At 36.7% G+C, this 282973-nt stretch overlaps 29 protein-coding genes and 2 pseudogenes across 34 annotated transcripts; 20 read left to right on the top strand and 11 right to left on the bottom strand.

Annotated features, from left to right (window-relative positions):
* Nucleotides 1-744: 744 nt before the first annotated feature.
* On the bottom strand, nt 745-3030 carry LOC113775355 (RING-H2 finger protein ATL43). Its single transcript, XM_027320195.1, has one exon. The coding sequence runs from the start codon at nt 2481-2483 to the stop codon at nt 1002-1004; it is 1482 nt and encodes a 493-aa protein (XP_027175996.1). The 5' UTR covers nt 2484-3030; the 3' UTR covers nt 745-1001.
* Nucleotides 3031-19223: 16193 nt separating this feature from the next.
* On the top strand, nt 19224-22592 carry LOC113774828 (glutaredoxin-C4). The gene is made up of 4 exons (XM_027319461.1): nt 19224-19567; nt 21172-21245; nt 21996-22094; nt 22192-22592. Exons 1-4 carry the CDS (start codon nt 19365-19367, stop codon nt 22266-22268), a joined length of 453 nt encoding a protein of 150 aa, XP_027175262.1. The 5' UTR covers nt 19224-19364; the 3' UTR covers nt 22269-22592.
* Nucleotides 22593-23265: 673 nt separating this feature from the next.
* On the top strand, nt 23266-27940 carry LOC113775812. Its single transcript, XM_027320831.1, has 4 exons — nt 23266-23550; nt 23995-24231; nt 24956-26203; nt 27314-27940. Exons 1-4 carry the CDS (start codon nt 23294-23296, stop codon nt 27915-27917), a joined length of 2346 nt encoding a protein of 781 aa, XP_027176632.1. The 5' UTR covers nt 23266-23293; the 3' UTR covers nt 27918-27940.
* LOC113775813 lies at nt 27938-28962 on the bottom strand. Its single transcript, XM_027320832.1, has 2 exons — nt 28685-28962; nt 27938-28451 (listed from the first exon to the last, which is right to left on the bottom strand). The coding sequence occupies exons 1-2, from the start codon at nt 28838-28840 to the stop codon at nt 28260-28262; spliced, it is 348 nt and encodes a 115-aa protein (XP_027176633.1). The 5' UTR covers nt 28841-28962; the 3' UTR covers nt 27938-28259.
* Nucleotides 28963-31857: 2895 nt separating this feature from the next.
* Nucleotides 31858-38109, top strand: LOC113773568 (homeobox-leucine zipper protein HAT14-like). The gene is made up of 4 exons (XM_027318204.1): nt 31858-32094; nt 32345-32451; nt 32542-32719; nt 38101-38109. Exons 1-4 carry the CDS (start codon nt 31858-31860, stop codon nt 38107-38109), a joined length of 531 nt encoding a protein of 176 aa, XP_027174005.1.
* A 417-nt stretch (nt 38110-38526) lies between these two features.
* Nucleotides 38527-39566, top strand: LOC113773566 (homeobox-leucine zipper protein HOX11-like). Its single transcript, XM_027318203.1, has 3 exons — nt 38527-38766; nt 39050-39129; nt 39254-39566. The coding sequence occupies exons 1-3, from the start codon at nt 38527-38529 to the stop codon at nt 39564-39566; spliced, it is 633 nt and encodes a 210-aa protein (XP_027174004.1).
* A 5658-nt stretch (nt 39567-45224) lies between these two features.
* LOC113776353 (protein LSD1-like) lies at nt 45225-49485 on the bottom strand. 2 transcript variants are annotated; one of them, XM_027321488.1, is made up of 7 exons: nt 49022-49485; nt 48742-48873; nt 48198-48308; nt 47622-47731; nt 45821-45901; nt 45651-45725; nt 45225-45563 (listed from the first exon to the last, which is right to left on the bottom strand). In XM_027321488.1, exons 2-7 carry the CDS (start codon nt 48866-48868, stop codon nt 45522-45524), a joined length of 546 nt encoding a protein of 181 aa, XP_027177289.1. In that variant the 5' UTR covers nt 48869-48873; nt 49022-49485; the 3' UTR covers nt 45225-45521. The 2 variants fall into 2 exon arrangements, with proteins under 2 accessions (XP_027177289.1, XP_027177290.1); XM_027321489.1 differs by having other exon boundaries at nt 45651-45722; nt 49022-49482.
* Nucleotides 49486-68185: 18700 nt separating this feature from the next.
* On the top strand, nt 68186-68578 carry LOC113776339 (annotated as a pseudogene).
* A 16604-nt stretch (nt 68579-85182) lies between these two features.
* LOC113773565 (F-box protein At5g07610-like) lies at nt 85183-86478 on the top strand. The gene has a single exon (XM_027318202.1). It carries the CDS (start codon nt 85183-85185, stop codon nt 86476-86478), a length of 1296 nt encoding a protein of 431 aa, XP_027174003.1.
* Nucleotides 86479-91409: 4931 nt separating this feature from the next.
* LOC113776171 (protein trichome birefringence-like 5) lies at nt 91410-95450 on the top strand. Of its 2 annotated transcripts, XR_003468982.1 has the most exons (4): nt 91410-92246; nt 92646-92882; nt 94877-94947; nt 95093-95450. XR_003468982.1 is itself a non-coding variant. In XM_027321275.1 (2 exons), exons 1-2 carry the CDS (start codon nt 92023-92025, stop codon nt 92590-92592), a joined length of 282 nt encoding a protein of 93 aa, XP_027177076.1. In that variant the 5' UTR covers nt 91410-92022; the 3' UTR covers nt 92593-92614. The 2 variants fall into 2 exon arrangements, 1 of the variants encoding a protein (XP_027177076.1); XM_027321275.1 differs by lacking the exons at nt 92646-92882; nt 94877-94947; nt 95093-95450 and adding an exon at nt 92535-92614.
* Nucleotides 93457-94075, top strand: LOC113776169 (annotated as a pseudogene).
* A 5024-nt stretch (nt 95451-100474) lies between the features above and the next one.
* LOC113774902 (villin-4-like) lies at nt 100475-113419 on the bottom strand. Of its 2 annotated transcripts, none has more exons than XM_027319554.1 (24): nt 113234-113419; nt 111891-112007; nt 111541-111640; nt 110980-111048; nt 110660-110896; nt 110385-110562; nt 110167-110299; nt 109677-109839; nt 109433-109580; nt 108860-108960; nt 107916-108071; nt 107468-107536; nt 107312-107380; nt 107046-107183; nt 105064-105192; nt 104577-104724; nt 104442-104452; nt 104062-104202; nt 103201-103326; nt 103057-103122; nt 101549-101876; nt 101251-101468; nt 100976-101168; nt 100475-100892 (listed from the first exon to the last, which is right to left on the bottom strand). In XM_027319554.1, exons 2-23 carry the CDS (start codon nt 111944-111946, stop codon nt 101055-101057), a joined length of 2898 nt encoding a protein of 965 aa, XP_027175355.1. In that variant the 5' UTR covers nt 111947-112007; nt 113234-113419; the 3' UTR covers nt 100475-100892; nt 100976-101054. The 2 variants fall into 2 exon arrangements, with proteins under 2 accessions (XP_027175355.1, XP_027175354.1); XM_027319553.1 differs by having other exon boundaries at nt 111891-111985.
* Nucleotides 113420-117693: 4274 nt separating this feature from the next.
* On the top strand, nt 117694-120071 carry LOC113775430 (glucan endo-1,3-beta-glucosidase 5). Its single transcript, XM_027320306.1, has 2 exons — nt 117694-118092; nt 118730-120071. Exons 1-2 carry the CDS (start codon nt 117758-117760, stop codon nt 119868-119870), a joined length of 1476 nt encoding a protein of 491 aa, XP_027176107.1. The 5' UTR covers nt 117694-117757; the 3' UTR covers nt 119871-120071.
* Nucleotides 120072-120990: 919 nt separating this feature from the next.
* Nucleotides 120991-125753, top strand: LOC113773564. The gene is made up of 6 exons (XM_027318201.1): nt 120991-121477; nt 122017-122114; nt 124224-124248; nt 124356-124476; nt 124564-124698; nt 124940-125753. The coding sequence occupies exons 1-6, from the start codon at nt 120991-120993 to the stop codon at nt 125142-125144; spliced, it is 1071 nt and encodes a 356-aa protein (XP_027174002.1). The 3' UTR covers nt 125145-125753.
* Nucleotides 125754-126583: 830 nt separating this feature from the next.
* LOC113775620 (alpha-aminoadipic semialdehyde synthase) lies at nt 126584-139984 on the bottom strand. The gene is made up of 25 exons (XM_027320572.1): nt 139818-139984; nt 139331-139595; nt 139154-139240; nt 138937-139066; nt 138609-138782; nt 138292-138374; nt 137517-137624; nt 136476-136551; nt 135825-135996; nt 135198-135294; nt 134923-135089; nt 134240-134297; nt 132768-132908; nt 131937-132284; nt 131604-131684; nt 131284-131349; nt 130627-130744; nt 130415-130544; nt 129984-130063; nt 129361-129519; nt 128212-128446; nt 127473-127581; nt 127230-127391; nt 127072-127141; nt 126584-126909 (listed from the first exon to the last, which is right to left on the bottom strand). Exons 2-25 carry the CDS (start codon nt 139577-139579, stop codon nt 126857-126859), a joined length of 3153 nt encoding a protein of 1050 aa, XP_027176373.1. The 5' UTR covers nt 139580-139595; nt 139818-139984; the 3' UTR covers nt 126584-126856.
* Nucleotides 139985-149806: 9822 nt separating this feature from the next.
* Nucleotides 149807-153436, top strand: LOC113776420 (pectinesterase/pectinesterase inhibitor PPE8B-like). Its single transcript, XM_027321567.1, has 3 exons — nt 149807-150592; nt 151210-151788; nt 152606-153436. Exons 1-3 carry the CDS (start codon nt 150271-150273, stop codon nt 153301-153303), a joined length of 1599 nt encoding a protein of 532 aa, XP_027177368.1. The 5' UTR covers nt 149807-150270; the 3' UTR covers nt 153304-153436.
* A 1163-nt stretch (nt 153437-154599) lies between these two features.
* Nucleotides 154600-156587, top strand: LOC113773563 (pectinesterase/pectinesterase inhibitor PPE8B-like). The gene is made up of 3 exons (XM_027318200.1): nt 154600-154909; nt 155241-155777; nt 155896-156587. Exons 1-3 carry the CDS (start codon nt 154600-154602, stop codon nt 156585-156587), a joined length of 1539 nt encoding a protein of 512 aa, XP_027174001.1.
* Nucleotides 156588-161515: 4928 nt separating this feature from the next.
* Nucleotides 161516-163659, top strand: LOC113775468 (probable pectinesterase/pectinesterase inhibitor 12). The gene is made up of 2 exons (XM_027320364.1): nt 161516-162516; nt 162760-163659. Exons 1-2 carry the CDS (start codon nt 161568-161570, stop codon nt 163446-163448), a joined length of 1638 nt encoding a protein of 545 aa, XP_027176165.1. The 5' UTR covers nt 161516-161567; the 3' UTR covers nt 163449-163659.
* Nucleotides 163660-167174: 3515 nt separating this feature from the next.
* Nucleotides 167175-169518, top strand: LOC113773562 (pectinesterase-like). Its single transcript, XM_027318199.1, has 3 exons — nt 167175-168100; nt 168257-168417; nt 168821-169518. The coding sequence occupies exons 1-3, from the start codon at nt 167175-167177 to the stop codon at nt 169516-169518; spliced, it is 1785 nt and encodes a 594-aa protein (XP_027174000.1).
* A 7576-nt stretch (nt 169519-177094) lies between these two features.
* On the top strand, nt 177095-180017 carry LOC113772955 (pectinesterase). The gene is made up of 3 exons (XM_027317456.1): nt 177095-177395; nt 177524-178138; nt 179046-180017. The coding sequence occupies exons 1-3, from the start codon at nt 177104-177106 to the stop codon at nt 179744-179746; spliced, it is 1608 nt and encodes a 535-aa protein (XP_027173257.1). The 5' UTR covers nt 177095-177103; the 3' UTR covers nt 179747-180017.
* Nucleotides 180018-183522: 3505 nt separating this feature from the next.
* On the top strand, nt 183523-188500 carry LOC113772954 (pentatricopeptide repeat-containing protein At1g51965, mitochondrial). 2 transcript variants are annotated; one of them, XM_027317455.1, is made up of 3 exons: nt 183523-184440; nt 185074-186422; nt 188027-188500. In XM_027317455.1, the coding sequence occupies exons 1-2, from the start codon at nt 183640-183642 to the stop codon at nt 186277-186279; spliced, it is 2007 nt and encodes a 668-aa protein (XP_027173256.1). In that variant the 5' UTR covers nt 183523-183639; the 3' UTR covers nt 186280-186422; nt 188027-188500. The 2 variants fall into 2 exon arrangements, with proteins under 2 accessions (XP_027173256.1, XP_027173255.1); XM_027317454.1 differs by having other exon boundaries at nt 188019-188500.
* Nucleotides 188501-189331: 831 nt separating this feature from the next.
* Nucleotides 189332-192594, top strand: LOC113776048 (DNA repair protein RAD51 homolog). Its single transcript, XM_027321117.1, has 9 exons — nt 189332-189454; nt 190354-190498; nt 190647-190757; nt 190827-190918; nt 191131-191225; nt 191321-191434; nt 191698-191827; nt 191959-192080; nt 192157-192594. Exons 1-9 carry the CDS (start codon nt 189362-189364, stop codon nt 192278-192280), a joined length of 1026 nt encoding a protein of 341 aa, XP_027176918.1. The 5' UTR covers nt 189332-189361; the 3' UTR covers nt 192281-192594.
* A 964-nt stretch (nt 192595-193558) lies between these two features.
* LOC113775968 (conserved oligomeric Golgi complex subunit 3) lies at nt 193559-208565 on the top strand. The gene is made up of 25 exons (XM_027321031.1): nt 193559-193860; nt 195008-195091; nt 195197-195304; nt 195916-195960; nt 196041-196115; nt 196270-196365; nt 196815-196892; nt 197938-198023; nt 199057-199123; nt 199264-199326; nt 199416-199517; nt 199653-199757; nt 199872-199964; nt 200533-200621; nt 201467-201686; nt 201789-201875; nt 203357-203473; nt 203556-203588; nt 204124-204210; nt 204289-204351; nt 205303-205419; nt 206483-206575; nt 207200-207325; nt 207666-207766; nt 208088-208565. Exons 1-25 carry the CDS (start codon nt 193753-193755, stop codon nt 208218-208220), a joined length of 2376 nt encoding a protein of 791 aa, XP_027176832.1. The 5' UTR covers nt 193559-193752; the 3' UTR covers nt 208221-208565.
* Nucleotides 208566-209831: 1266 nt separating this feature from the next.
* On the bottom strand, nt 209832-222825 carry LOC113776173 (1-phosphatidylinositol-3-phosphate 5-kinase FAB1B). 2 transcript variants are annotated; one of them, XM_027321279.1, is made up of 13 exons: nt 222585-222825; nt 221325-222031; nt 220104-220853; nt 217413-217566; nt 216945-217289; nt 215247-216089; nt 214829-215160; nt 213996-214119; nt 213750-213908; nt 212769-213303; nt 211762-212699; nt 211089-211355; nt 209832-210440 (listed from the first exon to the last, which is right to left on the bottom strand). In XM_027321279.1, exons 2-13 carry the CDS (start codon nt 221936-221938, stop codon nt 210114-210116), a joined length of 5388 nt encoding a protein of 1795 aa, XP_027177080.1. In that variant the 5' UTR covers nt 221939-222031; nt 222585-222825; the 3' UTR covers nt 209832-210113. The 2 variants fall into 2 exon arrangements, with proteins under 2 accessions (XP_027177080.1, XP_027177078.1); XM_027321277.1 differs by having other exon boundaries at nt 211762-213303.
* Nucleotides 222826-225840: 3015 nt separating this feature from the next.
* Nucleotides 225841-228290, bottom strand: LOC113775194 (probable E3 ubiquitin-protein ligase RNF144A-B). The gene is made up of 2 exons (XM_027319964.1): nt 227189-228290; nt 225841-226055 (listed from the first exon to the last, which is right to left on the bottom strand). The coding sequence occupies exons 1-2, from the start codon at nt 228193-228195 to the stop codon at nt 225980-225982; spliced, it is 1083 nt and encodes a 360-aa protein (XP_027175765.1). The 5' UTR covers nt 228196-228290; the 3' UTR covers nt 225841-225979.
* Nucleotides 228291-229134: 844 nt separating this feature from the next.
* On the bottom strand, nt 229135-233210 carry LOC113775244. Its single transcript, XM_027320034.1, has 5 exons — nt 233063-233210; nt 230945-231801; nt 230462-230662; nt 229842-230037; nt 229135-229620 (listed from the first exon to the last, which is right to left on the bottom strand). The coding sequence occupies exons 2-5, from the start codon at nt 231785-231787 to the stop codon at nt 229436-229438; spliced, it is 1425 nt and encodes a 474-aa protein (XP_027175835.1). The 5' UTR covers nt 231788-231801; nt 233063-233210; the 3' UTR covers nt 229135-229435.
* Nucleotides 233211-234150: 940 nt separating this feature from the next.
* Nucleotides 234151-240073, bottom strand: LOC113776131 (suppressor of mec-8 and unc-52 protein homolog 2). Its single transcript, XM_027321222.1, has 11 exons — nt 239893-240073; nt 239439-239582; nt 239267-239316; nt 238119-238233; nt 237861-237909; nt 237294-237383; nt 237018-237086; nt 236762-236885; nt 235581-235933; nt 234972-235355; nt 234151-234776 (listed from the first exon to the last, which is right to left on the bottom strand). The coding sequence occupies exons 1-11, from the start codon at nt 239937-239939 to the stop codon at nt 234501-234503; spliced, it is 1701 nt and encodes a 566-aa protein (XP_027177023.1). The 5' UTR covers nt 239940-240073; the 3' UTR covers nt 234151-234500.
* Nucleotides 240074-240653: 580 nt separating this feature from the next.
* Nucleotides 240654-242976, top strand: LOC113774890 (GDSL esterase/lipase 5-like). Its single transcript, XM_027319541.1, has 5 exons — nt 240654-241252; nt 241361-241479; nt 241618-241848; nt 241926-242187; nt 242402-242976. Exons 1-5 carry the CDS (start codon nt 240988-240990, stop codon nt 242686-242688), a joined length of 1164 nt encoding a protein of 387 aa, XP_027175342.1. The 5' UTR covers nt 240654-240987; the 3' UTR covers nt 242689-242976.
* A 7502-nt stretch (nt 242977-250478) lies between these two features.
* LOC113772908 (phosphoinositide phosphatase SAC3-like) lies at nt 250479-263523 on the top strand. Its single transcript, XM_027317409.1, has 16 exons — nt 250479-251191; nt 252012-252216; nt 252303-252471; nt 253131-253353; nt 253846-253922; nt 255707-255894; nt 256024-256121; nt 256353-256486; nt 256573-256701; nt 258202-258598; nt 259012-259133; nt 259350-259463; nt 259709-259894; nt 260364-260522; nt 262016-262121; nt 262833-263523. Exons 1-16 carry the CDS (start codon nt 250988-250990, stop codon nt 262950-262952), a joined length of 2631 nt encoding a protein of 876 aa, XP_027173210.1. The 5' UTR covers nt 250479-250987; the 3' UTR covers nt 262953-263523.
* A 1885-nt stretch (nt 263524-265408) lies between these two features.
* Nucleotides 265409-268770, bottom strand: LOC113774712 (eukaryotic translation initiation factor 3 subunit K). The gene is made up of 8 exons (XM_027319314.1): nt 268535-268770; nt 268354-268410; nt 268169-268219; nt 267999-268061; nt 266693-266743; nt 266544-266610; nt 266210-266292; nt 265409-265807 (listed from the first exon to the last, which is right to left on the bottom strand). The coding sequence occupies exons 1-8, from the start codon at nt 268676-268678 to the stop codon at nt 265604-265606; spliced, it is 720 nt and encodes a 239-aa protein (XP_027175115.1). The 5' UTR covers nt 268679-268770; the 3' UTR covers nt 265409-265603.
* A 692-nt stretch (nt 268771-269462) lies between these two features.
* LOC113775164 (kinesin-like protein NACK2) lies at nt 269463-277825 on the bottom strand. Its single transcript, XM_027319923.1, has 14 exons — nt 277648-277825; nt 276952-277200; nt 276771-276860; nt 275932-276032; nt 275672-275785; nt 275467-275548; nt 275196-275263; nt 274511-274570; nt 274302-274426; nt 273880-274078; nt 272302-272439; nt 270936-271913; nt 270115-270419; nt 269463-269991 (listed from the first exon to the last, which is right to left on the bottom strand). Exons 2-14 carry the CDS (start codon nt 277187-277189, stop codon nt 269655-269657), a joined length of 2835 nt encoding a protein of 944 aa, XP_027175724.1. The 5' UTR covers nt 277190-277200; nt 277648-277825; the 3' UTR covers nt 269463-269654.
* Between the last annotated feature and the right edge of the window lie 5148 nt (nt 277826-282973).

Below are 282973 nucleotides of genomic sequence, written 5' to 3'. Positions count from 1 at the left end.
AATTCGAGCAGGTCGAACTACTTGACGAGTCAAGCTCTAGTTTAATATGTGAAACTCGAAAGCTCGTCGAGCTTAATCGAGTTTCTCATATGTATATGTTTTTTTAAATTTTTTTATTTATTAGTATAAAATGTCTATTTTATTCCTTGTTTAAAATTATATAAAATATGAATTTATATTTCTTAAACTCGATTAGGCTCGATAGGCATGAGTTCAAGTTTGAACTCGAGTAATACAAACTCAAATCAAACTCGAACTTGAGTTTAACTTTCAAGAACTCAATGTGCTCGAGTTCAAGTCCAAATTTTTAACTCGAATCGAGTTCGAGTTAAATCGATTCGATTACACCCCTACCACTTGGCCGGATAGATAGTTAATTAAGAATTGAAAATCACACGCATTTCAGAATTGTGAAATTATTGTGCAGTTAATTCGCCTAAAAATATATCCAATTAATAAGAAGTATTATGCCTTGGTTGAATTTGATTAACAGCAATGGTAACGGTGAGACAGATTATGTATTGTAGGTTTTGAACCTTCCATGTACAGTAACAATGATTCCATCTTCAAATTGCCATTGGCCCAGCCTGCATTCCTCCTCCTAGCGAGTAACCCAGTACATAGGTCTCTGGTGATCGGTGAGGCGATTCACCCATACTCCTCGAGTCTTAACAAAATATATACTCTACTCCCTGTGTATGACTGACCAAGGTTTGTTTTTGTCGACTTCGGGCACATCAAATATAGAAGAATATACCCCAAATCTATTGATCTTTTTCCCCCTTCGGTCGTTTAACATGTCAGCCCATTTTGGTAATACATTCCGACATCGAACATTTTTTACAATTTCAGCTACACCACCATTTTCATTTTCCACCCCAAAAAAAACCTATTGCGTGTGTCTAGTGTCCCAAAAGAAAAAAAAACCCCCCAAGAAAGAAAAAGATCAAATACTACATAGGAATTACTATTACTAAGTACTCCCTGACTAATGACTGCAGCTAAACAGCATTAACAGACGATGACGAACTTGTTCTATGTGCAGCTGGCTGATGGTGGTGGTGGTGGTGGTTATGGTGATGTTGCTGATTTTGAGATTGAGAAACCCAAGCCATCCACCTCGATACAGCTCCTGCCTGTCGTTGTTGTCTTTGCAGCCGCTGCTGCTGCTGATGCTGTTGCTCGTCTTCATTACTCCTAAACCTACTCATCCCCGTGATTTCCGACACGCTTCTCGTATTTATTACATTCCTGCCACCACCACGACCACCACTACTACTATTATTACTACTCTTCCCTGCATTAATTTCCCCACAGCCAAAGCTACTACTCGAAAACGACGGCCTCGATCCTCTGGACCCCGAGAATCGACGGCTGTCACCCAAAATCATTTCCGACCGCAGAAACAGCAAATCCGACGGCTGTACGTCGCTCCACCTATGGTTGGGCCCATCTGCTGTTTCTACTTCCGTTCTTCCCCCGGAAATTATGATCCGGTGCTCTAGCCGCCTTTGTTCCGCCCCACTCCCGCTCCCGCTTGTCTTATCCCCCAACAACAGCTCGTCTTTTCTGGGACGGTCAAAGCAACCAACTCCCACCATCTCGCTGTTTCGTTTCTTCCTAGAATTCCAGCTGTCCAGAGACCTTCTCGCCCCAAACGACGTCGCCGCCGCGTCACCACCCCTGGGTGTTTCCGCAATCACTTCCAACGAATTCCCAGCGAAAGAATGTCTCCCGGACACCCGGGAAATGCTGCCTAACTCCGGTGTGGGATGGTTCACTGATGAGGACTTCAACGGCGGGGTATCGTTCTGATACAAGACTCTATTATCTTCCACCAGCAAGATGTCTTCCGGGTCGACCCGATAGCGGCAGAGAGGGCAAGTGGAGTGGGCATCCAGCCAAGTATCCACGCACTCGACGTGAAATGCATGTTTACATTTTGGCAAAAGTCTAAGAACTTCGGTGTGTTCGAATTTGTTCAGGCAAACAGCGCACTCTAGCCCGTCTTTTTGACCCCTTAAGGACGCGAAACGGAAAACAGGGAGCGATTCAATCACGGCCCTGTCTATGCCGGAGTTTTTCCGAGCAGCAATCGCGGGATATCCTATTCTGGAGGTGCTGGATAAGGGGCTGTTATCCCCTCCTCTCCTGCAGTGCTTAGCGTAGAGGAGTAATAGAAATGTTACTGAGAAAACGGTGGTGAGAACTCCTACTATCACTGCTATGCTAGGCCTGAATGGGGATCCCTTTGTTCTGAATGAAAGTTGGGGTGGTGGAGCAAGTGGGGTTGGGGAATTTCCACTACTTTCCCCGTCATCATAGTATGCAGTAGAAGTCATACTAGTGCTTGTTGTTGTTGTAGTGGTATTAGCTAAGGCAATTAGGAAAGAAAAGTTCGACATGAATAGGAGGAGGAGGAACAAGGAAAAAGATGGCCAGAGAGAGGGCAGTAGGCTCAAGAAATTAGTAGATATGCCCATCCCTACCGGCTCCTCCCGTCCCGTGTGCGGGAATGATGATAATGAATCTTTGGAATTGAAGAAGAAATATGAAACTAGTTTTTGGGAGAGATTCGACAAAATGGGGTCATATGGCTAGACTACAAAAGAGACAAGACAAGTGCTCCGGAAGGACATCTTGTTCTCGATCCAGCATAAAATTATGCTTATAGTACAGATATCAATATGCTACTATAACAATAATATACTGCAACAATTGGTAGTTAATTAGGGGTAGCGTGTCTGGTGACAAGAAGATTTGGACATTTTCAGGCAGAGATGAAGGGCCTTTCCCTTTCCTTCTACTTTTGCCTGTTCAACAACAGAAAAAAGAAGCTTCAATTGTGCTCTGTTGTTTTAAGAATCAGAAATTGACGTGCCTTTGCTGGCATGTGGCCGCCGTCTTGACATAGTTCTTCTTAGGTTTTGAATGTCTGTATCTGTAGAGCGGCACATTAGCATTAGCAAACAAGACATGATCAAAGGTGAAAGTGAAGTGAGTGAAGGAAAAAACAAGAAAATTTTTTGGGGAGAGAGTTTGATGTTTTAGCTAGGAGAGTGGATCTGAACCTCAGCCACAGCTACTAGAGCTGAAATCAAATAACCGTGCGTAGCTTTAGTAGACAAATGAATCCTAACATGTGACACATGGCTGGTGAATTTACTGTCCAGCGGTTAGGCCACAAATTGGCCCCTTTGGCTTTCTTATGATAAGGGGGTGTCTGTTTAATATGGCTAGTACAAGTTTTTTGATTATGTGGAATTGCGGATTCTGTCTATTTTGTATTGTCGCAGTAACTTTCATGTGTCCGATTGTGCAGGCAAAAGGACAGTAGGAAACAAGTACGACAAAAAAGAAAGTTGGGCATAAATTCGAGTTCATCTTTCGGTAGCACACGGGATTGTAGCATAAATAAATGCGGAAATGTTACCTCCCCATCTGATCAGAAAAGTGGGGTTCATCTTTTTGTGAAACTCTGACAGTTTAGGGTAATTAGTGTTCAATAATACCACGTGACGACCTGCCATCTCTTCTAACTCTGAAATTGGTTTAAAAAGGCATAATTTCACAAATCTCCCTTGAGGTTTTTGATAATTTCACTCGACTCCCTTCAGGTTTAAAAAATTACACTAACTTCCCTTTGTGTGATAATATGACTATAATGTCCTTCACTTAACAGATAATTCACAATATGATACAAGGGTTAAATAGAACTAGGGCTGTCAACGGTCCGGGTCTAGACCCGGTGTGAGGACCCGTAATTTTCTTAATTTCTAGGTTTTAATTTCTTTTAATTGCATGTTTTTTCCACATTTTCTTTATTTGAAAATTTTAAAAAATAAATTTTATGAGTAAATATAGTTTTAAAATGATTTTTCTAGTATCGGTTAGTTTTTGAGAAATTAAGAGCGTATATCGGACGCGGGCCCTGCTAGTGCGAAAAGTTCGGAAAATTCGGCCAGTTAGGTTAAGTTTTGGATACTGGATTTAATTTACCGAGTGCTAAGAGATAATTAGAAGTTTCTATCTGGATTGGTGTGAGAGGAAACCAAGAGATAGAGATGCATTAATTATAGTGACAAGTGTCACCATATGGTTAGTGGTTACTTTTGACTACTATTCATATTTTTACCATTTTACTAAAAAAACTCAAAAATTGACCAAAATTCACTCCAAATTTGCAAGCTCATAGCCGACCCTCTCCAAGAAAGAAAGAAAGAGAACTCTTCAAGTTTTTGCTTCAATCTTGCTCAAATCTACCAAATCAACCACTTAATCTTGCTTTTGTTCCATAGAAAACCTTAAGTGAGTGATTGTGAGGTGTTTAGTGGAGTTGTTTGGAAGGCTAAGGTGATTAGTTGCTCCCTCTCTTGTGTTACTAAGGTGAGTAGTGAAGGAACCCCTCTCCTCCATCTAATGATGTTTAATTCATGATTTGTGGTAGTTTAAGATGTAATTTTATGGATTATATCTTGATTTTGGTTGAATTGGTGAAGTTTTATAATTATTGGTGATTTTTCTGTTTTCATATGATTATTATTATGGGGTCATGTATGATGATTGGAAATGATATTTAAGAAGCTAGAAGGTGGAAAAAGTGGTTAATTGCAGGAAATTTCTGTTTTGGAAGAAATTTGGAAAGTTAGGGTTTCATGTTCTTACATTCTGCCCGGCACTATACCTCATAGTTAGGGGCCGAATTGGCCTTGGGTTAAAACATGAAAGTTGTAGAGATGCCTACAAAATTTCAGGTCAATCGGAGCAACGTATCTTGAGAAAAGACTGAAATACCCCTACTGCCCTGTTTCTACCCGAATTTGATAATTGCGTCTGTAATTGGTTATTTTGGTTGGGAATACTTCGGAATTGGTTGTTGAGGTCTTCTGATGAATTGTATCCGTATATCTTAGTTTTCAGATGGCTTTGGAATTACTTGATTTGGACTTAGGTAGCCTGACTTATGATGTTTGAACCAGAATGCGGTTTGTGAACCTGTTTTTACGGTTCTGGTGTAGTATATTGAAATTTTGACCTAGTTACGCTCGGAACTGGACAGAGTAGCCTTCTTCAACATTGTAGCCCTATCTCTTAGCTTCGAAACGGTGTATCTTGCACCTCCATCCGATAATCGTAGTGCCAATGGTGCCAAAACCGCAAAATGATGTCAAAAACTATTTTTTTGGGTAAAGCTTAATTCCATTTCCGGATCTTCCTGGTTTACTCTAGTGCTGATACATTCTTATGGAGCCCTATTTTGATAGTATTGGGAATTGGTTTTGACTTGTAATCGAGTCTTATTGTGCTTATTTGAATATTTTAGGGCTTGACTTTCATTTCCGGTCATTTTCCTAGCTAAATTTTGTACTTGAATGACTTTGAGCCTATTGAATGGCTGTTGTGATGAATTTATATTTCGTATGACTTTGGGACTGGCTGAGGAAAATAATGAAGCCATGACGGCTGGAAAAGTAAGCAAATTTAGGGGAAATGCTGTCCAATTTTCTAGGCCGTTTAGTCTCTTTAGGTTTGAGTTGCCTTTTGAAAGTCATATTTTATTCTTTTGTACTAGTACTTACCATGGAAAGGCGTACGACGCGTAGTCGAGCCTCACTTGTGCATTCCGTTTACTCGATTTTGAATGTGAAACCTTCAATTGGTTTACTTTGATTATTTTAGGGTTTCTTGGCGATTAAAGCCAATCTGAAGTGAAAACTTTTGAAGTATCCGTACTTGAACCGGTGAGTGTACCACTCCCCTCACTTGTTGTTTCACTCGATTTCTGTACATGCAATCTGTGATATGAACGACTGAATTATCTATTTATTTTGTTGGAGACGAGGGTGTACTTTGTCACATTCGTTCTCTTGTCTGTTCATATGCCAATTTTTGGTGTGAATCTGAATCTGTTATCTGTATCTGTATCTGCATCTGTATCTGTTCTGACGTCGTTTGGAAGCTCGTATCCAACGACCTTTCTGTGACCTCTGAGCTCAACACCTGTGGCTAGTTACTCGAGTCGGGCCGGCAAGGGCCTGGTCGATTAGATAACGAACCACAGTAGTCTGTTTTGGGATCTTTGGGTATTGAGACCCTTGGTTCCGGTATACTCGAGTATTACCATTTCTGAACTAATTGGAGTTCGGGCCCGGTAGGGGTATGTGAGGTGGAAGGAATCGGAGAAAGTGAAGTCTACGGTATTGGTTACTCCTTTAGCGTTGACGGAGTGTCAACTATTATTTTGATCAAGCTTTGGTGAAGCAAATGGGAATTTGGCTCCTGAGAGCCACCTGTATCCTTTCTATTTGAATCATTGGTTCTAACTACTTTACTTTACATCTGGCATGTGTACCTGATTTGTTAAATGTGAAATGCCATGATTTTACTGCTTTATGTCTGGTACCTCATTGAGCGCAAGCTCACCCCTTTCTGTTACCTTTGTTTTTCCTTACAGGGTTCCATGTTTTGAAACCAAGATTTTTGGAAGAAAAGAGTTGAGCCAGTTGTAGGACTTCTTTTGTTTATGCTCTTCTGTAACTGAAACCCTAATTGTATTTTGTATAGCGTGAATACTCTGGCTTGTATGTTGGTTCATTGGTTCAAGACTCCGATGTAAATCTATGTATAAGTATTTAATTGACGTCCCGTACTTCCGTATAGTTTGGTAAGCTCTGTTTAACCCTGGGTGGTCTCCAATTGTACGTTTTCGTTGAGTTCTCGCGCGTCCTATCTAGGGTTTGAGTGGTTTGACTCCGTAGTTCTGGCGAGAATTGGGTAGGCGGTCCGCTGAACCCTTTGGTTCGCCTTAGGGTGAGGTGGGGCTGTTACACCCGGACCCGGACCGGATCCGTCAAATTTATCCGGGTATGGGTAGGGATTTAATTCCGTTACCCGGATCCGGATCCGTTTTGTCAAACAAAAAAATGTGTCGGATATGGAATATAGTATTCCGACCCGTATTAGACCCGGATCCGGATATAAATGGATTAATAATTTAAAATATATATTTATTAATATAATTTGATTATGATGATGTATTTGAGTAATCAATATAATTGGACCTGGATCCTAATCAATATAATTTGATTAGGGTGATGTATTTGAATAAGGTTAATTTGATTTCTTTTCTTATTTGATTTTTTTTGTATTAGTTAGAAATTAGTTTATAAATATATGTTTTTTTCTCATTTTTGTTAGGAATTATAAATTTTGTTAGTTTTTTTTCGGGTAGACCCGGATCCAGATCCGGGACCCGTCGGATCTGGATCCGGCACATAGAGTAAAAGACCCGTCGGGTAAACGGGTCGGATCCGGATCCGATATAGTGTGCCGGGTCCGGGTCTGAAATAATGAATTTCGGCCCGGACCCGGCCCGTTGACAGGCCTAAATAGAACCAAGAGAAAAAAAAATCCTATTTTTTCTATTCTCCACCAATAGTCATTCCTTCTTTCTTTCTTTCTCTCACTCTTATAAGCAACGATTCTTTCTTCCTTTCTCTTATTGTCCGTTTGCCTTTCTGACAGGAGCCGAACCTGTGCAATAATAAATACCTGCTCAAATAAAATACAAATTCTGTATATAGTGATAAGCAGGGTCGAATCCACAGGGACTGGGGATAATTTAATTTCTTCTCAAGTTCCAGATATGGGGGGGTTTTTGAAAATGAGAGTAACTAAATTACTTGGAATAAATTAAAATAAAAATAAAGTAACTACAACTCAAATAACTAATTATCACAATAACAATAAAAATGGATGAACTCTAGCCAAGAGACAACTTCGGAGATGGTTCACTTAATTCGATCACAGATGCAAGGATTATTCCAGTTACTATCTGATAAATTAGTTATAGTTGTCATACACGCGATAAACAACCAACTCTTCCTCAATTTGTCGATAGCCAAGGTACGACCGTTGACTATTTCTCTAATCAGGAAACAACCCTAGGTACGACCATAGAAGTTCAATTCCCTAATTGCATGAATAATTAGAAGAGCCTAATTCTAACCAATCAACACGCTACGAGGGTCTCTTTAAGTTAGCCTGTCTATCTCCCTGACACAAACCCAATCATGCCAGTTGCCACCAGTTTAGAATAATTAAACAATTACGGATTTAACTATCCTAATTGGCTTCAGCTTATTGAATTAATCTAGAATCCGGGCCCTGGATAATCGAATAATAAAACAACCATATGAACATAAAGCAGAAGATAGACAAATACCAGTGAATAATGGAAATAAATAAAAACTAATTCGATCTCACAAATTTAGTTGAACCAAGTCCTCCGTTGTTCTTGATTAGACAAACTTAGCCACGTCTCATGAGAAAATCTTCAAGTAATTTCATTGAGGTCCAGGCCATCAAAAGAGCCAAGAAAGAAACAAAACTAAACTATGCTAAAAAGCTCAACTAAAACTCTCCCTTCAGCCTTTCTTATATAGCCAAAAGGATACATGACACAAGGCTTTCCTTTATCCCGTGGTCCCCGCACGAATTGAGAGTCCAATTCCAATTTACAAGCCTTGTACGTTTCTTTCTCATTTTAAAGTCCAAAAGGAATGATGACTCCAAATGCTCTTATCCCGTGGTCCCCGCCGAGATTGAGAGTCAAACAAACTCAAAAGAAAAGCCTGCCGAATTACTCCTTGTTTCCTAATGTTCCTAGGACTCCTTGTACCAGCCTTCTCTTCATCAGCTAAAAAGGGAAGCCATTTGTTTGATCTCTTGTGGGACACGTTGAGGGAGCTTCATAGAAGACTCCCACTTGTGAAGTAATTTGCTTCAAAAAGTCCCTGCTTTTTGTAGTTTTCTGCTCCATTCCCTGGAATTAAGTCCAGATACCAAATATGAGTAAATATCAACAATTAACACAATATTTGATACGAACAAAAGGGGAAATTAATAATAAAATTGCAAACAAATAATGCCCTATCAATTCCCCCCACACCTGAATCATGCTTGCCCTCAAGCATGAGAATAGCATTTGAATACCAAAATTTTGACAATGACTATCGCTCCAACTACCGTATTGCCAAGATATCCAGAAAAACTTACATCAAGTATCACAGGTCAGGATCAAAGAAAATTACTCCAGTTAGCTTCCCAACCCCCAACTTCTCCAATTTAAAACAAACTAATCTAAGAAAAAGGAATGGTTGTTCACATTTATCAGCAAATGGTCCAACTATTAACCAAAATCTCGACATTAAGATCACAAACCGGCAAGCTGACTTATTCACACACTAACACAATCTTTATTTCACTTTTTTTCCTTTTTGTTTTTTTTGTTTTTTTATTTTTTTGTTTTTTATTTTTTTGTTTTATTTTATTTATTTATTTTTTTTTTTGTGAATAACAAAAGACTTAATCTATAGCCATTAGAGCCTTTTGACGCGAACTCCAACATTTCACAGATGGAGGAGCCCGGTTACTCAACTCCAATCGCTACGGGACCACGCACTCATAGTAACTACTACCTTTTGACGCGAGAATCGACACTTTAGGTGAAGATCCCCGGTTACTCAATAGTAATCACTAGCGGAGTACAGTCAGCTCTGATTTACAACCATATAGCACAATAACTAAAATAGCACAAAAAATAACAGCAGCCAGCCTCAAATTTCCAAACATGGAGAACTAAAATTAATAAATGGACCAATTCACATGAAAAATGCCAACAATCATTCCCCATGCTTAGAAAAGTTAACCAAAAATAGGAAAAGTTAAGCAATTATTGATATTCACCAAAGAGATACTCCTGAACTCAACCACATCAACTTGATACCTTTTTAATAAAACTTGGCAATAGCATAATTAGAGGCAACAATCCAGCATCAAAACTTGGTAGTCATAAAAGAACTGACCACTAGAAAAAGAAAAGAAAATAAACGAAAAGGGAGATAAATATCAAACTAAAAATAAAGGAACGGCCTTTAGAAACTAAAAACAAAAATACTCGCACCCCAAACTGATCCCCCCACACCTAATTCACACATTGCCCTCAATGTGATAAACTAACAGCAAAAGGAAGGAGAAGGGTAACGGTACTTCCCTGAAATTGTCAAAACAGGAGTGGGTCGGGCGGAGTGCTACCAAATTCTGCACCATGTTATGCAACTTGCATTCGGAGTTGGACCCAGTCGTTAGCCCCTGGGGTAGGAGGAGGCTGCGAGTGTCTAGGTGTTTTAAACCTAGAAGCGGATCTTAGCCTTACCATGATCTCTAGATGTCACTCTAATCACAAGGGACTACAATTGCCAACAGATAATGGAAACAGGAATTTCAAAGTAATAACAATTTTTTTTTTGTTTAAAACCAACCCCATGAACAATAGGCACAATTCAATCACCCACAGGTTATACGAATACCTCAACACTAATAACAAATGCAATCAATGAGCCCCTGTGGTCCAAATGTAGTCAAATTCAGAATCAAGGCAGTCCAATCATGCAACAAGTGCTCCAAATAGCTTAGTAAAGGAAACCAAAATGATAAAATGCTCCTAAACAAGGCAATCAGAGGCAACTAACTTCAATAAGCAAATTAAGCGTAACAGGCACCTCTTAATTTAACCAACAGCCACAGCAAATTACCCACAACTCGACACAAATTATACAATTCAAACACAAATGGACCCAAAACCGTAACAACTGTCTCCAATTGGACAGTTAAATACCCAATTCAACCTGCTAAAATTAGCAATTGATCACAGAAATTGGCAATTCCAGCAACCACCGTTCAGGATTCGAAAAATAATTTAAGCACTAAGGATCAAGAAACTGTAAGTAACAATGCAACCAGTACCACTGGTGTACACACATGGAGGATTTAAATCAAATAGCAGCAACTCAATAAATATCAGAAAAATATCCCCACGTATGGCAGCAATTACCCCCAATTCCGTCCAAAATTTTACCCTAGAAATTGCCCAAAACAACACCTTCTTCTATCCAACCAGAAATCCAAACACAAATTCCAGAAATCTATGTTAATCGGGGAAGAAATTACAATACCTCCACCTGTCAATTTTGACAGGTGGTGATGGCGTGGCTGGACAAGCTGTGCGTGAGAGGCGGGGCTGTTGGCGTGCGTGAGTGGAGCTTCTGTGCGTGGTGGTCAAAGCTGGAGAAGAGCTGTGGCGGGGAGAGGCGCGGCAAGCCTCGGCCGCGAGCTGGCGGTGGACCGTGGGATGAGGCGCGGCTGGAGCTGGTGATGAGCTGGCTGGAGAGGGAGCTGGTGGTACCGTGCGAAGGTGGAGGGCGGAAGGGCTGATGGCAGCGCGCGAGTGGAGGGAGTTGGTGGTGTGCACGGCGCGCGGCTGGTGCTCGCGAGGTGGTGGTGGTCGTGGCCAAGGAGGAACGGCGGCACGCGGTCTGGTCGAGGAAGAGGGTGGCGCGCGGTGGAGTTGGAGATGGCGGTGGGCACGGGCGGCGGACAGAGCAAAACAGAGGAGAAGAAAGAAAGAAAAGAAAAAGAAAGAAGAAGAAAGAAAGAAAGAAGAAGGGGAAAAAAAAAAATAGCTTTTTTTTTTTTTTTTTTTTTTTTGCACATTCAAATTTCAAAATCCGAATTGTGAGAATCAAAACTGAAGGTGTACAACGGAAAATGTTTTTAAAATTTTTTTTTTTTTTTTAGTCAAGGAACCTCTGGCTAAGGCGTGGGCACGCTCAACTGCTATAGAGTCCGCAGATCCTGAACGAGAATTTCTTTCCCTCAGGCGTGACCACCTGGCGTGGGCACGTCTAACTGCTATAGAGTCTGCAGATCCTGAACGAAAATTTCCTCCGTCAGGCGTGACCATCTGGCGTGGGCACGTCTAACTACTATGGAGTTCGCAGAACCTGAGCGAAAATTCCTTTTTCTCAGGCGTGACCACTTGGCGTGGGCACGCCTAACCGCTAATTCCCTGCCACCAAACAACAAATCACTAAATGCAACTAACACTTAACAAAAACTCCAAAAACATAAGAAAACTAAAACAAAGAGCCTTGGGTTGCCTCCCAAGCAGCGCCTTTCTTTAATGTCTTTGGCTAGACATTGCTATGCTTGTTCACGGAGGATAAAATCGTGTAGCTCGTTTCAGTGCTTCATCTTCTATATAATCCTGATAGCCCTCGTAAATGGAGTAATTCTTGACCACCCGAGCTACGGTCTTCCATGGATTAGTAGATGGCGCCAAACAAACAAGTGATGATCTTAAATCTTCACCCACTCCTCCATCACGAGCACTTATTGGTTCGAAATATTTTGCCATCATGACTCTTAACTTATTCCTGGCATGAAATTCAAAATCGTCTGGTATAATAAAATCAATTTCAGTAACAGGAGTTAAAGAATAGCAGTCAGGAAAGTATTGATTAAGGAGTGGAGGAGATGTCACCGCATTTGGAGATTGTTCACTGGATTCATTCACTTGAACCATTTGATGTTGGGGTCTCAATTTTTGCTCTTCAACTTTCTTTTCAACTGCATCTTTAGATTCTTCTTCTTGAGATTCTTGCAGTACCATGTCATTTGTCAGAATAACTGCACTCTCATCTTCCTCATGGTCGATAATAGTCGGTGAGGGCAATTCTTCATAAACTGGAGAAATCAATTTGCTCGTTTTAAATGCCCGTTCACGCCTTGCTTCTTCCATCCCTTTATTCATCCTTTGTGTCTCCTGTTGAAGTTGGTGTACCCCCTGTTGAATTTGATATATGTTAGTAGCTATTAATTCAACCATTTCTTCAAGAGACATACCTGACATGGATGACTGTTCTTGAGACTCATACTGCTGAAAACTCATTGGCTGCTGAAAATTCATTGGCCCTGTTGTATAATCATAACTGGAGTTATCCCACCATCCTTGATCATACCCGTTTGGATTAGAGTTATACCACGTTTGAGACCAGGGTGAAAAATCTCCATAATTATTGAGTGGGACACTCAGATTATCTTGATATTCGAGGCACATACCAGTTGAATGATCCCTGGCATAACAAATTTTACAGGTTGCAGCAGCCATTCGTTTTCTAATAGAGTTTACGGCCTCTGCATGTGCGAACTTAGCAAAAAAACTAGTCTCATCGCTTTCCTCGGAAACAAAATCCATTATATCACCAAAATACGGAGTGTTAGAGGCCATAAACTATATATATAAAAAAAACAAGAGAAAAATAAATAAATAAAAAATAAATAAATAAAAACAAGGTGAACTCAAAAAGAAACAAATTAATCTGACACCAGTCCCCGGCAACGGCGCCAAAAATTGACAGGAGCCGAACCTGTGCAATAATAAATACCTGCTCAAATAAAATACAAATTCTGTATATAGAGATAAGCAGGGTCGAATCCACAGGGACTGGGGATAATTTAATTTCTTCTCAAGTTCCAGATATGGGGGGTTTTTGAAAATGAGAGTAACTAAATTACTTGGAATAAATTAAAATAAAAATAAAGTAACTACAACTCAAATAACTAATTATCACAATAACAATAAAATGGATGAACTCTAGCCAAGAGACAACTTCGGAGATGGTTCACTTAATTCGATCACAGATGCAAGGATTATTCCAGTTACTATCTGATAAATTAGTTATAGTTGTCATACACGCGATAAACAACCAACTCTTCCTCAATTTGTCGATAGCCAAGGTACGACCGTTGACTATTTCTCTAATCAGGAAATAACCCTAGGTACGACCATAGAAGTTCAATTCCCTAATTGCATGAATAATTAGAAGAGCCTAATTCTAACCAATCAACACGCTACGAGGGTCTCTTTAAGTTAGCCTGTCTATCTCCCTGACACAAACCCAATCATGCCAGTTGCCACCAGTTTAGAATAATTAAACAATTACGGATTTAACTATCCTAATTGGCTTCAGGTTATTGAATTAATCTAGAATCCGGGCCCTGGATAATCGAATAATAAAACAACCATATGAACATAAAGCAGAAGATAGACAAATACCAGTGAATAATGGAAATAAATAAAAACTAATTCGATCTCACAAATTTAGTTGAACCAAGTCCTCCGTTGTTCTTGATTAGACAAACTTAGCCACGTCTCATGAGAAAATCTTCAAGTAATTTCATTGAGGTCCAGGCCATCAAAAGAGCCAAGAAAGAAACAAAACTAAACTATGCTAAAAAGCTCAACTAAAACTCTCCCTTCAGCCTTTCTTATATAGCCAAAAGGATACATGACACAAGGCTTTCCTTTATCCCGTGGTCCCCGCACGAATTGAGAGTCCAATTCCAATTTACAAGCCTTGTACGTTTCTTTCTCATTTTAAAGTCCAAAAGGAATGATGACTCCAAATGCTCTTATCCCGTGGTCCCCGCCGAGATTGAGAGTCAAACAAACTCAAAAGAAAAGCCTGCCGAATTACTCCTTGTTTCCTAATGTTCCTAGGACTCCTTGTACCAGCCTTCTCTTCATCAGCTAAAAAGGGAAGCCGTTTGTTTGATCTCTTGTGGGACACGTTGAGGGAGCTTCATAGAAGACTCCCACTTGTGAAGTAATTTGCTTCAAAAAGTCCCTGCTTTTTGTAGTTTTCTGCTCCATTCCCTGGAATTAAGTCCAGATACCAAATATGAGTAAATATCAACAATTAACACAATATTTGATACGAACAAAAGGGGAAATTAATAATAAAATTGCAAACAAATAATGCCCTATCACTTTCCTTTCCTTTTACTTTTTCTCTATATCGACATCTCTGTTTATCTTCATGATGACCTACCATATCATAACTATCTCTGTTTACTTTATAAATATAGCATTATTTTACTTGCAGGAGTAGATTTTATTGTCAACTAAAGAGAAATGAATATGCTTATAGTGATGATAAAGAAATAAATAATGCAATTGATAACTAAGAAGCATGGAAGATGAGGAATTAGTGAAAAAATTGTTGGGTTGATTGTTATCCTGAAAACTTAGAATATTAATAAATGCATTTGATTTTTTAAATTTGATTAATATTGTTGGTTTTGATTTTATTATGGATGGCTTTACTTTGTTTTACAATGTTAATATATATTTCTATGGAGGTCGGAGTATTGTTCTACTGGTGGAGATAGGTTAGATTATTATTTGTTTTGCGACAATGTTAGATATTGAATTGAAGTTTAGAGTGTGAGTTTGGTTGTTGGTTATCAAAGGAGAATTGATTTTTCAAAAACATTTAGACTGGGATGATATTACAAAACAGATGTTGAGATTTTTGGAACTGCTAAAATTCTTAAACCGTTCATACTATTTATTTAGCAGGTTTGTCACATGTTTGAAAATAATTAGATTTGGTATTGGAGTTTGAAATGTTTGCTTGGTAGTGGTGCTGTTGCAAAATTGGAAGAAGGTGTTGAGAAAAATAGTTTTCTTTTGTTTTTTATAGAACAGGGGTAATTTAGGGTGTTTGAGAAAAAATCTAGCTTGATAGGTCATTCTTGTTACCTAAATAGTAAAAGCAAGAGAACTAGGTGTAATTTCTAAAACCTAAGGACAACTCTCTGCAACTATTTGATACTTCAAGGGAGGTTTGTGAAATTATCTCTTATTTTTATCTTTTTTTCTTCTTCTTCTTTTTGGTGATGGAAGATATTAATAACTTTTTAATAGTTGGAGATAACTTCAAAAACCTCTCCCGAGATTTCTGGCTATTTTAGTGGTCTATCTTTAAATTTTAAAAATTACACTAACTTCCCTTTTGATTAATTATCTCGTTACATTTAGCCCCAATTAGCAATTAAAAAGTAATATTAGAATAAAGAAAATAATATGATTCCATTATTATCCCTCATTTACTACATTATTTAGTTAGTTTAATACCAACCCACACATTAAAGAAAAATATTAGAATTTGCTATTTATATATAGGAATCAAATCACTTAAAGCATCAAAAAATAATATATCATTCTATATTTTTCACTTAATGTAATATCCAAATTATTTTTTTATTATATACCCATTGTTAAAAATGATCAAAAACAAATTATTAACAAAAATTTCAGCCAAAACATCACAGAGAATGAACTTTAACTTCATAAATATCATTGACAACATATTAAAATTAGTTGCTAAAATTTTTATGCTATTAAAGTTCGCTCTTTGTAATGATTGGTTACAATCTTTTTTTAATTATTTGTTGTTGATCATGCTGGATAATGGACTTACAATTGAAAAGAGTAATTTGAATTTTACATTAAATGAAATATATATATAATAATATATTGCTATTTTTTGATACTATATGTAATTTGATCCTTGATGATAAATAACATGTTCTAGTATTTTTCTTTTAATGTATTGGTTAGTATCAGACTATTGAAATAATATAGTAGATATGGAGCACTAGTGAAATCATGTTATATTTTATCTTTTAATATCACTTTTTAATTATTGATTGGACCTATATATTACAAAATAATAAATCTCAAGAGAGGTTAGTATAATTTTTAGAACGTAAAGAAAGATTAGTGAAATAGTTGAGACTTGAGATTGCTCATTGCTGGGATTTTTGTTGAAGCTCATTGATGGTCAGACGAAACATGTAACAGTACCAACTCTTTTTTCACAAGGAAGAAGAAAAATAAACGAGTTAACTGAGAGAATGAGAGTGAGAGTTCATCCGAATATATAATTTTTGGAGTTGTAAATATTTTGTTGTGATTTCCTTACTTAGATTAATATATATATATATATTAAGCAAGAACTGTAATTGAGTTTCTTAAAAAGAATTAATCCAACCAATTTGTTGAACATTTATGAAATTGTGTCTGTCCATAGCTTCAAATATCTGTCAACTTCAACGGTAACTTAGTGTGACTCATCTCATCGGACTTTCGGTACGTAAATAGTATTTGGGTGATTGATTAATTAATAATTGACGACAAGGTGGAAGAAATCACTATTTTAGGAACTACAATATGCAGCCGCCCCGCCCCGGGACAATGATTGTGAATTTGTGATTGAGGAATGGCATCCAAAATTAGTCAACAAGGTTCTCAGTTGTCTGTTGATCAAGTTTAGACCTCAAAATTATTGGGCTAAATTATTGGGCTTTTGTTTTTAATGTAAATAGATAGTTTTTTGTGGTTGTTATACCTAAAATATCCAAATTATTGTTGTGAATTTGGAAGTCGATTTGACCGGCCCATCTACCCGCACTTTCCTTGAGACATTTTTGTCAAACACCGATTTGGCCCCCTCAGAGTTGCCGTGCATTTACCAAAAAAAAAATTTAAATACTAAAAGTACTTCTAAAATATTTTGTAATTAATTTTCATAACTTAAGGAACCTAGTATTTGGCAATTTAAAAGTATTTTTGTTAAAGTATTTGCGTCAAAAGTATTTTGTTTTTTTATAAGTTATGGTAACCCCAAATGGGGCTTTAGACAAAATTAACAACTATCAGAGAAGCCTATTTTCTATCCTCAATCTTGTTCCATTGTTAGTCCTCAACCTCAAGGATTATTTTCCACATAATTTTATTTTAATTAATAAAAAAATTAATATTTGATTTTGGCTATCATTTTCCTGTATTCAAGAATTTCCTCAAAACTTTTGAAACTTTCTCTGTAAATCCTGCTGTACTCATTTTTTTTTGCCCCCAAATCAGGCCGTGCTTTAGAGTTTTGACACCCAAGTCATAGCTCACTGTCTAAGCATACTAACATTTACGCCATGCTCAACTAAACTCAAGCTTATATCTAATTCCACCTAATTTGGACTGATCAAGCTTGGATTGTAGGGTTAAACAAATTTCACTTCTCTTTGTATGTTGAGAAATAAGGGAATAGTATGTTGACAGAAAAAAATAAGGGATTAGTAATATAGTATGTTGAGAAATATATGGCTAGCAAATTTCATGTCTTCGTCATTAATTATTTAATTAACTCGTGCTTGGTTAGACTCGCATCAGCAAGTTTATGGAGAATGTTATAATCTTGTAGATAAACCAAATCCTCATCGATGTACTAACTAATTTTGTTTTGTGCACTTGACCCTCGAGTTGGTGGTCTACTCTTCCAGTGCCCCAAAGTGCAGATTTTACTCCCTAAACTTTAGGGCACTTGACCCCAAATTTTGGAGATAATTATACTAGTTTGAATATAAACAAGTAAACTTAAGATCACATTTACTTAAACTTAGCTCACTCAAGCTCAACTTCAAAGCCAAATTGGATCTTTATTTAGTCAAGCTCAGTCAAACTTGTGTGATATAAATTTATATAATTTTAAACAAGAGATATGGTAGTTTTTCACACAAATAAATACAACAAAGTCAAAATACATATGTATTTGAAATTTGATTGAACTCGGTCAAACTCAACCAATTTTCGAGTTTTATATATCCATCTCTAAATCAACTTTGAACTTGTCAAGTTATTCGAATTGTTCGAACTTGATCAACATGAATTTAGAGTTTGAACTCTAATTTTGAGCAAGTAAACTCACAAGTTATTTGCACTCCTATTTAGAAGTCGATTTCACAATGTACCCCCACTTGGATTGATTTCTTAGACATTCTTGTCATGCATAGCGAGACACAACTGGACTAAAGACTCTAACAGTTGTCAGTAACAATTGTCCGAACGGAACTTTTTTATTTTTTAAATATGTAATTCTATGTGAAATACTTGTAAAATTTAATAATGGAGACACAATTATTATATATGAAACCCATATGAATAGTAACAAAACATCATACTCGTATTGTGAAGATCTATAAAAAATTTACATAGAATTACAAAACGTTCAAAAAATGTTACAAAATGTTCAAAAAACGTTCAAAGGATTATTTACCCCATATTTTTATTTTAATTAGTACAAACAATTAATATTTAATTGTAGCTATTATTTTTCTATTTTCCTAATTTAGAGAATTTCCTTAAAAAATTAAACACTTTCCGATAAAATTGTGCTGCACTCATATTTTTTGTTGTTTTAATATAAGGCCATGATTTTGACCACCCCAGTTGAAAGCTCACTAAGCAAGCTAACACTTAGGCCATGCTCAATTCATCTCAAGCTTATGTTAAGTTCTGCCTAATTTCGATTGACCAAGCTTGGATATTAAGATTAATTCGACTCCATAGCTATAATGAGAGGTCTGGCTACGTGACAGATAAATTAAGGAACTAGTGCCTAGTAAAAGATATGACATTAAATATTTCGTAAATACTTCCAATTTTATTAATTGGTAATATGTTTTTTAGTATTTGGTAGTCGAGTTTTTTGTTTATCATTTCAATACCACAGCAGCACAGATCCTCCAAGAATCCTCCCAAGTAGTCTCAGTTGATAAAGAATCCAAGGGCGGCGATTGCATGACCTAGACCCTGAGCCGCCGTATCAAAAATTACAGTAGAAATGGTTAAGGCATCATCTGTTATTCATTTGATCTTCATATCAACTATTTTGACTGCCTTCATTTTTTTAAGCTCATCGGCTTCAACGCCGTATGAATCCGATGACGAAGCTGAACTCGAAGCCGCAGCAGCCGCCGCCACCCAGTTCGTCAAGGAGACCATTGGTTCTCATACCATCGTTATCTTCTCCAAATCTTACTGCCCGTAATTACCCGTCTCCTTCCCTCTTGATTTTTCATTTTTGGTTTACTGAAAACTCTGTATTTAGGCATTTCAGATCAATATATTGCTTAGGCTGAATATGCTTGCTATTCTTTTAGAACTGGAATAGGATCGGAATTGGAAAATGTAACTATTCAATTTAAGTTGCATTTGTACAGAATACCATACCAATCCGATTCCATTTCAGGTACAGAACTAATTACAGCCTTACTGGAATTATAAGTTTGAAAAGCTTCGTGTGTTGAAACTGGCTTTTTGCATCGTATTGGGCAGAAAGGGGTAGTAGCTCTGTGCCTTAGAACTTTATATGATGAAAAAAATTACAAGGAATAAAAAAAAAAGGTACATTACAACTCAACCGCCCAAGATCAGTTGTATAATATACTAGAAACATGTTAGATCCACGCACTATAAGAAAGAGACAGTTTAGACCCTTACTTGTCGGTTAACTCCAGTATATGGGAATTTTAGATACAGAGGAAATCAACTAGCCTATTCTGAGTTTAAGTGTTTATTTCTTTTGCAAATTGAGGTAGATGAAAATGAATGATATGCTATGAAATGGAAGCAAATAACTTCAAGAAATGGGAGAAGCTGGAAAAACGAGGGAAAGAAGAAAGAAAAGTCTTATGTTAGACATTCTATGCTTCTTGAGAACAAATTTAGAGGAAGATTTATTTGGTTGGGCCCTTACTGCTAACATTGGGATGTAACATTGGAAGTTTTTTTTGTGATTGCCACTAGTGATGCTAGCTCTAATTGCTTGTCATCTCTGCTCTGAGTCTTCCGATTGGTGTTATTCATTGCAGATTGGTTGTTTTTAGTACATGTCTCGCTATACTAATTGGACAACTTCGGCCTTGTTGAGCGCCAAAGTTTCAACTACCAACTTAAAATCTTTTAATTTGTTTCATTTAAGCGTTGCGTTCTCAGTTTATGGCACAGACAGCCATGCTATTTGGATCAAGACGTTTTGGAAGCCTCATAAGACAAAAAAGGACGAAAAGAAAATGTCGTCTGTTTGTCTTCCTCTATTGGCCCTGGATGATATTGGCACTGGTTTGAGATTGTTCTGTTGGTATAAACACAAGTATTAGAACCCCTTTCTGAGTGAACTGATGTTAGTGAAGCGTTTATGAAATTGAAACTTTAAGTTTGAGCTTCCAAAAATTGATTCATCAAATGTCATCATGCACTTCTAGAGCTGTTTATTTTAAAGCTAAAAGCACCAAAGTAGAATATCTTAGTTAGATGTGGCTGTTGATGTGATATTTTTGTGATGGTTTTCTTGCGGTAAAGCATACTGATTAACCATGCTAGAAATGAAATGCTGAATTTGTGGACAAGCTTGAAGCTTTCTTAACTCTTTCGGATTGTCCACCTTCTAAAGATACATAGCCAGCTGAGTGGCTATCTGCCATAGGAAAAGGTTTATTATCATGCTTTCTTGTATTTCTGGCTACCATACTGCATTTCTAAAACTGCTATATTACACACACAGCTGTCAGAACACTTGACATGCACATTATACTGTTACATGTTTCTTTTGTTTTTTGTTGTAACTTTGTTAAGCAATTGATTTGCAGATATTGTAGAAGGGCTAAGGCTGTTTTCAAGGAGTTGGAGCAAGTACCATATGTTGTTGAGCTTGATGAGAGAGGTTTGTCAACTTCCCCTTCCTCCCCCCCCCAAAACCACCAGCCCAAACAAACAACACAACCCCAAACACCATTCTTTGCCCCTTTAGTGTCTCTTATTCATCTTGATATCTCCAGCTGCTGATGCTTTTGGAGCCTGCCAAGTGTAAAATTTTTAAAAGCCTCCTCTGGAAACTGACGTGTTCTGGGTTGTATCATGAAAAGGACAACATTTCAAGGCTTTCCTTCAGGCATCGTAAAACCTGGATGCATTAGTTGCCTAGACATTGCTAAATGATGATGCATCAAATCATGCTTTTGAAGGCTGCTAATTTTTTGTTTTCTAATCTGTGTTCCTTTTAATTCTGGCTTGATCAACAAAGGAGATTATGTGGCTTATAAAACTGCAGCTGTTTCAAACTCGGTAGTCAGTTTCTGGTTCAGAGAGTTGGAGAGAGAGATTTGTCTCACTTTCTTCTTTGGGGTTGGAGGTGTAGGAGCTGTTTGAATGGCATCCCCTGTGCTGTTTGATAGAGGCTTTAGAAAACCTATGGTGTTCAAAATATGACCTTGACAAAGAATTACTAGCAACCATTTTTTTCTCCTTTCTTTGAGGATGTCAGAGCAGATTGTCAGCTAAGCAGTTTGGATGACTCAACTATTTCATAATGAAGAGGGATGGGAATTTTCTTTGGGTCGCATTGCTCCCCTTGGTCTATATATGATCATGCCATTACTCTTCACGTTTCTGACTGAGTTTTTCTCTCCTCTAGATGACGGTTGGAAAATTCAGAATGCTGTGAGCAAAATTGTTGGAAGACGCACCGTCCCACAAGTTTTCATTAATGGAAAGCATATTGGAGGTTCTGATGGTAATTAACTACACTGCACATCCAACCGCTTTTATCTAATTCCCATGGTTTTCATGCCAACTTTTATATCCTGAGGATAACACAAACATTCTTCCAGATACCGTCGAAGCATATGAAAGTGGAGAATTGGCTAAACTATTGGGAATTACTACAAGTCAGAGGGACGATCTCTGAGCAAAAGGTTTTGCAGCTTGAATAACTGTTGCGACGAGCAGAAAACTGAATGTGTCTAGATAAGATAAATTCCCTTGCAGACTGGGCAGTTGATAAACAGCAACATTATCTATAGAGGCTGCAGTGTATCCCTGCTTCATGATTGCCTGTCTGTTTCAACCAATACTAGAAAAATAGAAATGCATGAACTTTTTCTTTTGATGATACTGATCATTATATTGGGCAAAATTTCCTTCAAATACACTACTGATGGTTGCTAATTTTGTTACTTCTACTTTCCTCGCACTACCTAGTTCATCAATGACAAAAACATGTTCACTACAAGTGGAAATTCAATTGCGTGAATGACTCAAAAATTTATGCAAGCTTGTAAAATCTGTTCAGATGGGTCCTCCAAATTGGTCCAAAATCTCGATGTGGTCCTTCCAAATGAAAATGCCGATCCTCCAAAGCAGCAAAACATCTTAAATTTGGTTCCTCAAACAAAAAAAGTTGCCTCCAATCAATGTGTCTCTATATGACAATAGTTCTAAATTCATATGATTGTGTGGTGTACCTGTTTGATTTGATGGTGATTCTGTCTCTGTCAAGTTCCCTCAGTTCAATTAGGTCACCTCTTAGAGTAGGCTCCCTTCTATAGGAGTAGGAGTAACCTAGGTTAGATTAGATGAGTTGATACCTGGTACAAAAAAAAACCAAAAAAGTTTCATTTAGCTTGTCCAAAGAAGGACAAAAGTATCAATTGGATCCCTTATAATGAAAAAATTATTAAGCTCCTCGTCTAAGTTGAGAAAATAGGCAATAAATGAAACAGTTTTAAGAAAAAAAGAAATATTACTTGGATCATTTTGTTATTTCATTGGCAAGCCCTTAAAATTAGGGTACCGTGTAGGTAGATGATCTAAGGGCAGAGAGAAGTTGCAAGGTAGCGTTTAACTTGAACAGTTGCAAATTGCAATTCCAGACCTCATTCTTTCCCGTTTGCCCCCCTCCCCATTACAAGAAGAGGCTGTCCAAGACTTGAGATGAAGAAGTCCGAAAGAATGAGTAGAATAAAAACCAGAAAGCGGATCCAACACCAACAATTAGCAATCCGAAACCCCAACTCGGAGACCCTTTTTGCTGTAATCTTGGCAGCCCTTTATTCTTCTTCTGATAACGAGTCCTACTCCTCTCGTAATTTTCACCTCATCAACCATTGTCTAAATCGACTTCATCGCTCTCTTCCCCAATACCTATCTCCCCCAATTCTCTCCTTGCTTCCTATCCTTCTCAACTCCAAGTAACTTGTTTATTTAACTTTTTGCCTTCCCAACTTTCTGCCATATTATGTTGCACATGTTTATCTTTTTCTGTTGTTTTCTGCACATTTGTGTAGCAAGATTCTTTCTTTTTTATGTCCCTTTTTATCTTTGGATTTATTAATACGTTGTAGTGGGTATTTATTGTTCCTCAATTTTTGGGCTGTAGCTTTTGCATATGTAAAGGTTGTGGCTTTTGGACATATTTTCCGGGTTCCCTTCTGTATTTGCTACTGATGGTCCATACTTCATAGTTAGCCATTGAAAGACAGGAAGGAAATAAGGATAGTGACTGGCTTGATTGCTTAAATTTCTTGCTAGAGCATGCTTTTGGATTGTCGTCGCGTTGTATATTGTGCTATAGGAGTTGTATCCTTTTCCTTTTTTTTAAACTAATTTATTTGAGTTTCTGGGGTATGTCTTAGGAGTGATGAAATTGCTTGTAAAAGTGCTGAGCTTGTTGGAGCTGCATCACTCATTTCGATCGAAATGAATGAAATGATTGCTTTAGAAGATGGGATAATAATGGGGTTGATCAATTTGATGCTGGGAAGTTCAAGTAGGGATGTATCCGTTGCTGCCTGTAACGCAACTCTGGATCTTTTGACCACCTCCATTGGAAGACAAAGGCTGCTACATTTCTCAGTCCTTGAGAAGCTTATGTGAGTAATTTTCGAATTTAGAAATGTGGTTTTTCTGTTTAGTTTCTTTATACTGTTTTATAGACTATAATACAAATACCTTTCCACATGAACTGTGTGGCAAATGCTGTATTTATTGCGCGTTTTTTAATGCCTTACTATGATGCGCTTTGACTATTCCCAGTCTATTAGATGGAAAAAAATCTTTGACTGGATATAAAACTTGGAGGATTGTAAGTTTAAGAGAAATGCTGCTAAATAACATGTAAGCTAGCAACTGACAAACATAATCAAGTGATTCTGAGACAAAATAAACGTGAAGCAAGTAAATTGTGTCGAACTATAGATTGCATTTCAAAAGTTGATTTCAGTGCCTGAATTCTGTATGTTAAGAAACAAGTCTGCTTGGAAATCATCAGCTATTGCTTTAACCTATTGTCGCTTTTAATCAAGTTTAACAGTTAAAATTTTGAAGCTTAAGAAAGTTTATCTTGATTAACTTCAGCATCTAATTTCAACTGTGTGACAATTTCTTGGTTATTGGGATACTAGCAAAGGAAGAACCGTCTCAATTTTTTCACTGTCAAAATGTACTTGTTTTCTACTTTAGAATTCTTTGGTGTGTTTTCAAAATTTCATCTTGTTAGATAATTTTGGCCACTTATTTATCTGGATTAACTTAATCCTCCCAAGATTTTCACTAGTCAACTGACAACTTTGCAGTTCTGGACTTAACATCTTGTAGTGTTTGTTTCATTCAGGAATATAAGCCATTTCCTGCTGTTGTTTCTCTCTTTAGTGACCTGAAAGGCAGTGGAAGCTGCCTGCGAATGGTGTTTGAGGATGAAGAATACACTGTGCTGCTATTTCATGCTACTCTTGTGCTCATCAATTCCTGTACAACTAAACAACTGCAGGATATTCCAGGAAACCTTTCTAAAAGTTTCATCAACCACTTGAAAAGATTGTGGGAAGAAGTACATTGTATGATCTTATGTTGTACTTCTTTGAATTACAGTCAGGAAAGACATTTTTGTGTAAGTAATATTGGAACAAATGATCTGGCAGAAAGTATTTTCAGGCTTTCAATAGGTAACAATCAAGTTGAAGAACATTCAAATGTCAAAGAAATTATGAGAAGCATTTTCCCTTTGGGGGAGGTTGATTTTCAACAATTTATATTAGACTACTGGGAGATGTCACCTTTACTGATTAAAGGCTCATTGAAGGATTCCCTCAAGCAAGGCAATATTTTTGGCTGTCTTGTTGAATGTTTTCAATCAAAAGAAATTCCTTCTTTTCTTCTGTCTATGCTGAAGAAGCTGACTTCTTGTCCGCCAATAGAGTCAGATGAACTCAATGTCCATCATTTCTTGGAGGAGGCGAGAGATAATCTTGGTTGTCCAATAATCTACGAACAGGATATTCGTGTTGTAAGAACGCATTACTCAGAGGAGTTGGATTATTCTTTCAGGCAATCGGGCTCTAGCAGATCTGAAGCTCATTTTTTCAATGTCAATGATATGCTAGAATGTGAGGAAGCATATAATAGTGGCTACACAATTGCTCTGCGTGGTATGGAGTTCCGATTTGAAAGTATAGCTGCAATTGCAGATGGCTTAGCAGCGCTCTTTGGCCAACCATCGGCAGGTGTGAATATGTACTTAACACCTCCACACTCGCAAGGATTATCTTGCCATAGTGATGATCATTGTGTTTTTGTGTGCCAACTTGGAGGGGTAAAGGAGTGGAACATTTTTCCCCGATCAAGTTTGCAGTTACCACGCCTGTATCAAAGTAATGGTAATTGGCCTGATTCTGATCCTGAAAATCAAGCAGTAAATGGAAAGCTGCAGTTCCTGCTTAAAGAAGGTGATGTTCTGTATATTCCTAGAGGTTTCCCTCATGAAGCGCGTGCAACCATTGATGAAGATGGGTCAGCTAGATTCTCCTTGCACCTCACTCTGGCTATTGAGGTTGAGCCTCCATTTGCGTAAGTGCTTGCTTGCACTAACTTTTACATTCTTTCAAGAGTCTCAGTGTTGGGAAAATTCCAATCTATCCTCTTACATGTCTACATCCGGCTGAAACTTTATCTTAACAAACTTGCCATATTATGTTTCTTTGCAATAGCCCTAAATAAAATACTACTCAAATTTTGTCATAATTTTCCCAAACGTTTTGCGCATTTTTTATTCCCCCCGGAGGCCGGGGGCTGACCAGATAACTCCATAGTGATCCTGCACAAAAAAAGCTCCATAAGAATCCTTATGTGATAAATATGAAACAATAGTGGTTTTCCCATCTAACGCTTTAAGAAACTCTAAGAATTCAATGTTTATGATGTAAAAAGAGTCTTGAAGGATATCCATTTAAAGCATGCTTTTGGTAGTCAGTAGTTTTAATAGGTCATAAAGGTCGCAAACTTGGGTACGTTCGGTTTTGTTGTTTTGTTGAATATTTTCTCAAATATATGTCTTTTCTTTTGAATTTATTCAATAGGTTATTTTCTACAAAGTCATGAACAAAGAAAGCTAAGTAAATATATTAATCATGGGTCGGAACCCTATTGGAGAATTTATGCCAGGTGTAAACAAAACTGTAATTGATTTAGACCTCTCTATCATTCATTATAAATCGTCTGAAATGATGTTGGACTAATGACAAATACCACATTGGATCAAAATTGACTCTCTTTCTAATTATTGATCCTATTGCACCAATTATTGCTGATGATATTGGAAAAGGACCAATTTTTGGGGAAACTGAAAACATCCAAAAGGTGTATTACCTGTGACTTTGTTTTGGGGTACCCATTTTAAGTTTTGGACAAACGAGTTTTGTTCATTTATCAGAAAAGGAAAAATAATATATGGCATGATACAGCAGAGAATTCTTCATTACGTGCCTCTTTGAAATAGAGATGGACTGGAATCTCAATTTTTTCTTTTACTACCACTTTTATCTTGGAGTCAGATAGAATTATGAGAAAATTTGAAAAGTCAATACAAGTAATTGTGTTGATATCTCAGCTTTTGAAGAGCCAGTTATACTCCTTTGACATCAGTCAATTTCTGACTATGTTAAATCATCTTTATCTCAGATGGGAAGGTTTCGTCCGTGTTGCACTCAATCATTGGTGTGAGAAACAGGGAGGACCTCAGCGACAATTCAGTGATTCGATGTCTTGGAGTCTATATATTACGTCAGTGAACCTGCTGCATGTTGCAATCAAGTTGATAGGTGATAATGACTCAACATTTCGGAAGGCTTGCTTGGTTGGGCAGATTTCTTTGTCAACAGTGACTGAGGGATGGCTCAGTATGAACCAGAGGATGATTTTCAATTATCTGACGAGTAGGATCAATACCGAGTCAAGGTTTTCAGATTTTCTTGAGTTTTTGGAAACAGCTGTTCAGAAACATGAAGATTTTTTCCAGCAACTAAGATGGCTGCAGCATCTTACCATGGAGAGGGACTCATCACATGGATCGTGTATTTCCTCAACTGACACCAGAACTATTTTGCACTTTTGCATGCGGCACAAGGACATTGTAGAAGATGCATTTTTGCTGGTTAAATCCAAGTTCTGTGCTGAAGTTTTATTTGAGGATGTTGAACCAAACTATAAGATGCTGCTTGAGAGATACAAGAGAGCAAGGCAGCAGTATACAAAAGGGATGCTTTCGCTCCATTTGACCAGTTGATAAAACGTGAAACCTAGCTGTGATAAACAATAATATTTTGTAAATTGTGATATTCACCAAAAGAGAGTATACGACTAAATATTAGCAACGGAGACCAGTTATGCAGACTAAGCTCTTGGAGAGTTACTTGTATTACAGTCATCTGCCCCTCATAAAGTAAATACGGGAGTCTCTATTTTGTCTCACTAATTAGGCATGTTTCACTGCTGAAATAGACTAGGCAGTACAGATTAATCAGCTTGGAATATTCGACATCCAATATGGTATGGATCTTATTCCTGCATTGCTATATTCACTCATGTTGCTCACTCACAAGGAGCGTGCATAATCTCTGCTAAATCTCTATGGTTTTGGATGCTTAGGAGTCGGTGTAGGATGTGTAGTCGCCCCGTGATAATCGATATGGTAAGCAATGTCCTCAACGTCCGTGTTGCTTGAGTTTTCTGGTTCCATGGAATATGCCTCGGACTCTTGGTTTGAAGGTTTCGCTCCACGTCCAGCAGCCTGCTCTACGCTACCAACATAGGACGAGCCCTGCAAATTGGACGTCAGGAGATTTTCCTCGAGCTATCACAGAGACTTGCATAATCGTGAAATTAAAAGAAAGGATAATCTTCAATTGAAGCAACGTAAGATGCATACAGCAGGAATTTAGATAAACCTAATGCTAGGATATGTTATATGTTATTTATTCTGGTTCTTCTAAATTTCTTCAAATTTGTTATATTATCAAAGTTAGGAGGACTAATAGTAAGTATACTACTAACCTTGAGATTCTGAATTCCTTGTTGGCTCTTGTATGAGACGCTCCATTTTCTGGAAGAAGAAGAAGAAGAAGAAGAAGAAGGGTTGGCATCCTCGCAAACTGAAGTGATTGCCACTATTAGGAGGTAGAAAAAGATAATGGCCACCAAGTATCTCATGACTAATGCACAAGCAAAAGACTGGAAGAAACTATCTGTTGTCTTTTGGGAGAGCAAAACAGATGAGACTAGCAAATAAATAGAGAAGCTGAGAAAAAGGCTAGGAGGGGAAGGGGTTGGGGGAGAGAATCAATTATTGACTGGGGGCAGAGGAAACATCATGTATAATACGCCCATGCTTGTGGTTCTTTGTGTGTATTTGGACGACATGACAGTAGACCAATCCCGGACAGCTTCATAAATTCTGTGCTTCAGATGCTGCTTACCAAGTCAATCGTTGGGTTGCATGCGCCAAAAAAACGTAACGTGCATGCTTCGGGCCTAAACTCTTCTTATCCACAGAATTCAGACCTTTTGGTCCTAATTCATGTGAACCTGCCAATAAATCAAGCTCTTTTATTTGTTTTCTTGAACAAGAGTAATGTTTTTTCAGCATCTGATTTTAGGCAAACCGAATCTTCTTTGTTTTGTGTGGTTTTTTTTGTGTTATTTTTATACTACCCTCATTTCTTGTAAATATTACTGTACTTCAATATCACTTCACACAAATCTTGAAGAATAACTTCACATCCCTTCGTAGATTATCTGTTTCCATAAAAATGGTGCTGAATTTGCCATCTCCATCATTAAGAACACGTAAAGGGTGGTCATCATATTTACTTAGATAGACAACCATGAGAATAGGCAGAGAAGAACCCCGAAGGATACTGAAGGACAAGCTTTCCACTACATCGCGTAGCTAAAATACAATTTCAAGAAACTTGGAGGCCTTCAAAGTTATCAACTAGAACCAACTCAAGTGAGGTCAATTTTTTCAACCGCAGATTACACTGCTTTCTGGTTTTCGTTTACTCTAATTTGCTACAACAAAAAAAAAAAAAATTGATCAGACAATCTAAAATTCTTTCATCTTTTTTTTTCCCTCTTGCTATTATTAGCTCTCGACTAGTTTCAATCCGTCAGACCAAAAAAGAATTGAAAAGTAAAAACGTAAAACATTTCGATGGGAGTCCTTTTTTCTAGTTTTGGAATCTGTCCTCCATATGTCTTTCTCGTTGTCCTCTGAGAAGGAAACAGTTTCGGCCTTTTGATGAAAACAACCCATCTAAACCTATAAAACTAGTTTTTTTCCCTCTAGGTAATACCAGAAAACTTGGTATTTCAATGACATTACACGTTTCAAGCTTTTTTTTTTAAAAAAATTTTCTTTCTTTTATGGTCTCCTCAGCTAATTAGGTGTCTATGCATCCAACATGATCATCATTTTTTTTTAGTTTTATTGATAGCATTTATTCAGCTTTGTAACTCTTTAAGTAAGAACCAGGACAAATGCACTTTTAATTAGTTCTTAAAGTTTGGGGTAAAATCAAATCGGTTCTCATTGATTCAAGAAAAACAAAAGTAGTCCCAAAAAAAATGTTTAATTTGGACTAAATTAGTCGCTAAAAGTGAATTTTCCATTAGAACACCTGATTAATTTTGGGTAAGATTCGTGTGCAGCACCCAACTAGACATTAAAGCTTAACAAACGAGAAAAGGTCCCGTGTGAATGCCTTCTATTCAGAAAATCGAATCGACATTAAACCAAAACCTTACAAAGTATAAATCTCGAGTCTTTGTGTAAATTTTTGGTGATAATTCAGAAGACAAGCCCAGCATGTTGGTTTGCCTGAAAAATCTAATGGCGTAAATTGACTAATAACTTTGAAGTTTGAACAGTTACGTGCTGAATTAATATATGGTTTCTATTTGATGCTTGAAGATCAATGAAAGCCAAACGACCTTATTAATGAAGCGAGAACAACTTAATATATCTGTAGGATGTTGTTTAAACTGTTCTTTAACTAATTTATAGACTTAAGATGAAATATTTTATTATGTTTAACAAAATAAACGCTGGACTACTAGAGTGTGTTCTCTTTGTTTTAATGCAGTAGTGTGTGTGTGTGTGTCTATTTCTATTCAAGTTGTTTTAAATTACCAACGAGTGAGTTCATTCACGTAAATGATCAGTTGTGTCTTCAATCACATTTGTACCGTCTTTTCTATCAAAAGAATATAGATAACACTTACACTGTCTGCCCTGCTAAGGATCTTTGTGTCAAAACCAGAAAACCTTTTTTTTTATTTTGTTTAACTTTTTGCTTGACTAATGATTACGTCGACCTTGATAGCGTATGCAAAACCCTCATTCGGAAAGAGAAAAAAAAAAAGAATAATTGGAAGATACTCGTTGATTAACCTCATATAAACTATTTATCTTTTTGTATTTTATCAGACAAGCAACAACTAGTCTAACATACTCTTACTTCTATTTCTACTCTAGTCTCCACTGGGAAAAAAGAGACCCAACAGAGTTTAGAGAAACCGATGGAGACTAAACCACCAATAGATCGGATGGGTGCACTATGTACGTATATGGATTTAGAAGAAATCACATACAAATTATTTATCTAATCTTTAAATAGTTTGGACTACAAAAAATATCCAAAACCAATTCTTAAAACCGTGTATTTTTCTTGGGGGTACGCATTAGTCCTGGTAATTCACATTCTCATAGAGAAAATGAATTTCGAAAATTGAAACCTCTCTTCCGTTCAACCTTATCTTTTTTATTTTTTTTTTTAGGCTTATCTTTAGATTTCAACAGTTCGGGGGTTGCCAGCATCCAAACCAAATAATAATGGGGAATTATTTTTCATACATGAAAGTGCCAAATGCCATTGTTTCTTGTCAAAACTGCACTAACAAGTCAAATATATAATAGTAAATATGGCAGGTGGAATTTATTGAATTTCCTTCTGAGGAGATTATTGCATATCATTGCTTTTGTCCTTTTTTCATATTTTAAATCTTTATCATATCTCTATTATTAATTGTATGCAACTTTCATGTGATTACAACCAATAAATATATCAGCCCGGGAAGTTTTTCCACTCGGCCTATATATATCCTCTTCCTGCTGTCAGTATTTTCCATCCCAATTTCCTATATCTCTTTCGCTTTCGAGTGAAACCATGGAAGCTCGTGAAAACTCAAACACTCAGCTTTCTCTAGCGCTTGGTCCCCGTAAGAACACCAAGAGGGGTCCCCGTAAGAACACCAAGAGGGTTCTCTCTTTGGAGCTCTCCCTTGGAGCTCAGCAGGTCCAGGGCCAGGAGAGTAGTGATGAAAATGCCAAAAAGTCAAGGCTCTCTAAAGAGCAAGCTGCTGTCCTTGAGGCTAATTTCAATGACCATCCGAATCCGGATACAGTAATGATTTTTTCATCTTCATTTCTCGATTTTTATATTATTGTATCCACTGGATTGAACTTTGTGTTAGGTAGTTATAGTCATAACGTTAAAATGCTTTTATCTTTATGTCATTCCATCAAAAAATATTTTCTTAGTAGTGGTACGAAATTCGTTAAGCTAAAACAATTTGATTGGATATGGGATCACATCATTAGAAGATGAAAAATGATTTCATATTAATAAATGTTGATGTTTTACATGTTATAAGGACAGGAAACTGATTGAAATTTTGCAGGCTCTAAAGAACGAGCTAGCTGACAGGTTAGGCTTGTTCCCTCGACAAGTTGATATTTGGTTTCAGAATCGCAGGGCTAGGTACGTAATTATTCATAACCTTTTTTTTTTCTTCTGATTGCATTTATGCTCCTACTCGAATCATAACAAAACTCAAATCTTGTGATGAAGGACCAAGTCCAAGAAGAATGTGTCTGAATGTGAAAGGCTGAAACAGGTGTGCAAAAATCTCATTGAGGAAAATCTCAAGCTGAGTGAAGAAATTGAAAAGCAGAAAGCACTGGCAACTGGTGATCAGAAAGGAGCATTTTATGCTTATGGTCTCTCAGGTTATGTGCTCGTGTGCCCGGTATGCCACCAACAATACCTTATCGGGAGTTGTGGTGCAATGTGAAACAGGTCCAGAGGCCTAGAATCAAGCAAGAATACTACTAGTGCTTTAAGAATTTGCGTTTAAATAAAATTATATTAAGCTAGCGCTCCTCCTTATGTATAAGAGAATTGCTAATGTGCAATGGACAATAGAAGAAAAACTGCTTATTTATGTCTCAAGATATGACATATGTTGTCTCATTCATGTCCTATGATTTTAAAGATATCCAGCATAAGACGTATAGCAAATTAGCAATAACCATGATCAATCCCCAACCCGGCTTATCTCTCAGACTTTCAATTTGATCCTTCCGTTCGACTACTAACACCATTTGCCCGTTAATTGCTTCAGCAGCTGTATAATTTTGTTACATTTTTATCCTCCTTATGATCAAGAATTCTTCAAGGCCCAAATTCCAAAATCTAGCTTTATGGAGTTGTAATAACACCGTCTAGCTTTATGGAAACACAAAGCATAAGAACAGAAATGAGAGTATAATCTCAAGGCCAAGATGGATTTTTAATGTTCTGAAAACGAATGTTGATATAATTTTTCAGAAACTGGACTAGTCCTCATATGGTAAAGGAGACAAAAAAATGTGAAATGGAGGACAAGTGACAAACAGGAAGTGGAGAGAGCGATTGGAATTGAGGCTTAAACGTCGTATATTGTCTGTATTTCTTTTTTTTTTAAAAAATCTGTATTTTTACTGTGTTACTTTTTCAACTATTTTGTAGCGTTCATGATTACTATGACTGTTGAAGTTTACGTTTATGAGAATGCATCGTACAAGCTCTTAAAAGATTATCTAATTAAACCCATGAATTTTCGCTTTGACTATGCTTTTCTTTTTCTAGTTTATATTATGATAGCATTCATCAGTAACTTTTTAACAGATTTTCCTACATAAAAGTGATGAAAAATAATAATAAAAGCACTCTCCTGTCCGTGAAATGAACCCTAAAACATTTCCTTCGAACATAATTGCCATTGCCCGCCGGCTTTTACTCTATAACTACTTTGAAGGACACAGGCGTGAAAAGTTTTTCCTATGCTTAATTGTTCAGCAAATTGCCCTCCACGTTCTCTTTCTGGATTACCATGCTTATTCGTAAATGACGCTTGGGTCTATACGTACCATGCATGCACAATTTGTGCCCTACAAACTACGGCCGTGATCATGCACATTTTTTTAGATTAAAATATGCCATATTTAGGAAGAAATTATTTTATATTTATATACAAATGTATATATGCTCACATACCATATAAATAAAAAATAATGCGTGTGGGTGTATACTAATAAAACGGAATTACGAGTAGGAATATTAAAGGATGATGGACCATTGATCAGTCTTTCAAAGTATATATTTTAGGAGCTTTTGGTTTTAGTACTGCATTTTACTCTTTTATTCAAAGAAGTCAAAAATATGATAGAGGAATGAATACGTACGTACACTTTATACTTATCGCGAAAATTAGCACTGGCCATTGATTCTATTATTCACTGAGACTAAATTGTCCAAATTAAGTCTTTGGAAAAAGGCCTTACAATGTGTATCTTTTCCAATATTTATTCCATCAAGGTAATTGCTTTCATCCAATAACTTTAGTTTTCGGCAATTTAAGTTCTAGCAGCCTTTTACATTTCGTAATAATAGCGGTTTATGTTTTTCGATCACAACTAGTTGATATATATGATGACCCTGCAAGAATTTTTTTCTTAAAAGAAATTTTGAGTATCAAGGAACTAAAAGTTGAGTAATGAGATAGATACTCAGAGTACTTAATAATGTGATAAGATGAAGTCGGATGAAATAAGCTACATTGTTCTTTATTCTCCTTGCATTTGAACACTTTTTCATTTTTATTTTAATTTCACAAAACAGTAAGGTTTGCTACACCCTTCTAAGCAAACCCTATAACAAAATAATCCATAACTCTCTCTTTTTTTTTTTTTTTTACCCTCCCTCCTCTTTCCACACCCTTTCTATTCCCAATTATCAGATCCATGATTTGAAACTTAAATTTGATAGTAGAAAAAATTCTAAAAACTCTCTCTCCTAATTACTAGACAATCTCTGTGGTTAAAATAATCAATGGCTCTCATATAGAGTCACATAATATTTTTAGTTTACCGCTGGTCACTGCACCTCACAAAGGCTTTCCAATTTCAATTTAAAAAATAATTAACGCATAAATGCCATTTTTGCTATACATTTTTTTTTTTGGAGTTATGCTAACCCCTTGTGCATCATGGCATCAATATAAATGAAATTGAAAAAGTTAAAAAAAAAAAAAAACCTTTTCCTTGTACTTGTAATTGTCACTCACCAAAGTATAGGCCAATTATTTCGTTTGGCCACAGCCGGCGTGCTATTACTTCTTGTGACTTGGAAGGACGCTCAAGTTGAAAAATTTTTCTAAGCTAATTATTGGCCTTCAAATTGCAATTCTAATGCCACATGCAAAGCCCCACCCTACTGAACCCTCCTTTTATTACACTAGTCTTTCATTTGTCATCCTAAAAACCTTACCCAACCCTCGTTTCTTTTTATTCCTTCTTTGCATTTCCCCATATTTTGTAAACGACAATTTTGTTCTTTAAGAGTTACGAACCATGCATGCATGCATGATTGTGCCCTACAATCTACAGCTAGCATCATTCCTATATAAGCACTGCAGAGGGCAAAAGCTAAAAGAAATTAATAGAGAGGATAATAAAGTTGTACTTCGTTCTATTATATATGTGAAATTAGATTTCGACTGATATTTTTTACGTTATAATTTGGTATGTTATGCTTTATACTTCCAGATTACATTTGCTTTTATCTAATGTCAAAATATCATTTTTATTTAATTGTTTCCCAAAAGACAAGGTGTTGTAAAGTTAGGAAGAGGAAGAAAGACAATAATGATCGAGAACATATCCTCGTTTATGTTACTGAGGAATAGATGCTTAATTCACAGTTAAATTAACAAAATTCATCCCACAATTAAACATCATCTAGCCGTTAATGATTTTCATGGATTAAAAGAAAATGACACAAGCTAGATAAGAAGAGGGCAAATTAAGGCTTCTTTAAACTTGTGTGGTAGCTTCACATTAAAACGAAACACGAGGCAGACTCTCTTTTGTCAATCAATAGTGCGGGATGGCAAGACGTTAACTATAAGGCTTTAGCCAGTTTTATAGCATTGGGCAAAAGATACAACTTGTATGAACGGCCAATTAATTTAGGATACTTAACCGCCAGTGGTAAAGCTAATGAGCTGATTATCAACTTAATTGGTTTGTTAGAAAATATACAATAAACTAGTAATCTAGACACGAACAAATTTTTTCAACTTTAAGAGTATCTTAGTCTTCAGAGCTTTTTGTTGTATGCTTTTCGCTGAAGTGATAATCGATATCAATCTTTCTATCTTGAACCAACTGAACAATGAATCCAAGAAGAAAGGGACTTTTTGGACCACTCATTTGCTAACTTGCTATTCACTTTAGTTTGTTTACCACATTCATATATTTCCTTCGCTAATTGTTATATAGTCGCCAAACACTATTCGTGTTCTTATCACATTATTCTCTCGCAATGGTTATGAAACAATACATAAATATATTTCTCATCCATCTTATATATAGATAAGGCTTGTGTCTAATTTTAGAAAATTCTTGTATTTTAATTGAAAGATTTGATGAAAATTTTTATATTGTGTAGATTATTTGGAAGCATTTAAATTTATAAATCACCAATTAGTTTTTCTTCTTTCTTTTTCTCGTTTAAAATGGCTTGATCACATTATTCTTTCGCAATCCATATCAAAATACATAAGATATTTTTTTCAACCATAAGAGGAATTTGCATACAAAAAGCACTCAATTTCTCGCGTAGGTTTTGTTTCATTACAGAAGATGAAGAAGAAAAAGACTACGCAAAATAGTTTTAAAAAAATCAATTATCTAACACAAATCATTTAAGTAGTTCATAGTTTTAGGGAGCATTGAATTACGTGATAAGGTGGAAAGAATTATAAATAGGAGGTTCTAAATTCAATACGTCTCACTTTAAAATAATAGTTCGTAGGTTTTGGACCACGTAATAATTTTATAACCAATTGGTAGGCAAATATAATAGCTATTGTTTCTAACAAATTATTGCAATCCAACTTTTCATAGCAATATTTGATAATTATACGCTCTCTCAATTCAGCCTTTCCTAGTTAAAATCAAGAACTCATGTGGTGCAGGTGTACGTTTGAAAACGTCTACCTTTCCATGGTTGCTCTCGTCTCATTTCTATTGCCAAATCCTGTGCGCAGAGCTATAGTATAAATGGATTCTTTTCATGGGTGTCAATTTGGCAGCCGTTAATATATCTAAAATTTATATAACTTACTATGAATATATGCATACTAATAATTATTATCCTTCCTTGCATTTATATACTTTCTCTATTTAATCTTATCTACCTTTTCTTATATTTATTTACTTTTCTTAATTAATTTTACATTTATAAAACATGACGTCTAAAATATATCTTAACAAATGACCTATAAGCGCCCGTTAGATAGACCCAATATAAATAAATAATGATTCAACAATTTGTGAGGTTTCCAACATTGATCCAAATTAAACCTTTCCAAATTAAACCGCGCGAATTCCCTTATATGCCCATATTCCAAAATTGCAATTGATTGTTGGCTAAACTTAAACTTAGAAGTTACACCCGTAAAATCAAGAATGCCACACGGGATATTATTATACTTCGAGGCAAGGATACAATATAAGACTCAAAACTCATAACGCGTACAATTACTATCTCATATTATTGCAGTTTTGCTTTGTCACCCTCTTCCATAACTTAATAATAAATGCATTTTTAAATTGTTCAACTTTCACGAACCAATTAATGTATGGCTCCATATAGAACTCCAACAATCTTCATCATTATCGCATCTCAATTTTCTTAGCAACTCATTGAGAAGGGCTTGCAAAACTAAACAATAAGAAGAATGGCAGAACCTCATTCACTAATTGAAATTTGAAAACATGTTATTGGACCAATCCACAAATTGGGCTGCAACAATTTTTAGAACCAACTTATAGGATCATTTTTGCAAAACCATCGTCTAATTTTCCAATAATATTAATTCATGTTTAAATGAAGAAAATTTATTTTAATAATTGTTAGCTCTCTTTAATTAAACATTTTATTTTTTAATACCAATAATCCAGGGGGTTGGTGAATGTTTCATAACCGTCCGGCCATTACAGATCTTGCTTGTTCTCATCTCTATCAGTGAATACCTGTGAAGTTACATGCTGCATTTAATCAGATTATCAATCAACTCTGCAGGATGAGTAGCAGCAAACCAGAATTACTGAGGGAACTTTTGTCCTTCAAACAAATTAATATACACAAAATTAAGGTTCAAATCTTCCATAACATTAAACATACAAGTCAAACATCTAGAATAAGCATGGCTTATAGACTAATTGAGCTTCTATCCAAGGATCCACAAATACTCTAACGCCTGCAATTAATTACTATTTCATATTATTGCAGTTTTGCTTTGTCATCTTTTATAACTTCATAATAAATACATTAGTTATTTGATCCCACTTTCATGTAACAACAAATTACTCCATCACTCCAAAAAAAAAAAAAAATAATTCCTAGCTACAACCTATATATACGTATGTATATATTCCCCCCTTTCCCAACATCATTCTATCATTTCAACTTTTCTCTCCATCTCTCCCTCTCTCTGTATCCTCAATCATGGTGGATGATGACTTTTGCAACACCAAACTTGCCCTCGGAATTGGTACTTCTTCCGGCAATTCACTGCCTAAGCCAGACAAGCGTGCCTTGTCATTGGACCTGTCCTTGGTTGACGAAGGACAATCTAGCAGAAATAGCGAGGACAATGGCGGTGAAAGCAGAAAGAAGTTGAGGCTCTCTAAGGAGCAAACAGCTGTTCTAGAAGATAGTTTCAAAAAGCACACCACTCTCAACACTGTAAGTATTTCTTTCATTTTTTCCCGTCACAGTCTTGACGTGTTAATGAGCGCGCCTTTTCCTTCTGATCTTATTGATACTCTGGACGTGTATATTATCTATGAGCAGCATGTTACTAAATTTCTTGAGGTGAAAAGAATTGCGATTAAATGTAGAGAGAAATATATGATCAGGAGAGACCAGATCACATCATTAGAAGATGTACTTGAATTTATTTCGTTTGGATTTACAAAGTTTTTACTAGTTCTGAGGACAAGAAATATTCGATTAGCACTTGTTGCAGGCTCAGAAAATTGAGCTGGCTGCCAGGTTAGGTTTGAAACCTCGGCAAGTTGAGGTGTGGTTCCAAAACAGGAGGGCCAGGTGATTATTTGATCAACACCTAAATCCGAGTTTTTTTTTTAATTTCTCTCTTCTGGGTTGTTTATTACACTTCGTTTTCAATTTTTATCTGATTGAAAATACAATTCTTGGAATGATCTCGAAGAACAAAACTGAAGCAAACAGAAACTGATTGCGAGCTATGGAAGAACCATTGCGACAATCTGAGAGAGGAAAATGGCAAGTTGAAGAAAGAAATTGACGATTTGAAAGCCTTAAGGGCAGCATTTTATGCACAAATAACAAACTGCGTGGGGATCTCAGTGTGTCCGTCGTGCAAAAAAGTGCAAGGAGTTGCCACTAAGGGGAGTAGCAGTGGCGATGGGAAGCATGAAAGAAATGCAACAGCCGCTGCAGCCTCCGGGGACGTGGTCCAGAGCCCTAAGTACAAGCATAGCGGCTTGAAAATTCGGGGTTAATTATAATCATAGAGAGGTTGAATCTTTGTTATAGAGAGCTAGTGTCTCAAAGTATGGAAGCAATTTCAGTTACAAATTAATAAAGTTGCTAAGCATTGTAGCTTAATTAATTATGAATAAAGTTTGCAATGGCACTTGCAGCCATCAATATTAATGGACACCTGAATTTCACTAAATTCTTGGACTTTATAAACTTTCATATCTATACGAACTGATGGTTTTGATTATGGCAGACACAGCCTAATATAAAGTGTGTGTGTGTGTGTGCGTTTTTTTTTTTTTGTGGGGTGTGTGAGGTGATCGATTCAATTTAATGGCCATCCCGCGTATTCAAACTGATAATTTTAGGTAGGGAAAGACTGAAATATTTGTATTTGCGTCTGAATATATTGATTTGATCATCTAAACTTACCCAAAGATACCTCCCGTAGAAGTAGTCTTTTCATGCAATCGATAAAACCATAGGCCAATGAGTCATACGTACGATACCGAATATAGCAAGTACAAGCAAGATTTGCAATGTAGGGGCTCAAAGAAACCAGTGTAGTTGGAAATTGATTTAATTGAGCTTGTACTCCCTCTAAAATCCTTTCAGGCAAGCTTCACGAGTTGGAGACAACCCAAACGATGAAATATATAAACATTAGCTGATGGGCAAATTAATAAGATATCATGGCATACTAGGTACTCTTATCATAGCACCTTCAATCGTTAAAAAGGTAATTATCATATATGGGATTAATTATCTACCCACTTTAACTTACCTCCTAGTTTTACTTTGATAATTGTGGACATCTTGATCCTCCTAATACTGAGAATTCTAATAGGCCTAAAAGCTAGGAAAGACATATCCTTGGAAAAATTCACAGCACGTGTATAATAGTAGAGAAGACAGCAAAAGTTACTGGTATAGTCTCGATCATCTTAAAATAGAGAGATTGTCTTATATGTTTTTTCTTTGTGCGGTTCAAGTATAAAGATAAACGGTGAGTTCTTGTTATTTTTTACGTAAGCGAGTACAAATTTTTGTCGCTAAAGTGCATGCAATTCAGGATTTTTTCCGTCATACTTCAGAGATTTTTATATCGTCCTTGTGCGCATTTTGGTGGATAAAAATCTAATGCTTGCTGTTATTAGTCATTCCACCAAAAAATGCTTATACGTTTAGGAACAGCATATCATATTTCAGCGTATAGAGCATCCTCTTGTTTTAGATACGTACCTATGCGAAGAAGAGTAAAACTTAATTTCTGACTGATAACGTTTATATCATGATAAACTTCACGCAGCAACTTAAGTAATTTTTAATATGTGTGCGCGCATGTACGTGTGTGTATATATATTAATCTTTTTATTCCTTCTCACATCCTTTTCGTCCTTAACTATCAGTCACACAGGATTCGAACCCTAAATTTTGACGGGAGAAAAGACTATAACATCCCTTCCCTATTCATTAAGTCGACTCTGGTGATTCATTGCATAGAGACAGTACTGTAGATTCGTGCAATTGTTTATTGTATATTAGTCCACGGTTTATGGAAAATATCATAATAGAAAAACTCCTAAAATTAGTTGATGTGATAGAATTTTAAATCTAAATTCATGTTATTTGCCATAATTTAAATTTACTAGGGTAAAGAATATTTTATACACTAACAGTGTATAAAAACGTTATCCTTTTTTATTTCCATTCTCCATTTAACCCTAATAAAATTTATTTCTTGAGGCCACAGACGGCTTGCTTTTAATTCTAGCTTGCTGGATGGACAACGAAGTAAAAGATTTTGTGTAAGCTAATAATTGGCCTGAAAATTGCACTTCCTCGTCGATATGCCAAGCCCCATCCTAATTAAAGGTCCCCTTGATTGAATATTTCTGCTACTCTTTCATTTCCTGATATTTTTGAAAGGACACTTAGGTCTGTTACGTGCCATGCATGCACGATTGTACCCTACAAATCACGGCGTTGATCATGCATAATAATTATGATTGCAGATGCTGCTATTTTTAGTAAGATAAATGCTATATAAATAACTGAAATACTATCCTCCAGGAAAATTATGGAGAGTATAAGTCCAATTTTATAAAGCTTTAAGTTTTACCTTTCACGGTTGAACCACCCATGATTGTTCTCGTTTATTAAAAAACAAATTCCACTAATTGTTGGTCGAGATGCAGGCTGAACCATCCAAAATCCTTGAAAATAGGTCCTTTGCAAGTTTTTAATGGTTGCTCTAAATGACCAATTAATTTTGATAAATTTTGAATCTTTTATTTATTCATTTATTTTTTTGCAAAAAACTATTTCATATGAATCAATTAATTTTGTTTTACAGAATCATGTGAATGATATTAAAACTGATGCAAGAAATTCTCTAGTACGGACTTAAATCGTTAAGGAAGACATAGTTTGTAAAAGTAATACTCCAAGAAAAGTTAAAAAAAAAAAGAAAAAGAAAACACCTAATGTAAAAAATAATGATAAATGGGTTTTTTTTGGCCAAAACAGTCATAACATCTAAATGATAAGAATTAGGACATCAATTTTACCGCATCAAAGAGACCACCATGTTTTTGTTTTTGCTTTAATAACGCTCTCTCTATATCATCTTACTAAACTAAATAAAATAAAAAAGTGTTTGTATGGTAACGTTTTCCGTCTCTCTCAATATAATTCCGCGTTTGTATACTATAATTCCAAACCAATTATTTCGTGTGGCCGAAGTAGGAGTGCTTTTACTTCTTGTCCCATGGAAGATTGAAAGGACACCAGGCTAATAATCTGCCTTAAAATTTCATACAACGATAATTAAGCATTTAAGAGTTGAATTATGCATACATGTTGTGCCCTACAATCTAGGGATACATACAAATTTATGCCAAATGCAAGAGAAAGGGCAAATTCAAGTTGTATATATCGTGGAACATTTTTTTTCAAGTATCTAAGTGCATTATGATTTGTATAGCTTGGCCATATTATGCTTTATAGTAGGCAATATCGAAATTGGCATCGTGGTTAAATTTCATTCTTAAGCACGTGAGGACTCAAAATTCTTTCTGCTCGTTTTATCTTATGATGGAGATCAATAGACTAATCTACTGTATTGATCTTAGATGAAGTTTTTCTTGTGGCCAAAATGCCTATACTGCATATTTGATCCCATTTACTCTAATGTTTTTGTACCATCCATTTATGTAATTTGAAGATCTTGTGTGATTATTTAACAAGTCTGGCTCTCTTCTATGTTTGGGATTGCTTTTTTTAAATTTGCACAATGATTGCTATTTGACTACATACTTGAAAAAGTAGTCAAATGATTGGATGGTCAGACAATATAAAAACGTGAATTTGAAAATGCATCGACAACAATCCTTTAGAAACAGAGAAAAGGGGGTAGATCATTGAACGAATGATCCGATGTTTCCTAAAATCAGAACCTACTAAAGGGTTTTTATTTTATTTTAATTTTTTCTCCTTTCTTTTTCTTTTTTAGAGCTAATCTTTCGCCTCTTGGAAAGGCCACCTATGTAGAGCGAGGCTTTTAAAGTTCCATCGGCCGCTAATTAATTGAGAACGCGTTTCAGTAGTGTTAGATGGACCCAATTAAGCCCACAATCTAACATCAACTAACACCAACTAGCTTTTTAATCATTACCTAATTTCGTAATCAAGAGGGTTAGGTTTGTCTTTAGATTTTCAAACCTTTGCTACAGAGAGGCACTGATCCTAATGCCAAAGACCACTTGCTTGCTTCAGCCGAATCGGGATATAGTTTAGGGCTTTGTTTGAATTGGATTTTATTTCTCCAAATTTATTTGTTTACATCATCATTACAATTTCCAATACACCTTTTTACCTTTCCAATTACCTTTTTATCTCACATACATCACATCATAAAAAGTGTTACAGTAAAAATATCTCTAATAATTCACAATCCAAACAGACCTATAATATTTGTTAAATCATGAAGTGTTGACTTCCTCAACTGACTCGAAGATCAAAATAAATACTTTTATTATTTATAATTGAATTAATCTTTTCTATATTAGCAATTTACATAATACACTGAAAGTTTGAAAATATGCTATGTCATCTTAATTCAAGTTTGAACTCCAAACATGTAGCCATACGTCAAGACATGTTAGTGTACATACAATAAAGTCTTAAATGCTGCTTGAATTTCTCCCTTCGAAGGAGTCTCAACTCGTGGGAAGGAATTTTTATGCTGTGGAACTTTAAGTTCAGCTCACGTAGATGGGGTTTGGCCATTTCCTACCGCAGATCCTATTTGTTGTTAATGTCACGTGGTGTTGCATATGAATATGAAACATGATGGAATACCTTCGCGTGTATACATTTATTAGTATTGTAAGAAAAGATTACGCATTATCAAAAAACAAAAAAACAGATTTGAGATTTATTGACATTTTCAAGAACAAGTTTAAATGCAAAATTCCAAATCCATTGACATCGGTAAGATTTTCATTCCACTTCTCGATATTTTCACGATAAACTTCAAATTCCTTTGCTTGCTTCATGCCAATTGTCCAATGCACCTCATTAGCAAAAGTAAGAAACAATTCTTTTTTTTTTTTTAATCTCCTAACTTTAAATGTAACCCTGGTATTAAATATAGATTTTTTTTAAAAAAAAATATTTGCTCTAAAGACATAGGATAAGCACATTAAAAAGAGAGGGTGGGCTTACTATAAAATTCTAACATTATGACTCACATTTGATTTACATAATACTTTCCAGTTGCCCTCCTGAATTACATATATAATAATAAAGTTTCCCACAGAATGTAGTCCCAAATTCACCATATAAGATAAAACTTTTACGGGCACTTATTACGGGATCTCTATCCTTTTCCTATGCTTCATCTTCAAAGCCCATCGACTGAATTAATTGGCATCCTGGACAACTAACATTAAACGAGGCTAAGTTTCCACGCCTCCAACACCACATCTTATTTGCAACTAGAGAAGCACAATTCGATCAGGTCAGATGATCACAAAATATGGAGACTTAAAAAAGAATTTAATTGAAGGAATTGCGCATAAATTTTAATGTCCCATTCATTTAGAGCACCAAGATTGCCGTGTTTTACACGTACATACCATCGACCAGGACGACTCATAAGAGTTTTAGTATGTCCATCGTTAACCAGTAATACACGCAGGTAATACATTTTGCCTGGTACAGACGGATAAATAGGATTAGAACTCGTGAGAAAGATATGTGAAGATCATATGCTTCCGTCTATTATCAGTTGAACCCTGATTCACCAATACTAACCACTTACACACGTATGTGATACTTGCAAGTTAGATGTATAGCAGTTAGTAGAAGCGTTGTGCTCCAACATTCCCAGCTAAGCAACGTCCCCCAACTTTTCAACAAATTAGTATAATTTCCTTTCAATCGGATCAAAATCTGCAGCATTTTCCAATTCAGGGACACCTCGAGAAACACTTGATTATCTAGGTAGAACTCATGACACACATTTTCCTGGAACATAAGCGCATAGATTCTCCCAAGTTCCCCATCAGTTTTCTCCCCCTCCTGAATGACCATAAATCTGTTTTAACAGACTTCAAAGATCACGAATAACTGTGAAATACTGTAAACAATTGAAAATAAAGGAACTCGCACCATACAAAATTGTATATCAAGTCCCATATTTACCACATATGTATATTCAAGTTGCAAAAAGTCATATCCATAATGTAACCACACCAGGCATCAAAGTAGCAACACTTGGATTGTTTAATGTACATCACGCTCACATAAAAAAATTATAGTCATAGTGTCACAATTATGCCAAGCCAATTGGACCATTTCCTCCACCTATGCACAACTCTATATATACCATTTACTGTAGCTTGAGGAAAATAACTTCCCTTTGCTTAAGCCTTAAGATACCGCGAGGGATGGACCATCACCTTTGTTGGTCATTTTTTTTCAGTGGTGACACCAACAACAACATTGCTTACCTGAGAAATTCATATACAAGTTTAGAAATCTCGATATCCAACAAAAGCAATTAAACATGACAGGCTATTACAGTTTGTTGCACCTACCAGTTTCCCGCTTTTGTCAACAGACATAGGATTTTCAACAACTACAGTTTGACTTTGAGAATGCGCCAATCCCTGCTGAGAAATAACGTATTAGCCAATACACTTACTAAACTACCAACAGTCTCCAAGTTTCTCAGAGAACTCAGCATAGGACACACAAAAAAACTCACAGATGAAGTAGAAGGCATCAATGGTGGTGTTACTGTTCCACTAGGTTGGTGCATTGGAATTGGAACCCTAGTATTACTCATCTACAAGGAGAAAATTCTTATAAGCTCGAACGAAAAACAAAAGAAAGAATGCAGATAACATGTCAGCCATACATACACTGAAGCTGGGGGAAAGAAAGGGCAATTAGAATTTAGTACGTCAACAAAATGTGGCACAATGTACTTTAATGGACTTGATAAATAAAATGTAGTCACAGTCAGACGTGAACCTAGAACCAACCATGCAAACAACTGAGGAGAGAAAAAGGTATGTGTGATAGATGGGAATGTGTGACATGATTACTTTAGAATATCAACCTAGAGGAGGTACAAGAAAGAGTGCAAGGTCATAATTCCGATGCCAAACATATGTACTTAAATTTGCAAATGGTTTTAATAAATAGATTCAAATCTGACCTGAAAGCCTCCAAAAGGAAAAATGAAGAATTCATGCGAGGAACTCGTGAACCCTTTAATTGTTCATTCTGAACTTTCTTTGATTTACTTAAAAGGAGGTACAGGCACTAATAAAAAGCATATAAAATCTTGTCTCACCAAAATTGACATATGTACCCTCACCATTGATCTATAATCACCAAGTCCTACACTTGTGCTCAAGGATCACATTGTTTACATTAAATCACTTAAACCTTGATCTTAATCTCCAATAGAGGTAATCAAGTTTCACAGATTTTTCCTCAAGTTTCTTTAACTAACTCTATTCACAATTACGTTCCTAACATCATCTCAAATCTATAAACCCTGCTTCTCTCTTCTCAATATTGTTGTACCCGAAGAACAGACATAATCGAATTTACCATGCATCGCCATCTTTTGACAAGCTTTCCACTCTTTGGATCACCATAATTCAACGAATAATTTATTCATTTATTGAAGACAACCTAGAATCTTCCAAAAGACCAAGAACAAGCTCACTGAAATAATCCAAGATCAGGTAATACCATTGGTCAGGTAGTTCTAACCATGCAGGCATATATGACCTTTATTGAACTGACGCGCAGAAGTTAGTAAGCACTATAAGAAGTGAGCTAGATGACAAAATTTCACTGTTGAGCCTTAAATGTAGACATATGAGTTCGTTAAATGATTATCCAACAACTCAAAAAATAAAAATAAAAATAAAAATCTTTTCTGATTATTTCGATTTCAATTACATGAATTGTTTTTATCCATTGCAACTAACACATCAACGAATAATTCCAGAATGTACTAAACTGCTGAATTAGCAGTCTCTGTCTGGATTCCAAACCATCTCATTAGAGCTAATTATCTCAAAATCTAATCCTACTTTTCTCTTTTCCCATTTAACCATAAAATGGAATCAATCAAACCATCCTTGTTGCATCTACCCGACCAATATGGCATTCATTTAGCAGTGTTAAAAACCTGCTTTTAAAGCTTAGGAAGCCCCGAAAAGGTTATACAGGACTTCTTTGAACTTACTAAGCATGGGCGAACAATATAATACTACAAGCAAATTACTCTGCCCAACAGGAGCACACAAAATCTAGTCAATGTGTAAACCTTGAAAGGAACAAATGAAAAGTGAGGACAAAAACATGTCGTCTCCAAAACATTCTATAGGAACAACAGAAGATAAAGCCCAAAGACAAGGACTAACTCCCTTAACCACAGGTAACTGAATTCCAAGAACCCTAGCCTTTCTCAAAATCAGCAAATTTGGCATTAAAAAAAAAGAATGACAAATTTAAAAAATAAACAGAGACTCCGGTATACTTACATTCACGTTAGTAATATAGTGGCAAACAGCACATTTAACTGACGGCGCACCATATGGATACATAAGTGTAGTGCGGCAGTTTCCACAGTTGACATGAGCAACATTAGACACTTCATCCATGAAGAAAAACCAAATGAAAACAAAATGTTAGGTCTAGGCATGTAAAATAGGATATAATGGTAACAGAAATATAATGCAATTCAGATCCATGGAAAAACATACTTACAAGCAGCAAAATTGTCTAATCTTAATCAGAATATTTGACAACAGAAAAGTTCCAAAACTTCAACAAAGCTCCAGATAAAGATCATACTAGACATATCTTAAATAAATATTTGTGAACTAGATCCAGACTTTCACATTATTGTTAAATGTCTCCAGTAGTTCTCTGAACAATAAAAATGTTACTTAAGAAAATAGAACCAAGCAGCAAAAAGCATCCACTTTTATAAGTTTCTGAACAATAATAGTCTTTGCAGGCCAATAGAGTCAACAGCTCTGAGTTCTTTTAAATAAACCTTGTTACTCCTGTGTGTTGTTTAAAAATATACAGGTACATGATAAACCATAGTATACCAGGTGCAAGATTCACAGTATGGCAACAGGAGCATCTCACACTCGTGGCACCACGTGTGTACATCAACAATGTACGGCAACCTCCACATATAAGTTGAGCCATATCCATTCCTGCGTGACATATGTGAAAAGATCAATTTTTACACGTCTCGAGACTTCCTTTTCACCTATATGTCCTTTTTCACGAGAACAGTGCAATTGCACTCTCTGAATGTGAGAATATATGCCAATAGCAAGTGATAAACTCCTCTATCAACTATGCAGTTTGAACAAGAAAACTGCATCCTACACTTATAAAGTTCAGTTAACTCATTATTACCAATCATGCCATACCCTAATCTAATTAAACAAAACAAAAAAGGTGGTCTTAGGCTAAATCATAAACCAATAAACCAGTAAAAAAAAAAAAGACGATCTTTCTCTATTGCAAAAACTATGCATATGTAACTTTTGAGGGACAATAAATAAGCAAACTAGAAATATGTAAATATATCTGGAACAAAAAGAACAAAAAACAAGAAGAACTAGGAGAAAGAAAAGGTACCGGGAGGCGGGAGTTGAGGTGGGGGAACGGGAGTCAGGGCATTGCAGAAAGCGCAGCAGACATTGGTGGCACCTCTCGGGTACAGCAACACGCTTCTACACCCACTGCACACTATCTGGCTCTGCATCCCCTCTATTACATTCACAATAACAGTTTCACCGTAAAAATCACAACTTTATCGTCCAATCCAATCCAATAGATAAATAGACAACAGCCCAACGAAACATAATAAATTCCTATTCAATAGAAAAAAGCGAAAGAAGAAAATCAATATACTTACTGGTTAAGCAATTGTTAGCCAACAATTAGATGTGATTAGGTAATTATAGAAGAGGAGAAGAATGAAAATTAGGGCCAAGATTGGGGGAAAAAAAGAATAAATAAATCGGGTATGCCGGTGCGGTGGTTTTTGGGATCGAGATTCGATACAGAAATATGAAACTATAAATAGAAATCAGAAAATGGAAACCTAACGGAGAGATTTTAGAATCGAATCGAGATGTTCAGTGAGGAAGGAAGGCAAGGCCAACTTAGGAAGGTAAGGGGGCAAATTAGCTAAGCTGCTAAAGATAGAGAGAGAAAGAGAGGGACGCGGTGGTAAATGGATGACCGGGTCAATCAAAGTCGTCGGACGGGGAAAGTAATTTCAGATTAATTAGGAGGGAAGGAAGCAGTACGGCGGTTTCTCTCTCGTGGGGAGAGCCCAGCTTACCAGAAATAACGGAATAAAGTCCTTCTCTGGATTACCCCTCTTCCTCTTCTCCTATTTTTTACTTCTCCATTTTTTCGATTTCCACTTTCCATCTTTTGTTGTTTATTATACCTTATGGAATCTTCAATCGTGGCCATATTATGCAACATTTTACATAATTAGAATCAGGATTTTTAGTTCTATTTTCTTGTTCCAGGGTTAACTCTCAAATTAGCACTATAAGATATAAATTGCTCTCAAATTAGTACTATGAGATATAAATTGTTAAGTGACTAAATATGGATGTTGATTTTGTATATAATGACTATCTAACACTAGCATCCTTTGATACATGTCAGATGTGCAAAAGACAAAAAAAAAAAAAAGAGAAGAAGTTCAAATTCAATTAAAACCAATGGCTCTGTTTGGATCTCCTGTTTTTGGAGTGTTTTTCAAAAAGTAGTTTTTCAAATATAATAAAAGTTACAACAAAGTACTCTAAAAGATAATCTAAAAATTAGTTTAACTTTTTTTAAAATTTTACCAAATATCTCAAAATAAAGTTTCAATAAAAAATATTCCAAAATATTTTCTAAAAATATTTTAAAATATACTCTAAAAATTCTGCTACAGCAAAGTTTTCAGAATCGGATCGAACCGGCCATGAGACCGGTCTGATTCTATGCTATAGTTGAAGTTGTCCATGAATCAATCAAGACCGGTCAAAACCGTCCAACCCGGTAAATCGGGTCAAACCGCTAATTTTGGGTTTTTTTGTTTTCCTTCAATTTTTTTTTTTTTTAAGTTTTGCAAAATGTCGCTAGTAAGAACTGAATTCAAAACATTTGCTACACAAGACCAACATAGTAACCATTGTACCATCATATCCACTTAGTCTCTTTTTATACCACATTTATATAAAAATAAATCTCCATCTTTCTTTCCTCTGTTTTTCCTACAAAACCTCATGCTCTCATAACTTTTTCTTTATAATTTTCAACTCTCTCTCTCTCTCCTCTTTTCTTTCGTCATCCTTTTTTAATCAAACATCTTTAGTTTTAATTTATTGATATTTTTCTTCCATCTTTTAATTTTATTTTTGTCTATTAAATTGAATTTTTTTAAAATAATTGTTTTTCTTTAACCATAAAAACTAATTATTAAATGCCACAATCACTCACTTTCATCTCATTTTTTTACTTCTTATCAAGTTTGCATCTCTATTTTCGATTCTCCTGACTTTCTCCAAACTCCGAACTTCAAACTTGATTTGCAGTGATATTCTTCCACTCAAAATCTCTTTCTTCGCTTGGTGTGTCTTACACAACTGGCTACCTTTGGATGTTACTCTAAGGACTAGAGGTGTAGTGCTTGTCTTGATGTCATTGTTGTCATCAGGAGGAGGAATAACTTGATCACTTGTTTCTTCAGGGGCCAGTTGCAGCACGAGTCTGGGAGCATTTTGGGAGACGTTTTGGCATCTTGGATGTGGTGCGCAATTCCCTGTCATCGGTATGGGTGTCATGGTTTAATTCACCCTTTCCAGCCCAGGTAGGGCATATACGCATAGCTGTGCTAGTTTTGATCCTATGGTTCTTATGGAAGTCAAGAAATCAAGCCCGATTTGAGAATGAAGCGTTTGAACCTTAACAGGTAATTGCCGAGATTAATGGATTCTTGGATCAATTAGGGGCTGCTAAGGTTCTCAAAACCTAGCATTTTAGAAGAGATATCGGGGATCCGTGGGCTACTTGGATTGGTCAAAGAGTAAGGCGTGTTGAGTGTGAGGTTGTTTCCTGGCAGAAATCTCCCTCATGTTATTATAAGCTCAAGATGGATGCTAGTGTTCTCTGGGGGCGGGCGTCTAGAGGTGGTCTCCTTCGGGATTCAGATGGGAACCTGATTTTTGTCTTTTATAAGGAATTTGGAGAATCAAATGTATTAATGGCTGAAAGTCTGTCGTTGTTGCATGGACTTTTGTTATGCTTTGAAAGACAGTTCAACACTTATTGGTGGAGGTGGATTCGAAATCCCTTGTTCGCTTGATCCACTTAGGGGTGGTAGGTAAATAGCCGTTCTGCAATATTCTCATGAGAATTAGTGGATTGCTCTCTGACTCCTCCTTGTCATTAGTGCATGTTTATAGGGATACTAATAGTACGACATACAAGCTGGCGGGACTGCGGCTCCTACAAGACACTTTCTTTCCCTCCTTTTAGCATCTTTCTGCAATTGTTAGATCATCTCTACTTCTAAATAGGAGGAGGTCCCCCATGTTCGCCTGTGCATTAGTTTGTAGTTTTGGCATTTGTATTCATTTTTCGTTTATTAAATAAACCCCCACCCCGTGTACAGGGCTTTGTAAAAAAAAAAAAAGAGGATCAACTCATCTACATTCACAAGTTCGTATGTAAAAAAGACACATCTCCGACCATTATTTCATAGTTACATTAGGATTGGAAGGAAAACCAAAGGGGCAAAAATATCCTTCTCAGTATACATTAAGAAATAAATAGCAAATACATAGAGAAATAGGAAAAATGGTAAAAACAAAGCATACCACCAAGCCAATGTATAGAGGAACTATGATCACAACTAGCAAGTAAAGGATCCCTAGAGGGCTATGGGTTCACTGAAACGGGAGAAAATAATGAAAAGATGAAGCCAAGCTGGCAAGGAAGTTATGTAGAGAAGATTTTGAGAGGAAAAAGCTCGAAAAGGGGAAAAATTTGTCCTAAAATTCAGAGCGCATCTCCAATAATTTACATTGCATCGATAGAAATGAACATTGCAAATTGCACCAATCATCATTTTAGAAAAAACCCCCTCTCTTTTTGAGAGCTTCCCTCTCTACGATGAGAGCTTTGCCTCCTCTTCAGTGGGAGTAGAAATACTCTTTAGAACACTTAAACCCAACTCTCATCGGTTCCTCCTCTGTAGCTTTTCAGTAGTTCTTCCAGTTTCAAACAAATCTTCTCTTTCTCCTTTTATTGAAGCTGATCTTTGGAAAAAAAAACAAAAAACAAAAAACAAAACAAAACAAATCTTCTATTTCTGAAAATGTCTTAAACTCTCTGCTTTTAAACTTTTTTAATTTCTTACTTTCTTGGCTCTGGGGTTAGGGGGTATATGCCTGACCCAGCATCTTGATTTTATTTTCCCTGCGCAGGTCGGTAATGTTGCAATTCATCGAGTGAGGTGCCTGGAATACCATTGAATATCACAACAAAATCATGGCGGAAGAACTTGTGGAAGTGTTTGACAGATTTGATTTATCCAACAGAGAAAGCTCAGGAATTATCTTGGACGGGGTCGATGTGCATATAGGTAAGAAAGAATGCAGGAAAAGTCTCTTTGGAAGAATAATGGGGGAAAGGATCACCAACTTCACAGGAGTGAAGAACTTTGTCAATCAAGTGTGGGGTTACCCAAGGAATTTGGTGGCTGTGGAGCTGGGAGCAAATCTGTTTCAGTTTAATTTCTCCGATGTGATGGATATGGAAAAGATACTGAGTGGAAGACCATACACAATTGACAACCAGCTCCTCAACATCAAGCCGTGGGAGGAAGGCATTGATCGCCAGATGGAGGCATTCCAAAAAGCCCACATCTGGGTTCAACTATGGAACCTGCCAATACATTGGATCACAAAGGAGATAGGGGTTAAGATTGGTGGTATATTTGAAGATGTTGAGGATATTATTATCCCAATGGGTGGAAGTAAAGAAGGGAGACATATAAAGCTGAAAGTGGTGATTAATACATCCCTTCCACTGTTGAGAGGAACGGTGGTGAAATTAGGTGGTCAGAGCATCTGGGTAGAGTTCAGGTATGAAAAGTGCCCGGATTTCTGCTATGGATGCGGATTAATTGGGCACAGTGACAAATCTTGCAGGCACAAATCAGGGACAACCAGGGGCAATTCCAAACCTCAATTTGGACCTTGGATGAGAGCTAAAGCCAAGGGAGCATCCCCAAAAAAGAGAACAGAGTATCGGTCTGATACCCCTAGAGATCCAAAAGAATCGATGAATGCGGTTGCACAGAAATTACTGTTCGAAGGAGAATACATAGTTCACCAGTCAAGGGGGCTGGGATCCAGTAGAACTAACATTGACGAACTGAAGATTGTCAGGAAAGAGAGGGAAGATGACACAGTCTTGTCAGGCAAAGAGCGGGCGCAAAAAATCCATGATCAAAATTCAAAATTGGGCGCGGCGGAAAAGAAAGTAAGTGAGCCCACCTCTGAAAACACAACAGAACAAGAAGGCGGCAAGTGGGTTCAAGGGGAAGTCAAAAGTAATTTAAGCCCAGGCCCAATTTGTAGCTTGACTCCAAAATGTCCCCAATATAAGCAGGATTTCAAACAGGGCTTGGAGGATCAGATGGACATTTTAGTTGAAACTAACGAGGAAGGAGGAAATAATACCTCTCTCGGACATTCTCCTGGAGATCATTCAGTTGCAAACCAAGGGGTATGCAGTCTAATACCAGCAGGTAGAGAGATGGGAAATAAAGGTAGGAAGCAATTTAAGGTAGCCAGGAAAGATGGTAAAGGGCTACAAGGTCAGCTGGGTAGGCTCCCACTATCAGATATGGACATGAACATTGAAACTACAACAGTAGCTGGAAAGAGGAGATTACCAGAGGAGGAGGAAGAAGCAAACCATATGCAAATTGATGGGGGCTTAGCTAAAAGAGTTAAATAGAAGCAAGATTGCAAATGGGAACCAAATTCTGAGGTCATGGAGGCAAGCCTTAATTGATCTCCCAAGTCCACATGATAGTTGCGGCGTGGAATTGTCGAGGGGCAGGGAGCTCCTTGACTATTCCCTGTCTTAAGGAGGTAATCCACCTTCACTCCCCTGACATTATTTTTTTATGTGAAACAAAAAATCAAAAAAAGTTTTTGAACGGGTTTAAAAGGAAAATAGGGTATGAGGAAATGGTTTTAGTAGAACCTGTTGGTAAAGCTGGTGGGCTTGCTATTTTTTGAAAAAATACCACTAAGGTTTTGAATGTTTTATTTACCCCTTTTACCATTGAACTTCTGTTGAATGATGACAATGAATCTGGTAACTGGTGGTGCATTTTTGTTTATGCTAGTACTGATGATAAAATTCGGAAAAAGCAATGGGATTGTTTGTGTAGTAGGAACAATATCTGGGGTAAAAACAAAATCTTAATGGGTGATTTTAATGACATAATTTCCAATGATGAAAAATGGGGGGGCAGAACACGACCAAATTGGACTTTCTCTGATTTTAAAGACTTCATTAACAAAAATGAGCTCCTGGATGTTGGTTTTGAGGGCCTCCCATGGACTTGGAGTAACCTTTGGGTGGGGGAGGATGAAATTAAACAGAGATTGGACAGAGTTCTTGCAAGTGTTGACTGGTGTGAGGTATTCAAAGATGCAAGAGTGACCCATATTGAGGTTGAAGCCTCTGATCACAATATCATCCTTTTAGAGACAGAGCCTAGAATTAGGAAGCCAAAAAGAAGATTTCATTTTGATCCCAGATGGCTACAATATAGGGAAGTAGAAGGCCTAATCCAAGAGGCGTGGGGTAAAAATCAAGTGGGGTCCAGAGCTGTGAGAATCAGTAGGAAGATCAAGCAGTGTAGAATGTCTCTCTCGGCTTGGAGCAGAACATTGAAGCTAAACAGTAGGATGGAAATTAAAAGGATCAAAGAAGAAATTCAAGCTGTGAGGACCAGAAATGGTGGTGATAATAAAGAAACCATAAGGAGGCTTAGGAAACAACTCTCTGTTGCCTATAAGCAAGAGGAACTCTATTGGAACCAGAGGGCAATAATCAAATGGCTTCAAAATGAGGACAAGAACACAGCTTATTTTCATGCTGTGGTGAAGGGCAGAAGGAAAAGGAACAAAATTTCCAGACTGGAGAAGGAGCAGAGAGGATGGTGTGCAACTGAGGAGGACATTGGGGAGGAAATTGCTCATTTTTACAGCCAGCTGTTCACATCCTCGAAGCCATCAGAATTTGTTGAGATATTAAATGGTATTCCTAAGACTATCACGGAGCAGATGAACCTGCAACTTACCAGACCTGTCACTGAGAAGGAAATCAGGATTGCTGTGTTTTCCATGCACCCCAACAAATCACCTGACCCAGACGGTATGTCCCCTGTTTTCTTTCAAAGATTTTGGGATATTATCAAAGTAGATGTAGTGGATGCTATTCGAAGCTTTTTTCACACTGGTTTCCTTCCGAAAGCCATCAATGAGACCTTGGTCACCCTTATTCCTAAAATAGACAACCCCCTCAACTTGGTTCACTTTAGGCCTATTAGTCTATTGACAGGTGCCGAACCTGTGCAATAATAATAATAATAACCTAACTATCACTAAAAGCAGTCAATAATTAATCCCAAGTACTGGAGCAGGGACTCTAGATGTGCAATGGGTTACTTGATTCACCCTGTTCCCGAAGAGTTTGTTTAATCCGATATACCAAAATTAATTAGTTGACAAAAATTACTGAATAGTAGACAGTGGCAAATAGGGTCGTCTCCTCAGAGACTGGAGATATTTGTCTCTTTTAAATTTCAATTGGTAAGAGGGGGGTTTCACCGATATGCAACTAAAAATAATTAAACAATCCAACTAAAAATAAATAATTAACTAACACAAATATAGCAGGAATTAAATCAAGAATAAATAAATTCTAGCCAATGATACAACTACTCAGACACAGTCCATTTATCCGATCATTGATGCAAGAAAGGTTCACTTAATTTATTAATAGACTAGTTATAGTCGCCGACGAATTCTAACGACCAATTTTTCCTTAATTTATTGATAACCAAGATACGACCATTGATTACCTCTAACCAGAAAATACTTCTAGGTACGACCGTAGGAATTAATTTTTCAATTGCATTAATCACTAGAAAAATCTAACCCTAATCAATAACACGCTACGAGAGTTATTTAAATTAGATTGCACGTTCCCGTAATGTGTAAACACACCAGTTGCCACTAATATTAATCAATCAAACAATTACGAATTTAGTTGACTAAATTGGCACGAGATTAATAAATCACATTGAACATCGGGCCCTTGACATTCAAATAATAAAATAATCTCATGAAAATTCAAGCAGATAAGGTGCAAATATTAATAAATAGAGGAATGCGTGAAAACTAATTAGATCTCACAAATTTTCGGGACTGTGCCGTCGAGTTGACCTTTGACTAGATGGGAGGCTTAGTCGCGCCACATAATTAAATCACCACACGAATTAATAAATTGCAAAGGCATTGCGTTTCTTACTAGAAAGCAGAGAATAAAAGATGTTTTCCCCGTTGGAGAATATTGTCGAACACCTGGCGTGTGTCAGAGGCCAGTCAAAAGAAAGAAAACTAGAACTAAACTAAAAAGCTAAAACTAAAGCCGTTCTTTTCTTCTGTACGTTGTCCCCTTTTAAAGAACCAAAAGAAAGATGACTAAAAGCTATCTAGGTGGTCCCCACACATGTGGACAAAGGCTCCAAATTGCTTCTTGTTCCAAGTCTCTCTACGTTACTTTCTTTGGAGAGCCCAATTGACCAAATGCCTTTCACTAACTTGTGGTCCGTATGATGAGAACATGAAGATTTGGATTCCCTTCAAATTCAAGAAAATTCAATTGATGGTTGATGGTACAATCGAGTTCAAGAATCATTGAAGATTTGTTATGCTTATTTCTTGTTATTTATTTAAGTAAGTTTCCAGCAATACTTGTTAGTTAGTCTTGAGTTATTAAGGGAAATAAAGACTAAGGTCATGTTGACCATAGTTAAGCCAATTGAGTCAGTTAGTTTCCTATTCTAATTGAATTAGAGTTTTAGAAAAGTAGTTAATTACTTTCAAATTTATTTAGGAAGTTGTGTCAAGTCAAATAAGGAACCTTGTATTGTTTCCAATTTAGATTAAGGTTTTGAGTCTTGTAAGGCTATAAATAGCCAACTTTATTTAACTATTGAGGGAGATGATATTGAAGATGAATTAATAAAAAGAGAGTTGTCTCCTTTTATGGAGTTCCTTGATGGAACTTGAGTTTCTTCTTGAACTGTATCAAATATTTAGCTTGGATACTTGTGGTGTTCAAGGCAAGATGATTACATCATCTTGTTCTTTCAATCCAATAGCCAATCCACTAGGTTTCTAGAGACGGGTTCTCTTTAGGTCTAGTAAGGTAGTTATTGTTCCATAGCCTGATCAAGATAGATCCTTCCGCTGCCTGATCGACTTGGTTCTTCAAGACAAGTTCTTGTTGGGTCGAGTTCGTATCATCTGGTATCAGAGTTTCGGCTCTTAATTCAGGTTAATATCCTTTTCTTTTCTTTTCTTTTTTCTTCTATTTATTTTTCTACCAAAACCCTAGCCGCCTTTTGATTTAAAAGAAACAAAAAAATAAATTTTGATTCTTGTTCTCTTGATTTTATCACTTGAATCTAACCTATCCTGTGATTGATCGAGGTTGAAATTTTTTTGGTGTGATTACGTTCTTGAAAACAGGTTTTTCAAGGGTTTAACTCCCATTAAATTTCTTCCAAGTGAAGTCGTAACCTTGTGTCAAGTCGTCAAAAAAAAAAATCGGACTGTTCACGGAGAACTGTTCATCGGCATTGTTCATGCCTGTAGCAGTACTGTTCATCCCGCTACTGTAGCAGTACTGTTCATAGTATTGTAGCAGAACTGTTCATCCGAAAAAAAGAACTTTTTTTCCTTGTGTTTGTTTCCAAAGTGAGTTGTGTCTTTGATTGGTTTCCTAATCGTGAGTGATATTCAAGTCTTGAATGGTTTCCAAATCTTGATTGAAATCTTGATTGATTTCCAAATCTTGATTGATATCCTGATTGATTGCCAAATCTTGATTGATTTCCAAATATTGGTTGACTTCCAAATTCTAGCCAAGTACAATTGGGTGAAGATATTCTTGACAAATGGAGCATGTGCAATGGTTCGCGTTCATAATCAAGTTGAGTTGATGACATGGTTCTTGGGTTGCATTTATCAAGACATTCTCCGAGTTACTCTTTTGTAAACAAGCACTCGATTTGAGGACAAATCGTCTTTCAAGAGGAGGGGAATGATGAGAACATGAAGATTTGGATTCCCTTCAAATTCAAGAAAATTCAATTGATGGTTGATGGTACAATCGGGTTCGAGAATCATTGAAGATTTGTCATGCTTATTTCTTGTTATTTATTTAAGTAAGTTTCCAACAATACTTGTTAGTTAGTCTTGAGTTATTAAGGGAAATAAAGGCTAAGGTCATGTTGACCATAGTTAAGCCAATTGAGTCAGTTAGTTTCCTATTCTAATTGAATTAGAGTTTTAGAAAAGTAGTTAATTACTTTCAAATTTATTTAGGAAGTTGTGTCAAGTCAAATAAGGAAGCTTGTATTGTTTCCAATTTAGATTAGGGTTTTGAGTCTTGTAAGGCTATAAATAGCCAACTTTATTTAACTATTGAGGGAGATGAAGATGAATTAATAAAAAGAGAGTTGTCTCCTTTTATGGAGTTCCTTGATGGAACTTGAGTTTCTTCTTGAACTGTATCAAGTATTTAGCTTGGATACTTGTGGTGTTCAAGGCAAGATGATTACATCATCTTGTTCTTTCAAGCCAATAGCCAATCCACTAGGTTTCTAGAGACGGGTTCTCTTTAGGTCTAGTAAGGTAGTTATTGTTCCATAGCCTGATCAAGATAGATCCTTCCGCTGCCTGATGACTTGGTTCTTCGACTTGGTTCTTCAAGACAGGTTCTTGTTGGGTCGAGTTCGTATCATCTGGTCCCTACCAATTCAAGGGCCCAAGGGTTGAATCCCTTATAAGTCTCCATTTTCTCCATAAAGTCCCTCCTTTTTGATAGTTTTCTGTTTCATTCCTGAAATTAAGTCCAGATACCAAATATAAGTAGATATCAATAATTAACACAATATTTGGCAGGGATAAAAGGGGAAATTAATAATAAAATTACTAACAAATTATACCCTATCAATTCCCCCCACACCTGAATCATGCTTGCCCTCAAGCATGGAGACAACTCAACTCAACAATGGCTAGCTTTCACATTAACATTACCAGCTGTGCTTATACCAAAATCAAGATTTAGTGGCTAAGTGTCGAGTCATATTTCTCCCGGTTAGCTCCTAAGTTCATAAACCCGTCCAATTCATGGCTAACTCGCCTAGGAAATCCAAATATTAACTAGCATAGTTAGCAATTAAGTCAACTGGCAACCAAAGTCCCAATATTGCGAACCAAGGATCAGCGGGCCAACATGATCATAAACTCACATATTTCCCTTTTTTTTGTTTTCTCTCTCTTTTTTTTTCTTTTTCTCTTTTTTTTTGGATTGAATAAATAATGCTTAGTCCCGAGCTATTCAATCCTTTTGACGTGAACTCTGACATTTTTAGATGAAAGAGGCCAGTTACTCAACTTTTCACAGCTTCAGGACTACTTACTCATAGATATCGTCACTTTTTGACGCGAGAGTCGACACTTGTGGTGAAGACTCCCGGTTATTGGGTGACGACACTAGCGGAGTATAGCCAATGTTATTCTCACTAACGTACCAAAATAACAAACACTTAAAGATCATGGCCCACGTCATCTCTAAGGTTTTGGTAAACAGACTCAAACCTTGTCTTAACTCTTGCATCAGTTACTCCCAGGTTACTTTTGTCCCAAATAGGCAAATTCTGGACAATGTCATTGTAGCTCACGAATACATGCATTGGCTGAAATCAAAAAGAGAGGGGAAGGAGGGGTACATGGCCATTAAGCTTGATCTTTCCAAAGCCTATGATAGAGTCGAATGGAATTTCCTTGATGCCGTACTGTGTAAAATGGGGTTTGCCCCTCTGTGGATTAGATGGATGCATGGGTGTCTGTCCTCAGTGTCTTACTCCTTCAATGTTAATGGTGTTAAGCGAGGGTATGTTAGTCCTACGAGAGGTGACAGGTGCCGAACCTGTGCAATAATAATTACTAAAAAGTCCTAATTACCACCTCAATTAAATAATTATAGAACAAATCCAAGTACTGGAGCAGGGACCCTAGGTGTGCAATGGGTTACTTGATTCACCCTGTTCCCGAAGAGTTTGCTTGATCCGATATACCGGGTTTGTCTATAAAAATACTAATTTTTGCGTACAATAGCAAGTAGGGTCGATTCCACAGGGAGCAGGTAGGAAATTATTTCTTTCCAAATCAGTAGAACAAAATTGGGGGATTTTCAATGGGAGAGAAATAAATAAAATAAAAGTAAAATAAAAATAAAGCGAACTAAGTTCAAAACCAACTCACAACGCACAATTCACTAAAAATAGCAATTAATAAAAGTCTACCCAAAGGATCAACTGCTCAGGCACGGTCCAACTAAATGATCATCGATGCAAAGATATTTCATCTATTCATCACTAGGTTGGTTATAGTTATCAATAAGCTCTGACAACCAATTCTTCCTTACCTTTTCGACAGTCAAGGTACGACCATTGACTGCTTCTCTAACCAGATAACAACCCTAGGTACGACCGTAGGAATTTAATTACCCAATTGCATTAAAGCTAGAAGAACCCAACCCTAACCAATAAACACGCTAAGAGGGTTTATTTAAATTAGATCTTACGTTTCCCCATCATAAAGCCAATTATGGTAGTTGCCACGGGGTGTTAACTAAATGAACAATTACGGATTCTATTTAATTAACGTGGCAGTAGGCTATTAAATTAAATCAAATATCCGGCCGTTGATATTCAATTAATAAAATACCCATGAACAATTAATTCAGGAAACGCACGAATAGCAATAAAATGGAAGAAATAATGAAGATTCGATTAGATCTCACAGATATTATGGACCGCGCCCTCGCGTCGACCTTTGGGCAGAGGAGAGAATTAGCCGCTCCTCATCGTGTCAATCCCGCGTGATTTAATTGAATTCATTCAATTATTTGACGAAGAATTGGGGAAAGGAATTAATTGCAATAACAACAGAGAAGGCCCTGCCTTCGTCTTTGCTTCAGAATCGCAATTACAAAGCAAAAAGCTACCAAGGAACTGTCCAGCGGAAAAGTTGAAAGTCAAAAGAGAAAGGGACGTCTAGCGCCTGGGGAAAGAAAAAAACTAAAGCTACTGTTTTGATTCGATGTAAATCTCCCTATCTAATTTGCTGCCCAAGAAGAAACAAAAGCGAAGGGAGCCGTCTGACAAAAAGTAGCCAAAAGAAAACTAAAGCTAGGGTCTTCATCCTTTTTGAATCTTGCCTTTTATTCTTTATAGCCGCCGCCCAAGAAAGTCAAGCAGAAGCCCACAGACGTCTGGCCCTTTCTTTGCTTTTTAATTGAAGCCTTTGGAGTTTTAATCCTGTGCTCCTCGCGGTTCACGTGGACCAGGGTCCGGCTTTCGGTTTCGTCCACCTTCTAAGGCGTGGCCACGCCCTGAGACGAGAAGTCTTCTGGAAATTTACTTCGCGAGATCATTTTTCATGCCTACCACCTACAATTCATACAAATACCGAATATGAGTGAAATTCCAATTCTTAGTACCGTGAATAGCCAGAATTAGGACAAAATAACAGTGTAAAACACGCCAAAAAACCGTCCTGTCAAGAGGGATTAGGCAGGGAGATTCCCTTTCCCCGTATCTTTTTTTGTTTTGTGCTGAAGGACTTTCTAACCTCCTTAATAAAGCTGTCAGTAATAAACAAATCTCAGGAGTCAAGATTGCAAGACAAGGACCCAAAGTTTCCCATCTATTTTTTGCTGACGACTCACTTATTTTTTGCAAAGCTAATGGTGATGAAGCAGGACGTATAAAAGCAATATTGGAGTGTTATGGGAAAGCATCGGGGCAACAAGTCAACATCAACAAGTCTGCGGTCTTCTTCAGCAAAAGTACAGGCAGTAGAGAGAAGGAGGAGGTACTACAAAGGCTAGGAGGAATCCAACAGGTTACACAGGGGAAGTATCTGGGCTTACCTTTAGTTGTTGGAAGGTCTAAAAACAGCGTGTTCAGGTTTATTAAAGAGAATTTGATGACTAAAATCCAAAACTGGAAAGGGAAACTTTTGAGTAATGCTGGGAAAGAGGTTTTGCTAAAATCAGTGGCTACTGCTCTCCCATCATATGCCATGTCTGTTTTCAGATTATCCAAAAGCTTGTGCAAAGAGCTAAGTGGGTTAATGGCCAGATTTTGGTGGGAAAATGATCAAGGGGATAAAAGAATGCATTGGAAGAAGTGGACTGACTTAGCTGAGAGGAAAGTGAATGGTGGACTTGGGTTTAGGGACTTACTATGCTTCAATGAAGCTTTGCTAGCCAAACAAGTTTGGTGAATTCTCACTTGTCCCAACTTGTTGGTTAGTAAAGTTATGAAAAGTAGGTACTTCCCTAACTCTAATATCTTTGAATCCAAGGTAAAGGCTAGGGCATCTTGGATTTGGCAAAGTTTGCATAGTTCATTAGAGATGCTGGATAGTGGGATGTGGAAGCAAGTTGGGGATGGATCCACGGTGGAGATCTGGAATGATAGATGGGTAGAGGGTTCAAAAAGTGGAAGAGTCTCCTCTCCTAAACCGAATGGTTACCAACTGACCAAAGTTTGTAATTTGATTAAAGGGAGGCAATGGAACAAGGACATCATTCAAGGACTGTTCGTAAAGGAGGAGGCAGAGGCAATCATGTCAATTCCACTCAGTGTATTCCAAATGAAGGACAGGTTCATATGGAAATATACAGCAAATGGCTGTTATTCTACTAAATCTGGTTACGCTAGGGCCAAAGAGCGAATCAAAGAGATCAGTGAGAAGAATAAGGCACAAGATAACTCCAGCATAAACAAAGAAAGATCCAAGGTCTGGAACCAGCTTTGGGGACTGAACATCAAACACAAAATTAAGCACTTTTTGTGGAAATGCCTCCATTGCATCCTTCCAACTAATGAGGAAATTTTTAGAAGGACGGGCAAGGGTGATCCACTTTGCAAATGTTGTGGGGAAGAACAAGAAACTACTGAACATGCATTACTTCTCTGCAAAGCTAGAGAGATGGCTTGGGCAACATTCCCTGTTTCATGGGATGGTATTAAAGACTATAGTTGGAACTTTTGGAAATGGTGGGAATATATGCAGGAGGCCAGATCAAGGGAAGATGGAACTAAACACATTGAACTCACAGCAAACTTTCTCTGGCAAATCTGGAAGGCAAGGAATGAGGGAAACTTTCACCAGGCAAGGACAGAGGGGCACCAGATAGCCAAAAAAGCACTGAATGAATGGTTAGAATATGAGGAAGAAGGTAGCAATGCTGAGAGGGACAAGGAAGTTAGGTCCCAAACAGATGACAGGCAGGGCATGTTAACTGGTCTGGTGGAACAGCATAGCTCCATTATGTACACGGATGCTGGAATGAATCAGACCAAGAAAAAAGCAGGAGTGGGGATCATAGCTAAAGATAACAATGGCAGGATCCTGGCAACTTGGTCCATTCCGTATTCAGGAGCCAGAGATGCGGCAGAATTGGAGGCTATTGCTATTAGAACAGCCTTAAGCAAAGCCATAGAGGAAAACATGTCATCCTTGTTGATTCTCTCTGACTGCAAAGCTGTTGTGGACAGAATCAATATAGGATGTCAAGGTCTAAACTCTCTGGACATGCTAATTGAAGATATAAGGCAACTGAGTCGCTCATTCTGGAAATGTTCCTTTTTTCACATTAGGAGAGAAATGAACCTGTGTAGTCACAGGTTAGCTAAGTTAGCAGTTAACTTGGTACAAGAAACTAGGTGGAAGCAATCCTTCCCTGTGTGGCTTAACAAAGAAGCCCACAATGATTTCCTGGCAGTTGCCAGTCTTTTGTAAATCTGTTGTGCAGACTAATTTGTAACCCTTTACCTATATATTGAAGTTGATATTTGACAAAAAAAAAAATCATTTTAGGAAGACGCTCCTCGTAGATTTAGACGCAGCAGCAGAAAGAGCTAAAAGAGAAAGAGGCTACATGAGCATGTCTCATCCTGCTCAAGACGAACCAATCAAGCGGCCCATTCACCCGCATAAGAAAAATGATAGAGCACCCACGTGATCTGGCTGTATAAGGAGGCATGCACAAGTCATGTGACAATGATGAACCCTTTTGGCATTGGATGTTATGTTGTTCAGGCACACAATTATTTGGGTTGGGTTGAGTCTAATAAAATACAAAGTTGTCTCATGATAATATTGGGCCTTATACCTAGGCCCAAACATTATTGGGTCCAACATCGCAGAATGCTTGATCTCAAAATTTTTAGGTTGATTGAGCCTAGAGTTACCTATCCAAGTTGATAGACTTAGGCCTAACGGCCGATGTCTCATGTAGGGGTGTGCATTCGGTGCAAAAGCAGTAATTCGGTACAATGAATTCGGTGAATTCGGTTATTCGACCTATAGAAATCTAAACCATTTTCAATTTCGAATTGGCCATAACCGAATTCATTCTGCAACCGATTTCAAATTCGAAAACGGCAATGAATTTGGTCTAACCGAATTCATCTATTAAAAAAAAACTGATTTTTTAAAAATTATTACTTATTTGATCCCCAAATTTATTCATAATTTAACACATTACTTATGCTCTAATCATTTTGTGGTTTAATTTAATTGACATTTATTTGATCACTTATACCTAGAATCCTTAGTCTATGATTTAAGGAACACATAAAAAGTGATTAATTTAAACTAGAATAAACCTTAGACTGTACAATAATTAGTGATAATTTATGAATTTATAATTTTCAATGATTAATAATAAGTAATATTAGTTGCAAACTTACAAATTACAATGATTAGTGATAAGTTATATTAGTTACAAACTTATAATTTATTTCAAATCAAAATAAAACTTATTTACTTACATATGTTATTGTGAAAGTCAATACACTAATACATTGATTTGCAATTCACATGCATTCACTTACACTATTTAGTTGTCTTATCTATACTTAAAACCTTAAGATTAGTGAATAGATAATATGAATTTTTATGTTAAATATGTAATATAAATTTAGAGCACACTAATACTTGCAAGTTACAGATTACGCATTCAAATATTCAATAATTCAAACATGAATGATCAATGATGTATCAAATTACCAATATCTAAATTCTAATTACTAATTATGTTTATTGTTTAATATTTAGTATTATACATATATGTATTAATTATTATCCAATTCTAGTCATGTTACTCATGTATAAAATAATAAGTAGTTATCTTATATTGTTATGTATTACTATATATTTATTATTATAGTCATATAACAATTAACAAATACTAAAATAATATATTGTATATTATTATATATTATTATTATTATTATAAGTACATGATATGATGATAATACCATATACTAATTATTATTAATAGCATTTACCTATATAATATAATAATATATTAGTAGTATATACTAATACTAAATAGCATTTATCTATATATTATATAATTTTATATACCAATTTGGTATTCGAATGCGGTAATGCGGTACCTTATTTCAATTACCGAATTTGAATGCGAAATCAGTTATTACCAAATTCATAATCTCATTACCTATTTCATATCATATTAGAATTCGGTGAATTCGATATGTACCGAATTTGTAACAAATTACCAAATACCCGATTTCAAATTATCGAATTGAATTTGAATTCGGTCATGAATTCGGTATGAACCGAATTTGCTCACCCCTAGTCTCATGACATGTAATCAAATCGGTGGCCTTACAATTAGGCTTGACGGTAGAATTATGAAATGTTTAAGCTCAAGTTAAAAAAAATCACAATTAAGTTTGGGCCTGGCCCATAGGAATTTGAAATAGTAAAGCCAAGCTAACCAATTTCATTTATTGAGTTTTAGGCTTACAAACGAGTTGGGCCACATTAAATCATCCATTCTTTAAATGTTATGTATCGTTAAAAACATAAGTTTTAATTAAATAATAAAATATTAACATGATTAATACAAGATTAACCTTTATTAGGATTACAAAAAATGCTAAAATATTAATTTTCAATGAGTGAGAATATATGGCATAACAATTAGTATATTTTATAAATAATATCTATATTTTTAAACTCAATATGTCAAGATAAGGGTCTAGATGATATTAGACTGAGATTAGTAATGCCTAAGCTAGCCCATTTAATAATTGGGTCTATATCTTAAACCCAAATGCAACTCAGCCCATATATCAAGAAAACACAAATTTGAATTTTTAGGGCCAAATGGTCCAATCTACGCGGTCACAACCAAGTCATCAAATGAGTTGATAGTGGGATGACATGTTCTTGGCCATGGGCCTACTCAAACAACCTATTAGAGGGCACCGATGCAATTTCACTTAAATTTAGATCTTTCGACAATTTTGAAATGGTAGCAAAGCCACATATTTTGGGAAGTTTGCAAAATTTTACTACTGTTATGAGTAAACAATTACCTAAAGGCAAAGTTTCTTTTCTTTTCTCTTAATTAATAAAATTTTTCATATAAATTTTTAAATTTCTCAGTGGGGTATATTGGATTTCAATCAGCAGTGAACTAACCCATTTTTGCTGGATATTGTTGAAACGTATATCTAAGAAGCTCAAAATGCAGATAGGCAGCGTCACTGGATTTGAGTCCGTTGTTAGCAGGCTAAATGAGGGCCTAGCAAAAACATACCAGTAAGGAGCCAGGTTTTGTTCGCTGGAGGGGGATTTTTGTTGGACCGTACCCTATTCAGAAAACTCTCTGTGAACTGTGCGGATCAGTGTTCTCAAAAAACATCATTCCTACTGCCGCCGTTCCTTTGGCGCTAATTTTAGACTTCAATTTCAAGCCTCAGCACCCAGCTCATCTCCTATTTGGTTCTACTCTTCTTAGCCGTTGGTCCTCCATCACTGTCGCTCCTCAACGATTGCCGCCACCGCCGCCGTTCAAGCCTTCATTTCGGACTTTAAGTTCAAACCACTGCAGCCAGGTAAATAATTTGGCGCATATGAATGTTTGCCTTTCAGACATTATAACTAATCTTTGTGAACAAAATGCAGCTAACTTTTTGCAAGGTAAATAAGTTGAATGACGACATCAATTCTTTCATGTAGTTGTGGGATTAGAACTTTATAATTAAGGCTGACAATCTATATAACTAGTATGTGAATTACAAATAGAGCGATACTCATTGCAGTATTAGCTGTTTGACTCAGAGGCATAAAATACTCTGCAATACAAACAAGAATATACTTGATCAATTATTCAAAGCTGACGCTTATGGCTAATTAGGATGGGGATTCATGAGATGAGAAGGGTTTTTGAATAACAGCATATAATAGAATTTCATTTCTCAATGGTGCAACCAATTCTTTCAACAATTGAAGGATGGTTACCAGACTGATTGTTTGGAGATTCTGTTAGGCTTTCCTCTCGTCTTTAATTCAGATGTTCTAGTCGGAGTGAGAGGTGAACTGGCTAGTGATAAAAATTGAAGCAAGTAGAAGTTAAGTGCCCTGTCTACAGCTTAATTAAGTTCAATTAAATTCCTGCAAACAATCTAGTTTGCTCAGCAGTGCCTTGGCTTTCGCAGTAGCTTAGGGTTGATGGCCACGTCATTGAGTTCCTTTCATCTATAGCCATGTCTTGGATGACAATTGAACTGCTGCTTGGCCCAAGTTTTGTCACTCCATTGGAGAAGAGCTGAAGCAATTCTCTTTTGTTGGAAATGAGCTGACCAATGGAAGAGGATGTTTTGAAGAATGAGAAAGAAGAATTTACAATTGGGCCTTTATCTATTTTGATGTTGAGTGTCAAAAATAACACTCAGGTGCTCATTAACTGTCGGAACAACAAAAAGCTTCTTGGTCGTATGCGTGCCTTTGACGGGCACTGCAATATGGTTCTGGAAAATGTTAGAGAGGTGCCTAAGACAAGGAAGGCAAGAAAAAAGCTCTTCTAGTTAACAAGGATAGGTTCATTAGTAAAATGTTCCTTTGCGGGGATTCTGTAACCATTGTTCTGCGTAATCCCAAGTAAATGTTTTGGAGTTCCGGCATGTGATAAGACACGACTAGCAAATTATGATGTCAATATTAGGACTTGTGTGGAATCTCTAGTGAGCTGAATTGAAGTTGTGCTTTGGTATGTGCTGTCTTTTTACCTTGTGATTGTTCGGCTTATCTGTACTCACAAGGGATAGCTCTGCATGTTTGGATGTAACATACATACATCTGTCTAAACAATGGTTGATTTTTTGGCCCTGATCTTTTTAATCTTTAGATTAGTTTGTTTGAGATGTTTTTAAAAAAAGCATATGAAAGTTAATGAAAGTTAAATTTTGTGAGTTTGGATAAATTTGGTGAATTGTTTGGTGAATTGGATATAAATTTGGATGATTGAATTCTTTGGTTATATTTTGTAAATTTGATTTGCAGGGAATTAAATATGTATATATGACGTATTTACGATGTCATCCGGTTCGACCACTATCGACCCCAATTGAACCCATTGAACCCATTGAACCCTAACTCTTGGACTCGGCCGAGTCAATTTCGGTCGGAGTTTGAAAACGTAGGTGCAGATTTCTCGAACCCAAACTATCACCAAATCCCAATCCATCTATCCAAAAAACTCTTTGTGAACTATACGGATTTCACAAATCCAAATCACCACCAAACCCTAATCCATTATTCGGGATCAAATGGAAGATTGGGAAATTAATAATCATAGTTGTAGATTTACCCAACTAAATGTGGAAGGTAGAGACCTAAGTGAAGGATATAGCAACGCTGTGTTACAAAGGCTAGGTTTGACAGATAAAAATTGTTCATTTGTACTAGTTAAAGGTACTGAATTGCATCTCATATCTTTGAATTTGGAGTGACTGGTCGGGAGCGACGCTGTTTTGTCGATTTATGGCCTTTTGTAACATAGAAGACAAAACAAATATCTTCTTGTGACTGATAGAATTGATTCTTCTTTGCACCAGTGGTTCAAAAATGAAGGCGACCCATACGATAAAAATGGGTTTTTGAAGCCGTCTTTGACCGATAAAGTAAGGTAATGTTCACCATTTAAAACTATGCTCCGTTCTTTTCTTTGAAGACCTGCTCTTTTCTTTGCTGTTGATCTTGAAAATTGACCCTCCATCATTATGAGTCTTCACATTTTAGTTCGACATTTTAGTTGTTCTAATTTTGGCATTGTAATTTGTATAGGAGGCTGTTGGGATGTTTTGCTGTTTTATGCAATAACAACATTAAACATAGCGGCGGCTGCAACATCCAAGCAACTCAAATCTTTGTCGTCAAGGGAAAATGAAACTTTTGTATGTCACCGTTCATAACTCGCATAAGAATCGGAAACAAATCACCATCTACAACAGTTAACAACTCAACATATTGTTCTCACATTTGCTTAATCCACAGGATAAAATCCTTGTGAAAAAGAATATATTTATTTCTGTCAGATAGATAATTATTTAAAGTTGAGTTTTAAGTTTTTAGAAGAAAAATCATAAGAGGTGGAATAGGAACAAAATATAAGTTATACTATTATGGTTATCATGAAAAAAATGTTCTTGGTATATATTTATAACTGCATTGTGTTTCTATTTTTGATTTACAATTATTGATATTATTCCTATAAAGAGAATTTGATTGATTTTGAACTCTGTGCCAATAGAATATATTGGATATTAATATTAGTAGTGATGGTTTAGATTATTTTGTATTAAAAAGGTGGCAGTCATAGAATTAAAATTTAGAAATATTGATGAATATTGTAGCATATTAAGTAAAATCTAATATTGTTATGAAATTGTAGGTAAGTTTTTTGAATATATGATGTAGCGTTTATAGTTGATACGATGGTCTGCATCGAAAACTTTTAGGTAAAAGAGGAAGATTAGAACAAAGATAAGTGTTTATTTAATGATAATTTGGATGTTGATAAGTAGGTAATAGTGATAGAAAATAAAGATAAATGAAATAGAGACTGTAAATCATTTTTTCCTTTACATTCTTGTTGCTAATTATAACTCAAGGATATTATAGAAGCTTTGGAAAAAAGTTTAGTCTTTTGGGTCTAGAATATTACTTAAATAGTGAAAATAGGGGAGGTAAGTATAATTTGTAGAGCTTGAGAGAAGCTTTCTGCAATTGTTAAAAATCTCAGGGGAGGTATGTGAAATTAACCCTAATCGATAGTTATATCCATGTGGACCAGCAGAATTTGAAGCTTAAGAATCTCATGAATTTATAATCTTTCACCAATAAATCGTTGAAATGAGAACTAATAATAATCATACAATAGAGTTTACACGTACGTGGAATCCGGCTCAGTTCCTTGATGAATGTACGAAGATATCTTCCTTTATTGACATCCGAGTGCTTGAATGTCGTTGAGGTGAACCAAGGAATACTTGACATAGTAACTGCAATATGCTGCAAGTAAAATAATTGGCTAGTTGAGAAAGGCACCCATGGATCGAGTTGCTCAAGCCTCAAATTAGATGAGAAAGGAACAGAAAACTAATTTAATTTACACAGTATCACTAATTTGTGCCCTCACACACGAGGCCTTTCTTGGTTTGAGTGCATTCTATCTTCTACTTCTTCGCAACAGAAAACCCTCCAGAATTGTAAACGTAGAAATAGGCAACAAGAAGAAGAGAAGATGACAGTGGCAAAGTCAATGTAACTGCTACTGTAGGATGTTTAAGGACTGTAAATTAGGAAAAAGATTGACCTTTCTTTTTAAAAAACTATCATTTTAGTGTAAAAGAGATTCTAAACCTTATAAAAGACGAGGAGAAAGAAAGATTTGACAATCAAACTAGAGATCTTACAACCATCCTCTGTACCCATGCCTTGTGTTTCAGAAGGCAGAGAATTTTGGATCGCTAATATATTATATGAAGGAAAACTTATCAGCCATGTGAAGATAAGAAAATTCCCAACAAATTTTGATTTGAAATAAAATTGTTCTAAATGCTTTTGCCTGGTGGTTTGGTCCTGGCGACAACTACTGCAGCGTCTCTTCTTGTGCATGCGCAATTTATTCTTTATCAAGGTCCATTTCAGCGCAATGTGCTCTGTGATTGAACTGAATCCAAATACTTGGGAATTCTCCTATCTCCAAATAGCTAAAGCAGTTCCATCATCACTATAAACTATTATACTCCTAATAATAATAAACTGACCGGAGTTTTCAAGCATACCAATCATCATAATCACAAACTAGCAAGATGACAGGAAAGATTGCTACTATTCTTAGAAAAGATACGCCAATTGTAGAGGAGTCAATTCTCCACGGACACGTGTCAGTTCTGACAGGCCAGTTCGGCCTAGTAGATGAGCCAGTTTAGTCAGTGGCCCTAGACCCCTTTCGTGGCCGAATTGGTCAGGAACTCCTGTATCTTCGGGATAAGGCAATAATTGAAATCCAAGAAAGACTTCGTCTCTCGTAATCTAGTAGGATTCGTATTCGAGAATGAGATAACTACTAAGGAAAGAAGGATAACCTTAGGCTTCGGCATAACTGCCCCAAAGGACTCTATAAATAAGGTGCAATGAGATTAGAAAAGGTATATTACATATTATTATCAATTTCTCTATTCTCTCATTTTTCTCAACTGACTTGAGCGTCGGAGTCATAGCGGGGAGTTAGTTCGCTGTTCAACTCATTGCAGGTCAATTCGGGAACACGCACCAGGGTTTTGTTTGGATCGTGGTATCGGCTCACTCATCAATTAGCGCCGTCTATGGGAAATTTCATTCTTGCTTTGCGAATCATGCCGAGGGCCTGGTCTCAGAAGAACATTGAGAAACGCAGAGGAAATTAACGAAATGATCCCCAAAACCCTCACCAAGAGCCAACTGAGGGTGAAAAAGGGACGGAGCCCTCTCGAATCCCACCTGAACAGCTGCTACAAGCAGTGGCAGAAAATCTACTCATATTCGAAGCGATCATGAACTATCTGAACGATAGGGATAGAGACTGTTATGACCAGAATCCCAAAACCCAGAAGAAGGGCGGAGAAGAATCGTCGGAGTCGGAGACATGAAGTCCTCACCCCCAGCGAAAACAAGTACGAAAAGAATCTTCTCACGACCAGATGGAGGTCTTTGAGTTTTCTCATAAGAATACCTGAACAGACCACCTTGGGTCTTTTCAGGGGATCTCTCGAAGAGAGTATTCTCCAAAATGTAAAGAATATCCTATACGTGATAAGCTGGACCTATTATTAGATTCAGAGGAGACCAGGTACTCTTTCTCTCCATTCATACGGGACATTGAGAACTATCTCTGACCAACTAAATTCAAGATACCAAGTATGAAATCCTATGATGCATCCACGGATTTGGAAGATCATCTGTTCGCATTCTTAACTCACATGTGCCCACAGACAGCTACTAATGCAATTCGGTGCAAAACCTTTTCCATGTTCCTAGAGGGAAGGACGCGTCAATGGTTCCAAAGGTTGCCTCCCAGGTCGATACGGTCCTTTGGGCAGCTCGCCCTCTTGTTCACAATTCAGTTCGTCTCGTCCCGAATTTTCTCCAAGAACATTGCCTATTTGATGGTAGTTCATAAAAAATCAGAGAAATCGTTGCGCGAGTATATGGTGCGGTTTAACAACGAGTCTCTTCAGATCCGTAATCGGAATGACAATGCGATTATAGCTGCTTCATTAACGGGTTGCATGTACAATAGTTATATACGAAATTCATTGAAAAACCTCCTAAGTTTGCTGGATCGAGCTCATGAAATGGCTAATGTCGAAAAGATTGATCGCTTGAAGAGTGAGCAGGAGAAACTGAAGGACGAGAGGAGTAAGAAGAAGATAGATCTAATTGATATGCAAGGTAGCCTGTCACAAAAGAACATATTCGATTGGTTGTTAAGGGACAGAACTCTTGAAGGAGAGAGGGGATGGACTCCTCTCACTACTCCTAAAGTTCAGATCCTTACCATTATGAAGGTCGAGGGCCTCTCTCGACCTCTCAAAAAATTATCTGATAGTAAAAATAAACGGAACTAAAATATGTATTGTGCGTATCACAGATATGTATTGTGCGTATCACAGGGATGTGGAGCATGATACGGAGGATTACCGGGATCTTAAGAAGGATATTGAAGAATTGATAAAATGGGGACACCTGAGACAGTTTATCCGAAATGACCGAACTGAACAGAGGAGGAGAGAATACAAGTAGGAGGACAAAATCTACCCGCGAGATCGGTTTCAGGTTTATAGGGATTGAACCCCCGATCCGGAAGCATAAAACCTAGCGAGGGTAATCAATACCATAACGGGAGGACCCGTTGGGAGAGACAGTCACACAGTTCGGCGAAACAACCGCCCTCTTTCCAATGGGGATAACCCGAGTAAGCGGTTGAAAATATATGAAGAGATAGTATATGGATCCGAAGATGCGGTGCCCCTTATTTCTAATAATTATGAGGTTATTGTTATAGAGATGATAACTTGCAACTGCATATATAGATAATAAGAGTGCCATTGATGTACTATACTATAAGCCATTCAAGGAATTGCAGTTAGAAGACAAGCAACTCATTCCAGTCCGAACTTCTCTGATTGGGTTTGCAAGCCCGCCGATCAAATATGAGGGAATAATAACTCTTATGGTCACGATGGAAACATCACCAAAGTGCCGAACTGTCCCAATGAATTTTGTAGTGGTAAAAGAGTCATTGTCATACAATATGATTTTGACGCGACTTACCTTGAATGCCCTCCGAGTTGTCTGTTCAACTTTGCACCTGAGTATGAAGTTTCCCACGTCGGAAAGAGTAGTCGAGGCGCTAGGAGATCCTAAAGTGGTTCGGACCTGCTATATCGTGACTTTTAAGGGAAAGGAAAAGTTGGTGGTTCAAACAATTTATTTAGAAACTTTAGAGCCAACGGAGAGGAACATAAAGCTAGAGACAGACGAAGGACTGCTTGAGATCCCAATTAGCAAAGAATATCAAGATTGGGTAATAAGAGTCGGTTCATGTTTAAGTGAACTGAACAGGAAGGCGTTGGGATCTCTGTTAGTAGAATATACCAAAATCTTTGCATGGAGTGCGAAAGATATGTCTGAAATTTCATCCGAAATGGCTGTTCATAAATTGTATGTGGACCCCAACATCCGGCCAGTAAAGCAGAAAAAAAGAAATTTTGCTCCTGAACGAAATGAAGTCGTTGAGCAAGAGGTGAATAAACTTATGGAAACTAAAATCGTGAAAAAGCTCTACTATCCGACCTAGTTGGCCAATCCCGTATTGGTTAAAAATGATGATAAGGTCTGGAAGATATGTGTAGACTTCACCGATCTGAACAGAGTTTGTTCAAAGGATTGCTACCTCTTGCCCCGAATAGACTTACTCATGGATTTAATTACGGGATATGAGGTATTTTACTCCTTAGACGCCTTTAAGAGGTATCACTAGATAACCATGACTGAGGAAGATTAAGAAAAAACTTCGTTTATCACTGAATATGAAATTTATTGCTATGTCACTCTATCCTTCGGGCTAAAAAGCGCAGAAACAACGTATCAGAGACTGGTTAATAGATTATTCCAAGATCAGATAGGCAGCAATTTGGAGGTCTACATAGATGATATGCTGATTAAGAGTAGGACTCAGGAGCAGTTCATCTCGGACCTTAGAGAGATTTTTGATATACTCCGAAAATCACGAATGAGGCTGAACCCTAAGAAGTGTACTTTCGAGATCAAGTCGAAAAAGTTTTTAGGGTACATGATATTCAAAGATAGAATAAAAACCAACCCTGACATGGTAAAAGCTATTATGGATATGGCGACCTTAAAAGGCATCAAAGAAGTACACGACTGACAGGTAGAATGGCAGACTTGAATAGATTCGTATCAAAATCAGCTATTCGGGGGTCTCCTTTCTTCAAAACCTTGAAAAAAGGATCAAATTTTGCATGGACCATGGAATATTAGAAGGCATTTGATGAATTGAAAACACATGTTGTCGAGCTGTCGACATTGACCTCCCCCGAACAGGGCAAAACTCTGTTCATATACCTAACTGTGGGAGAGGAGGTAGTTAGCGCAGTGTTAATTAGGGAAGAAGGGAAAGTCGAAAAGACAGCGTACTATGTAAGTAGGGCTTTACAAGGAGTCGAAATTCGCTACTCACCGATGGAAAGGTATGTCCTGACATTCGTCCACACAACTCAAAAACTCAGGTCATACTTCCAGGTTTACCCTATAATAGTGGTGATCGACCAGCTCTTAAAACAGATTCTGTTAAAACCTGATGCATTGGAAGAATGTTTAAATGAATTGTGGAGTTATCTAAATATGACCTCAACTTTCAATCCCGAACAGCCATAAAGCCCATGTAGGGGTGGACAAAATTATCCGCTAACCCGAAAATCCGTCATATCCGATCCGATCCGAAAATTAGGATATCCGATTTTTATTATTTGATTGGGTCAAAAGAGGGTCGGGTACCCGCTAAAATGTGGGGTGGGTTAGGATAACATAATTAAAAACTCGCGGGTACCCGATCCGCCCCGCATATATATATATATATATTTTTTTATTTTTATACACACACTATAAAATAATAATTTAGAACTAAATAAATAATTTTATTAAACAAATTGTATTACAAATATGAGAGACTATAGTTTATTTACAAGATTCATTTGTAGAGGTCATTATCTTATATTTTATAGAAAAAAGTTTAATTAATGTGGAACATATATATTAAAAATTGTATTACTTATTTCAAACTTTTATTGATTTTGAATTCTTTTAATTTTTTTCCTTTATCTTATATTCTCTTCACATGCTTGTTTTCTTAGTGGGAAACCTTTTTTTAGAAAAAAAATTATTAAATCTTGGATGAATGTGTAAAATATAAAATTAAATTGGTATAAATTATTTTTTAATAAAAATTAAATGATAAATGGGGCGGGACGGGTACCCGCTGACCTGATCCTATCTCAGCGGGTACCCTATAATCAGATACCCGCTGATATGTGGGGCGGGTAAGGGTCAGAAAACGGCTGACCCGCAAGGTGCGGGTCGGGTTAGCCAAATGATGAATGGGACGGGTACTCGACCCGCACCCATCCTTAAGCCCAAGCATTGGCCGATTTCATAGCAGAAGAAGTTTTTCTTGGGTTGCAAAAAGGCACGGCAAGCGAAGAAGAGGCCGAACAGACCGAGGGTAAATTCAAACAGGTCATCCTGATAAGGACGTTATATGTCCATGGAGCGTCCAACATGGATGGGTGTAGAGTCAAGTTGCTCCTTATTAGCCCTGCAGGGGAAGTGCTATCCTAAACCTTGAGGTTTGACTTCAGGGCGTCTAATAACGAATTCAAATATAAAGTTTTGATCACAGGGATGGAGATGGCTCCGAAGATTGGGGCTGAGTCGTTAAAAGTCTACAGTGATGCGCAATTAGTAGTAAATCAAGTATTAGGGAACTACAAGGTCAAGGAGGAACCGACAAGGAGACACGCGAACAGGGTACGCGAGATGAAGAGTCAGTTTGGCCAGTTCAACATCGAACAGATTCCAAGAAGTCAGAACAAGAGGGTTGATGCCCTATCCAAATTGACCTCTATCTCGTTCGGGCCTTTAAATAAGGAAGTTTTGGTAGAAATCATAAGGAATAGGGCGTATGAACAGCCGAACACAGCTGTGATCCAAGTTGTGAACTCGTGGACGGATTCTATTATGAAATACTTATCTAGTGGAGAACTCCTTCCGAATAGAGGGGAGGCTTGAAAACTAAAATTTAAATCGCAAAGGTATGTGCTAGCAGATGGAGTACTGTATAGAAAGTCGTACTTAAGTCCATGGTTGAAGTGTATAACGCCCAAAAAAAGAAATTATGTCATGCGTGAAATACATGAGGGCCTTTGCAGAAATCACATTGGCCCAAGAGTCCTAGCATAGAAGAGAATGCTGATGGGTTATTATTGGCCGACCATCTCTAGGGATTCGACCAAACTGGTGAAAATATACAGATCTTGCTAGCTCTGTGCTCGAGCTCATCACACACCAACTTAGGAGATGATTCCCCTACAGAGTCCTTAGCTATTTGTACAATGGAGGATCGACATGTTCGGTCCGTTTCTCCGAACTCCAGGGGGTATGAGCATTTAGTGGTAGCCATAGACTACTTCATCAAGTGGGCAGAAGCTGAACCACCTAACATGATCAATGACAGGTCAGTACAAAAGTTCTTCTGGAGGAACATAGTTTACAGATTTGGTATCCCCCGGGTTCTAGTTTCAAACTATCGTTGATAGTTTGCAGAAAATTCCTTTCAAGATTAGTACAAAGAGCTCAAAATTCAGCAGTACTTTACTTCGGTGGGACATCCACAAACTAATGGACAGGTAAAAAACGTCAACCGAGCTATTCTGCATAGTTTGAAAATCCGAATAGAATCTGTCCGAACAGGGTAGATAGACGAATTGCCTAGCATACTTTGGATTAATCGAATTACACCCCGAACTACCACTCAAGAAACTCCATTTGCCTTAACTTATAGTGCAGAGGCAGTAATTCGGCGGAGATTGAATTGCCATCAAGTAGGGTACAGAACTTCATAGTTCATAATAATGAGGAAGAATTACGGTTTAATTTATACCAGGTCAAGTAGGAGAGGGGGAAGGTGGCCATAAGAATGGCTAGGTACAAGGGATAGATAGCTCGGTACTATAATGTCAAAGTTAGACATCTCTATTTCAAACTGGGAGATCTAGTTCTAAGAAAAAACTCGGTGAGTCGGGTCATGGGCACAAGTAAGTTGGACCCGAACTGAGAAGACCCGTATGTGATAAAGGAGGTAGATCGAGCAGGATATTGCAAACTGACTTGCCTCAATAGAAAAGAAGTTCGTCGCACTTGGCATAGTTCGAATTTAAAGATTTTTCGTTAGGAAGTTATGATTATCCCTTTATTCGGCTCTTATAGGTTCTTCCTTACTTTTGCTTATGATTTGATTAATTAGGCACCTTTCAAGTTTGTTCGGTTGCTCAACTCTGTTATCCGAATAAAGTATTATAAAAATGACTAAGTATTGCAAAGAAATAGAACTTCAGTCAGAAAGGATTCAATTTACAAAGGAAAGACATGTGCAAGGCTAAACTGATTATTTAGCTCTACACCCTGCTCTATGCCCTAGTCGAACTATCCAAGCCTACTCTACTCTACTCTACTCGTCTCCTATTCGGCTTTCCCCTTCGCCCTCTTACTTTTCCTTGGGAGTTATTATGGACAAAGAAGGGTCGGCAACTAGGTCCGCAAGTTTGCGCCCTCGAGAATACCCTTCTACAAGGCGGTCGAGCTGCTTTACTGCCTTAGGGTTGTAATCGAAGAATTTCTCAATGTCAAACTCTGGAAGGTCTAACACCCGCATCTCGCCCAGTACTTGGGCATACCTATATTAGAGGACGGGGCGTTCAGAATGGCCAGATCGGCCATGAAGTCGTTAGACTTCAAAAAATCTCTCACGCCTAACCTCCAACCTTCTTCCAGGACGGCCGCATGTTGATTCTCCAGTACGAGCGATCTCTTCTGCTTGGCCTCCAACTAAGCAAAAAGGGAAGAGTTCTTCTGGATCTTAAACTCAAATTTAGTTCTTCTGGATCTCAAACTCAAATTTAGTATGAGTTTGGGACAACTGCTTCTTCAGAGCTTCCACCTCCGAGGAAACGGCATCGAGCTGAGCTATTAGATTGTTCTTGGCATCCACATTTTGGGCCAGCACTTCGGTCATGTTTTCAAACTTTCTGGCCGGCTCGGCCCCAGTAAGGTTTATCTGGAAAAAGAAGGAGAAAGAAAATACGACACTTTTGATCTTAACAGACAAAGCATGGAAGAACTGAACATGTATTATTATTGAGTCAAGCAGTCCCACAATAATAGTGCTGCAGGAGAGCAGGATTGAACGCCACCTTGATAAAATCATAGTCACGGGGAAGGATGGTGATTTGGAGCAGCTCCAGACCTACCTCAGGCTATTGAGCATGGTCATTGATAGACAGTCTCCATAATGGACACAAATGCATGGGGTAGGAATGAGCTATTGGCGTGGTCCTTTGGTTGTACGACACTGTACTCAGGTACTGTCACATATGAGGAGGAGATTCTGTTTGGGCCTGCTCCTTTACCATGTTAATCCCGTAGTACCAGAACTGAGTAGCACTAGAGGAGGGAACTTTCCCCCAATCAGGAGAGGGGGTAACTTTTGTTCGGGCCTTCTTGGTTGTGGATTTCTTCCATTTCTTCTTTTCCCTCTCCTCAACAGGGACAGGCTGAGTTGGAATCAGGGGAGAAAGAAGAACTGAACCAGCCGAAGCCGTAACTGGCGGGAGAGTAGGAGCCGAACTGGCCGCTCCACACAGAGAGAGCAGGTGGAAAAACCTCTTCACTTAAGACGAATAGACATGTCCAAAAAAAAAAAAAGAACAAAGAGGGGGCAAAATGAGGATAGACAGATTAGGTAAATACAGGTATCCAACTCCTCCTATGTGAGGACTCTGGTCTTGTTAGAAAGCTTAGGAACACCTGTTCGAATGAGTCTAGCCACAATGAGTTGCGCGAAAGAGAGTTCTTTCATATTCAATTTGATGTCCGAACTGAGAAGTCAATCCAGTTTGAACTCAGGGAAAGGTGAGGAAAAAGCATCAGAGACCAATGTGCCCTCCCTCCAAGTTAGAGAGGGAAACCCTAAGTTATTCACGTAGAAGAACTGAGCTTTCCACCCCTTAATAGACGATAGAGATCCTACAAACAGCTCACGGGTCTGATGTTTTACCCCACTTCGGCGAGTGAAGTAAAACCAGCCTGGGACATGACCACTAACCTTCATATAGAAGTAAGAACGGAATAGGTCTAGGGAATAAGGTATCTCAAGAATTCGATATAGGATAAAGAAGCCTAAGATGGATCAAACAGCGCTAGGGATGAGTTGGGTTATTCGGATACCCCAGAAGGTACGGATTTCGAACAGAAAAAGCGGAATGGGGAGCCGAAGACCGGCTATGAGCTGGTCTCTATACACTGCCACGAATCCAGGGGAAGGTTAGCAAGCTACCTCTCCTGACCGAGCAGCCTGGGGCTCGAACTGTGGGGGAATGGAATAAGTTCCCATTAGTTCATCAACTTCCTCATGTTCTAGAATAGGAGGGATGGAGTCAACCTCTCCAAAATTGTATTCGGAGGGAAGGAAAGAACTGGAGGGACCTGTCCTAGAGGTCCCTGCGGCGGCCTCAGGCGTGGCAACCTGAATAGGGTCCTAGGAAGGGGCTGAATAGACTGCGTGGGAGGACTCATGATTTGAACAGGGGAACGGTCTGGGGTAGGGATATACTCGAACGCAAATGAACTAGGGGAAGAAGAGCTGGAAGGCGAGGTAGAAGAGGAAATTACCTCTACTGGCACGGGCCGAACTACCCTATGCTCAGGTGCAGAACTAGTAATATCAGAGTGCTCGGATAAAGACATAAAAGAAAGGTAGGAGGACTTACTAGTGATAGGGGGGACAACTTGGACACAAGATGTTGCTAAGAAGAAAGCGTGAATAGGCTCTTGTCGCATAGGAAGAAATCACGAGCAGAGTAGGGGTGAGAAGATCCGAGAAAATGAAAGCGGAGTGTGAAAACGACTGGTGTTGGACCCTATTTATACGGGGCCATCAGAGCGGGAAGACGAAGAGGTTCGAATTTAAAACTAGTAACGGTTACTGTTGAAGAACGTGACGGTTCAAGTGATGGTTACACAAGGAAGAAGGACGGTTACATAAAATGTCTGAAGTAATGATGTCAAAGGACATGCTCCTTGGCTGAACTGACATATTCCTAAAATTCGATCCATATTCTTGCGACCGTTCAATGACTCTGGCCTTCAAAGGGGGCCTAGTGTAGAGAAGCTAATCCTCCACGAACATGTGTCAATTATGACAGGCCAGTTCGGCCTAGTAGATGAGCCAGTTCGGTTATCGGCCCTAGACCCCTTTCGTGGCCGAACTAGTCAGGAACTCCTGGATTTTTGGGATAAGACCATAATTGGAATCGAAGAAAGACTTCGCCTCTAGTAAATTAGTAGGACTCATATTCGAGAATGGGATAACTACTAAGGGTAGAGGGATAATCTTGGGCTTCGGCACATCTGCCCCAAGGGACTATAAATAAGGTGCAATGGGATTAGAAAAGGTACGCTACGTATTATTATCAATTTCTCTATTCTGTCATTTTTTTCAACTAACTTGAGTGTCGGAGTCACAACGGGGAGTTAGTCCCTCTGTTCGACTCATTACAGGTCAGTTTGGAAACATGCGCCAGGGTTCTATTCGGATCGCGGTCTCGACTCACTAGCACCAATCAACCCAGAGCATGTTAATCTGAACACACAATGTCAACCAGAGAGTACTTGGAAATGATCAGCTTCATGGCAACTGAAATTGGTTTAACTACTAGAAAACTTGTATGTCTAGATGAATTTGCATTCGCATTTACAGATATTCAGTTACGCAATCCATATTCACAGACATTGCAAATCATATCACCTTGTCACGCTTTACTTCATGGCTTTCTACTGCTTCCTTCCAAAAATACTCTAGCGACCAGTGATGCTGTAAGAAGAAATGATTTTGAAGCAACTATTCAGCATAATCAACAAGTAAATTGAACAACATCATGCAACTAAAGATGAACATGAAGGTATATATACGGTCCAATCGGGATATAAGATGATGAGAAGCTCGAGTGAAGAACTGGGAGGCACAACAGCCACAGAAAGGGGTTCGAGTTACAATAATAACAATAACAAAACCTGCAAGACACTTCAAAAGCCAAATATCAAGCAAAAGCTGAAAGTCCTCGTGTGGAAAGGCTTTAACAATGCATTACCAGTGATTGTCCAAATACTGTGCATATTTTTTATACCAATATAAAGCTAATGTTTCAACCAAAAAAATAAAAAAAAAAATTGCAACTAAAGATGCAATTCACCTGGTTATATTGAAAACTACACTTCCAGGACTAGAATCCATGTAAATTCATGATTACAATTGTTTAAAAATCTCTTTACAAACTAGCTGTCGAGCTCATACTTATATGCCAAATTATTTCAATATACCACAAAAGTCTCTACTCTTTTGAAAAAGGAAGCAAAGATTAAAAAGGGAATGAAAAAAGAACTGATGCCTGGATTACTAACATAACAAGAACTGATCTTTTCACTTTTTTGTTTTTGTAAATACACCGCAACTCTAAATGGGCCTAAGCAGTGTTTGACAAAAATGTCTCGAGGAATCAATAATCGAAGTGCATGTAGATGCGGGTCAAGTCGACTTCCAAATTCACAACAATCATTTGGATATTTTGGGTATTTGGGTGATTGATTAATTAATAATTGACGACAAGGTGGAAGAAATCACTATTTAAGAACTACAATGTGCGGCCTCCCCGGGACAATGATTGTGAATTTGTGATTGAGGAATGGTATCCAAAATTAGAGTCAACAATTTTGTCAGTTGTCTGTTGATCAAATTTAGACCTCCAAAACTTGGCTGAATTATTGGGCTTTTGTTTTTAATTTAAATAGACTACTATTTACATGCCAAAAGTCAGATGAGATGAGTCACATTAAGTTACCGTTGATGTTGATGGATATTTGAAGTTATAGACATACACAGTTTCATAAATGTTCAATAGATTGGTTGGATTAATCATTTTTAAGAGACTCAGTTACAGTTCTTGCTTTTTTTTTTAAAAACTTTAATCTAAGTAAGGAAATCACAGCAAAATATTTACAACTCCAAAAATTATCTACTCAAATGAATTCTCTTATTCTCTCAATTAACTCGTTTATTTTTCTTCTTCTTTGTGAAAAAAGAGTTGGTGCCGTCACAATGTTTTGAATTGCATTTTCCATAATTTTTCATAGAAAAATTACTATAGCGATTTGATGTATGTGAGGGATAATAGGGATGTGGGAAAACGACGCAAATAGAAAATGACAATAGGGCTAGGAAATGTGATCACGGAAAACGAGCAACTTCCAAACAAGTCTGCTTCAACAAAAATCAATAAGCACTCTCAAGTCTCAACTATTACGGACAATTTTCAAAAACCTCCATTTGAGGTTTCTAACTATTTCACTGGCCTTCTTTTAGGTTTCAAAAATTATACTAATCTCCCTTGAGATTTATTATTTGTAACATTTAGATCTAACCAACAATTAAAAAGTGATATTAGGAAAGAGAATGTAACATGATTCCACTTTTATTCCCCATCTACTATATTATTTAGTTAATCTAATATCAACCCACACATTAAAAGAAAAATACTAGAATATGTTATTTATCATCAGGGATCAAATTACGTATAGTATCAAAAAAATAGTATATCATTCTATATATTTCACTTAATGAAAGATTCAAATTACTCTTTTAAGTTACAAAACCATTATCCAACATAAGCAACAACAAATAATTTAAAAAATTTGTAACCAAAACATTACAAAAAGTAGACTTTAATACCATAAAAATCTTATAAACTAACTTTAATATATTGACAAGGATATTAATGATGTTAAAGTTCGTTCTTTGTGATGTTTTGGCTCCAAATTTTTTAATTATTTATTGTTGATCATTTTTTACAGTGGGTATGTAACTAAAAAAAGTAATGTGGATCTTGCATTAAGTGAAAAATATAGAATGATATATTATTTTTTGATATTTTATGTGATTTGATTTCTAAAGATAAATAGCAAATTCTTGTATTTTTTTTAATGTGTGGATTGGTATTGATTTTTCTTTATTGGTTGATTTTCAAAATAACACTAATACAAGGTGAATACAAGGAAAGAAAAAAAGTGACTGGAAAGAGAAGGATTTTGATAGTTCAATTATGAAAAAAAAATTCCCAGCAGAAGAGCCATATCAATTTGAGTAATTTCTCAATGAAATTGCACAAAATAAAAGTTTTAAATTAGTATGGATAGAGCCATATTATTTAAATAAGGGAGGGAAAGGTATCCAATCTAGTGATTGTAACATGACTTAACCATGAAATATTTTAGAAATCTAGACGAAACTACAAAAGCTAGTTCTCATTTCCTCAAGCAGTTGATAAAGACGTATTTTTTTCTTCAAAGAACAAAGAATTTTGGTGCTATATTTTTGTTTTACTCTTGAGTCTTGAAAGCTCAAAGAAAAACTAATCGAGTTGGTCAGATTTATAAATGGTCAAATTGACGTCATAGTCTGCACTTTTGCTCTTCAATTTCTACAATTTCTATGTGTTTATATGCAAATCGAGTTTCGGTCTTTTGATTTTGTCTGACAATTTAAATATTTATTTTAAAAACTGACTTCAAACTTCATAAAGATATATTTATAATTTTGAGCGAGAAACTTCAATAAAGTTAATTCATAATTGAGCCAAGTATAGGCTCGGATCAATACGCTAATGTAAAGAAATGTTTACCTTGTGCCGAAAAAAAGAAAGAAAGAAATATTTACCTGTCAAGGGTAGACTAGAGTTGGATCAATATGTTAAACATTTGACTGAAACCAAATTAAAAAATAAAAAAATGGAGCATATCGAACATCCCACAAACGATGTCGTCGATAACATAACAGCCAGTCCATCCTTCCTCGTGCTCTTCCGAGTTATGCTAGTCTAGGGGACAATCCATCTGCAACATGGGTCCGCCGACGCCGAAGTGCCCGAATTCACCCTCAGCTGCCACAATCCTCGCTGGAACCGAGGATGTTTTGATCGAAATCCTCCTTTACCTGCCTATCAAAACACTAATCAGATTCAAGACCGTCTCCAAAAGCTGGTTCTCCCTTATTTCCAGCTCCCATTTGTCCCATCTCCATGCCCTCCGCCACCGCCCCACTACTGCCGCCTCCGCCCTCTGCCTCCGCAAATCACCTTCGCAACTCTACCTCTTACCCCTTTTCACTAGACGTCCAAAAATCCAAACTTTTAAATTTAATTTCACCCCCCCTGATGCTTATAATCGCGCGCCCACGGCCCCTGCCGCCGGCGCTGCCACTGCCACCGCCACCACTTATAGGACCAGGATTTTACAATCTTGCAATGGACTATTACTTTTACAAGTATCATACAATGCCCGAAATGCCCCCAAAGATTACTACATTTACAATCCCACCACCCGTCGATCCAGAATTCTTCAGCTCACTTATCTCTTCCACAGCAATATAGTTAGTCAGAGTCAAAGTCAACAATTGGGGCTGTATTTAGCCTATGATCCTTCAAAATCAGTTGATTATAAGGTGATATGTGTGAGTTTCACAGCTTATTCGGTGTATACTTATCAAGTTTTTGTTTATGATTCAAAATTTCAATCTTGGAAGGTTGCTAATGGGGGAAAAGAGTTTGTGGTGCCTTATGATGTAAAATTCTGTGATGGGGTCTATTGGAATGGCAAAATTCACTGGATTAGGCCAAAGGGCGAATCTTATTATTTTGACATTGATAAGGATTGTGTTGTCCAGTCCATACAAATTCCTCTGGTGGAGAGATGGCGGGGTGATAGAGTTAGTGATACTTACTATTTTGGAAATTCTAACGGCCACTTGCATTTTGTGACAATGTACTTGAGGCAAGCATCTGAATCTGAATTAAGGGTCTTCGAAATGCAGGATGATTGCTCGAATTGGTTGTTGAGGTATCGGATGGATTTTGTTGATATCTTGTGTTATTTTCCTGAGGTTAGGAGAAGGGAGATTGATTTTAGAGATGGGGATACAGTTGATTACGCATTTTGTGTGCTTGGTATGGTTAGGGAAGAGAATGGTGAGGGATTTTTGGTGTTTCATGTTCCCGGAAAGGTTGTCGCTTACAAGTTCAAGGATAAGAGCTTTGTGGAGCTAGCTGATTTGAGAGCACTTCATTTTTCTAGGAAGGGTTTGCTGAAGTTTGGATGTCATGATGCTTATGAGTTTATTGAGAGTCTTGCTCCTGTTTGATTGGTTTTCCAGCTTGTAGTTGTGGTCTTTATGTTTGTTGCCTGATGATTCGTGTTGTAAATTAGAGTTTATGTAAACGTGATTCAATTTTCTTCATATTGATGATGTTAATAGTGTTCAATGAGGGCGTATTGCATGGGAGCAAATATTTCTTAATCTGTTTCTGGTACTATTTGAATGTATGTCCTCCAAATTGATTTGTCACAAACCATTTGATTTGAAATCAATTGACTGTTCTGTCCGTGATATTAGACACCCTTGTGAAGCGTGCTTCCAGTGACTGCTCAAAATGATGCAGTCTCTTGATTTTACGGATTCGCTTTCTGCGGAGTTTTTTTTCTCTTTCTTCCTTCCAGTCCAGTATGGAAAGGCGTGGCCTTAGTGATTTGTTTAAACGCATTCCTGTTTGCAGCTCTTTTTTCCCGTCTCTGTCATGGTACGGTTTCCTGGACAAAAACAGCTAAACAAACTAATTTACTGCTCGGAAATCACTGAGTTTGTTTGGACAAAGTATATTTGGAAAAAAAAAATTTACCTCACAAATCCCAATCACCTTTTTATCTCACATACATCACATCACAAAAAATGCTACAGTAAATATCTCAAATAAATCATCCAAATAAACTCTTATCTAAACAAACTCAGTCTGACTTTCAGACAAGCTGATTTCGCAGAAATCTTTTGGTTATGCATATAGAACAATTGACCAAGTTCGAGTTCCTTTTCTCTGCTTCATAGCTCGTCTTTCCCATCTAATCAGCTGTCATCTGAGGTTCTTAAACTTGTTTCAATCCCATTTGTAGTTCTTGCGGAAGGATAGAGATTATTTATTAGTGTTATATATATATATATATAAATATAAATACAGACCAATATAAAAATAAAAATAAAATTAATAATGGAGCCAGGCAAGAGCACTGGCGGGTCTAATGAGATGGAATGTGGGAGGGGAGGAATTTTTGAGTGACCAAAGGGATGAGACGGGAAGGATTCTTCCGTTTCCTATCGCCATCCTATTTTCAGCATCTATCCTTCCCTGACATTGCAAAATGGCTACTGTTCAAAAGTTCAATATTAGGGAAGTGGATCCGAATTGCATTGTAATCCATATTGAACAACAAAATTGCAGATTTCACAAGGGAGCGGGGTACGAGGCAACCTGCTTAGCCTTTTATTAATACTAGTGAGACGGCCTGCGCGTTGCGCAGGAGTGACTAATATTTCCCGTGTTAATTGTTTTCTGTTGTATGAGTTTATTAGTATATATCTCTGTTATTATTTAATTCATGCGGATCATTAGGGAATTATAATTTTTGTTAAAAGTTAACTATTATGAAATATATAGAATGCATGAGAACAATAATATATAGAATGCATAAGGATAAATTAGAAAATTGTATAAGGTTATTTTGCATTTGAATCAGGATAATTAGAAAATTGTAAAGTGAATCATTCCCAAAGAGTATTAATCATTATTGACACAAAAAATAGGGGATCCTGAAAATCAATTAAACACTTGAACCATAGAACTTGGCATTGCTAAAAATTAAGCACCACATGTCACAGTAATAAAACCCATTTTTTAAAGTTACTAAAGCCAACAATAGTTTATTAATTGTTTCCTCAATAATTGTGCATTTATAGAACACTTAACAATTTTATTCTATGTGAACCCAATAATAATTTATTAATTGTTTCCTCAATAATTGTGTATTTACAGAACATTTATCAATTTTATTTCATGTCACAGTAATAAAAGTCATTTTTAAAGTCACTAAAGCCAACAACAATTTATCAATTATTTCCTTGGTAATTTTGCATTTCCAGAACACTTCAAAAGCAAATAATTAACCACAAAAAATCAACTTTCATAGGTTTCACTTTTTATACCACCAATTATGAATTCAGTCAACATGTCCGATAAATACACCAAAACTATAGCAGCTGTTAAAAAACAAACAAATAATTGATGAAAATAGCCCTAACATCTAATAACAATTGCAGGATAACCGCTTGACAAAAAAAACCACTATGCATAGGGCAACTTTTCCTTTATATTGTTAGATATGTATATCTCTATTACTCACTAAGTTCAATAAATATAGGCCTATTTCTTTTTTCATTAATATTATATCATTAATCCACAGTAAAAGACATGTATTATTACATTATTTTTCAAATTTAGAGTACTTTAATTTTCAAATGTAAGAAATAGTCTAATTAATGTTACATGTTTAAATAAATAATTTAAAAAGATTAGCACACAATATCGCTTTTCAATTTACAGCAATTTAGAGCCATTAGAGAAAACAAATATGTTAAAAAATTTTATAATAATTATATATACACTAAACATGGATATATTAGTAAAATAACAAACTAATTATTCTTTTAAAAAGGAAATAGACTCATAATGTAGCACACATAGAAGACAAAAGTAAGCTCATGTTTATAGAATATATATATATATATATAGAATGAAAAGTATAATAATAAAAAAAAGGGAATTAAAATTTTTCCAATAATTATATAGACTAAATATGTATATATAGACTAATTATATACTTCTAATTGTACGTTTGAAAACGCTATAGAATTAGAAACCATTTTTAGTTGAAACCTATGGCATCTTAACCGATTTTGCTTAATTATATGATGACAATGTTGGAATTGTTATTTTTTTCCTCTGGCTCAAGAATTACAGCATAATCGTTTGACCAAAATAGAGCTATTCATTATCCAATTCTCCTTTTTATATTATCAAAATGGAGAGCCTGAGAGAGATTTTCTTCTTTTTTTTTCTTTTTTTCTGGTTTTCTTGTGAGGCAGCCCGGGGTGGGTTGATATTGGAGAAGATAAAAGGGCATATGGCAGAGCTCTAAAACAAGGCTTGCAGCAGTACTTACAATAGAGAGCGTACAAGTACAGCTCTCTTTTGTGAGTCCTAGCCCCTGTAGCCCACATAGCACAATAATACAGCTAACAAGCCTCAGCCAGAGCCAGACCTTTTTATTGAAATATAATGCCAAGAGCCAGACTTAATAATTGTCTTTTTCCAGCAAAAGAGAATCAATGAAATAGCATCGGCAATTCTGACGCTTAACCGAATCTTCCTAAAGCCAGAGCCAGCCACATGACAAGAGACCAAAATGCCGCTTGACAATTGCCCTCAAAGTTGCCCAAAATTACGTGATAATCGCTTGACCAAAATTTCACTCTTCATAACCCAACTCCCGCTTTGCCAGAGCCAGCCACATGACAAGAGACCAAAATGCCGCTTGACAATTGCCCTCAAAGTTGGCCAAAATTACGTGATAACCGCTTGACCAAAATTTCACTCTTCATAACCCAACTCCCGCTTTTATATAGTTAGATATTTTGGATGCGCATACATATATATATATATATAATTATACACGATACATGTGTATGTATGGATGTTTTTTTTTTTCTGTTTTGGTTAAAGTAAGAAGGTTACTACAATTAGAAAAGAAAATAAGGATTAACTTGAATTTAATTCTCTAAAGCAGTATAAAATTTTAATTCCTTCTGTACAACTTAAAAAAATATAATTTTTTGTCATATATCATTAAAATTACTCGTAATATAAGCGATCTCAAAGATTTAAGCACATACACGGTACAAATTATTCTCTAATCATGCAAGCAACAAAATTGCTCTGGAACGGTTGACGAGGGAGGATTGAACAAAGTCTAAAAATGACATTGCTCCAGAGAAAATCTCCTTCAAACCATCTCTTAAAACCTAGACAGTATATGATAATAAGCCGGGAGACTCTTTATTTCATGTTTTACGCTTGGGATGCATAATCGCAGTTAATTAGTTAATCGTTTCTCCTCATCGACACTTTTTTAGTCTGCTGTTGCCTTTTTGGACGGCGTAGGTCATTCTGGCATGGAATTGATTTGAAGAGCTAATACTCTACTACTGTTCTCATTGCTACACAAATAATACCTAACATTGATGCTGGCATGCTGCTATTAGTGGCACAGTACTTCAACATTGGTATCCAAAAAAAGCAGAAATTGCCATTGACAGCCTCTTCCCTCGTAAGACAAAATATATAAATACTTCATAAGAAAGGAAATATACTTGCATAGAATCTATTTGGTCCAGTGGCGGATTTAAGGTGGGGCACTGGAATCCTTAAATTCCTATAATATTCTCGTAAAATTTTGATATAATTTCAAGTGTGCCTTTAGAGTTTTAAGGAAGTGACAAAATTACGTGATTCTCTAAATTGGTTCATGAACTAATATTCAAAAAGAATATATAGATCATAAAATTCTATTTGAAATAAACTAAAAAAGGCTTTTTATTTTACATGTCGGTGAATATTTTTTTTGTTTAAAAAACTAGAAAAAGAGTAGGCAAAAAATTTTAGTATTTCTTTTGCTCCATTGAAAATTTTTTCTGACCCCGCCACTGATTTGGTCGACTAAAGGCTTTAATTGATTGTACTATTTTATAAGTTTATATATAAATGCACATGATATCACCATCAAAAACAATATGATGGACCAAAAACCAGGTTTAAGTTAGTAATATGGTAGCCTGCAGATAAGATTGGTAAATCTCGGCTTTTCTCCTTTTCTGACATTTAGTTAAGCAGATGTTGTTTAGTGTAGCAAAATTCTTGAACTATGTTTAATGGCTAAATAAATCACAAAATTACAGAGATGTGACATTTTTGTCATTTTAGCCCTCTGCAGGCTTCTTAATTTGCACAAAGTCCAACTCCCTCTGCTCCTCTGTGAATTTTAAAAGGCATGGGAGGATCTATTAGCAAAATGGCAAATGCTGGCAACTGCTGATTCATTGATTACATATTTACATCCCCCATCCCCCATTCCTTCACTGTGACAAAACAAAACAGAAAAATAGAGAAATTAAATGCTAATAGACGAGAACATGCTTTCCCCAAATGGCAACTGCCTCCACTTCTTCCCAGAAGAAAAATCAGAGTTCTCTTAGAATTTTTATATTGCTGCTTTTGTTTCTCTTCACCTTATTCATCTTCAGCAGGGACACTCTTGAACCCCAATTGTCAATCTACAGAGATCTGTTTGTACAAACCCGTCCTCCCTCTTCCCTGCATTTACCTTTAAGATCTACCGAGTACTCATTTCAGGAGATCCTGAACTTGATGATAATGCAGCAGATTTGATTGGTAAAAATGGCCTAAATACATCTCTTGAGAATCCCATTTCATCAAAAGTGAATCTTGAGGATGAAACTAGTGCAAATTTATCGGTTGCTGATGGTAAAGATGCTTCTTTGGATGCACCTGCTTCATCAAAATCGAATCTTGATGGTGAATTTCATGAGAAATCAACAACTAAGGAGCACCCTACATCCTCAAAATCTGATTTTGGTGACAAGGACACTGGAAAAGAAGCACCGGTTGACGGTAAGGAGACATCTTCTGAGGGACTCTTTTCATCGGATTCTGGAAATGATAATGAAGTCAGAAAGGACTCCACTTCAAGTTCTCAATCTGATGATGATTTAAGCAACACAAAAATGGAAAAAGAAGAGCCAGTTTCTGAAATTTATAGTGAAGATTTTGCATTGTGGAAAGGTTGTGGTTTTTACAAGGGAAAATGGGTGAAAGATGAGCAGTACCCAATATATAGACCGGGATCTTGTCCTTACGTTGATGAGGCTTTTGATTGTCAAAGTAATGGAAGGCCAGACTCTGAGTATTTAAAGTGGAGATGGAAGCCAGATGGATGTGATTTGCCAAGGTTAGATTTCATTCTTACACTAGATTTTCCTGATTATTATAGCCCTCTTGAGGATGGTGGCAATAATTCTATTCTGCTTATCAAAATTTGATTTTTCTAGTTGCATATGGTTGTATAGGTTAACATTGTAAATTGGTTTGCCTAAGTGGAACAACTTGGTATTAATTTGGTTAATTTTGAGTCACGTGGTCATTATTGATATTAGTTTATCATATTATGGAGGACAAAAAAAAATCAGTTGTGGGGTATAAATTTTTGCTTTTTCATATAAATTTTTGAATTTCTCAGTGGGGTATATTGGATTTCAATCAGTAGTGAACTACCCATTTTTGCTGGATATTGTTGAAACGTATATCTAAGAAGCTCAGGGGGATTTTTGTTGGACCGTACACTATTCAGAAAACTCTCTGTGAACTGTGCGGATCAGTGTTCTTAGAAAACATCATCCCTGCTGCCGCCGTTCCTTTAGCGCTAATTTTAGACTTCAATTTCAAGCCTCAGCCCCCAGCTCGTCTCCTATTTGGTTCTACTCTTCTTAGCCGTTGGTCCTCCATCACTGTCGCTCCTCAAAGATGGCCGCCGCCGCCGCCGTTCAAGCCTTCATTTTGGACTTTAAGTTCAAACCACAGCAGCCAGGTAAATAATTTGGCACATATGAATGTTTGCCTTTCAGATATTATAACTAATCTTTGTGAACAAAATACAACTAACTTTTTGCAAGGTAAATAATTTGAATGACGATATCAATTCTTTCATGTAGTTGTGGGATTAGAAGTTTATAATTAAGGCTGACAATCTATATAACTAGTATGTGAATTGCAAATAGAGCGATACTCATTGCAGTATTGGCTGTTCGACTCAGAGGCATAAAATACTCTGCAATACAAAGAAGAGTATACCTGATCAATTATTCAAAGCTGACGCTTATGGCTAATTAGGATGGGGATTCATGAGATGAGAAGGGTTTTTGAATAACAGCATATTATAGAATTTCATTTCTCAATGGTGCAACCAATTCTTTCAGCAATTGAAGGATGGTTACCGGACTGATTGTTTGGAGATTCTGTTAGGCTTTCCTTTCGTCTTTAATTCAGATGTTCTGGTCAGAGTGAGAGGTGAACTGACTGGTGATAAAAATTGAAGCAAGTAGAAGTTAAGTGCCCTGTCTACAGCTTAATTAAGTTCAATTAAATTCCTGCAAACAATCTAGTTTGCTCAGCAGTGCCTTGGCTTTCGCAGTAGCTTAGGGTTGATGGCCACGTCATTGAGTTCCTTTCATCTATGGCCATGTCTTGGATGACAATTGAACTGCTGCTTGGCCCAAGTTTTGTCACTCCATTGGAGAAGAGCTGAAGCAATTCTCTTTTGTTGGAAATGAGCCGACCAATGGAAGAGGATGTTTTGAAGAATGAGGAAGAAGAATTTACAATTGGGCCTCTATCTATTTTGATGTTGAGTGTCAAAAATAGCTCATTAACTGTCGGAACAACAAAAGCTTCTTGGTCGTGTGCGTGCCTTCGACAGGCACCGCAATATGGTTCTGGAAAATGTTAGAGAGGTGCCCAAGACAGGGAAGGCAAGAAAAAAGCTCTTCTAGTTAACAAGGATAGGTTCATTAGTAAAATGTTCCTTTGCGGGGATTCTGTAATCATTGTTCTGCGTAATCCCAAGTAAATGTTTTGGAGTTCCGGCATGTGATAAGACACGACTATCGAATTATGATGTCAATATTAGGACTTGTGTGGAATCTCTAGTGAGCTAAATTAAAGTTGTGCTTTGGCAAAAATAACAATATGTGCTGTCTTTTTACCCTGTGATTGTTCGGCTTATCTGTACTCACAAGGAATAGCTCTACATGTTTGGATGTAACATACATACATCTGTCTAAACAATGGTTGATTTTCTGGCCCTGATCTTTTTAATCTTTAGATTAGTTTGTTTGAGATGTTTTAAAAAAAAAAGCATATGAAAGTTAATGAAAGTTAAATTTTGTGAGTTTGGATGAATTTGGTGAATTGTTTGGTGAATTGGATATAAATTTGGATGATTGGATTCTTTGGTTATATTTTGTAAATTTGATTTGCAGAGAATTAAATATGTATATATGACTTATTTACGACGTCATTCGGTTCGACCTTCTATCGACCCCAATTGAACCCATTGAACCGTAACTTTTGGACTCGGCCGAGTCAATTCCGGTCCGAGTTTGAAAACGTAGGTGCAGATTTCACGAACCCAAACTATCACCAAATCCCAATCCATCTATCCAGAAAACTTTTTGTGAACTGTACGGATTTCACAAACCCAAATCACCACCAAACCCTAATCCATCATTCGGGATCAAATAGAAGATTGGGAAATTAATAATCATAGTTGTAGATTTACCCAACTAAATGTGGAAGGTAGAGACCTAAGTGAAGGATATAGCAACACTGTGTTATGAAGACTAGGTTTGATAGATAAAAATTGTTCATTTGTACCAGTTAAAGGTATTGAGTTGCATCTCATATCTTTGAATTTGGAGTGACTGGTTGGGAGCGATGCTGTTTTGTCGATTTATGACCTTTTGTAACATAGAAGACAACAAATATCGTCTTGTGACTGATAGAATTGATTCTTCTTTGCACCAGTGGTTCAAAAATGAAGGCGACCCGTACGATAAAAATGGGTTTTTGAAGCCGTCTTTGACCGATAAAGTAAGGTAATGTTCATCATTTTAAACTCTGCTCCGAAGATCTGCTTTTTTCTTTGTTGTTGATTTTGTAAATTGACCCTCCATCATTATGAGTCTCCATATTTAGTTCGACATTTTATTTGCTCTAATTTTAGCATTGTAATTTGTATAGGGGGCTGTTAGGATGTTTTGTTGTTTTATGCAATAACAACATTAAACATAGTGGCGGCTGCAACATCCAAGCAACTCAAATCTTTGTCGTCAAGGGAAAAGTGAAACTTTTGTATGTCACCATTCATAGCCCGCATGAGAATCGGAAACAGATCACCATCTACAGTAGTCAACAATTCAACATATTGTTCTCATATTTGCTTAATCCACAGGATAAAATCCTTGTGAAAAAGGAATATATTCATTTCTATCAGATAGATGATTATTTAAAGTTGAGTTTTAAGTTTTTAGAAGAAAAATCATAAGAGTTATTTTATTTTAATTTTTTATAATTTAAGTAAACTTTTTTTTTTCATTTGTTAGGGAAAAAGCTGCTCGTCATCCCTTGCTGTTAAGTCCATGGAAAAGATTGGTATTGCCGGCGCATGTACACTGCAAGCTATTGTCAGACAAGAAATATCATCCACACTGGTTCAATAATTTATGTCATTTGGGGTTGTGGACAAAAAAAATCTCTCCCAACAATTTGTGTTTCATCTTTTGTCACTTTATTTTATTCACTATTTCTTATCATGCTCATTTTCATTGTTTGTATGTGTATTGTAATTTATTTTGTTCTTGAAATTTGGTAATAGCCACCCACAAATATTCTGCTTAGGAATATATATTTTGAGAGAATACAGGAATAACAATGTGACAATTGACTTTTAGTTAATTTTTGATAAACTTATGTCCAAACACAATAATAAATTAGTGGTAAGTAGAATCTTGGCCGGTGGATTAAGAGATATTGGCAGTGATATGTAAAGCTGATTTTTCATTGTTGGACTGTATTTATGATCCTAAAATGTTTGAGACTGTGTATCTAGTGGCACCGTGGAGGGAAAAAAATTAGTGAGATTGGCGTATTAGTTAGCTGACAAAACATGAATACAGTGTTTACTTTCATGTTTGACTGACATAATGGTCGGATGTAGGTATTACGGGAATCATACTTGACCATAGGTCATATAAGGATAAGACTCACAGTTGTTTGGACTTTCTGAGAAATTTTATCGAACATGTGTTTCAATTCGATACATTGGAATAGTACCGTCGTGCTATTGGGGATAACACTAACACTGCTCAATTAGTACATTAATTTTTGCCAATAAATATATGATATCTGCCTACTTTAGCTGTAATACTTTTTGTGCCTCTTTAACTTTAATTTTTTATATTGTACATAGTCATCAATCGTTGAAATGAACCACCTTCTAATGTCTCAAATTGGGAAAAATTATTTATTGGATATCTTTGATCATGTTGAATCTAGCCATTGGAAGTAGGTATGTAATACTAACATCATCTAGATTTCATCCCCTGGTGTTATATTAATTTCATGTTACTTTTTTTGCATATTACTTGCATGATCAACAACTGTTTACATTTGGTGCTTGATTTTCTGGAATTTACAGTTAGAAAGTATCTCTAAGAAGGTAATTTATGAGATTTGAAATTTAACAGATGATCACACTTTGTATCTAGTATGGTTCTGTAAATTATGAAAATTAAAATTTGATGATATAGCAATTTCATATGTAACATTCACATCTCTGCATAGCTGTGAGCAACAAATGATTTTTATCGTTAAACATCATTTTTGCAATTGTAAGCATCTTGGTTGGAATCTATATGACTGGACAGTTCTAAAATTTGTATAACATATTGAAATGCCTAAAATGTTAGAACTAGAGACATGGAGTGTTGCATGAGAAAATTGAAATTGAGAAAAAATTGATAGATCTTTGCTACACTTTGTATTGAGAATGAGATCTGACATCAATTTTGAAGTTTTTAGTTGGAGTCAGCCCACCTGAAAAGATGTGTACCAATATGTTTTAGTTTTTTGGAAAATATCTTTGGGGCCCTTGAAAGTGTAGCAAAAATCTACCAATTTTTCCTCAATTTCAATTTTTTCATGCAGCACTCCATGTCCTTAACTCTAACATTTTGGGCATTTCAATTTGTTGTACACATTTTAGAACTGTCCAGTCATACAGATTCCAACCAAGATGCTTACAATTGCGAAAATGATACTTAACAATAAAAATCATTTGTCACTCACAGCTATGTAGAGATGTGAATGTTACATATGAAAATGTTATATTATCAGATTTTAATTTTCATAATTTACAGAACTATGCTAGATCCAAAGTGTTAATATCTGTTAAACTTCAAACCTCATAAATTACCTTTTTAGAGATACTTTCTAACAATAAATTCCAGAAAATCAAACGTCAACAGTTACTGATCATGTAAGTAGTATGCAAAAAAAAGATAACATGAAATTAATATAACACTTGGGGATGGAATCTAGATGATGTTAGTGTTACATAGCTATGTCCAATGGCTAGATTTAACATGGTCAAAGATATTCAGAAAATAATTTTTTCCAATTTGTGACGCTAGAAAGAGGTTCATTTCAACGATTGATGGCTATATACAACATAAGAAATTAAAGTTAAAATAGCACAAAAAGTATTATAACTAAAGTAGGCAGATATCATATGTTTATTGAAAAAATTTAATGTACCAAATGAGTAGTGTAAGTGTTATCCCCAATTGCACGACGTTACTTTTCCAATGTATCGGATTGAAACACATGTTCGATAAAATTTCTCAGAAAGTCCAATCAACTGTGAGTCATATTCTTATATGGCCTATGGGCAAGTATGATTCCCATAATACCTACATCCGACTATTATGTCAGTCAAACATGAAAATAACACTATATTCATGTTTTGTTAGTTAACTAATACGCCAATTTCACTGATTTTTTTTCCTTCCACGGTGCTACAAGATACACAATCTCAAACATTTTGGGATCATAACTATAGTCCAATAATGAAAAATCAGCTTTACATATCACTGTCAAAATCTCTTAATCCAATGGCCAAGATTCTACGTATCACTAATTTATTATTATGTTTGGACATACGTTTATCAAAAATTAACTAAGAGCCAACTATCACATTGTTATTCCCGTATTCTTTCAAAATATATATTCCCAAACAGAATATTTGTGGGTGGCTATTGCCAAATTTCAAAGACAAAATAAAGTACAATACACGTACAAATAATGAAAATGAATATGATAAAAAATAGTGAATAAAATAAAGTGACGAAGGATGAAATACAAACTGTTGGAGGAGATTTTTTTTTTTTCACAACTCCAAATGACATAAATTATTGAACGTGTATGGATGATATTTCTTGTCTGACAATAGCTTGCAGTGTACATGCGCCGGCAATACCAATCTTTTCCAGGGGCTTAACAGTAAGGGATGACGAGCAGCTTTTTCCCTAACGAATGGAAAAAAAAGTTTACTTAAATTATAAAAAATTAAAGTAAAATAGCTCTTATGATTTTTCTTCTAAAAACTTAAAATTCAACTTTAAATAATCATCTATCTGATTATAAGGTGATATGTGTGAGTTTTACACCTTATTCGGTGTATACTTATCAAGTTTTTGTTTATGATTCAAAATTTCAATCTTGGAAGGTTGCTAATGGGGGAAAAGAGTCTGTGGTGCCTTATGATGTAAAATTTTGTGATGGGGTCTATTGGAATGGCAAAATTCACTGGATTATGCCAAAGGGCGAATCTTATTATTTTGACATTGATAAGGATTGTGTTGTCCAGTCCATACAAATTCCTCTGGTGGAGAGATGGCGGGGTGATAGAGTTAGTGATACTTACTATTTTGGAAATTCTAACGGCCACTTGCATTTTGTGACAATGTACTTGAGGCAAGCATCTGAATCTGAATTAAGGGTCTTCGAAATGCAGGATGATTGCTCGAATTGGTTGTTGAGGTATCGGATGGATTTTGTTGATATCTTGTGTTATTTTCCTGAGGTTAGGAGAAGGGAGATTGATTTTAGAGATGGGGATACAGTTGATTACGCATTTTGTGTGCTTGGTATGGTTAGGGAAGAGAATGGTGAGGGATTTTTGGTGTTTCATGTTCCCGGAAAGGTTGTCGCTTACAAGTTCAAGGATAAGAGCTTTGTGGAGCTAGCTGATTTGAGAGCACTTCATTTTTCTAGGAAGGGTTTGCTGAAGTTTGGATGTCATGATGCTTATGAGTTTATTGAGAGTCTTGCTCCTGTTTGATTGGTTTTCCAGCTTGTAGTTGTGGTCTTTATGTTTGTTGCCTGATGATTCGTGTTGTAAATTAGAGTTTATGTAAACGTGATTCAATTTTCTTCATATTGATGATGTTAATAGTGTTCAATGAGGGCGTATTGCATGGGAGCAAATATTTCTTAATCTGTTTCTGGTACTATTTGAATGTATGTCCTCCAAATTGATTTGTCACAAACCATTTGATTTGAAATCAATTGACTGTTCTGTCCGTGATATTAGACACCCTTGTGAAGCGTGCTTCCAGTGACTGCTCAAAATGATGCAGTCTCTTGATTTTACGGATTCGCTTTCTGCGGAGGTTTTTTTTTCTTTCTTCCTTCCAGTCCAGTATGGAAAGGCGTGGCCTTAGTGATTTGTTTAAACGCATTCCTGTTTTCAGCTCTTTTTTCCCCTCTCTGTCATGGTACGGTTTCCTGGACAAAAACAGCTAAACAAACTAATATACTGCTCGGAAATCACTGAAAGCTGATCTCGCGGAAATCTTTTGATTATGCATATAGAACAATTGACCAAGTTCGAGTTCCTTTTCTCTGCTTCATGGCTCTTCTTTCCCATCTAACTCAGCTGTCATCTGAGGTTCTTAAACTTGTTTCAATCCCATTTGTAGTTCTTGCGGAAGGATAGAGATCAAGTCAAAAGCCCTCTTAGCATCCTGCTTCATGTGCTCAAATATAGTTCAGGCTCCTTAGGCTTGTTTGAAGTACTATGTTAAGCTACCAGGTCTGCATGAGGGAAATACTTTAAGCTGCTATGTTAAGTTACCAGGTCAGTATCGGGGAAATACTTTCAGCTTGTACTCTATTCACCAAAGGGGAATGCACTTCGGGAACCTCATCTGTGCAACAAGATCATTTACCTAAATCACAGGTGTTCTGAACAGCTCACCAATGGCATGGTTTTTGACATTGTGGAATTTAACATTGTCGAACCCCAAACTGAGGTCAAGCATACAGAAGTACCGCGAGCCACTCTGCCGTTTCAGGGAGACCGCATCTGGTATAACTCAGCTAAGAGGTAGCATTGTTTAGAAAGCGAAAATTTCTTACGAGATAACTTTGCATCGACGTCTGCTCGACAATCATAAACTTTAATATATGACAAAGACCAAAAGTAATTTACAACCGTTCACTGAAGCAGTTGATGAATCGAAGTGCAATGCATACAACAACGATGTCAAACTCACAAGTCCATAAACCAAAAGATCACACTTTTATTGGCTGAATAAATACCGTGAAGAGTTGTTTTACATCCTGTACACACTTCCCATTCCCGTAATACAAGATAACCTAAAAAGTCTGCATTCGCAAACCCCCTAGTTACTCTGCTCAATCGATGATGAAAAAATTATGCGCAAAAAAGGGAAACAAAAATACAAGCTCACAACAAACCTGTGACCAAAAAAGAATATGAAGTGACTACCTTAGACAAATAAAGAGGAGGAAAAAACAAAAAGCAATCGAAACCTATGTATTCAGACCGCCATATGCAAAAAATATATGCTAATCTCCTCACTTTCGTCCACTAAAATAAAGGAAACAAGCCTCTTAGGAGCAGCAGCAGCTAAAAATGCACTAATGCTGTCTCTTGCATACTTGAGAAAGTAATCTCCTGGAAACAAAGAATAAATTTCAGTGACATGATACCCAAAATAATAAGCCATGGTCCTGTGGAATATAGAAGAAGAGTCGTACAAATTTTTCTAATCAGGATTTCTTTCATCTGCAGTTGATGCATCAGCAATCTGAGATAGATTCAGATGTCTCGAGCACACTAGAACAATTGAATGGCCATTTTCAATTTGTTCTGTTTCCATTTGGGCAACTTGTAGAATGCAGCCTTAGCCATCCCAAATTTTTCTTTGAACTCTTCTGAAGACAGATAAGTCTGCATAGAACATCACCGAGTTTCAGCAATAGACCTTGGAATGTTATCTGGTTACATGAAATTGCTTGCCCAAATTACGTACCTCTCTCTTGGTTACATCAATTTCTGTAATTGGATCTGATGATCCTATTTTAAGCCGTTCATATGGGTATGTTGGAAGCCCTTCCTCATCTTCAGCCTCACCCTCTTTCATATCCTCCTGTATCGTCTCTGGTTTGAGTTTAGGTGATTCTGTTAAGCTGCCAGTTGAATTTTCTCTAGAATTTGTCTCCAGCTTTGGTTTAGGTGCCTCAGGACTCGCTACATGCATAATGCAATGATCAGAAAATTTTTATCAAGTGAATAGATAGGTTTCCAGAAAGAAACTTGAGTCACAGTACCTTTAACAGAACGAGGTATAAGAGTTCCCCGAGCTGGTGCTGGTTGTTCAAAGCCAGAACTAAGTGCTGCAATAGCCGCTGACCTGGAAGCCTGTTGTGCTGACTCTGGGGTCCCAGACTTTGGATAAAGCTTTCTTACCACTGGGGGAGGAGTTGAAAGATTCCTTGCATTTGGATTCTCAAAATTTGCAGCTAAGGCATTGAAGGCTGGGGATCTGCCTCTCACACGAACTCGGTCAGGGCTGAAAGACATGCTTCTGGATCGTTGTGATTTTTCTGGTGCAGGAGATCTTCCACCATAGGATACAGGTGTTCTCCTTTTGGGTTTCTACCCGCACAACGTACACGTGAAAGATACAATTAGAACAAACAGTTATGATGTTAAAAGAGGGAAGCACATAGGATAAAAGGCATGCTGTAATTTCAATTTGCAATTTCTGTAGATACAAATGACATCGATATTTTTTTGACAAAAAAAAAAAAGACATCTATATTTGGAATTCTTGCCAAAAATAACCAAACCAGCAGTTGCCAGTAACTCAACTGCTAGCCCACCGTTTTGCAGAAACTGTTCCAAACTTAGTTACTACTACAGTTCTAATGTTCGTGGGTGAGCTCACAAAACAATAATTAATCATTGACCATTTTATGCACCGAGGGCACTTATACCATGATTGAAAAGTGTACTTAGCCATCTTCAATATGGAGAAATACGTGCAAAAATATTAAGAAGGTAGGCAGTTAAAAATTGGAACCTGGATCTAAAATATTGGATCTACAAAGATAAAGAAATTTGAGAAAAGAAGAAAAACAAAATAAAGGCAATAAGATGTTCTTTTCTATTATGCTGTTCCCAGTTGAAAGGCTAGATAGAGTCCATCTCCATTCTGGTTTCAATTTCTTTTGTCAATTCATCTTTCTACTTGGACACAAAGAAATGTTTCCCTTGTGATCTCTCAGACAAGATAAATAAGCCAAACAGAATTTGCAGTCTCTGCACAGGAAACTTAAATGTTATGACAGGCAAAACAGAAGACACTTGGTGCTGCTTCAACAAACCAAAGCTAAATAACTTGGGTTTGTTTGGATTGTAAGTTATTTGAGATATTTTTATTGTAGCACTTTTTGTGATGTGATGTATGTGAGATAAAAAAGGTAATTGGGAAGATAAAAAGGTGTATTGGAAATTGTAATGATGATGTAAGCAAATATATTTGGGAAAATAATCAGCTGTGCTTTATGGATTTGGTTAAAGACTACTTGAAGTAATTGAGTTCATCATCATGTAGATAGTTTGAAGAACTATGTAACTGAACTTATATCTACATAATTTAAGCAACTACAAGTCGCTTCAGACAATGTGATTTGGCACATTGAGAAGTAAGATCACGGGAAATTCACAAAACCAAAGTAAAAAGCAAGCAAGACAGTTTACTGGATGCAATATTTGCTCACCTACTCAGGAAGGCAAAAGAAGAGAAAGATATAAATGTCAAAAGAAAGCTTACATCCAGTTGTGGAGTGCCTCCACCTTTAAGAATAGCAAGTTTTCTTTGGAATGAGTTCCCATGCATCTATAATCATGTCAAATGGTATTCTTAGCAAAGATGGAATTACAGATAACTCTTTAAACATAGTAGCGAGATGCTTACACCAGACTTAGCAGAATCCCAGGTGAAGAAACGAGTAAAGAAAGGTGGCTCACTCCCTTCAACAACACTATATATAGGAGTTTGAGGAGATAATTTCTCCAGAAGAAAATCACGTTCAATAAATTTCTGTTGGATTAAGAAATTTAAGGAATCATGAGACTCTGCAAAAGCTACATCAGCTGATGCCTCAAAAAATTAAACCAAATTCAAATGATGAAACAGGCAGAAAAAGACATGAACAGAAAGATATGGAATTTAACGTAGCGATGCATTGCAACACCAGGAAAAGAACAATATCTAGACCAATCACTGTTCTCAAATTATGGAAACTAGCTTGTATGACAAGAAATGCACAAATTCTAACTATTTCATCTGCCAAGAGCCAAAATTACCAATTCCAAACTTGCAAATCTGAGGTCATCGACTTGAGCAGTACAAAGAAAAACGCTCAATTCTTGACAAAAACCCCAGCGAACTCCAAATACTGACTAATTAAGCATAAACAATAATGTATAAAGTCAACTGTTTAGTTCCAAGAGAACAGCTACCAAAGATCACCAAAAACACACAAACCTTTCCACACCTTTAAATTTTCCTTGAAGCCAACAAATGTCACCATGGAAACAACTTGTCAGACATGACAGCTTATATAGCCAACACATAAAACCTTCTACAGTGTCATAGGCCAGAACCCAGCCTAGAAAGATTCTTCCTAAAGGATTCTCTACCCAAATGAGACAGTCAAAAAGTTTTAAAATAAGTACAAAACCAAATAATTCCACAAGTGACATGCATTTCAGAGCCTAGAGCAATTCATATAGTCACAACTAGAGTACAAGTCACTGCAAGATAAAACAATACCTCCCCAATAGCTAGAGCCTGCGTCTTATTTTTTGATTCAACTTGTTGGCCAACCCAGACATAGATATCCAAATGACAGTCAAGGATGAAGATATCTTCAGTCATTAGGTCATCTTGGTTGAAGTTGTATATCTCTGTCACCTGTATTATCATCAGAAGTCATATATAGGGCAAATGAAAGAGTTACATCACAAATTAAGTGAACGACCAGACTCCCTTTAGTGCTCAATTTTGTAATGGGCGTAACTTGATGAAAATAGAACATTAAGGATTTGGGAAAAAAAATAATCAACAGCATAATTTCCGAAAAAAAGATTCCTCAAACTCCCTCTTAAATAATAAATATTGGATAAATGAGTATAACCATGCGTGAGATATACCTTCAAATCTCCTGAAGTACAGCATAATTCCAGCAAACATCAACAACAGTGTACATGAATAACCAAATTAGTACAGTTTACAATTGAGTTTAAAATCATTTAGATGTATATAACCAATGAATATACTCTTCTTACCTTTCGAGAAAGTGCATGAGAACAAATGAGGATCAGTTTCAGCATCCCTTCCAATTTTTTGGCTGGGGTATTCTGATTTTCCATTCAACAAATCCCAAAATTGCTCAGATTCTGCACCTTCCTTTTGCACTTTGCACTGCATGTTGGGCTGTAAGATGGCATTGGAAGTTAATTATCAGGTAACTGATCAGAAAAGGCCAAAAATTATGACTTTACAATGACAGGGCATTCAGATGACTTTCTCATGTAGGACAATTACAATTACCACTTATTTGCATTACAGTAAACTAAATAGTTTAATAAATGATGAAAACAAAGGAGAACATTTTAGTGCTCTCTTTCAAATTCATTTTAAGCAGGTATCCATTTTAAACTCATTTACTCAATGTCGTAGTGTTAACAACTCTATAGAAATAGGAAAAAAAAACTCTATAGATTTTACAAAATAACAAAACAGAAGGAAAACATCCATAACCACAATTAAGACCTTTATGATATCTAGCTGCCTCTCAACCAGCTCCTGGTCCTCAGCTGTTGTAAGATTTCCAGACCACGTAAATAAGGAGGACCCACTATGCAATATGTAACAGTAGGAGGAATTTAAGGATGATGCCACCTGATCAAAATAAATAAACCAAAGTTAAGTAGAGATGGATGTCAGAACTCCAACCTCGCCCCCAACCCAAACCACCACCACACCCCCCCCCAGGGCCCCCCAAAAAAAGGGACATGACATTCCAATTAAGAGTGGGAACGGGCAGAGCAGCAAATGTGAAGTAGATTACGTAGTGTTGCTTAATTTTCTTTTGCTTAGGTACTTGACAATAATAATGCACTACCAAGATGTGCTGCCCATTGACTGTATGTTAAAACTATGTCAGGATTAACAAAAAGATGCAAATTTCAATTTGGCTGTAGCGAAATTGAAACAGAAATAATTGTGCTACAAGATAAAGCAGAAATCTCAAAATATATAACTACAGAGCAACACAGGAAGAACACTCTAGAGTGTTAAAAATGTTCAAAAGCCCCTTTATTCCAATTAAGAATTAAAATACTAAAGGCTTCTCCGAGCAAATTACAGTGACCAGACCAAATAGCCAACTAAGGAAGCCTTTTCTCAAGACAATTTAAGCACCATGCGAAAGAGAATAACAAGAAACATATCTAAAACAAGGATGCTTGATTAAAATTAAATTCATAAATATAATTTGTTCAGTATAATATAAGCTCCTTCTGCAAATGAGGGGGAGTCCATCGTAATACAACCTCAACAAAATGAAACTCGCTCCTATTCAGTACAAGTATCTGTTATCACTTTCTTGGTTCATTTTACGAGTGATTGCATATCAAGGAATCTGGATCAACTGTAGAAGCCATTTAAGGGCTAACGTGACAGATTTGTTCAGAAAATAGACCAAAGGTAGATCTTTCTGGAACTAGGAAAGCACTATAAAAAAACAAAAAGCTCCATTGGACTATCAATTCCATAAAACTTTTACCTGGTCCTGTTCTTAGAATCAAAGTCTTAATGGATAATAATTAAAAGAATATAAACAGTTTTAATATCTAAATGGAAGTTCAACGTGTGAATGCTGTCAACTTTGATCAGTCATTTTTTTAATCATAGCAGGCTCATGTGTAGAGAGTAATGCATACATATTGTGCATTTAACCAAATTGGTTTAATTGCTTTTCTCTGTGAGATTCCGTGAGTTGCCTGTCAAGTAGATCAGATGATTTTTAACATGGCTTGAAGCAACCTCTTGGTGACTTGAGAACTAAGATGCAAACCATCTAATTAGACATTTATAGATCTTGTCACTTGGAACCCGCAAACGAATGATACCTCAGGATTCCTCAGAGTCTATAAGCACCTTTAATGAACACACATCCTAATCTAAGCTCCACCAAGGATGATAGAGACTAATTTCTATTAGCTTGACAAGAAGCAAGTTATTTAGAATATACTGATAAACTTGAAGCCTTAGATGAGCTTGGTCAGCCACAAACTTGCCTGATAAAGATTGTGTAAGCTTAATCTTATGGATGCCTCCAATTGAAAACGTCGTAAAGATGGGCCAGTTCTAAGATGTATCTCAAGCCTAACAGAAGTAAACTATTTAACATAACAAATATGGAGACAGCCCAGGAGAAATTGACTAACTTAAGAAATCAAATTAATACATGACTACAAAAAATAAAATAAAAACAGCATAACATCTCAACAATTTATGGTTGAGACTCTTATCAATAATTGGCTACTAAAAATAAGTCTGATGCACTTCTCAAACCCTTTGGCACAGAAGTATAAACCATATCCATCAACTAAGACAGAGGAAGAAGATAATCAATACTGAGAAATATTCTGCAACATCAAGTGTATGAACAGCAAAATTGAGAAAGGATTATAGACAAATATAGTTGATTTGAAAGAGGGAAGGAAGCAAACAAAAGTGGTGTAACTTACCGGTTCAACTTGAATAGCTTGCATATTCTCAGGTCCAGTACCCTGAACTCGGAATAATGCCAGTCCATCTTCTGTGTACGTGTCATCCTGAAGTTCCTTATCTGCTATGTATTTCTTGTACCCTTCACTAAGACCACCCTGGTGATGTTTACAGGAAATAGATTGTTGATATCCAACAGTTAGACTATGTAGTAAAAATAACTTTCCATCTTGGCTTGATAAAGAAGAAAAGTTTATACAGATTATGCAGGATTTTTTCTCCACACCTTGAAAACAATAAAGCTCTGAAAGATTACAAAAAATTGGATAGGTTCACTTCCTTCATAGATGCGAGCCTAAGTTTCACAATGAACAGAGTGTCAATAAACACCAGGTGAAGCACACCTTCAGTTTGAAAGTGGCGGTTAAAGCAACAGGAGTACCTGAGTAGCTAAGAACTTAAGCGATTCAACCATCTTGCTTGCCTGTGAAGCTGCTGAGACCCTATCTTCCTGAATTGCATGTAAAGCAGAATCAATAAATGAGAAATACGCTATTTCTGCTTTTGCTACTGGTGTCAATAAGAATACCAGCCACTTAAGCCTCTATAAAGTGGGCTATTCTCAGATGAACCTAGCCTCCAAAATGACAGATGTTATCTAAACTTCGAAGACTAAAAGATGATAATTATCCAAAATAAAATACCTGAAAAAAACTAGTATTACACAAAAAGGAAAAAGGGAAACAAGCTTTTCTATACAATCTAAATGCAGATTAATATTAACTGAAGCATTTCATGGTTGTTTATAACAGGGATTCAGCAATTTTGAGACAGGCATTAGCAAAGGCACGCAACATAGCCAAAGCATGCAAAGAGACTAAACATTTCACCTCAACACTTTGCTTCCCAAACCATGTCCCTATGAGGTATTCTTCTTTGTCTTCTCCGGCATATGAATACTGAAAGATGTAACAGTCTCCACTGTAAAATTTGGACTGATCTGATGATGGAAGAAGAGTCTTTTCTTGACCATTCACATGCCAAACCTGCACAGACACAATGGATCATCCCCTGCTGTAAATCAAGAAATTGGCTACATAAGTTGATAGAGGGGTGGTTTTAGGGATTCATTTGTCTCCTTGTTAAACTAAGGTCCTCACGAACAAGAGCAGAAAGAGTTTAAAAGGAAACACTCTTCGTTGACAAATTTTTACAATCATATCAATAAAGTTAAGTAATTGAGTTTCATAAACAAAACTTGAACAGGTAAGGATTAAACTTTATAACATATATTTTATTATGCCAACCACAAGATTCAATGGGGGGAAAAAGTAAATGAAAAATGTAGTACATGGGATGACAGCAATGATGTGATGAACTTTAGCAAAAAATTCTTCAATATCACCTTTTTTGGATTGTTTCCTTTAATTTGGCACTACAAATATTAAACTTACGCTTTTGTACCACTAAATCAACTATTAGGTACAATGAATTATTTCTGGATTAATAAATGGCCGACCAAACATGAGAACAACTCTAAAAAGTTGGTTGATCCAATTTTTATGTTACAAATCAGAGAAAATTTAATCATAACCAAACAGGTTGTTTAGAGAAAAATTTTCACTCCTAAGAGTAAGTGGACAAAAAACATAAAATGAAACATGCATGTCTAATGTACAGAAAGTGACTAGAAACTGAACAGTTAATATGTCAGGAATTGTTGCATTTTTTCATCATTCTTTTAATAAAGTTCATCAGAAAATCAGAAAGGAGAAAATAGTGCAACAGGACATGCCATTTAATTGATCTATACAGACAGATATCTCAAAAGCACCTGCAGATTGCCCGTGCAGTCTATGTAGGGCTGGGGCTCTTCCTTTGGAGGTGTAGCTTTCAACAAGCCCTTCACATTAACCCCTTGGCGCTTTAAAAGTGCTATGTAATCATCATGCAGGACAACAATCAAAATTCTCGTTCAAAAGAAGGTTAGATGATTTAATAAACACAGAAATCTCAATACAAGAATAATTGAGCCAGTAGAGTTTTGCTTCACCTATTTGAGAGCTACTCAAAGGAAAGGGATTCTTGAAAATGCTGTTTCAAAAGTTGAAAGTAGTTGCTTGTCAAAAGATTGAAAAAAGAAAAAGAGTATTGTCTTCAAAAGCAGCCTAGGATTGTTCTCCAAATGAACTATTTCAACTCAAGTTAAGATAGAAATAGAGTCAACGAAAACACCACCACCTCAAAGCTTCTTTTAGCTTAAAAAAATTAAAAATTAAAATTAAAAATGAAAACATAAAAAGAACTGTAACCAACTAATTCTAAGCAAGAACAGACCTGCAACATAAACTTAAAAGGCAGGAAAGACAGCATAGATTTTCTTGAAAATACAATATCAGTTACTAACCAGCAACCTTGCCCCTTCCATCCTCAGATACAGCTACACTAGTTGAGTGCGGCCACGAATCAAACTTCGACCGGAAAATTACAGTCTCAAACCCCTCAATTACACGTACTATGTGACATTTTCCTCTATCAAGGCTACGCACTAACTCCTATAAGAATGAGGGTCAGAGTAAAACAAAATAAGAATAGGGAATAAAGCTGTAAACATAATGCAGATACAAGTTTATAGCAGTACAAACTATTACATCAGCAGCTCCGCTTGCACTTTTTCTTTCATCAAGAGAAGTAGCTCTGCCCATCCAGAGGAAAACCTCTGTCCCACAGTCAAGAATATAGCATCTATTAGTATCCAAAAGTTCCCTCGTCAAAGAATCAGCCTCAATAGGTTCCGCCTGTCCCTTCTCAACCCTAATAGCAATGATAAACTTGTAATCTCTAGAGATGCTTAAAGAACAGGATAGACAATTTATCACCAAAAAACCATATATGATGCAATTAGTTCTCTTGCAACAACATTTTTATTTGGATTCTGATCCTGTACTTCTTTTACTTCAGAGAATGAAGTCGTGTGCACTATTCTCCAACAAAAGCCAACAAAAATTTGTGATTTAAGAGATATACAGCTCTTACAATTTCCAAAAATCCATGAGAAGTTTGTTAACGACTTTGCCACCATGTAATGCGTTAAACAAGTATTGGATGCACAACAATGTGTCTATGGCTGGAATGTATTACCGAAACAATCTAGTAGAATTATCATCAGTACTTTTAGCCTCCTCGGTGGTGGTTTTCCTTGGAAGGGGAGCAAAGCCACCGAAGAAACCCCAAAACTCTCCAGTCTCAGCATCAGCCATTAATTTGCCATCCTCTATACAGTCAAAACAGAACAGATCTTAAATGCATTGGTGATTAAGGCAGCCTAGCAACAAGTTTCCATTTAATAATCCACTCACCAATTGCGGCAACCTCACATTTTCCGTCATGGTAAGTATCTTTAATGTATTGGACAACTTCTAGAGCTTTTGCTCTTTCTTGGATAGATGAGTTGGAACCATTGAACTGAAAAATTTTAGAATTGGTGTCGAGAACAAAGATGTCATCATGATTTAAGGATGAGCGAGCAAAAGGAACCTGCACCACCAAGAAAAGGGTTAATAAGTGTATAACCGATATACTATACAATTGCTAATGATCCATCATCAGACAAGCACCAGGACCAGAAACTTGCCTCTTTTACATGAACAACATGCTTTCCTTTACATACAAACAATCGGGTCTTGTGCTCTTCAGCCTCTGCATCCTTGAAACCTGATGCTACTCCACCTTCTTGAGGAATAATACATGGTTTAAAATAAGAAAGGAACTTTTCTGTTTCATGACCTTGTACTTCACGATATTGAACAGCACGTCCACCAAGAGCTGCATCAAGTTCCACAGTTTTAATGGCTGCAGTGCCAGCTTCATCCTGTATATAACAGAACATCAACAACTCAACTGCAACCATGAAGTTGGCTTACTAGGACATATCTTCAAAACAACAAAACAGACCTGAGAAGTATCTTTACCCAGCCAATAATGAATATCATGGCGCAGAGCACCATTTTTCAGTGCAGTAGTCTGCAAACAGAAATTAAAAGTTCAATTGCTGTGAGAAGTGGCAAATATTCATAATGCAGTACACAGAAATTGACATCTCTTGATACAAGAAAAGCATAATGCATAGATTAATTGTGCAGCTAGTAGGTATATCAACCACTGAAGCTTCCAAAGACCATGGGTAACTAGATTCATCTTATTAAGGAAGCTGATCAGAAAATTTGTGAAGTATAACTGTAAATAGAACCACAAACAGTACACAAATTCTTGGATAAAAGAGAGTGCAAAAGATGGTAAAACTAGATGTCTAGGTATACCCACAATACAAACTACAGAAGTGAAATCTGCAGTTGCATTTATTTACATTATGTTTACCGGGTCCCTGTTATCATATACCAGTGGTACTCAAAGACTTCAAACCTAAAGTGCATGTTGTCCAACAGTTGACATGTAATTAGAAAACTTCCAAGTATGATCACTTTCTTAAGAGTAAGATATTCCTTACTCACTTACCTTCAAAATCACATACGAGTCTCCAGTGAAAAATTTGCCATGTGAAGACTTAGAAATGGGCACGGGACGAAAATTCTCAATTCGCCATATCTCAATCCCACTGTATGCAGTCAAGGAGCATCAATTGAATTCCACAAGAAATTGAGCTAATGGAGATGTATTAAATTCTAAATATCTGAATTGTAACTGTTATCCTCACAAATACAACTATATTCCATTTTAGTTTTACTAGAAGCCACATGACAAATGTAAGTTTGCAAGAAAAGCCTGACTAACAGAAATGCATTGATATTAAAGTAGGAGAACAATAGCAGCAGCAGAAGTTATAAAAACCACTAAATTTAGGATACGCCTTCTGCCCAGCTCCTTGAAATGCTGGATCCAAGTCTCTCATTGAGACAGACATATTGTTTACAGTTTTCTTGGCACAAATCAGAAACTTGGCCTGAAAGTTGAAGCAAAGGAAGCTGAAAATTCATACAACTTGTAAGTGAGAAATAAGCTGTCACAAACTAGTGCAAACGTAAGTAAATTGGATCCAAAAAGTAGGCTATCCCGACCAACATACTTCTTTTTGAGTGTCACACTAATATAGCTTGCAAGATGAGTAGTTGACTAATTTAGAAGCCAATGATACAGACTAGGCTATGATAGCCAAACATCGAAATAAATTAGCTGCATATTTCAAAATTTTGATTCGCATTGGAGTTATGTCATTCACTGGAACAAGGAAAAAAAGGGCAGAACCATCAAAATCTGTGCATTCACCCTTCTTTGAGAGAGCAGAAACACAATTTTGCATCAGAAATCCTCGGTACGAGCTAACAGTTTTTCACACGTATGCTAACAGTCTCTGCATTTTGAGTTTAATAGAAACCCCTAAGCAAGGAAACCGAAGAATCATACATTCAAGAGCTAAAATCAGAGTGCTCAGCTTGAATAAGTTTTCCAGACAGGCAAAGCCACTAAGGCTTCCCATTTACCATTCTGATACCCGGATATCATATGCTCCATGGTCTGCTTCTCATTCACCCGAACCAGACATCATCATCATACATTTAGAAATGTAGAATATATAGAAATAGATATCTGCCCCATAACGAACATCTGCAGTTCCACTGGATTCGATTGAGCTGACTCATGGTGCACACACAACCTCAAAGAAAGATTGCATTTTTGCAGCATTGTCAAAACTTTCAAAGTAAAAAGCTCAAGTATAATTTCATCACCAAATCATCCCCAAAAAAGGATGAAAAAAATTGAAACCTAAAGGACGAATGATTCGGATAGTTGATACAATTTCGCAGCATAAAAGAGCAATGGCGAGGTGAGACAAGTGCAATTAGTAGCATGTAACATCAAATACTGACAACGGATCCACTCAGCAAGTTAAATAATTTAAAAACTCTTCAAATGCCGTATCATCTCAAAATTCGAAAATTCTGTTTTAAAAAAATGAAAGCAAGGATGCAGTGTCTACACCAATTACAGACAAAAAATTTGGCATTCCCTCATCGAAAAACGCAAAAAACACAATCCTCATTTCAATCTCCAAAGCATCCAAAACTATAAAATAACAACACACAACTATTTCCCACGGATCAGCACACACAATTCACCATAAAATGAATCAAAACAACTCAAAAATATCGATAATTCAATAAGGGATCATAAAAAATGCTTCAAAAATTACCTCGGAACGAATTAATTGCGCAGCTGAGGGAATAAGAATCAACAGATCCAATCTAATGAGGAAATTAAGCTGGAATTAAGGAAACAGCTGGTTCGCCAAAAAGCGTCCGAGAAAGACAGCTAGGTTTTTCGAAGAAGAGAGAGAAAGGAGAAAGAAAAGGAAAAGAGAGAAATGTACTGTGTACTAATGAAATATAGAGAGAGAGAGTGAGGTAAGAAAAACAAAAAAGAAAGAGAGAGAGAAAAGAAAGTGGGGAGGCGAAGGGAAGGGGTGTTGGAGGGAATGATGAGTTGCCAGGCGTGCTTGTCACTAACGGCAGCCAAAGAAAGATGGCCCCATTGGCTAAATGGCCATGGTTTTTACACACAGCACACACACTACCAACAACTGCAAAGACGACAGTAAATTAGCAGTAACGCATTATTTTGTTGCAAAATGAACTGTAAAGCTTTCATTATTCGGCTACTAACCTTTCTAATTTGATTAATTACTAAACGACAAAATTTTCAGCCTTTTCTGAATAACCAAATGCTAGTATAATATGAGGCAAGGCATATTCTTTTTATGGACTTACCACATTTGCAAATCGTAGCTTGATTTTTTATAATTGGTCATTTCATTAACTATTAAACAGCAAGCTTAACAGTCTTTCCAACTAAATGTAAATTATGATGAACCGCTGAAGCGTCGCTCCTCATTTATTTGGTAGTCGCGCAATGTGATTTATGCAAGGCAAAATATGTAATTAGATTTTTTGAAAAACTCGCAATCAAGAAAATCTAAATAATAGATATATTCATGACACTGTACACTGATTGTACAGTCAGGTCGAAACTTTTAAAGTTTTGCGGGTCGAAACTTTTAAAGTTTTGCAATTGTGCCGCTTTTGATATCAATGTAATCAAATTATCGTTTCAAGATAAAAAAAAAAAAAAAAAGATGCATTCATGACACAAGTATTTAGCGTTAGACTTGCATGTCAAATATGGTACATTTTTCTTTTTCTTTTTTTTGAATTTGGGTGAACATTATATTGCATTGGGTAAAATGGTTTTTTTTTATTTTTGGGTTGGAGTAGAGGTGGGGGGGGGGGGGGAAAAGTGGTCAAATTGGGACAGAAGATGGAGAGGTTATGTGGCTGGTAATGGAGCTGACTTCAGCAGATCCGATATGCGAGGAGAGAGACAGAGACACAGACGGGGGAGGGACTCGGGAAACTGAGAAAGTCGGTCACCAGCCATCATTCGTGCATGACCATAAAGCTACTCAGGAGTTTTAGTATTAGGAGAAACATGTCACTGCATTAGGAAAAGGAATAGAGATTCTCCAGACTTGTCTGTCCCTCTTCTTGAGATAGATGGTCGCTGGAGGACCCATAATGTAGGGACCATCACAAGGACTAAACACGCTTGTACTACCATATTCAAACTCAGTAAAATGGCCACTTTTCCTTCTTAGAAAACTAAATCGAATTGAAATTGCTCAACTAGTCTTTTTTGGTCCACGTGATATCAGGATGCAGTGTAGTTTTTTTTTTTTTAAAACCCCACCTCCTCCTCACAAGAAGTTTCCACCCTAACTTTTAAGTATATGATTCAAATCTTGAACACACGCCGTTTCCGCCTTAATTGTCAGGTACAGGATTGAAATTGGAACTTAATAGTTGAGAAGACATGATCTACGCGAAATAGGAATATGTTTAGATAGCAAATTATTTTTGAAATGATAATATGACACATTTATAACGTCAAATATGTGATGTCTGTAACTTGATATTTAAAAAAAGGGATAATTTCAGAAACCTCCTTTGAGGTTTTGTGAAATATCACTTTGCTCGTTTGAGATTTTCAAAATCTTACTTAGCACCCCTCAAATTGACATTTGGGTAACATTGTCAACCCTTCTAACCAAAAGTAATACTAGAAAATTCATGTTTGAGGAGAGAGAGTATTTTAGTGCCCTTAATATCCTTAGGCTATAAAAAATGAACATTTTACAAACTAAGAAAAAAAAGTATTAAATTGGAACCATCTTAAAAGTGAGGGGATGAAAATTGATAAGGATGTTATAGTCAATAGTCACTGCTATAGCAAAGAGAAATAATAAAAACAAATACTATTTTGAAACCATTTTTACAAATAAAACCCTCCATAGTGTTAAAGGCAATTAGCATGTAAAAATCATACATTTGAGCAAAGAAACTGAATAATAGATGAAATTCAATTTCAATAACATATAGAGAATTTACTAAAAATAAACCAACTTTTTTTTATAGGTGTGAAATATGAAAATTTTATTATAAAAATAAAAGTCAAAATTTGAAAAATAGCAGCTTGAAGCTTCGATTACTTCATTTCTCTAGTGCTCTAAATGAATAGGACAAATTAATAAATAAATAAATAAGTTGTGAACACAAAAAAGGAAGAAAAAAAAAAAGAACCTGCAGCTATACTTCTCCAAATGTGTTGAATATTACATTGATTAAATCCTATATTTCATTGACATTTGGAATTCAATTATATATATATATACAAACACATACATATATGTATGTATATATATATATATATGTGTGTGTGTATATATGTGAATGTATATATGTAAAGAAAAGCAAGAAATTTAGAGAAAGAAAAAGAAGTTTAGAAAATTTAAATATGAGGGTGTTATTAACAATTCATCACCTTTGATATTGGCATATGGTCCCGCTATTATTTCAAGGGTGTTAAGTGAGATTTTGAAAAGTTCAAGGGAGCTAGGTGATATTTCATGAAACCTTAAGGGCAGTTTCTAAAATTATCCCTTAAAAAAATAGAAATGTGATGTGAGATAAAATTGTGATTAAAAAATATATTTATAATATGACCAATTTTTTTTTTATTTTTTGCAAATAATGATCAATCATCCAAACACACTTGTCCAAAAATTGAACAAGTTAGTTCTCACTGTCCAGGTATTTGCACATAAATGAGTTGTTTTTGTAGGTACAATTACGTTCAACTCACGTACAGTTAACTAAAAATTGTTAAAGGACTATCTGAACAAGTTTTCCAGAACACAATTAATATTCTGCATCGTGATTTGAAGGAAAGGATGAAAGGAGCCAATTTAAAAGAAATAAAAATAGATTAATTGTATCAAAGCTGCTCCTACCATTCAACTAAGAGCTCTGAGCATTGTACAAGGACGTAACATATACTACATTTTATGCTCCTACTATCTTGTTTTGTCGTTTTAAATTGAGTGTGAATTTGTTTAATTAATTTCACTGTCTGATTTTTCCCCCTTCTTCGTCTTTTCCCTCATAAACTTTTTTTTCTTGTTATCTTTTTGGCTATAATAAAAGAAATTAACATTTCAGGTTAAAAGTGTAATGTATGAACAGTTCTACATTTTTTTTAGCATATATATATATATATATATAGAGAGAGAGAGAGAGAGAGAGAGAGAGAGAGAATATTCTGTCAAAAAGAAAAAGAAAAAGAGAAAATTGCAACACAATTAATGTTGTTAATCAATGCATTACCATGTCTGACTGTGGCATGTGGATACATTAATATATCTTAATAATAATTTAATTATACATCTAAACTTAGTATATTACGTGTCTCAAGAAGAAAGCTCGAATGGGCTAATATTAACGAAGTTCATGCAACATCGCTGTCAATCAATAATACCCTGCAATAACAAACGATAACGGCCTCACCGGTGCAAGAATAATTGCGAGTCTTTCGTACGCAGTGCCAAGATTAACAAACAATTTTCCACTAGAATTACGAGAACAGGGAACTAGGCCAAATTCTTCTTTTTAATTTTGGCCTTGGAAATTAATACAAAAGGAGACTTTTTAAGTCATAACAGAATTTAATTTGCGAATTTCAGCAGTAACGGGAATCCATCTGGTTTCTGTTTAACCTAGTATCCATGCATGGACCAAGTTCTGTCTAGTGTTAAATATTCTTGTTCCAGCCGAACAAGAAAACCTTTAAAGCTTAATGAATGATCGAATGGCTTGTTTGATAGCCCCTTTTCTAGTTAGCTCTTTTAAGACAAGACAAAGCTTGAAGAATGTTCAGGGCGTTTTACAAGAGTCAGATAGACGTTTTTATTTCTTTTTGTATTTGTTCTAGATTATCAGGAAAGATAACGAATCACAGATGAAAAAAAGTTGGCGGGGGTACATTTCTTCTGCATTGGTCTTAAACCTAGGGTAAGCTAGCACCCGATTTGAGCAGTTTAAGAAATCAACCTGTTTACTCCATTCCTTTATTCGCAGATTCCCTTTCTCTCAAGCTATACGATGTTCATTATAAAATGGATAAAGCAAGTTGATTCATATGGGTTGCTACATCGAATCCAGTTCCTTGTTGAATCTCCATGCAATACCTTCCTTTTTCTTCCACAAAAAAGACGTCTTTATAAGCCCTTTTCAACTGCATTCTTCTTGTGCCTTGTACGTAATTATAGTTGCACACCAGGCAAGGGACGAGAGAAACGAGAGCTTAGGGAGTTGATTAGCGCGAAAGCATGGATTTTCGCCTAGTGTTTAAGCTGTTCTTGGTTTGTTTATTAGGTGAAGTCTTGATGGCAGAAGGGTTGGCATGCAACTGGGGAACGCGGGTAACGCATCCCCTTCCGCCTGATATAGCGGTGAAGCTAATGAAAGACAATGGAATTGACAAGGTGAAGCTGTTTGAAGTCGTGCCTGATGTCATGGGGGCTCTCGGCAACTCAGGAATTCAGGTGATGGTAGGGATACCAAATGATATGTTGGCTTCCTTGGCAAGTAGTGTTCGGGTTGCTGAGGATTGGGTAACCCAAAATGTTTCCAGATATGTTTCCAGGAATGGCGTGGACATAAGGTTAGTTCTTGCATTCTTTATATATCCTTGATTGGAGTTGTGAATCATGCGCATTAATTAGTAATTACGAACTTAATCTTAAGCTATAGGATGTATGCTTTGCTGTTTTACATCCCCTAATTATTTAGATAACACTTGGACCCAATAATTTGATGAGAATATGTTCGATACATTATTATATTATAGGTGAATAGTACTCTTTTAAAATTGTCTCGTCTGTCTTACATGTTTATCATATAAACATTCTATATAATAATAGATATGTTATATTTCCATCTTCTAAGAATATATATGTGTGTGTGTTCAATTTTGATGACTCGATCGAGACATTATTCACTAATTTTAATATGTATAGTGCATGTTTTTCCTCACAAAAAGGAAGAAATATACAGGGGAAAAGAATAATCAGTAGGAATGAAGCTTTTAGCTAGAGGGTTCTCTCTCTCTCGCCAAGAAAGTTCCAAGAACGTGGTGAAAACGGTCATATAACATACAGAGACATGTCTCGTCTGAAAACTTGTCACTGTTTAAGTGTAAACATTTCGCATCAAAACACAGTTAAGCTAAAAATCTTAATGCCCACAAGGTGACAAGCAAAAGCAGCTGAAGAAACATATCCCTGTTTCTTTGTCTTCAGGTACGTCGCAATCGGGAATGAACCGTTTCTGAAAACCTACAAAGACATGTTCACCCAAACAATATATCCAGCACTTGAAAATATCCAAGCTGCCCTGATCAAAGCAGGTTTAGGCAGACAAGTCAAGGTAACCATCCCAATCAATGCAGATGTGTACCAATCAGATAGTGGCATGCCATCAGGAGGCAACTTTCGCCCTGACATCCATGGTTTGATGATCTCAATTGTAAAATTCTTAAGTGACAATGGAGGCCCTCTGACCATTAACATATACCCTTTCCTTAGTCTCTATGCTGACCCTCATTTTCCAGTCGACTTTGCCTTCTTTGATGGCGCTGCAGCCCCTGTAGTTGATGGAGGCGTCACCTACGGCAATGTCTTTGAAGCCAATTATGACACTCTAGTTTGGAGCCTGGAGAAAAATGGCTTCCCAAATTTGCCTATTATTGTTGGCGAGGTTGGATGGCCAACAGATGGCGACGTCAATGCAAACATAGAAAATGCTCGTAGATTCAATCAAGGTCTGCTCAACCGCATAAATCAAGGCAAAGGAACGCCAAAAAGGGCAAGCCCGCCTGATATTTACCTGTTTGCTCTCATTGATGAAGATGCCAAGAGCACAGAACCAGGCAACTTCGAGAGGCATTGGGGCATATTCTACTACGATGGAAGCATCAAATACCCCTTAAATTTGGCCAACAACAAGAATCTCACAGCTGCCAAGGGCGTTCAATATTTGTCCAGGCAATGGTGTGTCATGAGGCCTGATGCTGACCCTTCGGATCCCAATCTGCCACAGAGCATAAACAAGGCCTGTACCTATGCAGACTGCACAAGCCTTGGATACGGATCGTCTTGTGGGGGCCTGGATGTTAGAAACAATGCTTCTTATGCATTCAACATGTATTTTCAGACCATGAATCAGACGAAAGGGTCGTGCGACCAGTTCTCCAATTTGTCGGTGATCACTTCCATCGATCCTAGTACTCGAATTCGGGGCGGCGCATGTCGATTTGAGATCATGATCGACATTGGAAAAGGCGGGAAGACTCGAAAACCTACCACTTCATCAGCCGGAAGAATGTATAATTCAATCTTTGCCTCGTCCTTTCTGCTTGGACTGCTAGCTTTTGTCACTTAGTCCTACGTTGATTGCAACCTACGCTGAATAGAATTTGGATATTCTTTGGCTACACTATGCTTGATTAGCGGAGTTGTTTTGTTGTTTTCCCGTTTACGTCCATGCATGAATGTAACTTGTTTTTGTTCTTTTTTCCACCTTGTGGAACTATGGAGAAGCTCTTGAAAATGCAAGTATGGAAACAGTTTCGATTGGCTTGTGTCTTCTATCTTGCATCTGTCTTTGTTTTTTTTTTTTTTGCATTATTAATTGGTGGAGTATATTTTAGTTGGATACAGTTTTTTCGAGTTCCACTCAATGATAATCCCTGTACCATTTTTATTTCATTTTTTTTAGCAGCGAAAGTGAAATTTAAGAAGTAGGAAAAAAGAAGGGAAATTTGAGTAAAAAATCTCTTATTTTAATTCCTGAAATCTCAATATTATTTACGACGATAATATCTCAATTTAATTTAACCACAATGATAATACTTGTACGTGGAGAAGAAAAAGTATACAACGTAATTGTTTTCTGGCAAATTTGACGCTTGAGTTCAAATACATCTGTAGCACCTTCAATTAAAAAAAGGCTAGTTACTTTCTTGAGATTATTTTTTATTCAAGACTCCAATTTGGTGTGTCATGAGGCCTGATGCTGCACCTTCATTTTAAACGGGCAATTTGGAGGAGCTAGTTACTTTCTTTTTATTATTTTTTATTCAAGACTCCAATTCTTGAGTACTTACAAATTTCAACCACAGAACAATAATAATAATATCTAGGGCAAGAACAAGAAAAAGGCTCTTAGAAAACAAATGAAGCTGAAATCTGCCCTCTTTTCTACACATTCTTAATTCGTCATTTCCTCCAATAAATATTCATATTCCAAGAGAACATTCCATTCTTGAATTGCTCAGATTTGGATAAGCTACGCGCCTTTATTCTTCCTCCTCATTCCTAAAATTTTAGATGTAGCAATAGATCGAATAAATTAAAAAACAAAAATCATTTTCTAATCCATTCATATAGCTATTATTATGATACATAGGCGAAGCTGTTTCTTCCGCTTAGTGTCTGTATCTATATATAGAAGAGATCATCACCACCGCCTTTACAGCCACCACCATTGCTGGCTTTATTTAATGGCCGCGGCGCCGTCCACCTTTTCCGTTGGCCGTAAAGATTTATTCCCATTTTTATCCATTCAAAAATCTTCCTTTTCCTCAGCTTCTTCAGCTATTGATTTGAATTTACATAGTAGCGGTGGGGGATTCGGAGGAGGAAGAAGTGTTTGTTTGAGGCTTAAAGGATGCGGCTCATCTGAGAATATTAATAAGAAAAATGATAAAAATGCGGGGTTTAGTAATGCTGGGGACGGCGGTGGTGGTGGTGGAGGTGGTGGTGGGGGGTTTTGGCTGCATAAGGCTAGGGCAATTGCGCCAAGCTTGCAGCAGCATTTGTTCCGTGAACTAGTTTCTAAGGATATTAAGTTCAGGTTGGAGAATGCTTTTGACGGCCATGGTGATGACGGCGGAAGGTGTCGGAATGATAGAGGAGGCTCCGTTGAATTTCCCGAGGATCAGCATTTGCCGCCGGAGAAAATTGCAGTCGCCGTTGATGTTGACGAGGGTATAATCCTCTTCCCATTCAAATGAAGAAGAAAATAAAGAAGAAAAACAGTAATGGATTAGCTTCCTCAGAGTACTATGTGTTTCAATTTACAACTGTTAATCTTGACGCTGTAGGATATATAATGCAGTTTGAAACTTGGTTTAAAAAATTGAATTTTTTTTGTTATCGCTGTACATGTAAGTTGCTACTGTTAGTGTTTTTCTCGTTGTCAAAGGTTACTCCAAGGGCGGGAATGGTTGGCATTCGGATAGTTTTCATTCTGCTTTCGTCGAACGGTGTTGTTGATGTCTTCATTTTAGTTGTGATTCGTCCTACGTAATTCTAACTGGAGATTAGACTGGTTGACTCTCATGTTAAGTTTAATAATTGTTGTCGGTGGTTCAATTGCTTAGTTTTAATCTCCTGGATTTACTGGCTTAAGCAGATTTCTCGAACACTGCTGAAGACATGTCAACAAATCAATAACTTTGTACCTTAAGTTACTGTTGTTCTCCTGCTAATGTGGATGTTGCTTTCTCTACTGATTTTCCTTGCAGTTCTTGGCAGCTTTGTATCAGCTCTCAATCGGTTTGTTGCAGATCGATACTCCTCAAATCACTCAGTTTCTGAATACCATGTTTATGAGTTTTGCAAGGTATTCATCAACTGGCATTTAATACTGCATGACATGTCTCTGAAGAAGTTGAACATCAAATGTGCCTCAATTATATGAAAAACTTTCCTGTGTTAGATGCGGCCTTGCAATTTATTAGTTCATGCTTTAGTAGATTGTAACTATGATTGACATGCTTTTTTTTTTATCGAAAAGATTATTTGCCCAGATACACGTGTCTTTTGTGAAGTATGCCCTTTTGGAAGTTAGAAGAGCCTGGTCCATGATCAAACTTGTAACTCATTTTGTTTGTTCACTGTACACATGAGCCGTAGGAATAGATCATCTCATTGGGTACATAAGCAGTCAATTTTCCTTTATCAGTGAAGCTGGTAACAATATAGATCGCCTTTTTAAATACAAGGAAAGATTGAGTTTCCCCTCCTGGGATGGGGTATTGGAAAGAATTTACTGGTCCAGTTCTTTCCTCCATGCTTTTGGTGCTCTAACTCCGTCGTTGTTTGTTCTTTTCTTTATTTCTTCTGTTATCTACTCTTCTCTTGTCTCGTTCTTCTTCCTTTCTTGGTCGCATAATTCACAGTTTAACTATATTTCCACGCATGTGGCTTTCTTTTTGCAAATACTTTGCGAAAAATTGAAAGTTTTCTGCTCAAATACTACTAATAGTTTGGAAACAAGGCACTGAGGAACTCTGTCTCGAGATATGGATCAATCTATCATGAGCATTGAAATTTAATTGGCCAAGAGATGGTGGTTCTATTAGTGGAAGTTGGATTTTTTTTCGCAGTTGTGGACACAAATTGTGAAAGGATTGGTGAATGAATTGTCCAAGCATGTGGCTTTTCAATGTGCAATGGTGGCTGGGTGAAACTTTTGCTGTCTATGGGCTGCTAGGTGCAGTGACAGACCTCTTTGCTAATCTGTTAAATATCTATTATCTATTCACAGTATTATTAAGACTGATGGTTGTTTCTATGGATCTGGCCTTGAATCATGAATGCTTTGGAACTTCAGAAATAGAGCCAGTTGGAACTAGATTTAAGGCATGCAAATTTACCATTGGAATTGCCAAGTGTTGAAACTTTTCCTTTAGTTTGTTTAGTATGCTTCAGTACGAACTGAAACTGATGCTTGCTGGTGCCGATTATATACAGTGGTAACTGTGAAATCTTTCTATGACATACTGAGTGCCAGTTGGAACTAGATTTAAGGCATGCAAATTTACCATTGGAATTGCCAAGTGTTGAAACTTTTCCTCTAGTTTGTTTAGTATGCTTCAGTACGAACTGAAACTGATGCATGCTGGAGCCGACTATATCCAGTGGTAACTGTGAAATCTTTCTATGACATACTGAATGCAACCATTTACTCCCCTGTTCTTGCTTGACCAGTTCGTTGCATTTTGCATGACACTTTATCATCTCAAGAGTACATGAATTCGTCCCTAGTTGTTGCAGTACCGTATAAGTGAGCAGAAAAGACTTGAGACCTTTTCTCCTTTGCCCCTACATTGTTTCGTGGGATGTGGGTTCTAGGCACTTGTCTTTTTATTAATTGGTGTTTGGTGGATTTGCCTTACTCTTTAATGGATCTACTGGAGCTGGAAAGATGGGAAGAGAAGGCAGCTTTTGATCAACTTTTGGAATTTTTTGTTTCCAGCCTCTATTTCAGGTGGACTGTATGGCTGAAGTGTCTATTCTTTGGTGTAGAAAATCTCTGCCATGAGGATAAAATTTTGCATCTATCTTGCCGATACTTTAGCTGATTCTTCACATTGAATACTGTTCACATTCTAAGGTGTTAGCTGATAAAATTTTGCATCTATCTTGCTGATACTTTAGCTTATTCTTCGCATTGAATACTGTTCACATTCCAAGGCGTTAGCTGCCACTCCTCTTTCCTCATTTTGGCTGTTCTGTTTACAATTTGTATGAATTCTTTGCCCATAATCTTCAATTTTACGTTTACTACTACATTTGTGTGGACAAACACAAATGTCCATGTGCGTGTACATGAGAGAGTACTTAGGCCATTATGAAGCCATATGATCATGCCTGTTAAGTACTTGCAGTTTAGTAGAAACATATGTTCTCTTCTTCTCCCTGATTTATATTTGATCTGTTTTTGCAGATATGGAACTGTTCTCGGGATGAAGGTGTAGTTCGATCCTTTGTTTCTATTATTTGGTTAAAATTTAACCTATCTGTAGGTTGCATACTAAAATGATTTTAATGTGACAAGAGTTTCCTATTCTTGTGACAGCTGATACACGTGTTCATGAGTTTTTTAAGACGTCTTACTTCAGAACAGGGATTCATCCAATCCCAGGTGCTCGGCAGGCTCTTCAAAACTTGTCCAGATTTTGTGATCTGTCCATAGTTACGTATGTATTTTGTGGATCTCACATGATTTGCCCTTTCTGTTCTCTCCTTTGCATATGGCAATCAATTAGTTTGACTCATATATGTAGGTCCCGGCAAATTGCAATTAAAGAACACACAATTGAATGGATCGAGAATCATTATCCAGGACTTTTTCAGGAGATCCACTTTGGCAATCATTTTGCATTGGATGGAAAATCCAGACCTAAATCTGAAATTTGCCGGTATATTGTATCTTTGGCCTTAATAATCTTATGTTTCAAATTTTTTTGCCTGGTCCACCAGTAAATGAGGATTTTCTAAAATTTATCAGAAAACTGCACTCCGAATTTATTGCGTTAGCATGTATACCATCTATATCTTTGTCTTGGTCAACACACTGTCAGTCAGTTTCTTACCAGGGATTTTTGGATTATTTACTTGGAAATCTTTGAATTTTGTGGCTTATTGTTATGTTTCTGTCAGGACCTTGGGAGCAAAAGTTTTGATTGATGATAATCCAAGATATGCCATTGAATGTGCTGAAGTTGGAATTAAGGTTCTTCTCTTTGATTATGAGAATTCTTACCCTTGGTGTAAGACAGAGTCTGTTAACCAACACCCTCTGGTCACTAAAGTTTACAATTGGCAAGAGGTGGAGCATCACTTAGTTTCGTTGGTAAAATCCTGAGATTTTTTTTATGATTTCTAGGACGCCTAGTTACTCTTTGTTTATAGTAAGTATTTAATAAATTGATTCTACTGGGAAGCATCAGAGAATATCCTGAGATGGGTACTTTCCTATGTTATTGGCTTTTGGCAAAGCAGCCAACTTGATACTACTGGGGAAGTTGTGTCCTTGATGCATCAACCAAAGAAAAAGGAAGGTTAGAGGAAGACACTATGAACTGCTTCCGATAAGTGGTTTTTCCCCACTATTTGGGGATTGTAGGAGGTCAATATGGGTTTTGGCCTGTAAAATTGCCGTGGCAAGACCCATTCAAGCATCACGGCTATTTCATTGTAGGATGAAAACATGAAATTTAGGCATGCTTCTGTTCTTAGTAAACACTTTTGCACTTATGGTTCAAACGGTTCCAAGGATCGATTGTACGATTTTACACACTATGTTCAACAAGATTTTACCAATCCTTGGATTTGGAAGCCTGTATATATGGTATATACTGTCAAGGTTTAGGTGCTTAACTCTCTTTTTGTTGACAAAAGACATTTTAGGATCAACATAGTATTTGATTGGTTGGAAAGTTAGGTTTGACATTGCATTGTATCTTTTCATAAACGTTTGTTTTGCCCGGTTTACCCCATACCGGAATGGAATGTTGTCTTCAACGTATGGGCGACTTTATTGCATGGGTCTGCTGCAGATGCGGGGTACTATGGATCTGTCAAAAGCAAGCGCTAAAAGTAATCAAAATATTAACCCATTCTGATTAATTGATCAAGAAACTACTCCTCTTTCTTGCAGCTGCAAGGCCTATTCTTCTGTCCGTAAGCATCGGAATAAGTTTTCCAGCTCTATAATAGAGCTTACGTAGCAGATCCTCGTCGCTCATGTCCTTTTAATAACAATTGCTAACATTTGACAAATGCAAATGTATTCAACTTAAGAACGATTGCTTTACTTGTTAAGGAGTAATTCAAGAAAACAGACTACTAACCGGTATTTTGTTTTCACAGATTCTCAGAATTAGCTAAAAAATACTGGTATCGAGCTGTTCTACATTGTTTAATTCTCGCCCCATTTACTTTTCATTTTCCTGTATCTAGATTTTTATGACTTGAGTAAACAAATCTAAACATCATTGACTAACCCTTAATGAATAAATAATTATGCCAAATATCAACTGGAATGAAGATTATTCAGATGGTAATAGCTCGTATGGTGGCCAAAACGGAGTTTTGCTGCCAATAAAATTGACTAATGAAATAGTTCCTTGAAGTTTAATTTAAATGCCTACATACCAATTATATCATCAATAACATGAATTAGAGACACTATTCATCTTTAAAAATAATTTTGAAAAATTTATGATCAATGTTCAGGTTCAAATCGTATGCTTGACGCTTAGGACGAGAAGAGTGTGGGGAGGGATGGAAAGATTAACCAAAAAAAAAAATTTATCCATCCCTCTATTTGAATTAAGACAAATAAGAAAGGAATGACATTCGATTGAAGGGACAGAGCTGCATCCACCTTTTCATGCTCTATTTATGCTGTGTACATGTAATTTACAAAATAATACACTGCCCTAACTTGCGAGTATACTGGGGACCATCTGGTTGGATATCGTTTTGGATGGCCTGAAAATTGCTTATTTCCATTGAATTCAAATGCGTATCTGAAACTTGCAGCTTTACAAGAATACAAAGTTCACTGTTTGGCTACTCGATCTTCTCCAACAACTTGAAACCATAGGCCTCCAAAATCTCGAGCGCTGCAAAATAGCAAAAACCAAAGTAACTTGCGTATCTCATTTATTGAAGGAGACGCGCATGTAATCTTGATGCTCGTCTTACTTTGTCAGATAATGCATCAAAACATGAGTATCTTCTTCCCTACCAAAGAACCTAAATAAAAGAAGAGACGAGAAGTTTACCCGGCATGTAGACTTCTGACATAATGGGCCTTATAACACCATTTACTTGGATCTTGTTTGCAAGCAAAAGCTGCAATAGTTCGATATAAGATGGATCTAGTTCGATAAATTGATCAAAAGCAGATTTGCAAGACCAGAAAACTGAAGCAAGTCATTACCAGAGCTCCAACTGCTGCTGGAATCCCAACCGTAAGCGCCATTGCTGTTGTGGTATTTCCATCCTTGGTCCTCCCAAATTCCAATAATGTAGCTCGATGGTTTTCCGTAGGTTGGCCATCTGGAAAATCTACTTCAACTTCGTGGTGCAACAAAACCATGTCCTACCCACCAACAACTTTATTACACGACTAGCAAGAGCAGCATATACAATACTGTAACTCAGAGAATGCATGGCCAATTACTTGTTCTGTGCCTGAATAAACTAAAGCTTTTTCCATGAGAAGGCAGGTAATATCAAATGGACTTTGACATGATGCTGGTATTTCTGTTGACTCGTGAAATCCCAAAAACCTGTTTCAAAATGGAAATTCATAGAGCTTTAATACTTGGGGACTTTACTTCAACACAGTGCAAACCGCAATAAGAAAAGGCAAAAAGATTTAAGATATTGAAATTATTGTTCTCATTGAAAATTATTAATAATCAGTGTCATTACTAAATTTGCAAGTTACTGTCACAATCAGAAGCAAGTGGAAATATGAGGCATGTAGTTCTGGGGAGCATGTACATCCAGTTACGAAACGTGACAAGTTTCTGCCTATTCTACACATAATATCGATACCGAGTCTGTTGAAAGATTCCAAGAAAGTTGCCAAAATTTCATCAATAACTTTGGAAATGTTTAACATCATAATGGAAAAATGTGAAAGAGAGAAGAAACAGGGTGCAATGTCCAACACAGGAAAAAAGAAGGAATAAGAACTAAAACACCAAAAGGGGACACACAGACATTTCTGGCTCCGCTCACTCAAAAAGTATCAAAAGCAAATGCGTCTATTTATTGTTTTTATAGTTCCTTTAGATGGAGCAGGAGTTGTTTCAAAATTGGGGTTCAGCTTCCTGCCCCTTGCAAAGCTTTCAACATTTCTGCTAGTCTATGAAACTCTGCTAGGCAGAACAAACCTCTATGGGTATACTTACATAATGGTCTTGGCCGTCCTGACTGCAATTTCTCCCTGGCAAATTCCAAGTGTAGTAATTCTTTCTGTAATTTCCTTCTCATTCATAGCCAACCCATCCAAATTATTATCGTTTAATCTAAGAAGTTGAAGTAAAGCTTTTCTGTATGTGGGCTTTTCACCATTGTTGAGGGTACTCAAAGCTTCGGTATTGAAGAATCCAATTTTTGCAAGTGCTCCCATTACACCACTGAAACCTGCATGATATATGAATGCATTAGCTTTACATATCATCAAGCCATTAAATTTCCAAATATTGACCCATAAGGAAATAAACAAGGCACCTTTGGGCCTTTAAGATGATTTCTCAAGTATGGGCGGTAATGTAACATTAATGGGCGTGTTCTGAAAAATGCTTAGTTTGTCTATTCATGTTATGACCAATTGTATCTGTTTCAACCAGTCCCTAGATGGCTTTGTTTGTGACATGCATGATTTGTTTGGCTAAATAGCTAACTTTTTTACATTTAGATAGTCCAGTTAAAATTACCCAACTGAGTTTGGCATATGCTAACCTTACAGAGAATCACTTTATTACATGTATCTTTGGAATTTTTCTCAAACATGCTCCCCAACCACCTTTTTGTCATATACTCACACTTCACCATGAAGTGTTATTCTTTTCAAAATCTCTTCTAAAAACCGCAATCAAACTGGTATCTGACAGCCTGAGCAATCCAGAAAGGTAAAGTATGTCTTCTTAGAACATTTTAATAGCGTATGAAAACTGAATACAGGATATGCGAATGCAGTCTTAACACTAATAGATTACTTAACACTATCTCCTTCAAATATAATTCTCACTCTGTCAAATTATGTACATAAGCTAATCGACTCATTAATCATGTATTATAAACATTTCTAGTTATTTAAAGGGCTGAATGTTAAAAATCTCAACCTGACAACCTAAATTGCCAAGTTTTTTAACATCTTGGATATCTAGTTTTATGTCGCATTAAAAATTGTTATGCCTATTAACTAAAGTGTCAATGATAAATTTATTTATCTGAAGGGATTTATATTGCGAATTGCCTCAATCCAAAGTATGAGAAAATAATACAATGTGTAACCTAAAGATGACATAATATAAAAGCACAGAGACATATCATGCCTTCATAACGCAGGGTTCCACGGAAAACTGTTGACGCTTCATTTTCTATTCCATATAGCTCTCCATACAGTAAAGAATTGCGATTTGGAAGACATTCCAATGCAAAAGCTGGAAGATCTGCTAGCCGAATCCTTGAAGCCGAATCATAAAGGTGGTCTCCTGCATGTATGCATCAGGAATAATCAAGAATTTAAGGAAGAAAAGGTGTAATTATTCTTTTGCTAAGACAAACAAACTTTAAAGTCCCAGCTAGGAATTAACGCCTTGGACACCATATTAGGAGAAGCTAATACAAATTACTATCATTAAAACCTAGCAACAATTCCAGAACTAGTTACCATTTTACTATATCAGAAGCTACTATCTTATCTGATGCGGGAAACTTACATAAACAATGAGAATAAAAACTCAGAAGCCACATAAAGATGAAGTCAACAGAGGATTATTCATGATAAATCATATTGGCAAGTAAAAGATTTGTGAACCCACATAAAGATGAAGTCAACAGAGGATTATTCATGACAAATCATATTGGCAAGTAATAGATTTGTGATCAAAGGAAACGAACCTGAACATGGTGATTACTTCTACATTTACTAGTCATTAAGATATTGATAACTCACCATTGACACGTACAATCTCTCCATGATATCTATAGGTGGCTGGATTGCGCCCAGCTCGAATAGCCCCTGCTGGACTCCAACTGACAGTAATATTGAAATGGTATACTTTAGTGCGTCTGTTTATCTTGACGAGGACTAAATACAATGCACAAAAAAGGAATGAAAATGATTTCCACAGGAACTTTAAATACTCATACATAACTCATCTCTGAGACATGCAATATGACATTATAAGCAGCAGAGGGCTTGTGGGACACAGACAGAGCCTGAACATGATATATTATGCAGTCACTAAAAGTACAATGCTCACATTCTGCTGAATTGGAAGGAGAACAATATACTTCTGTACAAGCAACAGGAGACCTAAAGAAGCTAATACGTTGTTGATTGACGAGTGTACCTCTAATGCAGCAAACTTCAAGGAGTAATACCTGAATTTATAAGCTAATGGGTTGTTTGCAGCTGCTGGAGACGGAAGACCACCACAGTAAGAAGTAAAGGACCTAATCTTCCCATTTCGTTTATGTGCTTCATTAATCATCTTCATCGCCATCATGTGGTCTGCAATGAGAAAGTGTTAACCATTAATCAATTGAATGTCCAACTGAATATCAGCATTTTTTAGCACCAGGATGAAGTTTACCTATTCCAGGATCTAAGCCCATCTCACCAAGAATTGTAATACCTGCAACCTTTGCTGCCTCATCTAGCTTTGACATGGAGTCGTCAACATAACTAGCAGTAACAAGATGTTTCTTCAGCTGCAATTAGGAGAGGTGACAAGATATTGTCTTATGCCAAATATAAAAACAAAAAATAAAAATAAAAAAGGCATAACTGGGTCAGGTGAGCATTTTGCTATGTAACCTGTAAAGCCCCAAGACATCATGGTTATTGTATAAGTTCAGAAAATGAAAACGAGAAAAGTTTGAGATGATTTCGTAACCTTGACCTAGTTCAGTGATAGAGGACTGTCACATGCAAGAATTTCTCTTTTAACCTCATTTTCAGAGGTTGTGATCACTTAGCAGATAAAGATTAGGGTACCTTGTAATTATCTTCCAATTATTTTTATTAGCAGTAAGTTTCTGGGCCAAACCCCTAACCATCTCAAGGTGGCATTGTTCCCAAAAAAAAAGAGGAAAGAAGATGTAATAAATGAACTCCAGTATTTTGTCCTTGGTGGTTGACTTTAACCAAAATTTTCTAGTAGGCTCAGCTACTTCTGGGCTGTACAATTTCAGTTAGAGCTAACAAAAAACCTAATCAAATTCAAGAACATGAAGGTATCACTTAGTACCTCAATACATGCAGTTGCTATGATGTTGTGGCAACTAGCAGGAAGTAAACTGATGACAACATCAGCCTGCACAAGATGAAGGTAGGATATTGACAAAGTAAGATTATGGATGCGGCACCAAAATAGATGATTTCATAACCAATTCAGCTGCTAAATGTTCGCCAATGTTGACAGGTTGATGGTGCAGTTGAATAACATAATATAACAAGAAATATAGCATCTAAACTATCAAGGCACCAACAGGATGCCAACATCTCCTTGTTCTTCAACTGGAGTTTAATTTGTTTAAACATTCTTTGATGAACATGTACAGATTATACCTGTGAAATGTGAAAATGAAGATTTTCATGATTCATCACATCAAGTTGAATTGCTGTTGCACTTGGAATTCCTTGAATAATCTGCACCGAGAAGTGAAATGAAAATTTATTTCAGAATACTATACAGAAAATGGACAGCCGACAAGGGAATAAACAAGTGAGCAATCAATGACGAAAAAGTTGCTGGCTAATGCCAAACGTGTCATTATATGCTTCACTCAGACATGCATTGGGATAAACAAAATAGCAAAGCAAGGGCAACGGACTTCTGTTTTTCTACTATTTTTCCCTCTTTAACAGGTTGATATACTGCAAAACTTTATTCTGCTGTACCTCTTCTGCATCCTTCAGGTATAGAGAAGCAACAACAACTTCAATGGAGTTTTGCTCCTCAAAAGCAGCTTCCAGACATGAGTTCAGAACTTGTTGTGATGGAAAACTCCCTATTGATGTCAAGAATTCAGCAGCTGGTCGACAAACATGCCCCGCACCTAAGATGAGGATTACATTTTTTTTCTTCATATCATATCCCTTCTCTACTTCATTCTCATAGAATTTACCAACCTTCAGAGATATCTTATTTTTTGTTATATCAGCAAACCCATCTTCTACACTTGGATTAGCAATTGAAGTTAGAGAGTCGATTATTCTGTCCAGGACTTCTTTATCATCAGCTCCGACCTGTCCAAAACATGAAATCACTAATACAAGTAAAAGCAGGTTGGGAAAAGAAGTAGCCTAAGGCCAACAATCAAAGGCAAATATGTATGAGTAGCCTAAAAGAACTTGCACTAGCAGAATCACCACGTGCGGATGATCAGAAAGTCATTTTTAGAAGGATGAAGTAATTGGATATTTGGGTGGCAGAGATGTCTCTGGTTTTTAAGCTGTAAATTTCAAATCAGAAGTTGGAATGAGTTTTATGAAGAGTAGGAGAGATATTTCTATCCAATCTTTATTGATCACCAGCAACTGTTTTTGTTCCACTTCATTACATATTCTATGGAATCTTCAGACTTTAGTAAAAGCCAAAACGCACAAGCAAGTGTCAGCAATTGATTTCCAATTATGATTTGTAAGAACTGTACCTGTATTGGTGCACCTGTCAATGAGTATGAATTCCTCTTTTTTGTTTTGAGGAACCAATGTTACAGGTTTACTCACCTCAAGTTCTGAATAAGACATAGCATCTGTACTTTGGCCCACTTGGCATTTAACCAAATGAAAGGAGCCACCAGCCGCTTCAATAATATCCAGAGCCTCATTAATAAGGAATTGATCAAACAAGTGACCACTTAGAGACACCTGTCATTTGACAGAGTAAAGAGTGACTTTAAGAGTCAATTCAAAGCATGAATTTCAAAAAAAATATATTCAGGGACAATCATGACTTGATGTTTCCACCATAGAAGCATGAGTTCTTTAAGCACATTCACTTTCTGTTAAAGCCTCAAAGTTTCCTACAGCTTAATCAACCACATGCTTCACCAAGAGCAGCTAGTCAAGTACTCCCTCCGTCCCATTGTTAATGTCATATTTCACCTTTTTCATTGTCCCAAAATTAGAGTCACGCTACACTATTTTCCTTCTAACCTTCCGTCCTTGCCCTCATAGTGCATGTGCTAGAAAATCCAAATAAATTTGGTGGGACCTACTATTTATTATCCATTTGGAGAAGCAAGAGGAGTACGTGAGACTAACTCTCACTTTATAAGGCCAATAATAGCGCGTGTCTCTAACATACAAAGGGATGCTTTTGGTTAAGATGGGACCCACGAAATCATTACTCCATGAAAAATACAAAGTGCAGCTGACCATTGTACTTGCGACGGGATAAATTTGGAACAAAGGCTTGGCTGTCAATAATGATATCACTGTACATAAAAAGTTGCATTCCCTATAAACGTCTCTAATATTGGGACGGAGGGAGTATAACGGATGAAAATTGTTGAAGCATTGCCTATTGTAATCTATAGCTATTGATGCATTTTTAGCACCAAAATTTCAGCATACAAATTCTTTCAAGACCAGAAAGTTCAGCAAGACAAGTTTCAGCTTATAACACACCAATTTTAGGCCCAAAAGAAGGAGAAGATAACTTAAGTGAAAAAAAAAAAACCAAAATAACAGGAGGAAAATAACAGCAGGTTAAAGAAAAACAGAGAAGAAAGCATCACTTCGATGAAGAGAAACAGAAAAAGAAAAGAAAGAAAGCATATTTGCAGCAAGAGAGAAGGAGGATAAAGACAAAGAATCAAAGAAAGAGCAGCTTACCTTGTTTGAGAGAGGAACGAGAATCAGGGAGGGAGAAAAAAGAGCAGTGCACAAAATTGCTCTAGATTTTGGCACTTTGTTTATTTAATAGTATTCAACAAAAAGATGGTGCATTTTTTAGTTCCTTTTATTTTTTCTTGTGAACAGAAAAATATGAAGATTTGGTGCAATATAACATCACATAACAACATTTATACAAATCCATACCCAGAGCAAAGATAAAGAATACACCAAAGCGAAGAATAGTATTACTAACTATTAGAACCAAGTAACAGTTCTGGGCATGCATTTCCTTTGGCTGAGAATGCCAAATGGAGTGTACTATAACGGAGTAGCAGAGGTGGTCTACCGAAGAAACATACCAATGTAGTATACTTCTTCTTATCAGGGTAGACTTTTTCAAGATTTCTAGAAGGATCTCTGCATAAAAACACATTACGTGAATCGTTTGGCATCATGTTGGAAGTAAGAATTTCATACAAGATCTAACTTGTACAAAGTTCACAACAAAGAAGCCTAAATCAGTACACAGAAGTAGAAATAATATCTCGATTTCTCAATGGCTCGAATAAAGCAATTATAAGATGAAATTAATAAAATACTCCAAAAGAAAGTAGCATAAATTAGAGGGTCCTTGAAAGCATGAATCCACAAGCCCTAATAATATTTTCTTTCAAGCTAAACTTCTACATGTTCAAAACTAAGCATAAACATGATGGTTTTCAATTCAATGACTTCTTAGAAGTTGACTTGATACCTATAGACTTATAGGGGTACAAACCTAGATGTATCATATTAATGTGATGTTTTCATTTTTCAGAGTATGGATTTACATTGAGAACTTGATATGAATTACGAAATAATTGTGGGATTGCTCAATACTTGTTGAGTTCTAGGAATGAAGATTTTAGAAGCTAATCATTAAACTAGAGCATCTAAGTTGCAATTGCTGTGCATGAAATTGTAATTGACAAGTATTTTAAATCTTGAAGTGAGAATAAATATAACAGACAGAAGGAGAAGCAAGATTACGTGAGCTACTTACTCAACATCAGAGTTTTGCATCCGCCGTATATATTCATAAAGTGGAGTCAGTGCTCCACGATGCGCTATGCAAGCTCTCTTTAAGTGCAGAGGTAACTCCTCAATATTTGGTATAGAGATTAAGCTTCCAATAAACTGGGATAAAATATCTCCAAAATGCTGGGAAGCCTTTATTTGTGATTAATGGAGGAGATAAAGTTAATAAGACATGACAACCATAGCATATTTATGTCAAAGAAGATGAGAAGATGATGTTAGATAAAGCATAACAATAACCTCTTTTGCAAACTCGGTTGGAAGAATGTCAACAGCAGAGCAGATCACTCCCTCACCATCAAGATCATAATGGTACGAATCTTGGAAAGGATCATATCTAGAACCAATCATTGTCGAAAGTAATGGCACAGAAAAAGAAAAGAAATGCTTCAGGGAAAAAAAAGAAAAAGAAAACATATGGAAACATTATTAGGATTTGAAGGCAACAACTGGATGCCTAAACCTCGAATATGCAATGGAGAGTATCTAGCATCCTAAACATGTCAAGAAAAACATAGTTCATATGAAGATCTAACCAAAGATTAAATAAATGCATTGTTAGTTTTTTTGCCAACAGACAACTTCCCAGGGCAGCAATTTCATGCAATAAGAATTTATGGTTAGATGACTACGAGTCTACCCTGTTAGGGTAGAGAAGTATGGCTATTTATAATATGACTAATTTAAGTATTTTTTCCAACCATTTCATCTAGAGTATTACAACCACAACCATGTTATCCTGGTAGAGAGATTTAATGATTGTCTAGTCAAATTCAGTTAATTTGAAGGGTTTCGCACCAAATTGTCCTGTAGAATAGAAGGAAAATATAATTCAACAATGATGTAGTGAAAACCACCAAGGCGTACCTAAAGAAAGGAGAATCAATTGATGTGGTTTGGTTAACAATCTCCAATGAGCCACCTATGTCACATGTAATGTCACAAACTCCAACGAGTGGACAGTCTTTACTCATCAGATCTTGCAGCTGCTTGGTCGTCAATAGCTGAGGAAATCTTTTCTCCCAATACATACAGTTAACTGCAAGTGGGACAATGCATGAAAAGAAACAATTTGAGCTAAACATTTAAAAATAAACAAATTCAGTGCACAATGATTTTGAACTGTTTGAAGATATTTATGGCCTAGTCATGTAAGTTTAAGCCTGTTCAACACTGAATTACTTAAAAATTCACCAGATATGAGTTTGGGCTTGGAATTCAGCATTACATACCTGAGGTTTCTTTGATATCAACCCCAAGAAAACCGTTACTAATACGAACAGGTATGCCTAATACTCTTCAAATTAAGTATTACAATAAATGTTGTGGTTGTCCAAATTTCTGTTATTCTTCCATCGGCCAAGCTGCTTTTTGGTTTCTTTATATCTGGAGAAAGGTTCTTGTATGATTGAATTGATAAACATGGCATTCATTTATATCTGGTGAATTTTGTGATATAATTTCCTACCTTGGTGATACCATAACTCATTACTGAAATTGACGATGAAGAAAACAAACCTATCACAGATGCATAAGGGGCAATCTTTTCATGGAAAACAGGAATGTAGTGCTCTGGATGTGCGTAATAGTCAGCCTGAAAGAATCATAGCTTCATCATCAGCAGAAATTGCACGAGTTATCTTGAAAACTGGTATAGACATGAATGCTAAACCTGCAGCTGAACTCCTTAAGAGAAGTTCAGAAACAAAAGTTCCTACAAAGTAGATCTAAGGTTCACAAGATATTTTCATCTCTTCTACATTTAGCATTCAGCAGGAAACTATTACAATTCTGCAAAGCAAAGAACCTAGCTCAGGTAGCAAAACTACACGGCAAATTTTTCATTATGAATCAGACATCAATGAACTAATAAAATGATGCATGGATATTTAATTATTCTATGATATGTTTACTCAGTTTATCTTCATAAAGAATTACATGAAAAGCAGATGTTTGTCAAAACTCTTAATTTAAGACCATGCAGATCAAGCAGGTAAAATCACACACTGGCAGAATTGGTTGATAAAAGTGAGCTTAAGTACGTCATCCAGCTCCAAAGCAAGAGGATAATAACAATGCAACTACTAGTTCTCTCTCATTATATGCAGTATACAGAGGCATCTATAGTTCCCAAGCAATAGGCAGAAGACTGTAATAATGCTATTAGCTCCTTTTTCAAGGTTGGAAAGTGGAAACATAAGTAACTGTTGGACTATGGGCCCACAAATGACTATGAAGAATCATTGACACAAGAATTGGGAGGATGTGCTTAATTTTGGCTCAAACTCTCATTTACTAAAAGATGTACGCCTGTCACAGACTGTACTCAAGAAGTCCTGACACAAACTTGGCATGTGCACCTTGGACTGCTTTGGAAGACATCTCCAGGATGGTACCATGTGAACATTAACATTTAGGTTTGCCATTGAACATATAGTTCACAATATAGAAGTTGCTTTCCTGAAACCTAAAAGACTAACCAAGAAAACTGCATTCTCATGCATCCAAAAAGTTCAATTGAAGAGTCAGAACCTAAATAAAAGAGCTATTATTGTGTACCTTATCAAAAAATTTCGAAGGTTCTTCAGGTTCCACCATGTCCTTAGAGGTTACAACACAGCCATAAACTTGAAAGACTCTCTTTGCTGGACGTGCAGGATCTTTAGCCTGTATGCAGTAGACACATTTTTGTAAGAACGAACATAGTAGGCTCAAAGATGAACGAGGGATGAAAATAAATAAGGATATCATTTAAAGTAAAGAATTGGTCATTAAATGAAAACAGTCCATTTCAGAGACAAGCAAAGAAAGAGACACAAAAAAAAATCTCAACATCTCATAAAATTTGTATTTGCGAACAAGTCTACTTTGCATGAAAATAATTCTATACTTGATCATCAACTTGACCAATTACATGGGTTGGATAACTAATAGCCAAATCATTGCTTGGTAGCAAACTTGGTTTTGTGTATCATCTCAAACAATTTTACCAAAGAAACCAACTTAAAATAGAGAATTCCAAAATCAACTTAAGCATCAGCCAAAAATGCAGTAATCATTTCTAGAAGCCACTTATTCAACTTTTCAAAAATTGCTATAGGTATGATAATGTTGTTTTAAAGTTGAAAACCCACAGAGGTGGCCAGCCAACGCATTCAAGCAAGTTTGGGTTGGATGTGGTTCTTCTTTCTACTTCAACATAAAAGCATGCAATTCATCAGCAAAAGTTAATTTACAACAGCCAGAGAAATGCAATAACGCCTGAAGACATTGAAGGACAAATGAAGTCCATGGAAGTAAATTGTACTGTCTTGACGAAAAAGTCTGTGACTACCTTCCCAAATATTTCAGGAAGTCTGCAAGGATCCATGGGAGTGTGAGGCAGAAGTTTAAAGATCTCTTGTGCTCCATGTGAAACTACAGAAAATATCAAAAACATAAGAAGATCAATAGAGAAATCAAATGGTATTAGCATATAGCATAGAAGATAAACAACACAGAACAAGCAAGAAATTACACAAATGCATTCAGAAATAATGATATCAAAATAGAAAAACAAAGTATAGCATATGCCGACATGGAGCATAATCATATCACAATCTTTTCATTATAACACAGAAAAACAATGGGGACATGGCAGATTTAGAGTACCATTTCCCGAACCAGTAAAAACAAAAACTAAAGGACAGATTCCAGATGGAAGTCCCATGGTGGCAATCTCTTCCCCAACTGAAATTACTGCAGCCTTAGCAGCAGCTAATGAAGAATACATATAAGATGCTCCCAGAGACAGGAAAGGAGTTGAATACCCAAGACTAAGATACCCTGCATTAAGAAGAGAAATTAAAGAAATTACTGATAAATAGCATTTGAAGGAGATTCTGGTTTTAGGTTAGCTCTGCTATATCAAACTACATAGCATTACATAAAGAGTAAGTAAGAAGTGGAAGTAACTCGGATTGAAAGAACAGGTGCATACTCTGTCCTAATCCATGTAAAAAGTCAACCATTCCAGCTCTACCAGCAAACTTTCCGAATGCTAGTAATCTCTTTCCATGGTCTCCAACAATAAGCTCATAATCAAACAACGAAGCCTTCTCAGCTAGAATCTAAACATAACGAATTATGTCAGAACAATGCCAAAACTATCCAAGTCTAGATCAAGTGCCAAAAAAAAACCTTTGAGTCCACTCTACCTTGTCAAGCAAGGGCATATTTTCCCTTTGTGCCTTGTGAGTATGTGAAAAAAAGGCATAAGCCCTGTCAGGAAGTATCATGTCCAGCTGCCACCCAAAAAAAAATAAAATAAAATGATATGACCGTCTGATTATCAATGAATATCCCAGAATCCAAATTGCAGAAAAAGTTGGCACCTTGGGTTGTTTAATGCCCAAAATAAGGCCACAGTCCGACAAATCCTCAGAAATTTCACAGCCCACATCCTCATAAAGAGAATCATGATGAATGCGCTTTGTAGAAGGCTGAACAATGATCCGGGCCACCCCTGTTTTGCCTCTACCTCCATGCAACAGTTTTGCACAGTGGGATGGCGTGAGAGGCACCCTTCTTTCCCACTTGTTGGTTGATTCTGATAAAATCCCCACCACCCCATTTCCCAACATGGCTACCTTTGTTCTTCTGCACCCAAAAACGTCACAAGAATATCAACTCATTAAAGTCACTATATCCATGATAAGAATATCAAATAAGATCCCACTTTGTCATTTTATACATAAAACACCTAAAATCACAACATACTCTTCAACAATTAATGGTTATATCAAATTCTTCAACATCGGGGAGAAAAACTAATAAGAACTAACAAAATGCGATTGTTAATGAAAAAAATTCAAAAAAAACCTGCAAGTTCAAGCAGGTGAGAGTTCTGAATTAGTAGAAAAATTCCGGATGAAAACGTCGCTCAGAGCTTTCCTGCTACTGTCAATGCTTGCGTCTGATCAAACATGTCTGTTGCAGTAAGAAAACTAGTAAGAAGTTTTCGTGATGAGACAGCTTTCTGCAGAGCTCCGTCGTTGTCAATGCGTGATATACAATCAGAGTGCGTGTCCGAGTCTAATAAGCAACTTCGAGGATCTCTGGATTCGACTGCAAAATATATAAGTACGATTGTCTTCTATTTCGACGTTTCTGAGATAGATTACCGTGTTTATACAGCCATCACACTCATGTCCCACTAATATTGCATATGTGTGATTAATGTGATATACATTGGGGAAAAGAAAAAGAAAAATTAGGTGACATGTGAAGTCAACTAATGGCGACGGTGAGGCCTTGATCCTCAAGTCCTATCTTTTTTCTATTCTTCCCTTTTTTTAAGAGTCTACTCATGTTAAAAAGAAATTTGTCTTCACAAAAAGTTTTGAATAAGTTCGATTTAGTCATTATCATGAAGTAGAAGCATACCTCACGAATCCCATAAAAGTGTTTACTGATTGAACCAACTTATGTTAAGGTCATATTTTTCCTTCAAAGGTATATGTAATTTATCAGTTAGTGTTGGTTCTATGCTATGGACATTGGGCAATCCATCTTAGCCAGATTACTTGAGGGAAAATTTTTTTATAATTAAGTGGAATTAAATTTTTTAAATAATTTTTGCTTAAAAAATTAAGTGGTAAACTATTTATTTAACGTGACATACACTCGAATGTATTAAATTTAGTATCTAATAATTTAATAACGTAATGAATTGAGACGTCAGATTTCACATTTCAATTTTCAAATTTCAAATTTCAATTTTCAAATTTCAATTTTCAATTTCACATTTTAGTTTTTGAATGATAACTTTATCATAGTCACCAGTGATGAGATGAGTACTATTTGGAGTCTTGGATAGTTGTGTTAACGGTTCCATACAACCGTGTCAATCTTCAATTGCGTGTGTGTCTCACTGTTTGATCATTTATGCATAAGCAAAATTTTTCTCAAAATAGAGAATAAACTATCGAAATGGTGCGAGGTGAAAGTCTTAAAGTGTAGGCATATACAGGGCTGTAATCGAATCGAGCTCGAGTATCGCCATACTCGAGCTCGACTCGACATACAAGAAAGGTACTCGAGCTCGAGCTCGAAGCTTGCTCGCAATACTCGAGCTCGACTCGCATGGGCTCGAGTCAATCGAGCCTTATCGAGCTCGGTCGAGCTCGAGTTACTAAATTTCATTTTCTTGATAATTTTGTGCGAAAAGACATTATTGCCCTTTTAAAATTTTTATACGATTTGAAACATTTCGTAAATTCAACAACTCTTTTGGGCATAAGAGTAATTTTATAATAATAATATATTAAATAATTAAAATTAAAAAGCTCGATAAGGCTCGACGAGTTTTCAAGCATCGCTTTTGGATACTCGAACTCGACTCGTTTAGCTTATCGAACCGCTCGAACTCGACTCGAACTCGGTCAACCCAAGTTCGAGTCAAACTTTTGACCGAGCTCGCGAGCAGCTCGGCTTAATTACATCCCTAGGCATATGCAATCCAAGTTAAAAGTTAAAAGTAAAAAGGCATGATGATGAAACCAAATAATTTTCTATTTCCTTTTTTCTGATAGGAAAATAGTTCCCATTGGATTACGATATGACGTGGGTACGGCGAAGGGATGGGGATTGGACCTACTCCGCTTAGTCGTTTGTTGACGTGGGTATGGCAAAGGGATGGGGATTGGACCTACTCTGTTTCGTCGTTTGTTGCTCTTTGGCGCCGGTTTGGTGCTTGGGTTTTTTTTCTTTTTCTTTATCAATAGGCAATTTCTATATTATTTTTACTCCTATTCTAGTATAACTTATTAAAGAGAGGGCCAGCTCAATCAAGAAAAATAAACGAATATATTATGCATCCATTTAAATTTAAAAAAGTCATATATTAGTGACAAATGATAAAAGATCAAACTCTTAACTTCCCGACCTTTAAACACACTTCAGGTCTTTACAGTGGCCAACAGCCAAAGGGGATTGAACTGTTCAATCCTTTGGGGCTTTTTTTTTTTTTTTTTTGTTTAATGTCAATAGACAATAATCTCTGTGAGGTTTCAATTCTTTGTCACAAAGACACTAAGATCCCCATTTGGAAGGTGAGTTTTTGAGTATTTGTCTAAAACTTTATTGTAATTTACTGTAGAAATTTTTTAAAAAATTTTTGAAGTGTGTTTTTTTTTTTAATATTTTGAAGTGTATAGTTTAAAAATTTTGACAAATTTTTTGAGATTACTGTATGTAGTTAAAATTTTTAAAAAACTTGTAGCAGATAAACTTGTCAAAAAACTTGGCTTCCAAACAAGGCTACCCGTGATCCAGTGCAAGAGGAGAGTTTTTAGAACCTTACCTCTGACTGTTGGACCAAATCCAATGATTCAGCCCTTTGGGATTTCAATCACGTTGAACGACGGGAACTCGACAGGCCCACGTGGATATTCACGTAAAAGTGGTTTGCCTTTAGGCTCTTTCTCGGACTTTTTGGGTCCACATCAAATTCTAGTTAATTGTATTGCATCATCCATTTAATAATTGGCACCGGTAGCAATGGGCAGATGCTAACACAGTAACACCCCACTTGGTTGGGGATGCTGCAAAATTGATACAATTGTTACATATTTTTTTAAAAAAATATTATTAATTTATTGAAATGATATACAAGAATAAAATTTATATGTATAATAAAGAAATATAAATATACACAAAATTATGTGAAATGTATCACAGTCGTACAATTATATCAAATTCTTAATCGTATTAGTCTCAAATCCTACTTTAATTGATAAGGATATTAGTCAGATAGTCATGCAGTTTCTTGTTCTATTCTAAAACTTTCCTTGTCCCACATCTAAAACTTGGAGCCTCCCTTTATACCCAAGATTAAAAACAAAAAAAGGAGTTAAGAAACAACTAGGTGAACTACACTATTGAAAGTCTAGGGCAAGTCCATTGATGATTGATCACAGTTACCTGGTAAATGTTGAATAATTTGTTTGGATAGGATTTTATTTGGATGATTTATTTGAGATAATTACTGTAACACTTTTTGTAATGTGATGTATGTGAGATAAAAAAAATATTTAAAAAAAATTTAAAAAAAGTGATTGAAATTTATGAAACAAATTATTTTATCTCAAATCATCTCAATCCAAACACACATATATCCTAAAATCTTAAACATTCCATGTGCATTACTTGTCTCCTGACATCAATAACAAATCATTGAGTAGAGATGATGGGCTGTACCTTTTATGTTTCATTTGGTGATCAAGTGTTGCTATTAATAAATACGCCTTATAGTATGTTAGGTAATACACATGTAATACCTTCCCATGTCCATTTTTGCCTAAGTCTACTTTGTCATTTTGTACCAAAGAAGCTGAGTGTCCAACTAATCAAAAGGATTATCTAACTTAGGCATAGAGAGCGGGGCGCCAATTTATTAGGGTTTACTACTAAATTGGGAAAATAAGGAGAAGTAAGAGGCGTGAAAAATATCACTACTGAATAGTAATACATGAGTACAATATGTTGGTAATGCTTAAAACAAGGCAATGATTACTGTAAAAAGCTAACTTTAGCAATGATTAGCTTAATTTGTCTGTATAATATCAATCAACGTTGAAGTTACCTTCGATTTAGGTATGGGTAATAGGTGTTAAATTTTTATTGTGTACAAACACCCTTCTGCGCGCGTGCATACACGGATTTAGTGCTCTAGTCTCTAAGGAAATAGAATTAACAAACAAAAAACTTTTAATAATACGGTGCCTAATGAATCAGTCATTAAGTACCATAGCCAGTCACATACATAAAATAGAAATGTCATTCATTTTTCATGCGATGCTTTTTATATAGGTAATTTTACTTGTACGATTTTTATTTATGTCAGTTCTAAATATCTAATTAAATCCTACCGTGGGAAGATGATGGATTTTGAAATTTTAAGAGTGTAGGATTCCATAACCTAGCATACTATTTTCTTAGAAAATACATTTAGAAGACGTGAGAAAATATTCTTTTTTTTTTAAATTCAAAAGAGATTTTAAACCTCACAACATAGATGGAAAAAGGAGAGAGATTGAGGAAAAAGATACCTTTTTTTTTTTTTGAGAGAGAGTAAGGATCAAAGGAAATAGGAATATAATACTCTCAGTCAGTTTAGTCAAATTTGCAGGCCTTTTAATGTCAGAAGGGACAATCTTATACATGGGCCTAAGTGATCAGACTCTCCTTAGCATAGATGGGCTATTCTCCCAAAAAACTTTTTAAAACGGGTAAGGCTCTGCCGCTTCTACTGCCAGCGATGGTGCAAGGACTTTAGCCTTGTTTGGTAAGCAAGTTTTTTGCTAAGTTTTTTAACAATTTTAATTATAATAATCTTAGAAAAGTTTTTAAATTATACATTTCAAAATATTCAAAAATTTATAAATTTTAAAAGTTTGTTCTACAACTTTTAGAGTAAATTACAGTAAAATTTTAGACAAAAAAACTCACTTGCCAAACGGGACTTTTAGTTGTCTGAGGTGAAATCCATTGCGTTTCATTCATCCTTGTTCTCTTCGGGTGCTGCCTGCATAGTGAAATACTTCAACAAGTACCCGAAGGCATTAGTCAAATAAACGATGATCGTGAGGTTCCTAATTCGACTGTTAAAGCGTTAGTGGAAAACACTCATCCAATCCAAGTCTAAGTAAGTGGAATTTCTAGCATTAATTGAGAGGGACGATCTGGCTGGCTTCCAATGCCGGACATCTTTTGAAGGAGATGCATCAAAAGTCATTCAAGAAGTCACAGATTGGAGGATATGATCAGTTACTGTTCGTGAATCCAAATTGTAACAAAGTGGCGCACTATCTTTTGCTAAATTTACCCACCTACAATCAAAATTGTACAGTTGCACAATGCTCCGAGCTCTCTCCGGCCTATCATTATGGCTGTTTTACTGAGCACTGCGTATCAAAAAGTTTCCAATCAAAAATTCTTTTTCCAGGTAGTTTTACTTGTATTTCATCCTTTTCAAAAGGTGCATCAATTGTCATTATGTGTTGCAATAGCATACATATGCATGTCTCTTCTCGTAGCCCTATCCATACACACGCGCACACATAAGGTTCTTATCAGAATGTGACCGAGTCAAACGAATCGTTTCAAGAAGCAGGAATGGATAATACAACTGGAACATAGAATCCATTAATTAATTGTATCATATTGGTCAACAACCAACTAATTTAGTTTGACGAGTTATGTTAAAATTGAAATGAAGATGGGAGAAGCATGTTAAGTTCCCTCAGAGACAAGGGAACTGTTTTTTGCGCAGCACTTGCCTCAAATAGGAGGAGAAAGTCTTCTAAATCTGAAAGACCTATGTGACGACATATTTCCACCGAAATGCGTCTTTGTATCTGGTTATTGGTCATAAAATTCAGAAGACTTTTTAGCTTCCATCACTCAATCTCCAAACAATTTTTGCCAAAATAACAAACTACATACATGGCAACAAAACATCCATTCCCGAATTAGGGGACCTGCTCCGCATGAATTTCCTGTTGCTCCACTTTATAAAGCCTAAGCCCTTTTTTAAGAAAAAGCTTAATCAGTCAAGCAATTTCACAAAATTTAATGTTTTACTTAAAACGTAAAGACGACTGAAATCTTGGGCAATTAGGATTGCTTTGGTGAAGCTGGGGCCTTTAATTTGGTGGGGGACAGTACACGTGAATGAATGAATATATACGCTGCGATTCTTCTAGCTTTGCATGCATGCTGATTGGCAATTGATTGCTAGCTGCGAAAGAAAGAGAATGGATTCGCTAGTTATAAGAAAAGGAAGAAAAGAAGGGGCAACCAGATTAGGACCTGAAACGCGTAGCCTTATCATCCCAAACAATCGAGGCATTGGAACCAAAGCTGGTAAACGCGTTTTTGGAGGGACCTCTTCTACAAAGCTATCTTTTTTTAAGCTTTCAATAATCATCAAAACTTTAGCAATTTGAAAGGGACGCTTAAGCTGTCTATCTATGTAGCTAGGTTTGCTATTTATATATGTACATGCAATTATATAGCGGTTACCATATTCCTTTCCTAATTATTGGATCATAATAGCCAGAGTTCGATTAGTACTATATACAATGCGCTCGCTACAATATAGTGTTTATGTAATAGTGCTCTAAGTCCAAACATAATAAAACAATAGTTATTTGACACTTTAGGAGATCCATATCCATTTTGTAGTTGCGTATAGTTTTCAGTTAGAAGAAATCCAATCCATATCAGTTTTCTCCATTCAATTGCAATGTTAAAGTGCGGTGTGATTGCATGTGTTTACGCTTAGATAAGTATTTGATGTAACATTTCATATTGCTTTAGCCCTTAACTAAGTTGCCTACTTAATTATCAGGCTATGGGGGTCGTAAAATAGTGCTCAATTAAAGAATGCTTTATCAGCAGTAAGCAGGGACTTCAACCATGGTACCTTCATGCTTTTGGCTGTGTTTGAAAACCGGATTGGATCGGTGGTCTGATCATCAAGCATGACATCGGTTCAATTCTCTATTAAATATGGAATGTTAAATAAATTAGTCACCCTCGATTAAGAATCAGCAAAATAGGCCAAAATTGGTGAAAACCAACACATCGAGCCGATTTTCCTTAATTTTTTTTTCACTTTTTACTTCTTTTAGGGTTCAGATAATGAGTGTGTTTGAATAGCTATTATTTGGATAGCATTATCCAGTTTTTTAAATATAGAATAAATTAAAAAAGTTGACCCAGACGGTTGAATTGGAGATCCACCAACCAAAAGTTCATCCGGTTGGATTTAAAACATTGGCTTTCCAATGTTTATAAAATGGGAAATTTCAATTTGACTCTGTTTTCTCCAAACCAATTTATATATGAGATACATTAATCTTCACCTTTTATCTTAGCCTCTCTCCGTACCATAACAATTCCACCTATCAAAGATCTAAGGATAAAACTATTACTATTAGTAATAGCATCAGCTAATAATGCTATTTCAAGTTTTCAACAAACAAAGAAACCAAAATTTTCTACCCGTCTCCGTCATTACTTTTCCAAAGGTATTGCCTATTACGTACTCCAAGGAAGAAGAAGTCAATCTTTGTCGTTGGCTAAGAAATTCCTATCAATTAGGAAAAATACAGCTAGTTATAATTTTATGGGGCCAAGATTCTATCACTACATTCAGTCATTTTGCCTCTCAAATGTCTAATCTCTTTGACACATTCTTGCGTATTTTATGTTTATCATTTTCGCGATTGTAGAATTATCTGTAAGAATTACTAAATACTCTAAAAAGAACAAGAATATTGGAAGAAATTTAACGTTTTATGTAGACTGCACATGATGCTATTACTTCAAAACATTAAAAAAAACGACCCTCTACTTATAATTCCTTCTATCTTATCACCTAATTCAACCCTCTATTGTTATTTAACCATTCATACTCTTCAGAAAATCCATATTCATTTTATAATTCTATAAGTTGAAAGAAATCCAATCCTTCAATTGGTGCTTAAAAGTGCAATGTTGATTGCATGTGATCATACTTAGACTCCATTTGAGGTTGTGATAACTTATAAAGAACCATTTCTGGCACAAGTATTTTTAACAATGGTGCTTTTAAATTACCAAAAATTAAACTCTTTAAATTACAAAAAATTAATTAGCAAACACTTTAGAAGCACTTTTCGTGCTCAAAACCACTTCTCTTGTTGCTTTCGCGCTTAAGTTAGTTACCTGCTGAATTACCAACCTATGGGCTCAAAAGGATATCACATGGATTCTCTAAAATAGTACCCAGAAAATGTTTTATCGCCAGTAAGCAATAAGGACTTCAATTTGGTACCTTCATGCTTTCCAGTGTTCATAAAGTGGGAAAATTCCATTTGATAACGTCTTTTCCAAATTAATTCGGGATTGACATACACTAACCTTCACCCGTTTACCTTAGTTTAGTTCTCTCCTGTGCCCTAGGATTCCACTAAGTTCTCTCCTGTACCCTAGGATTCCACCTATACCAAAACAGCATGAAATTACTCGCAATACCACTAGCTAATTCTCTTGACTCAAACAGAACAGAACAAATACATGGGGACATATGTTGATGTTAAAAATGGTTCTATAATTCAGGATCACGGATTCTTTCAAGGAACTTGATTTATTTTTCAGCGAGTAAAATAATAGAGCATTATTTGAAATATTATTTGGAATAATTACTGTAGCACTTTTTGTGATGTGATGCGTGCGAGATAAAAAGTAGTTAGAAATATAAAAAGGTGGATTGAAAAATGTGTTTATGATGCAAACGAAATATGATTTGAGATAAATTTGCAATCCAAACAGCAATCGAAGCAAGGCCTTAGTTAGCTACATTGGTGCCTTGTTCTTTAATAATTTTAACACGATTCTCTTCCCCCTCAACAAAGAAAGAAACCAAAATTCTCCCTCTGTCATTTCATTTCCGTATATGTGTTGAATATCAAACACTGGTGCATGAAAAGCTCATTAAAGGTGCAGGGTGGAAGAAGTCAATATTGTCGATCATTATGAAATGGTTGGTGATATTTTTTGGCACGGATCGTGTCTTTTGCTAACGGCGCTGGTAGCTTCTTTCCGCGTCAGCCTTGTATGCAAGTAAAAAAGATCGTCTACCTAAAAGAAAAGAAATATCACTTTCATCAACAGTAAAAATTCAAAGAAAATCCAAGTACTATACCAAGCTCATAAATAATAGAAATCTACAAGTACCCGAGCACGTTGACTGTTGTCCTGCTTTCGAAACAGGAAAGTTAGGAAACACATAAACGTGTTGTCAGGTGCTAAAACCCAAATTGGTTTCTCAATAACTCGGTGATGGAAGACGTCCTACCGGAAACCAAGATTTTGCATTTGGGTGAGATTAATATCATGATGGCATTGTAATGAGTGATGCATATAACAAGTACAGAACGAATCTCATGTGGTGTGTCTTTGTCTGTTCATGGGAATTGATGGAAATTTAGCAGCTTCGAGTGGAAGAACATGATGATTACAGTAAATGAAAAAAGAGAAGGGACAAAGAATAATTTCCAGCCCATGTGGTCCTTTATTATGGTCAACTAGAAATTGGATTCGAAACGTGTAATAAGGTGTTTTACGGTCATCACGTCCTGTCTCTCACTGCAGATGATTGCTCCTAGAGCAAATTATTTTGTAGCAAAACTCAGTCTTCACAAAATTATTATTAATCTCATATGGTACATTTTATCCCAAAAAGAGAGAGAGTCACTGTACTAAATCTTTACAAAAATTTCCATCCAAAGGGGACGTAATTGGAGCGGCACAATGAACTCTTAAGCTACTAAGAGTAAGAACTGTCATGGGTTCTTCGCACTTCAGCAAATTCTTGATTGGCATGACGAATCATTGATTCATCTTTCAAGTTGGCAGCTAGCACAGAAAATGAACTGAACATGCTCTACACAATCCTATTCATTCGTGAACTGAAATGTCATAAAGCAATAAGCTTTCGGAATACCCTTTTCTTCTTTTTGGGCCAAAAAGAAAAGGTGCACAGAAATCATTGTTGGAGATGCCGGGACACCATAGACAAGGAGAAAAAGAAAGAAAAGTAAGAAAAGAATACTGAAGAGCAAATGACTGACAGGAAGAATTCATCTCGGCTGGCACGCATTACAAAGGTGCCTTCCCCGCGTTTTCCCTTGCTACAAATAGAACCAAGAATTCCCATAGGACCCAAAACCATGATCTCTCAAACCCACGTACCCTTTTTACGTAGGACTAGTGAACCCTCATGACCGCCGACACCACAGCCCTCACCCCCACCGGTCCACCCCCACCCCCACCCCACCGTCACTCCTGGTATGATGACCAAGTCACCTTTACATTTGTATGTAGCTCGCTTCTACACTAACTACTCAACACTCGAAACTAGTACCCCTTCATAAATGTTCTCACCTGCCTCCTAACTCTCACTATAACAGACCTTTGCATGATCCACAATTGTCCTCATCCTCCTTAACCCCTCCTATTTAATACTTCCTCCCAATCACACTTTTTTTGGAGCATGGCCTCATTCATTCCTCCAAATCTTCCTTCCGGCACTCCTCCCAACTGTTTGTCATCCTTATAGTTAGAGGTCCCCCATTCCCAACCCCCCCCCCCCCCACAACAAAAAAAAACAAAAAAAAAAAGAAAGGCAGGGCCTCGTTACCATATTAATTTGCATGACACCGTACATAGTGTAAGTTCATTGCATTATAAACCATAAAAAGTACTTCTTATTATTGCAAGGGAAATGCAAATGGCTTCCTTTTCGCGTTGCCAGATTTTGGTCACTTTTTTGGTGATTTTGGGATTGTGGTCTCCTCATTTGGTAAGCTGTGTGAATAACAATCCTTTGATTCAGTCGGAGTGCTTGATGGTGCCAACTTCAGAGTTTGTGGGCTCATTGAAGTCTACCATAGGCATTGTCCGGCAGGTGACCTCCATTGTCTCCAGATTCACTAGTTTCTTGGGAGATTTCAGGTTGTCTAATGCCATTTCAGACTGCCTTGATTTGCTTGATCTTTCGGCTGATGAGTTAGACTGGACTCTCTCCGCTGCTCAGAAACCTTCAGGTACGTAGTCTATCTATTCTCTCTGTTTTCCTTTCCCGCTTTTCTAAACACCTGAAATTTCTTGCTTTAGAAATGTGACTATTGAAAGCATGTACAGCCGCACAGTGCCAAACTTTGCTTTTGGCTGTGGCCAACCAGGACATATTACTAGAAATCTCCGCTTCGGCTAGTTGGTCCTAGCCATTATTTACCCAAAAAGTGTTACAAGTACTCCTAGCCATAAATATCTGCAGTGACAACCATTAATTGAGTATGCCATTTTTCTGTTTGGATTGTATTTTTTTGAATTTTTTTGTTGAAAAATTACTGTAGCAATTTGATATATGTGAAATAGAAAGGTGATTGAAAAATGAGTTTACGAAAACGTAGCAATTTCTCTTTGAAAAATTGCAGTCCAAACCCTTCCTAGTCCCTAACCTATTATTTTGCCGGGCTACAAATTGTACATGTACGTTGTCTATATCCAATGAAGAAAATAGGAACTCTTCATCGTAAAAAATGATTTAAATAAAAAACACTAATATAACTCTACTACTTCAATGATTACCTATATTTAGTAGTTCTGGTATATCCTTTTTCCAATTGAAGAAAATCTTAGTGTTTTAATATTATCACAGGCAAGAATAATACAAATACAGTTAGGTTGAGTTCTGATTTGAGGACATGGTTGAGCGCTGCGCTAGTGAACCAAGACACATGCATGGAAGGTTTCGAGGGCACCAACGGCATTGTCAAAAACTTGGTGGCGGGGAGCCTCAACCAATTAACCTCGTTAGTCACCGACGTTCTCCGCATGGTGCATCCAATACCTGATTCCAAGTCCAATGGCGGCAGTGGCGGTGGTGGACGTACAGGGGGCCGAAAGCTGACCAGCCGCAAAGAATTTGAATTTCCGTCTTGGCTTAAATCCAAGGACAGAAAACTCCTTCAGGCTAATGGGGTCCAAGCCGATGTGGTAGTAGCTCAAGATGGCACAGGGAAATTCACTAGCGTCAATGATGCAATCAGCGCAGCCCCTGAACAAAGTACAAAAAGGTTCGTGATATACATCAAAAAGGGTGTCTACAAAGAGTATATTGAGATCAGCAAGAAGAAACCGAATATAATGCTGATCGGAGATGGCATGGATGTTACCGTTATATCCGGCAATCGAAGCTTTATCGATGGATGGACCACGTATAGGTCTGCCACCTTTGGTAAGATCTCTAGTCGCACTACTAAGTTTCCTTTCATGTACTTTCAATAACCCAATCATGCATTATGGTACTCCAAATTACGTTTAGTGGTAGTAAACTGACAAACTCACCGATGACCAATTTTTAAGCATATCATGAAATTTTGTGTCTATACTAGTAGTATCAAAATAGTACTCCAGGTAAAAAAAAGGGGGAATTTTTTTTTAATTGTCACTGAAATATTTGGGAGGGTCCCGTTACTTTTTAAGACTGCGGGCTAACATGTGCATGTCTGAATAGAGGTGAGATTTCATCAAGTCTTGTATTATGACTCGTGACTACAAAAGTCATATGTTACTTCTTAAGTTGTAGTAGCTTTTAGTAGTGGAGATTTCATTAAGTAAGAAAGGGGAATTCCTTCAAAGCTAAGTATAAGACTTCTATTTGTTCCTTCCTTTTGTGGTGAAGATTGCAAAGGAAATACAAGTCTTGATTGCTTCTTACGTTGTAGTAGCATGTTACCATGTAGCTGGTGAGGGAATTAACTAACTATGTCAACGTGTGGATGCACCAAAAATTTAATCGTCCCATGGTCCATAGTGTAGGGCCATACTTCATCTTCATGACTTAACAATTTACAGAACCAAAAAGAACATCCCACCTGACCCATACCTTCTTGCCTGCTTCTGCATTGGCATCTTTTTTTATGTTTCGTAAATTGTCCAGAAGCTGGGAGGGACTCGAGGGAATTAATTGATTTATTGCTACGATAAGGGCGTCATTAACCTATCAAATGAAACGCTAAATTTTTGCTGGTTTGGCCAATTGGCATGTGCAGGCGTTAAGGGACAAGGGTTCATAGCACGAGACATGACATTCGAGAACACTGCAGGACCCCAAAAGCACCAAGCAGTCGCATTCCGATCAGATTCTGATTTATCAGTCGTCTATAGATGTGCCATAAGGGGTTTTCAGGACACCCTTTACGCCCACACGATGCGCCAATTCTACGGAGAATGTGTAGTGACGGGCACAGTCGATTTCATATTTGGTGATGGCAGCGTCGTCTTCCAAAGGTGCACGCTCAATGCCCGGAAAGGCCTACCAAATCAGAAAAACACCATAACAGCACAAGGCCGCAAGGTAATTACTGAGCCATCAGGCTTTTCCATCCAATTCTCAAACATATCCGCGGAGCCTGATGTTCTGGCTTCCTTGAACTCGACCGAGACCTATCTTGGAAGGCCATGGAAATTGTATTCAAGAACGGTGATAATGCAGTCATTTATTAGCAACGCAATTAAGCCTCAAGGATGGCTGGAGTGGAATGGGAATTTTGCACTTGATACTTTATATTACGGGGAGTATATGAACACTGGACCGGGGGCTGGATTGGGGAGTAGAGTCAAGTGGCCGGGTTTCCACGCAATTAATGACTCGGCTGTGGCAAACAACTTCACTGTGGCTCAATTCATTGTGGGAAACTCATGGCTGCCCTTGACTGGAGTGAAGTACACGGCTGGCCTGGCTGTTTAAATTGAAAAATTTTCCACACACGTATATGTAAAGGTTTTTGGCTTCTCGAATTAATTGAACATTTTTTTGACTTATAATTAATGGCAAAAAATATATATATATATAAAAGGCAAGTTGTTGGCTGTGATGCTGATATGCATTTCATTTAAAGGGGATAGGTACTAATTAAGCCCAGTTGAGTCCAGCATGTTTGAAAGCTTCTGGCTCCTCTGTAGCATCCTATCGATTAAGCAACATGCCAATTTAACAGCCTTTTGCACTTATCCGACATTTCCCCCCCTCTTTTCTGTCTTTTGTTGTTTGGTTGAGTTTAATTTGCTTTAGACTTTGAGCACTATATTTTTTGGCTTTCCGGGTGGTAGTGTCTTGGCTTAAAAACTATAGAACAAAAAATAGATGCTTATCTTGTGAATTGCTTGCTCAAACGTGCAGCATTAAATCGGGAAACAGAGCACAAAGATTTGTTGTTGGGTTGTTGCTACTTGCTGCAACATTTGTGTATGATCAATCCAACGCCAATCAATCCGTGAATATTGAAACATAATTTATTGAAAGTAGAATGTCTATTAAAAAGAAATACTACTTGAAGATGCGTCGGGGCAGTGATAATACCCAGTGGATCATTGAACTTGAATGAGTCACTTTGGACGACGTATTGGTGGGTGCTCAGTTGTTGAGTCAGTGCGGTTGGCGTTCTGCGAGAGCTCTGAATTAAGATTAGCATTTGGCAAAGTGAGAGCTCTGAAGCTTCAAATTTTGGCGTTCTGCGAAGATCAATGCTAACGCCAAAATTGATTGTAGTTGAAAGATTGTTGTCGAGACCTCTTATATATCTTTAAAAAAGCGCAGAACGGCACCAACTCTTACCGCCAAAAAAAGCAAAAATTCTTTTCATCAATTAATAGAATACCAGACTTGTGCAGAAGTGTGTTACAGGAAATAGAGAGGAGTCTCTGGTTCCCACTCCCTCAAATGACAACCTAGACTAATGATTACGAAAATAAGCAGACAATATTGTTTGATCCGCAGGCCTTGGATTCTAAAAACTTGTACATTTATGGATTGATAAATATTCAATAATATGCATAATGCAAGTATTTTCAAGCTTCTGTCCAAACACGTACACCTACGTCTTGCTTAAACTTTGTAATTGCAACTCCATACGTTTTTTTTATCACAAATTAATGCAACGGGCCAATGACACCTAAACTTTGTTTCTTTGCACTATAAGTAGAGCCATCACGCTCGATTTCTTCTCGTTCTCAGGGTCAGGGGAAAGAACTAAGAATGACAATAATGGCTTCTTGTGTTGAATTTTTCTTCTGGCTTTTGATGATACTTTTGTGTCCATGGTCTCACTTGTTAAGCTGTGGCAGCTCGGATTTGTTTCAGCCCGACTACTTGATGGTGCCAGTTTCGGAGTTTTCAAGCTCGCTCGAGGATGCAATCAACGCAATCCAGAATGTTACCTCCACTGTTTCCCAGTTCAGCCATGTCTCCAACGATTTCCATTTGTCTAATGCCATTTCTGATTGCCTTGAACTGCTTGATTTATCGGCTGAATTGTTAGATTGGACGCTCTCAGCTTCTCTGAATCCTGATGACGGTAAACCTCTTATTAATATTCAATGTGCCAAACACTTTTCTGATTAAAATAACAACGATTCTTTACGTTGCACAACTTAATTGATCCGTTAGTCATTGTAAATTGTATACCAAATCCATCTATTTACTACTATCAAGACACACGCATATATGAACTAGTTATGGCAAGGCCACTAGAAAATCTCTGGTGAAGTCTATTATGGCTAGTTATTCATCGCCAATTTGCCCAAAAAAGAAAAAAGGGTTACATTTAGCCATAACCAACAAATCATGTTTGTCTTTTTTTTTCCCAGTCTAATTCTACAAATCTGAAATGTTTAAAATTATGGCAGGTACTCGTTACGGTACAGGTGATTTAGGTTTTGATTTCAGGACGTGGTTGAACGGTGTGCTGGTGAATGAAGACACCTGCTTAGAAGGTTTTGATGGCACCAGAGGGACGATCAAAAGCCTGGTGGAAGAGAGACTCAGCCAAGTGACCTCCTTAGTCACTAGCATTCGTGACACCGTACATTTACCACCTGATTCCATGGGTGGCGGCAACCATGAACAAACTTTTCCCTCTTGGCTTAAACACGAAGAAAAGAAACTCTTGCTCCAACCCCTTGACAAGGGTTCAGCTGATGTGGTCGTGGCAGCCGATGGCACTGGGAATTTCACTAAAATTAGTGATGCAATTAACCTCGTCCCTAAACGTTCTTCCAAGCGGTTTGTAATATACATGAAGCGAGGCGTATATCAAGAGTACGTGGAAATCGACAAGAAGAAATGGAATGTAGCGTTGATTGGAGATGGCATAGATGCTACAGTAATAACTGGCAATCGAAACGCGGCCGATGGCTTTAAATCTTACAAGTCTGGCACCTTCCGTAAGAATCCTTTCATTCCGAGAAAACAAAAGTGCTAAAGTAATTGTTGGACTCCACTCAAATTTACTGACACAAATTTGCTGATTGTTTTGATACTTCCTCATGTCACATGTGGTAGGTGTAAAAGGCCGAGGATTCATTGCTCGAGATATTACGTTCCAAAACACCGCAGGACCTCAAAAGGCCCAAGCAATCGCATTTCTATCCGATTCTGACTTATCAGCCATTTACAGATGTGCATTCAGGGGATATCAAGACACCCTTTATGCCCACAACCTGCGCCAATTCTACAAAAGTTGCCTGATCACTGGCACCGTGGATTTCATCTTCGGTCGTTCCACTGCTGTCTTCCAAAGCTGCCAAATCCGTGCCCGAAAAGGCCTCCCACAGCAAAAGAACGCCATCACAGCTCAAGGCCGGAAGGAGCCTGGTGATGGTTCAGGCTTCTCTATCCAATTCTCGCACATATCGGCCGAGCCAGATGTTACAGCGGCCAATATAGAGACATATCTCGGAAGGCCCTGGAAATTGTACTCCAGAACGGTTATCCTGCAATCGTACATTAGCAGTGCAATTCATCCCAAGGGATGGCTACCGTGGAACGGGAGTTTTGCACTTGATACTCTATATTATGGGGAGTATATGAACTTTGGACCAGGAGCTCGCTTGGACAATAGAGTCAATTGGCCTGGATTCCATGAGATTCAAGACCCATCCGTGGCTAACAAATTTACCGTGGCTAAATTTATTTTGGGAGATTCATGGTTGCCTTCCACTGGCATACAGTACACAGACGGATTGCAGGCGTGAGCAAGAAAAATTTACATAGCCATATATGTAAAAGCTTCTGAACAAATTGACTTTTGCAGGAGCTGTAACTTATAAAATTAGAATTGGAACGAGCTTGAGCATAAAGGTTGAGCCCAATTAAGATTGTAGTCCATCGAGCTTGAACCGAGCTATGATCAAGTTTGATAAAATTAAAACTGAAATGTTTAAAGTTTCTTTGAGACATTTTACTTGTATAGTTTAGTTTCATGCTTGTTATTTTACGTGAATAAATTATTAACATCACTCTTGAAAATGTCAAACGATTTCATTTAAAGTTTAGGCTGGCTTGGCTGAGCCTGTAGCTCACATATGATTTTTAGAATCGCTGATGCTTTCTTCATGGATTTTATTTTCTCGCGTTCTATTTCCCTTGTCACTGTTATGGTTATTGGTCATTGGTCCGAGAAACATAGTATAAACCTTTGGTGTCTGAAGAAACCAACCCCTTCATAAGTACTTCATAAGTAGTATTAAGTATTAAAGAGGAAATAAGAGTCAGTTTAATCGCCTCATTATATTGGTTCTTAACTTCTACATTCGTTCAGAGGGAAGAGATAGTGTGTAAGTGAGAAGTTTTGGATTCGACCCTTTTCACTTACTTAAAAAAAAAAAAAAAAACTTTTGTATCCTTTTATATATAATGTCTGAAGAGGAGGTTTGGTGTGAAAATTCAGTATCATTTTTTTAATTTTACCCTCACAAAAGCAAAGATTTACTAAAAATAACAACTTGAATTTGATAATTTCTAATAACTTCCATTGCTACTAACTTCTATTTTTTTTGTTTGTTTCTAAAAATAATCATTTTTTTTTTTGCAAAACAAAAAAAAACTTCTAATAATTTCTATTAAATTTAATAAGACAATTAAAATTTTCTTAATTACCGTAGGGTGTGATTACACCATATCCACAAGTCCCATTATGAAAATACTAAAGTACTTAATTTACATGAATTGTACACTTTATCAAAAAAAAAAAAAGAAAAGAAAAAGAATTGTACACCATTACCAGTCCGTTTTCAATCAAACTTCTGTATATATCACATCACTTCAAATCATACTCCATTTTACTCATCATATAACCAATCCCCACCTACGAAAAATGACAGCGTTGATGAAGTATAATAATTTTACAATAATATTTACGACGTGATTTCAACTTTCATTTTCTTTTCGTCCAACCACATGCATGCTATAGTTATTGCTTGTGGCTGTAATTCGATGTTTCCGCCCCTCATATTAAATCCTCGTGTCTTGATAAATACAAGAAGAAGAGATGCCAGCCCATGGAAGATTTAGCTGACCGATCGTGGTGGGGCAAGTTCAATAGTCAAGAACCAGGACTAAATTCATTCATTTTGGCATTAATTAACCGTTTCTCTGTTTGACTGAAAATGATCAACAATAAAAGTAATTAATTCTGTAATTCCAAAAATATCTCTCTTATATTGAGATTTAAGACGAATCTTGATTTACTTAGGTTTGTTGTCGGTGAATCAATTGAATGAACATTTCTTTAATTTGATGCGAAAAGTCCTCATGATTAGGACTTTTAAAGATTTTAAAAGCAGGCATCCATTTTACACGCTGATTGGTTCTGTCTATCAGGATTGCGGAATTGACCCATTAACAACTTGATATAAAAAAAAAAATGTATAAGTCTTGTAAGCATAAAAAGATTCAGAACGAAGAAAAAGCTGTCTCCACCAAAAGCCAAAACATGTCCACTCTTTCAAACAAACTTTACTGGGAAAAATAAAAAAAGAAGGAAACCACGAACTTTTATAGCAGTAGTAATTATGGATTTATAGTATAGAATACTGTCAGAAAATATGGATAAGGACAGGATATAAATGTTGAAAGGAGGTTTTCACCAGCAAGTTGCAGTAATCACACAAGACTTTTATTGCTAGCTTCCAAGGAGCCATCCTTGATTCTGATGCTTCACTTCAAGTTTTAATTTGCACGCGGTTTCCATTCCATATGGATGCTTCATCTTACATATATATATATATTAAAAAAACAGCCCTTCAATAATCAACCATATACTTTTTTTTCTCATTCTCCTCGGGAAAATGACACATGCATCCATATTAGACATTGAAATTTTGTGGAGTTTTTGTAGAAAATGTACTGTAGCGATTTGATATATGCAGGATACAAAAATGATTGAAAAATATATTCACAAAAAACGTAGAGATTTTTTTGATTGAAAATTCCTTTCCAAACATACGGCTGCATCATGTCATTTTCCCCAGAGGAGAATAAAAAACATGTATATGGTTGATTATTCAAGGGCTGTTTTATATATATGTATATATAAGATGAAGCATCCATATGGAAAACCGCGTGGAAATTAGTTCTCTTTACTTCACCTGCATGGCATCGTGTTACCACTGACACTTCAACCACGTCGAGTCAGTCCAGTAGCGGTGATTGTGTTAGTACGCAATTTGCAAGAGTTTCTTGTAAATGATGTACACAGTCTTGGAGAATCTCTGCTCTACATCGTAGAGTAGAGTGATAAAAGGAATCGAATTTATCCAAATCTTTTCTATTAAAAAAAAAAAAAGTCAAGTAGTACCATTTTACGTGTATACGTTAACAATCAAAGTTGGTTGTCCATTAGAGATTGTTGGGGTGCAAATTCTATGCCCCGAAAGTAGTGGAATGTTTTTCGTGTTTACATTTGCCGTGTTAGAGAGGAATTTCATTATTTTTACTTAGTACAATAAAATTTGTTTATTCTTTTCATGATTTTGTCAGCCTTTTGTGTTTCATTATTGTTTCCTATTCATCATTCCAACCTAGATTTTGTAATGCTCTTACAGAATATCACTCATCTCTCTTCCATGGTAAACGAATTAATTAAGCAAAAAATATTATTATTTATCCAAAACTTCAAAAGTACATTTTCAGCAAGTAAATAAAGGGTTCCTTTATTTTTCTTTTTTCGTTGCTGCTTAATGTTTGTTACATAAAGCTTATCGAGGAAATTTTAGTTTAGCGGCTAAAGTTAAACTTTCAATAATTAAATGCTTTTAGTTCAAATCCTTCTTCTTTCTCCCCGTTCTAAACCCCACTTTTCCCATGCTAAAAAAAATGTTACTGCATGTATAAAGGGACAAAACCGCTACTGCATGCGAAATAATGCACCTCTCCTATACCAGTCAATGAGTCCACTTTCGCCATTATCTTCTAATTCTATCCCAGTCAAATTCATATAATTGTAATAAACAGTAGAGCCATGTCGCGGATAAAATTTTGCCCAAAACTGCCAGATTTTAAGTGGTATATATGAATCCTGACCACTGTTTACTTGAGCAGATTTGCCTTTCGGCCCTGGCTCACTGAGGTACCTCCATCGCCCACCATTAGGATATTGACATTCAACTATGCTCTGAAGTCCAGATTGTCCACATCTCAGCTTCTTAATAAAACCCCAAGAAAAGAAGAAGAAAGTAACAGACAAACATGTGAAGAATATCGGAATGCTACCTATATTCAGCTTTAGCATAAGGCCGGTAGGGTGAAGCTGGATTTCCAGCGCTTCCATAGAAAACTGTGCTTAGTAGCAAGTGCCAGGAAATTATATATTAGTCTCTTTAAAAAGAGTCTTGACTTGCATCTTTTTCCCTTCCACTACCTTTTCCAACTTTGATTATGCAATTAGGACCAAGAGAATGAATATACTGAGTTCGTCAAGCGTTTTATGTGGTCTGCAATCTGCATACTACTTATTATACACAGGAGAGTTTATTAGGATTGTGAAGTTTTATAACTGTTTCTTGTAATAATCGAATACGTATACAACTATATATATATACGTCATAGTATTATCAATTTGGTGCACAACGTTTTTCAACTTTTGCACTGAATATCACTACAAACTAGAACTTGACTGGAAGTAGTAGTTAGTGTTACGGCGGCATTACTGCTCGTCTGCTTCAGACCACCATTTCACCAAAAAGTCTGCCAAGTCGTTTGTTTGATCCATAGATATTCGTCCTTGTAGGCCACATTTAAACAACACAAAATATCTTAAACAGGGTTCCAGCAATCACTTTAGACGGGACATGAATAAGTACCACATGCAAATTCGGAGCCTCACAATCTACTTATGCTATAGGCATTCTTGATAGATTGAAATTCATACTAGCTAGTACTATCTTTTGGGCGGAAGTACGAAGGCATATACCGTCTGAAATGGTTGTAAGTCTTTTATCTTTTCACCATGTACTGTATCTTACGCTTCTGTATCACTTGGAACGTGAACATCCCGAATCCATTCATGATGAGACACTGGAAAAAACCAAAAGTACAGTAAATAAAAGCTAAGTTACACACTGCGAAAGTTCTATGTTATGGAGAAAGTTTTAAGGAGTACTTTACCCGTTAAAAGTGCAGCCCCCTTTGTAACAGAACTTGTGGTATCAAGTTAGCTAATGAAATATGCCACTGGCCATTTGGTCCAGTGGTCATCACTCTCTTTGGTGGTGTTGGAGGTCAGGGGTTCAACCCTGCCTCCCTCAAATTTGCCACAATATGTGGTTGGTTTTAGTTGACCATCTCTCCTCGCCCCTTTCCCCTAGATTAGGCTAGTTTAGATTATAAGACATCTATCGTTACAGACAAAAAAAAAAAAAAGTTAGCTAATGAAATATGACTTCCTTTTGACCAAAAAAAAAAAAGTGCAGGCCCCTTCTCTACCATACAAAACATGTCACACGAGAGCAGATGATAGCAAAATGACTCTCTCTCTCTGGTCTTGTCATTACTGTTATAGGCTAATAGCTCTCTCAGTAAACTATCGTTGCCCATAAGCAAAGGGTGTTTTGTACATCAGTAGTCATAAACCCAAGTAGCACCTTCCCAATGCCAAATCTATTCAGTTTTATATACACAAGAACTAGTTTAAATACATAGACAATGTTTGAGATTTGAAGTTGTCTAGGGCCTCGATGTCCATGGCTTCCCGCAACTTGAAGCCATCCCTGCTTCTATTCTCAATTTTCTTCTCAACATGTTTTGTCATCACCTCTTCATCTTCATCATCTCCTTCGACTTTGGATTCTCATTTGTCTTCCATGAAAGATCTCTGCAAGTCCACACCATACCCAGATGTCTGTTTTGATTCGCTGAGGCTCTCTGTCTCCATTAACATCGGTCCGAACATTATAAATTTTCTTCTCCATTCACTTCAAACTGCATTATCAGAAGCTGGAAAGCTCTCAAACATCTTCGCTAGCAGTGGTGGACACTCAAACATTGTCGAAAAACAAAAGGGTACAATCCAAGATTGCAGCGAATTGCAACAAATAACAGTTTCTTCGTTAAAGAAATCTGTTTCGCGAATCAGCTCTTCTAACTCGAGAAGATTAGCTGATGCAAGGGCCTTTCTCAGTGCAGCTTTGACTAACAAAGTTACTTGTTTAGAAGGGCTAGATTCAGCATCTGGCCCTTCTAAACCAGCCCTGGTCAACTCCATCGTTGATGCTTATAAGCATGTAAGCAATGCCTTGTCAATTCTGTCTAAACCAGGAAGATCAAAATCAAACGGCCTAATGCATAGGCGTCTAATGGGATTTCCAAGTTGGATGTCCAGCAAAGATCGACGGATTTTGCAGAGTTCTGCAGATGATGATTATTACGACCCGAGTAACATGATCACAGTGGCGGCCGATGGAACTGGAAATTTCTCCACTCTTACTGATGCAATAAACTTTGCTCCGAATAATAGCGCTGATAGAATATTTATCTTTGTTAGGCAAGGAGTGTATCAAGAGAATGTCGAGATTCCAAGTTGGAAGCCCAACATTGTTCTTCTTGGAGATGGAAGTGATGTTACCATAATTACTGGTAGCAGAAGCGTAGGTGACGGCTGGACCACATTCAGATCCGCCACTGTTGGTAAATATTTTTTTAATCCACTTAAATTATTGAAATGGATTTCAATTTTGAAATGTCTCGTTGCAACCAATCTGATAACTAAGATATTTGTCTAGGCACAATCCATAGGATGCTTATTTTGACCACGGGGCAATATCAAATCAAGCTTAATTAATAACTCAACTGGCTTAATTAGCAGAAACATTCTTTAGTCTGCAGTTAACGACCTTTTTTTTCACATGGATTTCTTGTAATTTATTTCAGCCGTATCCGGGGAGGGATTCTTGGCACGAGACATAACTTTCGAGAATTCAGCAGGACCAGAGAAGCACCAGGCAGTTGCCCTTCGGGTTAATGGTGATTTGGCCGCCGTCTACAGGTGCACCATAAAGGGACACCAGGACACATTATATGTGCACTCATTTCGTCAATTCTACAGAGAATGTGACGTTTATGGGACAATAGACTACATATTTGGCAATGCAGCTGTGGTTTTCCAGGGATGCAACGTCATTTCCAGATTACCAATGCCTGGACAGTTCACCGCGATCACAGCCCAGTCGCGAGACATCGAATATGAGTCCACCGGAATTTCTCTGCAAAACTGTTCGATTCTGCCCACGAATGACTTGAACTCCAATCTGGCTACCGTCAAGAGTTATCTAGGAAGACCATGGAGAAATTACTCGAGAACAGTCATTATAAAATCATACATCGATGAACACATTGCACCAGAAGGGTGGACTCCATGGCAAGGTGATCAAGGCCTAAGCACTTTATACTACGGAGAGTATGGTAACGATGGCCCCGGTGCAGTGACAGACAATCGAGTTACTTGGCCAGGTTTTCACATTATGAATTATGATGATGCATCTAACTTTGCAGTTTCGGAGTTCATCACCGGAGATGAGTGGCTGGATTCTACTAATTTTCCTTATGATAATGGCATTTGATACTGGGATGGAAATGTAATACAAGGTGGAGTATTTTTCTTTTACTACTAGTTATTACAAGTATACCAGCCATGTACTAATAGTCTAATACTTGATGTTGTTTGGCCGCAAGTTTGCCCAACTCAGGAAAATGTTGTACGTGTTTGCCACAAATGGACAAGAGATTTGATATACTTCTCTTTTTATGGTATATGCATGGTGCTGTTCTTCACTCCTTCTGGACTTTCCCTATCATCTAATTAAATTCGTGAAAACCATGCTGGATATTTTTTGCTGGATCTGTCGGCAAGTCGGGAGGGTATTGAGTATTGACCACGATTTCGCCTTAGTTAGTACTTTTTTGGTAATTAGTGAAGATCAGTGCAGAGCTAGCCAACATTAAAAGAAGAAAACAGTGCAGACCATGAATGATTATTGATATTTGAAAGCTTTCCATTAACTTTGTTCTATTGAATAGGTACCTCAATCAGAGAAAAGAAAAGGTGTAGGGATCTTGATTTAGATCCCAAATGGAAGTCATAAGATAGTTGTCTGGTTCTTTATTCAATCTCTTTGAATTTGTACTCTTCCCTCATATGAGGTTGAGGAAGTCCCACAGGCTGGAATCCGTCCAAACAGCAGCGTGATAATATAATTCACAGAACTCAGAAGGAAGCAGGATTTCATGGGCAGAAGTTATCAGTAGTACCACATCGACCGATCAATAGTGGACCATTGTAGGATTTGTAATCAATGAAGGAAAAAAGACAAGAAAATTTATTCTTGACCTCGTCTATCGTTTCAATTAGACTCAAAGGTTCGTTTTGTCCCAAGAAGAGAAAAGGAAGGAAGGAAGGATCACCCTAGTCTTCTTCAGTTGTATGTTTGTTACGAAGAAAGCCTCTTAATTTTTGCAATCTATATTGTTATACCATTCTAAAATTTCAACAAAGGATGATAGCTCTTCTTTTAAAATCACAAGAACCTCTTAGGCTCCGTTTGATAAAACTGACTCTGAATTCTTAATACTGAAATAATTAATTTGCTGAATATTAAGCACTGAAAAGAGATATATGAATATCTGAATCTTAATGCTGAACATATTTATACTGTTTGATAAACATTTATAACTTAATACTTAATAAGCTAAATTGTACAATTTTGCCCTTCTATCTTTTAATCCAAAAAGGAAATAGAACCTATGATTTAATTAGCTAAAAATTGTTAGGTATGAAAATGATAATATTTATTTTTAAATCAAAGTAATATAAAAGAAGAAATATATTATGGAAAAGTCCAAATATCGGTGCAAATATATTTTTAAATCAGAGTTTGATAAGAAAAATCCAAATATAAGCAAAAGAAAGCTGCAATAAGCAAGTTTTAAATTCACACCAAATTATATAGAAATTTAATTACTTCAATGGAAAAATGTTGACGCTACCTTGGAAATAATGAATTTGAGATCGGTGAGTACGGTAGTAATAAAAAAAATTGGGAGGAAAAAAATGACAAAATTATAAAAGAGTAGAAAGATGGAAAAAGATAAGGAGTAGACAGATGTGAGTAGCATGAAGAAATTGTAAAAAAATCATTAAATAGGGAGAAAATAGAAGTAGAAAGCCATTAGACAAAGAATGTCAGGTTGTTTAATTTGATAAGGATTTTGGATAGAGAATATTAGATTATTTAATTAGATAAGGATTTTGAATGTAATTAACAAACAAGGATAGATTTGGTAGATAAGATAAAGTAGTTGAAGTAAATCTCTTGATTATTATCAAATTAAGCATTCAGTTACGATTTTTGTGCTGAAAAAAATACATACAAATTCAGCATCACTTAATAAGTTCAGTAGAAAAATTTTTATTTATCAAACACCCAAAACATCTGAATGTCTGAATGAATTCAGTTTCAGCACTTTTTTATGTTATCAAATCGACACTTAGGTTCCGTTTGATAAAACTTAATCTAAATTTTGAAGTCTGAATTCTGAAATCTAAATACTGAAACAATTAATTTGCTGAATTTAAGCACTGAAAAAAATATATGAATGTCTGAATTTTAATGCTAAACCTATTTATACTGTTTGATAAATATTTATAATTGAATGCTTAATAAGTTTAATTTGACAATTTTGCTCTTATGTCCTTTCATTCAAAAAAGAAATAGAATCTATGATTTAATTAGTTTAAAATTATTAGGTACAAAAATGATAATATTTATTTTTAAATCAAATTAATATAAATGATGAAATATATTATATGAGGAGTATGGAGAAAATGTGAAAGTCATTAAAAAGGGAGAAAAGAGAAACTAAAAATCATTAGATAGAGAATATTATGTTGTTTAATTAGATAAGAAATTTGAATATAATTAACAAATAAGGGTAGATTTGGTAGATAAGATAAGGTAGTTAAAGTAATTCTATTGATTCTTATCAGAATTAAGCATTCAGTTAGGATTCTTGTACTGAAAAAAATACACACAAGTTCAGCACTGCTTAACAAGTTCAGCAAATAGATTTTCATTTATCAAACACTCAAAACATCTGAATGTCTGAAAAAATTCAGATTCAGCACTTTTTTATGTTATCAAACAGACCCTTAGTGACAGGGAGAAATGGGGTGAGGATAAAATAACGAAGTATACATACATACATACATACAAACATATATACATATACACATACACATACATACATATATTATAATTTGTAAAGAATAATTTGATAATTTGTGCAGTGAAAGAATGATTTTGTTACGTTAGTTTACTTAAGCATTTTTCTTGCAGCATATGTTATTCACAATAAAGCAACTGCTATATATTGGTTTTGATTTATCTGTACTACCCAATACGAAGAAATGAATCCAAAAGATAAAAGTGATTTTCAATCTTGATTTTACTTTGAATATTTAACTAAGAATTCAAAAGAATAATTAGTGAAGCTGGTATTAGTATTATACATGTTTAAATGATTAGGTAAATCAAGAACAGTATCCTCTCTATCTTTATGTATTAAGGCCTTCATAAATTAATTAAAACTAAGACAAATAAAATGGAGCTTTAGTTGCAATTAACCTGCTTAAGTTAATGGAAGGATCCATCCAATTAATCTAAGAAGTTTCATCCCCAAAGTGACCTTACATGGTGGCTTAAATAAAAAAAACATTACCCATCACACAATAAATTAGGACTAGCTGACCTTTTTTTTTTTATTCCTCAAAGTGAAAAGATAAGATAAAAGCACCCGTAAAATTAAGAAACAAACTGCTTAATTGGTTCACCTCAAAACTAGAAAAAATGGTCCTAAAAAAATGGTGTTTCAGAGAGTTTGAGGTGTGTACACGTACTGTAATGTAATTTCACGCCTCCACACAAACAAAGGAGGTGGAAGAGAGAATTCGGGGGAGATGCGGTTTTGGTTCTATCCGAGTGCCTCAACTGAAGAAGGTCTATATCATGAACGGATGCATCAAGTAAAGAAGTCCTAAATTTTCTCTATTCCAGACCTTCTTTGGGAAATCCTAAGACTGAAATTGCACAACCAATTAAAAGGACAAAAGGAAATATATATGGAGAAAAGTGCAAGAATAGATACAGAGAAGATTGCAGAACAGAGAAATTAAATTTCATTAGTATATCATTACATCCTCTGCCTTGGATTAAATTGCCAAGGCAGAGAGATCTCTGCCAAAGCAATCTCTCTCTGCCTAAGCCAAAAAATTTTTTGAAAAAAAAAAGAAGATGGCATTTCAGGATTTTGATCTCATTTCGCAACGTCGAGAAAATGAAAGGAAACGAAAGCTGAAAAGGAGGATCACAATTGCAGTTGTTTCTACGACTGTCCTAGCCCTTGTAGCAGCTGCTGCTGTTTGTGCTGTTGTTTACAAGGATCGTTTGTACCCGAATTCTAGTCAGACTCAGAACCACGGCAATGCTCATCCGGCACATCATCCCCCGACGCAACCAGCTCAATCCCCAGCCCAGAAAGCTGTAAAAACAATATGTGCCTCCACAGATTACAAGCAAACATGCGAGGACAACCTATTCAAGGCAGTCAAGGCCAATGCATCAGCCCTGCAGCCAAAGGATCTTTTAAAGGCTTCGATGACCGCGATTTCTGGTGGGATTGATCTGGCTATGAAGATAGGAAGTTCTGTCCATTTCGACGATCCAAAGGCTAAGATAGCTTTTGATTTTTGTATGACACTACTTGGTGATGCCAAAGACGAATTGAACAGTTCCATTTCCAGCATAGATGACAAGACATCAAATGCTGGCGATCTGAACAATTGGTTGAGTGCTGTTATGTCCTACCAACAATCATGCATTGATGGATTCCCAAATGGAACTATAAAGAGTCAGCTGGAGAGTACCTTGAAAAGCTCCAAGGAACTTACGAGCAATTCCCTTGCCATGGTTTCCCTCTCTCAACTCGCTTCATTTCACGGAACCAGCATCAAACGACGTCTTTTGACAAAAGGATCGGGCATTCCTTCCCTGGACGAGGAGGGGCTTCCAAGGTGGTTGAATGATCAAGAGAGCCGAAGGATTTTGAAGGACAACACAACATTCCAGCATCCAAATGCTACCGTCGCTAAAGATGGAAGCGGAAATTACACCACCATTAATGCAGCTTTAGCAGCAATACCATCAAATTATACAGGAAGGTATGCATATGACAATCGCTTCTCAGTTTTCTCCCATGGATTAAGCTTGTTTGTGGCTGATTATGAATTTATCATAAGCAGGGCACAGCGTATCTGCCGAGACCACAATTTGCATGCTAACTACTAACGGGCTTTTTCAAATTCATGGCAATGCAGATACGTGATATATGTTAAGGCAGGAGTTTATGAAGAGACGGTCACCGTGACAAAGAAAATGGTCAATGTTACAATATACGGTGATGGATCACAAAAGAGTATAGTCACCGGGAGCAAAAACTATGTTGATGGAGTACCGACCTTCCTAACCGCAACCTTTTGTATGTCTCTAATGAAAAAATTCTTGCTGATAGAGGAAAATAGTGAAATAGGAATTTTTACCATAAAGTGATATGCCAGGGTCTTCTGATATTATTCCTAAGGAGACTTGTGGGATAACTTCACTTACCTTTCGAATTTACACAACTCGAAAAATATAATCAGCCTGTCTTAGCCTACCAATCCATATAGTCATGAAGGAAACAGCATTCAAACCTAACCTGCCTTTTCCCTTTACTGAAAATAAATAAAAGACGCACTTCGCCGGTGCTAACAAATTGGAACTATCATCATATCTGCTAGCGTTACAACCTCAAGCTATATATATATATATATATAAAGGACATTCTTCTTGATATTTTCATGGTGAATCTATCTAATTCTGATACTGTCTGTTGATTGCAGCGGCATTAGGAGACGGATTTATGGCACAATCAATAGGTTTCAGAAACACTGCAGGTCCTGAAAAACATCAAGCAGTGGCCCTAAGAGTTCAGTCCGATCGCGCAATTTTTGTCAATTGTCGTATGGAGGGGTACCAAGACACATTATATGCACAAACCCACAGGCAATACTATCGAAGCTGCTACATAACAGGCACAGTTGACTTCATTTTTGGTGATGCTGCTGCTGTATTCCAGAATTGCATGATCTATGTCAGAAAGCCCATGGACAACCAACAAAACATCGTGACGGCTCAAGGAAGGGTAGACAAACGTGAAACTACAGGCATAGTTTTACAAGGTTGTCGGATTCTTGCAGACGCTTCACTCGGTCCTGTTAAAAGCCAATTCAAGAGCTATCTAGGCAGGCCCTGGAAAGAGTATTCCCGGACCATTATAATGGAAACTGAAGTTGGGGATTTCATTCATGGTGATGGATATATGCCTTGGCAGGGAAACTTCGCGCTCAATACATTGTATTATGCAGAGTATAATAACAAAGGCCCTGGAGCTCAAACTTCTGCAAGAGTGAAATGGCCTGGTTACAAAGGGCTTATCAAGAGAGATGAGGCCTTGAAATATACAGTAGGTCCCTTTATTCAAGGAGAAGGATGGTTGAAAGTTGATAATGTTCCAGTTCATTTTGGCCTATACGCCTGAGGAAGATTACATGGAATTTCTGATTCAGCGTGTCTTGTAAATGCGGCAGAGATTCATGTTGAACTGTTTTCCGAGGAGGACTACAGGGCAATTGCCTCGTTGGTGGATTTTGTATAAGATTAAAACCATGGCATGATGCTTATTTTTTCTGCGCAAGAATGATTTAAAAATAAGAAAATGTTAAAGAAGATATCGTGTTTAGAAAGAGGCAAAAGAATCACTCAACTTCTTCTTTTTTTTTTTAACAATTTTGATCTACACTGCACAAAACAATAGACACAAGAAGAAAATTTATTTCATTAGGCCAGCCAAGAGAAAAAGAAAGAGTTGCTTCATTGTATTATCCTCTCAGAATTCCTTTATTAATTAGTCCCTAATTCCTTGACTTTCAATCTCTCATTTTAACCTCAGAAGTTCAAAGATTGGGTGATATCTAGACAAGAAAAGAAATCCATACACTTCTGTAGTCACATTTTGTATCCTGTGAATTACATTGTCAGGGTTGGGATTCTGAATTAAAGTACTCCTACGTCCAAATCCTGTGAGATGATTCGTATTCTTGTAAAACGATCAGATAATTATAGTTGTAAATTAGATGTGCATTCCTATTTGTATGAAATGCTCGAATTTACAGTATGGCTTCAGAATCTAAGTGCGTCTTTTCAAGTTCAGGACAAAACCGATAGTTAACAAGTAGTTGTTGTTAGGATGACGATACCATTGCTTACAAAAAGTGAATGAGTGCTATTAAACTTTGATTAGTGCTATTGGCTCTTCTCACTCCAAAAACTAACTCAATGAGTGAGCATTTCTCTTACACTTATAACCAAATACCCTACCCTTTCCACAACTGTTGTAGGATAAATTCAATAGTCTATTACTCACGTATTGGGATCTAGGTTGATATAGTATCAACCTTTTTCATCGTACGGGTATAAGTTGGGATAATATTAACTTTTTATTCGATGAGTAACATTTCATTTGAGTGTCTATTGGGAGGCTTTGTCATAATCGGACTCTAATTTCAGGTGTTGTTGGGCCTTCCCACCCATTGAGCTAGCTTTTAGGGTGCGAAGACCCAATAGCAACCAACAAACTTGAAAATAAAAAAAAATGAACCAATTGGAGCAATATATATCTCGCTACCCTATATGTTACCAATGTAAAATCTTTTTGTGAGAAAAAAAATAGGGTTGCAATTACAATTGGATCAATTTTTGCCTATTTTGGTCGTTTAGTGGAGAAGTTAGTTCGATTTCATGTGTTTGAATAGAACCTTGGGTAGGGGTGGCAATTTTCGACACGACCTGAAAACACGACACGAACCTAACACGAAATTAATGGGTTTGGGTTGAGGTTTTGGGAATTCGGGTCAGAATCGGGTTGGACCCGAGGAACCCGAAAAGAAAACAGGTCGATTTCGGGTCAACCCGTGGTGACCCGATATGACCCGATATGACCCGTTTACGAATTAAAAATAATTTAATAAATATAAAAATAATTTTATCTAACTAACCTAAGTTATTCTTTTTTTCAAAGGCATTAATTACTTAATCATAAATGAATTTATTTAATTTGTGTGAAGTTGAAATTATTATATTTGGACAAATAATATATTATATTATTTTTTACTTTTATACTGTTTTAATTTATTTTATATTTTGTTTGGGATAAAACACTTTTACGGTGTTTAATTTATTTTAGATTTGGTTTGGAATTACTTATTTAAATTTTTATTACTTGATTATGTAATTAGTTTTGTGAGAAATTGATTTTATTAGAAATTACAGTGATAAATTAATAAATTAAAATTAAGTTTCGGGTCATTTCGGGTCGACCCGCCAACCCGTCAACCTGAAATTTTCGGGTTCGGGTCAGCATACCTGACCCGTCACGGGTTGGCGGGTCGGGTTCGGGTCAACAGATTTTCTGACGGGTTGACCTGAACCCGACCCGCCAACCTGATTTGGACCCGAATTGCCACCCCTAACCTTGGGTTTGAAGAGAAAGCAATAAACTCAAGAAAAGTTAGAATGATTATGTACTTAGAATGATTATGTACTTAAAACTAAATACACCAAAAAGAATGGTAATAAGGGAAGGGGAAAGTGAGAAACTTGGATAATGAGTCACACAAAATAGAATTTTTTGCTTAAAAATTTTCAGATTTTATAAGAAAAAAAAAAGAATAAGAAAGATTGAGAGTCCAATTAATATATCTATCCGTCTTTTTATTATTATTTTTTTTGGAAGAAGAAGTCCGTCTTAAAAGTCTCACTTTAAAAGTCACAATGATGCAACCTTAATTTAGTTCAAGGTTGCAAAACGGAAATTGGGCTGCGGAAAGGTTGCCCAAGTGCTGACGAGCCCAAAATCAATTGGATTTTATGTCAACTTTAACAAACTCAAGTTAAAATGCAATTAGAAAAACTCTAAATGACCGATAAACATTGTCCAACAGCTTCAACATCCAAACGGCCCACAAGAAATCAAATCTGAATTATTTTTCAGATTTGAAATTTAGACGGTACCTTGCTTTAAATTCTGGGACAATTAGGTCCGCTTCGGGTCATTTAACCTTGAGGATTAGACTACCGCCAAGTTGTGGTCCTTGATTTATTTTTTAAATTCTCTCATTTCCTTCTTTTCTGTTGTAAGATTTAAAGTCTTTCTTTAAAACAAAAAAAAAAAAAAGGGAAAAGAAAAGAAAAGAAACACGTAAGCTTAATGATTTTCCTTCTAAGTTCGTACGTACAATCTGGCCAAATACCATAAAATTTTAAAGAAGCAAATCATATGAACATATGGATAGCCAATTCTGTAACCCCACCGACTTAAGACACCTTAGTATTTTTTTAGTTTTCTCTCCGTGATTGTTTAGACACGTAGATCCACATCCACACGCCACAAAATCTATGTCAACAGTTGACTGAGCAGCGAGCAACATCTCTATTAAAAGTCTCTGAATTTTCTGTGCCGGCTAATTGATGCAAACGATCGATCCATCATCACCTGAAAGGATTTTCAGAATTTTCAACTACCATATTGCCTGGCACTATTCACTCAGGAGAGATGGGGTTGTGGAAGCGGGCCTCTCCAGTTCTAATTTTGTCCAATTGTATAGATTGATAAAATTTCTACGTAAATTGATACACTTTTAGTGTATACATGAATTACGATCGAGTTAGTGTAAAAATTGTGTCAGCTTACACAACTAGACATCTCGGCTCAGCTGTCGGGAAAGTCCAAGACCTCTTGAAACGCATATAAAACGTCAATTATTTTCTCATCTCATGAAGAGCAAAAAGAACAGAAATTTCTCTTGAACAAGATTATGCATTTGATACAACTGTATATCCTGATCAGTGGCTTGTTTAGCTGTACATCATATCATGATCGGAAAGAGAAATGGGAAGAAGCTACCAGTTTATTACATTTGTCCATAACACGTAACAGCTGGTTGGAGAGGATTATCCGACCGGACCTGACTTTCAAGATTGAGATCACGGCAAGACTCAAAAAGTTTTTGGATCTCAACGGAGCTGATCATGTAAACCATTATTATGTCATGAAGGTCCACAAATGTCGAATGCAAAGTGTTCTTGATTAGGAGAATTATGCAATATTTATAAGTATTGACCACAAAATAAGTGTTAAAAAGATGATGTGAAAGTGGAACATGATAATTGAAGAGGCCAAAATTGACATCCCCTTTCCCTGTTGTAGTGGTGCGCCTTCTTATCTTGATTCGCGAAGCATCATCAAGAAATACCATCCATGAGTAAGGTGACTGGAACATTCAACCGAGAAAAAGGGTAGGTTGATTTAAACATCAACTTAACATATGTGGCTGAGAAAAAAAGAGCAAGATTCATGTCCTGTTCACTGAACCTTTATGTTCTTGTTGGTCGCGACTTTGCAAAAGTTATAGATTGGCCCCCATGGAACCATCGACATCACATCTCATGTGGAAGACGGCGCCATCAGACACCTAAAGAAGCATTTAGGTTCTTCAATTCCGGCTACCAATCGTATTGTCTGCAGAAGTAACATCGAAAAGGTTGATTGCTGACTAGTTTACACATGCTTCTTTGTGTTTTCTTTTTCTGAAATATTGTAGCTGTATACCCTATGAGTGTGTAAATCTGTTAATCAAGTTAAACATATATTGTGTTTGTTTTTTTAACGAGTTTGAAATTGTGTGCAACTCTATTTTGATTATTTATTGAGCTAAGGTTGAATGAACTTTTAAGAACATAATGGTAAATTTGAATGCGGAAAAGAGATTTCGAAATTGCAATAGCATTAATCCAATAGAAGCTGGATAACATAAAACTGTTGGAAACAATTCAAAAGATTGACAAAATGGATGGAACATTCCCTAGGGCAATTCGAAATTGCAGCAGCATTAATCTAGGTTGCATACATTCTTTCCCGTGCGGAATTTAAGGGAAGACTACTACTAATTGTTATCATGAAAGCGTCGTACTTTACACGACTATATTCATGATACTTACCATGTAGCAACTTCTGATAATTACCTGAACTCTCTTTGTTCTCTTTACTTTTTCTTTCCCCTGCAAACTAATTAAATATCTTCCTCCTCCAAGGGAGGGAGACCAATTGATCTGCTCTGGTCCTTTGGTCCCTCTCCTCCCTTACTCCCATGTCCTTTTCCTTTTATTTTTATATTTGTAATAAAGTATCTTTTAGGAATTCCGAATGACAGTTTTATCCTCTCCTAAAGAATTTTAGTAAGAATTTTTGTAGTTCATTTTGGATCTAATTTTTTTTAGATTTAGTTATTAAATTTGAGATTCCATAAATCTATTTCGTTAGATCTCACCTTAATATCTGGGTTTCAATCAGTTTATTAGGAGATTTGAGAGCAAGCAAGTAATATGGCTGGGAGCATACGCAGATGATCTTGGTGCTATACGTGTTTTATCTTTTGATATTTTTGGAGTTTCACAGTATAATATTGTATAGATTTTTCAAATCTATGGTATCTAATATTTGTTCTTCGAATTTGTTTGTCTCTGTGTGTATGATTCATGTAATTTCTGCCATTAAGCAAATTTAATGAAATGTTGTTTGTTGCCTAAGTGACCGCTCAAGAATTAGATATTGTGATTTGTAGCTATCCAATGACTAGGTTTGTCAAACGAGTGTTCTATGGGCAATTGCTAGAGTTTAATTTTTAAATGTTAGTTTTCTAGAGGGAAATTAAGTTACAAAAATGTATAAATGCAAACAGTGCAATAAATATAAATTTTAAATAATAAATTAATTAGGAGCACAAAAGCTTGTCAGAAAAATCCATAGTATCCAGTTACTACGTGTAAAAATTATGCACCTGCTTGCTAGTTTGATTTAATTTTTACAGCTCCAAGACCTAGTTTAATTGGTAGAAACATTAGACAGGTGATCATAAGATTTCTAATTCGATGATCAACTTCTTATCTTTCTTTCTTTCTTCTTTAAACTTTAGAGTCTCTCTTGAACCGAAAAAGATACTACATTTTTTACATCCTTCAACATTTTTGTTTAAGAAAACTAGCTAACAGTGAGGGATTCAGCTCATCATGAAAAGGAAATAATAAAGATATGTTCCACACAAATCAAATCATGATTAATGAAAGTAGTTAATTAGGAGCAAGTATTTTAATATTTTCAGCGACCACATGCGACTGGTCCCAAACTATGCACTCTACTTTAACATGATTACTTAGCATCAATCCATAGTCAAATCATGATCACCTTCACATCTAATTTGCTGTCAAATTTGTTCCTGTCAAGTAAAGAAACAAAAAGCCTTCGACCGCCGCCTCGAATCAACCAATTTCCACTACTTGTTTTCCCATCACGAAGAAGAAAAACCAAGTGTACTAAGATAGACTACATATCATTTTGTTGTAGCTAGTCAATCAAGACGATCTCTAACTTGTGGGTTCAAACCTAAGCTGGTTGTCATAGAATTTGTCCAATTTTATTGGTTCAATAATTTTTATCTTTAAGGGAGTTAAACCGAGAATCTTGAAAAGAAGTGGTTGGAATCGATCTTTCAACAATAGCCAAATCAAGAAAAAGGACGTTGGACCTCAAAAAGTGAGTATCAATCTTAATTCTTATGTTCTAAAGTTAACAAACTGATTGAGAGCTAATTTAATTACTCTCAACATTCTGGCTGAGTGCGAAACTTGCCCCAGGTAACATGCGACTGTGAGGTGCGTAGTAAACCAATAGTCAATTGTTATTTGTGACGTCGCTTTTGATGTAAACAAACCCATAATTAAGTACCATTATCGAGTACATACATATTCTTGTATGAGTTGAGTCCAGTTCCAGTTATATCCATACAATATTCTTGTATCTATCCATAGGCTTTTGCTTGAAATACTGCAAAAGACTTCAAGTCAATCAAAGAGAAGACTACTAATATAAAGTGGGGAAAAAAATCAAGACTGCATTTTATTATTATCCTGGTCCCTCGTGTTCTTTTATTTTTCCCCGGATATCATCACCATACAATAATTTCAAGTCTCCATATAAAGACGTGCACAAGATCCAAAGTTTAAGCTGTAGATTCTCGACGAGGAAAGATCATCCTTTTAAAGAATGAGTTGGAAATCTTACAATGACCATATAAAATTATCTTCTTGTACCCTAAGTACAATAAACAATATCCTCATCAAAAGAGGCAAAAAAAAAAAAAAACTACTGTTCTTCTCCAAAAAAAAAAAAGAGTAAAAAGTACTAGAATTAGCAAGCCAATGGCCGTGGTCAATAGCTCCTCAAGTTGTAGCATATATATGACGTGCGCAGAAAAAGAATTGGGTAAATTATATATAGCCCCCTGCAGTTTTATAGTATAATGCTAGATAATCCTCCTAAAGTTTAAATAGCCGCTTAACCCTTCTATAGTTTTATGTAAATTGAAAAATGGACAAAATAAACCATCAGTTATGGTGATTGAACCACACGAGCTCTAAATGTGCGTTTGATAAAATCATAATATCCACTCAACCCGTTTATGATTATAAATATTCACTTTATTTTCTTGCAATTTTTATATTTATGCAGAAACTCCCTTTTGGCTTTATGAAATGTGGTTAAGCTGTTGTTCGATTTAGTATTTAATGGGGACACTACTAGTATTTCAACTAACAATAATGTTATAGAAGCTATTTTCTAGTATCAAATTTTCATTTTATATGAAATCATAGGGTGTGACGTGAATATTTACGTGACAATAGATGAAATCATAGGAGAGTTATGCGTAATTTATCGAAAAGAATTTTAAACGTAGCCAAGGGCTTCTGCGGTATATCCATCTTGGTGCCACTCACTTGTCGTGGATCCCTGAAATTGACCTCCAAACTAACACGTAAACGTTCTTATTAGCCAATAAGCTTTACCGTGCATGGCCAAAAAGCCCCTCTTTTTTCCACTATAAATATTGATCAAACTTCACCAATTTTCCAACAACACATTAAATAGTCGAGTCTTTGGATCTTAAATATAGATCTAAATTTCCTCCAAGGTTCATAGAATTTTTAGAATGGCAATGCCAAAGTTGATCATCATGTCTTCTTGGCTCTTAATATTTCCTGCAATAATTTCTGTTGCTGGTACCGTGTCACGGGCTACCACGGTCCCTTTTGAGCTGCATGCAAGCTCACCGTGTCAGTTTACTAGGTTTCCAGGATTGTGTGCTGAGAGCTTATCAGGGTTACCATCACAAAACCAATACGTCGACTTTGTATCTGCACTTATCAACAAAACAATCTCCGCAAGCAACCTTCCTGTTTCCAATTTTGAATCTCTGAGCTATCATTTCATTTCTGAAGAAGCTCAAAATACCCGAAAGGCCATAGGTACGTAGTTATTAAAAAACACACACAAAAAAAGGGGATAAATAACATTTTCATTGAGCTTATTTGCAGTTTTTTTCCCTTTTTCTTTTCTTACCTCATGAACTAAGTATTCTTTGTTACACATGCAGGAGATTGTCGTGAGCTCATGAACATGGCAGTCAAACGGCTCAATCAGGCCTTGGTAGCAATAAAACAATCTCCCACAAAAAACAAGGAGGACATCCAAACATGGCTGAGTGCCGCATTGACCTATCAAGAAACCTGCAAAGACATAGCTAATGTTCATGCAACATCCAATTCCTTCATGCAAGAAATTTCCAAAAAAATGGACTATCTATCACAAATGGGAAGTAATCCATTAACTCTTGTTAACCGAATCACGGCTGAAAACTCTAAAAACACAGGTCCTCATACTTCTATCAAGGGCCGTGGCCTTGTTGAGCAACAAAACTTTCCCACCTGGATTTCAGCTCGTGACAGGAAACTATTACAGGCTACCACAATACAAGCAAATGCTGTGGTGGCAAAGGATGGCTCTGGCAACTACAAAACCATCTCGGAAGCCATCGGGGCTGCCGGGGGAGGAAGATTTGTGATATATGTAAAAGCTGGAGTTTACAATGAGAAAATTCATTGTAACAAGGATGGTATCACCCTGGTTGGCGATGGCAAATATTCCACCGTCATTACTGGATCAAGCAGTGTTGCTGGGGGCTCATCTCTTCAAGACTCCGCCACAGTTAGTAAGTCTCAATTCTCATCATGTCTTTGTCTGTCTCTCTGTGGTTTTAGTACTATATGAGCAAGTGGGTTAATAAGACCAATAACTTTCATGGTTTTCAATTTTTCCATATTTAACGTACGCATCAGCACATATCTATTTGTACGCTTATGTACTTTTGCCTACAACAATTCGACGGCAAAGTCAAGCCCATATAGATACAATTTATTCTTTATTAATGAAGTTACACCACGATCCACTTTTTCTGTCATCACTTTTTCATAAAAAAATTCCTGTACAATTGCATTATGATTTTGTTTTAACTCTTTAATAAGCTCGGTTAAAAGTGCAGGCATATCCAGTCTCTCTCCTCCTCTAGAAAAAGGGATCAGTATCTTTTTATAGCTTAATATAATCGTCATATATCCTCTCTACTTTGCATCTGAACCTTTGTATGGCTATTTGGAACTTTCTACTTCCATCACCGACATGAATAATTTGCCTAATCCGGGCTGAGTTTAAATATTTAAGAAAAGAATATGTTCTAAAACGTTCAAAGGATCTGAATAACATTTAGTCCCAACAAAATTAATTCAGGGCAGAAAATAAAGAGAAGAGAAAATTTTTTATTCCCAAAAATTTTTGCTCCGGTTCCGACAATATTTATCAGCTTGGTCACTTCTTGCTTTTGAATAGACCATCTGTCCACCTCCCAACAAAGGCCCTTCCTACAAACTAAAAATAAAAATACAAAGGTCCTTCCAAGAAAAAAAATACAGTAGAAGAAAATAAAAGCAATATAATAATTTTTCACCCAGGTCCGGTCTAAGTGATAATACCAATAATTGAATTTGGCGAAAGACTTACTAAATTCTTATTTGCAAATATAATGTAAAAATTTTGATCATGTCTTTCTTCTTTTTTGTCAGCAATTAATGGCGATGGCTTCATAGCTAAGGATATTGGGTTCCAGAACACAGCAGGTCCTAATGGGGATCAAGCCGTGGCGGTACTAATTGCTTCAGACCGTGCTGTTTTATACAGATGTACTCTTGCAGGTTATCAGGACACTTTATATGCACTATCCCTCCGTCAATTCTACAGGGAATGTGACATTTACGGCACGGTTGATTTCATATTTGGAAATGCTGCTGCTGTTTTTCAGAACTGTAATTTAGTACTGCGTCGACCACGCAGTAGAGTAGCCTATAATGTTATCCTGGCTAATGGAAGGAGTGACCCTGGACAAAATACCGGCTTCTCCCTGCAAAATTGCGGAATTATTCCGGGATCAGATTTTTCCCCAGTTAAAAATTCCTTCAATTCATATCTGGGACGGCCATGGAAAGTCTACTCCAGGGCAGTGGTGATGCAATCTACAATTGATGGTGCAATTACATCCAGAGGTTGGATTGAGTGGCCAGGGGCTCCCAGTTCCTCTCTCAGGACACTATACTTTGCCGAGTATGGTAACATGGGGCCTGGAGCTGGAACTTCCGGGAGAGTAAGATGGCCAGGCTACCATGTAATTGCAATAGATGAAGCTGAAAAATATACTGTTGGCAATTTTATTGCTGGAACCTCATGGATTCCTTCTACTGGCGTTGCTTTCGTTTCTGGGCTCTCATAAACAGTTAAGTTTGAGCAAATTGGCTGTGTTCTTTGCATATCCTTTGCAGAGTCAAGGTTGCAGCAATCACTCCTATGGGCTATGGCCATCCACTAAGTGGATCAAAGATTGCAATTACTACACTAAACTGTAGTCCTTAGGAACCATGAAGTCCAAGGCTTATAATTGACTTATAATAAGCCATTAGAAGTAGCAAAAAGATGTGACAACGAATTTCTTCTGCATTCCCGTTGTAGCTTTCTTCTTGTCTAATACTACAAGTGTTTATGAATGAACCATCTTAATTAGCAAGTGAAATTTGTAGCGTCTATCTACAAACTATTGCATGTCACAATCTTCCCATCTTCTCTGGTGTACTTGTACTCAAGTTCACATTCACATCTTTCGTTTTCACACAGAACCTAAAAATGTTGAACTTAATTATAGAAAAGAAAAAAGACATCGTGAAACGACTACCTCAAGAAACTTTGGTCCAAAGTTGATTAACCCAAACAGGGTGAGGATACTATACTGTACTTTCTCTGGCAACATAATAATAGTAGCTGGGGATGACCTAGTTGTGGGCAACGACATTGGCAGAAAGGAGGAACTAAAAGGAAGAGAAAATTGACTTGCTTGCTTAATCAGTCAAGCCCTGACAAACACTAGCGGGGCTTCCCTAGCCAATGCTTTTTGGGAAGATGATCCTTTCATCATCACAAATTTATTTACTCACTCTGTTCCACTTTGATAGTCCTATTTTCCTTTTTCATCTGTCTCAAATTGTAGTCCACTTTCCAATTGAAGAATGTAGTTGTATTTTAATTTTCCTAAAATACCTTTATTGAATGTAAGTTGTTGTTACTATAAACTTACTCCATTTAATGAGAGTTAATTCTTTTTTTACCATCAATCAAGTTCCCATAAAGTTGTACTCTAATTAATGTGAGGGTATTTTAGGAAAATAACTACCTAAATTGATTGTTCCAACAAAGTTAACTACTTTTTTATTAAACTGTGCAAAATGAACCAGGACTATCAAAGTGGGACGGAGGGAGTATTTATTTTCTCGTGGGGGATGGGGGTTGGAAAGGATAATGGGGATGATATAGCTAGAGGTTTTAATAATGAGACTGTTACGGCCAATTTAATACTAGTTATACGTGTTAAAATTAAAAAATTAAGGGACCAATTTTTGTGGATGATGATCAGTTTTGAGTATTGAGGCGAATTATTAAATATCATCATATAATTAACACATCGTGACATAATAAGGATATGTCCCGAGTCCAGGCCAGGACCTATAATTAAGCTGCTAGCCGGCAATTAATTGGCTCCAATACGATCCCATGGTGTCTGCTACCAACTCATCTGATTGAACCTAATTAATTACAAGCAATCTGACTTACTACGTTGATAAGGTATTACCTTACTCTTATCAAATGATTATGCATCCAAATTTTACTTTTTCTTCTACGTGTACACATCTTCTTATTCTTCCCCTTTTTTTTTTTTTTTTTACTGGCTAGGATATATAGCATTTTAGAACTATCTAATGGAAAAAAAAAAAGATTGTAGTTTTTGATTTCAAGAATCTGTAAGCTACTCTTCCCCAGTGGCGAAATCAGGATAATTTTTCAGAGAGAGGATACATATAACAGGAAGTAACGACAAGTGCATTTAATAAATAACACCCACCAATGCTGCACACACATCAAAGCACAAAATTTTTTTGCTACCCGTTAGCGGCCTACAACTCTATGGAACAAATTCTTGTCATCCCTATCATGCTTGGCTTGGCAGTTGGCACGCACCAGCAGTTCTTGACAAGGCGAGCAACAAGCTTATCCATGTAGTAACTGTTCGTGTTGGTTGTCGAAGTTGCTGTTGCTGCAGCAGGCAGCTGAACATGATTAGTCAGATTAAAGCTTAATTTGCTCCTCCCCAAATGGGAGGGGGAAGTTAAAAGAAATGGTCCTTACTACTTTTTGATTCGAATCCCATATGTTTTAAATTGTAGTTCCTACGTGCCAGGTCCCTGGCTGATGTATTCAGAAGAGCTAGGGACAAGAGATGGAACTTTTTCGCCTGGTGATGGCATGATTGCTGAGGTAGTTGAAGATGACTTTCCAACTTGTTCCACTTAACACGCTCACCATTTGGTAGGGAATTATTGCGGGGCCTGGGAGTGATGTTTACACCATAGTTTGATTTGTCGAAGAAGTAGCGCACCAAGGCACTTGATAGCAGCATTATCATAAAGCTTTGGTTCCTTCCTCCATTTGTGCCTGAAGTTCAAGATTTTGTACATTGGTTATGCCATCATATTGAAGCTTTAAAATAGAAAACAGATGCATGTAACAGCTCCTAAAACTACTCACGATCTTAAAAAAAAAAAGCAATTTTAACGAAAGGACATCAATTAATTCCCCTCTTGTTGATTTGGGAATAGCCTCAGAAATGTATGTGTCTTTTTAAAAAAAAAATTAAATCTATCATATTTTACAGTACGTTCGGAGCTAATAGATATATAGACTTGACTAGATCAAAGGGGTATTTTGACATCTCATTTGAATTTTTTCAGTGCAGGTAGAATTCAAACCACCGACTTACAACCCAAAGAGGGATTTGGTCCCTTTTCAGTAGTTCAAAAAAAAAAAAAAAAGTACATTCAGTCTAGTGAGAATTTGCTGTGTACTGTCGAAGGTTCATTCCTCTTTTATGAAATTTTTGTCGAAAAGTTTTAGGTGATATTTATCTTTCACTCCGTAACAAAGAAAGGCATCATTGTGTCACTTGTCTTGTTTAAGGAAGGATATGATGTAATGGTTAACTTAATCACATCACCGAAATGTTTAATTATTATAAGTTATAATGGGGCAACCCCAATGTTCATGTTTAGTTTCTTTTGGTTGAAACAGACTCTTATTTTTCATGTTTAATTTCCTTTTTGGGTCAATCGAACTTTCTCTCAAATGTATTGTAGAAACGGACAACTGATAAACATAGAAAGTAAAACGTGTAAATATTAGATTATTACTCTCCCAAATTTCAATTTTTTGGTATGAATTACTTCCGAATTGGATATTCTTCATTTTAAAATTTTAAATCAATACCTTTTTTCCTTAAATTGATACACGTAATAGTGTTGTTGAAATTGCAAGTTCGTGACCAAGTAATCAACGAATTTTACGGAAAAAATTATCAAATTTCAGTGCAATTAATGAATTTAACAAAATTTCATCGGAACAAAAGCTTATAGGGTTTATCTTTATTCTCCTGAGAAAATTGTTAATTTGGTCCCTCACATTTTTTTTAAAAAAAATTTATTTCCTCACATTCAAAATCAACCAAAATAATCCTTCAGATATAAGCAAATTGTGCATTTGGTCCTAAAGCTCATTTTTGTTTAGTTTTTCAACAAAAAAATGCATGTCTATCTTTATGTGCCTATAATTGTAAGGACAAAATGGGAATAAAGTTCATGTCCTTTCATAAAAATAAAAAAAACACATACACACGACCATCCTCTTTTCCTATTTCTAATTCTTAAGCAACCAAACCCAACTTCTAATAATAAAACTTCAACAAGTACACTTTTTCACAAAAAGGTGAAGAAGAAGGCATAGGGATCAAATTACAAACACAGTAAAAATGCACTAGTGAATCATTGCACAATATGATTTAATAAAAATGGCAAATAAAGAAAGAACGTAGAGTTTGAATTTGTGTGACTATGGTGAGTTAGTCTAACAAAGAAGAAAATGAATTTCGTTTCAATTTTGGCCTTAAAATTATGGAACTATGGTGAGGGACTAGTTTAGTAATTTTCCCATTTTCTCCCCTCCAAAAAGTTAAACTCGGCTTTTGAACTGGGATAACTGTGGCGTTGACTAAAGTCGCTGACCGTGAAAATGAGGCTCCAGCTCGGCCTCCGCCGCCTCCACTTTCTCAGCCGCCGGGACCACTGCAATCACCACCGCCGAGGGTTCGCCACCAAATACAGCGGAAGAGTAGTAGTAGAAACCGACAACGGCCGTTCATTTGCCGTAGAAGTCGACAATCCTATCCTCCAAACTGACGTGAGAGGCTATCCACTCCCCCGCCGCGATCTCATCTGCAAAGTCGTCAGCATCCTCCAATCACCACCCTCCACGGCATCCTCCTCCTCCTCCGATGATCTCTTCATGGATCTCTCCGACTACCTCGAAACACTAAACGTAATGATTACTCCTTCCGAAGCCTCCGAAATCCTTAAATCCCTAAAACCACCGAATTTAGCCCTAAAATTCTTCCAATTTTGCTCCTCCGAAATACCTGATTTCCGCCACAACTCCTTTACATACAACAGAATTCTCCTGATTCTATCCAAGGCATATCTCCCCAACCGCCTCGACCTCGTTCGGAATATTTTAAACGAAATGGATCAATCCGCAACACGTGGCAGCATCTCCACCGTTAATATATTGATCGGAATTTTCAGCGACGGCCAAGAATATGGAGGAATTGATGAATTGGAGAAGTGTTTGGGGTTAGTTAAAAAATGGGAATTGAGTTTGAATTGCTATACGTATAAATGTCTCATGCAAGGGTATTTGAGGTTGAATGATTCGAAAAAGGCGTTGGAAGTTTACAGAGAAATGACGAGGCGTGGATATAAGTTGGATATTTTTGCTTATAACATGCTTCTTGATGCTCTTGCAAAAGATGAAAAGGTTTGATGTTGAAGCCTCTTTCGCTTTATTTGATCTAATGTTTTCATATTCTTTGAATTTTTGAGCTTTTAGCTTGCTTTTTATTCAAATTAGATGCCGTGGGATTGTACTGTCATCTTTCTTAGTGGCATTGTTGAATTTTACTACTACTATCATCTTTAGCTTTGCTTAACTGTTTTCTTGAAATGTATGCAACCGTGGGTCCATTGGGCGTGAAGTAAGAAGCTTGGCCTTATTTATAGCTTAGTCTTATACCACTACCACAGTGCAGGGATTTCAGATCGGTACCCTTGACAGGAGGTTTTGTAAGAACTGGAATATTAAGTTCTCTCTTCTTAGAAAGGAGCATCATCAAATATGACACAAAGAAATGATAATTTTTGTTCTGTCACAGGTTGTAAATTGAGCAGTTAAGTCGTTAATAACAATCATCATAACAAGGTAACAGTAGGAGAAACTTGCTAAACATCTAATTCTTTGCCTATAATCTTTTATATTTGACAATTTTCTGTGATGAGACTATCAAGCACACACGCACACTTCAAACTCACTCCCATCTCGCTCTCCCTCTTTCTGTCTGAGATGGGTATGGGCTTCAGAAGTCTTTATTCTGATAATGTAACATCTTGGCAGGTTGACCAGGCTTATGACGTTTTCAAGGACATGAAACAAAAGCACTGTGAGCCTGATGAGTATACATACACAATTTTGATAAGAATGACTGGAAATTTGGGAAAATCAAATGAATCACTGGGTTTATTTCAGGAAATGCTATCACGGGGTTGTTCACCAAATTTAATTGCTTACAATACTATGATGCAAGCGCTGTCTAAGAGCCAGATGATTGACAAGACTCTCTTTCTATTCTCGAAGATGGTAGAAAACAATTGCCGGCCCAATGAATTCACATATACTGTCATTTTAAATGCTTTAGCTGCAGCAGGTCAGCTGGGTAGACTTGATGAGGTGGTGGAAATATCACGCAAGTACATGAACAAGTCAATTTACGCATATCTTGTGAGAACATTGAACAAACTAGGCCATGCAAGTGAAGCCCACAGAATGTTTTGCAACATGTGGAGCTTCCATGATAGGGGAGACAAGGATGCTTATATGTCCATGTTAGAGAACTTGTGCCGTGCTGGGAAGATGACAGAGGCAATTGACTTGCTGAGCAGGATGCATGAAAAGGGTATAAGTACAGACACCTTCATGTATAACATGGTCCTATCTGCTCTAGGGAAATTAAAGCAGATTGCCCATATCAGTGATCTGTTTGAAAAAATGAAAAAAGATGGTCCTTCACCGGATATATTCACTTACAACATTCTGATCTCTAGCTTTGGCAGAGCTGGGCAAGTTGAAGAAGCTGTCAAAATCTTTGAAGAGCTTGAGGATAGCAATTGCCAACCTGATATCATATCCTACAACTCGTTAATAAATTGTCTTGGTAAGAATGGAAATGTTGATGAAGCACATGTGAGATTGAGAGAGATGCAAGAGAAGGGTTTGAATCCTGATGTCATCACATATAGCACCATTATTGAGTGCTTTGGTAAGATGGATAAAATTGAGATGGCTTGTCAGTTGTTCGATGAGATGCTCGCAGAAGGCTGTTCTCCAAATATTGTGACATACAATATCTTACTTGATAGTCTTGAGCGGTGTGGGAGAACTGCAGAAGCAGTGGATTTGTATGCAAAACTTAAACAACAGGGTTTAACACCTGACTCATTAACTTATTCCATTATTGAACGATTGCAAAGTGGTTCACATAAGACTCTTAGAATTCGCAGGAAAAATCCAATTACTGGTTGGGTTGTTAGTCCATTAAGGTGATGGAACACAAATATGATGTCTGAATTGGAAGCTGGAAGTACTCTCCTGCTTTGTTCTCACCAAGAGGCTGCTTGCAGGAGTCAGATTGTGAGGCGGAGATAGATAGATGTTCTAAGCATGCTCTTCCCCTTGCCACCAAAGAGGTAATTAGATTATTTTCCAATAAGAAACAAAATTGCATGTATGAAAAAGAAATATCTTTTAATTAGCTGAGTGAATTAAGTTCTACTAGGGAATTTTAAACTTAAGGGTTTGATTTCCTTCTCTAGGGTACTTTGAAGCTAAAGCCTGCATATTAACCCCAACATTTTAATTTGCACTTTGCGGAGATTGTTAAGCTAATTCTCCTAAGCGTGAAATCTAGGCAGATGACATGATCTTGTGAACTTTTGTGTACCTGCTGTAATCTACTGGTCTATCCATGTCATCACCTGGACAAAATTTAACTAATGGCTTTAGATATTTTAAGTACCTGAAATTCAAAACCTCCAATTATTACTTAATTCTGGCACCGCTTCAGTATGCCATGTGATAAGTTAGACTCAACGTAACATGCAGATCAGGGTATTTGACCCTACATTATTTCTAAGATGTTATAGTGCTTTTGGCATTTAAGGCACCCATTGGCTTACCTGACGGTTGGCCAACAGTTTCCTGAACTAATGATCAGTCTGTTAATTTACCTCTCCCTACAGGTCAGAAGTGCTATAAAGTTCAGGAAGTTTGTTAAATATAAAATGTTCTTTAAGACCAAATGTGAATCTAAACAAATTCTGGAGTGGTTGGTGTTGTGCTGTCACCTTGAGGCTGTTCCCCTGCCTGCCCAAGGGGTGGTAAGATTGTTTTTGTGAAAAGTTGCGTCGAATAGTCTGTCAAGAAGAAATTTGATTTGCTGGTCTGTAGTAAATTGTGGTGGGCACTTAGAAATATAAGAATTCAGTTGCATTCTCGTTATCTATGTGTTGTCTGTGATGTTATTCTGGCAGTCTCGTTGGTTTTGTTCTCTTTTGGGTTTTGAGAGGTTGGGGTTAGGGCAGGCGAGGATGCAGGTTTGGCTGGAAAAGTTTGTGCTGTCACCTTGAGGCTGTTCCCCTGCCTGCCCAAGGGGTGGTAAGATTGTTTTTGTGAAAAGTTGCGTCGAATAGTCTGTCAAGAAGAAATTTGATTTGCTGGTCTGTAGTAAATTGTGGTGGGCACTTAGAAATATAAGAATTCAGTTGCATTCTCGTTATCTATGTGTTGTCTGTGATGTTATTCTGGCAGTCTCGTTGGTTTTGTTCTCTTTTGGGTTTTGAGAGGTTGGGGTTAGGGCAGGCGAGGATGCAGGTTTGGCTGGAAAAGTTTGAAGCTAAAGCCAGCACTATAAATCCATCCTTACAAATTGAAGATTTTTTCTTTTGACCTCTTGTTCTATGGAGTAATATTTTTCAAATGGCTTTTTTTTTTTTTTTTTTTTCTGGATCCGTTTCTTGTCTTTGTAGTGAATTTTTTTTTTGGCTTTTTTTTTTCCTTTAAATACTTTTTGGGTGGTTAATGAATTGAGGGCAAAATGGCTCCAAGGAAGGATAAACACGTTCTGGTGATTAACTTCTAATAAATAGGCTAACAACCATCAGTTATTATACATTTTTGCTTTTTCCAGCGTTCTTTCGTTGCAATAGTAATCATGATTCTTCCTAGTAGCCAATAATTCTTCTAATTCCTGGTTGAATTCTTGTAATAGTTTTTTTTTTTTAAAGCTTTGCAGCATGAGGAGAAATTGGACGGGGTCGAATTGGTCTCCATGACTACAAAGAGAAGGCAGTCTAGTATCAGCAAAAGGTCCTCAGTTCTGAAGAACAACAATTTGGAGAAAAAAGTTACTAGCTTGAAAAAGCATAACTGGATGCACCATGCAACGGCAGCATGGAAGAAAGCAACTTCTGCCAAAAGGAAGCAGAATTCATACACCAATTTTGTCCAACACTTGGACCGTGGACGAAAGTTTCTTGGCAAGCGTCTTTTGGCACCAAGATGTGTCTTCTGTCAGGGTTGCAGCAGGAAATGGTTGCCCATCCAATTCATAACTTGTACTTGAATGTACAGCCTAGTAACAAAATTTGCAGCACTATCAAGCTGGCTGTTTTTTGTCCCACTAATTGCAATGTGGTCATGATTATTGAGTGACCTTGAGAGTTAATTCCTGGACATGTCACATGCAGAATGGAACAAAAAGTTTTGAGCACTATCTTTGCACCACAATGACTCCTGCCTTTCCTGTTGCGGGCTTTGCACCACAGTACATGACTGCTATTTGCTACCCATACTTCGCTGTCTCTAAAATGGGAAAAATAAAAAGAAAAAAGACAGATCAGCTAAGAGCCAAAAGAATTGCAGACCTCATTTCTGTTATTTGCAGTTCCCTGAATCTTTATTCGAAATGTGTAGAAAATTGAGCGACAAATTTCCGATTATTGGATATGAAGACCTCAAGATGAGAGAACGAAATTTACCGGTAAGCCTGACATTTAACGGTGATAGTAATTTACAAGAAGGCTTTGTGTAACAAGTGATAAGATTTCGGTCTTTGCTTTGTCAAAAAAAAAAAAATATATATATATATATATATAAATAAATAAATAATCAATCTCTCCATCCCTAAGTTGGGGTTAATTTTGCCACTGTGGCATTAAAAAAAAAATGTTCCGGTTAGTTCCAGATTTTTACTCCACCCACAGTGAGATTAATTAGGCCTAAATGCCACATTAATTAATCTCACTGATCCCGAATATGAAGACCCTAGGCTTGTTGGAACTAAAATTGAGTTTTGGCTAGGAACAAATTGGGCCCAAATCCTTAGACCACCGACCCTCAGCTTTTCTTGTAAGCTTTCCTTCTGGCACGCTGGATTTTTGCGCCTCCCAAGGCCCAAATCTTTAGCCCTCTAATCCTTAGCTTTTCCTGTAAGCTGTCAATCTGGCACGCCAGATTTTGGCGCCTCCCAAATCTTTTGAAACACATATTACTGTGTTCTTTCCCACACCCCAGTTCTGTCCCACCACTACTCCGTCTCTCTCCGTCTCTGGAACATCAATCAGCAGCAATGGAGCAGCAGAGAAAGCAGAAAATGGTGCAAGAACAACACGATGAACTAGATGACGTTCAGCATGGACCTTTCCCAGTTGAACAGCTTCAGGTCCAATGCCTTCCCCCAGTTAGAAGAACAAAAAGACATAAACCTGTTCTTATTATAGATTTCTTGATAAAAATTTCAGCTTTTGATCGTATTCCTTTAGTTTGTTCAATTGGGGTTTCTTCTAATCCTCCGAAAAGGGTTTTCTTTATTGGCTTTTCTAGGTTTTGTTATACCAATAACCAAGTTCTACGTTTTCTTTTTATTTTTTGGGTCTAAATTAGTTGCGTTGTCTCAAGTTTTGAATTGGGCATTGTATTTTTTTAATTTATTTTTAGATTACAGTAGCTTTCATCAGGGTTTGCAAGTAGGGTTCCCTATTATGCCCCAGTTAGCTAGTTCTGAATGTTTTGTGATGTTTCATTGTGTTCTGGCGAGCTTCTCAGATAACATTCCAAACCCTAGATTTCCTATTTGTGTCACATGCATCTTGAAATTCTTTTTTGTTGTTGTTTGTTTTTTCCCTTTCAAGATTGTCGACTAAATCCCTTTTTTTTTTTTTTGGGGCTTGCACTACCATGAACCTTGAGCTATTCCTTGTAAATAATGGGCCCATAGAAGCATCTGCGTGGTATATCATCTTCTCGTAGATGACACCGTACCCGGCATATCTATGAATTTTCTTCAACCAGGCTTCCAATTAGTTATTTAGCTTATTAAGACATTGTCACTGGTGGCAATCTAGCGCAGATGCATCTGTATATTGATGACTATTCTTCAACGAAATAGAGGCATTTCTCGGTTATTGTTTCGTTGTTAGTCTAAGATTTCTGTATATTCTGCTTGATGCTTTCTGTTGGAAGAGAGTGGTCTGATGTTGTGAACTTATGCTATTAGTAGCTGAAAGGTTTTACTGATCGGTCATATTGCTCTTTTGGATTTTTTTTGTCCCCCAATTTTAGGCATCTGGAATTGCTGCTCTTGACATAAAAAAGCTTAAAGATGCTGGTCTCTGCACTGTTGAATCTGTTGCATACTCTCCAAGGAAGGAGCTTTTGCAAATAAAAGGAATTAGCGAAGCTAAAGTTGATAAGATAATTGAGGCAGGCATGTTCCCTTCTTTCTTTAATGCTGCAATGTTTATTTTCACGGGCACATTTTTTGCCACTAGCGAATGGATATACCTCTTGAACACAATGGGGGGACTCATTTTGCCTATGATGAGTTGTAATTCTCTTCAATTGCTTGTCAACAGCTTCAAAGTTGGTGCCTTTGGGTTTCACCAGTGCCAGCCAACTCCATGCTCAGAGGCTTGAAATCATTCAGATTGCTACTGGATCAAAAGAACTTGACAAAATATTAGAAGGTAGATTACCATTAATCTTAGTTATGACCATTTGTAGTCATTTAACATGATACCATTTGAATTGCACAGGAGGAATTGAAACTGGATCCATAACTGAGATATATGGGGAGTTTCGTTCTGGAAAGACTCAACTATGTCATACACTCTGTGTCACTTGCCAAGTAAGATGATCATGTCTTTACTCAACATCTAACACTCAGACACACCTAGTCATGTAATTTCCCTCTTGATTTGAACTTTTTGTTATACTAGCACAAGTAAAAGGTGCAACAATATGATGTTGGACTCGCCATCAATATTTGTAGACTACTATCCAGTATCATTTTCCGTTGATATAATTGGCATCAGATGAACACTTGTCTGGGTATTGCAGCTTCCACTAGATCAAGGGGGTGGTGAGGGGAAAGCAATGTATATTGATGCTGAGGGAACATTCAGGCCACAGAGACTTCTACAGATTGCTGACAGGTTTATGTAGAACTTTGAGATAAACGTCTTGTATAATACTTTCTTTCATTTTTTAGTTTTGACTTCTATTGACCATTGTTGGTTCAATATTGCAGGTTTGGATTGAATGGTGCTGATGTCCTGGAGAATGTGGCCTATGCTCGAGCATATAACACTGATCATCAGTCAAGGCTTTTGCTTGAAGCAGCTTCAATGATGGTAGAAACCAGGTATTCTGGGTTTTTGTTTGGTTACAGTTTTACACAATTTCTTGGCCCTTTCTTTTTCTTTTTCTTTTCATCCAATTCTTGCTTTCTTCCATCTTTCTTAGCACAAAATAGAATATAAGGTGGAATTTGGTTTGCTTTTTTCTGTGATAATTCTAACCTGATTGTCCTACTAGTTTTTGATGTTAAAACATCTCTTGCTACATGAACCATCAGATTTTGGTTAAGTTTGGAACAGAATTAATTTTGGTGTTTTTATGATACAGATTTGCTCTTATGATTGTGGATAGTGCCACAGCCCTTTATAGGACAGATTTTTCTGGGAGGGGAGAGTTGTCAGCCAGGCAAATGCATTTAGCAAAGTTCTTGAGGAGCCTTCAGAAATTAGCAGATGAGGTACAGTTCTTTATCCACTTTTGACTTCAGAGGTCGTTCTAGGGGCCTGTCTAAACCTTAGCTTCAGTTGGAGTTTCGTGCTCAACTGTTGAAGACTTGATACTCATTCAACAGCCTAGTTCTGCTTGCAGTTTGGTGTGGCTGTTGTGATTACCAACCAAGTTGTTGCCCAAGTGGATGGTTCAGCCATTTTTGCTGGGCCACAAATCAAACCTATCGGTGGTAACATCATGGCCCATGCTACAACAACAAGGTATGCATATGCTTCTAGTGATTTTTTGCTGATACACCGCTGAAGAATTAAAAACGTCTTGGTATCCTACTGACAGGCTTGCTCTTAGAAAGGGAAGAGCTGAGGAGCGCATTTGTAAAGTAATTAGCTCTCCATGCTTAGCTGAAGCTGAAGCGAGGTTTCAAATTTCTCCTGAAGGCGTAACTGATGTCAAGGACTGATCCTCTTTATTGAACGTTGCCAAAGATCTTACTTTTCAGTCTAGCTTTGTGCCTTCTATTGTAAAAGGTACAGTTTCTGTCACTTTTTAAGATTTTTTTTTTTGGGGGGGAAAAAGGATCTGTTTTTGTATCATTTCAGTTTGTGAATCAGTTTACAAGAAGGGATACAGGTAGAAACAATTCAGCCCATGAGAAGAGCATATTCACGTTTGTTATGCTTCTGCATCTTGGCGCTGATTTTTACTTGTAACTACAAGAAGGCAAATTGAAAATCTTGCAGATTTGTCCTTGTAAATGCTATTTGCTGTTCTTCATTACTTGTCGGTCTTCTGTAACACGGTCAAGTTTCTTCTGCTACTAAATGCTCGAGATCAGTAAATAGTAGTATAGTACGTATCAAGATAAAAAGGTGTTTTGCCCGAATGAAAATAAGAAAGACAGAAACAGAGTACTCTCGTGCAACCAAGATATACGAGACAACGCGGGGCGCCTCTACTGAAGTGTACTTTCCGACCAAGCGCAACTGCGGCTGTGCTCTGCTAACCTCGACGCTTCTCCTTGAAGCTTTATCTAGTACAAACAAAAGGACCAGCTTTGATTGAATGACATTAACAAAGGTAGCATGTTACTGTCCATAACTATTGGAATTCACTTTGCTATGCCAGTTAAAATAGTAGGATGTTCATAAAATTAGGATATCGTTTGTCTGACTTAAAAATTATATAATATTTGGGGCTAAATTCAGATAATTTGTAAATATCTAACTGAAATTATATACAACCAAGAAATGAGAGGACTTTAGATCAATTTGAATGTTTATAATCATCTCAAGTATCTTTACAACTACCTTATGGATATGAGTTATTATATAAAAAAAAAAAATAACTTTTAATTGCATCATAAACACGTTTGTTTGAACATAAAATTATCTGTAAAAATTTTTTTAATTACATCATAGATGTATTTTCTAATTGTTTTTTTATTTTTTTAATTTTTCATTTCATATACATCACATCATAAAAAAATATTATTCTAAAATATTTTTTCCAATTAACCTCCAATCCAAGTACAATTATTCTAAATTTTGCCGAAAGAAAACAATTTCAAATACTAAGTATTACGAGTATTTTATTTTAAAAGAAGCGTACAAATTTACAGATCGAACTAAACTATAATGTCCATATACAGAAGCACATGGTACAACCAACCAATGCACCCATAAATCTGAAATCTTCAAAAACTAACTAGCTAAGCTAGCTAGTAGTACAAGGCTAGAAAGCTCCCTCCCTCGTCAGTCGTCCCTTTTGTGCCCCTTTTGAGTAAGCTCAACGACACGGGGGAAGCACGGCGGCAGCGCCCGTGTTGGCCGTTGCTCGACGAGTCAAATTCTTCTTCCTCTTCTGTTCTAAAATGCATTCTTTTGCTTAAATTGAAACTCACGATACAAACAAAATCTGCAATAGAAGAAAAGAATGGCGGCAACGACGACGTCGACTTCGCCGCCATCAAAAGCCGGCGTTGCAGTTCCGAAATCAGGCGCAGTTTCCAAAGGCTATAACTTTGCTTCTACTTGGGAACACGTAAGCCTTTTTGTCCTCTTGCTATTCCTCTTCTTGTTCACTTCCAACAGTTCTTCCATCTGTGCCTCAATTAAGTATTTGGATTCGTATTTTGCTCAAATTGTTCCGTTGAATATGGCTTCTGGATTTTAGATCTATGTGATTGTTTTATTTATGACAATGTAAGGAAAGATAAAAAGTGGAGATCCGTGTGGGTGTACATTGTCAATTTCGGTTGATTTCTGGAAATGAACTTGCAGGTGGTTCTTGATCTAGGTTTTTCTGATCCTCATGTTTTTATCGTGGGCGCGGTAATTGTAACTCTTAGAGCTTCTTGTTAGGTACAATAATGGTGTCATGGGATGATTGTTGAACAACATTAGCATTTTATATGGAAATCGAAACAGTGAGAAGTGCTGTATCTATTTGACTTTATTTTTTTGAGTGTTATTTGAAACCCCCTGTGTTCGTTGGGCTGCCAAATTAGATATTTTTACAAGGTTAGATGCTACCTGCTGCTTTTGGAGTTACAGAAAGCAAGAAATTTTGGCATGTGTGTTACGCTTCAGTGTCACATTATTTTCTTTTTCGGAGTATAGAAGGGAATGGAATTCCCGAATTTTATGTTTGAAACTAAGGGCAGAAATTGATATTTCTAATGTACCCCTTCAAACATTTCCATTCTGATTGTAGAGCGGCTGGCTGTTAACCTATTGGTCGTAGGTTCGGTGCCTACCCGGTAATCAATGATAGTATCTATAAATTCAGTATTCATATGAGCACTTGCATGTGTCTAGTTTTAGAAATTTCCAAACTTTCACCTTAACGAGTAATAAGATGTCAAGACGCCTCCTTTTCCCTTTTCATTAAATCTTTATCTGTCGGTACATTTACTTGTATTTTGGAGACCTTATTTATGCCACACAATTTAAGTTTTTGGTACTATTTATATGCTGCTTTTTTTCCGGATATGTGTTATCATGTTAATTTTGGATACTCTACCTCATCTTTTTTGGGTCTATATCCTCTTTCTTTTAAAATTCTTTCCATATCAACACTGTTTGCACTTCAAAATTTGGGGAATCCAATGTAAACTTTGTAAATGCTGTAATTAATTCTTTATTCCCTTTGTGGATCTTTCTTTTCTTTTCTTTTTTTCGTTTTGTAGAATGCTCCATTGACAGAGCATCAACAGGCAGCAATTCAAGCACTTTCTCATGCAGTTGCTGAGCGACCATTTCCACCCAATTTAGTGAGTTACTGATGCCTTAGTTTTTCTTTTTCCCTTTCTTTTTCCTTCTTTAGGAATGTTTTTCTTTTCTTCCCCTGGAATTAAAGGCATTCTTTGCTATGCAAGTCCCAAGAGCATGTCACAGGAGAGGACAATGGTCTGTCTATTTCAATGGAGCATAATACATTTGAAGATTCAGGCACCATTGAGACTGTTCTGGTCAATACCAACCAGGTGAGGAGTCATTAAGTGCTGGATATGTACACAATCATACCATTTACTGTATCTTGCTGAGAAGATAGGGTATGTAACAAAAAGGAAGATCAGCCTTTTACAAACAGCAACATCTCGTGTACATATACCCAGTGTTACTCTCATACCTCAATTTCCTCAAATCATAATTGAGGCAGCATAGTGGTGTCAAGAAATGAGGATGGTGAGCATGGGATATATCAAGACTGACAGTGGCATGGCCAATGGCTGATTTAGACATTCGAAATATTTTTATATACTCCAAACATTGATTTTCCATTTCCTGAGACATGGAGGACATAATTGAGTTCACTTTTAAAACAGATTACTTGGTTGGTACATGAATAAGTTATCCTTCAGTTTTCACTTTATGTCTTGTTTCCATTTCTGCTCCTCCCTAAGAACATGCTAAGGAGGCTGCAATAGAGTATTTATTTTTCTTGCAAAAATTTGGAACAACTGGAATTTATTGATTTGCTTACTGCCAATAGGCACTTTTTAGTTTTATGTGTCTATTGTTAGCTCCTCAAATTCTTTCCTTTGTTTAGTTTGTAATTCAATTCATTGTGTCCTCTGCTCGTTATGTGAAACAGTTTTACAAGTGGTTTACGGGTCTTGAAGCAGCTATGAAATCAGAGGTTAGTATTGACTTCCATTGACATGGCTTTCTGACAATTTTGATGATCACACAACTGTACCTGATTTTCCCATCATTTAGACAGAAGAAAAATACCAGCATTACGTGAACACCTTAACAGAGCGGATACAGACATGTGATGGCATTCTTCATCAGGTGAATAAATATGCTTTGGCGTCTAATGTTATTACATTTTCTGTTCTCTGCCCTTCCTGTAAGAAACAACTGAAGTTTGTCTCTCTGGCTGAATATACTCTTGGTGCTTGCTGTTTAGATTGAGTTAATGTTTAAATATTTGCTTTGACTCCAGGTGGATGAGACCCTTGAATTATTCAACGATTTGCAGTTCCAGCATCATGCAGTCGCAACAAAGACTAAAACTCTTCATGATGCATGTGATAGACTGGTAGACTCATCGTTTCTTTTAGCATCTGATTTGCACCAATCTTAACAAAGTACTTAGCTGTCTGATGGTTTTAAACTTTTTAAACCTGTGGTGAGGATGTTACTTGACATTTTTATTTGCCATGAGCTGGATTACCTGTCTTTGACATTATGTTTTTTGTTTGCATCATGTTCAAGCGGTTAAATTATCTGAAATAGCTATCGATTTTTATGTTATAATTTATATCAACTATATTGTAACCTAATATTAGGAAAGGAAGCGATATCTATACCCCATTCTACTGAAGATGTTCTTCTTTTGTTACTGTTTGTTTCGCTTTAAAAGGAAGTTTAATTGAACGAAACTGTCTTACAATTCAAGACCGAGATGATACATTAAATTCGTAAAAGTTGATTGAAGAATAATGTACATTGAATCTTGAGTTATTCAGTTTGTTCCATGTTTTACAGCTTATGGAGAAGCAGAGATTGATTGAGTTTGCAGAGTCACTGCATAGTAAGCTCAATTACTTCGATGAATTGGAGAATGTAAGGTTTGAACACTATTTACTTGTTTATAGATCAATTATCTTGCTATTTATTAGATTGTAATGCATATTATTAGATTGTATGGCTGATACAGAAGATAACCTTGTGATATAAATTTGTCAGTGGTAGGCTTACCTGCTTACAGGAGTAAGGCAATGACTTGTCTTACATATATTCATCATTTGTCCAGAAAAGATATGTTTAGTGAGTATTTGTATCAGGGTAACTCATAAATTGAAGTTGACAATTTTAAAAAGTGACATAATGCCACTAGGTATTAGAGATATCACCCCAAACAGTTGAACGTGTAGTAATACATGTTTTATGAGATACATTTTTTCTTGAAAGATTTAATATCAATGCTGTTTTCTTCTCTTAATAGTATTGCTTCTTGATCACTGATACAGAAAGATAACCTTGTGATATAACTTTGTCAACGATAGGTTTCCTGCTTAGAGGAGTAAGGCAATGACTTGTCTTTCATATATTCATCATTTGTCCAGAAAAGATATGTTTAGTGAGTATTTATATCAGGGTAATTCATAAATTGAAGTTGACAGTTTTAAAAAGTGACATAATGCACTATGTATTAGAGATATGACCCCAAACAATTGAATGTTTAATGTAGCAATACATGTTCTCTGAGATACATTTTTCTTGAAAGATTTAATGTCAATGCTGTTTTCTTCTCTTAGTAGCATTGCTTCTTGATCATTCAATATTAACATTGAAATTGCAGGTGTTTTTTACTGTGCTTTTCTTTTGCCCGAGTTTCTTGGCTGAAGTTGTATCCTTGTTCCTGCCTGAGTCATATTGGTTGTTCTGTGTTGGTATTAGGATGTGTATAAGGCTATTCTTTTTTGTTGTAGCTGGTACTTCAAAAGATGGCATTCTCTCTCAGCCTGTTTTCTACTTTATTTCCTTCAGAACAGATTCTAGTGGAGCTGCCATGATGCAGTTTTTGTGGGGTTGCCTATTTTGTTTGTTTCTATTGACTGTCGCAAGTGCAATATGTGATTATAACTTGTTTCGCTCTTGTTTGCAGGTTGCTACCAGTTTTTATTCTCCAAGCATGAATGTAGCAAATGAGAACTTTCTTCCATTGCTAAAGAGACTCGATGAATGCATATCGTATGTAAACTATTAAATTGCAGTATTTGAGGATTAATTTGTCAATTTGCACCACTGAGTGATGTTGTAACAAATGTCTGGAATACATTAATAAGATTTTAATTGAGCTTCAAAGTTAAGAGTTTTATCATATTTAAGATAGAGAATTAGCCCAAACAGAGTTTACAAGGACTAATTCTACTTTGCACCCTTAGAATTTCTCAATTCTCACTTTGCACGTGAACTTTTACTTTGAATACTTTGAATCTCCTCAAATTTTTATTTTGGATTCCCCAAAGTTACCAGTGCATGCTAAAGTAATATAATTTTGCACAATCTTATTGAAAGTATCTGAAGAACATGCACATATACAGCATGCCTCTCTTCTCAATGATGAAAATACGTATGCAATAATCACAAAACAACGAGTGAGCAAAAATTTGTCGAAAATAGAAGTTGACGTGCAAAGTGAGGATCAGTGTAAACTAGAGGATGCAAAGTGGAAACAGTCCTCCTTGCAAGAATTACCATTTCAGAAGGAAATGGCACACAAGGAGAATAAGTTAGAGAATAAACAAACTGACTGATGTGGAAAATAAGGGTCTCCTTATTTATCAGACTAGCTTTGATAGCCTACTTCATGGACAAGTGCCATATCAATCTGTTTGTTTAATGTGTTTATTTAGCATCACTCATAATAATCTCTTAAAAGTTACAATTCCTTTTGAAAGAGTCTGCATGTCTTTCTTTCTTTATGTTGTGCAAAATATTTAGGTTTAACAAGTAAAATTGGTCAATGCATCCTGAGTACATTGATTGCTAAATGAAGTGATTTCTGAATATCTAGAACGTTGAACATTTGTTTTTCGTTAAAATGAGCCTGCCAAATTTCAATCATGATACTTGATTGTTCTTGTAGCTTATTTTAGGTTGTGAGCAGGTTCGAAGTACTAACGTACAAGCATGAATATCGTCTTTTTAGAAATTGAAGCTGTTATTTAACTTGTCCACATTGAAATAGGGAAAACTTTTCATTTGTCTTTTTTGTTGCTAGGTATGTTGAAAGTAATCCACAGTATGCAGAGTGCAATGTTTACTTGGTCAAATTTCGGCAACTACAGGTTTGTGCCAATAGGGTATTTCTTTGATCACATTTAGGAGCACCTCACTGGCATCATTTCGGTTTTTTATTGTATTCTTTTTTATATTTTCTGAAACTAAAGAACCAATTTTTTTTTTTTTTTTTTTGCATATTTGACAGTCTCGAGCGCTGTCAATGATTCGTTCTCACATTCTCTCTCTTCTTAAAAATGCTTCTTCTCAGGTGAGATTGCTTTATGTTGTGCATTTCTAGTTTCATTTATTACCTCTAGTATACCTTGCTTATCCACATATCTTCTTTGTCTTGATTAGGTACAAGCAGCTATTCGAAACAGTGCTGGTGGAAAAGCAGCTGTATCTGAAGCTGTTGAGGCTTCTGTCATCTATGTACGCTTCAAGGCTGCCGCAAATGAGGTGATTTTTTTGCCTTTTCTTTCTTCTTTTTGTCATGTCATTCTTATGGTTTTCTGTCAACTTTTCTGCAAGCGGGATCAGCATATCATTTTAACATGATGCTTTTTACTTTGGGATCTTTAATCTTGATTGCAGCTTAAGCCAGTACTGGAGGAAATCGAAACCAGAAGACCTAGGAAAGAATACATTCAAATACTTGCAGAATGCCACAAGCTATATTGTGAACAACGTCTTTCTTTGGTGAGCAGAAATCTTAAGTAATTGATTTACTTAGCTTTTTTCCAGTCATCTATTAGGTTTGTTGTGATTCTGTTGTCAATTTTCTGTTAAACAAGTAATTTTGAGATTATTTAGGTGAAAGGCATAGTGCAGCAACGGGTCTCGGAATTTTCTAAGAAAGAGGAATTGCCATCATTGACTAGATCAGGATGTGCATACCTAATGCAGGTAGTGTATCCTTTGCTATGATTGACTTTTCCCCCTTTTCTTTGTCATAAGGGTGCATATTGCTGAGTTGCTGGTTTTGAATGGAACTTGCCCGTGGAGCAGTACAATTACTTTATTGGGAATAAAGTGATAATAGATTTAGGATATTTGTAAATTTTATTTTAGGCATATATATTCGGGTAAATACGTTGATGAGTTGCTGCGTACAATCAGATTGCTCAAGGACAATGAACCTAGTTTTGTGTTTGTGCTGCAACTGGTGTTGCAATAACTGCAAAAGAAAATAATTTGTTAGCTACCATTAGCTTGCTACAACTGAAGATTTTCTGAGTCACTTTTATGATATCAATGAAGGGATTGAAGATTAGAATTTGGACGATTATTAATGTCTGATGATCTTTGGAATTTGTAACATGGAGAGCATCTACACCTTTTCTCACCTCCTTCCCATTAGCTTCTACATGTTATCCATGCTCTTTTGTCTAATTCTTTCAGGTGCCTTGAACTATCAATAGAATACTTTGAAAAGGAAGATATAATTTTTTTCACTTAACCATTTCAATTGCAGGTGTGTCAGCTTGAGCATCAACTTTTTAGTCACTTTTTCCCGTCATCTTCAGAGGACACTTCGAGCTTGGCTCCGTTGACTGATCCACTGTGAGTTATCTTCCGTGTCCTGCTGGACCTATCAATCTTTGTTTTAATTTTTCCCACGTTGCTTCTCTTTCTCCTCTTGTAAGTCCTTGACTTGAATTTTTTGATAATAATAATATCCCGCTTATGATTTCTTCTTTAACCTCAAGCTGCTGGTGTATGTTGTTGAAACCTTCGAAGACTGGGATTAAAGGTTTTAAGTTTTTGTTGTGAGAAGCATGAAGCTTATATGGAATTCTACTAGAAAGAGAACATTTTCAAGTACAGAAGTTTTCTGTAGTTCATTTTTATTAGTGGAGACAGTTTTATAGTTGAATTACAGTATGCTGCGGTTGCTTCTTTGATGCCATTGTCATGTTCTCTATCTGTACTATAATCTTAACAGCCTCGTTCATTTCCGTGACTTGCTGTTGCATGATTGGGCTCAGCCAAGTACGGATTCTGTTGTATTCTGCTTGGTGTATTATGTTCTCATGGAAAAAATTCTTATTTTTGCAGTTGTTTTAAAATAGTGATAAAGTTCCAATAGGAAAACAGTATTCCTGGAACTATCTCACAAGTTGCTATGAAAGGTGCACTGTGATTGGATACGGAAATGAAGATCCTTACTAAATATTATTAATCAGCGCAACATAAAATGTTTTGGTGGATAGAGTGTTGTAATTTAACTTTCAAGGTGTTGTCCTTGTATACACAATGAGGAGCTTTCCGCAACTAATTAGCATTTTGTAATTATAAGCTAATTTAGGAGTCAATGTCAATTTACAGTCATGAACATGGCACTTGTGCTGATATGTAGGTGGCTAAAGTTCACACCTTCCGTTCCCTAATTGATACTTCTTTTGCAGATGTACATTCTTGTATGATACATTACGGCCAAAACTTATTCATGAAACAAATCTTGATGTTCTCTGTGAACTGGTTGATATTCTCAAAGTCGAGGTTCTGGGAGAACATTTAAGCAGGCGAGGTGAATCATTAGCAGGATTGCGTCCAACTTTGGATAGAATCTTAGCAGATGTTCATGAACGATTGACATTCCGTGCTCGAACACATATTCGGGATGAGGTAGCTACTTGTGCCTCTGATTGTTCCTTCAACTTATTATTCCTCCTTGTACTGTAAAAAATATCACTTCAAATTCGACATTTTCATGTTTCGTGTTTTCAGATTGCAAATTATCTTCCATTAGATGAAGATTTGGACTATCCCTCAAAGCTGGAGCAGTTGGCACAAGTGGATACAGAAACTGTGTCCGTAAGTGTCTTCTTTTGGTTAAAGTTTTCTATATTGGAATGGCTTTGGTTTTTGTTTTCTCTTTTCATTTTTGTATGACTTTCTTTCCTCCTGGAACAAGTAAGATAGACTTTGATAAGTCACTGGAGCTTCAAATGAAACTCTATAGCAGTTTTTCAGTTTGTCCTTGTATCCTCGCTTGATGACTTCCTGTTTTTCTTGTTCATTGCATTATTTATTGCTTTGCAAAGATTTTTGCTTTTCTGGCTGCTTTTTGTGTTCTGCATTATTTCAGAACTTGCCTATTCTCCCCGATAGACTTTGATAAGTCACTGGAGCTTCAAATGAAACTCTATAGCAGTTTTTCAGTTTGTCCTTGTATCCTCGCTTGATGACTTCCTGTTTTTCTTGTTCATTGCATTATTTATTGCTTTGCAAAGATTTTTGCTTTTCTGGCTGCTTTTTGTGTTCTGCATTATTTCAGAACTTGCCTATTCTCCCCGATAGACTTTGATAAGTCACTGGAGCTTCAAATGAAACTCTATAGCAGTTTTTCAGTTTGTCCTTGTATCCTCGCTTGATGACTTCCTGTTTTTCTTGTTCATTGCATTATTTATTGCTTTGCAAAGATTTTTGCTTTTCTGGCTGCTTTTTGTGTTCTGCATTATTTCAGAACTTGCCTATTCTCCCCTCTAGACCAGAGAAATGGGTGGATGACCCTACTTGCCTCCTATTAAGTTATCGATAGCTTCTTCCCATTAAATTCTTTATGGTTGTGAAATCCTTGTCTTTTAGTTTATGCTTCTTTTGGAATGTCTATGAACGATGATTTCCTTCTCTGATAAAACATGATCAATTATGAATTTCAACTTTGATATCATGAATCTTGTCTGCTTTTTTGATTTTTAAGCATGAGTTAGCTGAATTGCATCTTGGACAGTGGACCATTTAAATAACCCTTCTTACCCCATAATGGCCACAAAAGAATAAAAGATAATCATCTTATTTCTTAGAAATTTGTAGAATATCTTGTTTGTCCCAGATATGTTTTCTAATTGGTTTTTTTGGATTGAAATGATAGCGGTACCTAGTACTTATGACATGACTTGTCTGTAAAATTTATTTTTTCTGTCTTTTGGTTGGCCGAGTTCTCAATAATTATCCATTTCCTAAATTGTAATGATGAAAATTATCTTATACTTCTGGATTTCTGGTCATTCTGATCCTAATGACTCCTAAGTGGATATGGACCATCTTAGTTGGATATGCTAAGCATTTCTTATTGAGATTTTGGAACGTTTATAATTGATTGCGTTTAGATTACACTGTTCTTGAGGTCTAATGACAAAAGCAAAAGGTCTTTTTTTGGTAATGAAAGCAAAAGATTATTTCCTTAAGTTTTAGCTTGCTAACAAAATTTCTTCATGATTGTATTCTTTTTATAATAATAGATAAGTTCAACAATTTTGAATTCCTTTTCTCCTCATGACACCCACCTGCAGAGTGATCAAAATTCCGATGCTTCTAGAATTTGGTACCCTCCGTTGGAGAAAACTATATCATGTCTGTCAAAGCTTTATCATTCTTTAGAACCAGCAGTTTTCACTGGCTTAGCTCAGGTAAACAAGTACTTTGCTTGCTTGACCTCTTTTTTAATCCTTGATGATATACTCATTTTCCTCTCCTTTTTAACTCTTGCAGGAAGCAGTGGAATTTTGCTCTGTATCTATCCAAGTTAGTCAGTAATACTTGAACATTTTTGGCGGATTCTTCGTTTTAAAGTTCTTGAGCATATGACTAATGTTAGACTAGTCAGAAAGCGAGATTATTTGGAAGATATTCTTTGACCGTGCCTCCATACATTTCCAACCACCTTTTTTATTTCACATACATAGGCATCAAAAAGAATGCTGCATTCAATAATACAACAGTTTCCAGATAATCTTAAATCCAAATGCACCCAATGGTATTTACGTTAGTTAATTTATATTTCTCATAATATGTCCAATTTAGCGATCCTAATAAGACGAGTTATGTAGCATTGCCTTTGTTCTCTGGTTTATCTCCTTCTCTCTCCTTTCACTTCTTTTATTCCTATATGGTATTGAGTCATTCCAAGTCCATCAAATCCATCATCATATATTAAAAGACAAGCACATTATTTGACCTGAATATACTTAGTACTTCTAACACATGATGCTAAAATCGAAGTGATACATTGACAAACCGGAGATTCATATTCTGACCACAAGCTTGTTTCCTGATGCAGAAAGCTAGTAAACTGATTGCTAAAAGGTCATCCTCGATGGATGGACAGCTTTTCCTGATAAAGCATCTTCTTATCTTAAGGGAGCAGGTCGTTCTTTTTACTTTAGTTTCTGGCATTTATTTTCTCCGCAGAGATAATTTTCCTAATACTGATGCTTCGTTGCAGATTGCACCCTTTGATATAGAATTTTCAGTAACGCACAAGGAACTTGATTTCTCACATTTGCTGGTTAGTAACTATTACATTGAATTGCTATTATTTCTTCATATTGTGTCCATTTTGACTAGTAATATAGTTGCCTCTATAGGTAGATCACATTGTTGTCACATGGTTTTGGCTAGCTCTTCTTCTTCTATTCTAGTGAAGATCATTATTGTTTCATGTCAAGCAACTGGCTTTTTGGATGTGCCTTCTCCAGCAGCTGAGGAATGGCATGTTCAGTTTCAGTTGTCTTAGTGAGAAAATAGGGACTTGATGGGTTGTGGCATAAGGTGCTGTTTCTGTGGGTAACAAGTGATGGGGAAAATTGGTTCAACTGAAATTTTTGTTTACATCAGGAAACTGTGTAGTTTGCTTGCCTGTTATAGAACTGATAAGCAATATGGGCATTGTGTTTATTGATAATTTTTTGATTTTGATATTCTACTGGAGCCAAACAATACTTCATGACTGAAGATGATAGTTTCCTGAGGTTGTAAATTATTTGGTGTTGTTTACAAATCAGCCAGATTGAGATGATGTCTGCAGTTTGTGGTATTAATGGAGAGAAGACAATCACTTAAAGGTTCATTGTTTGAGAGGTACTAAATAAGTTGGCATTTCCAAACAAATTAGTTAAAACAACTGGCATTTAAGTGTGATTTTGGTCTATTGGTAGATCATATGCAAAGTTGCACTTCAAGTCGGGTAGCTCTGACAAAAGCCAAATTGACAACTACTCAGCTCTGAATATGATGAAATCTTGGAAATGACATGGTTTTTAGGCCTGATCTTAAAACTTGCAACTATGCTCTTGACAAAGATTTTTAGTAGAAGAAGTTGTGATGATTTCACAATTTGATCACCAATGTTGACTGGGATAATGTGATAGACTCCTAGAGTCCTTTTATAATGGGAAAATTGTTATCTTTTCTTTTCTTTCAGTGAAAAATTTGATCAGCATTTATGCATCATTTCCAGGAGCATTTGAGACGGATTCTCAGGGGTCAGGCTTCTCTGTTTGATTGGTCAAGATCGACTTCCTTGGCTAGGACACTATCTCCACGGATATTGGAAAGTCAAATTGATGCCAAGAAGGTACTTGCATTGCTTACATTTTTATGTTTTCTCACCTCAGATGACTTTTGTGTATTACTATTGCTCATGCTTCAACTTGTTTTGCAATAAATGTTCCATAATGCAGCATTAGTGCAACTTGCTAGATGGTTAATTGTAGAACCTAGAAGTTGTGATTCTTTTTGACACATTTAACCTTCAGCCTATCAGAGTTGTAACTTCACTGTTAAGAATGTAGGCACGTTTGGTAAGAAATTCAACAGTGCTTCCTGAAAATCCACTTGCATTTTAATATGATTCCATGGTCCACGAGAGTGACAAGTTCTTTTTTAGGAGTTAAAAACCTGTATACTTGTTTTATTATTAAATAATTGGGAAAACATGGTATTCTTTCTCTGTATCGCAAGCCTTTGTCATTGTCAGTCAACTAAGTAAGGCCTAAGGCCCCCTTCGAAATCCGTAAACATGAGGAGCATGCCGCTACAAAAGGATGCTCCTTTATCTAGCCTGTATGGAGGCAAATTAATTGGTAGCTTTGTGTTCCTATATCTTAGATGGTTCTGCCTTACAAAAATTCTGATTCATCAGATATGTAGTGCTCTATACCACTCATTGTTTGTTTTGAAGCCCCATACTACCAGTAGGTCTGGTGATGCACTCTTATCTTATTGAATTAAACACCAAGTGCACGGGGATATAATAAGTCATAGTAGTGGACAACACTGCATGTTTACCATTCCCAACTATATTTTATCTCCAAGGATTTAGCCTGCAGTATTGCATTATTTGCAAAATTGTAGGTTTCAAGTATTAAAAATCCTTGATTCAGAAGTCTTTTTTTTTTGGTCACCCGCATCACAGTGATACATGACACTGAACCAACAAGTCTGATTGACCCTGATGATAGAGCTAATGAAGCCAACATTTTTTTTTCCTTGTTTCTCTTTTGAAGTTAAAACTTTGTAAGTTGGAAAGGTTTTCTTCTGTTTATTTTTTACCGTTAAGCAGAAATAAATTTGCCAAACACGTGCATTACAGTCCTCAGGGCAGCGTAGTTAATCATGGATATGTCATCTGAGTGCAGGAATTGGAGAAAAGCCTCAAAGTCACATGCGAGGAGTTCATTATGTCAGTGACCAAGCTTGTTGTGGATCCCATGCTTTCTTTTGTTACAAAGGTTTGTTCATCTTTGAGTACTTTCATTCCATTCTAGAGAACAAATCACAGAATTTTATCAGAAATTGAATTCTTCTTGTGCTTTTGGAGAGAGATTACTGTCAAATTGTCTCATTGTGCTGAAAGGTGTTCTGTACTACAAACTGGCGTTTTGTACATGACTTAAATCCACAGAAAGGGGGATCTACTCTAACATTAGACCAACGATCTAGTGAAATCATTAGAAGTTTGTAATAAATATGGTCTACATCGTACAATAGATAAGGGAGTTGTGTGCTGAAGAAATGGAAAAGTCATTGAGGGAAACCTTGATGGGCAGTAAATTATAATACTGAACTGAAACTGAAGCTCAAATTTGCAAATTCATCTATTAAATTTTCATGTTTGGAAATTTTCCAAAGAGTACTGGCTACTTAAATTTGTCTGTGAAGGTAATATTTGTTGAAGTTGCGTTGGCTTCCAGGGCTGAAATTTGGAGTCTTCAAGTAAATTTTTGATGGGCTGTGAATAATAATAATGCTGACGGAAATTAGAGCACAAATTTGCTGACTTATTCAGTAAATTTTCAATTTTTGCATTTGTCAAAGAAGATTCACTAATTTAAGTCTCAAATTTGTCTGTGAAGGTGACAGCTGTTAAAGTTGCATTGTCGTCTGGGGCACAAATCCAAAAGATAGAGTCGTCTATTGCAAAACCTCTCAAGGATCATGCTTTTGCCACTCCTGAAAAGGTTGCTGAGCTTATTGAGAAGGTAAATTGCAGTGAACAGATCACTTTGGTTTAGCGGAACATGGTTAGATGATAGCTGCTAGTGTTTGGAAGTGATTCGTGTCTGAGAATATCTGGTGATTAGATGGTCACGTTGATTGGTCTTAACCTATAAACAGGTTAAGCTTCTTAGCATACTGTTGTAGAATAAAGCCTCATTCCTAGTTTTTTTCTTTCATTTTTTCTTCGACTGCAGGCATGCCGTTGTTATCTGTGTATGCTTTTCTCTCATTGTGGTGTCTCTGTTGTGCATGCATACCTGGAGATACTTGTGCCACTGCATGTTAGCATTCATCCTGATCATGTGATGCAATTTGAGGCAGGTTAATGCTGCAGTTGAGAAAGAGTTGCCAAAAATAATGTCAAAGATGAAACTGTACCTGCAGAATCCATCAACACGTGCAATACTTTTCAGACCAATAAAGTAAGATATTGCTTTGCACCCATGTCTAATATCTTGCTGATTTGTTCGTAAACAACAAAAACTTGGGTTATCGAGTAGAATGCAATTATCTTCTTGGATCTGTTTACCTTTTGGCCCATTCAGTAGTTAAGGATTCTTTATCCTTGTTTTTTTTTTCTTTCCATTTTTGGTTGGGAGAAAGGAGTATTGGGCGTTTAGGGTGGCAGTAGGAGTTATGGAATTGGATCGTTATCCCTTTGCACTTGATGATATCTGTTTGCTTTTCCTACTTTTTCTTGCATGTCCTAATTTTAATAATTATAATTATTATTATTCATGCAGGACAAATATTGTCGAAGCACATGTTCAAGTTCAATCGCTCCTGAAATCAGAATACTCAAGTGAAGATATGGAGAACATTATTAATATGGTTTCCATACCGGAACTGCAAAGACAACTTGACAACCTCCTGTAGCACGCTCCTGAATCCTGTGGATGTCTCCAGTTTTTGTTCGGCAATTATATATATTTATCATAAATGGAACTTAATTTCAATTCATACCAGGCTAGTGATTATCCTTTTTTTCATACCTTTATTCCTTAAGATGATCTTTTACTTGTATAATATACTTTCAGGGTTCTGGTCTGTAGTTTTGTAGTAGAGGTCTTCTCCAATGGCTTAAAACCTTCCGTAAATATTACTGCAATAGCAAAAGGGGTCGCAAAGAAGTATTTGAAGTATAGAGAGGTGTTTTTGACTTGCTGTTTTTATGTACTTCTGACTTTACCAGTGAACTGAGCTTAGTGCACTTTTTTTTTCTTTTTTGTTTCAATGGAGGCACATTAGTTTGTTTGTTATACATTACAAAGAAGCAGAAGGGGGGGAAAAAAGAAGAGGCCAATTTCTTGTTTATTCACTAACGTTTAAACTTTGAAGTATGGAATGAACAAAGGGCTGTGTGGAAATCAGCTTTTGTTTAGAAATTTTAAAACGACAAAAAGGAACTGATTCACTTTCTGCATTAATGTACTTATGATTCTGGCAATGAATTGGACTTGGTGCAAATATTTTCTTACTGTTTTAATGGAGGGTGGAGGCGCATTATTTTTTTTTCTTTTTTTCCCAACAAACAAGGATGGGATTTAAGAAACAGATAATTGAAATCACCTTTCAAGTCCTAGGGCTCAAATTTGGCCACTGGACTAAGATTTTCTCGGTGGAGGTGCATTCGTTTGTTTTACGTTAAAAAGAATAAAAACAAAAGTCAATTTCTTTGAAATCCACCAATGTTTAAACATGGAAATATTACAGAAAAAAATGACTGTGAAAATCAACTTTAATTTAAAAATTTTAAAAAGAAGAAAAGAAAAAAGGACCGAAGTTTCTATTTAAACTTCAGCACCAAAAAAACAGGAAAAAAAAATTCCTGGTCGACCAATCCTTTGCTCCACTCTATTAGCCTCCTCCTTTCTCCAACCCATTCATTGTCATCGCTGAGACAATAAGGTGCACTTGTAAACAATGAAACATTGAGAGGATTGGTGGGTCAAGCCTTTCATTTTGGCTCTATGCCTAACTCTCCGATAGTTACTAATGATTATCGAGTATCCTTTTCCTCTGTAACTTCGTAGGAAATTAACTCACTAAAAAACAAATAAAGACAAATGGTATCCAGTAGTTTGATCAATATGTCTCTCATTTCTGTAAGTTGGGGAAATCTCTTCCCATTCTGCATGAAGGTGAGCCGAGTGGCTTATTAGCAATCCTACAAGTAATGATTTCCTCTATTTTAGCCTCCTATCCAATTGTTGCTTGCTTGTTGCATTTAACAGGAAAGGAGGTTTTTGACAAAGTTGCGACCTGAAGCCTGACTGTACGGCAATACAACTTCGATTTTTTATACAAAAATAGTTAAAAATTCTTGTCAAGAAAGTAAGATTGTGAAGGACAAAATGTCATATTCATACACAGTGAGGCCTCTTTAATTGTTTTGTTTGTGTGTGTGGGTTTTTTTTTTGTGGGTGTTGTGGGGGGGGCCTCTGTTAGTGGGAAGGTAGAAAAACAATTAACAGCGAATAGAACAACTTTGAAAAGAGAGAACAAATTTTATTAACAGCCAACTGTACATAATGACTTTCATGATACTTGAGGAAGATGATCTCAGGAAAACCTTCTGAGAAAGTCCCCCAAGTTAGAAATATCCTTTTATCACTGTTTTGTATAAAAAATAAAGAATATACCAATTTCATGGCGATGCTATCAACTAACTTGGGTAGAAGGTTGGGGGAATAAATGAAGGAAGAGAATATACAGGAAATAAGGAAAATCCTACATCTACCTTGCACCTTGGAATCCTACACAATGAAATCAACTCAGAAGCACACCACCTTGCAAACTTTCTTCACATAGTTCAGATTCGGATCTACTGGCAGTAACTGTTGACGAAGACCACTGATCTGGTACCATTAGAAAATAAGCACACATGGCTTTCCTGAATCTTTTCTTGTATTCACCTGGAGATATTACAGTTGGAGTTGCATTCTTGGGCCCTCCAAGGATGCCAGATGCCTTTACCCAGGTCTCAAGGTGCTTGTCCCACGTATACTGCCTCATAAAATCAATAATCCCAACTACCAACTCATGCTTCTCCTCGTCCATGCCAACCAGCAGTGAATAGTCCATTACATCTATTGACTGCAGAACCAAACATCAAAAACAATGAGAAGCTTTTACTGGTGAAGCTGAACTGACATTTTGGCAGTAAGTTTCATTTCCTAGAGAACTTACAGTCTAAAGACTTGGGAAAACACAATGCAGATTACATTTGCTCTAATAATATCAAAAGGAATCTTAACCATCATTGAAATCACATACCTATATGTATACAACTTCTGAAATGTATGTCCACAAGTACATTAACATATCAAACGCTAATTTTTTATCAAATGATACAGGTCTTTCCTTGCTAGATTCATAGTTTTAAGAGAGGATTCCTCGTATGAAAAGCACATCGAAAAGCAGTGTTGAAAGAGAGGGCAACAGACAACAGAACATATAAGAGATGTCAGCCGAAGCCTCTTTGATTTTGTAACATTTCAGTTTATAAACGGAAAAAAATCAGCTATGCTGGTTTTTCACTTCCATATCATAATAAACAAGAGGTTGGGTGGTAAGGTGGGAGGGATTGTAAGTGAGAGGTCTTGAAGGAGGAGGTCATTTACCCAAAAAAAAAAAAAAAACAGAGAATTATTCAAGAAGAACACTAAATGGCAGTCAGCTGCCATCAAACAGAAGGCCATTCATGTTCCACACACAGATTATGATAGGGAACTAACAACTTACAGCAAGAAATGCAGTATCGTTCCATATGGCTCTCTCCAGCAACCTCTTTGCTTTGGGTCCTACGAATATTGGAGAAGTTGGCATTGCTTCTATCAGGTTTTGATCAAGAAGAACCTTATTGCTTCCACTTGAATCTGGATTATATCGTGATCGAGAAGAACCTTTCAGGTCGTATAGTCTCACAATATTACGCCCAAAGAGAAGATTCTCCATTACCAAAACATCCATCTTTGATTCCTTTCCCCCTTTCAGATGCTTTGAGGTGACCTTCAAAACAACCAATAGAAAAAAATATTAAGCAAGGCAGTATTCTGAGGTTTGTTGAACAAGAATGCCATATGGATGATCTGAAATACATCTAGAAGACAGTAGTAGTAAAATATAACTCGCTGCTTTTCATATAGTAAAAAAGTAACTTAATTTGATATAATAGGACAAAAGAATTTGACATAGGATGCAGCAAATATGTCACCCTAAAACTGCAAGTATCTAGCAGGATTTGATGTATAAATCTTTTCAAAACAGAAGGATACCTAAAACTTTAGATGCTTCTATGTTTTCTTACAAAGTCGTGTTGCCAAAAATGAGAAGCATATATTACTAGCTAGCTTAAGCTTACTGCCAAAAATAGTGCAAAGGATGGATCATTGAAGATTGATTATAATGACAATACCTGATAGATACCCAAGATCTTTGCCAGGCAAGTTGGGCTTCCAGTACTAAGAGATTCGGACAAGTACTTGAAATAAGCTCGTCCGAAAGTAATAAATGATTCCAGTTCTGTTTTTGTAACCTGCTTAATAATAAAACGGTCGTCCAAAGTCTTTGCAAAAAAGACATTACTTTTGCCACCTTGTGCACCCCACTTCCTACAACGACTGAGAGATCGTATGAAATCTAATTCAGAGGGGCAGCAACTTCGTCTTAAAGCTTCAAATTGCTTGGCATAGTAACAAGTAACTGAGTACTTAACCTTCCCAAGAGGGCCATCATCTGAGAAAGATACTCTGGCATGCAATGCATTAGTATAAACAACTGGATCCAAAGTTGACGAGCCTCGAGATCCAGACACTGACAAAACACTTTCATCAGTTGACCCAAGACTTCTAAGGGATCCTGAAGCTGCCTCATCAAGTGAAGGAAGCAAAAGTAAATTTGCTGACTCCAAGAATGGGAATGAAGAAGGAGAATGCAGCCCATCCTTTGTGGGTTCAGTCAACATTTGATTATGGTAATCTGGTGAGACAAGAACATATGCTATAATGCTGGTAGGTTCATCATCATAAACAGGTAAAACAGTGTCGTTAATGCCTACAGGTAGCAGAACCCTGGCACCACCTTGATGCAGCAGATCACGAAATGAAGAGATATAAGCAGGATTATAAGTGCTAATCTTATCAAGCTTGTCTTCATTTGCCGTAGAACTCTTTAAGAATGAATTATACAAATTCAAAAAGGGCATGGTGATCCAACTTCTGGAGTTTTCCCTGTTTTCAGGCCCCTTTGTAGACGACAGAGAGAAAAAAGAATCTTGATATTCAACCCCACCTTGTACAGTTCCACTAATTTCAATATCTTGGTTAGCCTTGGTGCCATTGAGACTTGAAGCATCTGTAAGACAAAAATCAGAAATTGAGGAACCATTACCCTTAGAAGTTGTACCTAGTGAGTGGCTATCACCTGTCCATGCAGCATCAAGTGTATCAGATAAATTTTCCACAATGGGGATCTGCCCATCAGAGTGGACCCGTCTGACGGTTTTAAGAGACTCTGGGCCAAATTCATCATTGCTATTTGTTCCAGAAGGCTGATTAACCTCATTATCCTTCTGACAGTATGAGCCTTCATCCATGTCATTTCTATTGTGATCCCCATCAGGTGAGTAAAAGTTGCCATATCCACCTTGAATAAATGTTACATCAGGCTTCAAATTCAAAAGAAAAGAATCACAACTACTGAAGCCTTTACTCGGCTTGGAAGTCACTGCCATCTCAGATGTATTTGAACCAGAACTAACAGTTTTGCCCTTCATTTTAGGCGTTGAACTGCTCCCTCCACGGAGATTGTTATCATTGAGATTATTCATTTGTATTAACCGCTGGTCCCAAATGTAAGAATGAATGATCAGCTGCTTCCTTAATCTATTTACCGCAAGAATATCAACTGCAGGTTGACCAGCTTTAACTTTCCTATAAAGCACTTCATCTAGCAATTCCTAGACAAATACAACAAATCTCAATCAGAAGACAATACAGCACGAGTACCTCCAACAAACACAAGAAACAAAGAAAATTTCATTGGTAATATGGATAACAAAAGCACTTCTAACATTCTACTTATACCCCAAAAACAAAAAAAATATTTCTTCTGAACACAAAATGTATCACCATCTGATCACATATGAATACAAATATCTATTGTATTTAACAAAACTCAGCAACAAGATCAAACGTAAAAAGATCAGAAACAATAAATTATCTCTTCTTCCGTAGGAACCAAAATGTGCAAACAAAACTTTACAATCCGCATTTAGTGTCAACAATTTTTAATATGCAGATTACAGTAGGTTACTGATGACAGGACCAACACATACAGGAAATCTCTGAACTTGTAAAACCATTAAATACTATGTACTCAGCATAAAGCATCCAAACAAGTGACCTCAAATTCCTTTTTCTCCTTCTGTAACACTCCTTCCAGTTCAGATTTTCGCTCCATAACTCGTGGAGCTTTATTGCCGTTATCGAGTCGGATATTTTCTGTTATCTGATGAAGAGATTTGACCACCTCAGCAAACAAAAGTTCTGCTCTGCTGCAGACCTATGAATTACAAAATGAGGATGACACTGTAAGTGTATATTGTAGTAGCTGTCAGACCAAATAATACAGATTCCAAGACATTCGAACCTCATCAGCTTCTTTCTGAATCCATTCCTGAAAATCATAGTTGAATTCAAGCTTTGGTGGTGGGAGATACACAGAGTGGACATTGATGGGTGCATATTGGAAACAAGCAGCCATCCTCCCAAAACTGCAAATGCAGCAGAAAAGTTTATACGAATATGAGGCAATGCTACACTGAAAAGAACTAAGAACCAGGTACTCGATTTAGGTTTGGAAAAACAAGGACTGATAAGGAAACATTTATCTAACAAACCAAAGTAATACAATCATCGTTATGGATGAAATACCAAAACAAATATTAAAAAAAAAAAGGACACAGGAAAAATTGACCCAAAAAAGTTAACATAATAGAAATGCGAAATTATCAGTGTCTCAAGAAACTTAAGTTCCTGCACCAAATTATCCTTTCCTGAGCTATACTCCAGCTACAAAAGGATTCTGTTACAGATGATTATTTCAAACATTGTTAGCTGATTCCCCACAAGCAACTGCCAAAAGAATTGACGAAAAGTGAAAACAATGAAGAAATCAACATGATATGAAGTATCAGAGCAGTTGATAAAGTGTTACAATATTCAGGATGTCCAAAACAGCAATTAAGCTGATTTGCTTGAATTGGAAATTCAATCTATGGCAACAGAAACTTGATTAGATGAAAGATTCTCGGTCAAATTTCTTCAAATATTTCTGACATTTTTCATCATCGATATTACTTTGCTTAGGTAATAAATTTGATTTTCATTTTAACTGTTAATTTACCAGCAATTGATAGTAATGAAAATGTACTATAGCATCTTCAAAATGCCTTCACAAAGAAAAGAAACTGAGGTATATACCCATAAAAGCGGAGACAGTCTCTATGGAGGGAATGACCGCAGCTTGCAACCCTGCTTGCAGCAGCATGGTTGGAAAAGCTGAGTTCCAAAAATTTTCCAAAAGATAAGCCCCAGGCAGCATCAGACATTACAATCCTCTTGGTGGCAGGTGGGAATCCATTGATTCGAGGACATCTCAGACACCTGTGCCACATCCAGATTTTCCCTGCTTGCTCCCCTGGCAAGAAAAATTCCGGCAGTTTCCTCACGGAAATTGTAAGACTGCCTTGCTGATGACTATAGCAATGTATATGTGCTTCAGATGGCATTTGACATGAGTGACATCGATAGTTCTAAGCAGAAAACATGAGCTATTATAATTTCCAATGGTGGAGTAAATAACCAACATATAAATGCAGTAAGAGAGATGGAAGCACACCTGATCAAACAAATTGTCGCGTAGAAACCGGCCCAAGGGCTTATCAAAGGTTCCATAATACTTTATACGAAAAAGATGAGCACGTTCACATACAGACCTTTTCCAAACACAGCGTGTCATGAGTGATACCAAAATGCTCTGATTGTCAGAAGCTGAAGAAGAAAACTCCCCTTTGAGAAATGCAACCTCATTAAGGTGGTCAAAAATGCTTGAATTTGAAGGTAAACAATGTTCAACAGAATGTAAATAGCAATGTCCTTTACCCACTGCTTCAGAGTTACAAGAACAACTAGAATTCAAACTATCCTCTTGCACTTTCCTAGTGCAGATTTCTGATGGTTTGCACACAGAGGACGCCTCCAGAGACAGCTGAACCTTCTCCCTCTCATTTGAAGCAGGATAACCACAGAACTCTTCTCGGTGACAATCTGAAACTGTATCTCTTAAACAATGAGAAGAACTGAGAGAATTCACATGGTTCTGAGCACTCCGTATTGAGTTAGAACCTTCAGACAAACTAGACTTTTCTTCGGGTAGTAGACAACCATTAGATGATGTGTTATGTGAAAAAATGTTGCAGCTAGATTGATTTGGCTGCTTGGAGTCAAAATTATCATGAGCCACGGTAAATTCCCGTATAGTGGAAATCGATCTGTCAATACCGGATGGTTTATCAGGTAAAGCAACTTTTACTGGAGACTTCAGAGGGAATTCTGGAAGAGAAGCACCTTCATCAGCAAGAAAGGACGTCTCAAGAGCCAAGTGATAAGCGGCAAAAACTCCATACTGCATTACATGCTTCACTTTCTTCAATTCATCCCCATTGGCACCCTTCAATAGAACCTGAATCAAAGGAATGCAAAATTTCAAATCAATTATGTTATGAACTTTCAACAAGCCAAAAGTAATCAGCAACAGGAGAGAGAGAGAAAAAAAAAAAGATATTAAGTGGGTATCTGATGCACAACAGAATGTCCAAGTTTGTCTATTATGTGGACACCTAAAAATTTTTCCCAATATGGTCTACTACTCCAAAAGATATATAAAGAGCAAACAAAATTTAAACATTCTATACAATTAATTAATATTCTTTACCAAAATTAAGGGCAAGAATAGTAAAAATCTTATTGCCCATCCACATGTTATATCCATTAGTTTCTCTCTACCCCCTTCTGGGAAATATAAGTGGTCAATGTCCTAGTTCAGAATTTTGGAGTCAAAGAGAAGTAAATTCATGTGAAAAAAAAAAATTAGGCAAAAGACCATTTAAACCCTCAGTAAAGCACTCAGATAACCAAGTTATTTTCAAAGATCTACCACTTGGCCTTGATATTAAACCAATTTTTGGGTTAAAGACTATTAACATATTTAACCCTTCAGTAAAGCACTCAGATAATGAAGTTATTAAGAACATAACAATTTTAGGTTGACTCCAAGCAATTAACCTTATTTGTATGAATAACTAGGACCGTGATCCTGCTATTCTATTAAAGAGCCCCTTTCTCGCCCCACCTACAATTTTCCCCCTCAACTAAAAGCACACCACAAGAATCAATTGCTCTATCTTAGATAATGTATGCAACAAACTAATAAATAAAACAACTAAGCATACAAATATTTCAAGTTCTACAAATCAAGTTTAAGATACAATTGCACAAAGATAGGACTGTAATGAAATGAATGCAATGCCAGACTTACAGTAAAACCCAATGGCTTTGGGCAGCCCTCAAAAAACATTAATGTCTTTGTCAATTTCTTCCCGCCTTGCCCTGCGCTGCCATGCACTTCAAGAAACTTCTCCACATGAAATGAGTCACAATATCCCAGCTTCTGTGTTGCAAGATGGTCAACTGAAGGCACTATTTGTGCTCCAGTGCAGCGGGCTATACGCTCCAGAAGTGACCTCTTAATATTGAGAACGAGAGATATGTCTTTTGCAAGAAGATATTCCTGTGCAAATCGGGAAACTGATTTTTCTACTAGAAGGACATTTGGGTGATGGGCATCAATCTTTGCAACAGCCATCTTCAAGTGGTCCATTTCCTAAAACAGGAATTAAAACCCAATGATAAAGAAATCAAAGAATTACTTCAGCACTGCATTGATATTTAGGGAAGCAATTTTAAACCATAATAAAAACAGAAAAGATAAAAGCGGATCCAAAACCTGCTGCAACAAAGTATCAAAACTTGACAAGTGATTAGCCACCCGCTGATACTCAAGGGCCCCTCCAAGGATCAACAATCGGGGTTTATCAACTTTTGACGTCATCCGCCGATGGGCCACATTTTTCTTACAGACAACCCCTTTAACCACCATACTGAAAAAATTAAACAATCTTATAAGCATAAATATGAACAGAATACATACAAACATTTTGATAGACAACATGCAACTACATGCCCTGAGAGATAACAGATTTCCCTCTACCACTTTAGAGTGAATAGCTAAATCAACAGCTTGTTAAATCCTTACAATTGAATGAGGAAACTCCCTCCATCAACATAACCAGTTATAATTTTCGGATATGTGGTTGCATGTCAGCAATCTTGAGGCATTCAAAACATGTCAACCAAAGCCGCAAACACTTCGCCAATTTTCACAATGAGCATAAAGAAAAAAAAATCCTAAGAAAGAATTAAGAGTATACAAATGAAGTAAAACCAAAAAAAAAATGTGCCCTACAGCATGAGAAGATAATGCACTACACCAAAGTTGCTGCTAAGATATATGATGTATCTATATGCATGTTTCCCAAAGATTGAGTACAGTGGAAGCAACGTTTAAAATTCAAGTTCAAACTATATGTCTTCAAATCAAAAGGTAATGAATACGAAGGAAAAAATTATGCATAAAATATTTCCAAACGAGTTGCCATATCTCATCCCAGTGTTTTAGAAAATTTTGTAAACGAGTGATCATTTTTTTCTCAATCATTTGTTAAGATTATTAAGTAGATAATCACTCTATAATATAAGAATAGTTATATAAGTTTTTAAAATTCTACTACTCAATTCAAGGAGGTAAAACAACCAATAGTAAAAAATAACAAATCTATCTGATTTTAATTCAAATTGAAAACCATTCTAATCTAATAAACAATTTTAACCTGGAGTGCAAGCACATGCCTCATATTAGCATCATATCACCAAACTTCAAAACAATCCTACCACACCAAATTGGACTTATAAGAAAGTATATTTTCAAAATTTGTTCTTATTTTCAACTCAAATGAGTTAAAGACATTTCAACAAGCAATTTCTTCAAAACATAATGACAAAATAAAACATGGTCATACATTTTTTTGCTTCCAATTTCGCTATAAAGAAGAAATTTTGAGATAAAAAAATGCTTGCCCTAAAACATGAGGGACATAAATCTGAAAGATAAAATGGCACAAAAGGTTATTAAACTATTTCAAGTTGCACAGTCCACTCATTGAACTTTTTTTTTTACCCAAAAAGGTCACTGAACTCTTTAAAGTGTAATTCTTGGTCATTCTGTTAAATTCATGTGTTGAGGATGACGGCAACTTGTGTGACATATACACACACATTTTAAGGTAAATGTCTAAAAAAATTTTGGTGACAATTGGCGGTCAAAATAGTAATATCAGAGAACTACGAACTTTAAGTGTATTACACATAAGTCCCTAATCCATACCTAATTTTAGCACCGCGTCCCATTCTTTGCCACCATGTCTCCTCCCCTCTCCCCCATCCCCACCCTTCCCCACTCCCTGTCAGCATCCTCCTTCACTCTTCCCTGTCCCTTCTCTTCCCCCATTCCCACCCCCACCACCCCAGCCCTGGCAACCCCTTCCCCACCCTTGTCTCTTTCTCCCCAGTCCATTGGTGACCTCCTCTTCCCCAGCCCATTCAAGCCATCTGCCAATCTCTCATGATTTATTTTGGATCTGTGATGATGATACCAGCTAGCACTTTAGAAGCAACGTATTGAATCCTAGCCATTAGGAATATGTATAACATGTACTTTTCACAGGTTGTTCCACAAGTAGCTTATTATGAGATCTGGACAAAGATGTGGTGGGAGGAGAAAGTAGTGGGGGCTGATAGCAAAGGGGAGGGAGTGGGGGTTTGATGGAATACAGGGAGGAGTTGGGGTTAGACAGGGTAGAGGGAGGGGGTCAAGGAGTTGACGGAAAGGAGAGGAGGGAGACTGCGAGAAGGGCGGAAGGGGCAATGGAGAAGGAGTGGGGGGACCATTTTATGTTTCATTTAGTTTTGTCTTTAGGACTTTTTTGACAATTATATCCCTGAAATCCTACTCATTTATGTCATTTTTACCCTTAAAAATGCACGTGTATGTCACATGAGTGACTTTTGTCATCCATAATGCACGAATTTCATGAAATGATCAAAAATTACACAAAGAGTTGAGCGACCTTCTCTGCTAAAAAAAGGTTTAGTGACCAAACCATGCAACCTTAATAGTTTAGTGGCTTTTTGTGTCATTCACTCGATCTGAAAATAGCAATTCCCTCTGTAGATTTCCAAGTTCAATAACTAATACCTTCCTAAAGTTCAAGTTGTTGGTTGATGATTGGTTAAAACCTATGTATGATATCAGAGTAGCAGACGTATGAATACAAGTTCAACTATTTTGCCAAGGTTGATCCCAAAAGGAAGCAAAAAGTTGAGTAGTCATCAAATTCTTTGTGGGTTCAGTTATATAATCTAATTTCTCTGTGCAGAAAATTTAGACTATGTAAACATTGTAAGACAGCCTACCTTGATTATCTTATGAGTGCATGAAGATGGCATATATCGGCAACATAAAACTAGCTTTCCCACTTATGTTGGGTGAAATGTCTAAAGATTCTCAGCAAAATCATACCTCTCACGACGATGTCCACAAGCTATACACTTTACTTTCACATATCCACCAGGATCCATGCACCCACTCGTGCTCGTATCAGGCTTCAAAAGTGTGGCAGCTTCCCAGGATAAAGAGGTAATTATGTCCAACCAACTTTCTTTGCTATCTTCCACATTGACAGGCAGGTTCTCAATTTGAAGAAGCTGAGCTATCAAACCTCTAAAATGCCCATCAAGCACATATTTCATCGCCTTCTTATGCTCCTCAATTGATCTCTCGCGATTACGATGCTCCCCACTGCCAAAGCTCCCTGAAGACCGCAAGTAACCCCACTCTCCTGCAGCATCATCTCTAGCATCTTCATCATCATCAAATGGAAGAGCATCTTGTTCATCCTCCTTGTCTTCTGGCTCTGGAGGGAGCCAGAGTAGGCTATTATTCTCAAAGTCCAGTGGTTCAGCAGCTGTACCATTGATGTTGGATGGAGAAGGAACTTGATCAATACAACCATTATTCAACCCCTCTGCTTCTTTGTCAAGCATTTCCTTAATTTGTGAGATATGTGTTTCTGTATTCTCAGGCATCATGGTGGAGCTCATACTTGCTTCATTTTTTTCCCCATTAGGCTGCACGTCGTCCACTCCATAATCATTATTGATATCACCACAGCTGCCAGAACTGTAATAGACTTCACCAGAAGAGAGGTGACTAGGTTGTGAATGCAGCCTATATACACTGTAATCATAATCCTCACCACCATTCCTGGCACTAGGTACAACAAAAAGAAGAGAGAATAAAATGAATCAGACGAATCACAATAGATATTTCATAGTTCAGATTCATAAACAAACAGAAAGCTGTTTGCATATATTTAGGACTAATTTGAGACAAAAAAAATGTTTGTTATCTGTGCTAGCACATTCTTATTCTTATAGATAAGACGAACTTTCAAAGATTTTGTTTCTGGAATTTAACAATAATAATTTTTGAAAGAGAACTTCACATTCATTTCATTCTGCGTATGCAAATTCTTTTCCACCATTTCATGTAAAAATGGCCCTGGAGTACTTGAGCTTTACTTGCTATGGAAGTGTTTGCTTGCTCCCATGTTAACCAAATATTACTTCTAACCACAAACCTAACAGCAGTTCATCTTTGACACAGTTTTTTCAAATGAATTGTATCGATTTGATTTGGTTACCTTTGCTCGTTAAGACATATTGAAAGTTCTATATGTACCTGTTACACGAGCCAAACTCATCACTAAGATGATCACTTATATTGTTCGAGTCTGATTTTCCAGGACATGATGGTCCATAATGTCTTGCATTAACTTCATCCATTTGATTAGCTTGATGCGGGCTCTGATCAGAACTGTATGTAACATGCTGGAAAGGGCCCATTGAATATGGAGTTGAACCAATACTGCAGCCGCTGTTACAGGTGCAGCTCGAATATGAACTAATTAAACTTGTTGACGAAGGAGATGGACTAAGGACTGGGCTGGATGTTGTCATCCCGTTATCAGCCGTGGTCATCCCCCGCTCCCAATGCTTAAAGCAATAGTTACAGACCCTAATCTTCTCCCTGTCTTCCCAACCTGTCCTTGACTCATCAGAGGGGGCAGGAATAGAGTTTGCAGCGCACTTAGCACAAAACACACGACCACAAAGACGACAATGATGCCTGCGATTAAAAACAGTAAATTGAGAGTCACACTCATAGCACACCCTGCAGCTTTGGTCTGGCATCCAGAAGTCTCTCGAAACATTTGTGGGCTCCATCCTGCGCGGTATCCATGACCTCACTCTATCAACTATCTCAGACAATTTATTATTATCAGGAGATCCCATGAATGTATATTCCAGTCAGTTACAGTCATCTTGATACAAATACCATCTGCCACCCCCTATACTAGCACCCGTTGATAACCATTCCCGTATATCCTACAAAGAAATCACAAAGAATACAAATTTAACACATGTAAAATCCAGGATGATACAGAACTCAAAAGAAAGAAAGAAAGGAAAGAAAAAACTCAAAGCTGAAATCTTTATTCCATTTCTAGTCAGAGAAGAACAATTTAAAAGTTAGAACCATTAATTCCAGTCGCTTCCTAAATTTGCACATATAGTAAATGAAAAGGAACATCCAATTAAATTGAATTGACATATATGTTTCTGAGGCCCCCAACTTCAAAACCTAAGCCTTAAGCCAAAACAATAACCATCTACAGGCAGAGATAGTCAAGACCTCAACTTTCCCCATTCCCTATCAAAGATTCAAGTGATATATTAATTCGAGCAAATTCAAAGTATAAACGGTTGCCAATAGTAATACTACAGCCATTTGATTGAAAAAAAAAAAAAAATCAAACACATCAATTGGAAATTCTTCCAATAATTCTGGTAAATTCTTAACATCCCACTATTCACTTCTCAACAAAACAAAACAAAAAGGAAACCCAACGCATAGACAAGTTGAAATTACAATTATTACCGAATTCAAACAATTTCTCAAAAGTGACTAAGTCCGCTCAGCAGCGCAACCTTCAACTGTTTTGACTCCTTTTTACTGGAGACTTCCAAGCCCAAGCAACTCTAAAATTCAAGAAATATCGGGGGAACTGAAGAAGATTAAAGTAGTGGCTCAGAAGCGTTGAAGGGATTAACTTATTACTGCGAAATCATGCTCTCAAATGAAGAAAATGGTCTTATTCATGTCTGTATGCGGGAGCAAGTTGGAGTTGAAAATTGCTGCAGTTTTGGAAATATTATCAAGAATATTCACCAGCCATATATACAAGTAATTCTTTTTTTTAAAAAAAAGGTAGAAGCTTTTTTTTAATATAATTTATTCATTTTTTTCTTCGGTTTAAAAACAAGGATGGATATTACGGGGGCTGAGTCATCAGGAAGACAGACGGACAAGTCATGAAAATCATATGATTAAGGAAAGGGACGGCCACCACAACCACACGACTCCCACCTGCACATAAGCGGCTTTGAGTTTTTGACGTGTCCTTTTCCTTCTTCTTTTCTTTTCTTTTCTTTTCCCTTCCCTTCCCTTCCCTTCCCTTCCCTGTTTTCTGTCACTTGTCTTGGGTTTTACTTTTTTATTTTCTTTCTACCGTAGTCCTAATTTTTCCTCATTGGAAACATTTTATTTTCAACCCATCATTTCACTTCTCTTTTATCACCGCCTCGTCCCCCCTTTTGTGTTAGTCCCAAAATAAGACAAAAAAAAAAAAGAAGAAGGTTTTGACTAACAAACGTTTCCTAACACTTATCAAGAGGTGTTCAGGTGTTAACTTTTTTAAAAAGTATAATTGTTTTTAAAAAAAATCTAAATTTAAAGATGTAATAAATAATAATAGTATTTTGCATTTTCATGATAAATTAAATGTAATGTACGTGTACTAACGAATGTAACTCGTCGAAAAATCTAAAAGGGCAAAAAGTAGTAATACATTTCTAAAATCACGATTGTTATTTTTGCTTACAATTGCATGGCTTGAAAAGTCAAAGAAACAAAGAAGGAAAAAACATAAAAGTTAATCTTTCCATATGCCAAAGAAGAAACCCTTTTCCATATGTATTATAAATCTCGAAGTTAGGATCTTTACATTAAGTAGATGGAACAAACAAAGGAGTCACCTTTGCCGATCTTAAGATTTTTCTCTCTTAGAAAGAACAAATGCTGAACATGGTCTATAAACTATTCAAAGTTTTCTGTTTTTTCTAACTGAACTTTTTATGTACCTAAAATGGTGATTGGTTATATTATCCGCGTGTTCTTAGTTACTGAGAATTTTTAGTAGTGTTGTATTGATTAGTTAAAAAAACCTTTTTTTTTTCTTTTCGATTTTTGCATTTATTACTTGAAACATGGGGAACTTCAAAAATAAAAGGTGAACTTTTCAAGTTTGGAATATAGTGAATAATGCTTGGTCCTACCATTGATCATATATGGTCATTTGGAATTTGGATTATATCGAAATTGAATAATGGAATTTGGATATTCTCAAAGTATTGGAATGATTGGTTTAATCAACGGTCGCATCAAATATCTTCTTAAACAATAAGATGATCGATGTTGTCCACTAAAGACACCAGCCACACACAAAACGAATCCGTCCTTATCAAAAATAATTATTATTGTTACTTTGGAGAGATTACAGAAATTCATAATTTAAACAAAAGTTAATAATAATAATAATAATATGTGTTCAGGCTCCAATAGTGAGTGAAAATATCTACAACGTCTGTTTGTGTACGTTCAATTTTCCTACGCTTGTGAAGAATACAATTCTTGTGCTAATATTTCACTTGGCTATTTGATGAAAGAAAAAAACCTCAATTGAAGAACAAGTTAGGCGGTTTGCTACAAGCATGATCCTTAAGAGTTGACTGTGCAATGCAAGCCAGCAGAAAAGCCAGTCGTTCATTTCCAAACGCGTAGATATGCTGCTTCCGGTAAACAAAGAACATTTTCTGGGTACTGATTAGAGCCTAGCATATAACTAATTACTGCCAATGAAATGTAAAAGTAGATAGAAATTCTTGAAAGCCACCAGGCAAAGATACAGAACAATGGCTTCACACACGCAAAAAACATCCTACTCGGGATCTACCTGAATCAGAAAATATATAGTTATGTATCCCCGTTAACTGGACATAAGGACCACCAAGGTGAGGGTTAACATTTGTCCCTCCTCAGACGAGACTCTAATGACTGAATGCACTTTCAAGGTCAACTTTCATCCCTAGCAACGTAATTTAGTCTTAAGAGTTCATTTCAAGAAAGAAAGCACTTCAGCTTACAACCATTGCAAACATGGAGAAATAGATAGTCTAGAAACATCAACAAGAACTTGTCTCCAGCAATTATTGTATACCTTCCATTGAAGAGAGAGATCAAAATTGTATCTTTAACCTTCAGTGCATAAAAAGTTACTTATGCAGTCTGAGGATTGAAAGCCAACTTCTATGGTTTACTCGTGTTATTTTGGGGACAAAGAATTAAGGTAATTAATTGCTGATTCCATAACATAGAAGTATCAAGCATTATAAGCTTGAAAAAGATCTATTACAACTCAATGTGGAAACCATCCAACCCTGATTATAATCTAAAAACTAGTCACCAATAGTCACAAAAGTGGAAGAACAGGTTCCCAGGAGGGGGAGGGGGGGTGTGTGTGTGTACCAAGCTGCATGAAACGGATCTCAGGTCCAGAATCAAAATTAATGTTAAGCACTGTAAGAGACATATCGCTCATGACTAGTACCCATGTAACTTGGTCAAAGACAAAAAACTGGAAAGATCATGCAAAACGATTTTCCTATGATCAAATGGAACAAATATCCAAAACCGACCTATAACCAAGCACAAAAACCAAGCTGCTTTCAGCAAATTCTGCATCCAAATATTCCATCTCCGAAAATCAAAACATGTAACCTTACCCAAGATCCATCATGTGATCAAGGAGTCAGGAAACCTAGCCTGGCAGAAGTTTTTATCTCAGCCTTTATAATCACACTCAGTCATGATGGTGCATCCGCTCTAATATTGTCAGCAAAATATACGCTCCACCTGGTATTTGGATACACTACATGACAATCAGGAGATAGCTTACAGAGCTTTAAACTCCTATTATGAGTAAATAACAAGAAGCCAGGTAAAGGACTCAGGCATTTTACTGTGGCCTCTTGCACACTATACACATATATTTTATCCAGGCAGATGCTTCCAAGACTATCAAAGAAAAGGGAAAGACTTTTCAGCAAAATGTGCCCAAGATACTATTCATTCATTATTCCGAGGGAGCCAAAAACAGTAAAGATATATGCTATACAAAATGTCCCCACCATCCACAATCTGCAGAAGGATCTAAGCTAATGCTTACAATTGGCACAGTAATGATTAGTACCCATTTGAGCTCCACAGTTGTAACAAAATGTGTATTTACACCTGCAATCCCCCATATTATAGTTAATTAGCATCTTTCCAAATATTAAAAAAAAAAAACCAAAAATGCAGGTGAATATGAGCAAAATCAAAACTTTTGCACGGTACAGCAAAAATACACAAAATTTCAAAACTACAGTAAGCAAATTTATTATTTCTCAAACTGATTAATGGTATTAGTATAGTACAACAAAAAATAGCTTTGAGAAGCTTTAAGCATGCCTTGTATTAACTTTACTTACCGACAAGCTAGATACAAATGATAATAGCCTTTCCAAGGAGGTTCTTTTCATTCCCTTTTGTGTCTAAAAGTGGATCACAAATTGGCATGTAGGTTGGATTACAGGAATCAGGATGGATGGACTTAAAAATCAAGGGGCCAAAAAACTCAAAAGAGGGACAAGAAAAAAAGAAGAAAGAAAAGGGGTAAAAGAAAACGGACAAATTTTAGTTACTTCTTATTCTTCATTAAGACATGCTCATTGTTCTCATAATTGCTGAAGGAATGACCTGCTTAACTGTCTTGAGATTGGGCATAAGCTAATTTTCAGTTCAAAATCCCCAAACTGCTGAATTCTATTAGGATATCTTTTGAAGTAATATGATCTAACACAATGGAGAGGGGTCCGTCAAATTGGCCTAATACAAAAAATGACTCCTAGAAGTCACTAAAGAATTTAATATACAAATTTTGAGGATAAGTACATTGGTTAAAAATAGCTTTTCCACTACCCAAAATCTGAGTCTGCAATGCCATATTTGCCAGTTTGCCACCTACTGCTTTCACGTTAAGTCACCTAAGCAGCTTAGAAGTTACTGATGACAATAACACGAAAGCATTATATGTCAATCAGATTTCAAGATCTCACACTACTCAGAAAGGAGTTCATATCTTGTTTGCATAGTAAATCATTTTAAGTATGCAATCTTGTATGACATGTAAATTTCTGTAATTTCAGAACATACAGATCCATATCTACAAGAATAAATTTAAATCTAAAGGAGTTGTAAACATGGCAACAATCCAAGTTAAAGACAGATAAAGAGAATTGCCAATTGAAGCTGCAAATTGAGAGATTACAACAAGACTAATTTCAAATAGAACTCAAGAATATCACAACAAAACTTATGACTACCTGCATTTCATAAACAAGCACCCGGAAATCCTCTCAACGAAAATTTTGCACTTGGGACACCTTTTCCACTTCTTGCTCCTGGCCAGGTTCATTAGCAGAATATCCTCTCTTTCCCTTTCGTCCTTATTCAACATTTGAAACTCATCACAGGAAATCTCCGAATGCCAAGGTACCCTGCACTTTGCACAAAACAATCTCCTACACTCCGGGCACTCAGAATGTGTAATAGCCTCATCACTGCCCCCTCTATCATCCACCAAAAGCGAGGAGCAATCTTTATAGGGGCAATAAAATTTCTCAGAAGCCAATAACAATGCCTCACATAGCGCATCACCCCACCTATCAAAAACTTGAACAGGCAATATAGACCGGCAATATTCAGGCTCTAACCTCCCATTACACCCAGGAACCGGACAATAAATACTAGTAATATTGTCTTGCAACTTTGAGGCGACATATTTAGCCATACACTCAGAACAATAAGAATGAGTGCAACCCTTTATGCAGAACAATGCAGCCTTTGGCTTTTCATCAACACAGATATCACACATAAAAGTAACATCAACATCACCGCTATCAACATTATCATGATCATTGTTGGCTGTAGCCTTAGAATTGGAAGACTCGCCTGTGAAAAGCTTCTTCCTTGGAGTTGTGGAAAATGAGGCAATTAATTGAACGTCATCATCATCATCAAGATCACAAATGAAGTAATCTTGGGAAAGATCAATGACCCTTTTAGTTTTACCACTTGCACTGCTACTAATAATGCCAATACCGCTGCTGCTACTCTTTGATTGAGGTTGAAGAGAGGCCATTATGGCGAGCTGGAGGTCTCTGTCATCAGAGTAGCTTTCAACTGAGATGGGGTTTTCTGGATTGACTCCCTCCTTGCGAGAGAAGGGTTTTGCATACAGGACAGAAACATCAGCATCATCGTCATCATCATAGCCATTCTTAAGATCTTCGCCGGTGAGAATCACAATCTCCGGGGCCTTAGTCCCCATGCTGCTGCTGCTGTTGTGGTTGGTGGTGTGAGATGGGGTTTGAAAAATGATTTTAAATTAGGGCTGTTTTCAATTGTTGTCGCCACTTGGGAGGACAGCTCGTACCTGGGAAGTTTTAAGTGAAAAGGGGAAAAGTTGAGACATTTACTAAACGAACACCTCGCTGCAATTATTTATCTTCATTTTGCAATAGAAATTACTATTAAGTTTAGTACTGTTTTAATACCCCCATGCCTTTTTGAAGCATTTTATTAGTATTTATTTTATCATCTTATGCTATCAACACATTGTTCAAACTAGTCGAGAATGAATTAGACATGCTTAACGGTTTTTAGTGAAGAGGTTTTAGGATCCTTAATTTGAGTCATCCCACCAAAATGCTCTTATTAGTTTATAAGCACTTTCAATCAAAAAAAAATAGCATGAAAATATTTTAATGATTTTTAGTAAATTTATGAAATAGAAGTTCATAGTAAAATGTTCTGCAGTGCCATAATTGATAAGTCCGGATGCAAACTGTTAATCGCTGAAAGAATTTTCCCGAATCCTCTAATAAAAATAAAATAAAATAAAAGTAAATTTAAGAGCGGTGGGAGAGAGAGAGAGAGGTGGTGGTGTGGTGGTGGTGGGGGGGGGGGGGGGGGCGCTGTGTGGAAAGCAAAGATACCAACCTTCTCTGATTGTTTGTTTGGATGAAGTGGAAAGGAATCAGAAATGAACAAACTGCCAATACACGTTCATATTACATATTAAAGCCCAAATGCAAATTTGCTTGATGCTTGTTTAAATCTGCCGAAATGACACAGTTTATGGGCTTTGATTTGGCCCATCAACACTGCCACTCCATTTCTCATAACTTTTCTAAGAGTTCTTGCGATGTAGCCGGTGGCTCTGCATTATCCCACGGAAAGAACAGAGCATAGACCAACACACAAACACTTCCAAGTTTAAACTGAACCATTTTTTTTTTTACCAAAATATGTACCGTCACGTATAAGAATCATCTATATATATACACAAGTGAAGACAGCTGGTTCACTAACTGTACACCCAATGATAAATAACAAATGAACATGACGAACCCTAATGTGCATGAATAATAGGGAGAGCGCAAGTTGCTTATTTGTCCTGGAGGTCAGGATTTTCCACCCATGAAGCATGGTATGTACAGCTTCTTATCCGAGAATTGGAACGCCATGAACACATTGGAGGTAAATATAATTATAACATCAAGATGCCACTAGCATCGGAAGCTTGCATAAAGGTCCTGGAGAGCTGCATACAAGGGTTCGGCAGCCTTAGGTCTGTCCACTATTCCAAGAAGTATGTCAGCTGCAGTAAGATAAGGATCACCATAGAAGCGAAGGTTTGTATCCATCCTAGTTGAGACTATGTTCCCTTCCAGTGAAACACCTACAAATGCACCTGAGACATAACAAGCAACATCAGAATGAAGATTTGGTCAATCTATTGCACAAGGATATAAAAAACAATGAGAACATTCTCAGCGGAAAAGTAGGCTGTTAAATCCAACCAAATTTCAGAGTTAGCATCTCTAAGCATCCTACTACGTCTATTCTCAGAACTAGTAGCATTTCAGTCTGAATGGTATATTGTTAATGCTAGGGTCCACCAAAATGAATTACCTTTACTGCAGCTGTAAGTATAACACATGCCAGAGCCCCTCTCTCCAGCTCGCATATCTGCCTCAAAAACCCTCCCAACTGGTCCAGCTGCAGCACTGCATCCAGCACCAAGAGAGAAATGCATTCGACTACAGAAAGCTTTCACAGCTTTTGAGTCGTGTAGTACAATAATGAAGTCCATGAGTTCGCCGCCAACCTACAGACACAAGAAAATCATTACCAGTTACACGCTACAACAATTGCTAAAGTAAACAGCAGCGAGCAAAAACCATGTAACAAGAGAACCTTTCAATCAATCTGGAGAAAATGGCAAAATGAAGTAGCTTGACCAATCAAAGTAAACTCTCGACTCATTTGGATAAATCAAGATATTCAAAAGAAATAGAGGGAATCCTTGCATCAGAAAATGCAAAATTATGATCTTTTGATCTGCCCTTTGAGGATATCACATGTATGATTTACAATTGTCAATAACACAACCTAAAAAGCATGATAAACAGAACAAATTCTGAATCTCAAATAACATGATTTTCAAGAAGAGACCTCCTCAGCCCCGGCGGCGGCGGGGGGGGGGGGGGGGAATAAAATGAAGGAAGAAAAAATCTTTGTTGATGCTATACCTGCGCACCCCATCCCAGGCCAACAGAAAGCAGAGCTGATGGAGCTGACCATGATCCATCGGCTCTTCGAGCAATGACCAAGCCAGTTCCAAGTTTATAAGCAAGTACCACCCCACCTTTAGCCACCGTCAAGATTGCCAAACCTTTGGCCCCTTCCAGAATTGCTGCAGGAATGGACTTCTCAGGATTCAAGCGAGCAACCTGTCCATTAAGAGAACTCTCAATTATATTCTATGTATTTGTAAAATAAATGATGTCATTCAAAGGTAAAACATACTCATGCATGTCCTCTTGACAAGACAAGAAAGATAAGTTTGTTTTCAAGCCCAGGAGTAGAAAATTTGCTACAAGGACGACAAACAACAATAACTTTAAAACACATGACCTTTGCTCCTCTCAACAGAATGAGAGCACATTCAAAAAAAAGGTTACTAAACTTACAGAATACAACAACATAGTCAAGTAAAAATATTGAAACACCACCTGGCAGTAATTCCTTAATGTATTGGCAGACTTATATATCTCTTGCTCCATGGAGAAGCCAACAGGAAGATTTAGCCACCCTCTCATTGAAGTCCAATCCATCACATCATGCTTTGCAACCTGAACTGCATTGCTGATGGTGTTGATGAGTACTCCTTGCAAAGGATCAAGCCTGTCATAGCAGGTGTCACACACCCTTTGCGGGTCCCTCTCCCGAAACTTAACAGGTAATAAGCACCTTCCTTTTGAGCATGCTCTGCAGAAGATCCCTCCACAAAATCGACAATGATGTCTTCCACGTGTAAGAGCAGTAAATGGAGCATTACACTGCATGCACACAGTACTGGAACTGTCTGGAAGCCACTCCGGAGGTTCAGCTTCCAACACATCTTTGTAAGCACTATAGTTAAATGCAGTTGCCTCAAGAAGTGGTGGTGCACTCGGTATGTAAACTGATGAGTGCAATACCGCATCCCCATTCTTCGCAGACCCAAGAAATGAAACATTCGAATTAGAGAATTGCAGACTTCCGGCAGCATTCAGACTTTTATTCCGACCAGTCAAAATGGCAAAAATACCACTCAAAACATTTTTCAAGTTCACCTCAGGAGGACCATTATGCTGTACAGTCTTATAGCGATCATCACTGGATTCATAACCTCCATCCAAAAGGTCTTCAGACTCAAATGGAAAGTTGAATAGATTACCTTGCTTCAAGGAACTTGGGCTGGAAGGGCTAGCGCTCTGGCTTCCAGGCACAGGCCAATCAGTATCATTGAAGTCATCAATATATTTGAACTTGCTTTTCTTGTTGTCTAAATTTGAAATCGAGGAATATGGCATTGTTCCTGATACACCTGCTTGCAGTGGAAATTGTTGAAATAAGAAAGAACACTCTGCCAATTAGAAGAGGAAGTAAAGTTACTAGAAAGTTTCAATAGGAAATCAAGTAGTAAACAAGAACTTAAAAAGGTCAAACAATAGTCCACAATAAAGCCAGAAGCTTTATGGTCGTCTCTTTTCTCATTTAATTTGCCCTCCCCCACAAAAACATTTTCCAGGCCGAACTCAAAGTGTCCAGACCGTTCAAAGGCTCAGTCCAGCCAAGTCGTCACCAGAACTTCCGCCTCCATTGCGCAACTGGTCTGCCCTATCCCAAAGACAGTAGGCCCAGTGGAAACTCGTTCAGACTCTTTGGGCTGAGTCGGCTTCAGAACTCAAAAGAGCATCCGAGTCCACCAATTCAACCCTCATTGACTCACCAGATATCCATGAACAGAGGCAACGATGATTTTCAGAGGCTTTTAGGGTATAAACAAATAATAAATAAACTTACCCATATCCAATTTATGAGAAATTGCACAGAAAGACAGAAATAACAAATCAACCTTTAACCCAAAATTCTCTCTTTGAAGACTCTTAAGTAAACAGCAAGTGGGTGGCAGAGATTCAAGAGAACGAGAAGGAAAAATAAAAGGGCGAGGAAGACGAGAAGGCTTTCATATCATATGCACGGGTGGTGGTGGTAAAATTTGGAGAGAAGCGGAAAGGGAGGAAAGAAAGAACGAAAGGCAACTCAAGGGAGGAGATGGCTACGGAAGATCAAAGTTAAGCACGTAAAAAAATAAATAAATATATATAAATAAAATAAAGAGTTAAGCACCGTCCTTCGGTTGCTTTGAAGGATGCACACCCTTATCTCAAAGATTACCCATCAACTAGAATGAAGGATGCAGATTCCTAATCCGCATTACATTAAATTACAAGAAACACTTACATGAACACACCCAATATTAAACGAACAGGGGCTGTAGTTGGGGAGATTCTTCTAGTTGCCGCGAGACCTAATTTTTGAAGTCAATGACTCAAATGGTTGGGTCAATTTGTTCGAGCTTTCAGCTGAAGGAATTTCGACAACTGCGGTTGACAAATTCAGAATCAACGGAGGACCAATTACTCTGCCCAATCAAATTAGGGTTTTGTGCCAAATCTTATTAACCGAAATTCAATTAAGATCCTAGGGTTATTAATATCTATGCAACAGAGAAGAGTGCAGGTCACAAAGACATACGAGGAAAAAAAACATAGAAATCGAAAATCGTATGGAAGAATTTTTACCTTTTTCTCTGTAATAGTGATGGCGTAAGAGCTTTTGATTTCTGCTATATTTGAAGCAGAGATGGTGAAAAAATTGACAAACTCTTATCCGAGTTGCGTACTGCAGTGGTTTTGGATGAGCAGAAGAATTCGGGTCTGGGTAGTTTTGTTTTTTTCCTTTCCGGATTTTTAAAAGATAAACCCCTTCCTGCTTTTGGGGGCTTATCGTTAAAATGTGAACTGCTATGATGCCCTCCAAAGTTCTCAAAATTGTGTCTTGGACCTTAAGTTTGATTTAAAGATTTCCACTCAGACAAATTAGACCAGAAATATTTTTGGAAACAATTTTTTTTCTTTGCGATGAAAAGATCATGGGGTTAACAAGGATCGATATGTGGATTGTGCTAGGAAACTATCTATGGACTTTTATATTCCATTCCTTGTTATTAAACGTACTTCATGCCCTTTTACGTTGACACTTGGCAATAATAATTCATACTATTTATTTATACAATATATGAAGTCAGAGGGATACCATCTGATATAAATAATTTTAATCATCTTTTCAATTTTTAACTTTACATTTATAAAAGATTAATTTTTTCCCTTATCCCTTAATCACATTTTGCCATTATAACTATTCATAACTACACTAATCTAACTCTCAAATTATTATAACTTTATTAACCAAAATTCTTTAATAAAAATTTATACCGATTTGATTTATGTAAAAGACAAATTTTGTACAAAATAAATTCATTTTAATTGTTTTAAATTGCACGCACATTGATGTGTCCTTAACCCTAGTTTAATACAATCTTTGTGGAAGATCAAAATTTTCATCTTCACAATGGTATCAAGTTTTTATATGTACCATGCAAAATTGAATTACCATTGCAGTTGCATAACATGTATTTCACTCTAGGGGCGCAAACTGCTGCTGTTGTTTTGCTACCCAGTTACCTACTTAAACATGAACTTTCCGAATATTTTAACACAATCCTCAATTCCTCGCATGCACCAACTGCATTCCATCAGCAACCTTCACATCGAGAATAAGGGAGTAAAAGCTACAGAAAGTAATCAAGTAGGAAGGGAAAGGATGAAACTGAGAACGAGCAATAAATACAACCATCACATTTCAAAAGACTCAAAACTAAAACCCCCTCATAAGCGACCCTGCTTTTAAATTCGACCTTTCGGTTTGAAATATGCGTAGTTAGACGGAACACTTGTAATCAGCCAGTGACCTTGAACTAATACAAATTGCGGAGAATGTCGAATGCTGCGCTGATGGAACAAAAGCGCCACAGAAGGGAAGAAGAAAGAGGACGGATTATTTCCAGGATGCATTGATGGCTAACTATTCATATACGATTGAATCAGGCAGATCCAACTTGATAATACAGAGTATACTATTCTATGCCATTGAGTAAGAAATAAAAGATATTTCTTTGCTTCATATTCGGAGCTTCTTTCCAGAGCGCGGTTCATCATCATAGCTTGCTCCATCGTTGTTTGCCTCCTTCTCCATCTTCTTTTTGGTCAGTATTTGGTTTATCTTATGGAGGTCGTTTGTAAGTTTCTGATCTTTGTTCTGCTTTCGTGTCTTCCTACCGTCTTGCATCTTCACACCAAACTGGAAAGCAGCTTTTGGCATTGCTTCCTTTTGCTCATTGTATGTAGCCCACTCTTCTTCAGTTTCAAAGTCCCAACGATGAAGTCGCCCCTTTGCCTGTCAAAAAATCAGTATCAACAGCGTCAACTATTTAGTTGTCACCAGAACATTAACACATAAAGCTACGTCAATTAAAAATCTAACGAGTACATCATAAGAAATGACTAAAAAGACAGGGCACCATAAATATGGATTACAGCAGGATAACACTACAGGCGTCAACCAGTCAAACCTAGTATTTGATACACTTACCCTTCCACCCATATCCATTTTTGATAGATCGTCATCATCATCACTATCGACTATCTCGCGATTATATTCTTGGTATCCAGGATAGCACTCGGAATAACTCTCAGATATAAAATTGGGGTCCTTCTCCCGTGCATCTTTCTCCCTTAGCTGCAGAAGCCTCTGATCATCCCTCTTGAACACCGAACCCAAGCCCCTATCTTTTTCTTCTTGAGTCATGAATCTAGGGTCCTGAAGCACATTTAGACCTGCTTGCACATCGTAAGCCTGAAGGTTTTGCTGGAGATATTGGTCAGGATAAGCGAGTTGTTCTGCATATTGATACTCTTGCCACTCTGTCTGATAGCCACCAACCAATGCTTGTGCTTGCAAAGCATCATATCCACTCTAAAAAATCAGAACACAAGGTCAAACACTCTCTAGGTAGATGTATAACGAATTTGCATCAGTCGAGATCCACCCCCTCACCAGAGAGAGAAAGATGCAGGGGAATAGAAAACAAAGAAAGATTCTAAAAGCCAACAAATGCCAATTCTGGTGAAAAAAAATGAATATATCTAGCCTTGCCATTTATCAACAGCAAAAATCCAAGAAACACACAAACAAACTCACCACTTGTTGCCAACCATGAGAGGGATCAGAGGGTGGTACAGGGCCATAAACAGGTTCGTCGAAATAAGATGCCCTTTCTTTGTTCCGAGGAGATTCTTCCATATCCTCTGAGACAGGGCTTTGGCTCATATCCTTACTGGGAATTGAATAATCAATACCATCACCAATAAATATATCATCCTCTTCAGGTCTAACAATAGTTGGGCCCTGATTCTCCCTTGAATCAGGAATCCTTTTCGGAAGCGGTGGAGGTGGTGGCAGTGGTGTTTCTTTGTCATTTTGATTCTTCAATGCATCAGACCTCAACATCTTCTGATCTCCATCATATCCATTTGAAATACGTGATAGCTTCCCTGTACGACAAAAGTAATCAACAGGTAAATATAAAGCAATAAACTTACAACCCACAAGTAGGGAAAAACAAGCATCAATGTAAACCCAAACTTAATATGATAAAGTAACTATTACAAGTCACAGTTGCTTAATGTTGTATTTCTCAACTTGTGCAGCTTGTCTGTGCAGCAGAATATGACACATCTACTGTAGGCTGCTTGTAATAATTGTATATATCCATCCCCATTTGGCAAGCAGTTACACCACACTTACTAGATTTGGGATACCAAATTCAATTACCCAAACAGAGCGATGCCATGTTCTTCTCAAAAATCATATACAACTGAGGAAGTAATATACTGGGCTCACTATTGTAGAAGAGTTAATCCTGCAAAATAGGCACTAGAATACCACAGTACACATTAACATGTCTACCAAGAAGGTCTAGAAGTTTGATTTAGCAGGACCAAAGCACAGATTCTATTTTATAACTCCACTGGAGAACAAGGTAGTTATCCCTGAGAAGATCACAAGACAGATCCTTATCAAGTGGTGATAATTCATAAGTGCCACTGTCACAACTGCTCAGCCACACATGTGCCCACCTCTATATCCAAGCACTTGCTTTCCAACCACTAAAACAGTAATCATAATGTTCAACTCCTAACAGGTGTCAGGTAATACCAAAGACAGAGAATGGCACCTCCTCTCTGCTCCTCAGGTTCTTAGGAATATTTTGTTATGAAGAACTTAAGCCAAATTAAACAAAAAAATTCTACGAAAGCCTTTTTCTTGCCAATTAAAAGATTCAACTTCAAGTTCAGGAAAAAATAAACAGATGCAAGCACCTTTTGCATCCTTTTCTTTCTTCTTCTTCTTGAGCACTTTTCCAGATGATCCAAGGCGAAGGTACGACATAATCTTGGCAATCCGATCTAAAACAGAACCATCCACACCGACAGTAACCATTTCCTGGAAACCAAAAAGTACTAATGTCATCCTAAGGAGGAAGAAGATCACGAAAATGCAATAGGATGGTGATGTCAATAACCTCAATGCCAACTTACTGAAATAAAAAAACTATTAAGACGGTAAAGGAAGTACCTCTGGGACTGGACAGTCAGCTTTACTCCTGTGAAGAGTTGTCGGAATATCATTAGAATACCCATTTTCCTGACATGAAAATTCAGAACAAAGAATTATTAGAAGAACAATATGATAATTCATTGATCGCTTCTTATAAAAAATCTATTGGTGAAGAAAAAAAATGATTCAAGAAAAGACATTATTCTTGGCAAATGGGTCAGAACTTCTACTATCACGAACAGAAGATTAATCCTTCTTCATACAAATGCACCGCAGAGGAGTAAGAGATTATACCATGTTAAAAATAAAGGACATCCTTCCAGGAAGGAACATTTCATTGGTCTTGATGGTAGTTTGGGGCTTGACCATCCATTGGTAAACAGACTGCAAAATATAAGTTGTTTATCCACAAAAAGGAGCAAAGACTGCTACCACCTGTAGCTATGAACCAAAAAAAAAAAAAGGCAAAAAACCTCAGCGGCCATTAAACTATTGTTCTTGTCAACTTTGACCATCAAACAATTTTTCATCACAAGTTCGCCACTAAACTAACTAATCAGTACACTTCTGGTCATTTCATCGATTATTGTTTATAATTTACAAAATAATTAGAACACACGTCAAAATGCAAGGGTATATTTGTCCACCATAGGTATTTTTTTGTCAAAACGCGGTTCTGATTATTTTGTAAATTAAAAGCAAAAACCGACAGAATGGCCATGAGTGCGCTGATTAGTTAGTTTAGCAGCTAATTTGTGACAAAAATTTGTTTGATGATCAAAAGTCGACACAGACAATAATTTAATGGCTGCTGAGATTTTTTGCCCAAAAAAAAAGAAGGTTGCCAATAAATCAACGGACCTTTGCAGTTGCAGTGCGAAATGACAGTGTTTGATCTTCTTTGGATGCTCTATTGATGGAAGGAATTCATCAATGCCACGACAAAACATAGTCACAAATTAAATAGGCCAAAGTCAAAATGGAAAAATAGTTTTGAGGCAATATAGTCAAAAATAATTCAGGAAGAAGGTCCCTCATACTACAGAGCAAGAACATGGCAAATCTACCAAGATCAGAACTCCAAAAGTGGTGCTGTCAGATGTTAATCAAGTTACTTACCTAGCTTTTTCATTAGCATCGTCATCAACATCTGGCTTCTTGTCTATTTCACTTCGCACTTTGTGAAGCAAAGCATAATCCAACCCTTTAACAAGATGTGTGTGTTCAACATCACCTAAAATTCACAAGAATCCCAAAATGAGGGGTAAAGTAAAGAAAATCAGAGATCCAACAATCACAGAAAATATCTGGTCAAATGACGAAGCAAGTAATACATGCCAATAAACCCAAAGCTAACTCTTCAGAATTATGAAAGAAGCAGCTTGAGGATAGTATAATAGCATTCCCTTTGCTGCATGCAGTAAAGATTACATGCATTGTTCATTCTATGCACTCATTCAATCATCTAGTACATATTCCCTTTAATCTAATGCACTCAATCCATGTCTAATATGTATACCCTCTAAAAAGACAAATAGTTGAATGAGCTTTATATCGGCCGGTTTTACTCCACTTAAGCTGATTGAAAATCCAAAGACAGCTAGATGGGGGGACCAGGAACTCAAAGTTCCTAGCTAAACTAGGGGGATGCATGTAAAAAATGCCACACTGCAAAAGCAGGTAGTTTAGCAGATTAATTCATCAAACGTTGCAGCAGGCCTCTTATGAATAATTAATAGGACATGGAAACTCTTAATAATCAAGTTAATAAATAGCTGAGTCTCACTTCACAAATCAAATTCCATTGAATTATTTTCCAATGGTTCAAAAAAATGGCAATAACACATCCTGAAGAAATTCACATGGTAAAAGTAGGTTGCAATAAGATTGTGAGAATGAAATGAACATTGCCTTCTTTGTGACTTTGAGGATTAGGTAGAGTTTAGAATGCTATAAATTCGACAAAGACATGTTTCCTATGCGGGTTAAAGAGGCCAAAGCAAAAAGTAGAAAAAAAATACATACAAAACATGCACAGAAACTAATACACATTGAATATCCTCACTCTTAACATGGTATTGTTATTAAAACAGGATAGGATAAGGTGATAGTAACAGGACAAAATAAGAAAGACATGCAAAATTCATTTGTTCAGCTCCATCCTCGCAAGCTGACTAGTACTTCAGAACCTCTGATTCCCTTCACAACCACAGATTTGCACGACATGTCAATAAATAACCCTTAATAAACAGCATCAGTAAACTGACCTCCAAGATACTTGCTCTTCTCAATAGATAGCTTATGCGCATCAGCCGACCTACAAAGACATTGCCCGCAAATGACTTCCAAAACAACTACTAATTAAATGGAAAACACCCCGCTCAAAAAAAAAAAAAAAAAGATTAAAGCCAAATGAACTTAACCTAAGTTTTCTCATACCGCAATTCAACCGTGCCTGGAGGAGCTACAGCATGAAAATGTCCCAATTCTGTTGTTGGTTCATAATCAGGGTTCTGATCCTCTCTCCGCTCTTTCGCTCTGTCTCTATACTTTGGTTGTTCTGGCTCCTCCGCCTTTTCCTCTCTACAAACAAACATAGAGGCAAGCGCACAAACAACATGTCCAAGTCATCATTCTCTAATCTCCATGCAGGAAACAAACATATAAACACCAAAAATTCGAAAAGCATACGGGTATATGCGTGTAAATAAATAGACCCGAACAAAGCAGACATATTAGAAAAGGAAACCCTCACTTATTCTACTGTATTCATGGAAATTCAACAAAAAAGCATCAAACTTTTAGTATTTAGAACAAAAATTGCAAAGAAAACATAATTTAATTGCTGAAAAAAAACAAATGGAAGCAGGATTAGAAGGAAAACAAGACGTACTTGCGACGAGCTAATTTCTCTTTGTAATTGTTACGCTTGGACGACATTTGAGTTTGAAAAGAAGATGATAGTAAACGACGTATTTAGTTAATCAGGGTTTTTGCTAGCTGAATTTGGTTTCTGAAGAGTACGTCAGGGTTTGAATCTAACGAATTTTAGCGGTTAGGGATTTTCCACTAAGAAGTACGCTTGAGAATGAAGACGAGTGTTGCGAAGAAGATGAGATTGAATTTATGGTGAAAGTACATAAATACCCTTGACACTTAACGAAAATTCATTACCCTGAGCTGTGGACCTGTGGTGGGCTCTGCCTAGGCCCGGGTCTAGTGTTCGTATCTAACTACTTGTCGACCCGTTGGCCTAATGCTTTTGTCCAACTCTTTCTGGTTCGATCGTCCCAGGTTTAAGCCGTTTTGTCTTTTTCATTTTATTTTTCTCTCGTGGTTTACTTGGTCAACTGACGGAAAAAAATGAAAGAAACCGGAAAAGTGGTTGCAAAAGGACTGATATAATAATGGGACTGATAACAACAGATTTAAGCTTGTGTCCGGAATCCTTGGTTTTTTTACCAACGTTTGATGTTCCTAAGTACTATTATGGTACGTCTTACCACAGATTTTTCATGATTTGGCGGAGAAGAAGTTTTCGAACACTTTTTATCAAAGAAAAATCAAGGCATCACTGTGAAAGTTACTTTTACACCCTGGTCGCTTAGCATCTATCCTATACAGTGCTTCAGAGAGTCAAACACTAGTGTGTGAAATGTGCTTAAGAAATAATAAGTAGACAAGACATGACCCATTGAAACCAATTAGATGAAACCAAAGAAATCTGATAGTGATGTGTTTTAGTTGTTCTCCTCTGATCACAACTACTACCACCATGAAAAAGATGACAATTCCAGCTGCTGCGAAGAAAACTAACCTCAAGAGGCTACCTAGAAGATTGTAGTACAACTGTAAAGAAAAAACAAATTAGCACTGCATTGGTCGAATCGCCCTTGATCTATAAAGTCAAAACCCAAAACGGAGTGACTTGAGTAGTAGTTTCAGGGATCCAGACGCTCCTGATTGCTCTCCTCAGTTTCTGGACAAGATGAGGCTAAATTCTCGCTTTGGAACTTCATCATTGATCTATGCAAGTCTTGTACTTGTGCTTTGTTTCAAGGCCAGTGGGGGCTCAGCTGAGAGAAGCAGTGCATTCTTCATATTTGGTGATTCTACTGTGGATCCAGGCAACAACAATTACATTAAGACCACGCCTGAAAACCAAGCCAATTACAAGCCTTACGGTCAGAACGGTTTCTTCAAGGAGCCAACAGGCCGATTCTCAGATGGCCGAATTATCGTCGATTATATTGGTAAGTCAATCATTACCGTGTTAATTGCAAGAAAGGATTGCAGAGAGCAAATTTATGAATTATGATCATATCTTAAGTGATCTTAAGAATCTTAAATGATTGAAACAGCTGAGTATGCAAAATTGCCTATAATTCCTCCGTATCTGCAACCATCTGCTGATTACAGTCATGGAGTTAATTTTGCCTCTGGTGGGGCTGGAATTCTTTCTACAACAAATCCGGGTGTGGTGAGTAATTTCTTTGTCTTTAATCCCTGCCTATAGCCATATGACTGATGAACATTGTTTTATAACTTGCTTGAAATCATCTTCATGGTTTGTCATTCTTCCTGAAGAGTCGAATATTTTTGAACTTCTTGATCTTAGGTCATTGATTTCAAGACACAGTTAGAGTACTTTCATAAGGTACAACGGTCCCTAGCTGAGAAGTTAGGAACCGCAGAAGCAGAAGAAATTATATCAAACGCAGTTTATTTCATTAGTATGGGCAGTAATGATTACATGGGAGGTTATCTAGGTAATCCAGAAATGCAACAACTGCATCCTCCCGAGGATTATGTCAGGATGGTTATTGGTAATCTGACGCAGGGAATTCAAGTAAGCTTTCTTCCTTCCTTTCTCTTCTGTTATGCTTATCCTGATGATATACTAAACACGTGCTTTATTCAATTTAGGAGCTGTATGATCGCGGAGCCAGAAAATTTGGATTTCTGAGCTTATGCCCTTTGGGTTGCTTGCCAGCCCTCCGAGTTCTCAATCCTAAAGGCCACGATGCTGGTTGTTTTGAACAAGCTAGTGCTCTAGCATTTGCACATAACAATGCTCTACAGGCTGTCCTCCCTAATCTTGAACTCCTCCTGCCCAAGGGATTCAAATACTGCAACTCCAATTTCTATGATTGGCTCCTTGATAGGATTAATGATCCCACAAAGTATGGTAAGTTAAGCATCCATTCTACTAATTAAATTATCATCTACCAGGTATGAGTAAAATCCTTTAACTGAGCCAAGGGTTCTTTAACTGAGCCAAGGATCTTAACTTAGAGATGCTACCAACCTGATTCACACAGTTAAGCATTGAGACTTGACACTTTTCAACGTCCCTGCTCGGTATAGTAATGTTGTTTTCAATTTACTATTAATTCCTGCAGGATTCAAGGAAGGAGAGAGTGCTTGTTGTGGTACAGGACCTTATAGAGGAATTTTCACTTGTGGAGGCACAAAGAAGGATCCAAACTATGAGTTGTGTGACAACCCCAGTGACCATGTTTGGTTCGATTCTTTTCATCCAACAGAAAGGATCCATGAACAATTTGCAAAAGCTCTCTGGGATGGGCCGTCCTCTTCTGTGGGGCCATACAACCTGGAAGGTCTGTTCTTCGACAAGCAAACTATTGCTGATGTTGTCGACAATCCAGAAACTCAGCAGATCTTTTGAGGGAAGTACGATACAAGAGAAGTTAATTTTTCATGGCCAAATAAGTAAGAAGTTTGTATTATCACTAAAAGAAGTGTTATTCCTCTTATACATGATTCAGCACCAAAGACTAGAGTTTGTTCCATGTTAAAAATACAGGACATCCTTCCAGGAGGGAACATTTCATTGGTCTTGTTAATGTTTAACCTTTGGGGCTTGGCCATCCATTGGTAGACAGATTATAAATGGACATAGGTTTCTTCACTGTGACTTTCTGGATTATATAAGAGTTCAGACTGCCATGAACGGAGACAGAGATGTATTTGCAATGTCAATTGAAAACAGGACAAATAAAAGGTAGAACGGACACACATGAAACATGCACAGAAACTAGTACGCAACGAAAAACCTCTCTCTTAACATGCTATATTAACTAAAACAGGATCAAGCGATAGGAAGTAACAGGATACTATAGGAAAGACATGCAAAATTCATTTGTTCACTAACTTCATTTCCATCCTCAGCAGCCTAGTATTTCAGAACAAATTTCATTCCCTTCAGAAGCATGCTCTACTAGATATGCCAATCCAGGACAGTTGACCCTTGATAAATAGCATAGTATACAGACCTCCCAGATACTTGCTCTTCTAAATAAATTTAAAAAAAAAAAAAAGCTTATGATCATCAGCCGACCTACGAAGATGTTTACCAAAAATAGTTTCCAAAACAATTAGCAAACGATTATGTACAGCTAATTAAACTTTAACCTATGTATTCTCCGACCGCACTTCAACCGTGCCTGGTCCCTGGAGGAGCTACAGCATAAATTGGTTAAAATTCTCTTGAGCTGAATTTGGCTTGTGATTTGTGAAGCGTACGCGAGGGTTGGAATATAAAGTAATTTAGCGGTCAGGGATTTTCTGCAAATTTGTTCACTGGCCCTGACTGCGGTTAGCTCAGCCTAGTATTCGTATTTAACGGTTTCTGTCACAGGCTGGCGCTGTCGCAATATATTGTCTATCATCAGCAATAATGAGAGGCTGAGCCAGGCCCAATGTTTCATATCAATCAAACAGGTTTAAGGTTTTTTTGGTCCACAGGTAATGGAAGAATGATATAGAGAGGAAAAGTAGTTGCCACAAGAAAGAAATATTGACGTAATGAATAGGATCGACAGCAACAGATAGATAGTAATTTTTGTCCACAAGATTACCAAAGCTTGAGATTTCCCAAAGTAAATACTACTGGAACTATTGCGTCTTTCAGCACATTTCTTATGATTAGGGAGGAAGGATAAAGTAAAAGTTTGTCAACCCATTATTTTCTTACATACGACGACAAACTACCAAATCAGTGAAGGAAAAATCGAAGGCACTAAACAACGCTTAGAGACTAACTAAATTTGCCCCGGAAAGACATAAGCCAAAGAAATATTGTGGTTTCTATATCATTATTATTCTCTGCCCATAGCTTTCGCCAATGAATAGCTTGTTTGAAATTGTTTTCGTGGACTATTAGCCTCCCTGAACAGAGGAATACTTGAATCACAGATCATTGATTTCCGAGACACACAATTAGAGAACTTTCATAAGGTGCCGCTGTCAGTGAACGAGAACTTGGGAATTGCAGAAGCAGGAGAAATCATAGCAGAATTCAAGTAAGCTTTTAGGCATGGGTTTGTTGCTGATTTATGACATATCAAATACTTTATGTGCTTTATTCAATTGATGATGAGGACCTGAACGAGAAAGAAGCCTAAAAGTTTGCCATCTGAGCTTTTGCCCTTTGGGTTGCTTGCCAGCCGGCCCAGCCCTGAGAGCCCTCAATCCAAAAGGCCATGACGTGCTGGTTGTATTGAACATGCTAAATGGGCTCGGGTCGGAAACCCGTCCCATGCACTGTTTGGTTGACTCGACCTGCATTTTACGGGCCAGTCATTTTTTGATCTTTGCCTCTACATATCAGCGGATACCCGATTATAAGATGCTCGCAGAGATAGGATCAGGTCAACGGGTACCCGCCCCACCCCACTTATCATTTAATTTTTAAAAAAATATGATTTATACTAATTTAATTTTATATTTTACATATTCATCTAAAATTTAATAAATATTTTTTTTTCAAAAAAGTCTCCCACCAAGAAACAAGCATGCGAAGAGAATACAAGAAAAAGTAAAGAAAAAAATAAAAGGATTCAAAATCAATAAAAGTTTGAAATAAGTAGCACATTTTTTTAAATATATGTTCCACATTAATTAAACTCTTTTCTATAAAACATAAGATCATGACTTCTACAAAATGAGTCTTGTAAATAAACTATAGTCTTTCATATTTGTAATGCAACTTATTCAATGGAATTACTTAATTAGTTTTACAAATACTATTTTATAGTGCATAAAAATCAAAAAATATATATATGTATATATGCGGGGGCGGGTCGAGTATCTACAAATTTTTAATTATGTAACTCTAACCCGCCCTGTGTCTAAGTGGGTACCCGACCCTCTTTTGATCCAATCAAATAATATGGATTGGATATTCTAATTTTCTGATCGGATTGTATATGAAGGATTTTCGGGTTGTGAGTAATTTTGCTCACCCGTAATGCTAATGCTCTAGCATTTGCACATAACAACGCTCCACAGACTATCCTCCCTAATATTGAACTCCTGCTCAAGGATTTCAAGTATTGCTTGATAGGATTAATGATCCCACCAAATATGGCAAGTGTATCCGCCATTCTACTAATTAAATAAGAGAAATTATATTAGCACTATTCAAAAAATCTCAAGCATTTCTTAAGTTCATCAATGCTTGAGATTTTTTGAAGAGTGCTAATATGTGTGTTTGAATTGCAAATTTATCTCAAATAATTTTTCGTTTGAATCACAAACACATTTTCCAATATACCTTATTATATGCTCAATTACTTTTTATCTCACATACATCACATCACAAAAAATGTTACAGTAATTATTTCAAATAATACTCTACAACCATCTACAACGACACGCATTATCCACAAAGCGGGGATTTTTTATTTTTTATTTTTTGGTCTCAGTCCTATTGTCTGTCTGAGGCCGAGGGTCATAGCCTAGTGATTATGCCAACTTTGCTCAGCGTTGAGTAACACAAAGTGTGTACTCTATGGATTGCTAATTTTTGCAGGATTTAAGGAAGGAGTTAGTGCTTGCTGTGGAACAGGGCGTAACAGAGGATTTCTTGCTTGTGGAGGCAACGAGAAGGATCCAAACTACGACTTACGTGACAACCACAATGACCATGCATATGCTTGCTTAGATTCTTTTCATCCAGCAGAGAGGACCCGTGAACATTTTGCTAAAGTTCTGTGGGATGGGCCATCCTCTTCTTTGGGGCCGTACAACCTAGTCTGTCGCGTCGACAAGCAAACGATTGCTGATTAGTGATTTCTTCGACAATCCAGACCTCGGCAAATCTTTTGATGGAATACTTGAAATTGAAATTATGCGTACAATTAATCATGGGAAGTCGATTTGGAGAGGATTGAGTTGTATGATAGGTGGAAGACATGGTAAGTAAAAGACTCTGAATTCGGAAAGTAGGTTAAGTAAAAATCAGGGAAAGTAGGTTAATTTGAACTGAATCTACAGGATTCGGAGAGTAATTAATTTGATTTGCAAATTGAATGAATGGAAATGATTGCGGGAAACAGTTATATCTAAGTTGTTATATTTTTGCACGGTATTATGTAAGTATCTACATTTCAACTTTTTGCATTTATTTCTATTGCACAACATTCCTACAACTCATAGTGGCAATTTGTAGAAAGCTTCCATATGATGCTATTAGGGTTGAGACAAAATTTATAAACTTATTAATGTGTTTTTATACGTTTCTAGTATCTACATATGATATTTTGGAGCATACGTTATAATTATTTCGTTCAATTGTAGTAACTAACATATGCAGAAATCCAATTGCAGTAACCCCACACCTTGTCTTCTCCTTAGGAATCAGAAGTATACATAGTACATTCAGCTACTAGTACTTTTGGTTACCTAGGACTAGCCTTTACCTTAACATGTGCTTGTGACCAAATCAAGTGTACTTGTCATTGCACGATTCCCAAATTAAGAAATTTAACAAGAATAATGCAGCTCAAATTCTTATGAATTGACTGACAAATTGGCAGAGTCCAATTGTTCAAGACTTTTTCTGAGAAGACAAGTTTGCACTTTGCATTTGGCGATTTGTTCACATAATAGTAAATTGGGATATTTTACTGATTTTACATAGTAAAAGTGGATTATGGATGTTGGCAAAGTTTCTTTCTCCACATGTAATGATCTACCTTTGATTTTTTTGGGTATGGCAATTCTCTTTATTGTCTTGACTATATGTGTTTCATAAATTTATTTTAGAAATAAATGATCACCATTTATTATATCATATGGTCTAAAAAATGAAAACTATATAATAAAAATGATAGTGAGAATGTAAATAACAAAAAGAGGAGTGTAAATAACATTCCCTGACTGAACAATATATCAAGATAAACTTCCATCTTATTCCTTGTACGGTTCTCCAAATCTATACAATTATCATCCAAGCTCCAAGCAAGAGTTACGTAGTCTAATAATTTAAAGGTGTCCAAGAAAGACCCTCCCTACCTTCACATTCATTAGAGAAAATGGAGTCAACTCAACCCTTTAGTTAGTTTGTAGATTCATTCATGCGTGGTTATGAGGTACATGTGCCCTAAAGTAAGTGCAGAAACTAAAGTGCATCAAGAGAAAGGCAAATAGTATTTGTTAGGGTGATGGTTCATTTTAATTTAATTGGGCAAAATACACTTTACTTTTCTATGATTTAGCGTTTTTTTCACATAACCTCCATATGATTTTAAAAGTTGTACATAATTCCCTCGTTTTATGAATTAAAGTGTCAAAATGACGGAATTTGCATTCCATAAAGGCATTAATTAAAATGTCAAAAGTACCTCTATATAAAGTTTAAAATCATTTATTAACCATGAGGTTTATGTATATATTTAAAAATCATAAAGGGGTTATGTGATAAAACATAAAATCATACGGAGTTAGAGTGTCATGCATATTATATTTATATAATTTGATCATTTGAATCATCTTAATTTTTAAACAACGGTCGGTGATTTTGATATTTTTATGGATTCTGTTATAAATGATCATTTTGACACTTTAATTCAAATTATAAACGGATTATATATAGCTTTTGAAATTATAAGGAGATTATATAAAAAATCGCTTAATTATAAAGAATAAAAAAGTATATTTTGCCCATTTAACTAGTGTTTTGGGAAGCGTAACAACAATAACAAGATGGAAAGCAATAAACAAGAAAAATGAACAACTATTACATCTATCTTATCTTCTCGTAGCACTAACTGGTTCTTTCACAGATAGCAGAAAAAGAACTATTTGGATCTAATTGTGACACATTCGAAGAATTGTCGGATTTCGAAAATAATTCGCTATTTGACTTATATGCAAGGTCCATCCTTCCCTTTTTTTTTTTTTTTTGTGGGGGAGGTGGGTAGAGGTCTTGGGTTCGTAGACTACTTGTTGCCCCAAAGTCGAAAGACAGATTTTCCGTTTTCGCGTCTTACCCACCCACGCGCTCATTTTTTAGTCACTGATCTATATACCGAGCCTATTGTATGCTACCAAGTGTCCAAGCTAATCAAGATAGAGCACAATCAATCATAATTCATAGAAAACAATGGAGTTGGCCGGACTAGCGAAGAAAAGAACACATAAAAAAGGTCAAAAACTCAAAAAGCCAGAAAAAGGCAATGTTTGGCCTATCAGCCCTAGGCGAAATGTAGCTGAAAAATACCCGTTTTGATCAGCAGCACAATCTTCTTTTGTTTTCTTATCTGAAGTTGAAACAATGCTCATCTGCAGACGTGGGCTCAAGTCAAGGTTCTGTTCTCATTCAACACTTCTCTACTAAAATAGGGCTGCTAAAAAGATATTCTTTCAATCATTGAAAAGGATATCCTCCACGGGTTTCAAGCAAAGAGAGAGAGAGAGAAAAAAAGGCCATTGCCAAATAAATCACTTTGTGACATGTAGCAATATCCACTGTGGTCGGTGTTTTTTTAAATTTTGAATTTCCTTAATTTCTTTTGCCGGAAGTCGGCAGCCGTAACTTCCCTTTGATTTTACACAGTGATAATTTAAGAAATCAGGAAAACGCAAAAAAATAAAATAAAATATTTTTTTTGTTCGATGAAGAATTTTTATGGAGGAAAAGTCAATCATCAATTTAGAATGAGAAACACGTTTCGAAGTATTAATTAATGATTCTTTGCTTGTATTAATCATTCATACAACTATTATGTCTATGACCATTTCTTTACCAAATTGTACTTTTGGACTGTCTTGTACGTTTAATGTTGATTGACCATTAAGTTAAACCAATGGAAAAGCAACATTCTTTAGCGCTAGTCAACTAGCTAAAAATAATAAGTTCAATTTGCCAAATTTTGCAATGCCATAAAATAAAAGAACCAACAATAATATAAACAATCAACTTATTGTGCCAATGATTTCATCGTTTATTCCTCTAAATTTCATTATTGAGTAGGTATAAAACTTGCAACTAATTAATGGTTCGTCTAAAATTCTTTAGCTGCCGGTGTTTTCTTTTTCTCTTTTTTTTTTTATAATACACAGAATTTTTCAAATTTATTATTCCTCGTCTAGTATATCCTACTCATTGCTTCTTCAACAAATATAAAAATTCAACCTAATTAATTTATGATCTAATACATCACTATGTGGTAATAATGTTTCTATAATAACGACAACCTTCAAAACTCATTATTGATTCGTGAGTAATAGTCCTCAGGTCTCAGTTGTACCTTACATAATAAAATCAAGCTAATTTCCATTTGAATTGTGAAGTTTCATAGAAAATTTTTAGAATATTCTTTTAATATATTTTTCAATCATATTTAACAGATCCTTACACTATGCATTCCTTTACAAAAATTTTACAGTCTAATTTTAAATATTTTAAAAGAAAGCAACAAAAAGAAAAATAAGAGAATTATTAGTGTTCTCATCATCAAAATATTAGAGTAATAATTCTATCTTAGGAGGTTCTTTTCCGAAAAATTATCTTGGAGATTGTGTAATACTTACTAAAAAACTCTTCGTTTATATTTTAATGATATCTTTTGTTTCTCTCTTCGTCTTTGGATTCCTATCTAATGATTCTCGACGTAATAAAAAGGGTTTCTTTTAATATGATTTGTAAGCCCTAAATCAACATACCATTTTTGGATTCCTATTTAATGATCCTCGACGTAATAAAAGGGATTTTTTTAAATATGATTTGCAAGCCCTAAATCAACATACCATCTTTAGATTCTTATCTAATGATTATCGACGAAACAAAAAGAGTTTGTTTTTTAACATGATTTGCAAGCCCTAAATCAACAACATACAATTAATTCAATAGAATGAAAATACACAGTCACAACTTTTTCCTCCCTTCATTTAATATGATATGATTTTGATTGGGGTGTACGAATATAACGTATGGTTCGACAAGTTCCATAGTAAGATGTGGTTTTCGTTTCATCTCGTTTTGCCTTTTGCAAATCTCTGGAGGTTGGAGCCCTTTCTCTCTCTAAACTGAAAAAAAAAAGAGAAAAAAGAGAAAAGAAAATAAAAATATATGTGAGAAGCAGTAAGGAACAATACATCGTCGTCGTCATCATTATTATCATTTATCAATTTATCATCATCAACACAACAAAATATATACATACAGCAGAAATAATGAAATATACATACACATCCAGCTATCTCTCTCTCTATTTCTCTTTCTCTCTCTTACATTTCCAGCTATTCTAGAACCTCCTGAAATTTTTGCTTCTTCGATCTTCTCTCAAACTATTCCTCAATTTCACTAATCAAATTTGTTCCAAGTCATTTTCTTTTCATCAATTTCATTTTAATATACGCTTATTTGATCCAGAGATCAGGAGCTGTTAATTTCTTATTATATCCAGTTGCTAGATTTTTCTGATTGTTTTCAGGGTTTTGAAATGCTATTGTTTTGAAGTCAAAAGGTGTTAGATCAAATTTAGAGGAGAGAATGGCGTGTGTGATAAAGGCGGTGTGGGTGATGAGAGGATTTAGGGGTAAAGGGGAAGAGAGGTGAGATTTTGTTGACTTAAAACATACTTTGGAGCTTTGAATGCGGGAGTGATTGATTCCCGAGCCGGAGGCTCGGGATTTAATTTTACTGTGTTTTGGATCTTTGTTAACGGAATATTTATCCAATGGCGGAAGAGCTGGAGAATGAGCAGCCGCCGCCGCAGCAGCAGCAGCTTACTTCTTACTCCGAAAATGATCATACTTATGCTGAAAATGATCAGCACCAGACAGAAAATGATCAGGGGACAGCAGGAGAGTGCTATCCTGGTCGCCCTAACCCTCTACCTGAGGGCTTTATGCAGAAATTCCGCCTTTATGAAACTCGATCGGTATATCATTCCTTCTCTTCTCTACACTTAATCTTCTTTTTGCTCTCTCCGGTTTTTTAAGTTTGTTTCTAGATGGCACTGCGTATAGGTTGTCCAAAGTTAGATCTTTGAGCTTCTGTGATTGCTTGATTTATTGAGAGATCACATTCTGTTCTAGTTTATGTACAGTGCAAGTCGAATAATTCTTGTTTAGCTTATTCTATCTGTTCCATGTGTTGATCGCTTGATATTCTTTGCCTTTCGTTTTAGCTTTCCATGATTGGCTGTTCCAACTTGTTCTGAAAGAACTTTCTTTTATCAGTTAGGAGAGTGTCAGATGCAGTGTATATAAGAATTTCCAAGTGTATGGTACATATAAGCTTCAGTAGAATTGCTGCAGTATGGGGGATTTATTTGTAACTAAAAAGTCAAATTCATGTTATGTGTTCGGATAGTTCTAGATAAGATTGAGTTTTCAGGTTGTTACGTGGCAAATGGATTGCATTAACTAACAATTTTCATATTCTGCATTTAATATTGCAATTAATCTTTCCACGTGTTAGAGATCTACATACTTGTCTTGTTTTAAGTACTTCTTTTGGGCATAAAGATCTTATATTTCAGCATGAGTCGAAAACCCTTGTTTTACTCTCATTAATGGCATTGTGCTAAAGATGACAAAACTATAGCCATTATTGTTTGACGTTTTCAGTGGCACATGTTGTATATCTGATCAATGTAGATGCGCATTTGCGAATTTTAACTTATGAATAAGCTTTTGCTTAATTTTTTTTTTTTATCTTGAATCTTAGCTAAACCATTGTCAAATTTTTTGTTGCAGAATTTTTATATGATAGGTAGGGACAAGAGCCGAACATGCTGGAGAGTATTAAAAATTAACAGGTTGGAGGCTTATGAGCTAAATATACTTGAAGATTCTACAACGTACACTGAAAGGGAATGTTCTGACCTTTTGAGGAGGATACATGAGGGAAATATATCTACAGGAGGGCTTAGATTTGTCACCACTTGTTATGGAATTGTTGGTATGTGTAAATTTTTTAAGTCTGTTATTCCACCGTTGGAAGCTTGATCGTCATTATTTTGCATTCACCTTGGTTCCCTATCTCAGGTTTTATTAAATTCTTGGGGCCCTATTACATGTTGGTTATAACCAAAAGGAGGCAAATTGGTGCAATATCTGGTCACAATGTATACTCAATCTCGAAGAGTGAGATAATCCCGCTTCCGAACTCTGCAGTTCGATCCAGTATGATGATTGACCATCGAAATGAAGACAGGTTATTCATTAACTACATGCAAAAACGTTTTTAACAGTACACCTGAAGAGCTTTTATTAATACAGGAAGGGGAGCATTACTCAGTAGCAGATGTGTCATTGTCATAGATGTAAGACTACATAATAAGTTCAACATCTGGATTTAGGTACTAGACATGTTCTTCCGCAAGCCGTCATCTTGGTTAGCCCACTGTTTTGAACTGTGAAGCTGTAAAATAATAAAATTTTCTACATTACCTCCAATGCATCTCTGCAAGTAATCTAAGTGATGACTACTACCCTCCAGAGATCTAAATAACCTTGGTGGCCTCTGTTGCGGTTGTAGTCGTGGTGATGCAGAATTTAATCAAGTTGCTATCTAAGGCATGGGGTGGTTTCTTTCCCAGCATTAAAAAAATATAATTGGATCACATGCATCCTTGCTTATGTTTCTCGAACTACACTTGTGGATGTGTGGCAGTTATCCACATTTTGATATTCTCATTTTCCTGCAATGTCCCCTGTCAAGTTTTCAAACATAAGTTATTGGAGGAGGGGTATGAAATCCACTATATTATTGGTTCTTATCTGCAGTCTTTTTACTGCTTGTATTTTTTTTATTTGGGGAATTTCTTCTAATTATATAGTTGATTTTCCTTTTTCCCCCCTTGACTTTTCTAGATACAAGAGGCTTCTCTGCACGGTTGATCTTACAAAGGATTTCTTCTTCAGTTATTCATATCATGTTATGAGGAGTGTACAAAAGAATATCTGTGATGCCGAGACAGGGAATGTCCTGTATGAGACTATGTTTGTGTGGAATGAGTTTTTGACTCGCGGAATAAGGAACATCCTTCAGAATACTCTCTGGACAGTTGCACTAGTCTATGGGTTCTTCCAGCAGGTGAGCTTAGTTAGTGCCAGAACAGGGTTGACCTAGTGCATTAGTTTTTCTCCAAATAAAGAAAAAAATTACCAAATAAAGGAAAAAATTTATGAACTGAATATTTTTAAAAAAATACTTCTGCACTTTAATCGGGGGCTTAGATGTTATTTTTGGTATTTCTTGTCAGTTATATTGGTTCTGTTTAAGGCCTATCCTTGTCAATATTTTTAGAAACCTTAATCAAACTGTTTCCTTACTCCATTTAAACCCTTTCCTTGGATTTAGCAAAAGGTGTATTTGGCAACTGAAGGTAGAATAACAGGGATATGCCGTTAGCACTTGTCGTACGATTGTTTTAGCTGATCCTGAATTCAGTATTTTGTATTGCATTTAATTGTTAGTTTCGTATATGAGCTGCTGAACATTATTGATTCTGATTTTGAATTTTTTTCCTTTTTTGTGCATACTTTCTGCGTTGCGTTGTTACAACTTTTTACTTTGTGGATCCAGGCTACGCTGTCCATATCTGGGCGACAATTTAGGCTGACACTTATTGCAAGACGTTCTCGTCATTATGCTGGGACAAGGTTTGATATAGATTGGAACAATGCACACGCTATTTATTTGTTTGAAAATTACTTTTTTGTATAACTATCCTACACTCAAATGACACAATTATCTATGCTCTTGATTTGCTCTAGTGCTGTGAAGAAGGTAATTTTCTATTGGGTAAAGTTTAAGATTTACAAACTTGTCCAACAAGTTTGAAAAGTAAATGCTGGTATAACAAAGTAATAACTGGGCAATTTTGCATAGACTATTTTCATGTTTGGGCTTAAGATGAGCTAAAAGGAGACAAATGGAGCAAAGGATAACACAGTGAACTGGCTTTTGAACTTAGAAAGCAAAATGGCTCATCTTAAGTAAACATGAGGAAGGCGCGCACATTTATAATGCAACCTTGTGCCACGCTTCTGTTAGCACACAATTTAACCCCTTTTAAGTTATTCCTCCAGCCTAGGAGTGCCATTTTAATGGTTTATAGTGCTTATTCAGCAAATATCACTGTCTAATATTGCATGAGTGCATTTTGATCCTATTGATAAGGGCGGTGTAGTGTCTTCTATAGAGGAAGATGGGAAGCCCCTATACAAGCTTCTAGGTTTCAGTGGTCAGGTCAAATAGTTGGCTATAAGTTATTGTAGTTTTAATTTTTTTTTTTTTAAAGAACACCATACTCTATAAGGCTCTCTAGTGTTGGTTGTGAATATGTTGATGAGAGGCTTTGGTGACTCGCTTCTCTAATGCGGTCCTGGAAAACATGGAGCAGAAGGCCCTACTGATTTGGCCGTGTTAGTAAGATGAATGTCATAAAAAAGCACACTCTTAAGTGCAATCACAGTTTGCTTGCTTGTTCAGACATTTATGTATTTGCAGATATAATATTTGCTGAAGATGAAATAATTCCAAGAATATTGTAACATTTTGCATCAAATTGCTTTCTTGTAATTGTATCTATCCAGGAGGGGCTTTCTTAGTGGGCTGTCAAATTTTACATATATAGATAGATTGAGTGTGGTCCGAGGGTGCAGGATAATTATATATGAGAAAGAACCCTAAGTAGTTAGGTCATCAGTCCTATGACGCTTCCATTTGTTCTTCATTTGATCATGTTGTCTTATTCTGCTTATTGTGCTAGAGCCATTCTTAGATAGAAAGTTCTCTGCATCTGCTAAAGTTAATTGAAAGAAGAATGCTGCTTGATTAAATGAACGTTGTAAGAATTCAATGATCGAGGCAACAAAAATGAGTACACCATAATGCAAGTGCTGCATTGGTACTGTTGTCGTTTCTTTTTGTAAGTGAATGCAATGATAAAACTCAGGAAATAACAAATAATGAAACAATTCATGTATTGATATTTTATGGAAAAAGAAAGGCGTGGTGCTCCTGAGCTGGGGTTGTCGTGTTACATGTACTCTAATTAGAAAAAAATACAAGGGATTAATGCTGTCTGACTCGTGTACTTTCTGTGACCAAATACTTGTACCAATATTATAACTTGTTTACTATTTATTAGTTCAGGTTGACTTGGAATAAAAACATTTACTATATGTATAGCCAAAAGTATTAAGGACATCAGCCAACTATAACTACTGCTGTGCACCCTCATTTGGCATAAATATAGGTTTTTGGGAGTCCTTGTTTACCCTTTTTTTTAATGGTCAAGTATCACGCATAGTATAGACATGGTTTTCTTTTCCATTAGTACAGCTTTTCTCTTTCTGAAGATAGCATTTTGGTTTTTTTTTTTTGTCAGAAGGTTGAATTGGCAGTGTGTAATGCTTTTTCCTACTTTCCCTTGATACAGATATCTGAAACGTGGTGTGAATGAAAGGGGCAGGGTTGCAAATGATGTTGAGACTGAGCAGATCGTATTTGAGAATGTTCCAGAGGGGATCCCTATTCAAATTAGTTCTGTGGTTCAAAATCGTGGATCAATCCCACTTTTCTGGTCACAGGAAACTTCAAGATTGAACCTTAAGCCTGATATCATATGTATGTTTATGAATTAGAGTATCTGTTCCCCCTTCTTTTTGTTCCCTGTCAGACATGCATTATTAGGATTTCATTTACCGTCATTCTTAGGATTCTTTCCAACTGAAATTTGTTTTCATGTCATTGCAGTGTCAAAAAAGGACCAAAGGTATGAGGCTACAAGACTTCATTTTGAAAATCTGGTCGGTAGATATGGGCATCCCATAATCATCTTGAATTTGATTAAGGTGAGAGGTCTACATATATTTGGATTTCAACGAACTTTATGAATGTTTAATTTTCTTATGTAAAAGAGGTTATTTGCAAGAAGACTCTTGTATAACTGAAATACAAAAGATCAGCAAAATAAGGAAAGAATAATTTTAGATAGGTTGCCTAAAGTAACTCCTTGACTGTGAAGAGCTTACTGATTTGAGAACAAGCAAAAAACTGATGTGTACTAGATTGATAATCAACAGACGAGTGAGAAGAAGCCTCGAGAATCGATTCTTCGTGCTGAGTTTGCCAATGCCATTGAATATATCAATAAAGATTTGTCAGAGGAGAATCGTCTCAAGTTCCTTCACTGGGATTTGCACAAGCATTCTCGAAGGTACTTTACTTTCTGCTTATGTCATTTATAGTTGTCTGGTTTTTACCTAAATTTGTGTGGAATCTCATTTTCCCTTCCTACACCAGCAAAGCTACAAATGTTTTGCTCCTTCTGGGAAAAGTGGCTACATATGCATTGACACTGACAGGCTTCTTCTACTGCCAAGTAACACCAGCCTTAGCAACTGAGGGATGCTTGAAATGGCCTTATTTTGAGTGAGTTAGCTCTCTACCCTGCTCTTACTTTTGTTTGGAATACCATAGTTGGCTTACTTTGTAGTTGTCCATAATCCTATCTTTTAAGATTTATGTTGGCCATCTTTCATTTGGAGAGTCGCCTCCATCTTCCAGGTTTGCTGGTGTCTTTGTTGGTTTCCATTGTTTTCCCAACCTCTTTTTATGTTTAGGTGTTCGGTTTTGTCTTATCAGTAAACTCAGCTTTAAGGCCTACTTTTCTCTTCCTGGTGTCATAGCTCATTGGACTTCATTGTCGGAAATTTGCAGAAAGTCTTAATCTGACTAGAAGATAATTTGTTTGTCTTATATTTTCTCAGTTTTACAGATTGATGTTATATCTCTTGAAGCAGAATAAGTTCTTGTAATGGGAAGTACTTGAGACACTCTGTTAGTTCTCATTCCAAGTATTGTATCTTATGTAGAAGTTAGAATGCCAATTAACATACGAAGAGTTTTAGCAAATACAATTACTTGTCGTCAAATCAGGAGATTTTGTTTCAGTAATCTTTATTCTACGTATCCCAGCTGTTGTCGTTTGACATTCTGACCATGTCAAATCATATTGTAGGTGATAATTAATCCATGTTTCTCAATGTTGAAATCCAAAAGTCTAGACTCAGGTCTTTGGAAGTAAATATTGACTTCAAATGGAATGTTAGGAATTTTAAAAAAATACCATTGTCAGTATGTCTGAACAGCATTAATGGTCAGATTGAATGGCACATATTCTCTTGAACAAATATCAGGACAAACTTTGAAATATTTAGGGGAAGTTTCATGTAGTCTGGAGATCTGTTGTAGGACCTGATGGGAGATGTAAAATTGGGTTTTGCTGTTGACTTCCATTTTTTCCCCCTCCATTGGAGCTTAGTTATTCTCATGAAGTATGCTGTCTCTAACCTTCTATAACACCTACACCCCTCGAAAAAGAAACAGTGAAAAACAAATAAAAGGGGAAGGAGAAAGTACTATTAAGGTAATGATTAGCTGATGAAGATGAAGTTTTTATCTGCTCTTTTAGAGTATCATAGTGCCTATGTTTTGTCTCATCATTTTCATCTTGGTCCAACATGCAACCCTTGGATAGCCAACTTAAATTGGTTTTGAACCTTTTTATGTATCTGATCGGGGATAGTAATTCATAACCCTTGGTCCAAGAAGGATTCCCTTATGGATGTTATAGAGATTAGGATAATACTCCTAATGTCTATAATTGCTTCAAATCCTAAAGTATATAGATATTCCAGCCATCTATTCTCATCCGTGTCAGAATGTGTGTTAGAAGAGTTGAGGTTATCATCTGGTCCGGGGAGAATATGTCTTTTAGATATTGCCATTCTTCTAAACTTGGGAGTTCATAGACAATTAATAACTAGTACTAAACATGGTTTGTTTTCTGGATAAATTACGAGGTTACTTATTTAATTTTTCTGCCAGTAACGATCATGTACTAAACGGCTGACAACTCTCATGATGCAGGAGTTCTGTTGATAGTGACACGCAGCAGCCAGTACAGTGTGAAATTGAAAACGAGTCAAATGACAACCACCATGAAGATGGTAGTGAGAACTTAGATAGATTTGACAGAAGATTATGTACCAGGAACAATGTGGCTAATGGTGGTGGTTTTGGTAAACCGCCAATTCTTCAAAAGGGAGTGCTCAGGACAAACTGCATAGATTGTTTGGATCGTACTAATGTGGCACAATATGCATACGGATTGGCTGCTTTGGGACATCAACTGCGAGCTCTGGGAATAATAAATTCCACAAAAATAGACCTTGATGATCCCTTGGCTGATGAATTGATGGGCTTCTACGAAAGAATGGGTGATACACTTGCTCATCAATATGGTGGCTCAGCTGCTCACAATAAGGTAGGATGATGTGTGGTTCTACTGGAGATCACTTATTACTAGGGTGACTTGAGACTTTTGCTGTTTCACATTTACCTGCTACTCAAGAAGAAACAACCAGCAATAGCAACCCGTTATTACAATGACGGAATGTTATGGACTGTGTCACAAGAGCTTTCAAACCCTTTCTCTTTTTAGCTGTGAAGTTTGATAATTGTATCATATGGGACAGAACAGTGATAGTTCTGCCCTTTGGACTATTGCCCAATAAACACACAGGCACAGTATCCTTAGTGTTTTTTTTTTTTGGTATATTTGTTACATTTAGGAGGAAGAAGTCCATATTTCAATCTCCTCTTCTGATTTTGAGTAATGATTTCAGGAGTAATTAGTTTTTTTATGAGCTGTACATTGAAATGCTTGGTTTTATGTAGATTTTCTCTCAGCGAAGAGGTCAATGGAAGGCAGCCACCCAGTCCCAAGAGTTTTTCAGGACTCTACAACGGTATTACAGCAATGCTTACATGGATGCAGAAAAACAAAATGCCATTAATGTGTAAGTCCATTTCATTTACATGTTAGATTCTTTCCATTTTTGTCTTCCCCTCTTAATAGTCAGTTATATCGTATGCACTTTCTTGGAGTTAAATCCGAGTGGGAGGAGATGATGATCGTTGGAGGCAGGTTAAAGAGTTATCTGAAATACCACATTGTGATGTCTTTTCTATTTCGACTTCTAGTCCCATTCATTTCAGATTATGGTATTTTGCAGATTCTTAGGGCATTTTCAGCCTCAACCAGGCAAACCTGAAGTCTGGGAGCTGAATTCTGACCAGCTTTACAGGGAAAGTAGGAATGGACAATCAAATATTGATAAAAATGGAAGGTATGACCATATTGGGACATATTCTGCTGTGATTATTGTGGACTTTTGAACTGCAACTTATTCTATGAAAGATAAGAAAATTGTTGCATTGAATTCCAACTGTCTCTTGGCTGTATGGATTATAAATGCTTAATGCCCAAGAATGTGATGCCTTTTTTCTGCGCACAAGCTTCCCTTGGGTACATTTTTGTGATTGGTTGCTTCAACGACACTTTAGGTTATAATCTCATCTTTTGCGTCTGCAGGTCACTGTTTAAAAGATCTTTATCAGATGGAAACATTCTTCGAGAAACTCACACTCCTGTATCCACCTCTAACATGAGCAAAGATATTTCTAATTCTTTGCCTGATACACCTGAAGGAGGGAGCAATATTCTCTCTGAGTCAACACCCAATATACCAACTTGTGAAAACGAGTTATCATATTCGAGGTGCACCTTTGTTTGCTAAACTTCAGTAATTTTTTAAACCTGTGTCTTTCTTATCATCTTTTGAGACCAAAAGGATTCTTTCATGAGCCGAAGGCTGTGTTGAACTTTGTTGTTGTGTTGTTACAAATATTGACATTGTTTTCTATTTACTTTGAGATATGGCAGGTCTTTTATTCAATATTTCATTGCCTGCTATCCAGAATATTGGTAGCTTATGAGTACTCTTATTTTCACAAGTAATAGATCAATTTTTCTTTTTCTTGTTGCCCCCCACAGAAGACAGAATTATTATATGTTCTTCTTTTCCTATTGATTTAGTGACTCCACATGTCAAAAAGAATTTTGGCATGTCTCATCCACCACATTTGCCTCAACTCACTCCTCTCTCTCCCCCTCCCGCCACCTCTCTATCCACCACATTTGCTTGGAGTTGTGATTCAATCTGTCTTCTTTGGGTGTTCTTTTGCAGGTATACACCCTCAATGCCTGTGAGGGAACTTTTCGAAGATTTGCCAAGAGACAGATGTCAGGAAAATGAAAATGGAGATTCTTATGACTGTTCAAATTTTGTTGATTTGGATTGGCTATCTTCCTCTGGAAATTCATGTGAAGAAGAGATATTGGAGAGGTGATTTTAGGACTATTTTTGATGCATTGCTAATATATAGATAAATTATTAGAGTGATTAATATGTTTTGAACTTTTAGTTTGCAGAATTTCTTGGAACCTCTCTTTTGTTCAAGCTTATGTTGTTTATTCTGGAGTAAGGATCAAGAAAAGATAAAGTGATATTACACCATCATGGTAGTTAGTTTTCTTTGATTAATCCTTGCCGGGCTTAGCTGAAGCTGTTGAAGAATAGATTAACAATAGTTACTGTTCTTTTTTTTTTTCCATGAAAAATTGATTTTGCTTACAAGGCAATAAGTTATTACTTCAGTGGAGAACAGTCTATATTGTCCCATAGTTATTGCAAAGAGGCAAGATGCGTAAGTTAACTCTTGTATTTGTAGAACAATTGAGTTGTATAAAAGTTGGCACTTAAATTTATGGCATAGGTCACCTAATAGCACAGTTCCAAATTTGAAGCTCCTAAGAATTCTAGAATGATAGTTCTGCATTGAAACTTGTGGTTCCTCATCTTTTCTTTTCCTCAAACAAGACTGACTACTACATTCATCTATCCTTCTCTTCTTGAGTGAAGAGTCAGTTCGCATGTGCTGAAAAGTTGATAGACTTCTTGAGACATCAGAAAATCTTCATTGTTCTATGTTTTTCATACCTGTGGTAGGAAGATATTGCTTATACATCACAGGAATGAATCCTCACGTAACCAATAATGAACGAGAACAAGGAGACTAACTTGCATAGACATTTTCTCTTCCTCAGTTTATCACTTGCCGAGCTTCCTGTCTATATATCATGTATTCAGTTTGTACCTCCTAGAATTTATTAGTCGTTTCTCTTTGAATGTGTAGCTATAAAGAACTCAATAAGTTTGTTACTCTATCCCAATCCGCTGAAGAGCTTACCTCTTTTATTATGGTCGTAGAAATTTTCTGCTGTCTACTTCCAATCATGAATCTTCCACCTAAGGATTGATTGCTGGACCATCCTCCCTTTTTGGCCTTCTTTCACGCTTTTAACTAGTTTGCCTTAATACAATCAATACTGGAGGGTAAATACATCATTCATTACCACAGCATATCTTATTAAATCCCCATTCTATTGTCTTCTCCAACCTCATATTGAATGACTTTCTGAAGTTCACTACTTCTGATGCTTTTCCAGCAACTTCACTAATTCTACTGATCAACACGAAGAAGTTGACATGCATCATTTACTCCTATTGTTATTTGTTATAATCTTTCTCATATTTGATTGTCATGGTAAGATTGCCCAAAAAAAAAATCAAATTTGATTGAATGGTTTTTCTTCATTTGCCAATTGAGAGTTTTATGGGTCTTGAAAAAGCTGAAGGCTCGAGATTGAATTATTTTGTCAACGCAAATGACACATCAGTCTCCAACAAAACTTGGATTGCCTTCTATTGTGATAAGTTCATTCTTTTCTTCTTTTGTTCTCTTTGTTGGGAGACTCACTGAATTTCCATGGTTGTAGGTCACTGCTTACATCTCCAATTGCTGGACTTTCATCAGATAATGTTGTCAGTGATTTGGCAGGGGAAGCAACCCCAGTAATCAGTGAGTGCGGATCTAGCATGAAGGTTGGTATTCGTTGCTCTCTTTGCAATTAGCTTGCTCAATGAACTAAAAAATTATTTCAAGACGTGAATGCAAAAAAGTTTATAGGATTTCAAATGTGTAACTTGGTTACTATAATCAAAACACCTCAATTAGATAATAATGCAATTGCTTTATCTGCACGTACCCTACTTTAAAAATTGATCCACTCGATACAAGGATTGTGTTGCCAGTCATGGGCTTGTGAAACTGCTTATGCTACATGCGGATTTACTGTGAACTACTGCCACAGCTGGCTTCATAACAAATTCATTTTTCCTTCTCTACCCCTTCTATTCTTTTTTCCCAGGGTGGTGGCGGGAATTTGTTCAGTGAACAAATTGATGTCAAAACTTCTTTTAGAATTAAGATTCATCTGGCTATCTCATAGACCTATGGAAAAACTTTTTCGAGACATATATCTTCTAAAGATGCAGAGATGAGATTTGAAATAGAAAAGACATTCTTTCAACGGTTGTGTTATGCAGGTTGAATAAATTAGGTTTTCTACTCTACTCAATGATCAGTATCATCCTAATGTTGCTAATGATTCAAAGAATCATCTGTGCTAAATACGTTGCCATCTATTAACAATACCTCTCTAATTTGTCAACTCTTATAATAAATGGCATATAAATTCTAGAAAATGGTTACTTTACCTTTGATTTCTAATGGAAACTTTGTTCTCTGTGCAGGGTAGGGACCAGACTGGAACTGAGTTGTGCTATGATGATAGCTATGGTAGTGAGGTTCATGAGGAATTTTCAGATTGTTTTGTACATTGGGTGACGTATGGAGAAACTCTGTGTCACTGAGGTTCTTGTTGAGTTTTCATGCATCGATGTATGCATTTTGCAGATATACTTAAAGAGGCACTGGTCACTGGGTTTATGATAAGAGGAAAGGGAAGAATGGAGGGGGTGGGGTGAAGAGCTGTTTGTGGGGGCAGAGTTGAGGTGTCAGTGGCAGGTCTAAAATGAGTTGAAGAAACGAGTAAAAGAGCTGTTGTGCCTGCATTCTTTTGTTTGACGAGCTTCTGGAAATTATTCCTCTCTGCCCATGCGTCTGATTTGCAGAATGAATTCGATCGTCTAAACTTCGGTCGGAGCCTGATACATTAGCGTACACCCGAGTAAATAGCCATCAACAATTTTAAAGATTCTTTTGGAGCTCTTTCTCATCAACTTCGTTGTAGTTATTTTCGTCAACAACTAATCCTCCGATTCTTAGTTGCAGTGGTGTAAATATGATCCAACTCATTGGAGCTCCCGTCTCTTGCAGTTTTAGGCCATTGATTTGTTTTGTCCATTTATTTTTGGATCTATCAAAATTTATCGTGCGAATAAGCTCTTAAATAAACTTTTGGTAGGACAGTTTATGTTTTGATTTTGTGGTTTCGACTTAAAATTTTACTTCGGTTCCGAAGGAGCATAAGAAAGAACAGCCATGGTGAAGAAATTTGAAGACGGGCAAAAAAATAATGGTAAATCTTTTTGGCCAAACACTGCTAAAGGTAGGCATTCTTAGTATGTGTGAAGGTTTTGTTTCTCGTATGTGTGTTTGATAGGCATCTGAAGAATTTAGTTACGATTGGTACCATTCTAGTGTTAAACCAGCGAAAACAATATTCTATTGGATGGCACTATGCCACTCTTTCTGCTCAATTCTTTTCAGTGACTTGCTTGGGTTGCCAGATCAGTCGGCCGCCTTGGCTCCCTGGGTTGAAATGTATCCCCATCAAAAGTGTGAAGGATTGACCTTGTAGGCTTCTCGATGCTATGGATTGCGATCCACAGCTGACTTACAACTGAGAACACCCCAAGGAGCACTGTGTAGTAGACTAGCATCAATCTTTTATCAATAAAGATGGCAGTGGGTAAGAAAAAATTAGACATTTGTGAGTTTAGTTTGTATTTAGTTGGCATGCATGTTTGCCTTGTAGATTGTTATTTGCCATATTTTATGTAAAACTGTTTGTTGGGAAATTGTGAGGTAGTTGTTTAAATCTTCTTTTGGAAAATTATTAAATTTATCCTTCATAACATGTTCAATTTCTCTATGACTATCTAAGTTTAAAATTCTAACATAGTGTGATGATTTAACATAATGTATTGATTTTAGTTTGATAAAAATTAATTCTCTTCGAACTTAAAACGAGAGAGTTTAGTTATTAGAGTTGAAATTCATAATCGAAGCAAGAGGATTTGGTAATGAGCATTACAGTTAATAGGGTTATTCGATAGAGTTTTATAAAAGATTTAGATATGCAAATTAGAATTTGACAAGATTTTTAGGTGAGTGATAGGGATTGAATTCAAGATTTTCTACTTACAATCTCTCTTCTCTGATCCACCAATCCAACCCTCACCTCCTTTATAAAGGTGCTTACGTTCCCAATAGCAACTTGCTTGGCTTCTGCAATACAATGGATGGTGCATGATCTGTTTATCACATGCTATGGGTCAGGACCAGTGGCTAGCTTATATTGGCTTTGATTGTTAGCCTGCTTGGGAAGCAGAGTCCTATGCACATGCCTTTTCATTTGCTAGCCTAAGAGCACACGTGCTTGCCGCTTTGATATATTGGCCCAAGATCGTTTAAACCTTAAACCCACCAAACGCAGTCACGGTGTTCCATGCTTGGAGCTCGCTCTGATTGAAAAGTATCGAGTTTTGCTCACAAAATTGAGGCATCGTCAACTTGACCAAAATCTTTAAATCGTAACACAAGGGGCAAACAGGGAAGAAAAGAATTTGCTATGTCCGAAAATGAGGTTATTACCATGTAGAATGCACAAGCCCTCTTTCCTTTTTTGCACGTGTTGCTGAACCCTAGTAAAGTTCCTTAAAAAAAAAAAAAAAACCCTAGTAAAGTAGTAGCGTTTCTAAAATGCTTTCGGAAACATCTGTACGAAATCTTTCCCCTCGGTCAAACTAGATCAGTGTTGGGTCAATTTGAACTACTTTTCGCTGAGGCAGCCGCATACGGCCGTTGGAATTATCCTTTATCAAGTGCTAAATCACCGGAGTCCATTAACAAAGCACATGCGTTCAGAGACCCTGGTTTAAAATAATTAAGCGTGCTTGTAAAACTTTATCTAAGTAGAGTTAATACAAACATGATAATATCAGGTTATAAGCTACTAGCATTTCTCTCTGTTTGCAAGCATATATTGAACATTAGAAAGTATAATTCTGTAATGGGGGTGCCGTGCCTATGTCGTCCTGGATTTTAATACGATTCTATCAGTGCAAACATGTCAAACCTAATATAAAAAAGAGACCCTAAAGATTATTAACCAATGTTCGAAATGTAGCAACAGCTAAAAATTTCTCCAAAAGAAGAATTCAAGCATCTAAAATATAGGGCAAAACTGTTTTTACAACTCATTTCATCTTAATCACCAGAATTCCGTTAGAACAAACAACATTTTTGAGATATTTTCCTTCCCATTGAACTGTAATACTTAGCCAAGAATGGGGAAGATACGGGCGACATGCTCGAATGGTACACCATCTGCAGTATTTTTCTTAAGCTCTGGACGGCTGAACTCATTGCTTGGAAGTGTAATGAGTTGGCTCTTACCATGGCCCTTCTCTACAACCCAACCAGAGTTTGCTGCATGGTGCTCAACAAACTTGTCCAAAGACAGACCTTCTATGTTGATGGCCTGTATGATACCAGGGCAAAAGTACAGACGCGTATTTTACGATTAAACTCAAATAAAACGTTTCATATGGTGTAAGCATGAAATGTATATGCATGAGAGAGAGAGAGAGAGAGAGAGAGAGAGAGAGAGCAGAATTGCGAAACAAGAAGTGAAGTTTTAAAACACAAGATTAAACACCAAATCTACCACCGATGCAAAAGCAATAATGCATGTGGTGGAATTTGAATCCAAGACAAACTTTAACAGGGATCAGGGAATATCTAAGCACCAGATGCCATAAGCTAGGTAATTCTTTTTGGTGTAACATCTACAAAGAAAAACTTGCAAAAATCTGCAGTCACATTACTGAAATAAAAGAACAACTGGAAAATTCATAAAGCAATTTTCAGAAGCGAACCATACCTCAGCAAGGACAGATCTTGGAACTTTTTGGTAAGTCAAGGAGAGGACATGAATTGCATATGCTTGAATTGCTTGTTCAAAACCTGCAGTTGCGTCCTCATTAACAGGAGTATACAGACAACCAAAAGCTTACATTGCAGAAGTAAAATATAAGAGCCAGAAGCAAGCTGGGGAAGAGGCAACAGAATACAGAATGTGAAAAACAGCAAGACAGATTATTAAGATGATTCCAGCAGTTTGAGACTCGTAACCATGTACTGCTTTGCATACTCATTAAATGAAACCACCAACCATAGACTTACATGCTACAACTTACAGAGACATTATGACATACCTGGCACAACTTCTAACAAATGCCGACTCTTAGCAGCTTCATCCCAGAACTGACGGAATCTTGCAGTCTGCAGCAGAATATGAATCAAAATTCTGATCTATAATCTGTTTAATAAAAAATATATGCCAGGGTCTGAGGTAAAAGTGTACCTCCAAATAGTGCGAAAGCACAATTAACGTCTTGAACTGTTCCTCCATTTGCTGCCAATTCAGATGAGATGAGATGAGTTGAGTTGATGATCAAATAAAACTGTTTAGAAAAAGATAGTCTATTTCCAGAACGGCAACCACCTCATGCATAGTTTAGACTCCTGCATAAAGAGCCTGAAATAAGTCCTATGACGAGTATTTTATTCAATTACTAATTTCTTCAACAAAGTTTGACCACAAATGTGCTGCAAAAGGCGTATGCCACGATTTCCTAAATAAAAGGGCTGTGTTCAAAGCCTGCCAGCTACAGGAGATTTATATAACAATCTTAGCTACTAGCATACCAAGCCAAGATCACGTAATAGAGATTTTCTAACCTCCCCACAAAATTGGCACCTAGCAGTTTCAAGTGGAAATTGTCCACCTAGAAGCCAAATTAGTTTGCATTGTCAAGCAAGAAAGTCCCAATTAAACTCATCTGCACGGAGCCACTCAGCCTAAACCCCTTCCCTCCCACTTAACCCCAACATACACCCCAGGACCATCCATCCAACCACGCAGAGATACAAGCAAAAGCTTCTCATTTCAATCATCAAGACTAACCGTCCCACTTCAAAACGAGGAGCAACATAAGATGCTACCATCCTATGTTTACAATTATTGAAGCATCTTCTTATGTTTAAGGGCCTTAACACTGATATAATTCTTTTGTTTCTTACTAGTCGATTTTCTCATTGTTCACTGAACCATCTGATTGAAACAAGTTTCAACTAGAACTTTGAATAAGTGGACAATCCCTGTACGTGATGGGAAATGCCTTGGCTGCACATGATAAGTAGACAACCCAGGTATCAATGGAATAATACAACAATAAACAAAAGATTACAGAGCAAATTGACAGCAAAGAGAACTGGAACAAACGAGCTCAGATAAACTTCCCTCACTAGATCTCACAAAAGGAAGAACTAGAACCGACTTGAAAGTAACTTGTAAACCAAATATTTAGCTGGAACAACAAAATCTCAAAAGTACACCAGAAAATAAAATTTTAATTGGAAGACTTTCTCATAATTGTAAAGCTTCAACTTTTCCCGATTACTTTTGACAGGTGACCTTCTTCCAATCAACACAATTCCTTCATACAGCAATAAGAAAATGACTACTTTCATAAACCCAAAGAATAAAAAGAAACCAACATTAACATTGTTTACAACAGCTTCCACATTCTCTTTCCCAACTCGACAAAGTTGCAAAAAGAAAAAGAACGTGCCAAAAAAAAAAAAAGATAAAGTCTATCAAAAGGTACCACTCGCTCAGGAATTAAGAAGAGACAAAGGCTGAAATCAGGAGCAGGCATTGCCATAAGTGCCTGTTCATTATTACAAAGTTCAACGATATTAGATAAATGATTAGTTGACCAAAACTATCAAATTTGAAATAAAACAAAAGATTAATAGTTTTCTAACTTTTTTTTACCTTAACCAAAATGCGAGCAACAATCTGAGTACTCATTCGCTCCGGCTCAAACTACAAAATCCGCAAAAAAGAAACCGTTTTTAATAACATTAAAAGTAGTTCATTTTTCATGATTCTAAAATCACTTCAGCATTATTACAATATAAAAATCAAATATTAAAAACCAATTGCAGCGGTAGGCTAACCTGATAGAGGCGGAGAAGGCAGAGGTTAGCATCCAAGTTGTACGTTTGGGAAGATACCTAAAAATACATGTTTTTATAGTTTCAACATTCGAAATAAACCTTAGTTATTGGATTAAATAAAGATAAGAATTTTTTTCCCTTATTCATCATCATCAGAAAACAAAAAGAAAAAAAGGAGAACCTGCTCATTGACGAAGTTTTCGAGATCGGGGAGAATGTCAGGGTTGTAAGGATTGACGGCGACGAGCTGCTCCACCGTGTACGACATCCCCGCCGACGACGAAGAGGAGGATTTTTGTCCGCCGCTGCTAATTTCTCTTCCCATGAAATATCAAGATGGTCGGTCGGAGGAGGTGTATAATACGACGTAGTTCAGCAGGTAATCTTACGTCCGAAGTTTGCACTGCGGGTAGCGTTCAAGAGGTTTTAGGTCAGCTGCTGATAACACAACACTGGGGACATATTTAACTTGCTGAAAAGACTCATTTGCCCTTCACTTTTTTCCAATATATACTGCGTCTCTCTTCTTCTTCTTCTTTTTTTTTTTACTTTCTTTTTCTCTACAAAACAAACAAAAAAAAAGGAGGATGAATATTGAATATATTCCAGTACTGAAAAAAGATTAGTAGTAAATTATTATAGATAAGATTAGTTTTGGTTTACCCTTTATTAGTGAGTTGTATGATCAATAATTGATTAATCGATTGAATCTCTAATTTTGTAATTATACACTTTGCAAGTTTGTGAGCAAATGACACCTTCAAACGAGTTTTTGAATCTTAATTGGTTAACCCATGTCTTATAGTTCACATTTTTACCGGTGGGAACAACTATATTTATGTATTTTTTTTTTTTTCCTTCCCCCCTTTTTTATTCCAGTAGAGATTATTGTCCCTCATTTGGAAGGAGATGTGCCTCTTTTCAGGTCATGGTTTTTTTTACTGGTTTAACCAGGCAAAGCAGCACATCATCTTCACGCCTTTGCGCTGTCAAGGAACTCTTTAGTCCAGAGACCAAACAACATCTGGAGCTATCCCGTACTTGGGAGTAAAGTCACTTGAAGGCTCAACTATGTGATGATCATTCCACAAAAAACAGACACTTGAGGATTTTTCAAGCACTCGTTTCTGTTCTGGAAACGGGCTTTCTTCATTCATCTATTTTGAACTGTTACCGCTACAAAAGCTGGAGTTAAGACCATACAGACAGATAGACAGACAGACATTCTATACAAACGGTTGGTCAGAGCTATGATCTCAGAAACTTGAGTGGAATTCGAAGCACTAATAACAGGTTGGTGATTACAAGTGCAAGAGATTGGATATCAAGTTCCAACCGATCCAAGTCTTTTTGTCACAAGGGGAGACAAAATTGAGCTCAAACATCTCCTTGGAGACATGCTCACCACTTTCGCAGAACCCCACGAGTTTTGCAACAATTTCAGCACTTTCCTTTATATGTTGCATATTCAGAGGGTCCATCCACAGTTTATTTACAAGTTGCAGCCTCCTCTTTGTTTTGCCTTTCCCTTCTGGTGGGATGTTCCATTTCAAGTATAGCATTTCCCTTTCTTCTGGAGTCAGCTTTGTACTCACCCTCTTTGCTAGATATTCCCTCTCTTGCTTAAGCGCCTTGATGCTGCATTTCAAAGCAAGTAATAGAGCACTTAGACAAGAAAAAATCAACTAGAAAAGGTATAAAACTACACCACTTGCATACCCGCATGTATATAGTTGTCAATCTGAAACGCTTCTAACATACCTTGATGATACAAAGCTTGCAGGATCATCACCTAAAAGTGCTGGACTTGCATTACCAAGATCTGCCAAATGCTGCTCCAACCATGTCAACCTTCTAAGTTCAACTTCCATATATATCTGATCTGAAGGATCCCCTTTAAACAGCAAATAAAATTGAGTGCGATGTATGATTGACACATGGCATAAATGCCACAACATGACAATTTGCTTCCTTTGTTCTTCCAACATTGATTGCCATGCGATGGTAGATTCTTCAATATTATCGGGTCCATCAGATGCAGCTTCATTTGCCTCCAGCTCTAACACCTAATACCAAATATGGTAAACATTGACCATAGAAAGATAAGAAACTCATTCAGTGAAGTATGCAATACCCAAAAGAAAGAGACTGGGAGTGGAGAAAAATGATTCAGATTCCAAAGCTCAGATACTAATACTTATGGCAGATGCTGCTGCCGTGGATTTCCTTTATCAAGGGGCAATGATATTAAAATGGTACCAAACATTTTGTTCAAAGAACAACTGAAAAACAAAATACACCACATGCCCGCAGCTATTAAAGGCTTGATTTTTTCTCAAGCTCATACAACATTATGATACAAGAAAATTTCATGGCAGACCATTTCAAACTCAAGTACTTTTATCATTACCAGCTTTATCCTAATATATCCATGTTTATGTATAAACAAGAAATGGGAAGTTGAATGGTTCAACATGTTCTCATACCAGTTGAGTCATTTTCCGCCACTCTTAAGTTCATATAAATAAGAACCTCATTTAACCAAAAGAGAAGAAGAACAGCCTGAAGTTAATAAATCTTACCTGGCAAACCAGAAGCTGTTTCTGGTATTGCAGCTTTGCAACACGTTCTTTAAGCCCTGTGACATAAGTTCGTATACTCCGGATGTGCTCCTCAGTCGCTTTCTTGAACATCTTTTCCATTTTCTTCACACCAACAGAGGTCGAATGCTTTGGTGCAGGAGCAGTCTCTGCTGATGAGATATTGTTAGCTTCGTGATTTCTACGAGGAGTGCTCTCTCGAAGGTAGAAGCCATCACTACCAGATGAAAGATTGTTAGCCTCTGGGGCTCTATTTTCAATCCCTGGTTCCACAGGTGAGCATGGAGATCTTATCATGTTTGGCATGTTAGGTGAATTGCTCAGTGTAAATGGAAGACCTTTTTTCTTTTTGGCTGAAGTCCTCAAATCAGGAGTCTCCTTTCCACTTGGAAAACACATCACTAATTTATCTAGGGATCTCTGAACATTCTCAAGCTTTTCTTCTAGAGATGCAATATTAGTCTCCTGAGAGTTCAATCGGGCAATCTCTTCTTTCAAGCTACCTTTGTCTTTAATCTCAATAGTTTCGGGAACTAAACCGATAGCCTGCATCTCCTTAATTTCTACAAGCAGCTTTGCCAGAGCTTCATTAGCATCTTGACTACCAATTCTGTGAGAAGCAACCTCCTTGTGAAGTAAATCAAGTGCACGGTTCGCTTCCTCACCAAGCTGCCTCTGGCTTATCTCAATTTTCCGAATCTCATGCACCAGCATGGATGAAGAAGTAGCTGACTGTCTAACCAGTGACTGCCTTCCAGTTAACTTCCTGGGCTGGATTTTTGGAACAGGCCCTCCAGAAACTGACTCGTTCTCAGAAGTATAAGAAAGACATTTAACTACACGACGAGATGGACCGTGCTGATTTGATCCCTTTGGCTCCTTGTGTGCTTTTCTTTCTAATTCAAGCTGGGATTCTGCAATGTCCCTTTGGCGTTTCAGCTCATTCATTTCTATCTCCATCTGCATTTAAAACTTTTGCTATTAAAACTTGTGCATTCAATAAAAACTAAGATTATCCTCCTCCTTTTTCTGGAATAAAGTGATAACTATGAGCCAAGCAAACAGAACCTGCTAGAAAATAAAAAAATTTGGTGCAACGAAGTTTTTGTGTCATGCATGCCAAACAGTCAATCCAAAAATGTTACAAGGCTCTAAATCCTAGTAGTGATCTCAAGCCATTTAAGTGTATGTATATAGCACATTCCTAAATGCACCACTAACATTGGGTGTCATGCAATCAATCTGAGAAACAGAAGTGAAACAATAATTTGACCAAAAACCATCTGAAAGTGTCTTGGTTTAGTGCACTTAGCATTAACATCTACCCAAAGAGCTCTTTGTAGTCTACCTGCTGGATTTTTATTTCCTTCTCAATTAGTAAGGACCTTAAAGACGAGGAGCCACATGGTTCAGGACTTCGGAGCTCTGCTTCAAGTCTTGCCACCTCCTTCTTCAAATGCTTCAATAATTGTTTTTCTGCAACAACCTAGAAAAGTGGAAATAAATTTCAAACTAAGGACTTTTATCATATTGATGGCTCATTGTGCTTGAACCAAATAAATATGCCATGCTTCCCAGCAGTGCAAACAATCCTTCTACTGAGCAAGATAAAGAGAGTATGCATGAAAGAATCTTCATTTACAGAAGGCATAATGCTAGAATGGTCCGTGAATTTTCAAGATATTTCAGTTTAGAAAATGGACTAATCGTCCCCAACTTTCCAATAGTGTACTAGAATAGTGCAAAGATGAATGAGAATATCCATGAAAGGATATTGATATCCATGAAAGAGAATAGTGCAAAGGTATTGATATACAGAAGAGAGTATCCAATAGTGTACTAGAATAGTGCAAAGATGAAAGAGAATATCCATGAAATGATATTGATATACAGAAGGCATAATACCAGAATAGCCTGTGACTTTTCAAGATATTTCAGTTTGTCAACTGAACTAATTCATCCCCAAGTTTTCTAGTGTAATATATTAGTTCATAAGTGTGTGGCCATCTGCATTTCCTTTGCAGCCAATCAAACCAAACTCAAGAGTCGAATTAACAAAGTAAATAAGTCAAACTCAGTCCTTAGGGTAAATATTCCCACTCAAATTAGATATCTAACATGGTAAAGCTGAAAGTTCATTTATCTATTTAATATTTTCATTGGAAGTTGCACTTTCAGTTCGTGTTATAAGAATTCAGTTTTTGAAGATAGAAGAACCTACTTATTTCTACTTCATTTCATTGATCAAAATAAACTTGAGCTGGCATGGTTAGATATTTCAAGATATTTCAGTTTGTCAACTGAACTAATTCATCCCCAAGTTTTCTAGTGTAATAATGTTCATAAGTGTGTGGCCATCTGCATTTCCTTTGCAGCCAGTCAAACCAAACTCAAGAGTCGAATTAATAAAGTAAATAAGTCAAACTCAGTCCTTAGGGTAAATATTCCCACTCAAATTAGATATCTAACATGGTAAAGCTGAAAGTTCATTTATCTATTTAATATTTTCATTGGAAGTTGCACTTTCAGTTCGTGTTATAAGAATTCAGTTTTTGAAGATAGAAGAACCTACTTATTTCTACTTCATTTCATTGATCAAAATAAACTTGAGCTGGCATGGTTAGATCCTGCTGGAAAAAATTATAGGAAATACACAGTGAAATCCATGTGATCAGTTATTCAAATTCAAGGTGCAAGCTGGTTCCATCTGGAGTAGAATTAGATTCCACAAGAAGTAGGGACAATTTTGATAATACTGCCTCGTCAAAATTGAAAAATTTTCCCTTGTAAGCAATTGGTTAAACTATGAAATTCTGTTTAGTTAGTGGAAGTTTTACAAATTTTTGACCATATTTGACAAACAAACAACGTCATAATATGCAACACAGTGCTGAATCATTTAAACCAAAATTTTTTGCTAACATACCAGATTCACATGTGCATTATTTGTAACTTCTTTTGCACTTGTCGCAAAGGAGAGTGTATTCCGTGATTGCTCCACATGACCCAGAGCAGGACTCATCGTACAAATTATTGCTGTTCGTGCATTTCCCCCAACTGAAGACTGTAATATTCTTGTGAGTTTTGAATCCCTGTATGGGATGTGACCAATCCTCTTGCCACCACTGCATATAGCAAAATAGAAGATTATATTCATTTGTTGCCTTTGTACTTATCTAGCTCTAGTGATTCTAAAATCAGCATAAAAGAATGCCTATACTCATCATATCAGCAAGAGAAATAGCTTGATATGTTTGAAAAACTCTATCAGCTAACCAACAAGATCATACAGAGAACTTTCAAATCAAAAGGCTAAACTACCAGTATTTCCTATCCCTGAGCTGCTACCTTAGCTTTCGAATTACAGTTGTCAAAGTCAGCAGGCTTCTATTAATATGGCTCCCTTCCTTGAACCTTGTACCATCTGCATTTGTTTGAGAAGCACGTTCACTTCCAGCAAGATCAACTAGATACTGCAAGGAAAAAGAGTTTGAAGTGAGATATATGCAGCGATATACCCCAAAGAAAGTTCCGAATCAAGGGAAAGAGATGCATACCAGACTTGCTAAAAAAGATCTCAAGGATCCAGTACTTTCCCGAAGACTACTCTCAATTGTCTGGATATGAAAGAGTATTGGATTAGACATCACAACCATGACAGATACTCAATCAAACTTTATTTAACAGGCCACACACGAGAAAAAGACATCCTACCTCATGAAACAGTATAATACAAATAATGTAAAATTTGAGAGGTTGATGGATTAGTTTGAGAACATGCAATCCCACAAACCAATAAAAAGGGAAGTCTCGAACTAGAAAGAACTAGTACAAACCAACCACATTGTGAATATCTAAAAAGAATTTGTAAAGAGGGCTGAGGCTTTTAAAATATGAAAGAATACTGATCATCACTAGATTCACGAGAGAAAAAAAAATGAATTCTCAAGAGATTTCACCAGTATTGAAGTGGTACTACAAAATTGAGTTTTTAATGGAAGAAAAGTATATCCTTCCACTGAAAACCAGGTAAGCAAGAATGCTCTTGCTTTACTAGTAAAGAGAAGTCAACTACAAAATTTATTTATTCAGAAAGGGGGTTTTAGAGGATGACATTTCTGTCTCTGCTAAGTAGAAGCAATGCTAATACTGGAGAATGTAACTGACAACTCAGAAGTTAACAATAGAAAAATCAAGATAACAGTGGTAAAATAGCATCCCAAATTACTAAATTCTCCTTACCAGCTTGATTATCTGATGTGATCTTGAGCTTTTATCATTCAAGGCAGTTTCTCCTACCTGTCTCTGAGCTGCAAGTGAACACAGTTTGCCAATGCAGAATTCAGATCAGGCATAGTAATAGTTTGTGCTTACTAGCAATGTTGGTGATCAAGGAGAAAATGACATGTTAAGAGCGTCAAGATCATCAAGGGAAAGAAGCAAGAGTATTTCCACACATGTAGCACCAGTCATATGACAGGCTATTCAGTATGAGTACAGCAGAATCTCCTACCTTCACAAATAGCAATTAAGTGCCTCAAGTGTTGGGCATCCTTTACAGCTTCCTCAATTTGTTTCTCTACAATAGTGCCCTTCTGTTTAGATGGAATAAAAAAAAGGAACAATTTAAACTTGTTTTAAGAGATTAATATTGAATGTATGAGATCAAGGAAAAAACAAATTCAACAAGTTCTGTTATCTAAAAACAACTTGTTTACCTCAGGATCGTCTAAAAGCCTCAGGGAGCCAGAATCACGGTTTAGGAGATCTACCACAGTCTCGTTATAGATTTCAAGAGCAGAAAACTTAAGCACAAACTCTCTTTCTGGTGTCTGGAGGGTGAAATAAACTATTTAGTCAGAATATGCCACATAGGAATTCACCTTCAACAAAAAGCTTTGCAGGAAAATTTCTAAAGCTACACCATGCATTATTACAAAATGCTGCTTCAGATTTTGGTGAAGGAAGAATAGCTTACAACGCTGATATGCTCGTAAATGTCCTTAATGGCATTTTCTGTTATTCCCCTCATGGTAAATGTCTTCCCGCTACTGGTCTGCCCATATGCAAATATTGTTGCTGCAAGATAAAAGCCAGATTTTATTAAATGCATAACTTATAGAACCAAGCATAACAACATGGGCAAAACTACAGCTTTCAACAGATGAAACTATGACAACATTGTTTTGCTCCAGAAAAATTAAAATAGCAAGACTTCAACAGGTGCATCAACTCTGAAAACACAAAACAGAATCAAGTCATTTTCTTGGTGTTTTAAGGTCTGCAGCTGTCATTAACTTTTAAAGTGTTCCTGCCTTTTTTTCTTCTATTTCCATTTTCTACCTTCTGTTGATTCCTTATCTTTGTTCAGGATGGTAAGAGTTCAGTTCCCAGGTCTAAGCTGAGAGAGAGAGAGAGATTTTCATTATCATCTTCAGATCCTCATTGACTGAGAATCAAGAGGAGCATAAAAGACTTCTAAATGTGAAATCTAAAACGTTAAAACTTCATAGTCTTTGGATTTTAAATTTCCTATCAAAGGGCATCTTGTTCTTAAACAACAACATCACTAACTCTCAACCCAAAGTTAGCAATCAAAAGTATCTTGTACGAGCCTTCGTCTCCTTTTCATTATAGACATCAATGCACATATCTTTATATGCACACATGCTCAGCATTGTCCAAAGACGATTTTAGATTATTTTTTTTTAACCTATGAAGTGCTTTTTCCGAAGATCGGCAATGGAAAGTTGACTCTGGAATCTAGCAATTCAACAACATTCAAGATACTGAATTAAACTTAACAATCCCTATTACCATTAATTCCACTTAGAACTGAGAGAGCAACATCTCCAGCACCTTCCTCGTAAACTTTCTGATTCGAACAGGACGGATCAAACACTTTATCTGCCATAAGTTTAACAGCAAATTCATTAATATCCAGAACTTCAAGCACAAATATATCATCAACATATCTCATCCACATCGGTTTCCATACCAAAAGTATATGGCCCAGTAGGTCTCTCATGAGTCAAATTCTTTGAAATGATCGTATGTTCATCACTGAATTCCCAAGCAATAAGATCATATGCAGCTTGCTCTTTGGGACTAAGTGGCCTCACCCTAACAGTCACAAGTATCTTCTCTTCCTGAGCTTTTGGACCACCGCCAGGCGTACATGAAGGAGTCCTCCTGGTCTTTGAAGATGGCGTCGTTATTGGGGTCCCAATTCTCATATTCAAGCGTTCTGTTCACAAATTCCCTTACTTAATTAACAGAAAAATGCACGTTGGAGACTATAATAATCAATTGACTCACAAAAAAATTACTCAGAAATGTAAGCATAACACTAAATTATGTATATGCAGTGCTCATACCAAAATCATTATTAAAGAAAAATAACAAAAAAATTGTTCAAGGATGTAGAAACGAAAGAACCAAGAAAGTTTAAACTACAGTTTTATTATTTTTTAAAGAGATTAAGCAACAAAAAAATAAGAAACATGAAAATCTCTTTGCAAAATAAAAATCGCTAAACCCTCAAACACACTAAAGACAGTAAGCAAGTAAACCAAAATTAGAAAAAATACGCAGTGACTGAAATATCAACTATTTTAAAAAAACCCACAACGGGAAATGAAATCCTGATCAAGAAAAAGAAGAAAGAAATTTCCTTTTTAATGAATTGACTTACAATTGGAGTTAGCCCACCAAGTTCTTGAAAATGGAAAGAGAAAGAAAAGCCTCCAGATCTCATAAAATAGCGTTCAAGAATAGTACGGCATGTGGGTCTGGGTATATTGCCTTGGACGAACAATCTCAGGGGCTTCTGATAAAGAAATGGGAAGGGATAGAACTCCTGAGACATCTACGGAAAGGGGTTTTTGTTCTTTGTTTTTGGTTTGTAATTTTGGGAAAGTACCCGTGCAACGGCTAGTTTTTGCTCATTGAATTAATATACAATTTCCGTTTCCGAACTCCGCGCCCACCTGGAAATAGGATCAGCCCTGTTTTCTTGTGAACCCATTAAAAGCCAGCCAACCAACCAAATGGAAATTGGGCCTCGTATAAATTATAATACCCTCTCATTTCAAAATTTTCAATTTTCCAAGAATTAATTTTTTTTTTTGAAATTGAAACTCTTTTTGTCATCAGCAAAACTAATTTATGCGTTATTCAATATTTTCTTAGATTTCATGTTTATGATGTTGCTAGTTATTTCACATATTTATGTCCTGTGCAACTTTTTCTTTAGCTAAATATATATACCAACAATATATGTATAACAACATGAATTTGCTAATAGTACTAGTACGGGAAGCTCAGTTTGTTACCAAGACAGTGGGAATGTGTAATAAGCTTCCATGAATTCTGCAACCAGAGTTTACGCTTGATATAGGCAAGTAAAATTGGAACCACCGAGTTTTGGCTCAGTGGTCACCAAAAAGGGATTAAATCTCTCTTTAGACTGTAGGTCGGGAGTTCGAACCCCATCTATAATGAAAAAATCCAAGAAAGCGTTAGAACACCTCTTTGATCTAGGCGAGCCGGAAACATGCTACTCCTTGTGCAGCTTCTTTAGGCTTCTCCTTCTGCAGCAACAAAAAAAAAAAAAAAAAAGGTAAAATTGGGCATCCGACATGCTTGTCAGCTGAATTATGGAGCGCAGTATCATGTGTGCAGAAAGGATATACTGTGCACTATATAACAAGTTAAAAGTTAGAGAATATTCTCCTCAAGGCAAATGAGCCCATTTCTTTAGTGCCATGACAAAGAAATCTATTTTGGACACAAATATCCCGATTTCCTTGTGAACGTTAGAATGTATCAAGTGAAAATTTCCTAATTTGATATCAACTTCACAACAATTATATGTCAGTTAGAGTAGAAGATTCACTCTAATTATTTTTATCATCATCTTGGTGGGACTAGGAGATAATTCGTATCAGAAGAACCTTTTTTTTGTCCCTTGGGTTATTTTTAAAGATGGGCCCATCTTCAGGAATGGGTTGTTCAACAGTTTCATAGGCCGAGGCCTGTAAACGGAATCTAAATGTTCTGTTACACTTGGTCCAGGCAATAAAGCAGAAAAAAGTTGACAGATATAATTTGGGTGGATCTTTTTTTCCGTTATTTTTATGTACAATAATGTACAGATTTTGTTTCTATGAGCCCGTCTAAATATAAAATATATATCCAGAGAATTTCAAATAAATATATCTCCAACTCATGCAAAAACAAAAAAAAAAAATACTCCTCGTGAAAAAAGAGTACAAAGATAATGTAATAAATATTTTGTGGAGTATCATTTTTATCCGTCTGGAAATTTGCTATTTTTTTAATACTCTGCTAGCTAGCAAGGTACGGATATTTTTAGGCTAGTTGACGTCTCATTATTAGAGCATCAATCAATATAGTTAAATTCTATCATCATCTTCGATATGTGTAAATAAATAATGAACATGGTCTGCAATGCATCAATAGTTACTAATACGTACTCCTGTTTCTCCATTTCTCATCCATCGGGAAAGAGTTTTGTTCTTTCTAATGACCCTTTTTTTTTGGGGGTTCAAAGAATTTTACAGATTTTTTTTTTTAAAATAACAAGGCTAATTATCCTTTTTTTTTGTTTTATATGGGGTGATAATTCAGTTTTGTCCCAAAAAAAAAGAAAAGAAAAAGCATCATTGTGACTTGTTGGCTCTCTAAATCTTTTTTTTTCCTCCAAAACGTTAACAGTTTTTATTAATCACTGTACATCTACCCTTTTTTTTTTGTCGACACGATAGAATTTCTATAACCTAAGTTAACCTATTCTAGGGGGAGGGGGAGAGGACTCGATGTGAGTAGAAACTCCATCGAAACTGGTCAATGAATACCGTGACATATTGTGATAATTTTTGTACACCTACCTAGACAGATTGCTTTTGTGCACTAGGAGATAGAGGAATGATCCTCTCCTCATCATCTTGCAATGGAAGATGTTAGTACATCTTTTTGTGCTCTTCCGAGCTTAAAACGAAATGACTCGTGTCTTATCAGTTATCATAACGCAGCAAAGATCTCCACTATGTCGATAAAAAGAAAAAAAAAAGCATTAAAAAGTAGGTATAAGCCATTTTCTAAGGTTTTTTTTTTTTTGGGAAAAGATTTTTCTACATGTTTGTTAAATACTGTACGTTGTCTTTTCTTCCATTTTTTGCTATCAGATTTTCTCTCAAAGCATATGATGCTTCTCCTCAACGACTTACTACACATGCAATCTTTCAATAAGCGTCGGCCACAGTCCTGAAGAATAATAATGGTTAGTATCTCCTGAAGAAAACGAAAGGAACCATATTCTTCATTTCTTTTCTTGCTAAAAATGAATGTCCATAATGTGCCAAGGAAAAGAAAAGAGGAGAGATTGGTGTACGTGTGTTGTTATAATTCTTTTGTAATCTAGCTAGAAACTTTTGGGTTAGCCAAAGTGAGGGAGAAAAACCAGGAAAAAAAAGTCCGTATATAATGTGCCAATTTTTTGGTATCTATGCGTTCAAATCATGATGATGTTGAATTGAAAAGAAGAAGTTGTTGTTGTTAATCAGTTTGCATGATGGCACAGATGGCGCACATTCTGTGGATACATTCAGGTTTTCATCGATCAGGGGGGACTGAAGAGCGATGAGGAGGAGGAGGAGGACATTAAAAGTAGGAAAATGATGGATGCGTAGAATTTCCTCGTCCCACAACAGAGCATGTTTTTCGCCCTTTTCTAGAAATCCTAGAAACACAAGAAAAGAAAAAAGAAAGAAAAAAAAAAAGAAGAAAAGGTTGCATGCATATTCTCCAGAACCACAAGGATAGAACAATAGTGCAAAATGTGGAAATTACTAGATTGTTTGTCATACTTTTTTGGGAGGAGACAAATTGAGGAGAGGCCGCTGTCCATGTTGTCTCCTGTGTACATTCGCTTTTTCTGCTTTTTCAAACTTTGTAGTAGCAATATTTATCTTATCTTGGTTAAAAAGTGGATGATCTCATAATTCTCGTGGAGACTTATTTGGCTCATCTCATACTAAGACATGTAATAACTTGAAAAGAAAAAAAAAAAAAAACAATTTATCAGGCGAGGTCCCTTTCCAATGGTTTTCTCAATTTGTTAAAAATGTTTTGCTTTTTATTTTAAACCTAGCACATTGGACTTTAGTTCTCACGCACGTCAAGCTTGATTATCACGCCAAGACTGCACTTATTAAAGAGGCCAGGTGCCGAGTGTTTGGATGAGCCTTTGTTTGGATTGCATTTTTCTGAATTTTTTGTAAAAAAATTATTGTAGCAAGCAAAATGTATCACATCTAGCCAATAAAAAATTCGAAATGTTGGCGTTAATCTTGGGTTGATTCATGTGATTATAAATAATGCATATTTGTGTTAAGTTTAGATGGAGAGATGCTACAAACCCATCTTGGTATTACACGATTAGATTGAAATTCGTCAGCAGACGATGAAATAAGATTTTTTTTTTTTTTCAATCATATGATGGTATTATATGATTAGTTTGTTCCAATCATTTAGAATGATCACCATCATTGTTGAATGATCTCGCTATTGGTTACTGGATGTAATTTAAATCAAGGGTTTTTCACACTTAAATCGCATCCAACCTATCTATCATGTATGTATGGATACACGTACTAACAATTATTATATTCACTTGTATTTACATATTTTTTCTAATTAACTCTTCGATGTGAGCCAGCTAACCTACTAGTTATGAATCAGGTGTCGATCTGTGCTTCAACAATTGCAATTCAAACAATGCGGGTACAGTTGTTCATCATTTGATCTCTGGAATCTTTAGAGCAAGGGATGGATGGAACAATTCTGAAGAGGGAAGAGGGGAGGGGACCCAATGTACAGGAAGCGAAATCTTTACAACCAATGGAGGTTGGAGACACTTGAAGTAAAAGCAAAGCGATCATCAACCACAACAAACAAACAATAAGGATCACGCAGTGCAATTTTCCAGCACATCATTCTGAAATTGTTGTGCCCCACAAGCCATCAAAACCTGTCCACTGTTTTCTTTATTGTACTTCTTCTCGTTGTTGTATAATTGAGCGGTGAGATCAAGAATACATATATATATGCAACAATTGCTTAAAATAATAACTGTAATTACGCAACAATTGCTTCAGGACGACGCAGGACAGGAACCTTCCATCCGGGTCCTGGTGGTGGCCCACAAGTTTATTATTAATTCTATTAATCGGTTGAACCACCATTAGAAAACTTGGTTAGAATGACGAAAGCAGTATTACGTTATTAATTCACAACTCACGCGGTAATTGGTGGGCTTGGATTTCCGTATCTAATGCCTAAATACTAAAAATTTAGCCGTCATTAAATAAGATTTGTTGCAGACCTCGTTGTTTATATGTTAAAAAATAATAATGGGATCAGCAATTTCATTTTCAGGTGATGGACAACTTCAATCAACTCTGGAGGTACATTGCAGTGGTAAAAAAAAACAAAGGCAGACATTTTGATTACTCAAGATAAACTGCATTTGTGAACTGATTAAGCAGGATGGATTTGTCGAACCAAAAGAGAGAAAAATCTAAACAAACTGCTTTACAAGTCCAAGCTGATGTGACGGGAAAACACGAAAATTTGCAAGTTCTTTTGTTTGTGCAGAAAGAAAAAAAAAAGTTGCGATGAGGCGGCTGTTATTCATTTCTTTTTTCAACGCCATTACTAGGGTTGACTTGAAATTTTTTTTTTTTAACTTAAATTACTTCGTTGGCTGCGAGGTAGGATTCGGTTTTGCTTAGCAAAAGAACAAATCCCTATACCAATTAGCCCGAAGACTTTAACGATTGGCTGTAACATATTCTCTTCTTTAGCTTTTAATTTTGATGAGTGGGCTGAAGTCCTGCATAAAGTATGAAAGGGGAGGACCATCCTATGCTTTGCCCGGATGGCTCGTACAAACTGTGTGGATAGAGTATTATTTGAAATAATGACCGTAACACTTT

This window comes from Coffea eugenioides, chromosome 6 (genome assembly GCF_003713205.1).
Source record: "Coffea eugenioides isolate CCC68of chromosome 6, Ceug_1.0, whole genome shotgun sequence".
In the NCBI taxonomy this organism is placed as follows: Eukaryota; Viridiplantae; Streptophyta; class Magnoliopsida; order Gentianales; family Rubiaceae; genus Coffea; species Coffea eugenioides.
The sequence above is the reverse complement of the archived record's forward strand: the minus strand, read 5'-3'. Positions and strand labels throughout refer to the sequence as shown.

What these genes read in the sequence shown, in the direction of transcription:
- LOC113776048 (XM_027321117.1), top strand. Translation starts at nt 189,362, where the DNA reads ATGGAGCAGCAGAGAAAGCAGAAAATGGTGCAAGAACAACACGATGAA. An exon ending in ACTTGACAAAATATTAGAAG is followed by an intron (nt 190,758 to 190,826) that starts GTAGATTACCAT and finishes TGAATTGCACAG; the next exon opens with GAGGAATTGAAACTGGATCC. An exon ending in GCCCATGCTACAACAACAAG is followed by an intron (nt 192,081 to 192,156) that starts GTATGCATATGC and finishes TCCTACTGACAG; the next exon opens with GCTTGCTCTTAGAAAGGGAA.
- LOC113775468 (XM_027320364.1), top strand. Translation starts at nt 161,568, where the DNA reads ATGTCCATGGCTTCCCGCAACTTGAAGCCATCCCTGCTTCTATTCTCA. An exon ending in ATTCAGATCCGCCACTGTTG is followed by an intron (nt 162,517 to 162,759) that starts GTAAATATTTTT and finishes AATTTATTTCAG; the next exon opens with CCGTATCCGGGGAGGGATTC.
- LOC113773563 (XM_027318200.1), top strand. Translation starts at nt 154,600, where the DNA reads ATGGCTTCTTGTGTTGAATTTTTCTTCTGGCTTTTGATGATACTTTTG. An exon ending in TTCTCTGAATCCTGATGACG is followed by an intron (nt 154,910 to 155,240) that starts GTAAACCTCTTA and finishes AAATTATGGCAG; the next exon opens with GTACTCGTTACGGTACAGGT. An exon ending in TTACAAGTCTGGCACCTTCC is followed by an intron (nt 155,778 to 155,895) that starts GTAAGAATCCTT and finishes CACATGTGGTAG; the next exon opens with GTGTAAAAGGCCGAGGATTC.
- LOC113774828 (XM_027319461.1), top strand. Translation starts at nt 19,365, where the DNA reads ATGGTTAAGGCATCATCTGTTATTCATTTGATCTTCATATCAACTATT. An exon ending in TTCTCCAAATCTTACTGCCC is followed by an intron (nt 19,568 to 21,171) that starts GTAATTACCCGT and finishes ATTGATTTGCAG; the next exon opens with ATATTGTAGAAGGGCTAAGG. An exon ending in GCATATTGGAGGTTCTGATG is followed by an intron (nt 22,095 to 22,191) that starts GTAATTAACTAC and finishes ACATTCTTCCAG; the next exon opens with ATACCGTCGAAGCATATGAA.
- LOC113772908 (XM_027317409.1), top strand. Translation starts at nt 250,988, where the DNA reads ATGGCGGAAGAGCTGGAGAATGAGCAGCCGCCGCCGCAGCAGCAGCAG. An exon ending in GACCATCGAAATGAAGACAG is followed by an intron (nt 252,472 to 253,130) that starts GTTATTCATTAA and finishes TGACTTTTCTAG; the next exon opens with ATACAAGAGGCTTCTCTGCA. An exon ending in AGTGCGGATCTAGCATGAAG is followed by an intron (nt 262,122 to 262,832) that starts GTTGGTATTCGT and finishes TTCTCTGTGCAG; the next exon opens with GGTAGGGACCAGACTGGAAC.
- LOC113776420 (XM_027321567.1), top strand. Translation starts at nt 150,271, where the DNA reads ATGCAAATGGCTTCCTTTTCGCGTTGCCAGATTTTGGTCACTTTTTTG. An exon ending in CGCTGCTCAGAAACCTTCAG is followed by an intron (nt 150,593 to 151,209) that starts GTACGTAGTCTA and finishes ATATTATCACAG; the next exon opens with GCAAGAATAATACAAATACA. An exon ending in GTATAGGTCTGCCACCTTTG is followed by an intron (nt 151,789 to 152,605) that starts GTAAGATCTCTA and finishes TGGCATGTGCAG; the next exon opens with GCGTTAAGGGACAAGGGTTC.
- LOC113775430 (XM_027320306.1), top strand. Translation starts at nt 117,758, where the DNA reads ATGGATTTTCGCCTAGTGTTTAAGCTGTTCTTGGTTTGTTTATTAGGT. An exon ending in AGGAATGGCGTGGACATAAG is followed by an intron (nt 118,093 to 118,729) that starts GTTAGTTCTTGC and finishes CTTTGTCTTCAG; the next exon opens with GTACGTCGCAATCGGGAATG.
- LOC113773565 (XM_027318202.1), top strand. Translation starts at nt 85,183, where the DNA reads ATGGGTCCGCCGACGCCGAAGTGCCCGAATTCACCCTCAGCTGCCACA.
- LOC113774712 (XM_027319314.1), bottom strand. Translation starts at nt 268,678, where the DNA reads ATGGGAAGAGAAATTAGCAGCGGCGGACAAAAATCCTCCTCTTCGTCG. An exon ending in TCTTAATTCCTGAGCGAGTG is followed by an intron (nt 266,744 to 267,998) that starts GTACCTTTTGAT and finishes CTGAATTGGCAG; the next exon opens with CAAATGGAGGAACAGTTCAA. An exon ending in TGCTTTCGCACTATTTGGAG is followed by an intron (nt 266,611 to 266,692) that starts GTACACTTTTAC and finishes ATTCTGCTGCAG; the next exon opens with ACTGCAAGATTCCGTCAGTT.
- LOC113775244 (XM_027320034.1), bottom strand. Translation starts at nt 231,787, where the DNA reads ATGCCATATTCCTCGATTTCAAATTTAGACAACAAGAAAAGCAAGTTC. An exon ending in CATTAAGGAATTACTGCCAG is followed by an intron (nt 230,663 to 230,944) that starts GTGGTGTTTCAA and finishes CTTAATGGACAG; the next exon opens with GTTGCTCGCTTGAATCCTGA. An exon ending in TACTTACAGCTGCAGTAAAG is followed by an intron (nt 229,621 to 229,841) that starts GTAATTCATTTT and finishes GTTATGTCTCAG; the next exon opens with GTGCATTTGTAGGTGTTTCA.
- LOC113776353 (XM_027321488.1), bottom strand. Translation starts at nt 48,868, where the DNA reads ATGCAGAGCCAGATAGTGTGCAGTGGGTGTAGAAGCGTGTTGCTGTAC. An exon ending in TACTGTGAATCTTGCACCTG is followed by an intron (nt 47,732 to 48,197) that starts GTATACTATGGT and finishes TCATGGATGAAG; the next exon opens with TGTCTAATGTTGCTCATGTC. An exon ending in TGATGCCTTCTACTTCATCT is followed by an intron (nt 45,726 to 45,820) that starts GTGAGTTTTTTT and finishes GTTATTTCTCAG; the next exon opens with CAGGGATTGGCGCATTCTCA.
- LOC113775813 (XM_027320832.1), bottom strand. Translation starts at nt 28,840, where the DNA reads ATGAGATACTTGGTGGCCATTATCTTTTTCTACCTCCTAATAGTGGCA. An exon ending in AAGGAATTCAGAATCTCAAG is followed by an intron (nt 28,452 to 28,684) that starts GTTAGTAGTATA and finishes TCCAATTTGCAG; the next exon opens with GGCTCGTCCTATGTTGGTAG.
- LOC113772954 (XM_027317455.1), top strand. Translation starts at nt 183,640, where the DNA reads ATGAGGCTCCAGCTCGGCCTCCGCCGCCTCCACTTTCTCAGCCGCCGG. An exon ending in CTCTTGCAAAAGATGAAAAG is followed by an intron (nt 184,441 to 185,073) that starts GTTTGATGTTGA and finishes ACATCTTGGCAG; the next exon opens with GTTGACCAGGCTTATGACGT.
- LOC113775968 (XM_027321031.1), top strand. Translation starts at nt 193,753, where the DNA reads ATGGCGGCAACGACGACGTCGACTTCGCCGCCATCAAAAGCCGGCGTT. An exon ending in TCAAGGCTGCCGCAAATGAG is followed by an intron (nt 199,518 to 199,652) that starts GTGATTTTTTTG and finishes TCTTGATTGCAG; the next exon opens with CTTAAGCCAGTACTGGAGGA. An exon ending in TTTGCTCTGTATCTATCCAA is followed by an intron (nt 203,589 to 204,123) that starts GTTAGTCAGTAA and finishes TTCCTGATGCAG; the next exon opens with AAAGCTAGTAAACTGATTGC.
- LOC113775620 (XM_027320572.1), bottom strand. Translation starts at nt 139,579, where the DNA reads ATGTTGGGAAATGGGGTGGTGGGGATTTTATCAGAATCAACCAACAAG. An exon ending in ATGCAAAACTCTGATGTTGA is followed by an intron (nt 134,298 to 134,922) that starts GTAAGTAGCTCA and finishes GTTTTTATGCAG; the next exon opens with AGATCCTTCTAGAAATCTTG. An exon ending in AGGACGGCCAAGACCATTAT is followed by an intron (nt 127,582 to 128,211) that starts GTAAGTATACCC and finishes ATTTTGAAACAG; the next exon opens with GTTTTTGGGATTTCACGAGT.
- LOC113774890 (XM_027319541.1), top strand. Translation starts at nt 240,988, where the DNA reads ATGAGGCTAAATTCTCGCTTTGGAACTTCATCATTGATCTATGCAAGT. An exon ending in AATTATCGTCGATTATATTG is followed by an intron (nt 241,253 to 241,360) that starts GTAAGTCAATCA and finishes TGATTGAAACAG; the next exon opens with CTGAGTATGCAAAATTGCCT. An exon ending in CTACAACAAATCCGGGTGTG is followed by an intron (nt 241,480 to 241,617) that starts GTGAGTAATTTC and finishes TCTTGATCTTAG; the next exon opens with GTCATTGATTTCAAGACACA.
- LOC113776171 (XM_027321275.1), top strand. Translation starts at nt 92,023, where the DNA reads ATGGAAAAAGAAGAGCCAGTTTCTGAAATTTATAGTGAAGATTTTGCA. An exon ending in GATGGATGTGATTTGCCAAG is followed by an intron (nt 92,247 to 92,534) that starts GTTAGATTTCAT and finishes TGAATTTCTCAG; the next exon opens with TGGGGTATATTGGATTTCAA.
- LOC113773562 (XM_027318199.1), top strand. Translation starts at nt 167,175, where the DNA reads ATGGCATTTCAGGATTTTGATCTCATTTCGCAACGTCGAGAAAATGAA. An exon ending in CCATCAAATTATACAGGAAG is followed by an intron (nt 168,101 to 168,256) that starts GTATGCATATGA and finishes ATGGCAATGCAG; the next exon opens with ATACGTGATATATGTTAAGG. An exon ending in CTTCCTAACCGCAACCTTTT is followed by an intron (nt 168,418 to 168,820) that starts GTATGTCTCTAA and finishes TGTTGATTGCAG; the next exon opens with CGGCATTAGGAGACGGATTT.
- LOC113773566 (XM_027318203.1), top strand. Translation starts at nt 38,527, where the DNA reads ATGGTGGATGATGACTTTTGCAACACCAAACTTGCCCTCGGAATTGGT. An exon ending in AGCACACCACTCTCAACACT is followed by an intron (nt 38,767 to 39,049) that starts GTAAGTATTTCT and finishes CACTTGTTGCAG; the next exon opens with GCTCAGAAAATTGAGCTGGC. An exon ending in TTCCAAAACAGGAGGGCCAG is followed by an intron (nt 39,130 to 39,253) that starts GTGATTATTTGA and finishes ATGATCTCGAAG; the next exon opens with AACAAAACTGAAGCAAACAG.
- LOC113772955 (XM_027317456.1), top strand. Translation starts at nt 177,104, where the DNA reads ATGTCTTCTTGGCTCTTAATATTTCCTGCAATAATTTCTGTTGCTGGT. An exon ending in AAATACCCGAAAGGCCATAG is followed by an intron (nt 177,396 to 177,523) that starts GTACGTAGTTAT and finishes TTACACATGCAG; the next exon opens with GAGATTGTCGTGAGCTCATG. An exon ending in TCAAGACTCCGCCACAGTTA is followed by an intron (nt 178,139 to 179,045) that starts GTAAGTCTCAAT and finishes CTTTTTTGTCAG; the next exon opens with CAATTAATGGCGATGGCTTC.
- LOC113775812 (XM_027320831.1), top strand. Translation starts at nt 23,294, where the DNA reads ATGAAGAAGTCCGAAAGAATGAGTAGAATAAAAACCAGAAAGCGGATC. An exon ending in TCAGTCCTTGAGAAGCTTAT is followed by an intron (nt 24,232 to 24,955) that starts GTGAGTAATTTT and finishes AACATCTTGTAG; the next exon opens with TGTTTGTTTCATTCAGGAAT. An exon ending in GAGGTTGAGCCTCCATTTGC is followed by an intron (nt 26,204 to 27,313) that starts GTAAGTGCTTGC and finishes TCTTTATCTCAG; the next exon opens with ATGGGAAGGTTTCGTCCGTG.
- LOC113776131 (XM_027321222.1), bottom strand. Translation starts at nt 239,939, where the DNA reads ATGTCGTCCAAGCGTAACAATTACAAAGAGAAATTAGCTCGTCGCAA. An exon ending in GATGCTAATGAAAAAGCTAG is followed by an intron (nt 237,910 to 238,118) that starts GTAAGTAACTTG and finishes TTCCATCAATAG; the next exon opens with AGCATCCAAAGAAGATCAAA. An exon ending in AAATGGATATGGGTGGAAGG is followed by an intron (nt 234,777 to 234,971) that starts GTAAGTGTATCA and finishes ATTTTTTGACAG; the next exon opens with GCAAAGGGGCGACTTCATCG.
- LOC113774902 (XM_027319554.1), bottom strand. Translation starts at nt 111,946, where the DNA reads ATGTCTGTCTCAATGAGAGACTTGGATCCAGCATTTCAAGGAGCTGGG. An exon ending in AATTCTACTAGATTGTTTCG is followed by an intron (nt 109,840 to 110,166) that starts GTAATACATTCC and finishes CATTGCTATTAG; the next exon opens with GGTTGAGAAGGGACAGGCGG. An exon ending in TATACCTCGTTCTGTTAAAG is followed by an intron (nt 101,469 to 101,548) that starts GTACTGTGACTC and finishes TTATGCATGTAG; the next exon opens with CGAGTCCTGAGGCACCTAAA.
- LOC113775164 (XM_027319923.1), bottom strand. Translation starts at nt 277,189, where the DNA reads ATGAGAATTGGGACCCCAATAACGACGCCATCTTCAAAGACCAGGAGG. An exon ending in GGCTTTTAGACGATCCTGAG is followed by an intron (nt 275,549 to 275,671) that starts GTAAACAAGTTG and finishes CCATCTAAACAG; the next exon opens with AAGGGCACTATTGTAGAGAA. An exon ending in AACAGCTTCTGGTTTGCCAG is followed by an intron (nt 270,420 to 270,935) that starts GTAAGATTTATT and finishes ATTTGGTATTAG; the next exon opens with GTGTTAGAGCTGGAGGCAAA.
- LOC113776173 (XM_027321277.1), bottom strand. Translation starts at nt 221,938, where the DNA reads ATGGGATCTCCTGATAATAATAAATTGTCTGAGATAGTTGATAGAGTG. An exon ending in GACTGTCTCCGCTTTTATGG is followed by an intron (nt 214,120 to 214,828) that starts GTATATACCTCA and finishes CTGCATTTGCAG; the next exon opens with TTTTGGGAGGATGGCTGCTT. An exon ending in TTCAGAAAGAAGCTGATGAG is followed by an intron (nt 213,909 to 213,995) that starts GTTCGAATGTCT and finishes TGTAATTCATAG; the next exon opens with GTCTGCAGCAGAGCAGAACT.
- LOC113773568 (XM_027318204.1), top strand. Translation starts at nt 31,858, where the DNA reads ATGGAAGCTCGTGAAAACTCAAACACTCAGCTTTCTCTAGCGCTTGGT. An exon ending in ACCATCCGAATCCGGATACA is followed by an intron (nt 32,095 to 32,344) that starts GTAATGATTTTT and finishes ACATGTTATAAG; the next exon opens with GACAGGAAACTGATTGAAAT. An exon ending in TTTCAGAATCGCAGGGCTAG is followed by an intron (nt 32,452 to 32,541) that starts GTACGTAATTAT and finishes CTTGTGATGAAG; the next exon opens with GACCAAGTCCAAGAAGAATG.
- LOC113773564 (XM_027318201.1), top strand. Translation starts at nt 120,991, where the DNA reads ATGGCCGCGGCGCCGTCCACCTTTTCCGTTGGCCGTAAAGATTTATTC. An exon ending in CGCCGTTGATGTTGACGAGG is followed by an intron (nt 121,478 to 122,016) that starts GTATAATCCTCT and finishes TTTTCCTTGCAG; the next exon opens with TTCTTGGCAGCTTTGTATCA. An exon ending in GAACTGTTCTCGGGATGAAG is followed by an intron (nt 124,249 to 124,355) that starts GTGTAGTTCGAT and finishes TTCTTGTGACAG; the next exon opens with CTGATACACGTGTTCATGAG.
- LOC113775355 (XM_027320195.1), bottom strand. Translation starts at nt 2,483, where the DNA reads ATGGGCATATCTACTAATTTCTTGAGCCTACTGCCCTCTCTCTGGCCA.
- LOC113775194 (XM_027319964.1), bottom strand. Translation starts at nt 228,195, where the DNA reads ATGGGGACTAAGGCCCCGGAGATTGTGATTCTCACCGGCGAAGATCTT. An exon ending in TGCTTGTTTATGAAATGCAG is followed by an intron (nt 226,056 to 227,188) that starts GTAGTCATAAGT and finishes GGGGGATTGCAG; the next exon opens with GTGTAAATACACATTTTGTT.